A 283,760-nucleotide genomic window follows, 5' to 3' on the forward strand; every position below is an offset into this window, starting at 1 on the left:
CACCTCCAAAGTGGGAAGAGTGAGGCTGAAAGGGCAAACAGGAGCTCAGTGGGGATGGAGTGGGCAGGACCAACTCTGACACATCCTGCCATGCACATGTGAGCTGCTCCTCGCACGCAAGGGTGGCAGTGAGCGGGGCTGTACCTGCCCTGTCTCAGCTCTGCCCCCAGAAAGCACTGGAGCTGTGCCCACCAGCAGTGGGTGGATGGGCTGGTGGATGCTCCAGTGCCTGGGGGTGGTGGATGTTACAGTGTTTGGCTGCTGCAAGTCACCTGCAAAACTGCTCTGCATGGTCTCAGGATGGTGTGAACAGGGGGACCTCCAGTGGGTACCTCAGCACTGCCCCCCAGGGCAAACCCTCGCTGGGCAGGGGGAGCTGGGAGGGCAGGGTGTGGGCAGAGCTGGGGGATCACAGCCCCCCACATGACGGGAGAGGGGCCGGTTGTGGGATGAGGAGGAGGAGCAAGAGGAGGAGGAGAAGGTGGAGGAGGAGGAGGTGGAGAGCTGCTGCTCCAGGCATCTCCTCATGGACCAGATCCCAGGAGGGCGGTGCAGCCTGAGCTCCTGCTCCCCCATCTCCCTGGCAGTCCTGGGCAGAGCCAAGGCTTGCTGTTCTGGTGCTGGTGTCACCTCCCATCTCACCCCACCGGGCCAGCAGGACCTTCATCTTTCCTCCATCTGAATGGTTCCCACAACATCCCATGTTCAACACCCCACAACAACCCCTCTACCCTTTCCACCCCTACCCAGATTGACACCTGAGAGCTGTTTTGGAGCCCCCATCCCCTTCACCATTCCAGCAGCTCCAGGGTCCAGGGCAGAACCCCACGGGTGGTGATGGAGCTGCAGGAACCGAGGAGGAACCACGCTGGTCAGGGCTGTGCTGGAAGGCAGGTGGGATATCTGCCCATGCCAAAAACCACCAGCAGGCTCTAAGGACTGTGTTCGGGACCAGTTTGTCCAACTGCCAAGGAAAAATTCAGCTTCCAGCATCACAGCTCAGCATTCCCAGCTGCAAGGGCACCAGGGGATAGAGGGAGAGTGGCATCAGGGGAGAGGGAAGCACCCCGGTGTGCCCATCACATCCATCAGCCTCACCTCAGGCCCCTGATCCCAATGGGAATCACCAGTTGCTGGGTGTCTGCAGAGAGCTGGATGGGGGGAAGCACCAAGACAACCCCAGCAGCGTGTGAGGCGCCTGCTCTGCTTTGGGAGGAAAAGCCACACGTGCAGCACATCCTGTGAAATGACAATTCTCTCAAATGCTAATTCGGGCCCTGGAAATGACATGTGTGACGATCCCTCGTCGCCTCCTCCCCGAGAAGTCGCGGCGCGAGAGGAGCTCAAGCGGCGCCGATTAAAAAGTACTTTCACGGAACATAAAGTGGAAGTTAAGTGAGGGAAATGATAAAGTCAGAATGAAATATTTTTACTTTCCTGCAATGAACTTGGGTGTTTTGACATGCTCAGAATAAACATTTTGACACTGCTGAAAGGAGAAAGTCAAAGTGATTCCGGGAGGCTTCTTCCCAGGGAAAATGGCAGCGAGATCGACAGGTTCCCAGGGAAAGATTTGACTCCAACAAACCCCTGTTTTCTGATGGAAAACCATTCCAGGCAGTGTTTTCCGTCAGCCCTGCACAGAGAACAGGTTTCCAGGTGAGACCAGCACCTGACTAGCTTCCCAGAACTGTAGCAGGGAGGGAAATCTGCCTTTATCCTGCTGGGAAAGGGAGACATAGGGCAGGACGGACTCAGCCTGTGCACCTCGGGTTGAGATCCTCCCCCAGCTCATAAGGGCTGATGCCGAACCCCCAGTCTGTGTAAGAGGCACAGGCAGTCCAACAGCAGCAGGGTTTGTCCCCTCCTTCATGTCCATGCTCATGGTCACATTGTGTCAAACCAAGTGTGTCACAGAGGGGTAAATTTTCACGCTTTTATTTGGGGAAATTCCAAGAATTATTTTTATTAGTTGAAAACCCAAATCATTGCATTCTGAAGAGTTGGAGTTTTGCTGAAAAAACAGACAGATACTTTAGCAATAGTCTACTGTACCTGATGGCTCCATTTTTCATGTGATACCAGTTAGGTGGAAAATTTCTGACCAACCTTTGGTGCAAAATTTCCAACCAATCTTTGGTGCACACTCCAGGTATTGAATTTTGCTTCAGAACAGCATTTAGGGAAAATCTGTTCTTTAATAATAGTAATGCCTAATAATAGTTTTCAATGCTAATTCTTGGCAGCAATTCCCTGTGATTAAATATACCTTTGCTTGGTAGAAAATGATGTATGTCATGCAACAGATTCGTGCACCTTCTAATCTCCCCTTCAGGCACAGCCACCATAGCCAAGCACGAGGGCAGGGAGATCTGCAGCCCAGCACACAATTCCCTGTGTCCAGCGGGCTGCAGCAGCTCCTCTGGGCTCAACATCACCCTGATGGCTCACAGACACTTATCACAGCCCCACACAGAGCCCCTCACCAGCTAAATGAGGACCCCTTGAGCAAGAGACCTTAGCAGATGTTGATTCCTCGCACTGGTGTCCCACAGGTGAGGACATGAAACCCTTGCCAGAGACACAGGTCATCAGCGGGGCTGTGCCAGTCCCCTTGGGAAGCATTTCCTGGCAGCTGAGCTCCTTCAGGACCCCTCTCCACTTTCCAGGTCTGTATAGGACTGTGCCCCATGTCCCTGCACTGTGGGTGCTGCTGACCCGGGGGGAATCACCAGCACCATCCACCTCCCCCAGTGTGACCAAGGAGACACAGGGGAGGCCATTGGTGAGAGACAAGCAGTGACTGGGGGAGGTTGGTGCTGTTGGTGACCCATGTGGAGGTGAGCCAAAGGGTCCCAGCCCCAGCACCCCTACAGGCACTGCACTGGGGGTCCCCAACATCCCTGCACGATGGCACCTGTGCCAAGGGCTTGGTCACCCCTGAATTCCTGAGATTGATCCCTCAGGCTGATCAGTCACAGCTTCTTCAATAGCTTCAGCCTCTATTTGCATTTAGAGGCAGAACATTCCTCTCCAGATTGCATGCTAATGCAGCATCCCGGAATCCCTGCGTGAGCGCTTCCTAGTTAGTCTCATCTGCCTGAGTGAGCTGAAAACTGTTAAACACATTGAGTGTGTCAGACCAGATATTATCAGAAATGAGACTACCTTTTGCTGGCACCCACAGCTCCCAGACACACAGCAAAGAGTTATTTCAATCTTTTCCAGCTGTCTCCCATGTTTCTAGAGAGGCTCAGCTCTGACAGGTCTTTTAACCCTTTGCTTCCCTTTCCTTGCCTTCCCTTGCCCTGCCTTGCCCTGCCTTCCCTTGCCTTGTCTTCCCTTAGGTGATGGTATTTTGGTTTGGTCTTTACCCTCCTGGGCTTCAGGAGCCACTGCTGGCCTGGCCCAGCTCCTCACCATCCCGTCACCCCTGCGGGCTCATCTCCACCAGCACCAGCAGTGTCTCCCAGCACCCTCCAGCTTGCTCACACATCCCACAGCCATCCCAGCTGCAGGCAGCGCTGGCAACCCTGGGTGCCCACATCCAGGCCTCTCCCCTCCAGTTTTGGATCCCCCCACGCTTCACACTGGGCTTCATAATTCATTACCAACCCAAAGGCTCTTGGCCACCGGCTCTGTCCCTCCCCAGCCTGGCTTGGCGGCCACCCCAGCACCTCCTCCTCGGAGCGTGGCTGCTTTCCCAGAGCACATTCTGCCTGTGCTGCTCTACGAGGCTGCCTTGGAGCAGGAGCAGGAGCCAGGAGTAAAGCCCCGGTTGCATGGCCAGCGTGTTTGAGAAGGGCCATCTGGCCGAGCTCGCTGTCCAAGCCCAATTTGCTGGATGGTTTTGAAGGTCACCGAGCAGGGACTGAAGGCACTTCCATATTTTCTTATATAAATAACAGCATTTCCAAGGGAGAGAGAGCAGAGGAGTGGGAAGGATCTGGGGGTTACTCCCACCCTCCCTACCAAAAGGGGGGGAGGGCAGGACACTGGAGCACAGACACACACACAGATATACGTGTGACACCCCCATGTGTGCAGTGTCCTGTGCACACACGTGCCACATGCACCCATCCACATGTGCACATGTGCCCACACTCAGGTGTGTGTCCATGCACACACACACACACACACACACACGTAGATGCTCCATGCAAGCACCCACACACACCTGTGCCAAGGACTGAGTTCTTCCAGCTGGGACAGGCTCCATCCCCCAGCCAGGATGTGCTGGCAGCCCCCAGAGCCCTCTGATCTTGCAATAGAGCTGGGTTCCCTATGGAAGCAGAATCAGGCCCCCTCTGGAAGCAGCCCCATGTTCATGGGCTCCAGAGAACACCTTGTAACTCCACAGCAGCCAGGAGCAGGACAGGAATGTCCCAAATTCTGCAAGACCCTCAAAGACCCCTTGCTCCAGGTCTTCCCACACCTTTCCACAGCCATCCAGCCTTCTCCTACTCTGCACAGACTGGGATCCAGCACCCAGCACCCAGCTGCAGCGCTCAGGACCTTCTCCCAGCCACACTGAGCACCAGGCCTGTGCCATTTAACTGGACCAAGGCTCCCTGTTGTTTCCCTGGAGAGCCCTGGAGGACACCCCTGGGCTCCCACTGCTCCTCGGTGCTGGCTAGGTGCCCACATCGTGCCATCCACAGCCCAGCCACTTCCCTTTCCCCCTTGGAGAGCAAACACTCCAGGCAGGAGGCTGGGTCACCAGCCAGGAATGAAACATCCCTGTATCAGCCCTGCACGGATCCTGGAAAACCAGAGGGGGGGTTTGCCAGGGCTGCTGCACTGGGAGTCTGCAATGGGTTTATGTCCATGCCCACTCCCACCATCCCCAGTCAGTGCTGAAGATTCCACTTTCCCTGGACAGCCCTACTGTGGGTGTAGGGAGAGCAGGAGTCCTGGCAGGACAGGGCATGGATGGGAGAGCCCTTCCAGAGGCAAAGATGCAGCCTATGATGCCACAGCCCCAGGAAAGCCTGCAGGGGACACAGGGCTGGGCTGGGGGGCACAGAGGCCCGATGCTGGGGGGCTGAGTGTCTCCCAGTGCCTCAGGACCCCTCGGTGAGGTGCAGGGCTGAGCTCCATGGCAGGGACACACAACCCCCTTCCCGAGCAGCCCTGAGGGTCTTCCCACAGAGCCGGTGTGTGCAGCCCAGGGGCTGCCTCGTGGGTTTCCAGGGAGTGGGGATTGTCCCCAGGGCTGCCTCAGCTCACAGAACAGGCTGAGTCCTCTGTCCAGAGCCTGGGCACCCCAACCTCATCCAGCCCAGCTGCACCCCATGCCTGAGGCTGCACTGCCCCCTGTGCTGAGTTGCTGCTTCCCTTCCCTTTCCTGGTTGGATGGGCAGCCTGTTGATGCTTTGGGAGTTTCTCCTCCGTATCTCGCCATATCTCCCAGTGCTGTCAAACCCAGCCGGAGCTTTAGCAGGCAGCAACGCTGCTGGGAGGTACTTCTCGCCTCCGACGCCCTCACTTGCCAAAGCCCCAGCTGGGGTCAGGGACTCCTCTCCTGCCGGGAGCCCTTTCCCAGGGGAGCCAGGTGGTACCTGCCCCGCGTGGGAGGGAGGTGAGGTGTCGGCGCTGGCACTGCCAGCCCGGCTGGGGCACGGGGAGCAGCCCCGAGCGGGACCCGCGGGTGCGAGGCGGGATCAGGGTGCGGCCGAGCTCAGCGCAGCCCCCGCTCCTGCCAGCGCCTGCCGGGAAGCCTTAGGCGGGTGCTCCATCTCCGGAGCCTCGCCCCGCTGGGCAGGACCCGCTCCCGCTCGAGCCTCCGGCAAAGGCACCGGCCCGGGGGTCCGCGAACCCCCCGGTGCTGGGCAAGGCACGGGGAGGCCAAGGGCTGCACCTCCCTTCTGTGGAAAATTACAGATCCTCCTTTTTTTTTTTTTCTTTTAAGGGTGAGGTGGGTTTGGTTTTTTCCCTTGTTTGTGCAGGTATTTGTCAGAGGATATTTTTAAATGAGCTGAAGTCAACCAGCGCGGGATCCGAACGGCCTGTGCTCCAGCATTCCTGTGGCTTGGGCCAGCGGGGACCTGCTGACCCGGCCGGAGGGGTCGGCCAGGGAGGACGTGCCGTTCCCGGCCCCTGCCCACGGGGAGGAGGAAATTCCGGGCTGTCCAAGAGTGCCGGAGGGGAGCTGCGCTCCCCGGGCGCTCCGGCAGCATCCTCTGCTCCGGTTGCCTCAGCACCGCTCCCAGGACACCCCGCAAGGCCAATCCGTCCAGAGCGATCCCGGCCCCCGCCCCCGAGCCCCGCTCACCAGCGGCTCCTCTGCACAGCTTTGCAGACAAACAGCCCGGCCTCAGCCCTCGGGGCCGGGCCGGCGGGTCCCGCCCTGCCCAGAGGGACCTGGGGGATGCGGTCACCTGCTCCCTGACGGCCTTGGGGAGGGAACATCTGGATCGATTCCTGCTGCTTGCTTTTTGCTTCCAGCCTGCAGCAGTTCAGGCCTTCTGCCATTCCCAGCCCTCCTTTCCTGCCGCCTCAGTCTCCCCTGACCCCGGTGGAGCTCACAAGAGCTGTGCTGTGCAGGGGTCGATGTGTAAGGTGGGCTCTGCTGCAGCACAAAGGAGTGGTAGGTGAGCTCCTTGTCCCGGACCTGAGGCCTCCTCCTCACTCCACACAAGCACACCCGACCCCTGCGATCCCCTCCCGAGCCCTGGCATGTCCTCGGCACCCAGGCACGTGGAGATGCACCACAGCAGCGGGCTCAAGCATTTCATAGCCCAGGGAAGGGTCAGGAGGCCCCAGGCTTCCCAGCCCAAACTTTGGGAAGCACCACCTCCAGCCAGCAGAGATGGAGCCCTACACATTGGATTTGAGCCCATGTTCTGATCTCCACCCGCCCTTCTCCCCCACAGAGGGCTGGTGGCCAGGCACTTCTGGGGTTATGGGCTACAGCCAAGGGCCAGGAAAAGTGGATGCCATGGGCACCATGTCCTGCAGGGTCTGGGGCTCTTTCCTGGGGGTGCAGCCATGGGGAAATCCTTCCTGGTGGTGGAGTTGCTGCCCTGGTGAGGTGTTCATGATCATCCTGGGGGGACAGACAAGGGGGATTGGCTTCAAACCAACAGAGTGTAGGTTTAGATTGGATATTAGGAAGAAATTCTTCCCTGCGAGCGTGGGGAGGCCCTGGCACAGGTTGCTCAGAGAAGCTGTGGCTGCTCCATCCCTGGAAGTGTCCAAGGCCAGGTTGGACAGGGCTTGGAGCAACCTGGGCCAGTGGAAGGTGTCCCTGCCCAAGGCAGGGGGTGGAATGAGGTGATATTTAAGGTCCCTTCCAACCCAGACCAGTCTGAGATTCTGTGATTCTATGAACTCTTTAGGCACCAGTGAGTGTGGCATGAACTGTTCCTGTGCCAGGTGAATCTCTATTGAAATACTGCAGCACCACTGCCCCGGGATGAAGAGGGAGGAACTGGGCTGCTATGGACAAACTGGTTAAGCAACACGTATGAGACAGGAAGCTGGCAGGGAAGGCACGTGCCAAAACACTTGCCCCAACACTGAGCTCCAGCACCTCAGCCTTCCCTGCCCTCTCCAGCACCTCCTGAGGGCCATGGTCCAGCAGCACTCTGCCCCTGCTCAGCAGATGATCCTGCCCTGACCCAAGCAGGGCAACATTCCCACTCCTCCTCTCAACAGCAAATGGGTGAACAACTCCTCCACCTCCTAAGCCTCCACTGCAACGCCTACATGCTCCCTCACTTGTGTCAGAAGACTTCAGGATGGGAATCCATAGGAAAATGCCTCTCCGTGCACAGGGTGGACATGAATTGTGTCCTCACTCAGGGGGAACAGCCACGAGCTCAGGCATGGGCAGCTCCCAGCTGGTGGCACGTCCCAAGGGGTCAGTCAGTCTGTCAGTGGGGAATCACAGAATCATAAAGGTTGGAAAAGACCTCCAAGACCATCAAATCCAATCTCCAACCAAATCTCACCGTGCCCATTGAATCATTTCAGCCAGTGCTACATTTACTTGTTTTTTCAACACTTCCAGGGACAGTGACTTCACCCCTGCCCTGGGTAGCCTGTGCCAATGTCTGACCATTCTTTGTGACAAACTTTTTCCTGATATCCAACCTGAACCTCCCCTGGTGCAACTTGAGAACTGAAATGTTTCTCTCACAAAAGGCAAAGCAAAAAACCATCCATTTCCCTATTTCTTGTAATAGAACATATCTGCCAGTGCCAGTGCACCCCTACTTGGGGTTAGCTAGTGCAGCCGAGAGAACTCCGCACCCAACTACTGTCCCCTTCCCCCTGCAAGCCACATCACACCAATGTGATGCTCAGACACAGCAGGACCTGCCCCACTCTCCAGAGATCCCAGCACGTGGCAAGAACCAGCTGATGGGTCCAAACAGAAATGGGGAGCACTGTGAACAAGGAGCCCTGCAGATCAACTGCTTCATCCTGTGAAGGTTTATGGGCATCCCAGAGACAGAGAGGGGTCTGAAGGAGAGCAAAGGGAAGCTCAGCAGGTTGTTAAAGGCCTTTAGCAGGTGTGGAGGGTGACCAATGGGTTGTATCTGCTGAAGGTGATACCCAAACCCCCAGATAGGGATTGTAAGAGTAGTGCACTGTATTCCATCCTGGGGAGAGCTCTGCACAGACCACCCAAACCCCCATCTGCAGCACAGTTGAATCAGACTCCAGGATGTTTCCTCATGCACTAAGCAGAGCTACAGGAACCCCAGTTCGTGCTGGTTCAGAGGGGGGTTGCCACAGTAGGTTCAGGACCCCCAGTTTGTGCTGGTTCAAGGGCACATTGTCACTGTGGCTTCCATGGGTGTGGCACAGGGGGGTGGCAGGGAAGCACTTCCACTCCCACAGATGCTGCTGAAATCTCGGGATTAGCTCTAAATTCACATCACAGGCCACTTATTGGTGGTCCCCCCTGGACCATCTCGTTGTGGCTGGTGCAAGCAGAGCCCTGCAAGTGCCCGGGTTATGCAGCAAACACTGCCCCTTTTTACTGGAGTTTGAGTGCAGGGCCATCGCAGTGAGCACAGTCCCTTTGGTGCAGGGCACATCCACGCTCCAGGGAGGCATGAAAGCTCTTCAGGAGCTTTCCTCAGTGTCCCCCCAGCAAGCAGCTCCCTCCCTGTTCCTGCAGGGACGCGCTGGCCCCGCGCCCAGGGAGGGTGGTGCTGCACTTTCCCTGCCATGGAGCAGCTGCAGCCAAGCTGATTTCCCCACACTGAGCATCTCCACCCTGGATGGTGTCGTCTCCTCCCACTTCCACAGGGAGGTTTTTTTGGGGGGTGGCAGGTGCTGTGTTTTTGGTGCTGTCCCAGAGGGGACAAATCATCTCCCTGGACTGTCAGAGAATCACAGAATATCCTGAGCTGGAAGGGACCCACAAAAATCATCTAATCCAACCCCTGGCCCTGCACAGACACCCCAACAATCCCCCCCTGGCCCTCAGAGCATTGTCCAAACCCTCCTGCAGCTCTGGCAGCCTTGGGGCTGTGCCCACTGCCCTGGGGAGCCTGGGCAGTGCCCAACCAGCCTCTGGGGGAAGAACCTTTCCCTGAGACCCAGCCTGAGCCTGCCCTGACACAGCTCCAGCCATTCCCTGGGGTCCTTTCACTGGTCACAGAGAGCAGAGTTTGGTGCTGCCCCTTGTGAGGCAGCTCTAAGAAAACTGTCACCTCTTTCAGAAGTGGCATTGATGTCTTTGTTTGCTGGTCTGTCTCCAGCCTCCAGGATGGTGCTTTTAGCCCTCTCCTACCCGGTTTTTCATCAGTTGTCCCCAGGATCTCCCTGGTGGAGCCCTGTGGTGACCTCCTCACTGCACACCTGTGTGTTTGGTGGGAGAGGACCTGCCTGGAGATGCAACCACAGGGTTGGAGGTGCTTTGGAAGGAGCTGAGGTGTTTGAACCTAATTCTACTCGACACTCACTGACTGCAGCTGGATACCTCGCAGTTCTGGGTCTTCCAGTGGGCATCAGCAGAGCAGAGTGAATTCAGAGGAGGTCACTGAGATGGTCCATGGACTGGAGCATGGCCCACTGTGAGGAGAGGCTGAGGGAATGAGGTTTGTTCAGACTGGAGATAAGAAGCCTTCACAGGGGGATCTTCGCAGCCATCTTTACAGTCTTAAGCTGTGCCAGGGGAGGTTTAGGTTGGATATTAGGAAGAAATTTTTTACAGAGAGGAATTACAGAGAAATTTTTTTACAGACATTGGAATGGGCTGCCCAGGGAGGTGGTGGATTCACCATCCCTGGAGGTTTTTAAGATGAGATTGGATGTTGCACTCAGTGCCGTGGTCTGGTAACCACAGCAGGGTTGGATCAGGGGTTGGACTTGATGATCTCGGAGGTCTTTTCCAACCTGGTTGATTCTGTGATTCTGTGATCTGCAAGGAGGCCACCAAGAAGGCAGATCCAGGCCTTTGCAATTGTTCACAGTAGGAGGACGAAGACAAGAGATATGAACCAAAACAAGTTTGGACTGGACATAGGGGGAGGAGTTTCACCATGGGAAAGGTCAAACTTGGCAGCGGAGAGGCTGTGCAGCCTCTGTCCTTGCAGGCCTTCAGGATTTGACTGATGGTGAAAAAAATCCCTGAGCAACCTGGTCTGACCCTGCTTGGAGCAAAAGGTTGAACAACAGACCATCGGAGTCCTTCCACCCTGAATTTCCTTGTCATACTGTGCTGCTGCAGGTGGTGGGGTTTTCTTTCTCTGTACAGCTTTTCGCTTATTATATCTTCTGTCTGGATTCCTTAAAAAGCCATTTCACTGTTGAAGGAATGTCTTGGGAATGGCTTTGTGCTTTCACTTCAGGAGCATTCAAGATTGTTTCCATTTTCTGGTGGCTTGGGGGATTTTTCACACCCGTGATTGATGGTGTGCCACATGCTGCAGCCCTACACGAGCAGGTAAGTTACAAAGCAAAGCAACTCCAACCCACAGAAATGCCACGAGTGAGATAGTCCACAAAACCATAACTGTGCCTTCTTATCCATATTCAGGCTGCAGGGTATTTAATTACGAGATCCCAGATTATCAGCACACGCTCCTGCCTTGTTCTGTGAAGGAGGAATGATGTGTCCTGAATGGCAAAGCTGTTCAACACTTTCTTTTCCTTGGTGCTTGTTCAGTCATTCATGGCTCATATGTGTCCAAAGCTTGCCAGGACCAGAGGGAATGGCTGGAGCTGTGTCAGGGCAGGGTCAGGTTGGATACTGGGAAAAGGTTCTTCCCCCAGAGGCTGGTTGGGCACTGCCCAGGCTCCCCAGGGCAGTGGGCACAGCCCCAAGGCTGCCAGAGCTGCAGGAGGGTTTGGACAATGCTCTGAGGGCCAGGGGGGGATTGTTGGGGTGTCTGTGCAGGGCCAGGGGTTGGATGGATGATCCTTGTGTGTCCCTTCCAGCTCAGGATATTCCATTCCTTCCATTCTAATCTATTTATTCTTGTGCTGAGCCAGGCAGGAGAATCCTGTGTCACTCCTGGCATGAGCATGACAGGAACCACCAGCAATGTATTGAAAGGGAAACCATCAAACATGGCAGTTATTTCTGCCTTTCTCCATGGGACCATCTCTGGTTATACCCCCTCTTCTCCACCCTCCCATCTCCCTCTAGAAAATTAGTCTTTACTCCCAGGGATAGGTCCTGGGAAGCTCCTTTGTGAGCACGTGTAGAGAGTGCCAGGGCTGCAGAGCAGTGCCATGCTGAGGGTATGGCTGTGTGGGCAGAGGGGTGCAGCCCCCCAGACAGACTGTGCCAGGCCATCACTGGAGAGAGGGGAGGTCACCAGCACCTGCACACCCAGGCACCAGCATTTCCTTGGGCACTGGGCTTGCAGGAGGGGGTCTGGTCCAGACCCTGCTCCTTCCTCTGGGGCAGAGCAGTGCCTATCCGGGGCTGGGAGCCTGGGCTGGAGCCCTGGGCTGTGCCAGTGCTCTCTGCAGCTGCCTGGCACCCGCTGGCCCGTGCGTGGGAGCGTGGGACCCGCGTCCTGCCCGCCTGGCACCGCGCCTGGCAGGCCAGCTCAGGGCAGGAGCCAGCTGTCTGCTCGGAGCAGGGAGCGGGCAGGGAGCTGGCCACGCTCCACTTGGTGCAGAGCAATTGAAAAACTGCTGGAAGGTTTCCACTGGAGGGGCAAAAAAAAAAAAGGGTGTCAGTGAAAACTTGTTTAGCCAAACGGGCTTCCCTGGCACGAGGCTGGGGCTGGGCAGCTCCCCACTGCCATGGTGCTCGCCCTGTGCCAGGCAGGCAGGCACAGGCAGGGAGCAGGGGGAGCTGGCAGCTGGCAGAGCTGTGGGATCCACACTCCAGGCCAAGCAGCTCCCTAGAGCGGGACAGGAACCCACAGCACAGCCTTCTCTGCCACAAGTGGAAGTGTTTTCTAGTGCTCAGCATCATCCTGGAGCAAAGGTGGAGAAAGAGAAAGGCCCTTCCAAAGAGCTTCTCCCCATTTGCCCACACGCTGCCTGTCCTGCCTGCAGTGCCCTGTGTGCAGCTGCCCACCCCATCCTGCCCCCCCTGCCCGACTTGGTGAGGGGCTCCCAGCACCACCAGGAACCACAGCACTCACTGCTGGGCCCCCACACCCACACACACCCCAACCCGTGGCTGGAGGACAGGTCCCTTCCTGGGGACGGGGCCCTGAACCCGGGGTGACTCTGCATGGGGTAGACAAGAGGAGGGCTCCAGCTCCCCCTCTGTGGGGTTCAGAGCCCTCCCAGCCCTTTAGGATTGAAACTCTTCTCTGACTGTCCCTGGGTTGCTATTGACAGCAACGGGGCTGTCTGCTTCCATACAGGACCCACTGGGAATTTTCTTTGCAGGTGGGGGGGGTGTCTCCCAGCCATGCCCACAGTCTCTCATGCTGGACACCATGTCCAGGGGATGCTCCCACACAAGGTGCTCAGGTGCCTTCTGAGGTCTGGAAAAGCACCAATTGTAGCCCAATTTTGTACCACAATATTGAGTCCAGTACAACCCAACTGCCCTGGGGGTTGTTCTGTTGCTTTTCACTTCATCCTCCATCCCCAATCTGCTGGGGTTTCACCAGGGAGGGCCTCCCTGCTAAAACAGTGCCCCCTGCTTGGCTGATAAAGGCAGCGGCTGCTCTGCTGGAGCCCTCATCTCCCTGCCCCCCTTTTGCTCCATGACCCCCCTCAGCATCCATGCCATCTCCAAGGACTGTCCTGCAGCCAGAAGCCTGGAGCATCCCTGGCTGGCACCCCTGCCCATGGCTGTGGGCCAGGCCCCCCGGGAGGACGGGCAGCCCCCGGATCAGCCGAGCAGATGGGCTGGGATGGCAGCAGCCAAGAGGCCATGGAAATACATGTCATGTTTGGAGGAAAGGGCTCCCATCAGCATGTATCCGTCTGGCTGGGCATGTTCCATAGGCAGGGGAATGCTCAGCTGCTAATCCACATAATCCTGCTCTAGGCTGGATTCATTTTAAAAAATAAATAAGTGGCTGAGAGCAGTTTTTGGTCCATCTGACTCAAGTGCTGGGCTCTGATGGCAAGAGGCAGAACCACAGGAGCCTTATTTACACTGATTTTCACGCAATGTGCTGCTTGGATCAAGGAATTAAAGGACTACAAGGCAAAAGTAACCTGCAAATCAGGCAAGGGCATCCCAGCTGGCACATGGGATGATCAGCCACTTACCTGGACCTTAACCCCTGTTTAATGCACAGTTTTCATGTTCACACCCAGAGCCCAGACATGCATTCAAATGGAACAGGCTGCTGGGCCCAAATCTTGACATTTTGGTCAAATAATATTCCATTTATTGGAATAAAACACTCAAACCATACACCCTACACAGGAAGTCCCATCAAGTTGTTTTCCCCGTGGTGCAGCACTGGGGGCTCTGCTGGGTGCTGGAGCATCCCCCCAGGATGGCAGGATCTTCTGGATTGTGAGGAAAGAAGCCCCACAATCAAGTGGGTGACAGGGAAAGCTTTTCTCGCTCTGGCAGCGCTGGATGGGCGCTGTGGTGACCCACGCAGCCACCTCAGAGGTGTCTGCTCTGCTCACCTGGGGCAGGACCTGCTCTTGGCAGGACCTCTGGGGCATGGGACAGTCTGGCTGGTGACACAGCCTTGGTCAAGCTCTTCCCCACCCCAGGATGGCTTTGGGAAGACTAGCTGAACTGTGCTGAAGAAACTAAGGTATCCTGCCCAGAGCAGCCTTGCTCTGCTCCCAGGAGGGGCAGCCGTGGCCATCAGGAGGAGCCAGGGCCTGAAGGGACTTGTCCCCGTCAGGCACCTCCAGCTGAGAGCCAAGTTTCTGTGCTGATCTCTGGGCCAGATTCCCAGCGGAGCACACACACCCCAGCCTGCTGGAACTGGCAGCAGGCACAGGCTTTGCAAAAGTCCCTCCGTGGCTGTGGCAGCCGCAGCCGATCCAGGTGCTCTGCCCGTGGCTCCCGGTGCCCGCGTGCGCCGTCAGTGCCCGCGTCCACCACCCCACTGTGGGAAATGCCTGACCCAGATTCGGGGCTCATTAGCAAGTCAAGTTCCTCATGAAAAGCAGGTTCTTGATGCTGCATCTGGCCATGAGTAACTCCACGTGGTTGCACAACACCTGCTTGTGCCATCTCGCTTCCCTTTCCATCCTGACGAAACCTGAAGCCCAGGCATCACCCTCGGCTGGTGCTGGCAGGTTCCCTTGGCATGGGGGTAATGCCATACTCAAGACACCTGCAGGACTGGGGCCATCAGGTTTCCCAGGCCTGGAAAACCTGTTTTCCGGATGAAATATCTTTAGTTTGAAAAGGGAGAGGACCTGACTCTACATTTTGGACCCCAGGTAGAATCAGAACTGGCAGACCTTGCTTGGTCTTTGTTCACAGGTGACTCCTCACCAGAGTCCACAGATGAGCCCTAGAGCTGTTTGGCTGCAGGTTGGTTATGGGGAAAGGACTGCAAGAGTAGGAGACCCTGGAGGAGGATGAGGCAGTGTTGGGATGCACATTAGCATCTGGCACATGGAAAAAGTGGGAGGGGGTGTAGGAGGATAGAGAACCTCCCCACTGGGAGTTTCCCCAGAATCCTGGCCAAATATAACCCCACAGGAATTAGCCACATCTGTGCCAGAGGTGACAACATCTGTGCTTGGTTTGGCCACCTCTGACTGTCCTGCAAGGCAAAGGCCTGGCAGGATCAAGATGTCCCGATCAGATGGGCAGTGAAGAGAGGCAGCCCCAAGGGTGGGCTGATGGGCACAGCACTCCCAGCCCCCCCATCCACATTCAGGGACATCTAACAGCCCCAGTCTGATGCCTGCTGATGTTAGACTGGCATGGACTGGCAGGTTCTCGTCCCTCATTAAGGAAGCATTCACTGCATTGCCATCAGGAATGTCCTCAGCCCACAGGGAACCAGTGCCCAGAGCCAGCAGCACACAGATGTGAGCAGGACTTACAGTGCCCAGAGCCAGCAACACACAGGCATGAGCAGGACTTACAGTGCCCAGAGCCAGCAGCACACAGATGTGAGCAGGACTCAGCCTCTGTGTGTCGGGCAGGGTCACTGCCAGGCACTGGGCCTGGGCTCTGAGTGCCCCGAGCAGGGTCGTGCCCCTTGGAGCATTGAATTGTAGAATCATGGAGTGGCTTGGGTTGGAAGGGACCTTAAAGCTCATCCTGCTCCTGCATCCCAAACATCTCTTTGGATTCCCATAGTCTTGGTCCGTGCCCGTGGGGTCACCACTGAACGTATAAGAGACAAGCAGAGTAACTGCAGTGTCACACAGGGAGGGATGGAGTGGGACACCCCTGTGCTCAAGGCAGTGGGTGAAGACAGGATGTGGGGACTACCACCAGCCTCCCCTCTGAGCCCACCCAGGTCCTTCCCCAACAGTGTCACGTGAGGAAAGCTTGCAAGACACTCAAGGGAAAAGATTTTTTCTGGTCCATTTTGTAGATGGAGCTTGACAAAAGTGTCTTGCAGCGGGTGAGTGGCCCAGCACATCTTGCATCACCTTGTCTTTGCTAGACCAAGGCCTCATCATCGCTTGTATGAGTACAGATCAACACTCCCCCCTCATGCAGAACCACCTCATCACACACACATGGGTGTCCCAAGCCAAAGGGACTCAGCAGGTGCATCCCCAAAACCAGTCCATGTCCTGGGAAATACACTTCGTCTGACATGGGAATGCTGGAGCTGGTCCTCAGAGCAGTTCTCATCCAGGGCCCCCAAAAGGCTGCAGGAACCTGGTCCCCCCACTCCCCCAGGACCAGAGGAAGGCAGCCCCCCTCCCATTACATGCTGCCTGACACACAGGACACCTTGCAAGAGAAACCTATTTCCTTGCACAGCAGCGCCTGTCGACTGCCTGGTGATTTAACTCCCCTTCTGCTCCGAATTAGGGAATAAAAAGCAAAAGTTTTCATGTAATAGAAGCCAGTGCAGTGGCCTTGCAAGTTGTTAAAATTTAAAAAGGCAACAATAAATCTGCTGAGCTGAGAAGAGCTCTCAAAGAAAAGGGGTAGATTCGTTTTCTCTTTACTATCTTGCAGGTGATTTTCAAGGCTCGCTGGTATTTTATTTCTTGTTAATTGTTCTCCTTTCTGAACTGAGAGCTTTGTCACCTCAGACCCTGAGCAAGCACGAACACCTGGCAGGGGAAGGGCAGCAAGGTGAGAGTTAATTCCACACCTGCCTTCCCAGGGGAGGCTCACCCTGCTGCTGGCTCAGATGCTGCTTCTTACCTTCTTCTGTACCCAGATCAAATCCAAATGTTCAAGGTCATGTGCCCTTCTGCAGGGAGATCTAAAATGCAGTTTTTCAGTGACAGCTCTGAACCCTGACCTTTGCTGCTGCTGCTGCAGAGCAGGGGGGCTGCACAGCCCCCCTGTGCCCTCCTCGGGGGGTGATGGAGCTGAGCACGCCCGGGGAGCACCTCCAGCCCTGCCCATCGTGGGTCCTCCTGCTGCCCCAGCCCAGCAGGGCTCACCCTGCAGGACACCAGAGGCCCTGTTGTGGCCGGGGTTCCCCAGGCAGAGAGTGCTGCCCTGTCCCAAACCCCCCCAGCCCACCCCCTCCTCTCCCAGTCCTGCATGTGGTGGTTCCCCAGGAGCCAGGAAGGGCACAGCTGGCAGGAAGGGACTTGGGCTCTGTTTGGGATCTCACTCAAAGCTGCTGAGCAGCAGGAGGTAGGGAAGCAAGCTGGGAAGAGCGAGTGATGCCGGAGGCTGTAGTCATATCCTTCTCCTCCTAGGAATGCCCCGTTTATCCAGGCATTTCCTGCTCCCTGAGAGCCGAGGGTGGAGATAATGTTCAGTATCAAAGGTCACAGACCACCAGATCCCGGAGAGCAGCCCCAGGACTGGTCACCACAACCCTGGGAGAAACAGAGATCAGCAATGCAGAGGAGGGAGCAGGTTGGAGGGGTGATTGGGATAGACAAAGTGGGTGTGTGGGGACTCACCACCTTCTTTAGGACCAGTGAGGCACTTAAAAGTTCACTAGAGATTGAAAACCAGGTGGCTTCACAGTCTGCATCAGTCTGGTGCCAAAATTTGGTGTTTTCTAGAGGAAACTGGCCTAAAAGGTCCAAGAAGGAACAATCCTCTGAGTGTAATTGCTCACACAACCTCACATGGATCAGAAGTTCTGGAATTTAACATCCCTTATTCCAGTTGTCCAGACGGAGAAGGGGTTGCTCCCAGCACTGCCCAAAACCAGCAGCTCCCATTGGAGTGCACTGAGGTAAAATCTTCATCTTCCATGTGAACCCCTGCCATGCAGTTACATAACCCCATGGAGGATTAATCCCAACCCCAGGGATTTACGAGCACTAAACTCACCACAAGAACCATGAGAAGCTGCCAGCAGTGCTGGATTTCCAGTCCCAGGAAGCACCAAGCACCAGCCCAGCCCGAGAGGGTGTCATTGGAGATGGCACACTTAGGCAGGAGCAAGCAGCTCCAAGCACATGGCACATTTCCATCCCAAAATTCTCCTATAAAACCCCCCTGTGTGCAGGAACCAGTGAGAAGGGTGAGGTTTACACACACCATGGGAGGAAAGAGCTGAGCACATCAGAGGAGGAGGGCTCTGCACAAGCTGCTGCAGAGGATGCTGCTGTAATCACCCACCCCTGGGCATTGGTCTCTGCAGGGTCCAGTCTGCTGCAGACAAAACCTTCCCTGCCAAGGACCAGGCTGGCAAGGCCAAGGCCAGGATTAGGATGGAGAGGAGAAGCTGCCACTTTACTGGAATGTGGCTGTGGGTTGTGGCCTCCCCATGAGGCTGAAGAGGGGTCTGGGCTCAGGAAAAAGGCAGGCAAGGCAAGAGGGAACAGGAGGTAAATCAGAGCTGGGGGTGGGGCATCATGGAAGTAGACCTTTGGCAGTGGAGCTCATCCCAGGTCTGTCCCAGGTGGGTGGGAACTCCCAGGTTGGCTGTGGGTGATCTGGTCCTTCAGATCACCCTTTCATCACTGTCTCTGTGCTCCTCCTGCTGTGGGTGCTGGATGGCTGGGGAGCAGTTCTGGGGGATGTCCTCAAGCAACAAGGAACCAGTGCATGGTGTAGGGCAGTCCAGGAATGAATCTGGGATGCCTCAATCAATGGAGAGCAGAGGTTTTGGTGAGGAGGGGGAGATGGGAAAGGCAGAGGGACAGACAGGGATGCAGAAGAGAGCAAGGGGGCAAAGGAGAAGAGAGCAAAGCCAAGGTCTAGGTGGAGGAGACAGGTTTGAGATGCACTTCGAGGCCCCCACCTGCTCCCCCAGCACTTGCCCTGTGTCCATGAGCAGAGCAGGGCTGCCCCAGCCCTGGACACTGTTCAGAGAAACCAACCCCACAGCAGCTGCTCAGCACACCCCAGCTGGCTGCACAGCACCCCTGGCTCTCCCTGCTGTGTGGCAAGGCCTTGGTAGCAGGAGGCCTCTGTGAGAAGCTTCTAGAAGCTTTCACCATGCCCAGTGGAGCCAGTGCCAGTCGACTCTTGCTGCCAGTCCAAGGCTGAGGGTCATGTAAAGACCCTGACAGACCTGAACCTTCAGTCACATCCCAGCACCAGCCAATCCAGATTTTCACATTTGTATAAATAATTGATTAGTTCCTCGCTGATACCAAAAAGTTAGATTCTAAGCCTGGAAAGGGCACCAAGTTTTGGCTTAAAGGGGTTATTTTCATTCTCAAGCTGTGTCATTAAAATCTTCAGTGATACCCCACAGCAGCTCAGCAGATAACACACGGGCTGTGCTGCTGGGAGGCAACTGGGAAGTTGCCCAGGGCAGTGGTCACAGCTCCAAACCTGTCTGAGTTCAAGAAGCATTTGGACAATGCTCTCAGGCACAGGGTAGGATCGTTGGGGTGTCCTGTGCAGGACCAGGGGTTGGACTCGATGGTCCTGATGGGTCCCTTCAACTCAGCATATTTCATGATTCTGTGATTCTATGGTTTTAGGAACTGCACTTCTCACCAGCTCGTCCCAGCAACCTCCCTGTGCTGTTACCTGCATTTCCCCCAGTAAACCCAGTTATCTGATCAAAGAGTCCTGAAGCTGCTTCTGTTGACTTCTTAAATAATATCCAGAGGGGCTTACTGCCTGTAATGTGCCCCCCTCCCCGACTCAGCTCATCAGGGGCTCTGTGCAGTGTCACACAAGTGCTGCCCAACGCCCGTGGCAGCTCCTGCCAGCGCCTGCCTCGAGCATCTTGTCACCAGCCATCTGCACCCCATCTCATCCAGACCAATCCTGTGCCCGGCCCTCTCAGCCCCTCCTTTCCCCTCCCTGCACAGGGATCGTGGCTGAGCATGCAGAGCATGGAGGAGACACTGACTTGGCTGGGAACCAACCCAGAACCACCTCCCAGCACTGTAGGTGACATGAAGTGCTCCCTCTCCATGGGTTGTGGAGCCAGTGCCACTCTCTCAGCAGCCAGGGCTCAAGTGCTGCAGGGCTTCATCCAGGGCTGCTGTTTGGGGCTGGGGGTCTCCTCTGAGGTAAACTGAGGGGCTTGAGGCTGGTGCTGTGCCACCAGGTAAGGTGGGAACATGGGGCAGGAAAGTGTCCTCTGGAAACCACCCTCACGAGCTGCTCCCCAAGGACATGTGTGCAGGGCCAAACCACCAGGACTCCACCCCGGACCTGTGAACAGTCTGTATCAAGGAAAGCTGCACAAAATAGCATATTTATTAGGAAAATCACTCAGTCACACACAGCACACACACTTGGCTGCAGAGCAGGGATCCCACAGTAGCTGGATTTTGCCCACTACTGTGAAGCTGCAGTTGGTCCCATCACACCTCCTACCACATCCCAGCTCCCTGGTCAGGGACCTCCACTGCCGAATCCTGTGGATCTCTGATCCCTGGCCCAGGACACAGGAGCATCCCTGGTTCCCCGCCTCATCCTGGGGCACTGCTGCTCCCAGGTAGCCACACTGCTTCCAGGCAGCTCATGTTACACTCACCTTTGGGCTCTCCCTGTGTCCCTGTTTCTGGGCTGGAAAAAGTGACTGTGAAAGCCAAATTTTCCAGGGAGTTACCTGATTCTAGAAACAGAAGCTTTAAGAAAAGCATCAAATGTTGCAACAGAACAGGAAGGTTTTTTCCATGTTTCCACTCTGGGGCTGTGGGGGGGTGGCAGGCCCAGGAGGCAGGTGAGCTGGGACCAGCCTCCCCCCCCACGGGCACGGAATGCGATGGCACAGAGGCAAGTGAGCTAAAAATTAAAACCTGGCAGATCACACCAGGAATGGCTTAGAGGAGCAGCTTGCTAATGGTGTAAAAGCTGGTAATAAAAGCTTTTTCAAATACATCAGAAGCAAAGAGCCTGCCAAAAACTCTGCAGGGCCAAGAGATGGTGAAGATGTGAGAGAAACACTCTGCGAGGAAAAGGTCACACAGATGAACTATCTGCATCATCCTTCACAGGGAGCTCCCAGTGCCAGAGCAGTTCTTTGGGGATGGAGGTCTGGGAAGCATTTCAAACCAAAACATCAATCAGAAACAGGAGCAAACCACCAGAACCAGGTGGATTTAACTCAAGAGATCTGAAGAACCCAGTGGTGAAAAGGCTGAACTACTGAACTGTGAGTTCCCCTTGGTGCCACAGGAGTGGGGAGGGCAGAGGTGGTGACCCAGCCAGGAAGAGCAGAGCTTGGCCTGTGCTGGGTGGGGAGTGCAAGGTTTGGGGAGAGATGCAATATCAGTTCATTAGACTGAGTTTTCAGCACACAAAACTGAAGATCTGCTCTCAGCACTTCAGGACTTGGGCTCCAGTCACGCCGACTGTTTTTCACACCTGCCCTGAGCCTCATTCCTTGCTCAGTGAGGAGGAGAATGTGCTGCTGGACACCTTTCCTGTTCCTTGGCCAGAACAACCTCTACCCAAGCTGATCATTACCCTTCAGCCCCTGGGGAGGCACAGGGACCTGCCCTGCCCAAGGTGCTTCCCTCTGGATGAGGTGAGCTGCTCTCCCACTCCTCATGAGAGAGTGGGTTTGGGCAGACGACTACAATGAATAGCTGGGAAATAAACCTGCAGATTAAATTCAGCACCAGTGAACACAAGGAATGGACATGGGAAGGAACAAGGCTGTTTAAGGAGAGATGTGTAAGGATGTGTGTGAAAGGATGGAGAAGCTGTGGCTGCCCCATCCCTGGAAGTGTCCAAGGCCAGGTTGGACGGGGCTTGGAGCAACCTGGGCTGGTAGAAGGTGTTCCTGCCCATGGCAGGGGTGGAATGGGATGATCTTTAAGGTCTCTTCCAACTCAAACCAGTCATGATTCCATGATGACTCTAAACTGACTCCTGTTACTGAGGGAAGCAGGCAGAGAGTGCAACAAACCCCTCAGCAATGGTCCGAAAGGCAAAGTGAGGGAGAGGATCAGAGACCAAAACACAACACAGCCAACCATCCTGTCAGTGGTACAGCCAGTGCAGCCCCACCAGCAGAAAGGGAAATGCAGATGAGGAGGGCACCAAAAGGCAGACCTGGGGATTAGGGTGTGCACTATCTCCACCCAGGGGGGAAGAAAGCAATTCCCCTGTAGTGTGGGGAAGGTGTGAATGGGAGAAGTTTAACAGCAGACTGTAAACCCATCAGCAGCCCAGGAGGGGAGTATTGGTGTTCTCACCCTGCAGAAGCTGGGATTACCCCATGGAGAGATGGGGTTAAACCAAACCACCTGTAATCATCCTCTGGGATTCGTGACCACCCATGTCATGGGATTGAAAATGGTCTTTGAGCTCAGACTGGCATTAGGAACCCTAGAAACACAAGCAGATTTCAGCTGGAAGTGATATCTGGAGGTCTCTGGTCCAGCCTCATGCTCCAGGCAGGGCAGCTTCAAAGCTCCAGCAGGTTTCTTAAGGCCTGGTCCACTCAGTTATTAAAAATCTCCCAAAATGTAGATGCCATCTCCCCGGGGCACCAGCAAGTCTGTGCTGCCCTTGGTGATGAACATGTTCCTCACATCCACATGGAATTTCCCTTTTTGCAATGTGTGTCTCTTGCCTCTGGCCCTTTCCCTGTACACTGTGACCTCACTCCATCTTCTCCAAGCTGTCCCTTTCCAGCAGTGGAGGACAGGCCACTCCTGAAGTTCTGTTTTTTGCCAGCTGAACCAGCCTGGTTCCCCCAGCTGAGCATCCTGTGTTATGTGCTGAAGCCCCCTGAGCATCCTGATCACCCTCTCCACCTCTCCTGTACTGAGAGTCCAAAACAGGACTCCAGAAATGTCACCACCAGGGCCAGACCTGGAACAGCAGCTTATCCCAACGGGCTGGCTTTGCTCTTGCTGGTGCAGCCCAATACAGCCCCAGCCTCCAGCACTGTTGGGACACACTGGGGACAACAGGACCATACCACAGGCCCAGGTGCAACCACAGCCTCAGAAAGTCCAGAAGCTGCTGCTAGAAGAGCACAACAGAAAACATTCCTGTCTGCACAGCCCAATTCTTTCCCCAGGCACCCACCCATGGATGTGACTTTGCAAGTCACAGCTCACGTCAAGGAGAGAGAGATCAAACATCTGCCCACAGAGTGAGGGTCTGCAGCTGGGGGGGATGCCCAGAATCTCTAGTCATATGGGTCACTCTGGAGTCACAGAGCTCATGAGTAAATTAACAAACCACTGGAGTTCTTTGTTCTTTAGTCTCATTTTCTTGAGTGTTTCAAAGGACACCAAGACATTCCAGCCCTGAGCTTGAGTGACCCTGCAGCAGAGCCCCTGTGCTCTGAGAGCACTGGGGGGGGGGTTGGGGCCTGCTGGAGGTGTCCCAGCAGCAGCAATGCAGTTCCTCAGGTGGGGCCTGTCAGCTCAGTGAGCTCTGCAAACACACTGGTGGGCTCGGAGCCAGCATTGGGGCTCTGTTTGTACTCACCCCTGCAAGTCTGGGGGTCCAACCCCTTCCCTTCTCAGAATCATCTGACACCAACATCTACAGCCACAAGAAGAGAAAAGCCTGGATGAAAGGAGGCTCAGGGGGACCTTCTTGTTCTCTACAACTAAGAGGAGGTTGTAGCCCGGTGGGATCAGGCTGTGTTCCCAAGGGAACCAGTGACAGGACAAGAGGAAATGGCCTCAAATTATGCCAGGGGAGGTTCAGGTTGGATATCAGGAGGAATTACTTCATGGAAAAGGTGGTCAGGCATTGGAAGAGGCTGTCCAGGCCAGTGATGGAGCCACCATCCCTGAAGGGGTTTAAAGGATGTGGAGATGTGGCACTTGGGGACATGGTTTAGTGATGAAATTGGTAGTGTTAGGCAAACATTTGGGTTCACTGATCCTAGACACCTTTTCCAACCTCAACAATTCCATGATTCTGTGCTTGTTAAAAAAAATGGTGCAACCTGCAATAAAATGCCCTGACATGGCACCTGGCTGGGGGCAGCTCCACGGCCCCAGGGCAGAGGCACTGTGGGACAGGGGAAAGGGAAGGGCTGGTGGGGCTCTCAGAGGGGAATGGTCATGGATGAGTCTCTGCAGATCTGCTTGGAAGGGTGAGAAACAGGTGAGAAGGGTGAGGAAGAGGTGAGAAGGGTGAGGAAGAGGTGAGAAGGGTGAGAACAGCTGCCCAGGGGCAGCCCAGCTGTCTGGGACCAGAGGTCAGGGCCGTGGCTGCAGCTCAGGGAGCAGAGCCCTGGGCCTGGGCTGGTGCCAAGCCCTGAGCTGAGGGCTGGGGAGCCTGTGCTGTGAGGCGCCAGCACAAACCACAAGAAAGCCAGGCTGGGCTCCTCTGGAGCACTCCAAGCTTGACAATTAATGCAGGCAAGCCACTGAATTATAGGCTGGAGACACTGGGAGCCCAAATGGCAGCTAACGAGGGTTGTTGATTGGCTTTCCGGAGGCCATGGAGACACAGACACTTATTCTTAGAGACAGGGATCCCAGAGGGAGCGGGCGGGCACTGGAGCCTCTGCAGCTCTCACATCCTCCTTGGCCCCACGCTGGGTGGGGAGCAAGGCAGGGATTCAGGGAAAGGGGGCAACCAGCCCCAACCCTCAGCATTCTGTCCAGCCTCAAACATCCCAATTAACTTCACCACCTCCTTTCATGCCAGGTACCTCCACCCTGAAGGACAGAACTCGCCCTGAGGAGGGATGGGGTGTGAGGGCAGCAGGTGCCAGTCCCTGAGAGCTCTGGGCAGAGCCCACAGGATGCTCTTGTGGCAGTGGCTGTGGGAGGGCAGGGGGGGAGGGCCAGGTGGGACAGCTGAACTTCCTTAAGGCAGGTCAGTGTTGCAGAAAAACAACCCCAGTGTCAAGGAATGGTGGCAGCATCACATCCCCAGTGCTGAGCACCCCCATCCTGTCTGTGCTCCAGACACAGAGCCAGCAGGAAGGTTTTACAGTCAGTGCATGTTCCCCGTCACACCAGCAGTTAATTGCTGAAGTATTTGAATCCTTTCTCACCAGAACAGAGGCCATGTGCTACTGTCCTTCCCCTCATCTCCACGCTGGATTTTTCCCTCCCTGATTATTTCTGTGTTTATGCTCTCCAAGCACCAGCCAGGCATGAGCCTGGCACCTCCTGCTGCAGGTCAGTCAGCTCCAGCCCTGACTGGAGCAGCCAAGGGCATCCAGCTGGAAAATCGCTCCCCGGCTCAGGCACCACTGCTTCAAGGTCAAGGCAGCCCTGTCCATGTCAGGCTCTGGCTCTGGGGTGGCTGCATCCCCTCAGGACACGTCTGGGGCTCACAGAATGAACCAGTTCAAATGCTGGGCCAGAGCAGACTCCCCTGGACAGCCCAGGGCACTCGTGGGGGTCCTGGAGTGTCTGAGAGACAGATCTGGGGCTCTCTCAGAGGCACCAATAGAGATGAATGAGCATGTCATGGGGAGGGATTTATTTGCCAATGCAAAAAGCAAACGCCCAAATCCCACCACTGAAATGCATGACTGGACATCTGAGAATGTCCCCAGGTTGGATGCTACATTTCCCAGTGCTCACAATACAGAGATACTTGGTTAGGGTTGAAAAAGCTGATTTCTGAGGTTGTCATCAGCTTTTTGGGCAAGGAGGATGTTTGTGCCTTTGGCAGCTGGGTAATGAATCTGTGTCCCTTGTGTCCCTTAATCCTGTGTCCCTTGTGCCCCTCACCCCTGTGTCCCAAGTGCCCCTCAATCCTATGTCCTAAATGTCCCTCACCACCTACTCAGGCACTGATGGGACACAGGTTCAGATTCTGTCCCAGTTGGGACCTCCCCCAACCCTTCATGGCACTGAGATCCTTCCCTGGCTCTAGATCAATGTTCCTGACTGCAGTTGCCATTAAAAATAGCACTGACACATCTGAAAGTGCAATGAGGGGTTTGGGATTGTTTTGTTTTGGGGGTTTTGTTGGGGTTTTTTTTGGTTTGTTTGTTTGGTTTTTTTTTAATTTCCTGCAAATTCTTCCTCTGAGTGGGTGCTGATTTTCCAGGCACAGCAGAATAAAGCAGAGAAACCTCAAGGCTTCCTAGAGCTGAATCAAGTTGAGTCACAGGATGAGGGCAGGAGGGGGTTTGGTGTCCCCAGCTCCTGCACCTCCCCTGCCAGCCCCCAGCTCTCCCCCAGCAGGCTTGTCCCAGGCTCAGGGACAGATGATGGGGCTGGGCAGGTATTGCTCAAAGGATGAGGAGCTCTGGGCTTGATCTTACCAGGACAGACACTGTCATCCTCTGGTGCTCCCTGCTGTGCTCCTCACAACCTTCTGCCTTCCCAGCTCCAGTCCGGGCAGCTCAAAGGCACTTGCAAGGAATTCAACCCCTGCACCTCACTGCAATCCTGCTGTAATGGAAATTTGCTGATGGGACCTCAAGGGACAAATTTGCAGCACATGTACCTGTACCTGTGTGTCTGTGCTGCTTTCCACAACAGAGGTCAAAAATCAGAGAATCTCTTGAGCTGGAAGGGACCCACAAGGACCATCCAGTCCAAGCCCTGGTCCTGCACAGACACCTCAACAATCCCACCCTGGCCCTCAGAGCATTGTCCAAACCCTCCTGGAGCTCTGGCAGCTTTGGGGCTGTGCCCACTGCCCTGGGGAGCCTGGGCAGTGCCCAACCAGCCTCTGGGGGAAGAACCTTTGCCTGAGATCCAACCTGAGCCTGCCCTGACACAGCTCCAGCCGTTCCCTGGGTGCTGTCCCTGCTCCCCCAGAGCAGAGATCGGAGCTGCCCCTGGGGAGGAGCTGCAGCCCCCGCTGAGCTCTGCCCTCAGCCTGCTCTGCTCCAGCTGCACACACCAAGTGCCCTCAGCTGCTCCTCATGGCCCCTCCAGACCCTTCACCATCCTCCTGTCCCTCCCTTGGACACTCAAATAGCTTTAGCTCCTTCTTATATTCTGGCATCTAAAACTGCCCCCAGGACCTGAAGTGAGAGAGCAGCACCTTCCAAAGCAAGCAGGTGATTCACTGTCCAGTGATGGACCTGTTGAATGCTGAGGGATGGATGTGGTACCCATCTGAGGTTGCCTTCCTGTTGTGTGTTATCAGCCTTGTGTTGTGCCACCACTGCCTGTCACCAGCAAACACAGACAGTCCTGAGATTCACACACTCATGGTGGGGACAGACCCCGAGAGTCAAAGGTAAGAGCTTCCCAAAAAGGCTTCGCTGCCTTCCCAGCACAGAGACTGTGCTGCCACTTTCCCGGTGCCTCTGGGAACAAGGCTTTTATCCCAGGAAATTTACAACAATTTCCCCTTATCAAAAATCCATCATTTCACCAAAGCCCCCATGGATGTGATTTTCTTTAATTTTCCATTTGTTGTTGTTGAAATGATAATTTTCCTTTTTCTCCCCTCCACCCCCCATTTTCAGGGGGTTTTAGCAGATTGCTCTTTTCCACATCCTTTTTTCAGACCCTGGTTACCACAGGATGAAGGGCATCAGCCTTGGTCCTTGGGGTTTTTTTGTAATTTTCCCTTTGCTAATGTCCAATTTTGCAAACTTCTCCACATTAAAAAAGTGGTAAAGAGGACTGTAAAGAATGAAGATGAAAAATTAAAATAAACCCAGAGTCCTTAATAAGCCTGGTTATCACATTTTTGGGGTTACCAGTGACAAAATGAAAGAAATGGGTAAGGTGGGAAGGAGGATGAACAGCCCAAATCTCTTCCATGTCACGGCTGGTTTAATCAAATAATTAAAAGACATTCTTCCTGCTGGGGAAAGAACATAAACCACAGACCTTTGGGGCATTTCTTCCCCAATGCTGTTGCTTTCCCCTCAATAAATTTCTCCCCTGAGTGAGCTTGGTGCTGCCAGGTTCTGGCAGATGTCTCTGAACGCCCCCGAGGCTGCACTGCTTTGCCCAGGATGGTGATTTGGGAGGAATTCTGCACTCCATGGAGAGGACTGAGGGCTGGACCAGATGACCTTTAAGGGCCCTTCCAACCCAAACTGTTGTGTGACTCTGTGATGACCCAGAGGGGTAAGGAGGGCACGAGCCCCTTCCACAGCCTGTGCCTGTGCTGACAGCAGTGTGGGAGGTGTTTGAGGAGCAAAGCCACGACCTCCAGCCATCAACCTCACAGCACCACTTGGAAACAGGTCCCATGAAGCCACGAAGACCCTGGAGGGTGCAGGTCTGGGTCCATCAGCAAAGCCAAGCACACACTCCCTTGCAGAAGTGAAGACCAGCTGTGGCCAACACAAAATCCAGCCAGGCAGGCTCCTCCCTGCCCTCTGCAGAGGCTGCTCAGCCCCAAGGGATCTCCTAGGGGGACCCTGGGAACAGGAGCCCTTTTTGTACATGGGGTTGGACCCATCTAGTGAGCACATCTGACTTCATGTCCATCATGGAAGGGAGGTTGTCCCCCACCTTCTCCTGGGCACCTCCCTTGACCAACACCATCTTGTTTGCAGGTGTCAGGAACCCTCTGCTTCTCCATATCAGGAATAATCATCTCAAAAGCCAAGTTTCCAAACTGGTTGGAGCTAGTGATGAGATTATTTTGGGATGACAAGCCTCCCTGGAAAAGTTGCAGGGACAGTTCATTGGCACGTGGTCAAAGCTGAAAAGCCCTGGATTCAGCAGCGTGGACAAAGGAGAAGGATCCCAGCACGTATAAATCAGAGAGGACAGTTATTCCTGAGGAGATGTAATTCAGACAGCCTGACATTACAGTATTTCTTGGGATAGGCTGACTGAAAGGAGTTCAGGAATTTGAAGTATGGGTGATGAGAAATTATTTTGGAACCAGCATATTCTCTTTATTGAGAATAGTGGTAAGATGCCCATAAATCTTTCCAGGAGCATTTCAGGTACTTTTATGACTCTTGCATGGGATTTATTGCATATTTTCAGAAAAAAAAATATAATTTAAAAGGACATTGCTGAGCAGTTTTTATAGCTTTTATTTATTTTTTAATCTCCATTGTTTGCAAAGGCCTCCTCAGTGCTGGAAAATGCAATTCTGCCCTGTTACATCTCCCAGACAATGAATTTTGCTTTCTCTCTGGCATGATGAGCAGAGATGGAGGGAGGGTGTCTTGGGCTGCAACTGGGCTGGGGAAGGTGGGTTGGGTGTCCCTCCTGCAGAGCTCGAGGAGCACTGGACATGCTGCAGGGGCTCCCCACAGATGGACAGTCAGATTTTAGAACAGACACTTAGTGGGATGGATTTCTCTGTGCTGGATTTTGCTGTGGGAAGGGCACAGAGAGCTTTCCCATTGTATTTAAAAGCCCATTTTTTCAGTGGTGTTGAAAAGCACTGGAGGGGAGAGGGTCTGTTTTATCTGATTCCACCAGGAGCACCTCTTATCAATCACAGAATATCCTGAGCTGGAAGGGACCCACAAAGATCATCCAGTCCAAGCCCTGGCCCTGCACAGACACCCCAACAATCCCACCCTGGCCCTCAGAGCATTGTCCAAACCCTCCTGGAGCTCTGGCAGCCTTGGGGCTGTGCCCACTGCCCTGGGGAGCCTGGGCAGTGCCCAACCAGCCTCTGGGGGAAGAACCTTTGCCTGAGATCCAACCTGAGCCTGCCCTGACACAGCTCCAGCCGTTCCCTGGGTGCTGTCCCTGCTCCCCCAGAGCAGAGATCGGAGCTGCCCCTGGGGAGGAGCTGCAGCCCCCGCTGAGCTCTGCCCTCAGCCTGCTCTGCTCCAGCTGCACACACCAAGTGCCCTCAGCTGCTCCTCATGTGATCCCCCCTGACCCTTCAGCATCTCCATATCCCTCCTCTGGACACTCTCTCACAGTTTCATACCCAGGCTGGATGTTCCCCAGCTCCAATGGAGATGTTTTCCAAACCTGCAGCACTTCTGGCCAGAAACACAGCCCTGGAGTTTTGGCTCCAGCAGCCTCCTTTGGAAAGCCTGAGTTTGCTTAACCTTTCCTGGCCTTCCTGGCCTTGATTGAAGTGCTGCTTCTGAGGCCAGGCACGTTGTGCTGGTGCCTCCTCTGCTCCCACATTACGGGGATCCAGGGCAAACCTGGAGCTCACATGTCCTGGTGCCACACACTGAGGGTCAGCCAGTGCCAGCACTTGTGCTGTGCTGTGGGCAGCGGGCAAGGAGCTGCCTGCAAGGACTCCATCCTCCTGGCAGGGAGGAGAGGTGCTGGGGCCAGGGGACAGAGTGGGAGGATGGACCAGAAAGCATCACTTCCAGCCTGACTCCTTCATGGACCCAGACAACCCCTTCCAGCAACCCCTTCCCAGGAATGCTCCCTGGAGGCTCTGCAAAGAGGAAAAAGTTCAACACATCAATCAGGCAAGTCTGGCTCCTTTTCCCTTTCTTTGTCATCATCACCGACCCCTCCAGTTTTGTGGGTTTTCCCCTCAATCTCTCTCCCATAAAGTGCTTTTCATTCGGTGGCTGTTGTTCCTTTAAATACTTATGAAAACTCATAAAACCGTGCGGAAACAAGCAGCCGTTTTCTTCTTAGAAAGCAGCCTGTGCCAGCAAAGCAGAAAAAAACCTTGCTCGACTGATGCAGAGAAAAGGGAGGAATAAAGGGAGCCAGGAAGTGAGCAGGGACGCAAGCAAGGAAGGTTGATTTTCACGTGTCCAGAACAATTGCTTTGCCAGAGACTGTGACCATGAACATCAGCATTTTCAAGGCTTGTTCCAGAGAGCCCGTGAAATCTAAATGACAAAAATGGGCTCTTCCATCTCCAGCTGTCAATTCCTAAAGACGTGGTGTGCTCCCAGCAGAAGGATGCAAGGTGGAAACCACCTCTGCTGTGGCCAGGACACTTCTCCTACAAACTGCTTCGGTGCAGAGGGGTCAGGATGGAGCAGGAGGGAGTGCTGAGCCTGTACCTGCAGCCCTGGGGGAGCCAGCTCTTGCCATGGTGCCTTTTGCAGCAGGTGGGTGGCAGGAGGTGAAGCTGCTCCAGGCCTCACCTGCAGCCTCTCTGGAGGGGGTGCTTTGGTCAGGTTTGCTTGTTATGAAGTCTGTGATAGACATTTCTTGTGCCTTCTCACAGCAAAGGGAGAGTTTGAACACCTCTGTGCCCCGCTCAGGGGCTCTGCACCACAGAAACACACTGCCCTAAGAAGGTGCTCAATCTCCAGCCCCTGGATTTCTCCTCTCCCAGGGCACCAGCTCCTCAGAGAGGGCAGGCTGCTGGCTCTCAGGCTGCAGGTGTTCAGTCCACCTCTGCTGGTGTGAACAAGTGGCCCTGATGCATTTCCTTTGCTTGTGGTTTTCCTCAGCTCGGTCTTGCTCAAATCCCAGGAACTGGTGGCATCAATTTCCCAAACAAGGGAGGTCTCTCCATGAAGTAAAATCACAGCAGCTAAAAAGCTTCCTCTGCAGGTTCATGAGTTTGTTTATTTCTGTTGCCTTTTATCAAGTAACTGATCTATTTTCTTGCATTTTCCACAGTGTCATTGGAAGCTGAAGCTCACAGTGGGCTCAGCAATTAGTGGTAGCACAGAAATATAAGGCAAAAACAAGTATTGCTAATGAGCTGACACATTAAACAATGAGTCACACTTCCATAAGGAGCCCAAATCGAGTTATAACCCTAAATAAACAAGCTGTGAGAAACAGTTTACAAATATGAATGTGTTACTTATTTAACTGCTGTTGAGAAGCTGCGATCTGAACCCTAAGATGTATTTAAATATCTGAAGCAAATATTCAGTGTGTGGTTCATCAGCCTGACATGGTAGAGGTGGTACAGTTGGGAGGGATGGAGGGACCCTGCAGCAGGATGAGGAAACCAGCAGTGGGTTGGTTTGTGTCCTCTGCCCCACGTCCTGCCCCATCTGTGTGTGTCCCACACAGGGAAAGGAGGCAGCAAAGGCTGAGAGCCAAGAGATGATGCAAGTGGGAATGTTCCTCCTCATGCAGGTGTCTCAGTGCAATGTCAGAAATTTGGGATATCTCAGGCTCCTGAAGAAAGTCCTCACAGGGTCAGGCAGAGAGCCCTGTGACTTTTCATGTGGGGGCTAAAAGGCAAAACTGAAGCTAAATGGTTAAAACTAAACAGAATTAGGAACTTCCTTTACTCTTTACCAGGGCTTGTTGTAACAAGACAAGGGGGGATGGTTTTAAACTGAAGGAGGGTCAGTTTGGTTTAGATATCAGGAAGAAGTTTTTTACAATGAGGTGGGGAGGCCCTGGCCCAGGTTGCCCAGAGAAGCTGTGGCTGCCCCATCCCTGGAAGTGTCCAAGGCCAGGTTGGACGGGGCTTGGAGCAGCCTGGGCTAATGGGAGGTGTCCCTGCCCATGGCAGGAGGTGGACTAGATGGTCTTTAAAGGTCCCTTCCAACCCAGACCATTCTCATATGGTTCTAAGAATCTATGGAAAAGCCACAATAGGCTCTTCCTGGAGCCTTCTCTTCTCCAGGCAGAACAATCCCAATTCTCTCAACCCCAGTTCTCTCAATACCCCAGAATGGAGGCTGTTTGTAGAGATTTTATTTATCCCAAAGAGGGGACAGAGTGTGTGCTGGAGAGGAATGACATTTTCCTGCCCTCTAACCTGGCAGTCAGTTGGGAATCTCCAGCCTGCAGGTGCCACCAAGGGAGAAGGGGAAGGGTAACAGGGGCTGTAAAGTGGGGATGCTCCAGAGCAGCAGCACTTTGCTACTCTGAGACATCCTCAGCAGAAACAGTGTGAGTGACCACCCCAGCACAGCCCCAAGTCCCCCCAAATTGTCAGTCCCAGCCTCAGCCTTCTCTGTGTTCAGTCTGCCAGTGCCACCAGAGCCAGCTGTGGGGTTTGGGACACCCTGAGCCCAGCTGGCTCAGCGTGCCCTCAGCAGGAGCTCACACCTGTGGGCACAGCTCCGATCCTTCCCAAAGCCTCCTGGCACTCACCCCACCCTCCCACCCCTCTCCCCAGGCTCTCCATCCTCTCACACCTCTCCAGGGCTGCTTCCCTGCCCAGACAGTGACAGCCCTCACGTCACAAGTGCCAGAAGTGCTGGGACAAGCTCCTGGGCTGGCAAGGTGAAGAGGTATGAGAAGTGTATTAGGAATAACATAAATCCCAGAGATGGCAAAGGGTGCTGGTGCTCAGAGATGGTGAAATTGCTCATCACAAGGGAGGAAAGCAGATGTGACCAGGGAGAATTTCTGTTCTGTGTGTTTGGGAGGAAGCACTTGCAACACACAAGGACAATGAAGGGCTCTCCAGCCTCTTCTTATCTAAGGAGAATGTCAAACAACATCTACGTGGAACAAACATTTTCAAATCACCCTAAAAATAATAGTAATCTCAATAATCAGTCTAATTTCCCATGTCAAGAGTCTGAAAGGAGCTGACTGAGGGTTTCTGCAGCCCTCCACTATTAGTGCTAAATGATTTTGTGACCAGAGAGATGAGGTGCATCAGACTGGGCAGGTCCAGAGCTCAGACTCTATCTGGCCCCAAATGCATCACAAGAACACAGACCAGCTTCATGAGCTGCAGAAACTGGTGTCTGCCTTGGTGGGTCTGTCTCCTCTGATTACCCACCATTCCTGCACTAGGTACCTGCAAACAGGGGCTTGATGGTGGATTTGGTGCCTTCAGACCCTAAAGACAACTGGAAAAGCCCTTTGGGGGATGTCCAGCCCGTGGGGGTGCAGAGGGGTCTGCAGCAGGGTCCCAGTTGGACTGAGGGCTCTTCCCAACTGTCTGGAGGTCACCGTGTTCACCTCACGCACGATCGTGGTGCTGATGATCCAAGAGGGCAGGAGGTGATGGGAACTGTGCCCTCCCCATGCTTTCCATCTGCCACAGGAGCTTGCAGGGCTGACCCTGGCCCCTGCAGAGGGGTGGAGGCAAAGCTACCACTCTTGTTTTTGGGAGGCAGTGCAGCACCAAGGGTTGTGGTTCCCTTGGGGCTTCAGCAAGGGGATGAGTTGTCAGCCCCAGTGCACATGAGGAGCTCAGGACGAGCTAATTTGTGTCCTGGAAATGCCCTTTTGTCTCCAGTATCTGCAGGGGAGCAGCCCAAGGGTTCCACCTGCATGGGAGAAGATGTTTGACTGTTTGAAGTCTTTTTCTTTCCGCACACAGAGAATCACAGAATTATTTAGGTTGGAAAAGACCTCTAAGAACATTGAGTCAAACCCCACAGGGACATTAGAGTGGTTGCACTGGGCCAGACCCAGGCTCCCTCCAGCTCCTGGGCTGTCTCCAACCAGGTCAGCAGCAGATGCTCAGAGATGCAAGGCCAGCACTGAGCCTTCCCCACGGTGTTTTTCCTGGCTCAGGAGTGATTCAGGGACTGCCAGGGCTGCATGTAGCATTTGGGTCAGTGCAGCAGGGCCTGTGGCAGCCACCAGTGGCCCTGTCATCCAGGAATTTGTCTAACCTGCCTTTCCAGACATCGACATTTTTGGCCTTCCTGACGTAGTGTGGCAACAAGTTCTAATTAAACACCGAGTGGAGAAGTGTTGCTGAGGCCTGGGCTGGAATGCTGGATGTGGCTTTGGTGTCTGGATTTTCTAGAGGGTGTGGAAAGTTTGCAGGTGCTGAGCAAAGACCCACAGAAATGATACAAGAGCTGGAAAAAACACCTTGTGGGGGACATTTAGGAAGCACAACTCAGCAGGAAGGATAAATTAGAAAGGGATTAAATCCCAGGTCTGGCAGAGCTCTTCAGTTCACAGGGGCAGAACCCAGAACCAACCTGGACATCCATCTAGAACCATTTTTGTTGGAAACAAGGCAGTTGTTCTCAGTGCAAGGGAGTTCAGCTGTAGAAGGGGAGAGTCAATCTCTTGATGCTTGTGCAAAGATGTTTCAGCTTCAAGCTTTGGCTTCAAACTGCAAATCTGCTTAAACCACCTGTCCAAGGCATGCCCGGTGACAGCTCACACCAGGCAGGTTTCACACCTGAAACCACCAGACCCAGTTTCCTTCTGTCACAAGCCCTGCCCCTGCCCAGCAGCACTTTCCTCCTCTCTCAGAGCTGTCCCACTCAGCACAACTGGCCAAGAGCCACATGCTCCCACCTCAGGCCCAGGCTGTCACTGTCCCCAGCAATTCAGGCCATTATTGTGCACACAGTGACCCAGTCCATGTTCACAGTGACAGGCTCAGCCTAAACCTCTGCTCCAGGGGTAGGTAGGCCGTGCTTGTGATGTGATGTAATGCTGGGCACCCCTCACAGGCTGGCCTTGGGTCACCCTGCACCCCGTGCAGCATTTCATGTCAGGGATGGGCAGAAACCACCCAAGAGGGGAGTCTCTGTGGGGTCTGTCTCTGGTGCAGCAGAACAGACCCTTCTCTGTCCCTCCATCATGCCAATCTACTGACACATCATCCTTCTCTGCAGGGTGCCAGGGAGGGACAGGGGACATTGCAGGGGCCAGAGGGCAGGGAGAGGCCACATGCTCACACCATGAACCTCCTGTACCCACACGAGGGCCGTGACTCCTGCCAGAAACATCCTGGGGACGTGGGACACGGGACACACCCAACCCCTGTGAGACCCCTGATGTGCAGACATGTGCCACATGTGACTCCTTGTGCTCACCCATCTCATTAGCTCCCATTTGGAAACAGGCCATAGAATCAGAGAATCTCACAGAACATCCTGAGTTGGAAGGGACCCACAAGGATCATCTAGTCCAACTCCCAGCACAGGACAACCCCAGCAACCCCACCATGTACCTGGGAGGGTTGTCCATGTCTTTCTGGCCAGTGTTTGCCCAGCACACCACACCAGAGGGATTTTTGCCTCCCTCCTCCAAGGGCAGAGATGACCCCACAGCCAGGCAGAGCTCCTCAGGGTGGCTGTGCCCTGGTATGTGACACTCAGGGTCCTACCCTGGGCTGGGCACAGTCTGTAAAGCCACGTTTCTGCCCCTGTGAAGGACAGAGGGACTGGAGAAATCCCAGTCAGCCTCTGGGAAGCCCACAAAGTGGTGGGACTGCCCTGAGAATGATCAGCTGCCAGTCCTACCCCTTAGCAGTGATGAAGAGGAGGAGGATGCTCAGAAAGATGTGGGGGTCACACTGAGAGGGGGCAAAAGGTGAGTCCAGCCCATGGGGCACATCAAAGAGCTGCATGTCCCCAGCCCACGGGGCACAAATCACATCCCAGGGTGGTGCCAGGGCCCTGGCAGACTCAGCCACCAGAGAAGCATCTCAGGCATCTCTGTGGTTCCCTTCTGCACCACAGGCTGCCCATGCTGCTGGGGTGAGGGTGTGGGGGTGTGATGCAGGAACAAAACCCCTCGAGGCTGTGGAATGGGCAAAGGACAGACCTCTCCTCCCTGCCAGAGAAGCACCAGGAACTCCAAGGAGAGGGGCTCAGAGCCCCACAGGGGGTGTTGGGTCCCCCTCCCCACCTCAGCAGTGCAGGGAGAGCTGAAGGGTCAGAGATGGAGCTGGACCTTGGCTTCCCTCTCCCAGAAGCTGCTGAGGGGATCCCCAGACCCCTCCTGCCCCCAAGCACAGCCCCATCCCAGGGCAGGACAGGCTCCATGGCTCTGGGGCACCGAGCAGCCTGAGGCAGCATCACAGCAGGGAACAACTCCCAGTACCCAGCTGGGGGGGATTTTTATCTCCCTTCCCTAATCTCCAGCCTGTTTCCAAGCTCTCTTCCCCTCAGGGCAATTCCCTCTCCTCCCAGAGCTGTGCCAGTGAGGGGTGAGGGCAGCAGCTCCCGGCCCCACTGAAAACCATTCCCCATCCCTGAGCAAAGAGCACAGAGCTCCCCCAACGGGCAGCACCGCCCCCCCCTCCCCCCCCCCCCCCCCCCCCCGATAATTACCTCAGCACACACCTTGGGTCTTAAGTACATGGTTAGAAACAGATCAGTGTGAGACATCTCAAGTCTCTTCTGGGAATCGCTGCTATCACCAAGCCCTGCTCTCCCAGTCAAAGATGATTTACTCTGATCTGCACTATTGATTTTATTGTGGGAAATGTGGTGATACCTAGAGAGAGAGTGAGACAGAGATTTGACTTATGTGAGCATGTGGGGAAGACTCCAGTCCCCACCATAGTGCCTGCCTTTTCTGCATCTGTACCAGAATTATTTGTAATGTTTTATGCACCCATCTGCTCCCTGCATGCTCTCTATAAATCTCACTGGCTCTCTCACACACACACATGTTTGCTTTCCATGTAGATTACTTATGATGAGAGTCTAATTAGACCCGGGGAAGCCTGCCTACAGAGCGAGCCCGGGGAGAGCTTAATTAAAGTCAATGGAGAAAATTATAGGGGGAAAAAAAATTAGGGCAGCAAGGAGAAAATATCAAGAAAGAAACTGAGGGGGGAAAAAAGAGGCAGGGAAGTAACAGCACTAGTGAGGGAGGGTGTGAGGCTGCCAGGCCTCCGGGAGCAGCCACCCGAGCTCCAGGATGGAGGGCAGGACTGCTGGTGCAGCCTGGAGAGCCCCTGGGGTGTCCCTGGGTCAGGAAGGGGACGGGTGACAAAGTGGGTGGATGATCACAGCCTTGTGCTTGGGAGTCAGGGCTTAGTGAGAATCCTGCCCTTTTGTCCTCCTCCCTGGGCCATCCTCTGCCAAGCTGGATGAGATGGGCTGGGGAGCCACCCGGCCCTGGATCTCCTCTCCATGTGTGCCTTGAGTTCTCCCACTGCCACCCACACCACACCCATAAAATGGGCAAAGAGATGTGCAGGGGATGCACAAGGTCTGCATCCTCACTGTGTCTGTCCCCCAGTTCCCAGAGGGAACACTCTTGTTCTCATGGAATTTATTGCCCTTGTGCACATGGGATGTGAGGTGGTGGAGAATCCAGTCTGGGAGAGCAGCAGGGATTTTGGGGGTCACCACAGTGCATTGTCCTCCCCAGCAATGCCACTGTGGAACCCAGTGACTCCTGGCTGAGGGAGAGCATCTCTTTTAGGAAGTCTTGATTTAAAGATCACAAATGATGGAGAATCCGCCACGTCTCTTAGCAAATTGCTCCAGTGGTTAATTATACTCCCTGTTTAAAAGATGCATCTTATTTCCAATTTAGGTTTTTCTAGCTTCAGCTTCCAGCCAATGAATCTCATTACATTTTCTATCTGCTAGATTAAAAACCCCTCCATTATCAGAAATCTCCTCCCTCCGTAAGTATTTATAGACTATGATCAAGTTGCCTCTTAACCTTCCCTTGATAAAGTAAATAGGCCCAGCCACTCCATCTCTCCCAGTCAGCCAGGCCTTGCACACCTCCACCATTCCTACTGCTCTTCCCTGAGCCCTCCCTGGGCCTGCACCATCCTGGACCAAGGCCCTGGATCAGGACAGGTGAGGAGGGGGTGTCCTGGGTGTTGCCCTGTGAACATGAGGGACCAGGGAGGCTGGTTGTGCCACAGTGCTGCTGTAAGAGGTCTTGGCGTGGACAAGATGCACTCTGTGCCCAAGGTGGTACCAGCAGAGAGAAGAATAGGGTGGGATGGCTTTGGGAACAGAGATAAGTAGTTAGGAATCACAGAATCATTAGGATTGGAAAACACCTCCAAGATCATCAAGTCCAACCTTTGACCAAACACCACCCTGCCACTGAACCATATTGTGAAGTGCCACAGCTACACATTTTTAGAACACTTCCAGGGATGGTGACTCCACCCCTGCCCTGGGCAGCTGTGCCAGTGCTTCACCAGTCTTTCAGTGAAGAAATTTTTCTTAATATCCAATCTGAACTTCTTCTGGTTCCCCCCTCCTGTCAGGGGAGAGCAAGAAGGTCCCCCTTGAGCCTCCTTTTCTCCAGGCTGAGCCCCCCCTGCTCCCTCAGCTGCTCCTTATCAGACTTATGCCCCAGACCCTTCCCCAGCTCTGCTGCCCTTCTCTGGACATGCTCCAGCCCCTCAATGTCTTGTTATGAGGGGCCCAAAACTGACCCCAGGATCTGAGGATTGACATGCCTGTAAGAGGGAAAGCAGGAGAAGAGAAGGGTGATGCAGGGAGAGCATTGGCTGGGCAGGGGATGGGGGCAGCAGCATTGGCCGGGCAGGGGATGGGGGCAGCAGCATTTTGGGGGGCAGGGGCTGCAGGATCACATTGCAGAGTCAGCTGGGGGTGATGCTGCTGCACCAGAGTCACTCAGCAAGGAAAGCTGGGCAAGTGTATCTGTGCAGGCAGCAGGGAAGGAGCTCTGGATGTCCCACATGGACAGGGCTGGGGGCTCTGCCAGGTCTGGGTGATGGCCTGTGCAGGTTCAGGGTCATCTCTGCCCCTCTCAGGAGGTGCAGCCTGGGAAAATGTGCAGCCTTCACCAGGGTGAGGATGGGAATACCTGGAGAAGCTGAGCTGGGAAAGTCACTCACATTATGGGTCTGTGCTGCTGCCAGAGGTGTGATGAGCTCCCCCAGGACTGTCCTGTCTGGGATAATTTGGCATCAGCGATGCAGACATCTGTCTTCAGCCAGCTGGTTGTCCTGCAGTCATGTTGACAGGCACAGGATGAGCTTCCTGCTGCTTGTTGCTCCAGACTAAGGCAAAGAGAGAGGTCCTTGGGTGATGCAGTGTGTCCCCTTCACAGGGCATGATCAGACATGGCTGGGAGTGGGGCAGGATGGGCTGATGCTTCCAGCATCATTATGGAGTTCCAGATTGACACATTCCCTCCACAACATCACTTTGACAGTGCTGTCACTTCTCCCCATTGTTGGGCACCTTCCCCGGACCAGCACTGTATCCTTGGGGTGATTTGAGTCAGCCTGGGCAGCAGCTGTACCCAAAATGCTGGAATCTGATGGGAACATTGCAACCTGTGGAGTGTTGGCCACGGACTGGGAACTGTCTGCCTCCCATGGCCTGGCAGCCTTCAGGGCTTGCCCCTGCCCTGTATCTCATCACATCCCCACGCACTGGTGAGTGACAGATCCCAAAACCAAGGGGAGTGCTATAGGGAATGGTGGGTCTGCTCCTTCCCTTTCTCTGTGTTACAGACTGTTAAATCCTCTCCATTTGGGCTGAAAAGGGGTTTTCCTGGAAAGCAGTGATACAGATGTGCTTCTGCTCCCAACATCCAGCTGTGGATTCCAGTGCCGTCTGCTTGATCTCATCCTCACCGACTGGCAGCTGGAGCGTCTTGGGAAGGGCTTTGCCCAAAGCCACATCCTCCTGCATGGTGGAGATCTGGGGGCTTGCTGTCCAGGGCAGGGCAGAGTCCAGCAGGCTCTGGGGAGCTGCCCCTGCAGGCCAGTGAAATGAGGATGCTGCTGTGAGCACAGGCAGCAGGAGGGGGAGGCTCCCCCCGTCCCTGGAAAGCCTCCTCACACCCACAGCCGCAGCCCCTGGCTCCTCCTGCCTGGTGTCAGCTGCAATCAGGGAGATGAGCTCCCTCACTACGGCCAGCACACACTGTGTGGTCTCCCTCTGGCTTTAGGCTCACAGAATTTCTTCTTCTCTCTGAGAGATGTCAGGCTGAATAAAGCTAAATAGAACCTGATGGAGGAAAACTGCAGTTAAGTGGGTTGGCTGACTGCTTGCCTTCTTTTTATTTTGTTTTCCAACTTGCCACAGATAGAAAACCACCAGGGAAATGAAGTGGCAGGCCCTCGGTCACGGTCCCTCGCTCTCCCAGGCCGTGTCCCCCGAGCCTGGTTAGCTCTGCCTCCCTGCCGGGACAGGAGGCCACTCCAGCCCCAGGAGGAGGGTCAGCACCTGACGACTGTGAAATGAAACTTGTGTCTCCTTGTGCCTGGAAGATTAGTAAGGGATCAGCCATCCCTGGTGACTCTGAGTCAGCGGGTCCTGCCCACGGCCATCCCCCTCCCGTGTGCCAATCCCAGGAGCAGGTGGAAGCTCAAGGCAGGGACGTGGTGGGAGGCAGAGACCATCCCGTGGGGATGCCCTGCTGAAGGCTGGGGAGGACAAAGGCAAGCCCAAAGTCCTTGCAGAGTGACCAGTTCTCTGATCTCAGTGTGCTCCATGTGGTGTCTGACCCTGCCCTCACACAGCCTTCTGTCCCAGCCTCGGCTCCCCTTCGGGTGGCCACGTTTCCAGGGCACATGATGTTGGAGACTGCTTAGAAACAGGATGACCATGAACCAGAGAATCATAGAATGGTTTGGGTTGGAAGGGACCTGAAAGCCCATCTTTTTCCACCCCCTGCCATGGGCAGGGGCACCTTCCACCAGCCCAGGTTGCTCCAAACCCCATCCACCCTGGCCTTGGACACTTCCAGGGATTCCAGGGGCAGCCACAGCTTCTCTGGGCAACAAGGTCTTTTCCAACCTTAACAAATCCATGAAAATTTATCTCCTGGCACTGGAACTGCTCCACGCTATGCCCAGACATGTGCACTACCTGGGATCAACTGTGCTGTCCCACATTGGCCAGACAAGATTATTGACAGATACACCCCCCAACGTGTGACCAAATCATACAATCATAGAATCAACCGGGTTGGAAAAGACCTCCGAGATCATCAAGTCCAACCCTTATCAAGTCGAACCCTTAAGTCAGGAACAGAGCACAAAAACCCAGGGAAACCCCCAAAGTCTCAGAGCATCTTTGGTCCAGGGTCATCACAGGCCTGCTGGATTTCACAGAGGAACATGACTCAAATTCCATGGAATGGTGCTAATCGGCACATTAATCAGAAATGCAATTTTCCCTGGAGTTTCCTCACTGGATTTCTAGAGCTGCTGAGAACAGCAGGCAGTGTCCATGATTTCAGAGGCTCAGCTCAGTAATTCCTGCTTGGTGCATCAGCCTGGGCTCACACACAGGTGGGGAACCATCAAGTGGGTGGGAAGGGAAGTACCAAAGGCAGAGCCCAGTGAACCCCTGACCATCAGCTCCCCCAAGGGCAGGTGCTGCCCACAGGGCCCCTCTGGAGCCTCTGCCCTGTATCTCATCACATCCCCCCTGCATGGTGTGTGACAAATACCCCCTGCAGTGACATTACAAGGACCAGCAGAAAAGGGCAGGTCATAGACCTTGCCCTGAAATATTTTTCCTAGTTTATTCCAGGTGTCCTGGTGCTCCTCCCAAAACTCAGGACTTTTCAGATCTGGGGTTTTGTCTCTTCCTTCCTTTTATATTTTATGTTGTTCTTTCCTGTCTTATCCTTTTTCCTTCTGTGGTGAAGGAGATAAAACCAATGGAAATTAAAACCAAGATCATTCCAAAGCACTACCTTTTTTTTTTTTTTTTAAGGACAGGGATTTAGTATCATTTTTCTTATCCAGTATGTGATTTTTCACTCATCTCTAATCACAGAGAGCCCCACAGAGAGCCACCTCCTCAGATGTTTGAAGGCATTTGGACCAGATCCCAGAGCCTGTGAGTTTTTTCGGGTCACACCAACTGATCCCAACTTGTTCAGGAGCACCATGAGCAAGAACAGGAACAGAGATGCCAGATGCAGACACACAGCAAGAGGCAGACACAGGCAGGTCCTGAGCAGAGCACCACATCTTCTGGCCAGGAATCCAGCTGTGCCAACTTCACTAAGCTCAAGCACCCAACAAAGGTATGTTTGAAGCTCTGGCATTTCCTAGGACCTGTTTTCAGGTGCCTTTCTGTAGCAGTGATGTGTGTCACAGGAACAGTACCAGCACATAAATACAGACCTCTCCTCAGCCCTGCCCACACATCAGCCCACGAGGCCAGAAATGTGTTCACAACAGGATGGCAGATGATTGGCTTCCTTTCCTGTGCCACTGAAGGTTCACCAGCGTGCTTGGACAAGCCCAGTTTGTGTTCTGCTGTTACAGGGACATTAGAAGAGCCTGGATGGGGGTAACTTTGCGGCACCTCTTTAACCAACACCCTTGTAAGCATGGTCCCACCGAGGGGGCTCTGCCACTGCTGTCTGGGGATGGTTTCTGCATGAGAAGAGAATCATGGTGCTCTGGGGGAGCACAGACATCTCTGAGCTCGAGAATCAGAGCGAGCCCTGGAAATCAAGCCCTGGGTGTGCAGGGCTGGGGGAGCCTCCTCTCCCTGCTCCTGTGGAGGTTCATCAGTGCTGATTAAACCAAGGCTGGATTTTCCTAGAGAGGTTTTAAAAACCTGAATTCCCATCTGCACTCCCTCATGCCCCCCACCCGCAGACCATGAGGCTGAGCCTTCACAGGCTCACTGACTCTCTAGGGCTGAGCCCATGATCCCTCCAAGCTGGAGTTTCTTGTTGCCCTCCAGAAATCTCCAAAGCATTTTGTCCCAGTGATGGGGGTCTGGACATGGCAGTTTTCACGAGACTCCTGTGAGAGGAGAGTGGGAGATGGAAGCTCAGGCCCTGTGATGGTGAGAGGGAGGGATCCCCCATGGATGCTGGGGCTTTGCTGGCACACCAGAGCAATGTGCTGGTGCTTGCCTCTGATTTATTGGCAGGGCTGGTAGGTGTTGCATTGGGTTAAGTATTAACAGATCTCATGAGCCTCATTAGCTGTCCTCTTTTCACTCTCCAGCTGAAGAGTTACTGCTCCAAAATCTATAGTGCCTTGGCAGCTGCCTGGCTGATTCCCAGGTTAACCCTCCCCGAGCTGCTCCCTCCGGCTCCCACATGGATCACTGCACACATCGTGTCACAAACCACAAAGCAGCCCAGCCCTGGTGCTGTCCTGCTGCTGGGCAGCGAGGCAGGAGGTCTGTTGGGTCATTGTCATGCATATGTCTCTGCCCTTCAGAAGCCAGTGGCCCTCTCAGCAGAATCAACCTCCCTGGCTCCCCTTCTTCAGAGGTGCCAGCAAAGGCTGATCCTGACACAGACCCCCAGGACCTGGGATATCACCCCACTCAGGAGCTCTCAGCTGGGAACAGCCCATAAGGTCTGCAGCAGGGATCTGCCTGGCTGAAGGTGGGTATCTGTCCCCTGGCATCTCCACCAGGGTCCCAGTCTCTGCCAGCAGAGTCCCTCACCCCCAGTGATGAGGATTCCATCAGCAATTCATCACCCTCAGAGCAGATGCCGACAGGCTCAGGAGTTGTGGGCTCTGCGGGTGCAGGACAAATCCCCAGGGTGGTTCAAGCTGGAGATGCCCCCGTGCTTGGCCAGGCAAAACCCATGGCCAGGGCTCTCCTGTCAGGAGCAGCCCAGGAGGGTGACACAGTTCCTCTGAAACTGCTGGAGATGTCTCATCTCCACCAGGCACCTGAGCAGGCACAGGGATGCAGCTCCAGACATCTTTGCTCCAAAGGCACCAAGCACAGGGCCAGGGGCAATCCCAGGAGCAGGTCTGACCCCTCAGATAGGAGCTGTGAGCCAGGCACCTCCTATGGCTGATGTGATCCCCTGGCACCCCTCAGGTCCTGAGGGGGATGGGCTGCTCAGTCCCCACGCCATGAAATATTTGGGCCTTTCTCCTGCCTGGTTTCAGCTTCCTCCAGACGAGGTTTCAGCCACCTCCATCTCGTTGTGTCCCTCCCCGGCAGCCCAGAGCTGTGCAATTCCCACCAGATCTTGACAGTCCAGCAGAGGCATGAGCAGGAGGCACATTTTGTGGAGGCTGGAGGGTTGCCTGCTGCCCTCCAAGATCCAACCCCTCCAACCAAGGGCCCACAGCCACTGGTGGCACAGGAGGAGCTGGCAGGGGGTGCAGAGGGGGTGGCATGACCTGGCTCTCCTCAAGGGCAGTTCTCGCTTCAACGAGCCCTGGACAGTTCCTGCAGCTCCCGGTAAATCCATGCTGGAAAGCAGTTCCTTCAGACCTGTTAATTGTTAAACAACCCTGCACTTTAATTACAGAAGGGAGTCAAGCAGTCAAGTGCGTTACAGGGAGAATTGGAGGTTAACGAGCTGGGCAAGGTCATTATCTGACCTGCTCCTCCCCTGCCCCTCCTCTGCTCTGACAGGCCTGGGAAGGGCTGTGCCATCCCAGTGCTTCACATGCCTCCTTAACCAACTCCTGCACATTGCTCTGCCATGCCAAGGAACCCCCTGGCACCAGCCTGTCCCCCTGACCCTGCCCAGGGTGCTGCTCAGGGCAGAGCAGAGAGCACGGGGAGTTGCTGGTGGGGATCTGGGCACATTTCCAATGATGAGGAAATAGTTTCCTGGAGCATGTGACAGTGCAGGTAGTGACGAGGGTGACCATCAGCACAGCTCTGCAGTGGGCAGTGAGCTCCAAAGGGAGCCTTCTACTACCTCTGTGGAGCTCTTAGAAAGACCCCACGTGGTGGACAGGCTGAAGGGTCGGGGAAAGGTGGTACCATGGGGGACCTGTGTTCAGGGAATGCTTTTCCACAGTGCAGAGCTGGCTGTGAGCCACTGCTGGTACTCACACGGTGGCAACTTCCCCTGGCATCTCTCCCCCCCTGCTGTGTGATGCTGCTGGTCCCCATGGCCAGCACCTCATCCCCCCTTCAAAGGACTCTCCTAGAAGCTCCCTTGAGGCAGGTACCAGCCCCTTTCTCCCTCTCAGGGGCAGAAGCCTTTGTTTGGAGAGGTTTGTGTCTCATCTGGGGGAAGAAAAACGAGATCTGACAGCTCTTAAGGTGCTTCTGTGAAGGTCCCAGTGCTTCCCAGTGGACCCTCAGCAGCGCCTGGGACACGTGACACCAGGAAATCAGGTGCACTAAAGCTCAGCACTTACTGTCGCTGGTGTGGAGCTTCAGGTGTTTAAATACCTTTGCAGATATGGAGCCAAGTGACATCCTGATGGTCAGGGAGGAGATCAGTGGGATTGCAAGCCAGGAAATGATCCCAGGCTGGCCACAGCCTCTGAGTGCTGAGGGGGTGTCAGCCTTTGGGCAGATGCTGTTCACCATGCCATCAATAAATTGGGGGTCAATATCGAATCTGTGCGGATAAAATTTGTCCATGACATTAAGATTGGCAGTGGTGAATAACGAGGCAGGCACGGGGGGCTGGATCGCTGCCCTCGCTGGGCCCATCCCAGCCAAATAGGGTTTAACAGCCTCAGATGCCAAGCAGTGCACCCCAGAGCAGGGCTGAGCTGGGGCAGGGGCCAGGCCTGGCTGCAGGGCCATGGGAGGGTCTGGTGGCTCCAAAGATGGGCATCAGTTCCTGGGATGACAAAGGGCAGGGCAACAACCTGCATGGAGAAGTGCTGGGACAAATGAACCCCCCAGCTGAGGCACAGCGAGTCAGGCCTGAGACCACTGAGCCTGGGAGTGTCTGGCTGCATCCAGCAGTCCTGACTTTGGTCAGGATGGCAATGAGGGCACCAATGTGGAGGGATAAAACAACTGGCCAAGCTTTCAAAGGATACCAGGTCAGGCTCAGGAAGATCCCTGTCCAAGCCCCCATGCTCAAACCCTGCCCTGCTGTCCTGAGGGTGCCTTGTGCCCCCACCCCCCAGCCTGGAGCCAGCCTGGTCACTTCTCAGCATCACCAGGGACCTGTGAATGGCAAAGGAAATGGGGGTTTGCTTTTAGAAAAGAAACCCCAGAGCACATCCCTGAACCAGGGCACTGATCTCAATGCCAAGGAATCCTTTCTTGGGTCTGGTGGACCTCCCTTCCCATCAGCAGATCCCCCCACTGATCCCAGCAAGCCCTTTCCCGGAGCTCACGGTTGATGTTTCCCGAGGGCAACAGGAATCTCCAAGATCTTCCATCATAGAATTAGAGAACCCTAGAATGGTTTGGGTTGGAAGGGACCATTAAAGGTCACCCAGTTCCACCCCCTGCCATGGGCAGGGACACCTTCCACTAGCCCAGGTTGCTCCAAGCCCCATCCAACCTGGCCTTGGACACTTCCAGGCATTACAGGGGCAGCCACAGCTTCTCTGGGCAACCTGGGCCAGGGCCTCACCACCCTCACAGGGAAAAATTCCTTCCCAATATCCCATCTATCCCTGCCCTCTGGAAGTGGGAAGCCATTCCCTGTGACCTGTCCCTCCACCCCTTGTCCCCAGTCCCTCTCCAGCTCTCCTGGAGCCCCTTTAGGCCCTGCCAGGGGCTCTCAGCTCTCCCTGGAGCCTTCTCTTCTCCAGGGGAACCCCCCCAGCTCTCCCAGCCTGGCTCCAGAGCAGAGGGGCTCCAGCCCTGGAGCATCTCCGGGGCCTCCTCTGGACTCTCTCCAGCAGCTCCACGTCCTTGTGCTGTTGTTCCCAGGGCTGGGGCAGCTCTGCAGGTGGGGACTCAACTGAGAGGAACAGAGGTACAGAACCACTTCCCTCAACCTCAGGTTAAGCTGAATTTGATGCAGCCCAGGATATGGTTGGCTTTCTGTCCGAATCTGGCTACTTTGCCTACCAGGTTTCCCTCTGCCCATCCCAGAAGGTTTTAGCCACCTGAAATTCTGGAGGTGCTGGATACGAACAGAGATTTTTGGGGAAGATCCTCAGATTAGAGGGAAAGGGGAAAAAGAAGAAAAGCAAAGGAGGATGAGCTCCAAAGACCTGCTGCTCTGCATCTCTTCTCTGTGGGGACCAGGGACAGGACCCCAGGGAATGGCCTGAAGTTGTGTCAGGGCAGGCTCAGGTTGGATCTCAGGCAAAGGTTCTTCCCCCAGAGGCTGGTTGGGCACTGCCCAGGCTCCCCAGGGCAGTGGGCACAGCCCCAAGGCTGCCAGAGCTCCAGGAGGGTTTGGACAATGTTCTCAGGGACATGGTGTGACTTTTGAGGGGTGGTCTTGTGCAGGGCCAGGAGCTGGACTCAGTGATCCTTGTGAGTCCCTTCCAACTCAGCACATTCTGTGGTTCTGTGACAGGCAGCAGAGCTGTGCCCATGCTGAGGTCCCGTGCAGGTGTCACTTGTGCTGTCCCCAGTCTTTGTGATGGGAGCCACCCCCACCTTCCAGGGAAAGCCTGGCAGGATCTGAGCAGTGGTTGCTCCTGCCCAGGACCCCGTGCAGGGAACAGGGGCTGCTTCCCTCGGAACCTGCTGGATCCTGGTGCTGGTGTGCCCAGACCCTTCCTGGGGGACCCCACGGGCCCTCCTGCCTCCCTGCAGCACCTGCTGCTGGGGGGAACCGTTGGAGCAGCACTGGCAGGGATTTACATCCCTCAGAAAATAATTATGGGAAGAAAAGTGCTGGTATTAATCGGAGCCTCCATTTAAGGATTAACCACAACAAATGTGTTGCATGCAGGAAGTTTATTTAACAATGCTCCCATTGTACACCCCGAGAGCGTGTTTGTCTTCATTAGTGCAGTAATTCATTATATGGCCTCTCTAACATTCAAATCAGAAGGAAGAATATTAAAAAAGTAATTATACTTTTCAAAGTAAAGCTTTATGGGTAAATTGTATGCAAATCGCTGTCTAAATCAGGGCGGCATATCTTAAGCAGATCTAAAAGTTGCAAAGGCTTCCACGGCATCATTGATATGTAATCAACATAGATGTATGATTCTGCTCCTTACTTAGGCAAATTTGAATGGCAATACTCAAGTAGGTAATTGGTATTTATCACAATGGCTGATGGGGAGAAGCTATAATCTTGTTACGGGTGGGACCGGCCTGTCATAAATCAACCTGCTTGGAGGTTACTGCAAGACTCTGTCACATTTGGGTTTCCAGATGCTTTTAATCACCTTTTTTAACCTTCACCTCATTTGTAATATGGGCAAATAACCTTCAGGTCTTTGAAGGCCTCTTCTGCAGGTGTCTGAGCATTCAGGGAAATAGCTGAGTGCCCTCACACCATTTGTCCACCCCGTGATGACAGCCCCTTTTCTCTAATCAAGATAGTTTAATGAGATTTTTTTTTTCTTACTAAAATAGCACTAGGAATAAAACATGAAATTGATCATTTATGTGCACCAGGGAAATCATGTCATTTGGAAAATAATTTAACAGGATTGGATGGTTCAGATTTACTGCCCAAACTGCAATCACCAGTCCTGGGGAACGGGGAGGGAGAGCAGAGGCCAACCCAGAGACTGTTGGGGAAATGTGAATGGGTGGAGGACACCCATCCACCCACATGTCCCTGGCGGACAGATGTCCCCCCACCACCTTGCAAATCCATGCTGCTTCCCCAGGCAGCAGAGGCTGGGTGCAAGGGCTGCAATCCCTACCCCAGGTCCTGGGGATGCAGCTGGATGCACTGGAGAGCCCTGGGGTCTGAATCCTGGCATGGGGTCAGCTGGGGTACGTGGGAATATGGAAATCCCTTTCCCCAAATTCATTCCCCCAGGCCCTGGCTGTGACAGTGGTGTCCATGCAGCCCCCTGTGTCCCCACTGTCCCACGACACCAGGGTCCCATAGAACTCTGAGGTGTCAGGGCTTCCCAAATCTGCAGCAGAGTCTTGGCACCCACCCCCGAACACCCCACCCCACCCACACCCACACACAGAGGATTCACAACCCACCAGATCACTGTGGGTGTCTCTGGGTCACTGGCCAGGGACCACCAGCCCCACACCCACCAGTGCTTGGGAATGAAGGTGGCTGGGTGGGAGCACTCTCCTCCAGGCAAGGGAGGCAAAGGTGCCTGAGGTGCCAGGCCCCAACCTCAGAGGCTCCCAGGCACCAACCAGCCTGTGGGGAGCTGCTGCCAGGCTGGGGTCACCAAAGGGGAGCCAGGGGTCCCTCTTTTCTATGCTCTGTGGCTTTCCCCTGGGGCCTGCCCAGCTCCTCCAGGCTGACAGCTCCACAGTGCTCCTCCCAGCATGGATGTTGGCATTCCCAGGTGACACCCATAGGAGACATCAGCATCTCTACCTCTACCAGCGAGCACCTCGGTGCACCCAGCCCTGACACCGAGGGCGTGCAGGAATCTGGCAACTCAGCACCCTCTCAGGGACAAGATCCCCGCTCTCTTTATTCATCTAGGTGCTGTGTGGGCTTTCCACTTCCTTTGGGGGGACACAGAAGCAGCTGGCCCAGAAGGCCATGGCTGATGTCATTGCTGGATAAGGAGAGCTGCATCTTGTGGCCCTGCCCATGGCAGGGGGTTAGGGTTGGATGAACTTTAAGGTCCCTTCCAACCCAAACCATTCTGGGATTCTGTGATCTCCCAGGCAAGTGGTCCCCGTGCAACCAACCCAGCAGACCCTGCCCAAGCCCTGAGTGTCCTTGCACTGAGCAGGGAGCAGGAGCTGCAGACCTGGGAACACTCCGGGAGGCTGACGGGGAATCGCAATTCCAAACGTCCAAAAAGACTTGAAGAAGATTCACAGCTGAAAATGGGGGTGAAATGGTGTCTCTGGTTCTGAATGCCGTGCTGTTGGTTCCCTGTCATTGGCAGGCGATAACGTGCCGTGCAGAGAGAGAGGCAGACACAGAACTGTGCCGTGCAGATTCATCTCCTCCAGCACAAGGCAGTTGTGAGGCTCGAGTGGGGCACTGCTGAGCACCACGAGCCAGCAGAGATCTGAGCATTTTAGGCACTGGAGAAATGAACATATTTTTTTCATCCCCTTTCTTTTTTTCTTTTTTTCATTTTTTTTTTTTTTTTTTGGAAGGGGAGAGAGGTTACATTTTTCTGTGTCAGAAATACGCTGTGACACGAGAGAATCCATCAAATGACACTGCGTGTCAGGTCATGTCACAACATCATTAAAACATTATATCTTGTTGATGAGGCTCTTGCCATCAATTCAGAGAGTGACTGATTCGATCTGCAAAAAGTGGAAGTTTCTGTGCCCTGTTTGCAAGACAGCTGGCAGCTCTGCGAGAGGAAGCACTATTTCATATTCTATTTAGGGCATTAAGCCTTAATCCCATTAGAAGATTCATAGCATAGCCAGCCTCAGATAGAGAGATACTTCCATAGCTCGATGGATCTCTCCTACGACACCTGCACCACATGCTGTATGGAGCCATTTGGAAACAGAACAAGCCCACAGTCTTCCCAGCTCCTCTCTGAGAGCTTATCTCTTCCTCTAATACAGTTTAGTGCCAGGTTTTATAGACTGCTCATGCTGTCGGGAATGTTTGCTGGTATTCTGTTAACTTGATGCTTGGCTGTTCCAACACTATTCATTTAGGGCAAGCATCTGGCATGTAGCAACAAGATGGCTGATAGAATAAAATCAGGCAAGTTTATATGATTAACCATAGCTGGGAGCCAGCACTGGTCTCAGTTTATAAAAGATTGTAATATATCCTGTGGGTTATTTATTGAACAGAGTAAAGCTGCATTCACAGGTTGGGAGAACCCAGGGAAACACCTTTGGGTGCTGCTGTCACAGGTTCCTGAGAGCGCTCTGGCAGCCCTGAGGACAGGAGGAGGCAAAAGCCATGATGCTGCAGAGTAGGGGGGGGGTGGCACAGGTTGGCTCTCTCTAACCCCCTGCCTGAACCAGCACAGGAACTGGGAACCTGCTGCCCAGAATGGGGACCTGTGTGAGCTCAGGGTACCCACCCTTCAGCCCCAGCTTGTGCCTTGGTGCCAGGGCTGACCCTTGTCAGCTGAGCACCAACGGGGGCTCCTGCCCAGCAGGAAAAGCTGAGTCCCCTCATTTTGTTTAGACCAGAGGATGATAAACCCAGGGAACAGAAAGAGAGCAGATCTAGATGGGATATTGGAAGGAATTCTTCCCTGTGAGGATGAGGAGGCCCTGGCACAGGTTGCCCAGAAAGCTGTGGCTGCCTCATCCCTGGAAGTGTCCAAGGCCAGGTTGGAGCAACCTGGGCTAGTGGAAGGTGTCCCTGCCCATGGCAGGGGGTGGAATGAGATGGGCTTTAAGGTCCCTTCCAACCCAAACCATCCTGTGATTCTATGCCTCCTCCACCTTGGTTTGGTGTGACAGCAGGGGACAGCCCAAGCCCCAACCCTGAGCAGGGATAAGCACTTCCCACAGAACGTCCTCAGCCCTGCTCTGGAGGGGCACAGTGTCCCATGTGCTCCTGGCACCTCCCAGATCACCCTGTGCATCCCCCTGGCCCTGTGGGGCCACCACAGACCCCAAGCCAGAGGCTCCTGTGGATCCCTCTGGGCAGCTGAACCTGCATTTGGTCTCTTGCTGCTCAGCATCCCAGTGGCTGAGCTGGTGTTTAAACTGGTAGCCCTGATGCTGCTGGGAGAGCCAGGTGTGAGAGGGGAGAGTGCTGGGCTGTCCCCAGGATGCCCTGTCCACAGCATAGGAAAACTGTGCCCCAGAGTCCCCTGCCCTAAATATGCCAACACTGCTGGGATGCAGAGGAGTGTGCCCTGCCCTGACTGATTTGCTGGGGAAGATCAATGCAACCATCATCTGCCAGTCAACCACCCCTGGTTTTGGGGAACAGTCTAGACAGTGTGTGGGCTGTGCTCTCTGCAGGCCTGGAGGTGTCTGTAACACAGGCACGGGGCAGGGAAATGGGTTTTCAAAGAATTAGGAATTAAAAAAGAAAGCAAATGCACGGTCCGAGATGAACCCTTCAGTCCTGCCAAGCTCAGGCTGTTTAATTTTGCTTTTGTGCCATTGCATTGCTTACCACAGTTCAACAGAAAGAAAAAGTCATCCTGAGCTGAAGACTGAAGCACTTGTGCTGTTGTTAAATTATAATTCAAATTTATTCCTTTCTCGCAAAAAGTATCGCTTTTGAGGGATAACCATTTGCTGAATTAAGAAAGAGGATGGAAAAATCCCACTACCTGGTCTGAGCTCTACATCTCTCCTAGTCTGTCTTGGTATCGTGTGTGTCAGGAAATGCAGCATCACCTGCCATGCAATAGAGCCATGATTGATAACTGTGTAATAACCCTGACCCAGAAAACCACACCTGTAATCTTCCCCTGATGAGGGCTGCCCACATCAGTCTCATCCGAGAGTTTAAATGCCTCACTGGTCTTTAAAGTAGTTAATTGACCCAGCTGAGATGAAATGGTGTTGCTGAGGTTGCTGGGGAGGTCTCAGCCAGAGCAGGGCCGTGGCTCTGGTCCACCTGCAGTGGCACATCCTGTGGGCTTTGGGGGTCTCCACCCTCAGGTCACCTTTCCACAAGGTGCTGTTACTCATCTCTCCAGCACAGTCCTCTCCCTTTCCTCATCTCCCCAGGATGCCCCTGTTCCCAGGCACAGCCCCTCATCCCTGAGGGGGGACCCCCCTGCAGCCTGAGGGCCTGAGGCTGGGCACCGGGGAACAAGGATTTTCCAAGTGAGATCAAACAGTGACCAAGAATTTTTAAATAAATCCCAAGAGCAGCTCTTTTGTAGTTTATTAGGAAAGAAGGAGCCATGTGCTGAGCTCTGTGCAGGGCTCTGTCTGTCTGTCTGCCTCCCTGTCTCCCCCAGCCCTCCGACTCAGTTATCTATTTACCTATCTATTTACATGTATTTCTTTTCCCAGTGAATTATGGCAGGGAGGCAGTAAAGTGTTATGTATTTGCAAGCCCCATAATCTTTAAAAGCACAGTGATGCATGCTCCAGATGAGAAAAGAGCCTCCATCCAGTATGTTAATAGATAGCATTAGGGCAATAATGAAAAGCACTTGAGACAAGTAAGCCCCTATCAAAAGCTGAGTAATAGAGATGCACAGAATGAATCACAATGCACCTCCTCTGCAAAAGATATTAAGACGTCTGCTTTAGTGCAGGGTCTATTCACTCCAACAGCTGCTTCATTTCTCTGATTAAAATGGGAGTGAGGAGAGCTTTTCCAGCCATTTCCCCTTTTATCCAGCGACTTACAGACACCCCCGGGGTGCACACAGCGGGGCTGGCTGGTGGGGGCACCCCGGGCACGCCGAGGGCAGGACACGCGGGGACAGAGCCACGCGCGTTGTGACACCCGCGGGGACACGGACGGAGGGGCTGTGCGGCACCACCGGGCTCCTCCAGCCTGGCTGCTGCTCGGGGGAACAGCCCCTTCCCACATGGGCCCCGGGCACACGGCAGAGGCACACCCGGCAGGGGCACCCCCGCACACCTCGGTCCCGGTCCCATCGCCACCGCGGCGCCCGGGCTGCCCCCAGCCCCTCCGGGGCTGTCCGGAGCCATCCTGGGGGCTGGGCTGGAGAAATCCTCCCCCCCAAACAGCGACAGCCTCATGTCCTGATGTTCAGCAAGGAGGGGAAGCCAGACAAGCTGGGGGGGTGCAGAAGGAGATAAGGGTCAGGCATCTGGGATGCAGGATAACCTTACCGGGAGATCAGACACCGGCCGTGGATGGAGGTGTTGGCAGCTACAGGAGGGGATGAGCAGACCCATGGAGGGACCATGCTGGAGGTGTTGAATGCACAGAGGAGGGACATGCCCTGCAGCAATGCCTGCACAGGCTCTCCAGTGGCCTGGACTGGACCCATGGCTGTGTTTTCACCAGCAATGCTGTTACTAAAGCTTGAGACACCATGTGAGAGTGTCACTCCAAGACACCAGCCAAGTGCCAGGCTTTGCACCAGGGTCACCTGTGGGAAGGGAACAAACCCATGCCATGGGGACAAGGAGGTGCTGGTGCAGCTTCCAGCCACTCTGGCAGTGCCAGTGCAGCCTTTGCCATGAGCCCCACAGGATACAGAGCAGGAGGATGGACAGGTAGGGCCAGAGGGCTGAGCCAGGGGTCTGTCTCTTGCCAGACAAGGCTCTGGCCATGCTGAGGGTCTGTTGGCAGACCCTGCTGGGCCTGGTGAGCTGTGTGGTTCTCCCCATCCATGGCATAGAAGTTGGGGGACTGTGAGCTGGTGATGCTGAGGGTCTTCCTAGGATATCCCTCACTTATAACACCTGCCCCCCATTTCTCTGCTCCCCCAGGGCACAGCACAACATGGATTAACATCTCCAGATGCACGTTATTAACTACAGCAACCCCCTGGCTTAGACCTTGGACCAGGCTGTAGCAAGAGCAGGAAATGGCACAAATACCAGGAAAAAGCAGTCTGATAGTAGCTAACAGCCATAACCAGAAGGGATATTTTACCTATGATCAGCTTTGGCTCATTTCTATTTACCAAACACACACACGAGGGTAAATCATTCTGCCCTGCCCATTGTGGGCTTCTTACACCTTCCCCACTGGCACCTGGAAAGGGCTGGTGTTGCAGGAGCTGTGGATCAAAGCCCACAGGGATGCATTGCTGGCCTTAGCTCTTCTGGGCCTCTCCTCCCCTGCTCAGCAACATTTCTTCCTCAGGTTTTGGAAGCAACAGCCAGGAAGAGCATATGGGCACTGGTGGTGACAAAAATGCCTCTGGCTGCAGCAGGGAATAGTCCTGGGTAGGCAAAAGCCCCCTGGCAAGGGCAAGAGGGTTGGGAGGCAGCAAAGGACTGACAGAGATGGTGGGAGCAGCACCATATCCAGGTCCTGTACCCACCACCCCACTGTTCCCCTGCTGCCCCCAGTGCCCAGGCACCTACTGCTGGGTCTGCAAGAGCAATGCAACAAGCAGGGGAGAAAGAGCCACTGAGAAGAGCTGCTCTCATGACAAGCCCAGAGGAATGTCAGAGCCAGGTGAGAAACAAAAGCAGCATAACTAGAGTGTTTGGCACAGGGCAAGCAAAGGCCAGGCAAGCCATGTGGTGGTGGCAATACCTCAGAGGGCACGAGCCCTGCAGTGGGGACAGGCACAGTGCACAGCCCGGGCTCCGCACGGCACTGTCACCCTCCCAGGGCAGTGGGGGAGTGTTCAAAACACGAGTGGAGTTGGCATTTCACTGCATGGTTTAGTGGGCATGGGGGGATTCGGGCAAAGGTTGGACTTGATGATCTTTGTGAGGACTTTTCCAAGCTCAGTGATTCTGTGACTCTGTGACTGATTCTGTCGTTCTGTGACTCTGATTCTGTCTCCACAGTGACTCTGCCCACTCAGGGCCAGTGGGGCAGACAGGGTGGGCAGGGCAGGCAGGGCGGGCAGGGCGGGCAGGGCAGACAGGGCGGGCAGGGCGGGCAGGCTGGGCAGGCTGGGCAGGGCAGGCAGGGCAGGCAGGGGCCTCTGCTGTTGGGCTGCCCATCAGCCTCACAGCACAGGCAGAAGGGGAGCACCCAGCCCTGGGAGGCTCCGTGGGCAGGAGCAGAGCCAGGCTGATCCTGGCATGTGGATGTTGGGGAGGGAGGTGAGATGGGAAGGGCTCAAGCTGACCCCTCTGTGGGGCACCACTGAGGCAGGAAAGCCAATTTCTCCTGCTTGCTCTGCCAGGGTGGTTTCAGGTGGCATGAAAGAAGATTTTCCCCATTTGTCAGCTTTTGCAGTGCCCAGTACAAGTGTTCCTGTGGTGGCTCAGGAGCACAGAGACCCTTCCTGGGGAGGACCTGGGTAGGGGAGGGGCGAGTGCAGGCCCCATGTGGGACAGACTCCCCAGACACCTCGTGCATTGCTGACACTGGAGCTACAGAGCAGCATATTGGGGACACCCCTGAGGCCTCTGGCTCAGCTCCACAAGGGATGTCCCAGGAGCAGTTTCCTTGCTGAGTGCAGTTTTGCGAGTTGAACGAGCCTCACAGGAGCATAATTTTGGGTGCAAGCCTATAATAATTTTGGGTGCAAGCCTGCCAAAGCTCTTGACCAGGAGTCAAGTTTAAAGCTGAAGGCCTTGCCATGGAAAAATGCAGTGAGGGACACCAACGTGACAGCAATGGAGCTCCCCACTCCAATTCCAGGTACCAACCCCTGCACCAAAGCTGAGCTTGCTGCACTCCACTGTCCCTGTGGTCCCTGCTGAACCACCCTCCTTGTGCCATGGTGTGCCATGGCTCTCCAGGGAGCCCTGCTCAGGAGCTCAGCAGAGCCTGGCTTCTCACCCTCTCCATGCTGCTCCCCCAGACCTCACTCATGGGGTGCCCCAGGCCACTTCCCATCATCCTGGGCATGTCTGCCTATGGGTCCTGTGGACACTGGGGGGAAATGCAGTCTGGGACCAGCTAAGAGCTGAAGGGACAAGAGAAGGGAGGACCCCAGAGAGGATGAGGCAGCTCACTGAGGAGAACCAGGGGCAGGAAGCAACTGATGTGGAGTTCACTAGGCTCCTTGAGATGGTTCAGGTGCAACAATACATATGTGGGGTCTGGTCACGTATGGACCCCCTGAGCAGCTGCAGTGGCAGTGCACCCCTAGTGACCTGGTAGCTCCATGTCTGCGTCTGGTCCAGGAGCATCCCGGCATCAGCCGTGTCCAAGGTGGACACGAGGCAGGTAAGCCCTGGGGAGATGGGCAAAGGTCATCAAAGGGCTGCAGCTGGAGAGCAAAGCATGAGCAGTTTGCCAGCCTGTTACACGGTGGGTGCAGGGCACCAAATCTCCCCGTGTCCCCCTGCCACACGCGTGTGCCACCGGCAACAAGCGCTGGCACAGCCAAGCCCTTCAGCGGCCTCGGGAGTCACCACCAGCACAAAGCCCCGGCCACACCAGGGAGGAGGCTGCCATTTCCCCTGGCACCTCAGAGCATGCTGCCAGATGCCCAGGAAAAGGCAGCGAGGCCTCAGCAGGGAGCTTCAGCGCCGCATCTGCTGCTGCCTGCCAAAATTAACATCACTGACAAAAGGCATGATCCTGAAATTGCACCACCAAACAGATGGATTGCTGGAGTATGGGAGGCCTCGTAATGGAAAAGATGAGTAATTCAAGGAGAGAGTGTAGTGCCAGCGATCCAAGTGCTTGGCTGCTGTAGCGGGCTGGGAACCTGGAGTACTGCCTGGCGTGGGGCTGGAGCCCTCCAGCTCTCCACAGAACCTGCCCACAGTGCTCGCGGTTCCTCACGTGGTGCTGGCCCTGCTGGGGGCACGGTGGGCACCGTGTGGGGCACAGTGCCGTGGCTGTGCCAGAGGGGTGGCTCCCATGGTGGGCACACACGGTGCCATGGCCTGGTCCTGCCCAGCTGCTCCAGGAGGGCTGGGCACTGGTGATGAACCTGGAGCAGTTGTGCTGTGAGGAGGCAGTGCTGTGATCACTCCATAACCCCGGCCATTTCCTGCTGCAGAAAGTTGGGAAGGTGCAGAATATCCAGCCAGCTTTCGCCCAGCAGGGAAATACAAGTGCCCTTGTGTTGCTCCACGTTAAATGTCCTGATGAAATGCCTCCCTGTAACAACCCATGGCCACCAACTGGCTCTCTGAGCCCCCAGTTGTCAGCAAAACCCTCACTCGGAGCCCCGTGGGGGCTGGCTCAGTCCTTCGCTATGAAGTGACTCATGGAAGGATCAGAGGAAGTCTGACTTTCTTCTGGCACTGAACAGTGAGATGGATGAGAACACGCTCTCTCCTCGAACCACTGCTGCCCTTGCTCTCTGGGACCATCCTCATGCAGCCTGTGGGGTCATGCCAGGGACTGGAATCAAGCATCCAGTGGATCACGGAGAGCTACGCAGGATCTGCAGTCACAGCAGAGAAAAAGGCACAACCCTGTACCTCCTTTAAAACAGCCAGGATCTCACCTCACTGCCACCCCACAGCTCTCCCTGCCTTGTCATTAGACTTGGGATAATTAATTTTTTTTTTTATTTTTTAAGTACAAACTCACTGAAATGACCCACTTGTCAGTGCTGTGACTGTGGCAATGTGAATGTGACACAGCAGGCTTGTACTGGGCACCTGAAATTTAAACTAATGTGAAGAAAGGAGTTGGCTGGGTTTTTGGCAGAAGATTTGGGCTGTTCATGCTGTCCAGCCCTGGAGGTCCCTGGGGTCCTCCTGCAACAGAGACCCCCAGTTGTGCCACGCCCGAGGCCGTGCTGGGTCATACAGGGAGGTCAGGACCAGGGCAGGGCTCTGCACCTCTGGTGTGGCTGCACATGGAGTGACCTGCTGCAAACACTGCCTGGCCCCTGTCCCGCTCAGCTCCCTGCACGTCCCAGCTGACACACTGGAGGAGAGTTTAGGCAGTTCAGTGTTTAAGCGCCTGGAAAAGAAGGCAGGAAAGGGAGGGAGGCATAAATCAGGCTCAGCATAAGACCTCTTATCTGGGAATGACGCCCTGCAGTCCGTGAGGGTTGATACATCCGCAGGCACTGATCCTGCTGCAGGGATCCCTGCCATGAGAGGGACTTCGCTCTGTGCTGGCTGCTCCTGCTTCTCTCCAGACCCCAACACTGCCGTGGAGCCGTGGGCTGGCACTGCAGGCTGGGCAGGGCAGTGCTCTGGGGGGCTGGCTCGGGATGTGGCTCCTGCCCCCTTATCCTGCCCTGGGGCTGCAGGTGCTGAGGAACAGACGTGCTGGGCAGAGCTGTGTGTGGGGAGCAGCGAGAGCAGCTGTGGGCAGGGGCTGAGCAGGGCAATGCAGGTGCTGCAGCCCACATCCAGTGGCCTGAGCACCCCCGGGCCAGGGCAGTGCTGCCCAAAGCAGCCTGGTGGGATCAGCGTGGTGGGATCAGCTGGGCTGGCTGTGTGTGCAGTCACTGCCATTTCAGAGGCAATGCGTCATTTAATGGGATTTGTTCACTGCAATGCTTTGCTTTGGTTCCTCTCTGTGTGAGACTGCACATGACTGGGCTTTGCCTTGGAGTCCCAGCTCCCCGAGGAGTTGGGGGGGGACAGAAGCACCTTTTGGGCTCTGGTAAATCCACCCTCCACAGGTGGGGAGCAGGAGATTGGGATGGCAGTGAACACGACCGGGGTGGACACGAACAAGTGGACACGAGTGGGAGCACATGTGGCTCCCCCAGCACTGGTGCAGGGGAGAGGAGAGCTCCAGGGGCCTGGGGGGTACACGGAAAGGACTTGGGGGCAGCAATCCTGACACCCCAACATGACTCTGGGCCTCTGCCCAGGGACAGTGAGGGGACAGGGGCTAACACTGCTGTCCCTCCACACTCTGCAAGGGAAAGGTGTGTGTGAGCACCAGAGAGCAAAACCGAGCCCTATATGTTTAAACTGGCAAGTTCTGTGTTTGTCATGGAGCTGTAAAATGATACCCGAACAGATGAGGACAGGAACTTCTTGGAAGGCTCAAGCACAGACAGCAGGAGTGGGGGAATAGCATTTTGCTTTATTTCTTTACATGCAATCCAAGGTTTTATTTTTTTTTCTTGTAGTGTTATATTTTTCTATCCAAAAATGGTTATGAGTCTGCCAGCTCTCAGAGGCAGCACTGGCGTGCTGTTGGAGGGCTCGTGCTGTGTCTGACACACCGGGGCTGGGGGCTCTAGCTGGGGTACAGCAAAGGCACAGACCATAAACCCTGGGCTCGAGGGTTAATGAAAAAGCAGAGCAGTGAGGGAAGCAGTGGGAGTGTGTGTGAGGGGGGTGTGGGCAGTGTCAGGGAGCTCTCACCCCAATGAAACCCCAGCCCTGGTGATTTCCAGCTCGCTTGTTCCACGGGGATGCAGGAGACATCAGAACCATGCAGGTGATGCTGAGAAGCAGCCTGGGTTTGTGCCTTTGTAGGAGAACATGTGCTTAAACAAGCAGCTCCTGTTTATCACCAGGATATAGTACCTGTTCCAGTGGGTGGATAATTTTAGGTGAATGAGAAAACGCTGCTTTTCATTGGGTTCAAGCCATGTGCTGGGTGAGATGATGCTCACAGCAGTGACTTCTCTGAGGTGCTGTGTGGTAGGGGCACCTTGGCACGTGTTCCCTGGGTTATTTATCACGCAGAGGTGGTGCCTAATTTGGCTGGATGCGGATCCTGTGCGAGGTTATGGGGCGGAAAGCAAACGCTGAGTTTCTCCCTGTGATGCTGTGACTGTCACAGAGCACGTGAGCTGCTGATGATTTTAAGGATGCTCTTTTTTAGCTTAAATTAGGGGAGAATTCTGAACAAAATCCTTTGCAAAGCCAGAAAGGTTTATTCTCCACTCATTCTGTGAGGGACCAGCCAGCCCCTGAGCTGTGTTTCAGGTCCCAGTTTATCTTGAGGCACCACAAATGTCTGAACAACAACTGGGTGTCCCTGGGTGAGTGTCAGAGAGAGGGACTTGGGCTCTGGGCACCGACCCAACGTGGTCCCTGCCCACTTGGCACTTTCCTTCATCCCCCCCAAAAGGCAGCCCTGGGAGGAGGGTGGGTGGGCTGGGAAGGAGGGTGGGCAGGGACCACATTCAGTTCTCAGGGCAGAAGCAAGGAGCTGTCCTGTCAGTGTCCCTCGCCCAGCACTGACTGGGGGTGCCAGCCTGGGGTGGGCTGATGGCACCTGCAGCCCTGCACTGCTGGGCCCTTGGCAGAGCTGAGCCCTGACTCTCTGTGAGACACTCTCCTGGTGCTTTGTGGCTATCACCATGTCCCAGGGCAGCACTGAGTGTCCGGGGTGGTCACAGCCTGCCAAGCTCGAAGGTAGAAGACCATCAGGGAAGGCAGGCACAGGTTTCTCACCCCTGAGGGCTCTTCTGGGAGCACACCTCATTTTGTATTATGTTTGGGAAGGAAGAGATGGACAACCTGAGCTCCTGCAGTCAGGAGGGCTGCAAGAACACTGAAAGAAAAGCACTGGCAACAGTGAACACCAGTGCTCCAAGAGGAGCCCAGGCTGTGCCTCCCATACTCATCCAGTCTTTCCTCATGGGCTGAGATACGAGCACCGATAAAGGATCACAAAATGGTGCCGTGAGGGAAAGCTCAGCCCACCCAGGGCTCCCAGCAGCATCCCAGGGGTGGCAACAAGGAGAAATCACGGGGACCATGAAGAGTTCATGGTCAGCTGGTGTGTGGGGACCCAAGATGGCCAGTTTCTGGAGGTTTGGGGATCATGGTGTGGGGTCCTGTCACAGCTCTTTGGATCCTGTTGTGACAGCCACAGTACACAGACATGCTGGTCTCACTGTCACAGTCTCACTGGTGGTGTCCCAGAAGGGACATGCTGCTCTCTGTGCCCCAGGACCAGCCTGGGGCTGTGGGAAACAGCCGAGATCCAACCTGGTCTCTCCACAAGGCCAAGTGTGGGTCCAGGTAAGGTGGTCAACAGTCAAGGTGGCTTCCAGGTTGCTGGGGCCACGGATGAAGAGCCCTTTGCACAGGTCAAAAGCATGTTGGGAATGAGAGGATGGGGCCACCAACCCTCCATCCTGCTCCTCATCCCCTCTGTGCAGCTCCCCAGGGCGGTGCCGAGGGGCTGAGAGAAGTGGAACACCAGAAGTAGGGCAGTGTGTGCTGGCTGTGGGGCAGGGAGAGCCCAAAACCCTTGACACAGCTGGGCTTGGAGCCAGGGTACTGTGTCCTGCCCTGACCCTGCTCAGCCCAAAGCACACCAGGGGACCAGCAGAGCAGACACTCACCGGCGTCCTGGTCCAGCACTCACAGATCCTGATGGACTGTTCCCAGCCCCAGGCTTCAAAAACCCTCTGGGCAACTGAACAGGCACAATTAAAAATGTGTCACTGAGAGCAGCACAGCACCACAAACTGCTGGGCAGGGTCACAAAAACCCAGAGCAGTGACCCCCGTGGTGCTGCATCTCCCTGCCCGGCGTGGTGGGATCACTGGTGGGGGCAGGAGTGTTGGTGTGTTGGGGCACACGCATGTGCAAGGGGACACACGTGTCCATGTGTGACACTGCAGGGCCCCTCTCTCGTCCAAGGTGAGGGACATCTGAGGATATGGCTGTGCTTTGCACAGAGCTGTGGGCTAACTGAAAACAGATGTATAAAAATAAACAGAAATACTAGAGATGTGATTACCAAGGAAACGCATTTACATACAGGAAAATGTCCAAAATGACTGTCATTTACTTCCTTTATTTATTTGCATTTATAGAAATGCTTCCAGCCAGGGATCTGGGCTCAGTCCTGCCCAAATCACAGGAAACAGAGCCCGCTGGACCCATCACCCACCTTCCCCCACCAGCTTGCCCCTCCTGTGAAGGAAACCCCTCTGATGGGGCTCAGTGGATACAATGCTGGAAACAGCTTTCCTTCATTTCTCATCTCTGGGCACAGAGATTCCCCATCAGCTTTCCTAGGACCCCTCCATAGAAGGATTTTCTGGGCAGGGGCAGCCCCCCTGCACCCAGCTCTGGGCAGCTGTGGGGGAAATTGGGCACTGAGAGCGGAGGGGGGGAAGCAAAGGGATGATATTGGGGTAGGGAGATGGGGGATTTCTCGGTCCAGTTGCCATCAGAGAACCTGAAGGGCAGAGAAACAGGCTGAGGCAAATCAAAAGAGAAGCATTTTAACTTGCAAGAAATGGAAATGAGAGGAGTGAATTTGGGTCATGCCAAAGCATTCGTTCTACAGCAAATAAATGTTTTACAAGCCTTTCCTTTTCTCCCCTTCTTTTTCCTTTTTTCCCCTCTTTTTTGCAGGATTTACAATAAAAAAACCAGTTTTATTTATAAAATGCACAAAGACAATGTTTTAGCTGTGCTTTTCCCCTGCAGTTGTACACAGCCCTCACACCCAGCTTGAATGGCACTGGGGGCTCAGTCACCAGCCACCAGCAACAAAACAACGGCACTGCCTGCCTGGGATTCTCTCAGATTATAACCTGCCTCCAAACCTTCCCTGATGTCCACAGGAGCCCAGGCACTGAGCACTGACACGAGGGTCTGTTTTTGGACAAGACCCACTCTGGTGACGAGCCAGCTCCATGCCAGCCCCCAGAACACCTGTGGAGATGCTGGGGGCAGCAAGGTGGGCAAACCTCGAGGTTCCTGATGTTCTGGGAGTGGCTGCAGAGAGGACTGGTTTGGTGAGAAGATCTGTGTGGGTTTTGGGGGGAATGTATTTGTTCATGGTGCAGCTTTGCCTTAAAAACTCCCAGACTGGTTTGGGTTGGAAGGGACCTTAAAGACCATCCAGTCCCACCCTCTACCATGGGCAGGGACACCTTCCACTAGCCCAGGTTGCTCCAAGCCCCATCCAACCTGGCCTTGGACACTTCCAGGGATGGGGCAGTCCCAGCTTCTCTGGACAACCTGTGCCAGGGCCTCATCACCCTTACAGGGAACAATTTCTTCCCTAAATCCCATCTCTGCCCTCTGTCAGTGAGAAGCCATTTCCCTTGTCCTGTCTCTCCAGACCCTTGTCCAAAGTCCCTCTCCAGCTTTCTTGGAGCCCCTTTAGACACTTGGAAGGGGCTCCAAGTTCACCCTGGAGCCTTCTCTCCTCCAGGTGAACACCCTCAGCTCTCTCAGATTGTCTCCAGAGCAGAGGGGCTCCAGCCCTCAGACCATTTTCATGGCCTCCTCTGGATGTAGGGACATGAACAATGTCATCACTGCTGGCCTCAGCTCTGGAGCTGCTCTACTCTGAGAGTGGCAGGGAGGGACAGGGAGCCCGTGTCCTGCACAGCACCCACAGTTACCACATGAAGAAGGGACAGAGGCCCTGGGGCCGCGCTGCCACTGCTGGAGAGGGCATTTGGCACCATGGACCTTTTGTTACTGATGAACTCTGGTCCGTGCAAGTCCCCCAGCTCTCCCCAGCAGGGGCAGGAGGCTGAGCCAGCAGTGCCCACTGCACCACCCACACCTTGCAAAGAGCAGCCCGAGGGGCAATGACACAGTTTGCTGCTCTGTTCTTGCGCCGCCTCTGCCGGGTAATTAGAGCTGACAGGGTGTGTGCAGAGTTAATGAGTAATTGCCCACACACTTAAGGTGTGGTAGAAGTCGGGATGTGAAGCAAAATCTTCCACCTGACCTACATGCAGAGGTGCTGCCCAGCACAGTGGGACGAGGAGGTGGAGAGGGGGAAGCAAATGATGAAATGCTTCTACAGGCACAGCACAAACATGGCTTTCCCCCAGGTGCTCCAAAGAAGGGACTGAAGTAACCCCAAATCGTGCTGGGAAGGGAAGGCAAGGCCAGAGCAGCCCTGCCCAACCAGGGGTCGGGGCTGGCCCGGTGGCACACACTGCCCAAGCCAGCCCTGAGATCTGTCAGGAGAGGGATGGATTAGCAGGAGCCTCACGTGCAGGACAAGGCAGGGAACGCTCTGCTGGCTGCCTGTGTTTGTGCCCACATGTTCAGCTGATCAGGTTAACTGGCTCATTTGCCTGGGAGCAGGGAGCCAAGCACTGATGGCTTTGGACACGCAACCTGTGCCATGCTCTGCTCTCCAGCCCTTCTGGGCACTGCCACAGGGGCTGCTGAGCTGGCCCGGCTCTGGGCACAGGGGCTGGGGCACAGCTTCCAGGAAACACACCAGGAAATGTGCCAGGAAACGTGCCAAGGAACATGCCAGCCAGCCAGGGCTTCTGCAGCCATCCCCTGACAGAGCGGGGCGGTCCCAGTGCTGCAGCGGGCCTGGCCTTGTTGCACATCTGAGAGGAACAGGAATGGGCCACTGAGTCAGAGAATCACAGAATCATGGAATCATTAAGGTTGGAAAAGCCCTCTAAGATCACTGAGTCCAACTATTGACCCAGCATCCCCATGTTCACCACTAACCCATGTCCCCAAGGGCCACATCCACGTGCCTTTTGAACACTTCCAGGGATGATGATTCCACCAGTTGCCTGGGAAGCCTGTTCCAGTACCTGACCACTCTTTCAGTGAAGAAATTTTTCCTGATATCTAATTTAAACCTCCCTTGACACAATTTGAGACCATTTCTTCTCATCCTGCACAGTTCACAACCTTGGCAAGCAACTGGAGAACAGAGATCAGGGACAGGATAGTCCTTTCCTTCCTTCCCTCACCTTCTCAAGCTCATCTCCAATACATACAGAAAGGCTGGGAGCACAGTGTGCTCCAGAGTAGAGGGACCAGGGTGGAACATCCAGCCAGGAGGAAAGCAAAGCCCAAGTGACTGACCCATCTTAACCTTGAACCTGCAAGTGACTCTGACCAGCCAAGCACCACCAGTGCACCAGCACTGAGCAGGCAGGGACCACTTCCAGTCTTGGCAATCTCACTGTCCAGCAGGAGAAAATATTCCTGGTGCCACACAGCAGCCCCTGCCTCTCTTGCCCACAGAAACCATAGATCTCCTGCAGCAAAGCTTCCCTTACATCATCCCATCCTGCTCCAGTCTCACCTTTCCTCCTCTCTCAGCCTTGCCCTTTCCTGCAGCTCTCTGGCTGTGCCTGGCTTGGGGCACATCCGTGGTGGGGACCTGCAGCCCATCCCTCCAGCCCCTTCCTCCCCTGGGAATGTGGCTCCAGGCAGGACTGGCCATGTGTCCATCCTCCCCCTCGAAGCTCCCCTGGCCAGGCAGGATCATTATCTGGTTTGCTTCGGCTCTCAAAGCCTGCAGGCCAACATCCAGCCCTTGGGTAGAGACCAAGTCGTGTTCCCCCAGCCTGTCCCACAGAAACCAAACCAAGTCACTGCCACTCAGGCTCAGGTTTTTGTCAGGACCAAATTCTCTTTTTCAGCTCTTTAGCAAGACAAACTCTGAACTCATCTCCCCTGTTTCTGTCTGGTAGAACAATCTGACTGTGATCAAGGGTATCTGTAACACTTGTTCTCCCATCTCTGCTCTGGAAGATAAGTTCTCCCATATCCACTGTTCCCAGGATTACTCATTCCTCCTGGATGAGGCCTTCTAATTCTTCCATTTAATTGCTCATGTTCCTGGCATCAGTACAGAAATACTTGAACTGTTTCTGCCTGGTCTTATCTGCTCTCTCAGCCGAGGAGGTGCCGTCCGTTTGCTGGCTGGGAGGGCTGCCTGACGTCGGCTCTTGGCAAGGTAAGTGCTCTCCCATTCCTTGCTGCTCTCTGCTCTTCCTTTCTTGGTTGCTCTTCTCCTGCTGACACGGTCATCCTCCTGCTGGATCTGGATTCCAGGCAGGGTGCAACCAAGGCCAAGAAAGGAAACGCTCAGAGACAGCCCCGAGACTCGTCCACAGGGAACATCACCACTTATCTGCCTTCCTCCTGATAACCTCCTTTTCATATTATCCACTGCAGACTCACCCTTCACAAGTTCTTTATCCACTTTAATTCTGTGATCCCATCTTCTCTAGGTTAGCTAATAATTTCCCATGGGTGCTTTATCCGATAGTTGTTTGAATCCAGACAGACACAATGCAATGCAGAAAAGCCATGGATTGCTCAGTCCCTGACAAGCTGCCTTTGGAGAACACATGCTGGATTTTATTCCATTTTTCCATACATCTCACTGACTTTATCTGTTGTCCCATATAACACAAGCTCAAAAACCTTATGTATGACACAGGCCAGATTATTTACCCTGCATGTATAGCTTACAGTGCCTGCTTTACAGTCTGCAGTGTGGTGGCAGTGCCTTGGACTGACTCTTTCCTCCAGTTCTGCTCCTTCATGAGAGCTGCCTACAACCTGCTGGTGGTTCTACTTCTGCAAGTCCAGAGGAGGCCACTGATCCCAGGGCTGGAGCCCCTCTGCTCTGGAGCCAGGCTGGGAGAGCTGGGGGGCTTCACCTGGAGCAGAGAAGGCTCCAGGGAGACCTGAGAGCCCCTTGCAGGCCCTAAAGGGGCTCCAGGAGAGCTGGAGAGGGATCTGGGACAAGGGATGGAAGGACAGGATAAGGGGATTGGCTTCCCAGGGCCAGAGGGCAGGGTTAGATGGGATACTGAGGAGAAATTCTTGCCTGTAGGGTGGTGAGGCCCTGGCAGAGGTTGCCCAGAGAAGCTGTGGCTGCCCCTGGAATCCCTGGAAGTGTTCAAAGCCAGGTTAGACAGGGCTTGGAGCAACCTGGGCTAGTGGAATGTGTCCCTGCCCATGGCAGGGGGTGGAATCAGATGATCTTTGAGGTCCCTTCCAACCCAAACCAGTCTGGGATTCTGGGATTCATGAACTGATTCTTCCAAGACTCTGAGGCAGAGATGAGCTGATTCCTCACAGTCTCAGTGCCCTGAACTCTTGGAACTTTCTTCTCCACAGGCAGTGGTCACTTCCATTTCCACACTGTCATTCCCCTGTTCAATAAGAGCACCCCCACCAACTGCAGTGCTGAGGGCTCAGGCAGCAGCACCTTCCCCCCTCCTCCTGTGCTCATCCCAGACTCCCGTTAGAAAGCCACTTACCAGTTGTGCCATCTTCAGCTCCAGCAGACTAGTTTCCAAAGCTCCTGAGGAAGATCACGTATTTAAGAACAATCCTTTGGATACTAATCCTTTCCAGTGGCAAAGACTTCCTTGTGAGCTCAGATCATCTGTCCACCTCCACTGCGCTGTCTCCTTGCCCTTCACCAAAAACAACAGAACTCCTCTGAAGGGCACCCGAGTCTTTCCTCTCTTTGCTCATCTCCCCTGCCTTGGCCTAGACACACTTGGCATGTGGAAGCAGGAACCTGCCCACCACTTGTCCCTCCTTGCCTGCTCCATCTGCATGTCACCTCCACCTCTGTTTCCTGGTGAACACTGTTACCTCTGTCTCTCTTCCTTCAGGATGAGCTGCCCTTTTCTCTTTTATGGCCAACCCTCTGTTTCTTCTTCCTGAGCTCTGGGACTCCAAAACGTGGTCTCTGCTCCGTTTTCTGTCCTTCCACCTGCCTTCTCCTTTTCTCTTGGGTCTCTAACACGGTTTCTGAGGGTGTCAGTCCTCGTTCAGATCTTTTCACAGAACAGGTATCTGCAGTTCTCCAGTTTATTTGTGGTTCTTTCTTTCTCCTTTCTCATACTGTTCTAAATTTCCCATTTCACTCCACCACATTATCTAGCTGTTTCTCTGCTTTTGGGTCTCTCTTCCATGGTGCTCTCTGGGCACAGAGCAGCTTCACCTGCAGCACTGGGAGGACGAGGGGTTGGAAGCTCTGGGGCCAGATTATGGAAATGTTTTCTAGCTTCTCTCAGCCCCATCCCGTGTACATCACCTCTGTTCTTCCTGTTCTGCATGGCTGCAAGTGAGAGGGGAATCAGGCCTTGTGACAACATGGCAAAGGCTGCACCACTCTGACCCTTTGCCACGAGCAGCCCACTTAGAAAACAAAGGAACTGCAGGACACACTCAGCCACACAACAGCTGGAGTGTTGGAGGAGAAGATATCCATTCCATTGAAAAGCTCTGAGATAAAATCCTCCTCCAGCAGCATTGTTGTTTCCAGGAACACCTTAAAGATGCTTTGATTTTCCTTTTCTTATGTCCTTGTCATACAAAAGCAGTGAGAGCAACTCTCCTCACAAGCACCATTAGCTACTTAACACACCGTGGGTGGAAGGAATAAAACCTGGGGTTTTGGCTGTTCTTTGGGCCCAGCTCATCCAGCTATGCAGGGATACCCCAAAATCCAGGTGATACCCCATCCCTGTAACCCGGGCTTTGGGGTGACCCAACTGTGGCCATCCAGTAACCCGCAGGGAGCCTACAAGAAACACTGGGAAAGATTTTTTGCAAGGGCTTGTAGAGACAGGACAAGGGGGAATGGCTTCTCACTGCCAGAGGGCAAGGTTAGATGGGATATTTGGAAGAAATTCTTCCCTGTGAGGGTGGGGAGGCCCTGGCCCAGGTTGCCCAGAGAAGCTGTGGCTGCCCCTGGAATCCGTGGAAGTGTCCAAGGCCAGGTTGGACGGGGCTTGGAGCAACCTGGGCTGGTGGAAGGTGTCCCTGCCCATGGCAGGGGGTGGAACTGGATGAGTTTTTAAGGTCCCTTCCAACCCAAATCGTTCTGTAACTCTCTGATTCTCTCTCCATGGAAGCCAACATGGTGGGATGATTTTTTTCCATCCAGACAATCGCACTCATTTGTGGATTTCATCTGATTTTATTTGTCTTTGGAGCAAACAGAACACATGAAATGCAGGCTCTAAGCTCATTACAGACAGGGTTCAGCAGAGCTGCCCTCCTGAGCTACCCAGTCATACAACAGAGTCATTTATTTGGGGAGATAATCACAAGGAAACCCATTCACAAGCCAGATTCCAGCAGATGAAGGATTTGCTCACCTATAGACAAAGTGACATCTCAAACTCAGGATCAGACCCAAAAAACTCTGATCAGACATCAGACCCAAAAAACGCAGCACAAACCATTCAGTGTGTCCCAGCAGTCACTCATGTTGCTGTTTTTCTGCCTCTTACCTCCTGGCCCCTGGGCTGCTTTGTGAAGAAGTTCCAGGGTGAAACCAGCCAAAGTCGAGAATTTCCGAGAGACGTGAAAACAGCAGAATGCAAATTCTGTGGAGGCTTGAAATTTCAAGTGATTTACCGGTGTCAAAGCCGTAAAATCAATTTGGCAGGTGTTTGCTGGTTAAAATTAGTTTTAAGTGAAAGCTGGAGGCGCTGTTGTGGGTGTCTTTGAGCATTGTTGGGGATGCACGAGGCACAGGCACGACGCGTGTGTGCGTGTTGTGCAGTGTAATCCCCCTGGTGTGCCCTGTAATGCTGTTTGTGTGGCTCAGAGAGCTCTGTGGGCTGAACCCTTGGGGCTGGTACCACACACCAGCACTTGCAGAGCTTTTCTGGCATTTTCTCTGGCCCTGGGGTGGTCAGTGTGTGGTCAGTGGGGCTCAGAGGCCTCGTTGATGCCTTGGGTGGGCTCCAAGGATAAGCCCAGCCAGGACGGCAAGGGAGAGAGAGACCTAATGGACTCACGGGATCATAAATCCACAGAATTGTTTAGGTTGGAGAAGACCTTTAATATCGCCAAGTCCAGCCACCAGCCCAGCACCACCCCTGTGCTCACCACTGACCATGTCCCCAGGTGCCACATCCACACCTGTTTTGAAAGCTTCCATGGACGGCAACTCCACCACTGTCCTGGGCAGCCTTTGCCAATGCTTTACAACCCTTTCCATGAAAAAATATTTCCTAATATCCAAGTTAAACTTCCCCTGGCAGAAAGTGAGGGCACCTCCTCCCCTCCTGTCTCCTGGATCAGAAAGGCAGGAGGGTTCTGCTCGCCCTGACCGAGGCAGCACCAGCCTGTGCTGTGTGCCCATGGCAGAGCTGCCCTCCCAGCAGAATTGCTCTGTACCCCTCCTACCCCAGCCCCTGTAGCTGCCCCTTCTGATCCCGGCACTCCCAGGCTCTTTGCCTGCTCAGTCCAACCTCCTCTGAGCATTTGGGATTCTCTGGAGGATTCATGTGAGAGGATGGAGAGTGGTGCTCTCAGACAGAGCTGCATGGTCCAGCCCTATCCCTTCAGAGGGACTCTGGGCAGCTGCCTGGGTGGGCCAGGGCAGCCTCCTGCCCATCTCAGTACCTGCCCTGCCCACCACCCCTCAGGGCAGCAGTTGCTGTGGCCACTGTGCTCACCTCAGCTCCAGCAGCACTGGGAGCAGAGCCCATCCTGACCAGTTCCTCAGCTTCTTCTCCCCCACCCCCAGAGGAGCCTTTTTCCCAAGGAGCCTGAGAGATGCAGGAGAGGGGTCAGGGCAGCTGCAGAGGAAGGCAGTTGTGTTCTGCAATGAAGGGGCTGCACAGAGAAGGGAGTCAGTGAGTGCTGAGCAGAGACAAGTGCAGACCCGGGGTGCACATCCCACATCCCACATGGGAAAGCAAGGAACAGGGAGGCCTCCAAACCTCCTCAGTAACGTCTGCCTCTGCAGCTCACCCCCCCCCCCCAGTACTCCACAGTCCCCTCTCAGGCCCCCTTGGCCCTGGAGTCCCCTCCTAGGACTTGCTTCTGTATTGCTGTGACACTGGACTGGTAAACCTTGAGCCAGGAGGTGTCTGGGGGAACAAGGATCCTGCAGAACCAGGCAAGGGGGATGGACTCTGCCCTTGCACAACAAGGCAGGGGGGCACTATCTCCCTGATCAAACCCTCATGAACTGAGGAGGGTCAGGCTCCAGCTGCCTGCCTTGCCCTTTCCTCCAGAGGAGATGCCATTTCATGACAGTCCTGCTGTCACCAGAGAGCTGCTGCACAGCTCTGCCTGTGCATCCTGCTGTCTCTCGGAAAACCACCACATCCCAGTGACCCTGGTTCACCTGCACAGTCCTGCTGTACCACTACCTGCTGAAGTCCACCCCAAGCAGGGACTCCTACACATCTCATCCTCCCAGAAGACTCCAAGAGAAATCCAGCAGAATCCAGTATAGAGCCCCCTATTCATTCCAGCATCCCAGTCTGCCCCAGCAGTGCCATGGTGGGATGCCAGGATGCCCCAGCACCCTGTTTCACTGCAAGATCCCACTGCTCTGTGGGAATCCAGTGCCCAGCTGTGCAGGATCCCACTACAGCACTGTAGGCAACAGTGCCTGCAGATTCCTCTTCTTCCCACTGCCATTCCCTCCTCTCCCCAACCCTCTCACTCCGCTGGCTGGGCTGGAAGTGACATCATGTCCAAAGTCAGGTATTTGGGAGCTGATGCTGAGGACTCTGGCAGCTGAGGTGGTCTCCCCTCTGTCACAGGGGTTGTGGCCCTGGGATTTGGAGGAACCTTCAGAAAGCAGGTGTTGAATCCTTCAGCAGATTTTGCAGGCAAAACACTGCAAACTCCACTGCCCCCATCAAATCCTCCTACCGTGTTCATGTCCGAGCTTCTCCCTGCCCTCTCAGCTTGTGGCTGGAAAGAAAACCCTTCCCACCCCTCCTGCTTCTACTGTGCAGTGGGGCTGGAGCCATGGGACACCCTGACAGTGGCTCTGTCCCCAGGCTGGGCACCATGTCCCCAGGCAGGCTGACACCTGGGACTCCTTTTGGGGTTTCCAGGGTCTTTCCCTCAAGCAGGCCACCCTCCCACTGGCTTGTGTGCTGGGGCTGCTCTCCTGCCTGGAACATCACCCCATTCCCCAGAAAGGACCCATTCCAGAAATCAGAAGATGCTCCAGGACCCCAGGCCTGTGGAAGAGGGGTCAGTGGAGCAAGGCATGCTCAGGCCCAGGGGCTCTGGGCTGGCTCTTCCACAAACAGCAGCAGGGCTGGACCAGCACCACTCCTGTCCTTGCTCTGGGGTCAGCAACGAGTCCAGAGGGCAGGGCAGGGAGTCCTTGATCTTCCCTTTGGAAATTAAAGAAGAAGCAGAAAGGGTTTGGTTTTCATTAATATTTTTCTTCAAAAGTTTTCTGGCTTCCCTTCTCTTCCCCATCTTCTGCCAATATTTCTCCGAGGGGGCGGGCAGCGAGGAGCAGGGAACGTCTGGCAGCTTTTTGTTTTCAATTCGCACGAGCCCATTCTATGTGTGTGTTTTTTCTCTTTCTGGAAATTCGCTGCAGACAGGCACTTCCTGCAGAAATCTTCATTTGCAAGGGAAAAATATCTTACAAACATGTTTTGTGCCTTTCAGTTTGCCCCGGGTCTGCAGAACCCCGGGCTGGGCTTCGTGTTCCTGACCCTGCCAGGCAGCAGCCACCAGAAACCCCCAGCACTGTGCTCCCACACCAGCCCCTCCTGTCCCTGCCCCTCTGCCACCCCAGCACAGCATCTCCCTGGGCTGCCCCATCACTCCCGTGGGTTTGTCAAAGACATGGAGGGAAGCACCGAGCCTGGCGGGTGGAAATGACTTTGGGGTCCAGCTAAGAGAGGGGTTATGCTGGTTGAGCTCCACTGGTGTGTCCTGTCCTGGTGGGGCAGAGATGTCCAGTCTTGGCAGAAAGCCACTCCAGATGTTTTACCAGCTGTTCACCTCTGGCTTTCTCCCCACTCTCAGAGCTCTGGAGGACAAGCAGTGGCCACGGCCAGGCAGGGGCACCTGGGAGGAGCAGGGGCACTTGCAGCTCACAGACCCTGTGTGGGCTTTGGCCTCTGCCCACCTGGGTCCCCTCTGATCCCCAAGGAACCCCCAGTCACACGTTGGCCCATCCTGACCTGGGCTTTCCCAGACAAAGTTCTCTGGTCCTGGAGTCTGTGCAGGTGGGCAGGCACGGGGATAGTCAGGGCTGTGAGGTTAAATAATTCATTCCACAGAAATCTTTCCTAGAAACAATTTTTTTCTTCCCAGGGAGACACATTACCACCTCGCGCACACAGACCTGACCAGGAATTATAAGAGCGTGTTTCTGCAGCGGCGAACGGGGCAGGGAGAAGGGAGAGGAGGGAAGGAATAAAATATAGATTCTTGAACTCAGACCTGGGAAGCGGCAAAGCATCAATCTTGTTAAAGGACTAGTGTGGACTCTCCAGCCAGCCCACTTCATCCTGACTCCTGACAGGCCCCGATGATTTGTGCCTGCTCAGCAGAGGAGAAGTCCCATAACTCACCCTCCGAGACGGCGTGGGATGGAAGCGGGAATGACTCACCGCCCGCCGCATCCTGCCGGGGCTCCCTGTGCACCCCCCGCCCCCGGGCTGCGGGGCAGGCACGGCCGCCGTCCCCATCCCGCACCTCGGGCTGGCACAAAAGTCTCGGAGAAGGACAGGATTTGCTCAGAAACGTTTGGGGCTCGTGGTGTTTTTAGCCATTGCACGATCTGGATCATAAAAGGGGGGTGAAATTCCTGGATTCCAGGCGCTGCTCGCCTGGAAAACAGGCGCAGCAGCAGCAGCTGTCCCCTATCTTGCCAGCTAGAAGGATTTGCTCTTTGCACCCAGCCCTGGCTGGAGCGGAGGAATCGGGAATCCTGCCGCTGCTCCTGGCGGTGGCAGGTCGAGCCCGCAGGGCCGTGCAGGGATGTGCTGAGCACGGTCATCATCTCTGGGATGGACGGTGCCTCTGCTCCGAGCCCTGCCCGCGGGCGCCGGAACTGAATGCTTGATTAGTGCAGAATCCCGGGCAAGGAGAGGAAATTCTCCCTGGAGCCCTGCCAGGCCAAACCCGCATCCAAAAATACATCCTGCCGTCCTGCTCGGAGCCCAAAGGTTTTTGGAAGGGAGACTGCAGCTGCTTCGCATGCAAAAAATAACAGCAGCCCTGAGAGCCCCCCATTCCTCACAAACAGGGATGGAGTCACTTTCAAATCACAGCGTTTATTCCAAAAGAGAGACGGGGAGAAGAGAAAGAAAAAGACACACATGCACCACCACAGATCTGGCAGGCGAACACAGCTCCAGGGCTTCTGTTTGCCCATCACAGGAAGATTTACTAGGGGAAAAAAATATAGGCTGATTAATTATGCAGCCGGTTTGGTCCATTATATCATAAAACCCAGCTGTGTAGGACAACCTTGGAGATGCTCCTCTCCAGCATTATCTCAGCCCGGAACCAGGCGCCTGGAGCCAGGAGAAGCCATCTCGGCACTGAGCGCTCGCCGCCGCGCCGAGCGATAGCGTCTTCCCAAACCCACCTTTTCCATTGGAGATTAGGAGAGCAGTGAACTTTGATATGGCACCAGTGCTAATTTCAATCGGCAGGCCCCTCGCTGGTGTCACCGGAGGCCTCGGGTTCATTCAGAGAGCTGCGGCAGCGCGAGGGGAGGAGGGAAAACAGCCAAAGACTCCCCTTGAATATTAATGAAGCATCAAAGCTTTTAGCTGCATGGCCGTGTCTGAGCGCGACTGCTCTCCAGGGCTCTGCTATGTTTGGCACAATAAAGCCTTGGTAATTATTTCCAATAACTAATTTAGATTATCATTAGCCCCACATTGGAGGCACAGAGAATGCTGCCCTTTCAAACACTTGAACCACTGAGCCTCAAAAATAAAACGTTCGCTCTCTGCAAAGAGATCTTTGCCAGCTCTAATAAATTAGAATATATTTGTGTGTGTTAGCGCCTGTGGTGGCTCTGGATAATGAGAGCAGGTTGCGTCTGGGAATGGAGGAGAAGGCGGCCCCTCCCTGCCCTCCCCCCCACCCCCTGCTCCACCAGCGCACATTCCTTCGGGCCCCAATTTGTCCCCATTATCCTCCCGCACCCCCCAACCCCAAATCACCCAGGCCTGGCAGCCGACCCTGTCACAGCCGGTAATAACCCATAAATCATCCCACGCCTTCAAAGGAAATTTCTGTGTGGTGTTAACAGCCTCCTGTGCCCCAGCCCTGGCTGCCAGCCCTGTGCCCAGCTGGGCTCTGCGTCCCACGGCAGATGCTCTGCATCCCAGAGCGGCTGCTTTGCACCCCATGACACCCACGGTGGGTGCTCTGCCCCACCCCTGCTGCCCTCTGCAGCCGGGGGGCTCCAGCAGCTCTGCCCACACCTCTGCAGTGCCCAGGAAAAGCTCCCCAGCTCCTTGGCTGTTTGTGCTGCCATCGTGGCCAGCCCTGGGCACCCCAGGAGGGTCCCAGCACTGGGACTCCAACACTGGGGCTCCTCCAGCCACTGTCAGGCTCATGCAGCAGGCTGTGCCTGCACTGCCTGCTTACCCTTGGCCATGGAGCAATCCCCAGCCAGCAGGGATGTCCCAGGAGGAGGTGGGAACGGGACACACATGGAACCATCCGGGTAGCCTCTGACTGCCCCAAGACAAGGCAGAGCTCTCAGTGCCCCCCTGAGCCCAAAGCCTGCCCATAAGTCCTGCCTCTGCCACCACAGGGGCCTGGGGACCTTGGGTGGATCACTCCAGCTTTCACAGCCTCCGTTTCATCAACCATGTCATTAGGCTAATGATAATTAATGCCTGCAAAGGGCTTTATGCTCTTCAGCTGGAAGGTGATAGTGAAGGGTAAATTATTGTTATTATCATAAACACAGGGTACCTGCCACTTGCAGGGTGGGACCTGCTTTCTGACTTGCCTCAGTTCTTCCTGGACTAGGACCAGGGTCAGGTGCAAGCTTTGCTTCCTCCATAGTTTCCAAGTGAACCCATGTTTGAGCCAGGCAGGACTAGGGGCTGAGCCTTTTTCACGTAAAGACTCCAAAGTAAGGGTTGAGCTCATTCATGGAAGTGTGAGTGTTGCAGCAGCGCTGGGGGGGGATGGGAGAGGTTCCTCTGCCATCTCCATGGCCGAGGCCAGCTGTATGAGGCTCAACAAGCTGATGTGCCAGATCCTGCACCAGGGTCACACCAGCCCCAGGCAGAGCTCCGGCCTTGGGGCAGAGGGGCTGGAAAGCTGCTTGGCAGGAAAAGGCCCTGGAGGTGCTGGTGACAGTGGCTGAACATGAGCCCAGGTGAGCCCAGGTGAGCCCAGGTGGGCAAAAAGGCCAGTGGCCCTTGGGCTGTACCAGCCATGGTGTGTCCAGCAGGACCAGGGCAGTGCCCGTCCCTGTGCTGGCACTGCTGGGGCACCTCCAGCCCTGGGGGCAGTTCTGGGCCCCTCACAACAAGAGAGACATGGAGGGGCTGGAGTGTGTCCAGGGAAGGGAAGGGAGCTGGGGAAGGGGCTGGAGCAGCAGGAGCAGCTGAGGGAGCTGGGGGGGCTCAGCCTGGAGAAAAGGAGGTTCAGGGGGGACCTTCTGGCTCTGCAACCCCCTGACAGGAGGGGGGAGCCGGGGGGAGGGTCGGGCTCTGCTCCCAGGGAACAAGGGACAGGAGGAGAGGGAACGGCCTCCAGCTGTGCCAGGGGAGGGTGAGGTTGGATATTTGGGAAAATTTCTTCATGGAAAGGGTGGTCAGGCATTGGAACAGGCTGCCCATGGATGTGGTGGGATCACCATCCCCAAAGTGTTCAAAGGCATGTGGATGTGGCACCTGGGGACATGGGTTAATGATGGCCTTGGCAGTGCTGGGGCAATGGTTGGACTTAAAGATCTTAGAGTTTTTTTCCAGCCTCAACAATTCTGTGATTCCATGAGTCCATGAGTGTTCTCCAAGGGGATGCTCACCTCCCTCTCACTGGCTGTGTTATCTATCCTTGTGCATTCCAGCTGGGATGCAGTGGGGAGTGCCTGGCAGGTGGGCAGGAATCCCACACTGCAGCCCCTGCCCCTGGAGCTGGGACCATCCAGTGTCCCCACATGCCTCCCACAGCTGGACAGGGCAGCAGCTGGGGATGGGATCTGAGCAAACCCTTCAGCCCCAGGGCAGTATCCACATCACACTGTGCAGTTCCATGTGTCCCAAACCTTCCTGACCACCACTTGTCCATGCCTTTCTCTGTCTTGGCCATGCATCCCAGCACCCTTCCCATCATTCTTACACCACTTCTTCCCACTTGCTTGTTAAAGAATAAGAAAGAAAGATTTGGTTGGACGGTTGATTGACTTCATTGTTTATGTTTTTAAGCTCCTATTCCCTATGGACAGTTTCAGTTTTCATTAAAAGTCTTTAATCAGAATGAGCCAAAATTGTCGAAGGCTGTGTCTGGTTTTTGATTAAAAGCTGAAATCTGCAGTGGAAAAAAAAATATTTCTCTCCATCCTATCCCATCCAATATTTCTCTCCATCCTTTCCCATCCCTTCTCCCCATTTTTACTGAAATCCTCCATACAGAAAATGCCTTTGCTGATAGGAGGAGCTGCCTCACATGGGGTGGAGCAGGGGCTCCTTTCTCCCAGGCAGGGAGAGCAGGAGCATCATTGAGCTGAGCCAGCTCCTCGTTGGCCCAAGCACTGCTGAAACCTCACAGCAAGTTCAGAGCAGAGATGTGGTGCTTGCTGCCATCCTTCACTGTCGTGGCCAAGCTGGGACATTGGCAGGAGCAGAACAGCAGGAATAGGGATGCTGGAATCTGGTGGGCTCCCCCAGGTCTGGGCCTGCCTGCACAGCCCGACTGCCCTGCCCACACAACCACTGCAGTCTTTGCAGGGCCACAACAGCACTGGTGGTGGGGACCTCCAGAGGTCCCAGTCCATCCCCCCTCTTGGGGCAGGAATGTCACCAGCACAAATCAGGGCAGCCGTGGCCGTGCCCAGCCAAGTCTCACCAAAGATGGGGACGCTTGTGACCTTTTAGAGCTGCACCCCCCTCCTGGGGGAAATCTTTCCCTGGTATCTGACCTGAAGCTGCAGTCTGTGGATGCTGTCCCATGTCACTGTGTCTGCCACAGCCAAGAAGAGTTTGGCTCCCTCAGCTTTGTGTTTACCCTTCCTGGACCTGCAGACTGGGAACAGCCCACATGTGCCCAGACTAACCCAGCCCAGCTCCCTCCTGCTCTCCTTGTGGGTCGTGTGCCCAAGGCCCCTCACCCTCACCACACCTTCACTCCAGTGTCCCCACATTCCTTTTGAACTGGCACTGGACACAGTTCTTCAGAGGCAGCCTCCTCACCCGTGCTGCATGGAGGGGACAACTGCCCCCAGTTTGCTGCTGTCCCAGCAGAGCATGGATGAGGGAGAATGGCTTTTAACTGACAGAGAGCAGATTTAGATGGGATATTGGGAAGGAATTCTTCCCTGTGAGGGTGGGGAGGCCCTGGCACAGGTTGCCCAGGGAAGCTGTGGCTGCCCCATCCCTGGAAGTGTCCAAGGCCGGGTTGGACAGGGCTTGGAGCAACATGGTCAAGGAAAGGTGTCCCTGCCTATGGCAGGGGGTTGGAATGAGATGAACTTTCAGGTCCCTTCCCACCCAATCCAAATGGTTTTATGATTTCTCTTACATGCAGTGAGTGTGGGCTGCTGGCCAGTGCTGCACAGACTCCACAGTGACCTCCAGGTGCTCCATAACCTGCTGCTCAGCCAGCCATGTCCCCATGTGGAGCAGGTCACTGCTCTGGACTCCTCCTTGCCCTCACAAGGAATTGAGCAGCTCAGGCTGAAGTGCCTCCCACGAGCAGCTGGGGAGCACCAGAGGTTGCAGCTCCTGCTTTCCTTCCCTGCTGGCCCCGGAGCTGCCCCTCACACTGACCTCATGTCTAATGCCCCATTCCCACTGTGTGTTCCAAATTCACACATGGCATTAAAGGCAAGGCATCCTCCAAGACCTGCATATTCCCCATCATTCACAGGTGCACCAGCAGCTGCTGCTGGGGACATCCCTGCACCCCTCCTGCCTCCTGCCAGGGTTCACATCCTTGGGTCATGCTATCTGCATCGTTATCTATGAAATGTAATTAACCTCTTCTCCTTCCCTCTCCTGCCTTGGTTCCTCTCTCTCAATCCCAACATGGTTTCTTCCAGCCCATGTTACTGTTCCTGGGGGAAATGGGTTACCTTTCCTATCTTTCCATACATGCAAACTTGCAGCTCCTACCCCCTGGCACAGCACCACACACTAATGGGGAGGAGGCTGAGATTGAAATGCATCAAAATGTGAGAACTCAGCTTTGCTTTTGCCTCCTCTGAAGCTTTATTTTGCTTTTTGGGCCAAGTGTATTGTGCATTTTCTGTAACAATGAACTTATCACACTTATGATAAACTGAGAAGGCACTTCCCACAGTAGATGAAAATCCTGCAGGTTGACTTCAGCTCTCAAATATCTTTGGATGCACATACATTTTTCCATGGATTTTCTGAGAAGGGGAGTATCCTGCCTGCAGCCAGTCCTTGTGTGAGCACAGCTGATCTCCTGCTGCTCCTCCCTACACTGGGAGGGTGCAGCTGATACCATGTCCTTGCTCCCTGAGCAGTGCCAGGGCATTAATTTCCCTGCCCAGGACTCATCTAGACATACTGGAAAATGCTTGTTTTGCCACTGCAGGGTAAGTCCATCCCAACCCTGTGACCACTCAAGGCACAGGGGATTTTAGAACATCCCACCCAGCCAGTGCAACCACCCACTGAACTGCAGTCCAGAAACCCCTCTCTTGAGCACCCTCCCCCGGGTTCCAGGACAGCAGGAGGCATGGGAGAGCCTCTAGAAAATGAAGCCAGGCATATATCCCTGTAGCTTTGCCCTCTTGCTAAGAAAAATGAGAGAAGTCTCATTCACCTTCTGCCCCACCACAACTCAGGCACTGCTGCAAAATCCCGAGCTAAGCAAACATGGCAATTACAGCTGGAGCAGTTCCTGGGTGACCATCCATGAGGACAGCAAATGTCCCCCTTGGACACTGGCCACCTGCACCCCAAAGCCTCTGCACCTCCCTGACTACATCTGCCCAGTGCCACCTCGAACTGCCCCCTCACCTTTGGCACACACCTGGTTGCACATTTCTCCAGACACCAGAGATTCTCCAGGGCCTGCATCCATCACATCCCCACCCAGCAGTGTCCAGCCAGCTGTCTCCAGGGACCAGGGACAGGAATGAGCTTAAAAACACACCAGACAGGGAATAAAAGTGTTTTCACTTAGATTGGCCAAACCTGGGAGGATGCTGTGTGGGGATAAATCCTGAGGATGCAGCAGCTCACAGCCAGCTGGCCAGCCCATCCCTTTAAGCACATTTGGAGGCAAGGGGAAATAATCATCCTGTCAAACTCTTCAGAGTGAATTCCTGGGAAACAAGAGTGCCATGCTGTGGTGAGCCAGGTGGCACAGAGCTCACCCCACGGGTGGCCCCGGGCAGCCCCCAGTCTCTACCAAGGGCAGTGGGGAGCTGTTTTTTGCCACATCACCTCCCTCCTTCACCTTCAGGAAGGAAGTGTGCAGAAAATGAGACCAAAATGCCTTTGCTGACAGGCTGGAATTAAGAGATTCCAGCTTTTTATAAACAGTCTTTGGATTTCCTGAAAGTTACTGCACCGGGAGTCATTTGTATGCAGGATGTGCTGTAGCTCAAAGGTACCAGAACTAATGCTGTCCTGTTAATGAACTGAGTGAGTAATAGCCATGGGTATAGAAAGCTTATGTCTGAAACTAATCCTAGTTAATGAATCTATTGTTACAGGTATTAAATGGTGACAGGGGGTTTCATCCATCAGCCCTCCATTAATCACAGCATCCCCGCCTATGCTTATTATTTAGAAGCCAGCAAAGGGATCTTAATGATATTAGTAATAGAGCGGTTGTGGTACGTGACCCGGGACAAGCCAGGGATTGGAGGTGATAAGTGTCTGATCGCATAAGGCATTTTAGAGGTGATCCAAGCGGCTTTGCTCCCCATGGCATGTTATCTTGTCTCTGCCAGCTTGTTCTGCTCAGCCAGCCTGCCTGGAGAGCAGCCGTGCACGAGCCGTGGTGGCCACACCGGAGCCTCCCCTTGCCTGCTGCTGCCAGTCAGGAGATCCCACTGCTGGAGGGCTGCCCCTGCTCTCCAGAACCCCTCCCTGCAGACCCCACCGGGTGCCCCAGCGTGCAGGGGCACAGCACAGGGCCGGGGTATGCCCGGGGGGAGCTCGCACGGGCACGGGAAGAATCTGTCTGCACAAGTAGCCAGGTGCAAACCCACGTGCATGAGCACAAATACCCACACACCCACACAGCCTCGGAGCAAATGACTCAAAGGTTTCTCTGGAAAGACGTGAGGAGCATCTGATATTCTACGCTAATTCTCCATCTGGACATTCTCAGCGTGTATGTTGGGATGGGATTCGTCTCATTGTGGCCCCTGGAATCAGAGATCTTTCAGCCCAGTGGAGGAACACCACCACCTCCAGGGCAAGACAGGGTCTCTGAGAGGGCCAGGACAGTGTCCAAGGTAAAGCAGGTCACCAGGGCTTCAGGGCTGGCCTTTGCTGCCTGCAAGGTGTGGTTGGCTCCTGCTGCACACACCACGTTGGGTTGCTGATGGTGGGAACAAGTCCCAGTCCGCACAACTCAGCTCTGAGTGGGTGAGGCTGCGTGGTGTGAGGACTCTTAAGGGGGGCGAGGACAGGTAGCTTTGGCAGAGGTCTTGCTCTGCTGGGTTCAGTAGTTTCTCTCCATTCTTCTCCTGAAGAACACTGTGCCCTGAAGGTTACTTCTCCTGAAGATTTACCACAGTGGCCCTGGGTGAGGGACATCCACTGCAGCAAAGCTCACTGGCCACCACAGCAGCAGCAGGGCCAGCAGATCATGCTGGTGGGGTGGGCAGGGATGCTGTGTGAGTCAGGGGCTTCCCTCGGGATGTAAGTGCAAAATCCCAAATACAAAAACCTACTGCAAATGAACAACCCAGAGGTCTCTGCTCGACTTTCATCCTCATCCACCTCTGCAGCTCCTGGTCTGCCAAGAATTTCCAGCTGACAGAGCAAGTTCCCCAGTTGGTGCAACAGCTGCAGCAATCCCAGTGATCTGCTCAAGCTGATGGGAACTGAGGGATGCCCAGACACCACACAGGCAGCCACGGTGCTGGAAGAGCAGTGGTCCCTGAGCCCAGTGCCCAAGTACCCACTGACCCACAGAAGCTCACAGCACCTGTAGAGCTTCTCCCCGCCAAGCCAAGGCTGTCAGGGACAAGATGGGCTGGTTTGATGACCAAATGCAAGGCAGTTTCCTTGAGCCAAACACTTCCTCCTCTTTAGGTCTGCATTGTTCTCTATGCAACTCCTCCCTGGACAAGGGACGCCAATGGCCAATGGCCCCTGTCCTGGGCCAGCCTTGGCGTGTCCAGCAGGACGAGAGGCTGATGGAGCTGGGGGGGCTCAGTCTGGAGAAAAGGAGCCTCAGGAGGGACCTTCTTGCTTTCTCCAACTCCCTGACAGGAGGGTAGAGCCAGGTAGGGGTCAGGCTCTGCTCCCAGGAAACAAGAGGAAACAGTCTCCAGTTGCACTAGAGGAAGTTTAAGTTGGATATTGGGGAACACTCCTGTCCTCAGGAGGGGAACCTGCTCTGGCAGCAGTGTGGGAGCCTCGTGTGACATCCACCCTGTATGTCCTGCTCTGGGGGAAGAGTTGATCAGTGCTGTGTGTCCACACACAGGCTAGGCACCCTCAGGGTTTCTCTCCTCCATGCCCATTCTGCAGGGCATCCCGTGGTGCATTGGCACCAAGAAGCTTGACATGGAACAGCTCTGGAGACCTGCAGGTGGATCAGTCCTTTTCTATTCTCTGCAAGGACTCCAAACCCTACATTTCTATGAAAAAACGAGACAGGTAATCTGCCACTTGGTTATATTTTTAGGTTAATAACAGATGTGTAAATATATATATGTCTCATCTTCACAGGTACTCGGAGCCAGTAGCTCACCACTTGCCAATGTTTAAAACAAGCCCAGAGCTAACTCGATAAGCTGACTGTAAATCCAGCTCTAACCTGAGTTCCAGAGCCCAGGCTGTGGCTGCAGACCTTCCTACACAGCTGACACCAAAATCTGCCCACAAGCATGAGGGTGATACCTCCAGCTGAGTGCTCACCCCAAACCCTCCAGCCTCAGGAATGATGCGTTTTGAGGGTTGCGTTTTCTTGCAGTGTCCAGAAACCGTCCTCACTTTCCTGCCTCCTCCAGAAGGAGAAGATGAATAATGGCTCCAAGGGATGCAGACACCCAAAAACCAGGAGATGTCTTTGTAAAACAGTAAGGAATCTCACTGCCTTTGCCTTGGCAGTTGGTACTCACAGTTTTCTCCCCCGTCAAAGAAGAAGAAAACTGCTTTTATCCCACAAGGGGAGCTGAGATCCTCCCATCACCTGCTTCCAAAAGCTGGGGTTTTCAACGAAATCCCTGGGGATGCAGGGTCTATCAAGCAAGGCTAAGCCCTAGCCAAGTCTGGCCAGAAAAAGCAGCAGGAGTTGATCTGCCTGTGCCACATGAGCCCTGGCACGGAGCAGGTGGGTACCTGGTCTGCAGTAGTGCCACACTGCACTAGGACAGCAGCCAGCAGAGGAGGAAAAGGGAAGAGATAATTATTAGTGATTGAAAGTGATTGCATGAAAGAAGGACAGATGTTTCTTGTTGTGCTTGTGTGCCTGAGGCTACAGAGCCGTGCAAGGGACCGGGGAAAACTCCTGCTCAGCCTGGGAATGCTGTGGCACTGAGCTGCATTCAAATGAGGCTGAGATCCACACACACTTTCCCTCTGACTCTTGCAAATCCACACAGGCTCTGGTTAAATCCCAGTCTCCTCATTTCCACTGTGCAGGCAGGTGATGTCCATACAGGACCCCTCTGGCCAAGGTAGAGATCCCCCAGCTCCCCCCACAGCCCTCCCAGCAAGGCCCAGGCACTGGGAGCTGATGGGACTGGAGGCAGAGCAGCCAGGCCAGGCACAACAGGAGGGGGGTTGAAATTTTGAGCACAGCATTGTATAAAGGCACAGGACTGAAGGCAGGGAAAGCTCCTGGTCACCCTGCTGCCAGAGCAAAACTGGCTTTTCTATGAGAGCAGAAGGATTTGCCAGTCACCATCCTCCCTTGCAGGACCTGGGATGGGGGATGGTGCTGGTGTTTTCCCTCAGAAAGGATGGGTCACCATGGGGAGAGCCAGCTGGTGTCCCCCACCAGGCTGAGGAGTGGCTGTCGAGGGGGCACAGAGCCCCTGTGGTGTGTTCCGTGGGCTGCAGTGCATGTTTAATGCTATAAAATATGCAAATAGAGGCTTGTCTTAGCAATGTTACTGATGGTGGTGATGTGCTTCTGGCACTGGTTCAGCTGGCTCTGGTGCCAAGGCAGGATGGAACTGGAGAAGTGTTAAGGGAGCTGAGAAGGGGTCTTGTCCCACCATGGAAGGAATCAGCCCCCTCCAACATGGCCTGAGCTCCTCCTTTGGCAGCCCTTGGAGGGACCATCCTGTTTGTGACCACTGGGTCACACCAGCCCCAGGCAGAGCTCCGGCCTTGGGGCAGAGGGGCTGGAAAGCTGCTTGGCAGGAAAAGGCCCTGGAGGTGCTGGTGACAGTGGCTGAACATGAGCCCAGGTGAGCCCAGGTGAGCCCAGGTGGGCAAAAAGGCCAATGGCCCCTGGGCTGTACCAGCCATGGTGTGTCCAGCAGGACCAGGGCAGTGCCCGTCCCTGTGCTGGCACTGCTGGGGCACCTCCAGCCCTGGGGGCAGTTCTGGGCCCCTCACAACAAGAGAGACATGGAGGGGCTGGAGTGTGTCCAGGGAAGGGAAGGGAGCTGGGGAAGGGGCTGGAGCAGCAGGAGCAGCTGAGGGAGCTGGGAGGGCTCAGCCTGGAGAAAAGGAGGCTCAGGGGGGACCTTCTGGCTCTGCAACCCCCTGACAGGAGGGGGGAGCCGGGGGGGGTCGGGCTCTGCTTCCAGGGAACAAGGGACAGGAGGAGAGGGAACGGCCTCAAGGTGCTCCAGGTGACATTTAGAGTGGATATTACGGAAAATTTCCTCATGGAAAGGGTAGTCAAGCCCTGGCACAGGCTGCCCGGGGCAGTGGTGGAGGAATCACCATCCCTGGAGGGATTTAAGACATGTAGATGTGGCAGTTGGCGATATGGCTTCATGGTGGACATGGCAGTGCTGGAGAACAGCTGATCTTGGTGATCTTAAAGGTCTGTCCCAACGTTAATGATCCCGTGGTTCTATCCAGACTCAGACCTGTGCTGGTTTCACTTGAAAGAACAGTTTGGTGGCGTTGGATACCGGGAGGCTCCGGGGGAGGCCGGGGGAGGCTGCAGGGCTCAGCCCAGCGCGGGTCTCGCTCCAGAGGGGATGGAAGGGAGATCCAAGGAGCCGATGGCGCAGGGGTGGGAGAAGGTGTCGCTCAACCGCGGGGGTGTCGCCGGCGGGGGGAGGAGAGGGCGGTCACCCCCCGGCAGGTCCATGTCCCCGTTGACCCCAGGGCGCCTGGGACCCCCGGGGGGATGGTTTTGGGTGCCCCGGGGATGAGCAGGGGGAGATCCCCACCCCCGCGGGGGGCCGGCCTGGAGCCCCCTCCCCACCCCGGGCCGGACAGGGCGTGACCCCCTCGGTGCCGGCGTGTCCCAGGGCCGGGTCCCCCCCGCTCCACCGCCCCCGGCCCGGCCCCTCCCGGGCCCGGCACATCCACGCGCGACCACTGCCCTCTGGTGGGGACCGGCCGCCGGGACACGCGGTTGCCACGGAAACGGGATGTTCCGCTGCCATCAGCACCGAGCCCGGCGGGGACACCGGGGACGGCGGGGGCTGGGGGGCACACTCGGGTCCTCCCGGCACGGGTGGGCGCGCAGGGGCCGCTGCCAGGGCGAGGGCACGGCTGCCCATGCCCCATCCCACGAGCATCCCCCTTCATTGCCACAGATCCGCAGACCCAGGGAATGGTCTGGGTTGGGAGGCACTTTAAAGACCATCCCATCCAACCCCCTGCCGTGGGCAGGGACACCTTCCACTAGCCCACGTTGCTCCAAGCCCTGTCCAACCTGGCCTTGGACACTTCCAGGGGTGGGGCAGCCACAGCTTCTCTGGGCAACCTCTGCCAGGGCCTCCCCACCCTCCCAGGGTGGTGAGATATTTCTAATATCTAATATAAATCTCTCCTCTTTTAGCTCAAAACCACTCCCCCCTTTTCCTGTCACTGACTGCCCATGTAAAAAGTCACTCTCCCTCTTTTCCTTTAAACCCCAAAGTACAGTGGCCCTTTTCCCACACAGGCCCTGGGTGCCCTGGTTCCTCTCCAGCTGCCCCTGCTCTGACACTGTGCAGAGGCATCCCACACTTGCCTCTTCAGTTTGGGGGAAAGGCCCTGATCTTCAGGACATCCTTCCTTTTAGGCTGCTCCTGCTCATTTTGGGAACACTCACACACGTACAGCCTTTGGATGGGGTCACAGGGGCCTGGTGGCAGCCTGGGTCCAGCACCAGCGTTTCTTCAGTTGCTCTGCAATGCCCTGCATTGGCCACTGCCAAGGCACTGCAGTGGTCTTCCCACTGCCAAAAATCTCCTGCTTCCAGCAGGGGAGGGCACCGAGTCAAGTCTTGTTCCTCCCACTCTTTACACACTCCTTGGATATTCCATATCATTCTCCCAGGCTGGGCAGGTGCCTCCCTGCACCAAGGTACAAGCCAATGACCACTCCATGCCCATCCACAGCTGTCCCATGCCTATGGAGCAGCTTCTCCAACCCCACAGGGCCTCTCTCAGACCTGTGCTGGTCTCACTTCAGAAGGAATGAGACAAAGATCAGCCCTAGTCTCCTCTCCATCCCCTGAGAGCAGTCAGGAGCTTGGGGGCCAGGGTAAGCTGGAGCTGGAGGTCTCCTGGTGCTTGGAATGCGCACCTGGGAAGGCCCTGGAGTCATTCTGGGGCCTTGGAGAAGGAGGAATCCTCTTTCCATTACCTTTTTCACGTCTTCTTGGGAAGATCTCCTCATCCAAGGCAGCTGTTCCATGGTTTGGGTGTTCACTTGGACACATCTTTCACCGGTCCTGTGCAAACTGACCCAGCCCTGGGGTGTGAGGCTGAGGCAGCAGCAGGGCAGTGCCAGCCCATGGCAGGAGGAAACAACCCTGGCAGCTGCAGCCAGTCCAGCACAGCCCTGCCCCTGCCGTGCCCAGCACTGCTCCTGCACCAGGGCTCGCACCCAGTGATGGGCACTGCCCACAGAAGGGGTGCAGGAGGCAGGAAAGCAGGCAGAGGAGGTGAAGGGATTATTTATTCATCCTGGAGCTGCCCCAATGGGTCCAGGCTGCTGGAGGCTGATGTGCACCATCCCCAAACCTCCCCTAGGTGCTGGCAGCCATGAGCCCAGGGTGGGGGAAGTCCCAGCACTCCCTGGGACAGCCCCAGTCCCAGCTGGCAGAAGGGACAGCTGCCTGGCACTGCTGGCTCCTGTCCTCTCGACTGCTCCAAATAAAATATCGTGCCAAGTGCACTCTCATGGAGGAACTGGGCCCCCAAACTGCCACCTGAGAGAAGGGCCTACAGAATCCCTGATGCTCAGGCACCTGCATCTCTCTCCCAGGTCCCTGTCACTGTGCAGTCCCAGGAGGCTGCCCCTGCCTGATGCTCAGTCCCAGCCTGGCACACGGAGTTCCAGCCAGATCAGTCCCTCCAGGACTTCATCCCTTCATCTTTGACTCTGCTGCAGCCCAAGGATGCTCTTCCCACCTGAATCTCCTTTATCCCACACTGTGTCCAGTCAGGTCCATCCTGCCCCCAGACCTGGCAGCCTCAACTACTGCCTGTGGGCCAAAAATGGATCCAGAACAATGGGGTGCAGACACCAGCCCCCACAGTCTCCACCGCCCTGAGATAGATTAGGTGTGCTGCCCAGGCAGCTCAGCCCCATGGTGAGCAGCCCTCTGGCATCAGCTGCATCCTGCCAGCTGCAGCTCTGTGCCCACCAGCACCAGGGCAGGGCAGGCAATGCCATGGGAGAGCCAAGCACAGCCCCCCGGCCCCTCTGGGACGTGCTGCTGGCATGGGGTCACAGCAGAGAGGAGTGTGGTCAACAAGCCAGGACTTGGAGCTGCCCAGGGCATCCCCAGAGCATTTGCCTCCCACAGTTTGGGGTGGAGCTGGAGCACAGCCCCATCACAGCAGCCAGGACAACCCATCATCCACCCCCACTCCTGCCGGTGTGCACAGCCCGGGGAGGGCTCAGTGTGGGTGTCCTGTGTGCTGGGGAGGAAGACAAAGCATTGCAGTCCACAAACCACCCTCTCTCCTGCCTTGTCCCAGGCTTGGAGCCCTGCTCCAGGCAGCTGGAGGGATGGCTGGGCTGGTCCTCCCTCGCAGCTCCGCTCCAGGACCACAGGCCCTGCTCCAGTCTGGGATCACAGGTCCTGCCCAGGATGTCCATGGAGATACAACCTGTCCAGAGGCTCAGCTCACCCCAGCACACCTCCCACAGCCCAGCATTGCAGCAGGAGCCCAAGCCAGGCTGTGTGTGCAGCTGCCAGTTTTGCCATCTCTCCCCACACCTCTTGCAAAGACCAAACCATTCCCAGAGTGAGAGAACACTGAGGCTGAAAGAAACCTCTGGAGATGGTCTGCTCCGAGCCCTGCTCACAGCATCCATCCGTGTGTGTGTGTGTGAGCAAGCACACGCCTGTTCACATGTGCCTGCCCATGGGGGAGGTGTGTCCCTGTGAGCCTCTCTCTCCCCCTGCAGCTCCACCCGGGATTGCAGCCTAGCACAGCAGAGCAGGGCTGGGGTTTGAAGGAGCTGCTTCTCCAGACATCAGCACTGCCTTTCAAAGCACATGAAAGGTGGCAGTTCATGAGCAACCAAAGCCCAGCTCAAGGACACAAATGTCCTTCTCTGCACCCTCAGCCTTTTCCTGCCACACGTGTGACCTTCCTGCTCTCCTGGGCACTGGGGTTTGGAAGGCTGAGGTTGGATTGGGGGCTGCAAGCACTTAGGAGGATGAACACCCCAGGAAGGGGCCTGGCTTGGGTTTGGGGCTGCTGGAGACATGACAGCACTGGCCCCAAGGGCCTCGTGTGTGGGGATGTGGGAGCAAGAGAAGCAGCATCTCAACCCCCAGCACTGTCCCAGCACCTCTCCCACTGTCCTGGTCTTTCACAGGGACCAGTCCCTGGAAACCTCAGCCCCTCCTGCGCTCCCTGCCTGGGGCAGGACCAGCTGTCCTGCCCCTCCCTTGGGGTTCAACCTCAGCCTGAATCTAAATATCAACCCATGGGTTGAGATAAGAGCAGGTTAATAATGGAAATAAAGTAAAATATAATTATTATAATAATAATGAAAGGGAAGATAACAAGAGGAGAGAGAGGAATAAAACCCAAGAGAAACAAGTGATGCCCAATACAATTGCTCACCACCCACTGCCCAGCCCATTCCCCAGGTGCAATCAGCAGCCCCAAGGCAACTCTCCCCAGTTTCTATACTAGGCATGATGCCCTATGGTGTGGAATATCCTCTGGCCAGTTGGGGTCAGCTCTCCTGGCTGTGCTCCCTCCCATCTTCTCATGCAGCTCCTCACTGGCAGAACATGGGACACTGAAAAGTCCTTGATTCAGAGGACTCAGCCAACAGCTAAAACATGACTTTATCACCATTATTGTTATTCCAAAACCCAGCACTGTGCCAGTTACTGGGAAGAAAATTAAGTCTCTCCCAGACAAAAGCAGACACCCTCTGCCAGGCCAGCCTGGCACTGAAGCAGACAAGGACCATCCCCTGGCAGGGGCTGTGCAAGTGCCACCCCTGAGGCTCTGATGCACCACTAACCCACTACTCTGCTTTACAAACCTGCCTTGGCTGCACTGCCTGCACTCCAGGAGACCCATGGCATGGGGCAACCTCCTTCTTCTGTTCCCCAGACAGTGCCTGAGCACAGGTCTCCTGCCTGGACCTGCAGCAGGCGAGGCCACACTCACAGTGACTGCACAACACCATGCATGACCCAGTCCCCCAAAGTCACAACTGTCCTCCAGCTTGTGCTCCAGCCTTGGCCAACCTTCTCTGCAGTCTCCCAAGACCAGGAATCACGCTCTGGACCAGAGGGAAGCTCTTGGCAATGGTTTAATCACAACCAAAACCTTTCTGCAGGAAGTTTGGGGTTTGGGAAGTCGCTGCTCAACTTTTGTCCTGGTGTAACTTGGTGTTCCCGACTCATCTCAAAAAGCCTCTTGTTCTTTCATCACTTCTCCCCTCACACTGGAGAATAATATTTTCACTCACACTCTGAAATTAGATCCCGATGTTTCTGCCAGCAAGGCTTTCAATAACTCACTTATGTTCCTGGATGGAATTGCCTGGCAGACTGTTGGCCCCTGTGTGCTCAGGGTGAGGGGGAGCATGGAAAAATTCCCGTTAATCTCCCAGAGCAGCCCCCAGCCCATGTTGGCTGCACCATCAGAGCCCAGGAGAAGGACGGGCAAAGGAGAGCAGAGGGTGAGCATGGACAGGGATGACCCCTCAGCATGGCTCCAAGGGGGTGGGTGAGCTCTGCAGGAACCAGGATCCTCTGCTCAGAGCTGTGCAGCTCCCTGATGCACACCCACAACACCCAGATCCTTCCCAGGAGCTTGCCAGGAGACCTGAGCTGCCCCTCAGCCTGGAGGGCTCTGACAGTGGACGAGGAGTGCCAGTGAGTGCAGCAGCAGAGCCCAGACCCCAAAGCACTGCAGTACCAGACACAGGATTTAGTCTTGGGGTTCCCCATGTTCCCGGCTCTCCTGGCAGTCCCAGTGGTCCCAGGTGCTCAGCACCATCCCAGGGTGCCACAGCTGGGTCAGTGCCCTGGGGATGGGCCAGCCCGGGGATGCCAACAGCCAGCACAGAGCAGAGGAGCCCTGCCAGCCAGGGGTCCGTCTGGCGAGCTGGGGAGCGGTTTGGCAACCCCTCCTGTGCAGCAACCTGCATAGCAAGCTGCTGAGGACTCAGCCAGCCTGGAACCACGGGTGCCCATCTGCCAGCCTGGCAGGCACCGGGCAGCAGAGGAGCCCCGGCTCCCAGTGCCAGCAGGGTGGAGCTGGGAGGCAGGAGAACATCCTGCAGGTCACTGCCAGGAGTCCCAGCAAGGGGCTGGAGAGCCCCAAACGCTCCGAGCCACTCTCATATTTCAGGAAATCAAGCTGGGGAGGAACCTCCCTTGCCCATCAGGAAATCACAATTCTCCAGGCTGCAGTTCCAAAGTTATCCTTGAACCACGTTTCCAGCCAGGCCATCATAGCTCTGTGTGGCTGATGCATCATGTGGGATCACAGCTGTACACCACGTCCTGAGGCTCCAGGAGCTGCTGGCAGTGCCCACACATTCCTGCACCCCCCTGGGCACAGACCACCCCTGCCACTACCTGGCCCTGGGGCTCAAGACCACCTCTCCCCATAATTTCCCATGTCCAAGACAATACTACCCACAATTTCCCATTTCCAAGCTTGGTGACCCATCCAAACCATGATGCCTGGGCTTGGTGCTGGAGGTGCTGGGTGCACTGAGCCCCTCGCCAGCATGTGGTGTGGATTCTAGCATCTCCCATGGGCTCTTCCAGCTGCAGAGCTGAAACTTCTGAAAAGACAAGCAGTTGTTTATAAACAATGGGGAAAGAATATCTGTCTCTTCACATCTTCAGAAGTATCATGGTCATTTTCCTTTGTTTTTCCCGAAACAGCTCATCCTCTAGCACAGACAGCACATAGGGAGTTGAGCTGAATGTTTCAGACAATTATGAACATCTACAGAAATATCTGTAAGTGGTCCCCAGTCTGCCCATAAACCCACCCTCCAGTGAGCAGAGTGTCTGTCCCAAGGCACAAGGCAGGAGACCTGTGTGCACTGAGGAGAGCTGAGTCCCATTCCTTGGAATTGCCCTACAGCACCTGGCAGGGATGTCAGCCTTCTTCCAGCCCTGTCCTCCTGCTCAGAGATGATGCTCAGCAGCTCCAGGAGATGAAGCCTCCTCAGGCCTTGGTGAGGTGACCCAATTTAAGCTGCCCCAGAGGCACGGAAGGAAGGCCATGCTGAGCAGTGAAGGGCAACACCGGCCTGGTGCTTAATCCTTCACTGCTTCCAATGGGTTTTGAAACAACACTCACTGTAAGCCATTTATGTTTTTATCAGCTCTTGGGAACTGTGTCTCTTCCCACCTCCAAGCGCCTGAATCCCTGCCCGCACGTCTGGTGGTTTCAGCTGCTGAACAGGAGCCTGGAATGAGGAGGGGAACGACCACCCGCTCCTCTCCCTGAGCCACGCTTTCCAACAGCACTTGCTGGTAATTTGTGCCATGATCAACTGTGTAATTTGGAGATATTTCCCCTGGTGAGTGCACTGCCATGGCGAGTGGGGGATCCCATGGCTCCCGGGCAGCCAGGGCTCAGCTCTCCCCTTATGGCAAGCAGGAGTCAGCTGGAGAAGGTCTGGCAGGATTTACAGCCTCTATAAAGGGGCAGGAGGTGGATGTTTGTTATTACTATGGGCTGTATTTCTCTCCTGCAGCAACCTGCAGCTTTTACCTCTTCCATCAGGTTGCTGCTGCCATCCCTTGCTGGAGCCTGACAGGGTGGGAAGAGCTTGGCTTGAGCTCACGCAGCTCCAGGGACTCACACATAAGCTCTTTGTAGGATTTTTCTTATGGCCTTGTTTCTTCTCCCTTACTAAAATTCCCCCAGGTTTTTATCTCCACACTGCTCAGGGGCACACATTTCTTCCTGTGCTTAAGCTGCCACAGCCACTCACTGACACAGTCATTGGAAAGCATCTGATCCCTGAGCGCCTCCTGGAGCTCATCTCATTCCACCCTTTCCAAGACACATCATGTTCTTCTGGATTATCAATGGGAAATCACTGCTGGACACGCTCCAGGATGCCACGAGCAGCCACAAGCTCAGCTCAGCACTATTATGCCCCTAAAATAAGAGCTGCTTCCTAAGGGGGAGGCAGAGCTCTTGAAAAAGAGTAATTTTTTGATTTTCAACCATTGCATGAACACTACTCCAATGTCTTCTCCACCACAAGATTTCGGTCAAAAAGGGACTTGCCCTTCCCTGACCTGACAAAGACCAGTGGAGTTGTTACTTTCTTCACATCAGGAGCACTCACACTCTTCACCTCCTACTCATCTGGCTTATTTTCCCTAATTTTTGGAAAGCAGGAACAGGAACTCAAGGCACTATCCATTCTCCTGCCTCCCATAGGCCACCGCAGGCTCCAAGGTTCCGTGTTCAGCATCCTGGAGATCCCGTGTCTCTGGCACAGCTGGTGACACTGTAATAAACACTGCCACTAATAGCAGGTATTTGTGAGCCATGTTCTGTTCTCTGCAAAATGTTAATAGAGAAAAATCTGCAGTGCCATGCCAGGAAATCTTTTTATATCTTATTTCCAGAATATCCTAATATCAATTTATATCTGCAATTCAATTAACATTCTGGGAGAGGCAAATTAGCATCCCCGGGTCCCTCCGTTCTCAGCAAAGCAAGTTCCCATGAGGAGGGAAAGTCTGGCATGGCCTCTCTCAGTGTCCCAGAGTGGACCAGTGCAAGACCCCAAACACACAGAGATCCCCTAAAAAGCCAGGCGGAGGCTTCAGCCATGCCCCGAAACACTCTTTGTGTCACAGAACGGCACTTCCCCCTTCCTGACACTGCTGATGGGGTGTGTGACACTTCCCCTGCTAATCTGCCTGCTATTAAGTGCATTTTGTTTGAGCTCTATAGATTGTAAAATCTGAATCAAATCAGGTGATGTCACTCAGTTGTGCACGTAAGTGCTGGATTTTATGCTCACAGAAGCAGCAGGATGCTGCAATTTTAATTTAAGTGGAACGAGGGAGCTGGTCTTAAAAGACAATCATGGCCCTGTGGCAAAGAGGGCATGGCCTCGAGTTGCTCCAGGGAAGATTTAAGTTGGATAATAGGAAAAATTTCTTCACTGAATGGGTGGTCAGGCATTGGAACAGGCTGCCCAGGGCAGGGGTGGAGTGACCATCCCTGGAAATGTGCAAAAAGAGACATGTTTTAGGTGTAGGCTTGGCCTTGTGGTTAATGGTTGAACACAATCAACTTAGAGGTATTTTCCAACAGTAATGGTTCTGTGATTCTATGGCCAGGGAGCTTGTGTCTCTTAGTGTTTTGGAAACAACCAGCCTGGTAATTAGTGCCAGGAGAAAGGAAGGATTCTCATACCAATCCTACGGACCATTTCCTCCTTGGTGTCCCTGTTTGCAGCCAAAGCAGCACAACTGGAGTTGGGAGAACACCCAGAAGGCACTACTGCAGGACTCTATGTTGCCTTGGAACAGGGGACACATCTGCTCCAGGACACTCAGGTTTTATGTGGACAGGACCCAGCTCCTCCAGCATGGCCAGGGAGATGCTGGAACAGCCCACACAAGACCTGTGGGCTGCAGCGTTACAGCCCCTAGGCAGAGCAAACAACACCCTGACCTGCTGGAGAAGCATCTCAGCTCATGCCTGACCTTGGCTGGTGAGAGCAAAGCAGCTCATCCCTGTTTCACATTTCCCAGCTGTTGGGATTCCCGGGTACAGCCACATCCAGCACCACCTGCCAGGCTGGGTGAGATTAGCTGGCTGTCCACAAATTCAGATAAGGGCCCGAAACAACCCTGATTTCATGATCCATGAGGTCAGGCCTAGAGGAAGAGGGAAGGTGGAGGGAACAGCATTCTCTTCCCCCTGGGTAGCCCAAACACACACAGGTTTGAGGCTGTTTGGGCCTGGCAGGGTGACCAGTGTGGTTCTGTCACCACAGAGCCTGTGCTGCTTGCTCTGCCTGTCCTGCCCTCACCAACCCAGCCATGTGGAGAAGGACTTCCAGAAAATTACCTGCACTGCTGGGACATCCTTCTCTGCTCCTCCACCAACACCAGGTTAGCTTCCCAAAGTCCACCCAAAGGCTCTCCCAGGAACTGCACAGATCATTTTAGGCACCAGCATGAAAACAAGCTGCTTAATTGCCTGTGAGGGTGGTGAGGCCCTGGCACAGGTTGCCCAGAGAAGCTGTGGCTGCCCCATCCCTGGAAGTGTCCAAGGCCAGGTTGGATGGGGCTTGGAGCAACCTGGGCTAGTGGAAGGTGTCCCTGTCCATGGCAGGGTGTTTGAACAAGATGAGCTTTAAAGTCCCTTCCAACCCCAACTGTTCTGTGACACTGCAAGGGAAGACGGTGCAAAGCAGAGCCCATGGCTGCAGGCAGTGCCTGGTGCAGGCAGGGCTGTGAGGGTGCCCCAGGGTGCAGCACTGGCAGCAGGCAGCGCTCAGGGCTGGCACTGTGTGTCGCTGCAGGCAGAGAATGGTGCCACAGGCAGCAACAGCAGCAGGGCAGGCACTTCAGGCAGCACAGGGCACAGGAGTGCAGAGCAGTGCAAGGCACTGCCAGCAGTGCACAAGGCAGGCAGGGCATGGGGGAAGTGGCATTTGGGCTAGGCAGGTGCAGACAGTGCCCAGTGTCACAGGCAGGGCAGGAGCAGGCAGCCCTAGGACTGCAGGCAGTGCCCCGTGCAGTGGGCAGGGCACACACCTGCCCATCACTTGGAGGCCTCATCTCTCCCCTCCTGTGTCCTTGCTTCGGCCCCTCCACTTCTCTCATCCCCCAAACCAACCTCATTTGAAGCCCTTGCAGTGGCCACACTTTGCCCCAGGCCCCCAGTGCTGACCCTGGAGAGCTTCGAGCAGGGGCAAGCTCAGGAGCCTGAAAACTTGAGGCTGAAGTGGAGGCAACAGGATACTCCCAGTTGTCCTCAATATCCCCCCCAGCACAGCCCCCTGCGGGCAGGGTGGGACCCTCTGCTGCACGGTTTGGGCAGAGGCAAAGCTCTCAGAAAGCAAAAACCTCCTCATGCAAGTCTCCTCAGCGTGCTGGCAGCATCCCGAGGAGAGCGAAGACATTACGTAGGAAAAGTACTTTTGAGAGCAGACAGTTCCATTTCCATAGTGAACAGCCCGACTTCCAAGTTTGTGTCCTGAAATAGCCCCGGGAGCCATTTACCAGCAGGATTGCACAGGAACCGCCCCCTTTGTCTGACACACTCCCTGGGTTCTTATCTGTATCCACGGGCAATAAATAACCAAGTGACACATCTGCAGGAGAGCACAGGGATGCCCTGGAAAACGCTGCCAACCCAGGAGCTGCCCGTGTCCCCTGGCACCCTCCTGCACGGGAACCGTGTCCCACAGAGCCCGGCCATCCGTTAATAATCTGAAGGAACAACTCGCAAATTAATTCACCAAAATGATTTCCCAGCCAGCTCTGAGCTGAGTCAAGGATCTGCTGCAAGTGGTGATGAGGAAAAGGCAAATGCTGGGTAGAAATGGTTGCCAGCTATGGATCAAGGGAGGGGGCAATCTTGGCAGGAGTATCCCTGTGGCACCACGGTGATCCTGCCGGAGCAGAGAGTGAGGAGCTTTGGAGTTCAAGCTCTGCCAGCCCTGCAGGAATGACCAAGGGCTGGCCCTGCCTTCCCACCATCACTGGTTACAGGGTTTATCCCCCCCCCCCCGGGCAAAGGAAAGCAGCTGAGATCTCTTGACCTGGGAGATGTTCATCCCATGCAAACAGGAAATAATGCTATTTAATTTGGAAGAGATGAATGGGCTGTGCAGCCATTCCTACTCACAGAGGGGCTGCAAAAATGAAAGCCAAAAGTGACTGTTAGAGACCACCTATTGCAACTTTTATCTGTCGTAAGTCTCACAGAAATGCTCTCTGCTGAGCCCAAAGACTGCAGTAAGGCTGGATATTTCCATCCTGTCGGCCCCAGCTGCCAGCAGACAGGGACCAGCAGGGCCACTGGATGGGTTGGGATCCATCATGATCCCCCCAGGTGAGCCTGGCAAACCACACGCTCTGAGTGAGATGGAAACCCCTCAGGTCTCTGCCAGCACAAGGAGCAGATCCTGCCAGGGTCTGTGCTCCAGTAACAGACATCACTCAGGGCCAGCGGAGGCTCTCTGTCATAGGTGGAAGCAGAGTCCACCATGCTCCATCTCCAAGTGGGACAGGCCTGCAATAATTTGTAGAAAGGAAAAACCAGAAAGGCAGGACAAGTCTTTCTACAGATATAAACAGAAGCTCTGTTAAATGCAATCACTGCTCCAGGGCAGGAATTTCCCTCTTCTACTAGGATCAGGGTGGGAGGGAGATGCCCTGGTCAGGCCACCTGTGGCACTGACACCTCTTCCTGTTCTCCATCACTCCCGTTTTCGTTCCCAACTCCTCCATTTCATTGCAACTTCCAATTGCTTCTGTGCAAGTGGGCACATGCCATGGCAAAGATCCTCCAGCTTTCTGTGTTGAGGATGAAGAGCTCCTTGACCTCGAGTCAAGGGTGTTTTTTAGCCCCCAGAAGACCTTTGTAGCTTTTCTTGCAGCCCCCTTTGTGCTCCTGCAAGCCCTGTGGGGGGCTGGCAGCAGAGCTGCTGCGGTGTTCCCGGAATAGCTTTTGCGATGCGTGTGAAGGATCTGGGTCACTCCTCACTCCTCGCTGTTCCCCTTTTGTAAGCGCCGTGTCAGGCGGATGCACAGAATGACTCTGAAGCTGCTCTGAGTGATGCCTTGTGAGACAGAACCTCTCATCCTGGGGAATGCATTTTCCAGGTTCTCAGGCGTGGATTTGTGGATGCCTCCTCAAATGCAGTGGTTGGACTGGGGCTATTTAATGAGGGTTTGGCAGCACTAACCTGTCCTGCAAACCTTACTGTAGATTTTATGATTGTCATCCACATCTCTACTAACATGACCCCATAGCTCTGTCTTTCTAATTTGTGGTCCCAGCAGGAGCAGCACCTCTCCACACACTGGTGTTGGTCAGGAGCTCTGTCACAGAGCACAGCTGATGTTTAGCATTCCCAGTTTAGAGCATTTAATGATTTCCTTGCTGGTGCTGTTTCCTCCCTGATCTGTATTCAGGCTCCCCACCTCATGGTGCTGCCAAGGTGCCTGCTTAGAACTGCTCAGGCATGGCCTGGACCAGTGAGGGTGTTTTCACCATCCCCAGCCCCTCACAGCAAAGACCAGGAGTCTGTCCAGCCCAACCTATTTTTCATGCCAAAAGCCATTAATTGGGCTGCTTAGCCTGGCTGTTTAGCCAGGAACCCAATTATCCTTCCCACCATCTGATCTGGGTTTGTGGCTTCCTTTCTCCAGTCATCACAATTTTGTAAACCCTCAGTCCCTTGGGATTTTCCATGTTTCCAAGGCTTGCTAAGTCTCTTGGTTCACAGCTCAGACAGCTTCCCAGCTGACTCTCTTGTGCATCCTGGCTTTAGGCTCTAAAATATTGAATGTCATTGAGCTTGCATCCTCCTCAGTGCAAAATGACTGATTTTCCAAGGAAAACCAGCTAAGCTAGAGCAGGATTTCACAGAATCACAGAACCATAGAATGGTTTGGGTTGGAAGGGACCTTAAAGACAACCTTGTTCCACTCCCCTGCCACTAGCCCAGGTTGCTCCAAGCCCCATCCAACCCGGCCTTGGACACTTCCAGGGATGGGGCAGCCACAGCTTCTCTGGGCAACCTGTGCCAGGGCCTCCCCACCCTCACAGCAGAGAATTTCTTCTTGATATCCAATCTAAACATACTCTCTTTCAGCTTGAATCCATTCCCCCTTCTCCTGTCACAAAGAAAAGATGAATACAACCTTCAGTCATGTGTGGACTCTACATTCTTGTTTGTTGATTATGCATTCTGTCAATTAGCATAAAATAATTAATATTATTTTGCATTCTAAAGGGATGTTCTGTTCTGAAGGGACTAGAAAGGTGTCACATTCACTAGAGGGTGAGTCCAGCCAGCAGACAATGACTCTGTTGTTCTAAAGGAACTGTAAGCTATTGGCTGTATTTTTTGGAGGGCAGAATTTAGTCAGAAAAACTGAATGGAGATGGGGAGTGCCTGGAGAAACTTTTTTTCAGATACTCGAAATGGTCATGACATTGTAAGGAGAGTGACAGTTGGAATCTGTCCTATTTCACTGGAAAAGGAAGGGAAAAAATAGTAAATTGATGATCCCAAATTGACATGTATGTGTTGAAGAGCAGTAAGGGCAAACAAATAGCAAGACATATAAATGATAATATTTTGTATTGATCAGTGAGTCCAAGATGACCCTGAATCTAAGCAATGCCAGAAATTCGATGGGTGGTTTGAGAAAAGATGACTCAAATTGAATCAATAACTTGAGCTGTTTCCTCTGTCCAGTAGTTTATTATGATTCTGAAAAATCTCTTGCTTAAAATTTTTTACAATAATTTGAGAAGCTGAGCAGATGCTGTGTTGGGGGAAAATGGCAAAAAGGAAAGAAGGGAGAAAGTGCAAGGGGAGTACTGAACATGAGAATGTTCCTATTAAATTACATTAAATACCTCAAACAGTTGATTTCAAAGTTTGGGTGGGGGTGGAAAGGTCAAAAACCTGAAAATGTTCCTCCAGCTCTGACCTGCGTGGTGTTGCCCCTGCGTGCCAGGCGTGGTGGGACAGGACTTAGAGGTGTGATTTACAGTCTCCCACATCCTTTGGGAAGGATGCCTCCGCTCTCTTGGCATGGGCAAGGCTCGGGCACCGGCCCAGAGCAGCGAGCAGCTCGTTCCTGTCCCTGCTGCTCCGTCCCCGCGGGGCAGCGGCTCAACCCCTGCCCCTTCCCGCAGCCCCAGCCCCCGGCTCGCCCCTCGCCGCTGGCTGGGAGCCCACCAGCAGCCACGGCACTAATGACCCATCGCAGCAGCTCCTCGTATCCTGGGGAACAGCGTTTCTTTCCAACACGTGGATCAAAGAGGGCTCTTGAGTCGTGAATCCCTACGGGAGGATGAGGGGTCGGCGCGGATTAAGACGTGCAGTAATTTGTGAAGGGTATGAACAGAAGAAACGAGCTATTAGAGGAAGGATTCGTGGCTGGCAGGATCAAAGAGCATCAGTAGGAAATGTTTAGAAGACGCTGGGAACAAAGGGAATTCAAACCCATATGGCTCTATTAATAGACACAGGAAATTTATTAACAGCAGCAACAAATCAAGTGTTCAATAACTTCCTAAATTCTGCCTTTGGAGAGAACACGGATCTTTTTCATAAGGCTGATGAAGGACTTCCAGGACTGTTATTAGCCAAGAACTTTAAACAATATACACTGAAAATAAACTGATGTTTTTACACCTAAACCTGGATAACCCAAACAGAAGCATCCTTAAACTGTTGACAGAAGAATATAGCAGGCTTTGGAAATACCAGTCAACTGCTGAGTCAGCCTGAAATCAGATAATTATGGGTTGTATGTTGGTATTAAATAATAATTATATAATCATTTCATATTAGAATAACAGAAATATGATAAATATGTACCCAAGCTTGACGGGGTGCTAATGGCAAAGGAGAGGTGGGATCAAGAAAGCAGCAACTCTGGGAAGAAGTTCAGGGTGAGCAAAGCAGATCTGAACTGCAAGAGGGATTCTTTACAGAGGGGTTTTAGCTTAAATTTGGGTGCATTTACTGATGGAAAAGGGTGTGTTGAACCAGGCAGGGGAGGGGAGGGGAGTGAGTCCTGGACATGGCACGGTGACACCTTGGCACTTTGCACCCAGACTTGGTGTCCACCTGGCATGTGGAAAAGACAGAAACAGTTGAAAAGAGCCATGAGAAATAGAAGAAGAGACGTGTTATAATGAGAAAATGTGTTCGTTTGCCTCACAAGGAGGTGGAAGGGGGGCTCATATGGGTTTGCAGTGGGCAGCCTTCACGCAGTGGATCACTCTGCAATTGTGATTGCTCGTTTGGGGCACGAGGCCAGGCAATTTCCCACTACCAAAATTCACTGCATTGGTATTCACAAAGGTGATTTTTCAGGCCACGAAATCTTCACTACAAAAATAGACTCTCTGGGGCAGACAGACCCTGGTAAATTCAACAGCTGGTCTCAATATGAGACTGCTTTGGGAAAGGAAACGTATGGGAGGTCCTGCAAGGTGATCTGCTGCTTGTCGGGGCTTTAATCTCTGTAAATAACCTTTCAAGGCATGGGGAAAAGACTCCCATGTCCCGTCTCCAAGGGAGATGTCAGGTCGAAGAGCATATGGATGAGAGAGGCAGGAATACTGGGTGCACATGTTCCTCTAGATCTTCCTGATGCCCTATTACTCACCTTTTTATTAAGTATCAGATTTAGGATAAGAAAGTCACAGACCAGGGGACATTGGGCTTTTTCTTTCTTTCTTTCTTTCAAGCAGAATATGGTTTATATTTATGTCATCCATGCCAGACTGAGGATCAATTTGTGGCAGAAAACACAGTTCATCAATGGGAACATTGCAAATAGTGGGAATCAGCCTAGGAGGGCGTTTGGTGACGGACGTTGGCAGGCGATAACGCGGGAGGCAGAGGGAGGGCAGAAGGACAGCCCAGGAGGTTTTCTTCCCAGTCACTGCCTTATATTCCCCTGCCTTATATTCTCTCCTTCTGCGGGCACTGGGTACCGGTGCCCCTTTGAGGCTGTTCCCTCCCAGCCATCCATCACCCCGGCACTCTCTGAGAGCTGGCCCAAACCAGGCTGCAAATGCGCTGAGCTCTTCTGGCAACACTTCAGAATAAATGGCAAACCATTTCTGCAGCTCATTTCCATTGTAGTATTAATCAAACTGAATTCCTGTGGTGCTCATATGGATGTCATATGTAAATCCCTCTGAACTCGGCTGCTGCTCATTCCAAATTAAAGTCAATGAAGAAATTTTGCTCCTGCCTCCATCTTGCAGCTCTGAGTTCTTGTGCATTTATTCCATTCATGAAATCCTGATTATTGTGGAAATGAGGAAATACCAGAGTTGATGAAACCCATGAAGAGCATTGGTAATACAGCACCATGAAGGAAGCAAACACACCTCCGTGTCCTACCATAACTGTGTGCTCCACATCTTAAAACGGAGTGCACAGTCCTCACCAGAATTTCCAACTGCCCATTTCTCAGTGTGAATATTTTAGGAACAAGAGGTTTTCCAGGCCAGTGCTGGTCCACGGCATGGTCAGTGCCACCGTTCAGAAGACATGAGAAGCCTCCAAACAGCAGCTCTGGAACAGCCCTGTTTGATGAACTATGCCCCTTTTTTTTGGGGGGGGGGGAGGGGGAAGAAAGAGGCAAATACAGGTTTATTTTGCTCTGAGAGTATTGATTCCTTTTTATTACCCTGAGAAGGGGGTTGAAGACCTGTGGACTAGTTGTTGTACCCCAGAAGTCAGCTGCTGGTCAGGCAGAAGCTTATTTGGCCTTGGGCAGGACCCTCAGCCTTACAGAGGCTGAACCGAGTTCAGCACCTGAACCAGGCCAGTGTGAGCACCTCTGTGGTGTCTCTTGTCTTCAGCAGACAGAGTCCAGCCATGAGATCCAGTCCCTTGGGAATCCTGCAGCCTTCAGCCCAACACAGCCATGGCATTCACTCCTCTGAAGGGAAGCACAGGAGGAAGCACAGGAGCACAGGAATGGGCTGAGGTGGTTCCAGCCCTTCCTGAAGGCCTGGGCAGTGGTGGGAAGGTCCCCCATCTCAATGAACCCCAGAGCTCTCGCTCATCCTGTGCTCCCTGGCCAGCCCCAGTGCGGGTTCCCAGCCAGGACCGGGAGGTTCCGCAGATTTGGCAGCAGGCAGGGAACAGCTGAATCCTGGCTCTGCCTTCGCTCCATCACAGGTAACAAAGCCACTCACTGCAGGAAGCCCCCAAACACAGCAGGGCTTTCTAGGAACAACCTTTCCAGACTCCATTAAGCCCTGTCCACACTAGCAATGTTTCCTTCTGATCTTCTGCCTCAGTTTTGACCTAAACCACTCAAGTTTCCATGTAATCTCCCAGCACAAGAAATCACTCAGGGAGAGACTCCAACGTTAGCCATGTCACTATAAGTACTTTGGAAATGGTTCAGACGCTTTGTCCCTGAGAAGACTTGTCACATGCCTGTGTCACTCCAAGGGCATGTAGGAAAATATATAGGGAAATATACTAGGAAAAAATTCTTCCCTGTGAGGGTGGGGAGGCCCTGGCACAGGTTGCCCAGAGAAGCTGTGGATGCCCATCCCTGGAAGTGTCCAAGGCCAGGTTGGACGGAGCTCTGAGTAACCTGGGCAAGTGGAAGGTGTCCCTGTCCATGGCAGGGGGTGGAATTGGGTGGTCTTTGGGGTCCCTTCCAACAGAAACCATTCTGTGATTCTGTGAAGCCTCCAATGTCCCAGTGAAATACCCAGGTCATGAGAAGTCACTGCTGCCGCCAGAGGTCCTTTAGATCCACTGACTACTCACATGAGCAGCTTTTAGATGTGAACTGAATCTCGAGAACACAAGAATTTTGTTGGTTTTTTTTTCTCTGGGCAATCCAAGGAGCAGAGAGAGGATGTGAGGGCAAAGGTGGCCCTTGCAGTAGCCACATGTCACACAGAACCACCAATCGTTTGGGTTGGAAAAGCCCTCTAAGATCTAGTCCAACCATTCACCCAGTGCTGCCAAGGCCACCACTAACCCATGTCCCCAAGTGCCACATCTACACATCAGACTCCACCACTGCTCTGGGCAGCCTGTGCCAGGGATTGACAACCCTTTCCATGAAGAAATTTTTCACAATATCCAATCTAAACCTCCCCTGGCACAACTTGAGGCCACTTCCTCTTGTTCTATCACTTGTTACCTGGGAGTTCCCAAGATAAGGGGTGACAGGGAATGGTTTTCAGGTACCAGTTGCAGGCTCTGGTTGCTCTACATCACAGAGAAGTCTCTGGTCAGGAGATACCACCAAGGTCCGTGGGTGTTCATGGGGTCAGCTTGCACAGGGGTCTGTCTGGATGGTGCGTGAAGGTAATGAGGTACAACAGTGGCACATGGGATCCTCTTAGCTGGGAGTCACAGGGGTCTTACTTTGCCTGGGGGGAATTTAGGGACACTAAATTCCAAATAGTCCCCAAGTACATGTGTACACCTGTGGTTTCTCTAGCTGGGACGGTGCTGCCGTGAGAGGCCCTGCCCAGTACCGGAGGAAAGGGAATATCTGGGGGTTGCCTGTCCCCAGGACCTGGCTGTGCTGTGTGGGGCCTGGCTGTCTCCAGTGGGGCCCCAGACATGGATGGACATCACTCTGCAGTACCCAGGGGGTCTCTGATGGGCACAGAGGGTCCATCTCCAGACTGAGGGTCACAGTGGGGCTCTGCCCTATGCCCAGAGGGTCCTGGGCAGTCACTGGGGCACCATTCTGGGTGTGTAGATCATGGTGGGGGTCTGCCCCGTGCCCCTGTGTCCTGGGTGGGTGTCCTGGGAGGGCATGGGGGGCCCATCCTGAGGCTGGGGCTCACGGAGGGTCTGTCCTGCGCCAGCGGTGCTGGGATGGCACAGGGGAGTGTGTCCCCAGGCTGGGGCTCACAGTGGGGTCCAAAGGGTCCTGGGTTGGCACGGGGGGGCTGTTCCCAGGCTGGAGATCACGGTGGGGGTCTGCCACGCCCTAGAGGGGCCCTTGTGGGCACACGGGGGTCCCTTCCCCACAGGGAAGACACTGAGGGTCTGCCCCGTGCCCGGAGTGAGCACGGCGGTCTGTCCCCGAGGGAGGACAGTCCGGAGTCGGCAGCGACGGTCGGGGGGAATTTGTGAGGGCCGAGCCGAACCTGAGCCGGGCCGAGCCGAGCCCGAGCCCAGCCCGGCCGCTCGGCCCCCCATCCCCGCTGTCCCCGGAGCCGCTCCGGCGGCGGGGCCGGGCCGGGCTGTCCGGTCCCTCCTCCCGCTCCCCCCCGCTCCCTCCCCGCCTCCCTGCGCAGCGCGAACATGGCGGCGGCGGCGGCGGCGAGGGACTGAGGGACCGAGGGACTGAGCAGCGCCAGCGCTCGGCGGCCGCGCAGGTGAGGGGGCGGCTCGGCCCGGCCCGGCCCGGGAAGGCGCGACGGGGGCGGGCGAAGGTCGGGCCCTCAGCCGGCCCGGATCCCCTCCCGCCTGTCAGCGCGGCCCGGCCGCCTCTGCGCGGTGCCCGGGCCGGGGGCGGCTGTCACCGCCCGCACCTGCTGGGGACCGCCCGGCCGCGGCCCCCCCCGGCCCGAGGCAGCGCCCCGCGGGCCTCCCGGTCCCGCCGCTGCCCGGCCGGGCTGTGGCTCCCGGGGAAGCCGCTTCCAGGGCTTTGTTACTCTGCCGGGTGTCCCCGGGCAGGGCCTGGGGCAGCCGCGGTGCCGCCTCGCCCCGAGGCCTCGGAGCGGTGCCTGGCCCGGCCGGAGCCTCCCCCGGGCCCCGGGGCCGTTCAGTGTTGGCCGGACGCTCCCGGCAGGAAAGGGGAAGCGGGACGAGCTGCCGGGGATTTGCGGGGGGTGGCCCCCGCCTGCGGGCTGTGCCCGGGGGGGTTGTGCCCTTCCTCCCCGTCGAGCCCTGCGGGCTCAGTGACACCGTCCTGTGACCCCGGGGGTGTGGGGATGGACCCGGTGCTCCGAGCGGGACCCCCGCGGGATCCTGCAGATGGAGGTGTCGGGGTGACCCCCGGGACCTGCCGGAGAAACCCCATAACCACCATCCCTAGGGAAAATCTGCGCCTCCTTCACAGCCCCCCCGAGCCGGGTGCCGGGGTAGAGCTGGGAGTGAGACAACATTCGAGCGTTTCGTGCACAGTTGAGATGTTTAAAAATAACCCCCGTGTCGGCTGGCTCCTGCCGCGCAGGTTTAATCCGCAGGCTCTTTGAAGCTCCCGTGTGAAACTGTGGCAGCAGTTTGGATGACTGAAGGCAGAGCTGGCAAATCCAAACAGGCGGCCCGAGTTTGGGATGCACTGAGCAGCTTGGCTCCCTCGGGCCTTGGGTGGTTTGGGTTCAGCGGCTGAATATGAAACTAATTATTTCCATGGGGAAAGTCAGGGTATGGAGACCCAGGTCCGGGGTCCCGGCTTTGGTTTTTTGGCTGGGTTTCTGTTTACTGTTTTTGTTTATAGTAAACAGCGTGCACTGAGTGGCTGGGAACAGCCATGTGGTCGCTGCTCTTCGCAGCCAGTAATATTGGGGGAAGATGTTCTCCCACCTCGGTTCAACGCCTGAGCAACGTCGTGGGCCGGGCTGGGCCTCCTCCTCCTCTTGCCTTCCTCTCCTTACCCTCACACTTCTGCTGGCCAGGCTGTGCTGTCCCCATGCACTTGCTAGGAATATTTGGGGTATGGGATGGTGCTTCATCCCAGGCACTGTCTTGTGCTTGGTGTTAATATGGGGAATAAAACTGGGCTCGTGGGGGGCTCAGCTTGGGTCAAGCTGCCGTGGGCTGCAGCCCTGCAGGGCCTCCATGTGCCAGCAGGTAGTTCAGGATCTGCCCAGTAGATGGTATGAAAATGCAGATGGAAATCAGGGAGTCCCGTACAAAAGGGCAGAAGGGAAATGCAGGTATTTCTGTGCTATTTAAAGGATTTATTTAGTTAAGGGTTCGAGCCTGTTTTGTTTGAGAGAGATATGCTGCACCTTGGTCCTCCTGGTTTGGTATTTGCATCTCAGCAAGTGACAGTTCTGCACCTTGATAATCTGCTTTTCAGTCAAATATTTGGTATGAAATAAATCAGGTGATTAGCTAATTAAAAGAAAGCAAATGCAGACTTTAGAACAGGAGGCCCAGTGGCACCCCCTGCAAGTGCTGAGCCTGTGCCCCTGCTTTTCCTGTGCCTAAAATTTTTATAAAGTTTAGCTCTTGGCGCACTTCTCTAGAAACTTAATGAATTTTGCAGGACAATTAGGTGTCTTCAAGTGAAAGATGCTGTTGGGGTATGAAATGATGATGTTATTCATCAAGTAGCTGTGCTTCAATCTAGGGTGAGAGTGCTCCGAGAGCTGTGTCCCTGCCCTATGTCTAATTTAAAGCAATCTCTGAAACTCTGTTTCATGGCCTCAGACACAGAGGACCTGAAGAGATGTCCTCATTTTTCCCAGCACTGACTAAGGTCAGGTACACAAGTCTAAACCCTTCTCAAGTAATGGTTCTTCTTCTAAGGCTCTTCCTGCTGGCAATTCCACATCCTGTGCAGGTGATGTATGCCAACACTTGGGCCTCCTCACCATTAGAGAGGGGTTTTGGGGTGTTTAATCTAAATCTTTGTCACTTTAAACCTCTTCCTTCTCTGAGCTCCAGAGCACGTGGAGAACACTCTACATCCCTCCATTCCTCCACTCCCTACATCTCTGCAGTTCAATTTGAAGCATTTAAAGACTTTGTCTTCTCTTCCTGAGCTGACCAAGCTCTATTTCTCTGCTCTTTTCACATAGGCTTGTCTACCCAGCTGATCTCTGCCCCTCGCTGGGCTCTGCTTCCATCCACACTTTGCCTAAAGCGCCGTGGTCAGTCGGGGCAGGACTGTGTCAGTGGGGCTTCTGCAGAGCAGTTGTAATAATGGGCCCAAATGACCCCATTTTGGGGTCTGAGTACTGTTGTGTGAAAAGGAATGCAGATCACATGTTTGCAGATTTGCAGGTTGAACTGTGTGTTTGTGACAGAGGACTTTGCATGCTCCTGAGCTCCTGTCTGCTCGTGGAGCAGTGTGCTGGTGACCAGGGCTCTGAGCTGGGCTGAGTTAGTTGGGGCTCTTGAATAGTAATGTTTGCATGTAGCCCCCAGTCGTTTTTCCTTTTCTTTTTCTTGCCTACAACTGAAAGTCAGTTTGTGGTGACACAAACAGATTTGGAGTCCTTTATGCCTCCGTTTATGTTTGAAAAGTTTCCTAACAAGGAGGGGTCCCTGAGAAATGAGGCAAGATGCACTGAGGGCAGAGCAGCAGCTCTGGCTGCCGGTTTGTCTTGCAAGCTGGTTAAGCTCCTGCATATATGTAATTCAGAGACATGCCAAGGTAAAAATCATCCCCACAATTAAACTCTCAGTGTAGCAGAACTGTAACTCCGACCCCTCCCTCACCCAGCTCTACAGCCTGGTGTAGCACCTGCACTCCAAGCTGCAACATGAACATTTCATCCCACTTTATTTGCAGGATAACGGGGCCTAATCCTAAAGGAATGGGTTTTTTGGTTTATTTGTGAAGAACTCTTCTTACTCAGCTTCAATACCTAACAGTGGAGGTTGTTTTAAAACACTTGCTCAGTGTTTAAGCTGACAGTACAAGTCTGAGAGTAGCAAGAAGCACAAGAAAACTTCCTTCTGTATCACCAGGTCTCACTGGGCTTGGAGCAAACAGGCTTAGTGACCTGGACTGGTGGTGTCAGACCAGTATCTGGTGGGAGCACCTGAGCACTGGAGATCAGCACCTCGTCCTTTTTGTGAAGCTGTGCTCTGTCCTGTGTGTCCATGTCCCTTAACATTTCAGAGGTAGTTTCAATTGTGAGCAGGAGAGTTTAGTATAGTTGGTGCTGAAAACTTTAATTCCTAGAAATCTCTATCTACATTAAATTCCCTTAAAAACCCAGAATAATACTTAGCTCTTTTACTGAGGTTTCTGACACACCACCTCTGGCAGATTTAGATGCTGTGATACACGGTTTGCAGTCTGCAGGGTTCACTCAGACACCTACCAAATGTCTCTGCCTCTGTAGCAGGGGTTTAAGCAGAGTTTGCGTCTATGCTGCTCTCACTGGGCAGTCTCACGCTTTTATGCAGACTCATCCTGAGCAAAAAAATCAAGAATTTGGCTGAGAACTGAAGGAAAAGATGAACGTCCGTTTTGCTGCCTCGGCTGTTTGCGTGGCAGCCGCGTCCAACAGGCCAGATGGACGGGTGATGTCTGAGCTGCGGCAGAGGAGCCGAAAGCACTTGGCTTCCTGAGGGCTGGGAAGTCACCCTGCAGCTCCAGGGTCTGGTTAGTGTCATCACTGGAGGTAAGGAACTAAGAGCAGAGCAGAATCGATGTGGCCATTACCAACACGAGGCAGCTGGCATGGCAGTTCAAGGCAGGACTGGTTTTTCCCTGGGACAAGCTTGTGCTTCTGAAATACATCCTTCCCCTCTCCATTCTTGGTCAGAAGTTTTTTTGTACATGTTGTAAATGGAATGGTGTTAGCACAGTCAGCAGTAGAACTCCTGGAGGTGCCTCCTGCCAGCTGATGCGCCCTGAGTTACCCAGGTTCAGTGAGCTCTGAGTTACCCAGCTTCAATGAGCTCTGAGTTACCCAGATTCAGTGAGCTCTGAGTTACCCAGATTCAGTGAGCTCTGAGTTACCCAGGTTCAGTGAGCTCTGAGTTACCCAGCTTCAGTGAGCTTGTTTTCCAGACTGACAGTGTGAACAGTCCAGAAACCTCCCCGTGGCTCGGGTTTGTTTTCAGCAGCAGAAACTGTAGAAAGAGATGCCAGTGGAAATTTGTGAAGCTCAGTCTTTGCCCATTGAGTTTCATGCTATTCCTCCCCTCTCCTGGCCCTTCCAGGGTTTCACTGGACACTGTGCCAAGTCCTTTCTCCTGAGTGTTGTGACAAGGGAACTAGTTCGGTTCACCCCTTGCTGGAGTGACACATGCTGCAGTTTGCTTGGGGGTGAGGGGAATAGGTGCACCTTCTGATCTCCCCAGAATGCTGTTGATGCGTGACTCCAGGGAAGTGTCCTGCTGGGAAAAGTGGGATTTGTGCCTGGGGAGACCTGGAGGATGCTTGTGTGGAGTTCAGTGTTGGCAGAGGCTGCACAGGGCGAAGCCCGGCGTTTCTCCACTGAGTGAGCCACGGTCCCTTTGGCTGCTGCTTGCAGTCACCCCACTGTCACCCACCTGGACAAGGCAGTGCTGGAATGCCTCCCCATGCCATGGCCACACCTTATCCCTGCTCCTGGGCCTCTCTCCCTTCCCATTTGGAGCACCCTCTGCCTTCTCCCCCACGCCGAGCCCTGTCCCCCCGCGCTGGCAGTGCTGGGAGCGTGGGGCTGTGTGAGCAGCGAGTGGGGGGACAGCTGGTGTTCCCCCTGCTCCTCCCGGCTGTGGGAGCCTCCCTGCCTGCCCTGGCTGTGTCCCTGCCTTTGCCTTTCCTGCCCAGGTGGCACCCATAAGGGAGAAGAAACTTCTGCTCTCTCCACGTTAGTTAAGCGAAGGCACGAAGAGCAGGCAGAAGAGCTGATGGAGTCAGGACCGAAGAGGAAGTTGTACCAATTCCACTTTCTAAAAATAAATCCAGTGACTGTTCCCGCAGCCCGGAGACTGCTGCTCCCTGCATGCTGGCTGTGGTTGCTTTGGGTTTTTTTTTTCTTGTTCCAGCTAATCTTAAAAAAGATGCTGCAGTCCATCAAAATAGTGCAGTGGCTGTGTGATCAGAGAGGTGCTTATGGAGAAAGTCTTGTGGTTTCAGTGTTTCTAGAAGTGACCTTGAAGGATCGCCTACATGTAGTGTTTCCTAGAAGCTTGTCTAAACTCTTCTTAAAGATTTTCAATGATGGTGATTCTGACTTTTCCTCAGCAATCCATTCCAGTGCCTGACTATTCTGAGATTAAGAAGCTTTGCTTGATTTCAGGCCGGTATTGCTGCACTTTAACCCCATCATTTCAACATTTCACCTTCTCTTTGGCAGGCTAACAAAGAGAAGAAAAATTCTGTAAATGTAAAAGCAATCGTTGTGCAGGGTTTGATCTTCCTCTCTGCCTTTCCCTTCTGTGCTCAGAGAGCATCTGCTGGCTCTTGGGCACTGCTGTGGATTTAATGACACATGTGTGGCAGCTGGGCAGCCCCAGTCCCAGATCCGTGTGTTGTGTTGGCCATGACTAACAGTCCTGGATCTGTGCTGATGTCACGGAAAATGCGGTGCACGAGGTGACATGGGTTTTATTAAAATTGTATATCACAAATTCCCCAGTTGTCTTATACTTCTGTAGCAAAATGCATGTCTTGAACATTTAAAGAGTTTTAGTTAGTGATACATTTTATGAAGATGTCATTAAAAGTCATTAGTCATTAACAGTCATTAAAAACCGTTAGTTCAAAATGTTGTTGCCCAGAGAAGCTGTGGCTGCCCCATCCCTAGAAGTGTCCAAGGCCAGGTTGGAGGGGGCTTGGAGCAACCTGGGCTAGTGGAAGGTGTCCCTGCCCATGGCAGGGCTGCAATGGAATGAGCTTTAAGGTCCCTTCCATCCCAGGCTGTTCAGTGATTCTGTGTGTGCACACACCAGCTCTCCAGACCTGTGGCACTGATGAGAGGTACCTGGCAGTGTCAAACTCCCTGCTTTTCTCTGGCTGCAGGCCCAGGGTGAGGCAGCCCTGACCCAGGAGCTGGGATGCTGCATTTGGGCTGGCATGAGTCCAACTCAAATTTTCTGGTGTCTGGGGAGCTTGTGCCTGCCTTCAAAAAGGCCATGGAGACATCCTCCTCATCAAGTGGTGTCCTAAGTTATTAGTCACACTCTTCAAGGAAATAACTCTTGAGGCAGTATGGCATCAGTGAAAAGTATTTTCAGGTGGGATCTCTGTTAGAGTGTCAGCTTCGGGTGGAGAACTGAGACTTGCTGATGTAGTGAAGGGCCACCAGCCATGAAATGTTGTGATTGTTGTTAGTTTACATCTGTGTTGGAAGTGGTTCCTAGTTCAGTAACTGGATAATACATGGTTCCCATGTTGTTCCCTAGGTGATGGAAATTCAAATCTTTTGAGTTTTGGTGCTTAGCATGTCCTTGTGTGCAATAAAATGTTGATTTTTTTCTGTAGCAGAGTCCCTGCTGTGCCTGATGTTATGTCCAGTTGACACCATCCAGAGGATATTATCACTGACTGGCAGCAGGTATCAGCTCTATCCAGCGAGGCCACCACCTTGGTGCTTACCTGGAGCCCTTGACTCCTACCTCGAGGGCAATAACCCCTGGCAGCTGGCCCATCTCCCGACTGCTCCCGTGCCTCCAGAGGGGAAGTGCACGTTGTCATTTCCACAGCCCCAGCCTGGAGGGGTTTGGGTGGCTGTATCCACATGTCCCCAGCATGGCAGGAGGTAGTGGCTCCCTTGGCAGTGAATTGCTGTGCCTGGAGAGAGCAGGAGGAACTACTTCCACTTGGGCATTGTCCAAGCCCTGCACTGTAGATCTGGGCTGTTGTTCCAGCATTACAGTGAGGCTAAGGGATGGCTTTGGAATCTTGGCTCCTTGTCCATCACCCTGAGCTTTGATCTCATCTTGTCCAGTGCTGGCAGAGTCTCCAGTTGTGTGTGTGGCAGTGTCTGTTCAGTGTTATCCTCTGCCTGCCCAGAGGACTCGGAGTGTTCCATGACTGCTCAGTTATTTCATATCGTTGTCAGCTGGAAAATCTGTAAATGCCCTGTGATATTTTATGGCTTTATAAGCTGTACAAAATGTCCAGCAGGTACTTGAATGTCGAGCAGATACAGTCTGTAAGAGGGCCTTGTTTTCATTAGCTCGTTGGCAGACACTGAACATACTTGCAGAGCTGCAGGATGGACTTTTGGTTGCTTGTGGTCATGGTTTGTTGTTTTTTTTATTGGCATCTACTGCGTGTTGTACAGAAAACAGTGAAGGGCCTCAAAGTATACTTTTTAGTTGTCCAAACTCTTGGCCCTTCAGGAATGTAAAGCAGCCTAACAACTTTTTCTTTCCATAATTAACAGCCATCTGTTCAGGGTTTCCTGCAGGAACTGGCTAGTGATTTTTCCTCTCTGGGAGTAATTCTCCTGAGATAATATTTCTGTGTACTGCTAGATTGTTCTTTCTTTTCTTATTAAAATTGACTGAAATTTTGATGGGCACTTGTTAGAATTTCTCTATATCAAGACTTTACACCCTGTAAAGGATCTTTCACCTATTTCAGTAGATACACAGTTTTGGCTCCTGGGATTTTAGCTCCTTAAGTCATAGACGAGACCAGAGTTATACACAGGATAAAAATAGCAAGCAGTAATTAATACCCATCCTCAGTGAGCCTGGTTTCTCTTGACATGTTGCACTGCTGCAATTTCCTTTCCTTTTCCTAAGAAACAGACAAATTAATATCTCTCTACATGAGTGAGAAAATAAAACAAAGATGCTTGTTTCCTGCCCTGACACGCCATTCCCTTGGGGTACAGTGAGTTTCTGGGAGCTGTTCTCCCGGGCAGCCCTTTGCCTTGGCAGGCTGCTGCTGGGCCGGAGCAGGCCAGGCACCAGGAGGAATGGCACAGCCTCTCCCTTCACCCTCCCTGACGTCCCTCTTTCCCCCTGTGAGGGCTGGATTATCTCTGTCTCGGTGCTCCAAGTAGCAGAGACCGACTCCTCTTCAGCTCTAGCAGAGGTAAATAAAGGTTTTGTGGCTCTGCTCCATACCCTGAGGGTTTGGATATTTTATCTTTCTCATTTCTTTAGCAGATGGGGCAGATCAGTAGGAACTGTTTCTCATCTGTCCTCCGTTTGCACAAGAAGAATCAGTTACTGGGAGTGCTGGAGGGGAGAGCTTGACTGTGAGTCTGGCTCTGCTGCTTGGCAGGGAGACCCTGCGTTTTGTCACTCTAAGGATAGATTTTTATATATATATATATATATATATAAAAATTTTTTATTTATATATAAAATTACCTTTTTACCTTGCCTTCTCTGAGAGAGCAGGTTCAGGAGGGCAGAGAGAGTTGTATTTGGAAGGTTTGGGAAGGTTGGCTGTGTGGCTGTTCAGTCAGGGATGGTGGTTTGTATATGGATCTGTGAAGAATTCAGCCTTGAGTGTGACTGAAGTCGTGGGGCCCCCACCCCTTGTCAGTAGGGACATGCTTGTGTTGGTGCTGGACCCCAGGAAGTTAAGAAATACTTAACTCCAGGGAAGGTTGTTCCTTTGTGCTGGATGAGGGAAGAGAGCACCTTGCACACTCCAGTAACATGCTCAGTGATTGCTTTGATGCCATCAGAGGCTTCAGGATGACAGTTTTCATCCAGTGTATTTTCCCAAGGGACGTTGCTAAGCATTCCATTTAATTGTTAGGATTGGTTATAGAAGGAAAGCAGAAGGAAAATGTAATTGTAGATGTATGTAATGATCATCATCCCCCACATCTCAATATTTAGCTCATTAGAGAGTGGTGATTTCGTCTCTCACCTTTTCCTCAGGGCTGGATTGCTCTCCTCTGCTCCTGGAGCTCTCATCTCCCTTCCTGCCGTTTCAGTGGAAACCTTTGCCCCCATGTGTCTGTCCCTGAGGATCATCCTCCTCCCCTGTGCTTGTGAGGTACAGGATATTGTAAGGGACTGGGTCATCTCCTTCCCGTCTCTTTCCAAGGTTTTCCTCATTTACATTTCTGTTTTGTCCCCTAATTACCATCCCTTTGGTTTTTTATTCCCCCTCAAGCTGCCTTTCCTTGCTTATGGTCTCCTGAGGATGTTCTGCTGAAACTGTGTCAAACTGACATTACTAGAAATAGTTAATGCAAAATCTTCTTTGAGGAGTTCTCACATCCTGCTTGCAGCATCGATGTTCACTCTGTCGTGACATTTCCAATAGAGACACGACTGGAAGTCAGAGCCCTTTCTGGATTGCCTCCTGTTTCCCCTTACTAGGGAATACATTGTCCTGGCATTTAGTTGTATTTATTTCATTAGTTAATATTACAAACCATGTATATATTTATCCACCTGATCCTCCCCTCCCGTATCTTTCATCCCATAAAGAGCTTATTTTTTAATAAGATACAGTCCAGTAGAGAATTAAGTATAAGGTTAATTAAACTTTTTTTTATAGAGGTATATATACTGGATGTTGACCTGTGCAGCATTTCCACACTGGAGCCCATTCTGGGGCCACATCCATCACATGTGTAACTGCTGTCTGGGAAAGCAGCCATGGTTGTCTGTGGGAGGGGGGCTCTACTGGCCTGTCTGGTGATGATATGGAAACCATGCACTGGTTTTTAATGTACTCCTGTTTAAATTCTTATTTAAAGACTTTGAAGCATCCTATTGTGTGCTTTTGTGTGGGGTGACTTTGTAACTGCCACAGGCAGAATCCCATTTCAAGGTCCCCTGTAAGCCATCTGCTTTCAGTAATAGCTCTTGGCTTTGGCTTGGGGCTCAGTGCACACTGAAACAGCCCCATTGCTGCAAAACTTCCTTTACTGCCTGCAGCAGTTTGGCCTCCCCGCTGTGCCCCCTGGGCTGGGCGTCCCCTTGGGGGGCTCTGCATCACACCCTGCCCTCGGTGGGCACCCTCCAGCTTGTCCCTGGGCAGTGGGGGAGGCATGACCCAGCCCAGAGGTGTGTGGGGTGCACCATATTCCACACCTCTCCATGTTCCTGGGATTGCCATGAAAGGAAACTCAGGTATGTGCAGAACTGGCCTGTGGCCTGGCCCCTGTTCATCAGGGAATGGTCAGAACAGGCTGGAATCAGGCTACAGTGGCCCGTGCATGATAATCTCCTCTGCTTCCAGGTGTCCTCAGTGGATGTTGGGTGCAGTGCCATGCCACTCTGTAACCCAGGCCATTGCTCTTCTAAAAGGAGGAGACTTGAACTTTTAGCTGTGTGAGTCGTGCTGACACCAAATAGCTGAGACACAGATGGTTCAGTGGCAGAAACAGCAGCCTAAGGCACACAGACTGACTTGCTTGCTTTGGCATGTTCTTGCCATATGGCACTGAAGTCCTGTTCTATATGGAACAGCAGCCTCAGCTGCCCAAAAAGCCAGTCCTCCCTGTTGGGTGCTGTTGCAGTGCATCTGGGAGAGCTCCACTGAGGTACAGTGGTGGTGCAGGTCAGAAATGTCTCTGCTTAACACCCAGAAACAGAGACCTGCTGCTTTTCCCTAAGCTTGTGCAGAGCAGTTTTGGACAGCCATGGTGCTGGTGGCCTCGTTTACGTGGGGATGTGGGACACAGGCATTGCTCACCCAGGGGAACAACAGCGACACAGAACCTCAGAGTGACTTCAGCAGCAGGACCAGCCATGAAGGGGTCGCTGAAATGATTGTGGAGCACAATGAAGCTTCCTTAACCTCAGCTGTGGTCACAGGGGATTTGTATGATTAGCTTAAGTCTGTGTTCATGGTGGGCCATTCCCTGTCCCTGACAATGGGAGGCAGCCCAGGCCTTGGCTCCAAGCCTTGAACATGGCTCTGCCAGGGGAGGAGCAGCACAGGATCCTCTGAGTGCTGCCCATGGCAGGGGGATTGGAACATGAGGATCTTTGAGGTCTCTTCTGACCCAAACCATTCCAAGATTCCATGTTGTCCTGAATGGGAAGGCTTTAGGTTTTGCACTGTTTTCTTTCTGTTTGAGGGAGGGGAATGGGTTTGGGTTCTAAGAAACAAACCAACACTAGTCTTAGAACAAAAGCAGTTCTGATTTTTCCCCAGTGTGTGGATTTCTTACAGCAGTCAAGCCCCATCTTTCCAAGGGGGATTTGAGGGGCTGGAGGGCCCACTCCCCTCTCTACAGAAATGGCAGCCGTGGAGCAGGATGACTGTAACTCCCAGCTCGTCAGTAAATATGTCCGTACTGAGAAGATTCATCCTGTTAAGGGGCTTCCTTTAGCAGACTCGAGCCAGATTATCTCACCTGGCTTTTCTTGTAAGCCCTTTCCTCTCTCAGTTCTCTCAGCCTGGGTATCCTGTTCCTGGAGTGGGCCAAACTTGTCTTTATTGCAGCCTCTTGAGTCTTCATGGAGAGCCAGGTCTGTTCACAGTGATACACATCAGGATATTTCTGGTTTGAGCCAAGGCCCATGCTGAGGGTTTTTTTGATAGGGAAGGAAACCTTTACTGGAATCCTGCAAGGTTTTATTTCATTTCCTCTGCAGTCATGAGCAGTGGTAACTGCTGTAGGTTCCCTCATGGTGATGATTCCTCCCACTGGTCCCTGGTTTTCACACTCATGCTGAAGGCGATCCCTTGAGCTCAACTCAGCAGTGTCTGATGGTCCAGCTGCCACTTTCTAGGAGGTTGACCCATCTCCTCTCCCTTCCACCCTGAAGGTGTTCAAAAGGAAGTAATAAAGTTAATATTTTTATTGTACAGACATGATCTATCCAAGTTCTTCACGTGTTATTGTCTTTTAAAATATGTGCTCCCCTGAGACTTGGCTCAGGGGCTGAGGAAGTGTGTTACTTGTGATCACATCTTTGAGACACCTCAGTGTGTTAACACAAGAATGTGTTTGTGAGGAGCTTGTCGTGAAGTCTGGAGTTTATCAGTCCACTTCTTACATGGTAGAAAGATAAAATTAGTTCCAGAGAAAGAGAGATGTTGGAAATTACACAAAATCCTTCTGGTAGAAAGAGGAGTAATGGTTTGCAGCCATCAGGTATTTCAGCTCACACAAGGGGATCAGTACTCCAGATGGAAATACCAGCATTCATTGTACAGTACACCTCCCCCTGATCAGGGGAGGTGCTTCCAGAGGTGCTGTAGCTTCATCAGCCTTTGTTTGGAGTTGCCAAAAATGTGGCTTTGCACAGACAAGGAGAATTAAAACTCCACTCTTGTCCAGGAGGATGAGAACAGGGAGATGGAAGGAAATTAACTCATTGGTCAAGAAAACTTCTGACTCCCCTCCTCAAACTCTGCAGCTGCTCCACTCCTGAGAGTTTCCTTCAGGTCCCACATAAGCATTTGTTTGGCATTTAGGTTTAGGACTCCTTGCCTGCATGTCTGGCTCCAAGCAGGCTGGTGCTCAGTCCTGGCAGCTGCCTGCTGGTCTTTGGCTTCTGCCCAGGAGAGAGGTCAGTCAGCTCATCAGAGCATCGAGAGGAAAACCTGGGGTTTGTGGGTTTAGACCAGCAAAAGTTCTGGTGTCCACAGGTTAGGCAGAAATCTGAGTCAAGTGTGCTGTGAAAACCAAAAGTGATCAGAGGTGTCAGATCATGCACTGACAGTCCTCTCATTTCTCAGGTAGGCTGAAAGTGCCTTTCTTTCTCCACCACAGAGATTAAAAATGGCAAAAGATGTTAAATGAGCAGGCTGAGGTTGGAAAAGGTTCTTCCCCCAGAGGCTGGTTGGGCACTGCCCAGGCTCCCCAGGGCAGTGGGCACAGCCCCAAGGCTGCCAGAGCTGCAGGAGGGTTTGGACAACGCTCTGAGGGCCAGGGTGGGATTGTTGGGGATGGTCCTGTGCAGGGCCAGGGATTGGATGGATGATCCTTTTGGGTCCCTTCCAATTCTATGACTGAATGATCTGCTTATCATGTGTCTGTGCTGGTTTTCTCATGGGGTTGAGATGCCACTGGATGCTCCCATGTAACCCATGGTACACAGATGGGCTTCCAGAACGGAGCTGAAACAGGACCTGGCACAGCCAGAGCCTCCAGCTGGGAGGTTGGAATGGCAGCAGCACCGTCACCCACGATGGGCAGGAGCTTACAGTGCTGCCCTGGCATTTCCTGAGGGAATCATAAAGGACAGCTCTTTCTTGCTGGAAACACTAATTGTGTTTGATGGAAAGATGACTGTGAGGGAAACCTCAGCTGAAGCAGAGGTTACATGGAAGGGATTTTTACTGGCTGCAGTGGTCATGGTGCTCCAGACCTGTGCTTTCGTGAGGAAAAAAATCAATGACTCCAGGCTCTTTGCATCCTGAGAAACCATCAGGATTCTCTCGTGGCTGTCCCATGGGATTTCCAAGAAGCGTCATTCTCACAGTCCTCTGGCAATATGCACAGTTCCCTTTTTTCCCCCCATCCTAATCTGTGGCGTATGCATCTGACCTCATAAAACCATTTTTCAGCTTCACTGTTGGTAGTTTTCTCCCTCTCCTCTCTGGAAGCCTCTGGCCTGCTGGCAGCAGCATTGTCCAGCGAGGTTTGAAGCTTGGCACACTGTCAACAAACCTTCAGCTCCCCTTTCAATCAAACATGGTAATGCTGAGATCCAACTTGGATTCCATCCCAAGGTTCACCATAATCATCCCTGTATAATAGGAAGTCCAAACAACCCCAGGAAATAATTCAGATGTGACTGGTGCCTTGAGTGGAATAAAGAAGTGCCTAGAAGAGACATTAAGAGCCTCAGCTTTAACTCTTTTCATAATTATGCGCTCCGAAGGAGCGGAGGCTTTGGAGATAAAGGGATTACATGCATCTCATGAGGTCTGCAGAGACGGGACAGTGTCTTCTACCCACATTTTCTCATTTTTGTTTTACTGCCATTGCAGTTGCCACATTTGGGGGAAGAATGTTGCGGAGCAGGCTCCCCTCTAACCCTGCAGGTCCCTTCCAATCTGGCACAGGTAAATTGAATCTGTCTCCCCTTAGGGATGAGCTTTTGGAAGAGCCTGTTGGTAAGAGCAATGGGGGTGAGAGTTTAATTGGATTAAGATGCATTTCAGCGGTGCTTGTGCTGTGGGCTGTGCTCTGTGGCTGCCGGAGGGAGCCACGCTCAGAGCTGGGCATGCCCTGGGATACTCTTCCAGCCCTGGCTGCCTTTCTGCTGCCCAAGGAAAAAGGCCATGCCTCAGAGGTGTGGAACTCGGTGTAACCCAGCACAGGGGTCACCAGGGTGTGAACAAACCATGTCTCAAGCTGGTGTCCTGCCTCCTGCTGTGAGCCGGTACCCACAGCCAGGCAAGGGCTTGGCTTTTCCTCACCAAACCCAGCAGCCAAGGCAGGGGTGTGATGGGCAGGGATGTGATGGGCAGGGTCCAGCTGAGGCAGGGATGTGATGGGCAGGGATGTGATGGGCAGGGTCCAGCTGAGGCAGGGATGTGGTGGGCAGGGTCCAGCTGTGCACCCCACCTTCACTCAGCTCTTGCTTGGGGTCTGGGTGCCTTTGGCCTGGGCATCTCATACTTTGATACCATTATAAGTGCTCATTTGCTTTTCGATGTCTTTGTCATTTTTAAGGTTATTTAAAGGTTTGCTTCTCTTGACAACTTCCTCCATGACAAAGTTGCACATCTGTTAGTTTCCAATAAACATTTCCTTCTCCCTGGTATATACTTGGGAGTTTTTAGTTTTGTAGGTTTGCTCTGCTGCACTGGGAAGGGATAATTTGGAGTCCCCAGTTCACTCCCTTCATGCTGCTCATTATTTTATGTGCCTCTCATGTGATCTCTCTCCTTTTCATTACTAATCAGGTCTAGTCTTTTCAATCCTCCTTTGTGTGATAGTTTCATTTTACAAAAGCTGAACTAGTTTCTATCAGCTCAGTTGATGTGATTTTACTCATATCAAAGGTGTTTAAGAGCCGCAGTCCCGTGTACTCACTGCAAGCTGAACTTAAATTGTGTCAAGTTCTGCGCTGCTTTGCGATGGCAAGTGGGAATGTTTGTTACAGCTGTCTTTAAATTTAAATTTGGATGTTTTAAATGAATTAAATATGAACATGAATAATGCAGCTGGTAACGTAGCCTTTCTGCAATTAAATGCAAACTTTTTCATTTTGTCTCTCTGCTTTCAGGTTTTGCTATGCCGCAGTGTTTGTACTGACTCTGCTGTCTTGGAGGAGTGATGGGGAACTAGAGCCCATGACAGTTCAGTGGAGCCCTTGGCACTTTTGATATCTCGGTGAGTGAAAGTTATTTGAAACTGTGGGAAAGGCACTTTATCTGCTACTAAAGGCAGCAAATCAGTTGGCCTTTTTCCATTTTTAAGGTAGCATCCTGCCGAAACGAATTTGCACATTGATCTGTCCTTTCAGGCTATAAATTCTGGAAACCAACACTAACACTGTGGTCCGTGCTTGGGAGATTATCTTGATCTCCACAAGCAGGAGAAACACAGCTTTTGAAAACAAGGGGAGTTTTAACTCCGGTGTGAGTTCTGTATAATTGTCAGGTTCTGGAGATGGAGCATTGCAGTGTGTGCTGGGCTGTGGGAATCTCAGAGGCTTTGTTTCATGCAGCAGTAAGATTGTGTCCTTTGTGCCATGGGCCGAGCCAATGGGTCCCCAGCAGCGGCATGTTTGTGTCTGAGGTCGTTCCAGATCTGTCTCTGTGGATGGATCATTTCCCCCCCTTAGATACCAAACTGTATCTCCTACTATTTAGTACTTCCACGTTTTTTTGCTCTGCAGTGCCTGAGAGGAGCAAAGGCCCTGTCCCTTGGTACCACGGTGCTCCTGTCCTGCAGTGCCCTGAGTGCCTGTTCTGCCAGTCCCTTTCTTCCCTCTGCACTGAAATCTGTCCTCATTGGGGCATTTCAGCCTTGGTGAAACCTTTACAGTGATCCCTCCTGCCTTCCAATCTGTTGTCAGGGAGATAAAATCCTTGGGTGTTTCAGGTTGGAAGGAGCTTAGGGAAGCTGTCTGTCCAGCACCACATGCAGAGCTGGCCTGACTTTGAAATCAGACTCAGTTACAAGGTTAGATCAGGCTGCTTGGGGAGGCAGCTGGTGATATTTGGAATATCTCCAAGGGTGGAGATTTTACAGCTCCTCTGGACAACTATAAATTACAATCAGTGGGAATTATCAATTCCCAAGCCCTGTGTTAGTAAAACCCAGGGGCAGCAGAGGGGCAGCTCTGATCTCTGCTCTCTGTGACCAGTGACAGGACCCAGGGGAGTGGCTGGAGCTGTGTCAGGGCAGGCTCAGGCTGGATCTCAGCAAAAGGTTCTTCCCCCAGAGGCTGGTTGGGCACTGCCCAGGCTCCCCAGGGCAGTGGGCACAGCCCCAAAGCTGCCAGAGCTGCAGGAGGGTTTGGACAACGCTCTGAGGGCCAGGGTGGGATTGTTGGGGTGTCTGTGCAGGGCCAGGGGTTGGATGGATGATCCTTTTGGGTCCTTCCCAACTGTGACTCTGCTCCACCACCTCCCTAGGCAGCTCATTCCAATACCTGACAGCCCTTCCTGTGAAAAAATTCTTCCTGATGTCCCATGTGAACCTCCCCTGGCACAACTGGAGGCTGTTTCCCCTTCTCCTGTCACTGATTACCCAGGAGATTGACCCTACCTGGCTCCACTGTCCTGTCAGGGAGCTGGAGAGAGTGAGAAGGTGCTCCCTGAGCCGCATTAGGGTTATTCCCTGCCTGAGAGTGGAGGGTGCAGGAGTGTACCCTCGTCTCCAGCCACAGGCTTCCACAATCCTGTGTGTGTAGGTGCTTCAGAAAGTCCCACAGACAGAAGAGGGGCAGTGCCAGAGATCGCAAATGCTTGTCTGGTGCCTTTATGTAACACCTTTCGGCCTGGGTTTTATGTCTGGAGGACTTTTCCTGCCAGACTGCTAGTCTTTAATAAAAATGAATGAAGAAAATTATGAAAAGAAGCTTTAAATGTTGTAAATAACCTTTCACATGTAGGTTACCTTCCACTATTGAAAGGGAAAGAAACTTTACTCCTTTCACAAGTGTGTACAGACACACACAGTATTTAGAAGAGAGCAATAAGTGACTACTGTGCACCTCTTGATTTGGATTAAAAAACAACCAGGGATTTTTTTCCTTTAGTATTTAATTCCTTCCGTATTTTTCTTCTCAGAGTATTGCTCAGTGTTGCAAGTAAAGGCTGTAGTTTATAGTGCTGTTACAGAAAATTAAAGTCTTTATTTCTCTTAGGTTTGGAAAAAGCTTGGTTTTCAAAATCCCAACTTCTTGCCAAGTTGGAGCTGTAAATAACCCTTTAAGCAGCGACTCGGCACTGTGTCCTGAGACAGCTTCCTGTTCCATCCTCCTTCTGACTGCCCCACTGTGAACAAAATGGAGTTATATTGACACAATTAATCTTTCATTAGTTAGTGGAGTGTCAAAACATGCTTTTCCTGCCTTTCCCGAGGGCTTGTTTGTGGCTCAGCCATTCATTTGGATATTTTCTGGCAGGCCTTGTGGTGAGGCTCGGTGTGTGCAGCGGGCACTGCCCTGGGAGAGCGGCTGTGCCAGGCACTGAGCTCCCTCTATGTGCCCAGCACACATCTCCCAAGAGCCCCTCCTGATTCTCAGGAATATTTGCTTATAACAAGAATGCAAACGCTTCTATTTGTTGGGGACAGTCCAGCCAGTTTTCCTCCAACCAGGAAAAAAGAATTTGCAGCACAACTTGGACACTCAGGGCAGTGCTAACAGCAGAAGTATTTCCTGGATCATTGTCCAGTTTCTCATCCTTATTCCCCAGAACTTCTATGAGCAATTTGAATTGCAAGTGGAGAGCTGGGGATTGCTGTGCTGCTTTGCCAGAATTAATGTTATGTTTCCATGTGTTTTCTTTCATAAATCTCCGCTCTGCTTCCCTTTGTTAGTGAGTGGGAGCAGCCTCTCCTTCCACACACACGCTCCAGACCCACTGTGGGGTGAGCACAGAGATGGGCATGTGCTCTTTGTGCTTATTTATGCTGCTCCTGCTGCCATGAATTTGAAGTTGTCCACAAATTGGAGGAAGTTTTGTAGTTTCAGGGGGTGACATGAACTGTGAGTGCTCTGTGCAACCCTGGGTGACAGAGCATGTGCTTCCTCCTCTGTAGGATGAGTTCCTTCTCTGTAGGATGAGTTCATGGTTCAGTGTGCTCCAGAATGGGGAATTTTCTCATCTTTATTTCTTTTGTCCTAGACACCTTCAGTTCTCTAAGAGCAAGCCAGTTCCGGGGCAGGACAGCAGCAGGTGGTAGAATGCGGAAACCAGGCCCTCAGAAAGGTGAGCGGTGATGTTGGGCACAGCCGAGGGCTGGTCGGGAGCTGGGGTGCGGTGTCAGCAGCGAGGGTGCTCTGCAGAACCCACGGCACACACCATCTGCCAGTGCTCCCAGTGTGAGGCAAACTGGCTCTGCTGGCACAGGCCTCCCCCTTCTAATGAGGCATGAAACCAGGGACCAGCCTACCTTGTGGAGAGGAAATCTGTCCCAGGCTCCCTCGTGTCCCTCGGCCCTTCACAGCCGCACACGTGCTACCTGGGATGTGCATCCCCAACAGAAAGGGTGCAGCCGAGCCTGCTGCCTGCAGCTGAGCTGCTCTGGCTTCTTGTGCTTCACAGAACTATTGATTTCCGTTGGTGTTGTGCCCTGCCTGTGCCTTGGGCTGCAGTGATCTCATCACACGCTCCCGGGGCTGGGGGAAGGGAGGGCGGGAGGACAGAGCATCCTCCGCAGCTCTTTGTTCACATCTGCTCCACACTCCCAGGGTTTATTGCAGGAGATTTCTATGCTCCATTTCTCTCCTCCCTTATTTTTTTTAAGTGTCTCCGTTGCTTCTGTGGTGGTTCATCTTACGGCAGCATTAGCCTCTTCCTAACACTGCTTGTCCTTTAATGAAGTGAAAATAAATGAAGGAGAGCAGGGAGTGGGGAGACCCTGCTGCGAGGCAGCTGGAGGGCTTGGCAATAAAGGAGGCAGGTTGATTAGTCAGCAGTGTGGCTGTGGACTGGGCTGACTGGATTTAGCCTCATACACAGCTTGTTCTCTGGGCTCATGGAGCCTGGTGCCTCCAGCCAGCCTGGCTGTGTGCCCTGTGCTGCCAGTGCTGTGACATAGGTTGCAAAGGCAACACCTGCATCGTGCACACGTGGGTTTCTGTCCTACTTACCTGCTTTTTTAATAATGCATTGAACTTTCACTGTTTCTTTGTCTGCAGAAATTCTTGTGTTTCTCTCTCTGCTGCTTTTGTATCATGCTTAATGAGGATTTTTGCATGTTAAAGGTTAAGAACAAAATGTACCTTCACCTGCAGAGTTTGGTGAGAGGCTCCTTTGAGTACACAGATGCTGTTAGAGCTGTCCTGCAGCACTGAGGGGAGCCTTACCCACCCAGGGGGCTCTTTGCTTCTGACTTAAATACTTTATGTCCTTTATTCTCGCTTTCTTAGGGAGGTGGCAGAATACTGTCCTTCATGGTAATGCATTTGTAGGAAGGGTGTCCTTCAATCCTTTTCATTCATTTATGTCTCTCCAAGGAGGTTCTTTGTCTGGTCTGTGTCTGGTGACACTGTGGCCACACTCCATATGTCCCTCATGTTCATTTAAGGGATGCTGATCTGGCATCCCTCCGTTGGGATGGAGGCTGTTGGAGGCAGGGGTGGGCATCCCCTGCTTCTTGCTCTATCACTTTCCAGAACTGTAAAACCTGTATGCCATCCTGTCCACTGTGCTAAAAAGAGCATGTCAGGAAGAGAAGATTGCAAAAATAATTGTCCAAAAGCAATTCCAGACATGTTAAGACACCCCAGGTCACTCCAGCAGCAGCTCATGGCCTGCCTCTTCCAGCTGCTTGTCAGGAGATTTTGAAACTTTTCCTGTTTTTGTTGTCCTTCCTTTCACAAGGAAGTGCTTTTTGTGGGGGCAAGGCACCACAAAGGGCACTGCCAAACTGTCATTTACAGTAGCCCTAAAGTTCTCTGTAAAATAAAGGAGCTGGAGTGCAGCAGCACTCCCAGGGTGCCCAGTCAAGCAGCAGCAGGTGGAGGAGCTGGCTCAGGGTGAGCCTGGTCTGCCATCCCTCCGTTGGGCTGGAGGCTGCTGGAGGCAGGGATGAGCATTCCCTGCTCCTTGCTCTGTCCCTTTCCAGAGCTGTCTTTGGGAACTTTAATTTTTTTGGAACTCTGAGGCCCAAAGCTGTCATGAGCAAAGGCAGCTCAGATGAGCTGCTCTCCAGAGCTGGTGCTGCTTTGCTGTGCTCTCCTCTGAGCTGGGCAGGACACGTGGAAACCCAGTGTTGTACGTGGAAAGGGCAGTTGTGCAGATTTTCAGGGAGGTCCTCTCCCCATCTCCAGAGAGGGCCAAGGCTGTTTGTGGGAAATGACCGGGAGTTGATACCCAAGGAGAGATTCAGGCTCCACTTCTCGGTGCCCAAGATCCATGTGAGCCGTTTTCAGTGGCTGCTGTGTTTGTTCTCTCGAGCTTTTCTTCTCATGGCTAAAATGATGGAGCTCTAGCAGTTTGCTGCTCTTTCTCTTATTGCTGATCACTGGGGGAGAACAGTGGCTGGTGGGGACTAGGCAGGGACCAAGGTGCAAATGCAGGTACCTCGTGTCAGGTATGTGCATGAGCTGTGGGGAGGGAGGGAGCACACCCCAGAGATGGGGGTAAATCATCCATGTCACCTGGGGGCACAACAGGGAGCTCACTCTGCTCCTCTGAAGGGCCTGTAAAGCAGGCAGTGTTGAAGGGTGCATTACCTGGCTCCTTTCCCTCACACAAATGCTCTGTTTCTTGTCTCAGCCATAGACTGGAAAGATGGTAAGAAGCACAAGTACAGCCGCCCGTCAGAGTCTCCCTCCCAGTACCAAGGTAAGAGAGCTCCCTTCTCCCCCTTCCTCCTCCCCTTTCTTCTTCCCCCTCCTTCCTTCCCCTTTCTTTCTCTCCCCCAGCTCACATGGGCTGTGTGTACTCAGCCTTTGGGGTGTTGGGGGCTCCACTGCAGTTTCCCTGTGCACCACGTCCTGCTCCATTTGCAGATGGCAGAGGATGGGCTGTTTGTCAGTGGCCACACTGACCTGAAATGGAGCTTCCTGTGAAATGCAGCGCTCCTGGTGACCCAGCACGCCAACCCTGCACCCACTGCATGCCAGGGCTGTGGCCCAGGGGGGCTGCAGGGGGGCTGGGGTGCACAGGGCTGCTTGACAAGTGCATAGTGCAGCAGTGAGGATCAGGGGTCACCTCCCTGCAAGAACCTCTGTGCAGCTCATCACTGCCCGAAACTGGGGTGTACATCCTGGTAGAGTTGGGGCCTGGAGAAGAGAAGGCTCCAGAGAGAACTTGGGGCCCTTTCCAGTGCCTAAAGGGGCTCCAAGAGAGCTGGAGAGGGACTTTGGACAGGGGCCTGCAGTGACAGGACAAGGGGCAATGGCTTCCCACTGCCAGGGACAGGATTGGGTGGCATACTGACCAGAAACTCTTGGCTGTGAGGGTGGAGAGGTCCTGGCACAGGTTGCCCAGAGAAGCTGTGGCTGCCCCATCCCTGGAAGTGTCCAAGGCCAGGTTGGACGGGGCTTGGAGCAACCTGGGCTGGTGGGAGGTGTCCCTGCCCATGGCAGGGGGTGGAATGAGATGGGCTTTAAGGTCCCTTCCAACCCAAACCTGTCTACGATTCTGTGATTCTATACAGTGAGGGGGTGAAACTGCAGCATCTTTCTGGCATGGCTGGAAGGATTTCTGTTCAAAGCTAACACTGAACTGGGACTCCTCTAAGGAGGAACAGAGCAGACCAGACAGTCCCGGTGGTTGAAACCTCTTAGTTTGATTCGCACGTTCTCACATTTTGCTGAGCAGGACAGGGAGTGATGGGGCTCCTGTTGTGGGCTGTAGCTGTTCCCAGTGGAGCATGTGCAGGCAGATTGATGGCTGGGCAGAGTGCCTGGGAATGGGAATAGTGGGACAGGCAAGAACCGTGCGGAGCCGGTGGCAGAGCTGAGCCCCAGGAGCCACGTTCAGACATCGGGGACAGCTCCCGTGGCCCAGGATCTGTGAGCCCAGACAATGCTCTGCTCCTTTTCATACTGGGCTGCTTTCATGTGCTGCCTTGCTGCTCCTTGGCAGCCACACATATGGGCTGCAGACTTTAATGGGATGCCTTGATCTGAGCAGGGCACGTTCTCCTTCACAGATGTGACCTGAAACGCACATGTATTGTTTCAGTTGGATTGATGACCCCTCGGGAGCCAAAATGCTAATGGAGCCCAAACCAGACTTCAGTTAAAGATATAAACAGAAACTCCATCTTCATTTAAATTCTGGGCAAAGGTTCAATGTTAAATGCAACATGAAGAGAATCCAAACATGAGGGTGCAGGGCTGCATTGTTCACAACTACTGGAGTTTGACCCCTTGGGTGTGCAGAGTGTTTTGTTTGGAGTAAATATTTTTGAAGGTTAAGACATCAGAGCCCAAATCTGACTCTCTGCCTGCAAGTAATATCTCCCTTCGGCATAAGCACACGGCAGGGAGCTTCCCCAAGGCAAGCACAAGTGACAAGTGATAGTGGCATTTCCAGGGCCGAGTCCCAGGGAGTCACTCAGGTTCACAGTCCTTGGCTTTTGTTTGGCTCACAGATGTTATTGCAAAAATGGGGTGTTTCTCATTAAGTGTTTTTCTCCCATTTCTTCCTGTGAAAAAGATCTGATGAGTTGCAGAGAGGGACTTTGGACAAGGGCCTGGCATGCCAGGACAAAGGGGAATGGCTTCCCACTGCCAGAGGGCAGGGTTAGATGATATTAGGTTAGATGATATTAGATGATATTAGGGTGAAATTCTTCCCTGTGAGATGGTGAGGCCCTGGCACAGGTTGCCCAGAGAAGCTGGGGCTGCCCCATCCCTGGGAATGTCCAAGGCCAGGTTGGATGGAGCTCTGAGTAACCTGGGCTGGTGGAAGGTGTCCCTGCCCATGGCAGGGGGTGGAATGAGATGGGCCTTAAGGTTCCTTTCAACCCAAACCATTTTATCATGTAATTCTGTATATGTTATCTGGAGGAACAGTCCTTTCCAATGGGGATCCTTCCAGTGGTGTGTTTTGCAAGGCAAGGGAGGGAACATGAAAGAACAGGCAGAGACCAGATGAAATAGAGGGTGATTTTAGGGCTGGTAGGAGAGTTTGTATGTGGTACTGGAAGCCAGCAGCAGTGGAGCAAGCATTCCCCTTTGCTTTTCAGGGCTAGAGAGGATTTCATTCCCTGCAGTCAGCTCTGGCCTTGGACACTCCTGCTCCATCACCAGTAAAAAGGACTGGCTGATGTTTCTTCAGGAAGCAAAGGGATTCACTGGCAAGTGGGGAAAAGTCATCAGTGTTTTTTGACCAACCCTTGGGAACCAGGGTTACATGCCCAGGCCAGATCAGAAACAAGCATCTTGCAGACTAAAATGTCCTGTCCCTCCACAATAAGGCATCCAGTTTATCAATATGGATAAGAATATTGAGAGAATATAAAATATGAGACAGTTGGTCAGTGCTAAGGAGAAAGCCAGGCAGCACACTGTCAGTTTTTCCCTCTGGCCTTGCACCTCCATCCCCAGGGAGCCTGTGGAATGGCAGCAGCAGCACAGGCTGATGGTGTCCTGGCTGACAGCACGGCTGGTGTGGAGCTCCAGGGGAGACCTGTCTGGAGCTGGGTGTGGAAAGTGAGTGAGGATCAGTGTGGTGAGCAGGATTTGGGTACAGGAGAGCTGAGGTTGAGAGGGTCGGGCGTGATGTGTCCCTTTTCAACCACATGCCCTTCCTCAAGGACAGAGCTCAGGGCTTGTGTTCTGCTCCGCTGTTAACAAACCCTCAATGCATCCTGCTTTTTCTGTTTTATTGGCAACCAACGCTTTGTTGTAAAAAACCCCAACTTTAGTGTTATGCCATTTTTGTCTGATTCTTCCTGCAGTCCTTAGGTTGAAGCTGATTATATTTGGTTAACTTTAAATGTACTTTGAAATTCCTGCTTGAAAATATTATATTGTGATACTATTACTGAATTCATTTAAACCCATTCCCTACATTCTGTGCAGGATCTCCTCTCATGCTAAAGGAGTGATGACAGCCTCCAGTCTGCAGTTTTTATCCTGGTTTGAGAGTAATCCTGAAAAAGAAGTGCAAGCTCTACCTGTGCTAGTTGTGCCATCTGTGCAGGGGAATGGCCAGTAGTGAACAGAGGGGGAGGGAGGGAAGGCTGAATGCTGCTGTATCAGCTCAGTCTTTTTTTAGAAGTATTTCTGCTGCTCCTGTTTTTCTGTGCAAAATAAATCACCAGAACCACGAGTCGTAAGACTCAGAGAATCACAGAATATCCTGAGTTGGAAGAGACCCTCAAGGATCATCCATCCAACTCCTGCCCTGCACAGGACACCCCAACAATCCCACCCTGGCCCTCAGAGCGTTGTCCAAACCCTCCTGGAGCTCTGGCAGCCTTGGGGCTGTGCCCACTGCCCTGGGGAGCCTGGGCAGTGCCCAACCAGCCTCTGGGGGAAGAACCTTTGCCTGAGATCCAACCTGAGCCTGCCCTGACACAGCTCCAGCATTCCCTCAGGCCCTAAAGAACTTGCAGTTCTAGTGTTGTGTGTGTCTTCATATGGTGGTTGAGTCCCAATGGGCTCTAGAATTAATCTCAAATAAGTTCCATGTCCAAACACTATTTTTGGAGGCCCACAGCTGTCTCAAGAGTTCCCTGCTCCTGCTGGGGATCCTGGCTCTGGGGTGAGCTGCTGTGGGAAGCAGGAGGGCTTTGCTTGGTGTGGAGGGAGTGAAAAGTGGAAAGATTAAAATGGATTGAAGCCAGCTGAGGAGAGGGGAGGGTTCAGTGGGTTTTTATTTTTTTAAAATTGTCAAGCACAGCTGATCCTGCTCAAGCTGCTGGATCAGGGCCCGGTGCTGTCACCTGGGCATCCCCTGTGCTCCAGGACCTCTGAAGGGCTACCCTGGTCTAAGATAAGCCCAGATCAGCAACCAGAGTTAAGGGGTGAGATGCATAAGGCATTTCTAGGCCAGGAGTGCCTGGCTTTGCTTTGCCTCCACTTTATTCATACAACGAGTTTCATTGACATAACTGAGTGTAAAATTGTATCTTCAATTAAACCAAAAGATTTTTGGTTTTATGAGAACATCATTGCAGTAACTCACTGAATTTCTTCATTCACCCAATGAGGCTGTGGCTGAAAGGAAAATATGTGCCACTGGATGGAAAGGAGTACTCTGGGGCATGGAGAGCTGCTGTCAGTCTGGAAACAGCAATATTCAGCCAGTGTGGCAATGAAACTGTATTTTTTCTGTTAATTTTCCCTATATTTAACAGTGTACTAGTCATCTGCATGGGAGGTGGCAAGAAAGCAGTGTTCCTTGTATTTATTTGGAGCTCATAGATGATGAAGGCTCCTCTGTGCCCACAAGGCAGCTCTGAAGCAATGCGTGCTGACCTTACTGCCTGAATTTTCAGAGGTGTGGTGTGTGCTGCAGTAGCTGAAGTGGCTCTTAATGTAGCTTTTGTTTTGAAAATAGGCTGATTAAGAACTTGCCTGTGACTTGGGGAAGTGGTAGCTGACTTTAATTGTGCTGCCACCAGTGCTCTTGAAATGCTTTGCAAACAGCGGCCTCCTGGGAGCCCTTGGGATGAATACAAGCGAATGTCAGCCTGGAAGGATCCTCTCCCAGCTGCTCAGTGTAAATGGCAAAAGTCATGATTTGCTCAGATCACAAGAGCTTTTAATTCCTCATTTAATAACAGGTTTCCTTGGGTGGCATATTGCTGTCACCCTTCCTGCTGGACGTGTGGAAGGGGCAGGCAGGAGGAAACGTGCTGCACTCGGTGGAAGGGGACTTGTGTTGGGTGTGAGGTGCTGAGCTCAGTAAATCCCCGTTTGGAGGATCCCTGCTCCCATCCTGCCCGTGCTGTGGACTTCCTGGCCACTTCAGGGAGTTGTTTGCTGGCCTGTACTGATTGCTGGGGTTGGGCTGATCCCTGCTCCGAGCTGCTGGGTGGGCTGTGTGTGCTGGACCAGGGGGACCATGTAGTCACTACAGAGCAGGTTCCTGTTGATTTAGAATCATGAAATCACAGAATGGCTTAGGTTGGAAGGGGCCTTACAGATCATCTTGTTCCAGCCCCCAGGTTGGGCTGCTTGTAGCCCATGGTGACTGTTCATAAGCCCCAGACTGAGTGATGTGTTTAATTAATGGTATTTAAGGGACAGTTGTCTGGAAGACCCTGCAGATTCCCATCTGTGCTGGGTGTTTTCCATTAGGCTGTAGGTTGTTACCCTGGCTCTGTGCAGCCCCTTCTCGGCAGCACAGAGGCAGGAAGATGCCGAAGGCAGCGCTGGGCTTTGTTCTGCCTGTCACTTGCAGTTGTAAATCTTCTGTGCTCACAAACATCAGAGGTTCCTGATGAAAACATGTTGCCTGTGAGCACCTCCTCTGTGAGAAGTGCAGAACTGCTGGCGTCGGGAGTCCAGCCAGCTCTTTTTCTGAGAAATCTGCTCATCAATTTCTGTTTGATTCCTTTTGTTTTTACTTCTCAGGTCACTTCACCTGGGAGAAATACCTGAAAGAGACATGTGCCATCCCAGCTCCTGCCCATTGCTTCAAGCAGGTAAGGGTGAAAACAAGAAAGGTCAAGGGCGATGGTCCACTGGGGACCCCCGAATTCTGTGCCTGGGATAGGCCCCTGGTTTGGTGAGGAAAATACTTAAGGATATTGGAGACTTAACAGAAATCCAAGTGTGCTGAAGTAAAGATTCAAGAGATACATTTAGAGTAGAACAGAAGATTTTACTCGATATGCACAATGGGAACATGAGTGTGCCTTTACTCTGCCGAGCAGAGGCCCTTGGAGAAAGTGTCCTGAGTAGGCTGTGATCCAGCTTTTGGTGGATCCTGCCCAGTAGGGAGATTTTCTGCAGAATTCACCCATCTTTGTGAATGGAATAGCAGCTCCCTGGGCAACAGGCAGTGAGCACAGAGATGGTTTTGCCAAGTACAGGGTTTGCAGGATAAATTGCCATGGGACACGGGTCTGGGTGGAGGGGAGTAGCACAGGGAGGGGTTTATTTGGGTCTGGGGTTGGCTGGATGAGTCTTCTAAGAACAGGGCTAACCTTCCAAGAACAGGCGCAGCCCTACCTGTGCTGAGCACTGGTAGGGATGCACCTCAGATTCTGGGTTCTATTTTGGGCCCCTCACTACAAGGAAGACATTGAGGGGCTGATCCATGTCCAGGGAAGGGAACGGAGCTGGTAAGGGTCTGGAGCACAAGGAACAGCTGAGGGAGCTGGGAGGCTCAGCCTGGAGAAAAGGAAGCTCAGGGGGGACCTTCTCACTCTCTATAACAGGAGGGTGGGGCTATGTGGGGGTCAGGCTCTGCTTCCAGGGAACAAGGGACAGGACAAGAGGAAATGGCCTCAAATTGTGCCAGTGGAGGTTTAGGTTGGATATCAGGAAAATTTCTTCACTGAAAGGGTGGTCAGGCCGTGGAACAGGCTGCCCAGGGCAGTGGTGGAGTCACCATCCCTGGAGCAGTTCAGAAAACGTGTAGATGTGGTGCTTGGGGACATGGGCTAGTGGTGGACTTGGCAGGGCTGTGGGAATGGTTGGACTCGATGATCTTAGAGGTGTTTTCCAACTTCAGTGATGCTGTGATTCCAAGGGAACAGGCTCAGTGTAGTTGCTGAGCTGGTGCAGTGTGGAAGGACAGTGCTGTGTGTCACAGAGCTGCCAGGGCTCGCTGACCTTTCTGTGGTGCTGTTCCTGTGCTGTGCCTCAGGACGCCTCAGTCCTGGCTGGGCCCTGTTCTTATGCCCTTAGCGCTTAAGCTTTGTGCCTGAGCGGGTGCTTGCGTTGGCAGTCCTGGCTCTGACCAGCTCCCCGTTCCTCTCCTTGCAGTCATACACTCCTCCTGCCAACGAGTTCAAGATCAGTATGAAGCTGGAAGCCCAGGACCCCCGGAACACCACGTCCACGTGCATCGCCACCGTGGTGGGGCTGACGGGCGCGCGGCTGCGCCTGCGCCTCGACGGCAGCGACAACAAGAACGACTTCTGGCGCCTGGTGGACTCTGCCGAGATCCAGCCCATTGGCAACTGTGAGAAGAACGGAGGGATGCTGCAGCCTCCCCTGGGTGAGCTGGAGTTCAGCTGTCCAGCCAGGGTTACTCTGACTATGGGCAAAACTGGGGGTTTTTATAGATCTGTACTTGGGACAGAGGCCCATGGCCTGCCCCTGCCTACACTGGAAGATAGGATATGGAAACAGATGTTTCCCAGACCAGGCCTGTATTTCCATGTGGACACTGTGACGTGGATGGGGGGACGCTTTAGAGTGTAGATGGAAGAGGTCTCTGCACCAAGGTGAGCTGCTTGCCCTCGTTGCAGCTCAAGCTCAGGATTATTGCCCTGGGTAGCTCTGGCTGCCCCATCCCTGGAAGTGTTCAAGGCCAGGTTGGACAGGGCTTGGAGCAACCTGGGGTAGTGGAAGGTGTCCCCGTGTCAGGGGGGTGGAACTTGATGATCTTTTAAGGTCCCTTCCAACCCAAACTGTCCTATATCTCAAAAGCAGGTTCCCTGCACAGGAGACATAACATGTGAAAAGGTTCCCAGTGATTTCAGTCCTGTCTCATGTGAAGGGACACTTGCAGTAGTTCCCACTTATTTATTTAATTTTTCTTGGCTACAGCTTTATAAATAGACTGGACAGTCCAACAGTTCTTCCAGTCTAGTCTTCAGTTAAACACACAACTCTTTCCTTTTCTTTGACACTAGCCAAATGATGAGCTGATTTGCTGATTCTTTCCTGATGATCAGCAAGATTAACCTGCTTTTGCATTCTGCTGCCCATTAGTTTTAGTGTCTTCATAAATGTCTCTCAATTAGCACATCCTCAAATAATATTTTCGAGGCCAGGTTAGACAGGACTTGGAGCAACCTGGTCTAATGGAAGGTGTCCCTGCCCGTGGCAGGGGGTGGAATGAGATGAGCTTTAAGGTCACTTCCAACCCAAACCGTTCTGTGATTTTAACACTAGAGCTGCCATTTTCTCTGTTCCTTTCATGCCTGCTGCTGTCCAGCTCTTAGAAATTTCAGTCCCTGGTGCAGGTTCCAGCTCTGGTGTCCTGCCCAACAGCTGTGGGTACCTCTCCTGGCTGGCAGCTGTGGGTTCCTCCTGTACCTTGCCTGGAATTTGCCAGCAGATAGCATCAAGTTTAAGGAGCTGCAGATAAAACTCACTCCTGGCTGTGCTGGAGGTGAGGGATGAGCTCTGGGACAGGTCTGGGAGCTCTAATCTGTGTCACCTGCTTAACCTCACACCAGAGAAGAGGGCAGCTTTAAATTAGATACTGGGGAGAAATTCTTCCCTGTGAGGGTGGGGAGGCCCTGGCACAGGTTGCCCAGAGAAGCTGTGGCTGCCCCATCCCTGGAAGTGTCCAAGGCCAGGTTGGAGCAACCTGGGCTAGTGGAAGGTGTCCCTGCCCATGGCAGGGGGTGGAATGGGATGATCTTGCACCAAGCATAAAGATGGGTAACAGAGCTGGTGCTGCAGTTGTCCTTCCTGCCTGCAGAGTGCAAGGGCTGAGAAAATCCAGCAAGAATTTCCTGTGTTCCCTGTAGTGTTTTCCATGTGCACACATCTGCTGCTGCTCCCTCTTTACATAGATAATTCCAGTGACAGCAGCCAGGGAACGGCTGGAGCTGTGTCAGGGCAGGCTCAGTTTGGATCTCAGGCAAAGGTTCTTCCCCCAGAGGCTGGTTGGGCACTGCCCAGGCTCCCCAGGACAGTGGGCACAGCCCCAAGGCTGCCAGAGCTCCAGGAGGGTTTGGACAACGCTCTGAGGGCCAGGGTGGGATTGTTGGGGTGTCTGTGCAGGGCCAGGAGCTGAACTGGATGATCCTTGAGGGTCCCTTCCAACTGAGGATATTCTGTGATTCTGTGATTCACACAAAAGGTTATCTTTGCCCCTCTGGGAGCTGAGCTCTTCCATCTCCTGAGCTCGTGGCTGTCTGTGTTAGTGTCCAAGCTGATGAGACTGTTGAGGGCTGCAGAGGGGCTGTGCTGAGCCTTGCAACCCTGGCAAAGCTTTGCCATATTGCTCGTCATGGGCTGTTCCCAGTCCAGGTCCAGTCCCAGGGTTACCCTCAAAACCCCACAAACACAGACCAAACACAGCTGAGCAGCAGAAACTGCCTGTGCAGGAAGATGCACAGTTAGCAAAGAAGATGCTTTGTGATATCCAGGGCCTCCTGTCAGTTGTGAAGTTGTACTCAGTGCCGTAGACTCAGAGCTTGTGAAATTGTGGGTTTTTTTCTTCCCATAAGCCCCTTCTTGTTATTTCTCTACTTTTTTAACAGAAGGTGTTAAGGCAAAACCTGCCATCCTTCCCTGTAGGGGTTAAATCCGTTTCCCAGCCAAGTCACAGCCTCTATTTCTTCAGGTTAGCTTGCCTGCAGCTCACAGTAAAGGTAGAGGAGGCCACCCAGAAGGTGTGATTCCCTGTTGAAGAAGAAATTCCATAGGCTGAGTGTACACTTGCTGATTCATGTCTCCCTGTAGCAGGATCCCTGGAGCTGCCAGCACTGGCACAAAGTGCTCTGCCTGGATGTTCCATGGGCAGGCTTTTGTTATGATAAGTGAATGTTGCAGTCAGACAGCTGTTTCCAGATGTTTCTTTTCAACAACACAGTACTTTGCATTCAGAGTATTTGGAAAAGGTCAAACCTGACTGCAGCATGAGGAGGAAGGTGCTGTGGAATCACAGTTGTGTGAGTTCCCATCAGAGCAGGCATGTGCTGCCAGAGCCAGTGGCCCCCACAGCCTAAAAGTCTCCCTCTCTGCTTCCTTCTCCTCAGGCTTCCGGCTGAATGCCTCCTCCTGGCCCATGTTCCTTCTGAAGACTCTGAATGGAGCAGAGATGGCTCCTGTCCGGATTTTTCACAAGGTATTTTACTGTTTGTGCAGATCCTTCTGGCATGGCCCCCTTGCTGCAGAGCACCCAACTTAGAGCTGCTGATCCCAGGGGAGGTGACATTGCTCAGCTCTGCCTTGGTGCTGCTGCTCTAGGACAGACCTGTGCCCTCTCCAGCTGTGCCCCAGCAGTGTCAGGATGCAGCCAGAGCTGTGTTAAACAAGTGACCTGAGCTTCAGTGTTCAGGCTTGAGACATGAGTCTGCTTTTCACCAGGGCTGCAGATGCTGCTCAAAGTGAGGAATGCAAGCTGGAGAAGTCAGCACCTCTCTGAAACTTTTTAATGTGCCAGAGCTTGCAGGTAGAGCAGATACTGCTGTGAGGCAACAGTATGAATTCATGGGTTGTGTTCTCACACCCTTAGTGCAGTCAGAGAGAGAAGCTGGCTAGAGACATGTGGGATGGGATGGGATGGGATGGGATGGGATGGGATGGGATGGGATGGGATGGGATGGGATGGGATGGGATGGGATGGGATGGGATGGGATGGGATGGGATGGTTGGAGAGGCTTTAGTGGATCTCAAGAGCAAGCCCCAGATAAGGGTGGATGGTGGATCTCTCACATGTCTTGCAAAGCTGAAGGTGGGGGAAGAATGATGGAGAGACACTGTCATATCTCAGGGTTTCCAGCTCTGAGATAATAAGGTGAGGGTATCCTCTGGAGGCTCTTTCTTTGGAGCTCTGTTTTCTGCCTGTGGTGCATGACAGAGCTATTGTAGGGCACAGTGCTCACGTGGTACATCCTGGGTCTGGTCCAGCTGAGGGCAGAGCAAGCCATAGTGGACTTTGTTTCCTCTTGGTTAAGGGCATGGGGCTGTGTAGCTCAGCCAGTGTGTTGTGGAGTGAACCCCACACCTGCTGGGGTTCAAATCCAGCCCACTAACTCCCTTCAGTGAAGGTTAGTTTGCTGATGAGGGCACAGCCCTGGTCTGGCATGTCCCCTTTGAGCACATATTTTACTTCTTCTTGTAGGAACCACCATCTCCATCCCAAAACTTCTTCAAGACAGGTATGAAGCTGGAGGCAGTGGACAGGAAGAACCCTCACTTCATCTGCCCGGCCACCATTGGGGAGGTGAGAGGTTCTGAGGTCCTCATAACATTTGATGGCTGGAGAGGTGCCTTCGATTACTGGTGCCGATATGATTCCCGGGACATCTTTCCCGTAGGCTGGTGCTCGCTGACTGGAGATAATCTGCAGCCCCCTGGTACAAAAGGTAAGGCCCACGTTGTTGCTTTGCTGTCTTTCTCCTCCACTCAGCTCTCTAAATGCAGCGCAACAGGCAGAGACTGGCAGCAAGGACACCCGGGTGCCCGGTCTGGCTTTCCTGTGCTGCTTCATGCATGGGAAAGGTACATGTGATCACACCCACAGCACTGGAGCAGCCTGGCTCGAGGTGCCGAGGAGCAGCCATCCATAAAGATGGGCAGGATGATGGCTCTGGGGAGGGACTGTGCTGTACAACACTGCTGAGGTCTGCTCTGCTCCAGGGATTTCCTTGGAGTCCTTCTTGCGTCTTTGAATCACATATTCCCGTGGAGTTTTTCTCAGGGGGATTGGGATAATGAGAACTGTGGAGTTGCAGGAATGTGCCTGTTTGTACCTGGGACAGTTTCCCTGCTCTGCCTTGTGCTGTGAACGTGGCGAGAGCAGGTATGGAGCAGATGTACCTGCCTTGCTCACAGGACCGTGACTGTGGGATAGGAGCAGGACTGGGGGCCTTGCTGCCTTGCCAAGGCCTGAGCAGTGACTGTTTGGACTCTGGGACGTGTCTCTGGCTTGCTCACATTGCAGTTGTGTTTAGGCCCAGGGGAGCTGTCACTGTGCCCGAGCACATCCCTCTGGTGTTTGCTGGCTGGCAAGCCCTGCGTGTGCCTGTCACTGAAATGAGGGGCAGGAGAGCTGAAGGATTGCTTAGGAAAGGCATTTCTCTGACGAGACTGTTCCTCTGGAAAACCCAGGGTCAGCTGGTGCTGCCCTGTCAGGCTGGTGGTGTTCTGTGTCCCCTGTTGTGTCCTAGGGCTGTGCTCTGTGCTGCCAGGCCGGTGGCAGTGGATGGCCCAGGGTCATCTCCCATGGCCTGTGTGCAGGCCAAGCCAGGGCTCCCCTTGGGTGGGATGATTCCTGTTTATCTTGTATTTCTGCATTTTGATGTTTCCAGCCTCTCCCTCTCTTCCTGCTGGTTGTCTGTGTCCTGCCTGCTGCTGCCCCGAGGGCTCTGCAGAGCACTGGGGCCCTCCCAGCCGGTGCCTCACCCCTCCGGCAATGCCCTGGGGTCAGGAGCCCTCACCTAATTTCTCCAGGGTGCTTCTCAGGTACTGCTCGAGTGGCTGAAGGCATTTGTGCTGGCGGGAGCTTTCCTGGCAGCAGACTGGGGGTGGAAGGTTTCAGGAGCACACCTTCCCAGGAGAGTGGGAATGTCCGTCTGTCCTGTGGCCACTGGCACGGGGAGCTCTGTTCCTGCCCAGCCTCCCCTTGCCAGAGGCTGAAGCTGTGAGTGAGCAGAGCCCAGTTAATCATCCAGAACCAGCATCCCATGGTGGGGCAACGTGGAGCCATCCTGGGAAACATGTGCTTCCCCCTTGGCAGGTGGCAGGGACAGGTTCTCCCTTTCACATCAGCTCCATCAGCAGCGACTCTGCACGTACGTGAACAGTGGCCTCCGAAGTTACGGCTCCCCACTCTCAGGAAGAGGCAGCCCTCACTCTCAGGCAGATTTCTGCTCTCTTTCCCATTTTTTTGAACTCCTGAGACAAGAGCAGGCATTGGCAGGGGTTGCATAGCCATGCAAAAATGCTATGGAGCTGAGATCAGCCTTGTCTGTGTGGTATTTTACTTCCCCCTCTGTGGCTGTCGCCTCCCTTTCCTGCCCAAGACTTTCTGACTTCCACTTTGTGGGATTAAACCACAAGAAAGGAGTACTGGGAACCTTCTTTTCTTTATGAAATTCCTCCCTTGTTTCCTCACTCCTCAGCCCTGCTTTGGAGGAGGGTTGAGCATGATCCTCCCAGGCCTGAGAGTGCTGCTCCAATAAACTTTCTTCCTGTGCCAGCCTGGAGCCTGGAGGACCATGCAGTGGAGTCAGGCAGTTTCTCTTTCCTGGTGGGAATTCCTCTGAAATGAGGGAGACCTGGAGAGACATGCAGGGGGTCAGTCATGGTTATACCAGTCTCTGCTCACATACTGAACTGACTGTGTGAGGTCTTGTGGAAGTTGAGGAATCCTGTGAGGAGTTAACTCCATGGAGACTGATGGCTTCCTGGGGCTGAGCAAAAAGAGGCCTCGTGGAATGAGCTCATGTTCAAGGGAAGCAGAACTTCAAAGAAGGCAGGCTTGTTTACTTACTGCTGGTAACTTCATTCAGCTCTAATCTGTCTCTGCTGCTGGTCGCCAGTGGAGGTGGAGGAGTGCAGGGCTTCTCCCAGGCACAGCTTCTCTCTGGCTCCAGGGCTTCCCACTCCCACCAGTGTTTGCTTAGCTGGGGTGGCTGGGCAGGGTGGGCAGGGTGCTGGTGGAGCTGGGGCTGGCCAGCCATGCCCAGGGGAGCTTTCCTGGGGGCACTCGAGTGTGTGTGAGGGGAGGAAAGGGAGGTCAGGTGGCAAGGAGGAGCAGCCAGGTTGGTAATTCCACTGCTGCCTGCTGGCTGTGCAGCAGCCTGCTGGGAGAGCCTCTCCTGTCTGGATGCAGCACATCTTGGAGCTTGGGGTCCAACCCAGCACATGACCCAGGGCAAATGCAGCTCTGGGGGTGCCTCCTCACACGGTGGGTCCCGGTGATGTCTCCGCGTCAGCCTCGGGCCAGGGTTGGAGGTCAGCTCTGCTGGGCTGCAGAGCCAGGTGGAATGTGGGAGAGCTCATCCTGTGCATCCTCAGCTTCTCCACACCAGCCAAGCAGCCACTGGGGGGAGGCAGGTCTCAGTGGCCATCCCAAAAGGAGGGGCAGTTCTGTAGGTGTGCAGCAGACTTCCTCCGGCATCCCACTCACACCAGCAGGGCGTCCTGGGGTTGTCCACTGGCCAGGAATCCCCACTCCATTCCTCACATGTGGTGTACAGCATCTTACATGGCTTTTCATGCCTCTTACGCACATGCTTTTTACCCTTAAACACATATCTGGGCTTTTAGGAATACGAGGTGAGGTGGACTCTGTGTTAAGCTGCAGCTGGAGGCTGGAGCTCTGCTCAGAGGGCAGGCTGGGCAGTCACAGTGACAGTGACAGTGACAGCTGCTGCTCTTGCCTTGCTCTGGAGCTGCTCAGCACCTGGGAGGTCACTTTCAGAAATTACTTTTTTTTACTGTTTCTGAAGAGCTGTTTGCGTGGTCATTCTTGCTGAGTCAGGCACTCATCCTGGAGAAATACTGGCTGAGAAATATTTATCACAGCACAAAGACATAAAGCAGCTGAATTAAGGTTCATGGGGCATTGAAACCCTTCAAACTTCCTGCAGAGAGTTTGGGTTTTCTGTTGCAGAGTTTTAGAATTAGGGCAAAGCAGAGAATGATGTTTCCCCATCTTTAGATATTGCACCACACAAAAGCAAGGCCAGAATACACAGTGTGCACATTACTAACAATGTGGCTTTTTGTCAACAGAAGGCCCTGAAGGTGTGTTGGGTGGGGAAGGAGTTACCCACCCCTGCCATGTCTGTGTGCTTTCACACTGTGACCCAGCTGCCATCACAGCAGGTACATGCAGGAGGTGGCTGATGCTCCTCAAGCTCAGAGCTTCAAGGTTTAAATGTTGTGATGCACATAAAGAGTGCACAGGTCTGTGCACTGCAGCAGCGTTTGGTGGAACAGTGATCTGGGAGGAAAGCAGAGACTGAAGGAGTGTATGTCAGGCGTGGTGGGTTGTCCCGGGGGGCAGCTGAGCCCCCTCAGGGGGATGGGGGAGAGAATCAGAAGGGTAAAGGGGTGAGAACTGATGGGCTGAGGTACAGACAGTTTACCAGGGGAAACAAAAGCTGTAGGTGCAGGGCCAAACAGGCTCTCAGTCACTGCTCCCCACTGCAGGCAGGGGCTCAGCACCCCCAGGACAGGCACTGGGGACAACAAACCCCACCACTCCATCCCCCTTCCTCCTCCTTCCCCCAGCTTCACATGCTGAGCGTGGGGCCCTGTGCTCTGGGATATCCCTTGGGCAGTGAGGTCCCAGCTGTGCCACCTCCCAGCTCCCTGTGCCCCCCCAGCCTGGTACTGCCCATGAGGCCAGAGCAGAGCTTGGTTCTGTGCAGGGCTGGCCCAGCAGAGCTGAGCCGTGGTGAGTTGTGAGCCCTGACACAGCAGTCCCCGAGCTGTTAGTGCAGAGAATTAACTCAGCCCAGCCAGACCCAGTGCTTTTGGAAAACTTTTGCATCCATTTTATTTTTTCTAACCTTCCTGGTCCTTGAGGAGCCTGTGGACTCTCAAACGGGACAGAAACTATCCTGTTCTCAGGTCACTGCCGTAAGTGGAGCATGGACTGGGGAAGCTGCTTTGGAAAGTCCCTCTCCATTATGAGCACTACAGAAAATCAATATTTAGGATCGACCTAAAGAATAAGGATTGTTGTGTAGTTACTTTAAATCATGACTGGGGAGAAAGAGAGAGAGAGAGAGAGACTCACACAGAAATGGAGGTGCTGCTGCTGAGCTTCAGGGAAACGAAGAAGGAAATAACTGTGATAAAAATCAGTGAGAAGAAAGAAGAAAGAGATAAGAGGCTGGTTAATGATTGTAGTTTCTGGGGCCACCTGCCCTCAGCTGGGAGGTGGGATGATGAAAATCCCCCTCAGCCAAGGCATGGTCTTATAGAGAAATGTGTCTGCCTCTGTAATTCACGGGAAATGGGGGGTTCACAACCCATCACAGAGTAGAGGAAAGTTCAGTTCTTTGTAGTCAGGGAAGCACACTTTGGAAGAGGATCCATGAGAAGTTTTTTTCCTTTCTGAAGTGGTTTGTGGGATGGAGAGTTGTGAGCACCTGGGGGAAGAGAAAGCAAAGCAAGGTCTTCTCAGGTACCTCTGTGAGGCAGCTTCCAGCTCTGAGCTCTTCACCTGAGGAGATGGAGCACTGGAGGGTCTGTCTCTGCCAGGTAAAGGCACAGGGCTGGGAAAAGGGCCTGGGCAGGCGGGATGGGGGCTTTCTGTGACCTGTGATTGTGGGCACAGGCAGCTGAGAATTTCTGCAAGATCTGGGTCTTTGCACAAGAAAGCAGATAGGGCTCTTATTTAAACACCAGCTTTAAATTTTGAAGAAACACATGCATTTTTCTGGGGTTTCTGCCACAGTATCAGGAACCTTTAGATGGTATTTGTTTCAAAAAGTGAGACCTTTGCAGGACACTCTTACAGCCAAGTACCAGTGGCTGTGTGCACAATCCCAGCAGTGCTGCTGCTGGGAGATGCTGTGGCAGGGACAGTCTTCCCTGGGCTCTTGAGAAGCAACTCATTTTCTAGGTCCTGAGAAATCCAGATTCAGTCCATACCTATGAAAGGACCTTCCCCACACACACCCCCCTCTTCCACTGTAACAATGTCCCTTATGTCTGCTCCCATGTTTCCTGTGTTACTGTTGGAGGGCAGGGAAATACTGTCACTGGGAACACAAGGATGCAGGGACACCCCTGTCCTCAGTGTTTGTCACTCAGAAGGTGCCATTCCTCTTTGGGCTGTGCCCCCAGCTGATGCTGAGTTCCTCTGAGTTCCCCAGTGGGTTTGCTACTCCCTATTCCACCCCTGTGGATGCTCTGTGACAGAGAGAGGGGTGACTCCGTGCTGGCTGTGGAGAGGGGCAGCAGTGAAAGCGTTAAGGCTGAGAGGGCAGAGCTGGAAGCAGCTCCAGCACTGGAATTTGGAGGAGCAGAGTTGCTGCCTTGGCACCAGCCCAGCTGGCAGAGATGCCCCGAGCCCAGCAGGGCAGAGCAGAGGTAATACAGAGCAGGTCCTCTGCTGCTGTGCCAGGGCTGGTGGCAGCTGTGGCGAGGGCACTGGGGACACTGGTTAGCAGCAGGCACTACTTGCATGGGTCTGCTGCAGGCTGTCAGCACCCTGCTCCCTGGCCCTGGGCTGGCTGCTCCAGAGCATTCCCTCTGCCTGCAGAGCCAGCAAAAGTTAATGGGTTTAGATAGTTACCATGGGGATAGGCTGAAGTGGAGCTCCCATTCTCCCTGGACTCACCAGCTGTGCATTACTCAGCTGTGCTGCCGAGGGGCTGGAGTGTGCCAGGAGCAGGGACTCCGGGGGTTATGAGATGCTGACCCTGCATAGGAGACACGTGAAGTTCTTCATCTCTCACTGGGTGATTTGTTGGTTGACTGCTTGGTGTCCTCAAAGGAAGATGATGATCAGTTGCTAGATTTCCTGCCCAGGGGTGAAGGTAATGTGTATTTTATGACTTTATTTTGGATGTTGCTTGGTTTCTCTTCCTTCTTTGGGGTGAGAACATAGTGGTGGGTGGAGGAGCCTTGTCAGGGGTAGCTGGCAGGGCAGCACTCAGGTGAGCTCGTGTGCTTTCCTGCTTGGAGGAGATGCGAAAATAGTCATTGCTGTCACTTCAGGACTGAGCTGGGGTTTGGAGCTCACACATCAAGCAGGGTGATGTTTTTTGCATTGGGTGACTGGTTTTGGGACCACACAGGTAGAGCTGCTGCACTGATGGGGGGAGGAGGGTACACACAGGAGTTCGTGGTGTTACCTTTGAGTCTGAGGCACGAGCAGCCGTGGTACCTGGGTGGAGCTGCCTGTGAGAGGGCTGTTGGAAGAAACGGGCTGTTTGGAGCACAGAGAAGAGGCTCTTAGCAGTGATCCTGGCTTGGTTAGGATGTGTGCCCTGGAATATGCATTGGGTTGGAGGTCTGGGGGCTTGGATAAGAGAGCCCAGCACTGCAGGAGGATGTGTTGTTCCTGCCACCCTCTTGAGATGTTGACAGTGCCTGTGGCTCAGCAAACAGCAAATCTGTGGCTCAGTGGGAACCATGAATGTGGTGTGTCAGATACCTGAGGTTGCTGTGGGATGTCTTGGGGCTGGCAAGAGCCTCCTGAGAAGAGGAACTGACCTAGGAAGGGCAGAGTTTCCTCATTCTCTCTGCCTGTCCTTAGTAGCAGTGTCTAGGCTTCCCTCCTAGCTTGACTTTTCCTCATGTTTTTTATTCTAAAGTATTTTGTATCCCAAAGAGGCTGGGTTGTGTTCAGGATGTTTCCTTACCTTTTCCACCCTGCTTCCTGGTCCAAAACAAAGTTTCAGCATCTCAACTGAGCCTTACTGAGGCTTGGCAGGAGATGTAGCAGGACCCTGCTGTTGGAACCTCTCTCTCTTTAGGTGAATAGCACTGGGATCACCACTCCATTTCTGCAGGATCTCTGACCAGAAACAACACTCCTCCTACTGGGACATGGTGCAGAGCTGTGCCTGTGCAGGTCAAAGTCTGAGTGCTTTCAGGATGGAATTGCACAACCTCAAGGAAGAGCAGCATTCCAGGGCTTTTATTTCTGGGGGTCTAAGATTGTCAGACTCGGGATGTCCTAAGCTGCAGGTTACAGGCAGGGCTGGTGTCTCTGCACAACCATCCTCTGCTGCCAGGGTTGGAAGCAGAGTTCAATAAGCTTGAAGTGTGTCCAGGATGACAGTTTGTATATCTTTAGGGGAGCAATAGGGACAGCAGTTTCCCATCAAAATGAAGGGGTTTAAACACTCAGTATTATGAAGCATCACTTCAAGGATTTAGAGCTCCACACCATGTCTCTGCCTGTCACCAGCACACATGGCCAGCCCTGGGGGACAGGAACTTGGCCCCTTGTAGGGATGCTGATTCTGATGTGGGCAAGTGCTTGAGGAGCCAGAATGATTGACCTGACTCTTCTCACACAGGCCTGTAAAGGCTGCACACGGTGACTCCCAGACTGGTTTGGGTTGGAAGGGACCTTAAAGACCATCCCATTCCAACCCCCTGCCATGGGCAGGGACACCTTCCACTGGCCCAGGTTGCTCCAACCCCTGTCCAGCCTGGCCTTGAACACTTCCAGGGCTGGAGCATCCACAATGGGATGGTTGTGATTGGTTAGTGGGACAGGATTTGATCATGTGTATATAGGATAAACAGCCCCATTGTGGTGGGACTTTTGACAGTGACTCTGTGGGAGCAAGAACATTAGAACATCTTTTCTTGACCTGCTGGGGGGGTTCTTCATTTTTTTGTTTTTTCCTTGTTTTTTGGAGAGGGGAAGTAAATGCTGGTGAGCCCAGCTCCGACCCTGGCTTTGGTGAATGGTCTGTGTTGCCACAGTGTGTGTTTTTATGGAATCTGGGAACTTCATCCTGAACACACAGCCCCACTTGTTACAAATATCAGACCTTTTGCTGCTTGTCATGCTCTTCTCTTGATCTTTGGTATTTTTATAACTTCTGAACAGCTTTAAAAAGAACAGAAGGTGAACAAACTGCACCCACCTGGCAGTCTCCTCATTCTTTGTGCACTGATAAGGTGAAGGTGTTCTGCTAATATTTAACCCAGAAGCCAAAGCTAAAAAAAGAGCTTCAGAGAAGACCAGAACAAGCAGAAACCCCAGGAACAGCCCTGAATAGCCTGAATATGGGGGGAGTACAGAACCATTCCCAGGAGGAGGTTTTGGAAATCCACTGGCAGTTCCCTCCCAGGGGCAGAGGACGTGTCAGTCGGTGTGGCCGTGGTGGTTTCATAGCACATCTGTCACTGATGTGTGTCCTTGAGCTGACTGGATACAAACAGCACTAAAACCATGCAAACTTCCACAGGTGTAAATGTGTGAGGAAAGCAGTTTCTCTGTGCTGCTGCAGGAGTGGCTCAGGTGGGTTGGATGTGCTGCCCAGGCTGAGGGCTCACCCAGCCTGGGGCTTGGGTGCTTGACAAGAGTTGACTCTGGGATTTCCTTGAGGACCAGACGTGTCAGTCGTCCCTGGTGCTTTTGGAGCCCTCTGTGGGGACAGGCTCTGTGGCCTCTCGAAGCACCAAGCCTGGCAGAGCTGCAAGTGATGGTTTTCCTAAGGTGTGGAAGTGAATTGATTTGTGTTGTCTGTGTCGGGACCAAACATGCCAGTTCTGCTCATGGTCCATCTGCTGAACAGCTCCAGGGGTCACAGGTGGGCTCTTGGCATTGCTGCTGGGTACTCACCATGTGCCCACGGGCACTGCCATGGAGATGGTCTCAGCCTGGCTTTGGGGTAATCAAATTAAGCTTGGGTACTGAGCTTAGCTTCAGATTTTTAATTGGTTCTGCTCTGACTTTGCCAGTAAATATCGGCATTGTCATTCTTCTTGGAGCTCCCTGATTTTGTCCCTCTATCTCTTCTTTCACCCAGTGGTGCATCCCCTCCATCAGGAGCTTGAGTTTCAACTCTGCTGATGGATTTCTCAGGCTGGAGCTGCCCAGCTCAGTTCTCATCTGCTTTCTGTAGTTCAGAATTTCTGTTTTAATTCCAAAGCTGCTTTCACAGCTGCTTAAAACAACACACGGTTGTAATACCTTTATTTTTGCAGTGGAGAAGATGACACTGATAGAGGGAGATCACAGCAAGCAGGAACCCAGGTTGTGTTGCAGCCAGTTTATTTGAAATAAGAGGTGATGGGGTGGGGACAGGAGGAAAACTGCTGATTTTTGAAGTGAAGAGGGTGACTGTAGACAAATCTTTCCCTCCCTCTGCCCTTGAACCATGTGCTGCAGTAGGGTCTCTGCAGCTCCTTGTTGTCCAACCTGGGAGCTGGGCTGGCAGGAGGAGCTGCGCTCAGGCAGGCTGGGGGAACTGGTGCCCCCTGTGCTCTTGGCTGCACCTGAACAGGAACATCTGACAGGCCTTGGAGAACTGGACCTAGACTTCAATAGTCTGAGTGCTGGAGAAATAAAAAATAATGCTGGCACAAAGAGTGTGAGCCAAGGCCACCAGCTTGGGGCTGCACAGGTTGCTGGACACTGGCTCACAGAGGTGAGTATTTCTCTGTGGCTGATGAGCACACACAGAATAAATAACAGCCCTGCTGTAGTCTGGGCTGTAATTCTGCTGAGGGCTTTGTGCAGTCCAGGTGTGCACACTGAGTCCCTTGAGCCAGCCCTGCTGTCCAGAACTGCAGTTCTTCTCCTGTGCTGGGTTCATTCCCAGGATGACCTTTCTGCTCCTTTGCCTTCTGGGAGCTGACAGAGGGGATGGCAAGGAAAAGAGGGGCTGAAGGAGCAGGAATGTGCTGCTCCTCCAAGCTCCAGAGGTGTAATTGGCAGCGAGACGTTTGTGGCTGGTTGTGCAGGTGTTCCACAGGAAATGCGCTGAGAGATGAGGGGCTTTGAGCTGCTGTTGGGGGAGAATGTGCTTGTCTGCTCCAGTGGCAGGGCATGGGACAGTTTTCCCTGTCCAAGCACCAGCCTTTGCAGGGTTTTACAGAAAAGGTGTGTGACTCAGTCTCCCCATTCATTTCCTAATGCTGCCCAGCAGGTACAGAGCAGTTCATTTCTTTCCGGTATGGGGAGAAGTGAAGACCTGGGTTTGGGACTGGGGAAATCTGTGTGCTCAGCACAAAACTGAAAATAGCTTTTCCTGAGGACAAGTTTGGGCACCCTTGCTCTTCCCAGGCTGTCCCTGTGTGTCTCTGATCAGGAGCCAGTCCCTTCTCTCTGTTTTGCCTTCAGCAGAACAGGGACGGTGCTGACCCTGGGGCATTTTGGGGGATACTCTATTGTGTGGCACATCCTGCCACACTTCTTGTGCCAAGTTTCAAAGCACTTTTTCCCTCCCTGAGGAGTATCTACACATGGATGTTTATACTCTAAAAAGCATCAATTACTGCTAAGTAACAATAAGAGTAACTGCCTCTGAAATGATGCTGGAAACTGGTTAAAACCATTAAAAGATGTTGCATGTTGTGTGCTAAGCAGAAGAGCCAAAGCAGTGTGAAGGAACTCTCAAAAATGCTTAATGTGATCAAAGAGTTTTAACAGGACCAGTGAAGGGCAGACTGGGGGAGTCTCAGCAAGGCAGAGCTGAGCCCTGGCTGAAATGTCCCCAGAAAGGCTGCAATTTTGTAGAAACAAGACTCCAGGAATCAGCTGCAGGTCTGGGGCTTTTTGTTTGATTTGTAACCAGTAAAATGAGGATTTCTATTGAGTTGGTTTCTACTGATGACATCCAATGTCATGATCTCTCATTTTTCCAAAGGGGACTCTTTCTCCCTGGCTCTCTCTGGCCACTGCTGTGCTTGGAGCTGATGTTCTTGTGCAGTGAACGTTGCAGCCCAAGTTCTCTGTCCTGAAGGGGCACGAGGCAGCTCTGAGCCCGGTGTTGTGCAGCTGGAGGGAGCAGTGGGTTTCTCCACACTCACTGCTTTCCATTTATCAGTGTCATGGTCACCTGCTGTGTTCTTGCCCTGAAACTCAGTCTCTGCTCACGGGCTGCCATAGTCCTATCTGCCCTTGGAATCATTAGAAGGCTTCCTCACCTCTCTCATCCCCTCTCCAGGTCACTCATGGATGAACAGATCCTGGTGTGCATCCCTGTGTTCCCCACGTAGATCTCTCTCCTCTGCAAGAATGGTTCTTTACCCCTACCTCTTCTAATCCTTGATTTGTCCCTGTAGAAACCTTTCCTCTCATCCCATGGCTCTGGAGGTTTTTATAAAAGCTTTTGGTGAGGATCTTGGAGACTTTGTGGAAAGGCAGGTGGGCTGTGTCACATCCATCCACATGGGCACTGTCCAGTCCAGCCCCCTCCAGGTTTCTGTTACAGCAGCTGGATTGACACTACCCAAGTAGGTCAGATTCCTCCTGGGGGCCATGATATTGGATAAAGCCTCTGTTTTGTTTTGGAAAATGTTTTATCCAGAGGCACCTTGTGCTTGGGTGGAATCAGCTCCTTGGGTTCAGCAAGTGTCTGGGTAAATGGGGGTTGGTGATGCACCAAGGGCAGACTTGGGGGTGGAGAGGTCTGAGTTCTGGTGTTTATTGGTGTAAGCAGACCCAACAGGTCCAGAATAGGGGGTTTGTGGTCTTCAGCTCCAGTAGCACCGACTGCAGTCTCCAATTGTTCTTTTCCACATATCCATGGGTGGTTGAAACCAGAGGTAGGACACTTGGGCTGTTTTGCAGTGCTGTTATTGGTCTGGCACTTAAGGCAAGTCCCCAAGGCTGGGGATGCAGCCCAGCACCACTAGGACATGGGACAAGGTGCAGCAACACCTGACAAGGCTTTCAAGATCCCTCTGTGCTGCTTCAGAGAGAGCTGGGGGTAATTGCCAGGGTGGTTTGGGGCACATGGGAATGCTGCTGTGAGAGCTGAAAATGTAAGACTTGTGCAAATAGCAAACGGCAGTTGATGGTATCACTGTGACTCCTGAGACTTCTTTTTTTCCCCCAATTGTTTTATTTTTATAAATTTTTATAAATATAGCAACTGGAAAAACAAAACAACCATAAAAATACCAGAGTTGGTGCCAGTGGGTGTACAGCGGCATCTGCAGTGACAGAGCTCATCTGAGCACATGCCAGCAATTAAGATGAGAAAACTGCTGCTCTGGACCGTGCAGATCTCTAAGCCTTTAAGAAGTGGGACACTCATGATGAATGTTCAGAGCCTGTCTCAGGTTCAGTAAATGTGCAAGGCATTGCTTTAGTTTGAAGCAACAACTCTCCATGTGCCTGTGAATGTGCTGCCCAAAAAAAGACATTAAAATGCAGCCTGATGGTCAAGATGAGCAGGATGGAGACTGTTTTGGGGACTATGGATTTGGGTTTCTTTGTGTGCTGCCATGTAACCACTGGCCAGTGAGGTCTGGCAGAGGATCGGTGGATAAAGAACGTCAGTTCAGGAGTGGAAAGCTGAAACTAGACAAATCTTGTGTAAAAAGAGACTATCTTTGGGAGTTCAGACTGCTGATGGTGAGAACAGGTAGAATCCAGCAGTTGTTGGATCCTCTTGCTGTGTTGCTGTGTTGGATATCTCCTCTGACCTCAGCCTTAGCTCCAGCAGGTGTTCCAGGCTGGAGAGCAGGAATCCCTGCAGGAATGACTCAATTACCACAATAGTTGCCTTCTGACTTTTAAATTCCAGGATTCGGAGTCCTGTTCTGAATCCCTGTCCTTGCAAGGAGCCCATGTCTCCCACCCATGCTCTGACTCTTTCTCCTGTGTTGTCTGCCATGCCTGCTGAGAGCTCAGGACTGTCCCAGTCTGGAGCCTTCCCAGAGCCTGTACTTCTGTCCCAGTTGTGCTCATGGTGGCCATTGATGATGGTCTCTGCTTGGGGAAGAATCACAGGGGTTTGAAGCTTTCACAAGTTATTCTGGACAGGCACTGAGCTCTGGTTCCTGTCCAGCTCCAGCCTTCAGGATGTCTAGGATTGAAATGCCTCATCCAGGGAAGGATTCAGCCAGATCTCAAGATTTCTGCTCTCTGGCAAATTTGCTTTTCTTAAAAGTGTCTCTCTAACCCACCTCTGATTCCTGTGCAGTGCTGAGGATGGGACAAGGGGCAGCTGAGCACCAAAGAACCCCTGGAGGGGTGGCCTGCAGGACAGCCTTCAGAGGGGCTTTGAGATGGGCATGAGTGCTGTGCTCGGGCTGCTCAGAAACCACCCCCTACCCCTCCAGACACTGCAGTGATCACTGCTGAGATCTCCAGGGAGAAGTGTGGGAGCTCCAACTGCACCTGAGAGTACAGAGCTCTTGGCACAGAAAATGGAGATGTGGAGTTTGGGCTGGTAAATAGTAGAGAAAGGCAGGAAACCTTCTGCAACTTCAGTATTTCTGTTCCATATTTTCCTACATGGTTTGGCTTTGTAATTCTTGTCCCAAGGACTTAATTTTGTCTTCTTCAAGCTGTGCCAAGCCTGAGATAAGCTTAGGTGACAAATGCTGCTTTCTCTGACTACCCTCAGAGTGTGGATGGCAACTGTGAGAGCCTGCTGTAGGTGACAGTTTGAGTCACAGTGTGGTGGGCAGCTGCAGGTGCTGCTGTGCCATGTGTCAGTTGGCAGGGAGCTCAGAATTCTTGTGTAAACTAATCCTTCAGTGATCAATAACACCATGAGTGGTGTCTGACTTCGGCTCTAAGTTCAGCTGGTTTTGGTCCTGGATGTTTAGGGGAATGTTTCTCACTGTGCCAAATGGATCCGATGCCAGCCAGCCCAGCGAGGAGCCAGCTCACTGCTCCGTGTCTGCCCTGGTGCTGGATGCCTGTATGACCCAAAACAAGACAGTTCAGCCAGCAGAAAACTCCTGTTGAGTAGTTTTCTGTCCCCATAATGAGCTGAAATGGTTAACCATGAGTTCACATCACTGAATAATTCAGGTCAGAAGGGATCTCTGGAGGCTGCTGGCTCAGCTCCTCACCTAAAGCAAGGCCAGCTTTGGAGTTGGTTAAGTTTGCTCAGAGCTCAGGTGAGCACCAAAGCTGTGGGGCAGAGAGATGCTGCTTTTCTCAGCAACAGCAAACTGTGGATTTTTTAAGTAAGAGGGGCCCTGCTTGATTTTCTGAAAACGTGGCTCCTCTCAGTGGCTTCTACAAGGAAGAAGGAAGTGGGGATGTCTCTGGCAGCTGCTCACTGTTGGGCTGGCACTGTCTCCAGCTGAATCACAAAATCACAGAAGATCCTGACCTGGAAGGGATCCACAAAGATCATTGAGTCCAACCCCTGGCCCTGCACAGACATCCCAACAATCCCACCCTGGCCCTCAGAGCGTTGTCCAAACCCTCCTGGAGCTCTGGCAGCCTTGGGACTGTGCCCACTGTCCTGGGGAGCCTGGGCAGTGCCCAACCAGCCTCTGGGGGAAGAACCTTTGCCTGAGATCCAACCTGAGCCTGCCCTGACACAGCTCCAGCCGTTCCCTGGGGGCTGTCCCTGCTCCCCCAGAGCAGAGATCGGAGCTGCCCCTGGGGAGGAGCTGCAGCCCCCGCTGAGCTCTGCCCTCAGCCTGCTCTGCTCCAGCTGCACACACCAAGTGCCCTCAGCTGCTCCTTGTGTGGCCCCTCCAGACTCTTCAGCATCTTCGTGGCCCTTCTTTGGACACTCTTTAATAGCTTTAGTTTCTTAATAATTAAGAAGCAGTAATAATATGAATAAGTTGCAGTAAATGGAAACTTTTGGCAGTTAAAGGAGATGTGAGCAGTGGTTGGAGCTGTGAGATAATCCTGCTTGCTGAGCACAGTTGTTCCCACCTCTGGAGCTCTGTGGATGCCAGGTTGGGTGCAGACAGGGCTGAGTGTTCAGCACTGCTCCTTCCACAGCAATCCTGTGCTTCTAGACCAGGTCCATGTGACAGCAGGGCTTGAAATCCTGCAGGAAAATAACAGGCCACTGAAGGGAAACTTCAGACTTCTTTAGGAAGCATCCAGTCACCCCAGTGCCTGGGGGATGAGACAGAGCATGGGCAGCAGTATCCCTGTGTTTTGAGGGCTGCACTGTGGCTGTGTGGGTGCAGCTGGTGGGATGACTCTGCTGTGGAGCTCTTGGTGTCTCCTCAGGATGAGTGCAGCTCTGCATCGGGCAGGGCAAGAGAAAGGAATTAGCACCGGCTGTTGTTTTCTCACATTCTGGTTAAAATCCAACAATCTGCTGAGTGGTGTTGGATTGTGGAAATAGAAGACCTCATTTCATTAAAGCACTCTGGGTCAGAAAAATGTGCATTGCATCAGTGTGGTGGCAGCAGCCCCAGGGAGAAGAGCAGTGCCTGTTCTGCAGTGTGCTCAGGGCTGTGCTCAGAGCTGTGCTCAGCACCACTGCTGGGCACACAGCACCAATAGAGCTCACAGGCTGTGCTCAGAGCTGTGCTCAGCACCACTGCTGGGCACACAGCACCAATAGAGCTCACAGGCTGTGCTCAGAGCTGTGCTCAGCACCACTGCTGGGCACACAGCACCAATGGAGCTCACAGGCTGTGTCTCTGTCCTGAGCTGGCTGCACATTTACACGTCATTTCCCTGTTCCGTTGAACAACCTCCTGAGCTGTGGCAGCTCCTGCATCCCTGCAGGAGTTGTGGCTGAGGCAGGGACCAGAATGTGCTGCCAGGGGCACATGAATGACATGAGGTGTCCCATTGTGGGATCTGCCTGCACCCACTTACAGGCTTTTATTGCCCAAAACCAATTCTCTAAGCCTGGCAAATTACCATTACCTGTGTTGTCTTTACAGCTGAAGTGGGCACCAGATGTTTCTTGCATTTATTTCACCAAAAGATGAAGTCAGTTTTTACTATAAAATTATATAGTGAGATCTTGCACTCCAGGAGTTCACCTGGCAGCAGTTTCTTTTTCCCTGGCACTGGGTTCCCAGCAATGTGGTCCCAGCCTGGGAGCCAAGGGTGCAGTCCAGCTGCTCTGCCTACTGCATCCCAACTTCCCAAATGCACCATTTCTATGGGTTTGTTACGGGAAAAACTGAGATCACTGTGATTTTGCTTGTCTGTAGAATCCTCAATTTCTCCTCCAGGTTAGAGAAAGCTCATTGTGGCACTTGGTTTAGACACTGAGCATTGTGCATTTCGTCTCAAATGAAATGCCCCCCACCTTCACTTCCACATCACTTTGATGTTTGACATTTTCTTTGAAGTATGGAATGTTTTAGAATCATGCAGTCACAGACTGGTTTGGGTTGGAAGGGACCTTAAAGCTCATCCAGTCCCACCCCTGCCATGGGCAGGGACACCTTCCACTAGCCCAGGTTGCTCCAAGCCCCGTCCAACCTGGCCTTGGACACTTCCAGAGCTGGACCAGCCACAGCTTCTCTGGGCAACCTGTTCCATTTTACTTGGGTTTATCCTTGTTCTGTCAACTTGGGGGATTCTGATAAATCCTGTGATGCAAACATTTCAGTCGTGCACACGAGGCCAGAGCCCCCACAATTCCCACCTGTGCCATTTCTCCCTGCTCAGTGCCAGATGTCACCTGTAGCAGGTGACACTGATTCTCCTGGAAAACTATCAGCTGCAAGAAGCACTTGAGCTATCATATTCATTTTCTTACCAGCAAAGTCTTGCTGTTAATATTAACATTTCAGACAAGGAGTAGTAAAACCCTGTTTCTCCCACAATTCCTTGTATCAGCCTGACACAAAAAAGTCATTACTTGGGAAGTCAGACAGATTCTGAGTGACTGTGTGCTTCTTCCCAGCTTTTGATACAGAATGCTAATGCACAAAAGCAAGGAAATAAAATTCAAACTAAATCTTACCCTGCCCACATGACAAGCAGAGTGGGGCTGGATCCTGCATGCACCATGTTATTTGGGTTGGAAGGGACCTTAAAGCTCATCTCCTTCCTGCTGTGGGCAGGGACACCTTCCACTAGCCCAGATTGCTCCAAGCCCTGTCCAACCTGGCCTTGGACACTTCCAGGATAGGGCAGCCACAGCTTCATTGTGCCAAGGGAATGACTCCTTGCTCACAGTAACTGCTCATAAAATCCTCATTAAAGAAATCCTAAAAATCTCTGTATGTGCCCACAGTTGTGCCATCCTGGTATCAATCTTTTATTGCGCTCTGTTTCCTTGGCCAGGAGTTTTTTCCTTAACTACAAAGCCCCTCACTTCAAAAGTGTTTGTGTCTTTCTAACTCCTTGCCCCTATGTTGAATACACGTTGAGGTTTCCAGATGTGAGAAACAAGACATCCTAAAGGTCACTCTGCATTTTTCAGAATACAGGAGGATGTTTGTTTGTTTCTTTTTAGCAGAATTTTAAAACTGAAGGAAATATCGGTCTGCTGAGCTGGGCCAGCTCATCTCTAGCCTTTAGCAGGACTTGGGAAAGATGAATGACCAAATTTAGAGGATCTGTGGGCAAATTTACCAGAAACCCGGTTTTGTCGTGGAAAGTGTGAGAAGATAAGAAGGCACAGACTTGCCTCTGGCAGTACCTGAGAGGAGAGGAGAGGACAGCTGGTCCAGCTGAGATGAGCTATTACAGGAGCAGTGATCCTTGCAGGCATCAAGGATGGAGCTGGTCCCTTCCACTGCAGTTCAGTGGAAATTTAAGGACAGAGCAAATTTGACTTCAGCCTTGAGGGAGGGGATTTCCAGCACAGTCCTGACTATCAGGCAGGTCTTGGCTGATCCTTCCCTAGGAATGCTCTCAGAGCCTTTTACATGGTCGCTGGCAGGTCATCACTCGCAGAAGGAAGAGCTGTAGGTGCCAGTTATTTTCAGGAAGGAAGGTATGGCTGAAAACGTGATCCTTCTGGAGTTCAGCCCATCCAGGCCAAGCCCCAGTGTCCCACAGCTCGAGTGCTAAGCCAGGGATCTGTGTGTTTGGTTCTTGTTCTGGCATGGAGGGCAGTGCCCCCGCTCAGGGGTCTGTGAGTACTCCAGGTTTTTCCGTGTGACTGTATAAAGATGGAGGCTGCTCTTGTTTTGATTCTCGCCTGATTTAATTATATTTGCTTTTTCTCTTTTTATTTCAGTTGTGATTCCAAAGAGCCCTTTACCTGCCTCCGAAGTAAACTCGGAGAAACCTAGCATGCACAGTAGCACAAAGACTGTTTTGGGGCATCAACAAGGGCAAAGGCGTCGCAAAACAGGGAAGAAGCGTGGTCGAACGACCAAAGCGCTAATCCACCACCCCATGCCTACACCCTCCAAGTCAGTGGAGCCTTTGAAATTCCCCAGAAAGAGAGGCCCCAAGCCTGGCAGTAAGGTAAAAGCTGATGCTGATGCAGGCGGGTGAACAGCAGGTGCTGCAGGTCCTGCCATGGGATGGTGCATGCGTGTGTTTGTGCACGTTTGTCTCAGCCTCTGGCTGTGTGACTGCAGCAAGTAGGAGACCCGAGGGGTATGTGGGCTGGGAGCATCCTCAGAGTCCAACCCCAGAGCTGTAGAGAATGTCTGTGTCCTAAAGATCATTTCCATCAAGAAACCGTGTCTTTGGAAGTGCGCTGGCTGTGGAGTAGCATGGCAGATGCTGGGAGCACGACAGGGTGGCCAAATGGTAGAATAAGTTCTCCCGTCCTCGTATGTGGCTGGTCTGAGTCAAACTGAGGTGGCAGATCTCAGGTTTGTTATTTTTCAGGATTGTGGTTTATAAAATACACACCTATTGATTACTACGTTCTTGGGACACCCCGTCATCACCATCAGAAATGTGTCATGTTCCACAGTGCCTTGTCTGTTGGATGCAGAGGAGAGAGTGTAGTGATCACGGGTGGTAAAGGAGAGCAGGGATAAAAGGAGAAATATCTCCTCTTTTTCTGCAGAGGAAACCTAGGACATTGCTGAACCCAGCACCCACCTCTCCAACAACCAGTACCCCAGAGCCAGACACAAGCACTGTGCCCCAGGACGCTGCTACAATCCCCAGCTCTGCCATGCAGGCTCCCACAGGTAAGGAAGGGTCTCAGACCACATTCTTGACAAGATTGCACAGTTAAGAACTGCAGCAGGCAGACAGTGACACTCCAGGAGAGTCCCATTTCTTCCTAGCCTGTAAACCAGCAATCCTTACAGCTCCAGGAGGGCTGGCCTGAGAGAGGCACTGAGTCCAGATCAGCTGTTCGTTTATCTCTCTGTCCATTTGGAAATAATGGAGTCGTAGGAAAATTGCAAGGCCCCCTGTTGAGTGCAGAGACCCCTTTCCCTGAGTTCCCACGTGCATGTTGGTGACTCCACAGCTCTCCAGGGACACTGCTCATGGCCCTTCATGCCTGGGGGCACTCGAGTGTGCAGCGACCCTTGTGAGCTCCTGAGCTCTCCCACACCGTGCCAGGCACAGCTGCTGGAGCTGCACAAGGGGCAGAGCAGTTACCAAAGGGCTGTGGTCTGTCCAGGTCCAGCCAGGATACCAAGGCACTCAGGGAGAGGAGGGAGTAGGGGAGGAGGAGGAGTGGCAGTGAAGAGTATGTGCACTGCTGCAGATGTGAGTGCAGCTGAGGATGAATCTGGCCAGGAAAGTCTTAATGCAAAGCTGCTTTTGACATGTTGAGTCAAGCTTTGGATATGGGCTGAGCCCTCTGTTTCCCCAGAATGTAATTGGCCAGTTTTCAGAGGAACTTAAAGAACCGAGTTTCCCTAAAAAGAAAACACTGTAGGAACCCCTAAAAAGTGGGAGTTGCATTCCTTCATCCCCTCTGAACATGACCTGGCTGGTGTGGAAACCACTTTACAGCCTGACTGCAGGGAGAAACAGCAGCAGCTTGGAAAGTGAGCGTGAGGCAGGAAGGTTTTGGAGGCGATTCCCCTCTAGAAGCAGCTCTGCTGTGAGGATGCAGACAGGCAGTCGTGGTGGATTACCCCTTGTGAGCCATTGGATAATCTTAAAATCTCAGCATCTCTCAAGTTGGATTTTAGGCATCTGTTTCTTGCTTTCTTGAGTGGGTTAATGGCAAACACATTTCTCACCTTGGCAGTTTGCATTTACTTGAACAAGAACGGCAGCACTGGGCCCCACCTAGACAAGAAGAAAGTTCAGCAGCTGCCAGACCATTTTGGACCAGCTCGAGCTTCTGTTGTCCTGCAGCAAGCAGTACAGGCCTGCATTGATTGTGCTTATCATCAGAAAACAGTCTTCTCCTTCTTAAAACAAGGCCACGGGGGAGAGGTCATCTCAGGTGAGAATGGGCCCACAGCACTTTGCCTTCAGAGAGGTCGTTGCAAGAGTTCTCTCGTTGGAAGACGTCTGTCCTGGAGCCTGGTGCAGCCACAGGCCAGGGGCAGACAGAAGAGTTCTGCCTTCTCTTTCTTGCCACACATCTGTGTCAGTGAAGCAGCAGCTGGTGGCTGACTCAGAGCAGGGCAGTTCCCATGGCCTGCGGGCACAGCTGTGGGAGCAGGCAGTGAGCAGGCAGTGAGCAGCCTTGGCATCAGCCTGGGCACCATCCTGCCCCACCGACTGTCCCCTGCGCTGCCCCGGCCCCGGGAGGAGGCACAACGGGGGGATTCTCACAGCTCCTCATGAAAAGAAAAGAACTACCCCAGTTTTTGGGTTTTTAATGGTCCTTTTAAGCCCGTGTGTAGCCGGGTCTGGGAGTGCAGGCCCCTCCTGGAATCCTTTCGGTTCCCTGGACCGTGGCTCCCCCGCGCTGCCGCCCGCCCGCCCGGTGCTGGGAGCAGCAGGCTGGTCCCGGCCTGTCCCGGCGCTGTGCCAGCCCCAGCAGTGGCTGTTGTTGGCTCCAGACTAGCCCAGCGATGCCGAGATCCAGGAGCTGTGCGGCCCTGGGCGTAGCCTCTGCCTCGGCAGGGGGTTCACGTGTTGGGCTCTGTTTGTTTCTGTCTCCAGCTGTGTTTGATCGGGAACAGCACACTCTGAACCTGCCAGCAGTAAACAGTATCACCTACGTCCTCCGCTTCCTGGAGAAGCTGTGCCACAATCTGCGCAGTGACAACCTCTTTGGGAACCAGCCTTTCTCTCAGAACAGCCACATGCAGCGCTCACACGAGTACGACCACGACAGGTATCTACCAGGTAGGAGCTGGGGCGGGGGCGGCGCTGTAGGGACCCCCAGTGCTCCATGTCTTAACCCAGATTTTATCTCTATCTCTGGAGGCAGGGCTGTGTTCCAGAGCCCTCTCACAGGGTTCATTACATCACACCCAGTGTCGTGCACATGCCCGCAGGGCTCTTGCAGGAATCCAGCTGCATTTTCTGCCTGTCAGTTTGATTTCCATCTCCGCTCTAGGTTTCCGCTCATCCATGCTGTCTCCTTGTCTTCCCTCCTCTCCTCATCCCCCAGTTCTCCCTGCTCCCTGTAATCTGATTATGGTGACTTCGTACAGTGAGGAATAAGGTGAGCGAGTGCATGAGAGTGATAACGTGCAGCAGGTGAACTGGAATCAGGAATGAATTAGAGCCACGCTGGCCCCATGTGGACCCGCTGCCAGCGCGTCCAGCCCTCGGTGACAGCGTGGCCCTTCACGGGTGATGCTCGTGCAGCAATCCGAGGCAGAGGTGGTTTTGTTGTCCTTGCCATGGCTGATGCTCTGCTGCACTGACTGGCATGCCCCAGCTAGACAGTTTATGCCACAGTGCAGGTCATCAGGCTGCAAAAACTGCTCTTAAGCCAAAACAAGCCCAGTAGCTCCCCCCACAGTGCTGGGTAGTGGCAGCAGTCCTGGGGCTTGGCTACCCCTCCAGGCTTTCTGGGGGTTCTGGGGGGAGCTCCTGCTCTAGGAATGCCGGTTGTGGAGAGGATCTGCACCCTCTTAGATGGCTGACAAGTGGTCATCTCCTCTCCTGTCTTGCTTTCTGCCTCCCCAGTCAGCAAATAGCTGTTGTGTTCTTTGAGGTCTTTCCAAAGTTAATCCTTTGGATAATTATGGTTCTGACAAGAAAAGCAAGAGTTTGGAATGTAAAAGGATGAGCACTTAGGAAGAAGTTGCTAAACATGAGGTGTAGGGGCAACAGCCAAATGCCACAGTGCTTTGTTCATTGCACCTCACAAAGCAGCCTCGGGGAAGGGATGAGCAAGAGGATCTTTAGAGAGAGTCTAGAGAGCAAGGATGATCCTCTGCTTCCTCCATGGCTGAGTAGAGCCGTGCTGGAGCCAGCAGTGCCAGGAGCAGGGAGCTGTGCTGTGCTGTGCTGTGAGGAGCTGTAGGAAATGCAAGGACAGGAGCAGCATAATCAGTTACTGGGAGTGGAGGTTGCCCCTTGGGGAACCCTCAAATAGGAGAAATCTCCATGTTTCAGTGTGGAGATACCCTGTTGTTGAGAGATAGAGCAAAACCAGAGTGGGAGGGAGAGGACTCAGGTGTGGGCATGGATGAGAGTGTCCTGTAGCTCACACACAGGGTTTCCAGCCTCCCAGAGAGGTCAGTGGTGGCTTTGCCAAGAGCTGGGCTGCCGGGCAGGGTGGAGAAGTGTAAGTCAGAATTCAGGGAAGCTCAGGCAGAGCAACAGTTCTGACACAATGCTGAGACCTGCCCATCCTGAACTCTTGAATGGTTGCAGGGGTTAAAGAAAAATTAACCACAGTCCAGAGAAGTGACAGCACCTAGTCCTGCAGTTCATACTGACATCTCAGAGCTCCTTGGTCATCTGGTCATCTAACACCTTTCTCAGGCACCTGAAAGAAGATGATAAACATAACTGTCTACATGTTACAGTGGCTTCTGGTAAGGGCAGAGGAACAGTACCGGCGATTTTGGGAGGTTTGGGCTGGCCATGGAGGAATGAGAGTGCAGTTGTACATCCTGAAATCATGCCAAGTGTCAAGGTGCCGTGGTCTCATCTTCAGCTCTGCGTGTCCTGCCTTGCTTCCTCTGCAGGATGGGAATGTATTGGATGGGGCTGGTTCTTCCAGTAAACAGCCACTGGGTAGGGCTGGGAGCTGCTTTCAGTTCCCAGAACAAACTGGCTTTCCAGGAGCACCCCTGGGGCTGCTGTGCAGAATTGGTGTGTGTGCTTGGGGCAGAAGGAAGGGCTGCAGCAGCCCTTGGGTCAGCTGTGTCCTGCCATTCTGTCTTACCAAGTGAGGCATGGTCATGGAAACAAGGGGAAAACAGGTCAAGTTGTACATCAGGAACAGTAGTTTGCAAGGATTCGGTTGCTGTGCCTGGGCTGGGAAATGTTCTGAATGGGTAGATCTGGCCTGGAGCCATCTGAAAACACAGGACTGGAGGGACCTTCTGGCCCCCTGAGCCCTGGGTCCTGCTGTTACAGGCACCACAGCACGTGGGGTTGCTTTGACTAACTCTGGAGTTACAGATTTTGCTCTTCCACTAGAAGCTGCTCCAAGGTTTTTTGCTGAGTATTTAGAAACTATATTGTAGTTTCCATCCAAAATTTATTCTTGGGCAACTTGGTATTTGTGTCTCCTGGTCTTAACATTGTCTTTTAGCTCAACTTGGATCTCTTTCTTCTGGAAGTAGTTGGAAAACAGTTGTATCCCTCTGGGGAACTCACCTTTTGGCTGCTCTCTGCTCTCCTCAGCCAGTGTTGGTTTGACTTCATGGGGTGATCAGAGTACCACCCAGCCCTCTGGGGAGGAGCTCGTGGGGACTTGGTGCCACAGCACTGGCACCACCATGGTCACAAGAAAACTCTCTACAGCCACTTTCAGTCAGTGTGTCCTTGTAACAGATGATGACCAGCCTGTCCTGGTCACATACCTTGTTCTTCTCATCCACTGTTGTCACCTGCTGGTTCCCAGTCATGGGACAGTGTTTCAAGTGCACATCTTCATTTGGCTGCTGGATTTACCTCTTGACTGGTTCTTCATTCTGCCTAATTTCAAATGCTACGTTGTCTGGCCTGACATGGGAAGACATCAGCAGATTTCATCAGTAAATCTCTAAAATTTCCGCCAAAGGTTTAAATAAAAATACTAAATGACACTGGGTTCAAGAATGATCTTCAAGCAGATTCACAGCCTCATGTGTCACTGAGTGCTGCCAACTGCCTTTCCTCTCAAATCAGATTTCTGTGCATAGAACAAGGCTTCTGGTAATTCATGTTCTCAGTCTCAGCCAGTGGCTTTCTGTATCTGACATCTGCTGAATTCCAGGGAAATGAAACTGACCTCTGTTCCCTCATGTGACAGATCAGGATTTCCCCATAGTAGGGAAGCTGTTGGGTCAATCTGCTGGTGGACACCTGCCATGGTATGTACCATGTGGATTTTCCCTGCCCTTTCCTTCAGAGCCTGCCACAAGCCTTGCGGTGCTGCTGAGGTCACACATGGGCATTTTGTTGCCAAAATCATTCACCTTCTATTTCAAATGTTGGCACCATATTTCCAGTCACTCTGAGTAGTGTGTCGCTGAGTTCTGTTACAATTTGCTGAGTTTGCAGAGTTTCAGGTGCACCATCATTGGCTTCCTCTGCGCCCTCACATCCTTGGTTTGAGAACATTCAGTTGACTTAGTCAGTGGTGGACATTTTCATTCCTGTCCTGTTTCTTTTATCCTTTGAGCCCTGCCCCAGTGTTCAGCCTGGCTGCAGATGGAAGTAAATCCCAGAATGGTTTGGGTTGAAAGGGACATTAAGGCTCTTCTCATTCCGCCCCCTGCCATGGGCAGGGACACCTTCCACCAGCCCAGGTTGCTCCAGGCCCCATCCAGCCTGGCCTTGGACACTTCCAGGGATGGGTCAGCCACAGCTTCTCTGGGCAACCTGTGCCAGGGCCTTCCAACCCTCACAGGGAAGAATTTCTTCCTGATATTCAGTTTAAATCTACCCTCTTTCAGCCTGAAATACACTGAGTGCAGGTGGGTGTCACAGATGGAGCCAGGTGTGTAGGTGTGCTCTGCAGCCAGGGAGGAGGTGCCAGTGCCATCAGTGCAAGGCACAGTGTCCCAGAGTGGGAGCCTGGAGTGACTTTGGCCTGACAGGATGAGGTGAGTGACTGGCTGCCTGTGAAGGTGTCCATCCCATGGCCTTGGGGTGGCCCACAGCACCATGCAAGCATGGGCAGGTGGGCTTCTCTTCCTCCCGCCAGGCTCCCGAGTCAGGGATGTGAAATGCCCCTCACAGCTGTCCCATCATCTGCAGGCAAGGACAACCTGCTTTCCTTTTCTCTTCACCCTTACCTTTGTGCACAGAGTCCCCTCACTCTGTTCCCCTGTGCTCATTCCTTCTGTAGCTGAAGCACAGGCCTATCTTTGCCTTTGCACTGTCTCAAAACACAGGATGAGTTCAAAGCCTCCCTTCCTCCCTGCAGTCCCCATGCTCTGAGGTGCACAGCTCTGTGCTGAGCAGGGCCTTTTTATCCCACTAAATGATCTACTTGTTCTTGGCATCCTTCTCAAAGTGAGCGTTTGTCCACTGAGATTTGGGGTCCTTCCCTCTCAGATTATTCTCTCTCTGATGATTCACATTCATGACATTTATGGCACCTTTGAACTGAAGGTATTTTCTTTTTTGCCCCAATGATCTGCTGAGTGCAGCTCTGGATGTTACTCCATTTCTTTATTTTCTTAAAATTTGTCCTTTAAAACCAAAATTCTATTTTTGGTTTATCCTTTCATGAATTTACACCAACCTCACTTCTGATTGCTAAATTGTCTTCTACAGCCTGACCTTCTGTGTTTGCATGACTTTTAACATCAACTACTTTAAAAAAATAACCTAAAGCAAAACCTGATGAAACCTTTCCAAAGTATCACCTCGTGTTGTGGTTCTGTGGCTGTGGGGTGAAGAAGGTTGGGTGACACAGGGATATCCAGAGACATTACCAAGAGCATTTGTTCCCATCTCTGCTGGGCAGTAAATGTTTCTTACAGGGACTTGTCCTGAGGATGGAATTTGTCTTTTTAACAATGTCACAGTGATTTTTGGTCATACTCACATGGAGTCCCAGGGCAAGCAGCTTGTCTTTCCTTTCCCTGAAGGATATTGATACAACAGGTCCTGTTCTCTACCACTGTGTTTCGCCTTAATCAGCTCAACTGTGCCTGTCTGGTGCTTCCCACCCGCCTGTCCCTCCGTGTATTGGGTGTGATGCATCCCCTTGGTGTCGGTCCCCGCCGTGCCTGTCCCCCCTCCCGCACCCTGTGCCAGCTCTGGGGGCTGCTCTGGGCTGGTGTTGGCTCCTGGCACGTGTCTGTGCCATTCCACCCCTCTGTGCCCAGCGTGCAGTGCTGGGGGCTCACTGGAAGGGGCCTGGGAGCCGGTGGCCCATGTGGGCAGGGGGCAGCTGGAGGGTCACCTCAGCTGGGACATGGTCTGCCACCCCCTGTGTCGCTCACCTGGCTCTGTCCCCATCAGTGTTGGCACTTCCATTCTGTGTCCATCCACCCACCGACACTGTGTGTACGAGGAGCTGTCCCAGCCCATCCCGACATCCCGCGTGCCCTGTGTGGCACAGAGAGCCCCATCCTTGGGGTGTGCTTGGAAAGGAGCAGCAGCCACAGCTGGGGGGTGCACTGGGGGGAAGATTGCAAACTGGAGTGGGGTTTAATCCAGCACTGTGTATGGCACAAGAGGGTGTGTAAGTCATCCCAGGGTTGTTTGCCAATTGTCCAAGTGTTACGTGCATCTGAAAGGTGAACAGTGGGATGAGCAGGAATTGTGTGGGATGAGCCAAGGGGTAGAATGAGGAGAAATGGAATTAAGTCAACTAGGGGTGATATTTGGGGTAAAATATGGCAAAATATGGCTAAGATTCTTTAGGTTTCTCGCCACCCTTTTTCTCTGATAACACTTGTTGAGCCCTCTCAGATGTTCTGAGTTGCAGCTCGAGCAGGACTGGCGATGCATGCAGAGCTCAAGGGACTCTGGCAAGACTGAATTTCCCAGGACATCTCCACTCCTAAATAGGGCTTGTTCTCTTTTCCTAGACAGAAGCAGTTCGTTAGACGGCTCTCTGCAGGGACCAGGCCGGGGTACAAAGCGCTATTCCCAAGATTCCCCTCCATACACTGCTCCTCTCTCCCCCAAGTTACCAAAGAATGACCGTCACCCTTTGGAAGGTGAGCACAGCGTCTCTTCCCAAAGCTGGCTGTTCACAGTGCCCTGTCCTGGCTCAGCAGGGTCACCTCTGCCGTGCCAGATTGAGCCATGGCTTCAGGAAGCTGCTTTGCCTGTCCCTGGCATGGGTTGTGCCTGGTGTTCCAGAGGGAAGGGAACTGCTCTGTGGTGAGACAGGTTCCCCACACGGATGCGTAAGGCATGTGGAATGCAGTGGGAATTCCTTCTAACCCTGATAGTCATCCTCTCATACCGTGTAATTTGGGGTTTAATCACCCATGGTTTGGCTTCTGTGGCCGTGCATGGCGTTAACATCCTTAAACTGCCCAGCTGCTCCAGTCAGTCTGCCCTGGCTTGTTCCCTCAGTGTTTGCTGGAGTGTGTTGTACAGATGCTGATGTGCAGCTGGACAGCCAGGAACCTGCTGCCTTTCCCAGGATCTCATCTTGTTCCTCACAGTCCTCCCTGAAAGAGCTGGGGGGTCTCACTGGCATGTGCTCCACTGGCTCAGCCAGATCATTCACATCCTGCTGCTGCTTCCCACAGAGTCCCTTGGGATACCACTGTTGTGCTGGGCCCACATGTTCCCAACAGCAGCTGCTGGAATGTCCTCTTTGCTGTGTGATCCACAGGTGTCCCTTGCATGTGCAGGTGGGACATTTCCAGGAGGTCCAAGTAGCTGGAGGACTCCCTGAACTGAGCAACCTTCAGTAAAAATACTTCCACTTTTGTTCTGAACTGCAAACCCTCCATAATGCAGACTGGAGATTTAATCTTACTAACGCCTTTTAATTAATGGATGGTGAAATCTGCCAAGGTGTTAATCACACTTCTTTGTAATATATCCCTGAAAAAGTGCTGGAGACTCCTGAGTGGGCTCACAGTTCAATGGCTTCGTGCTCTGTTGCTGTCCCTTTAGAATCCCCATCTCCCTGGCTCTGCTGGGGTTGCTGATCCCAAGTGTGAGTGCCCAGCCTGCCATCACTGGTGGCTGACCATGGGTGATTTTGTTCTCCATCTATCACTGTGTCCTGTGACCCTGTCACTAAGCACAGCTGCTCTGAACTTGCACCCTGTTGCCCAGAGAAGCTGGGGCTGCCCCATTCCTGGAAGTGTCCAAGGCCGGTTTGGACGGGGCTTGGAGCAACCTGGGCTAGTGGAAGGTGTCCCTGCCCATGGCAGGGAGTGGAATGAGATGAGCTTTAAAGTCCCTTCCAACCTAAACCAGTCTGTGATTCTGTGGTGGACAGTTTTTAGTGGCCTCAGTATCTACAGTAAGAACAACTGTAGGTTTGTCACAGAGCTGAAATGAAACCCAAGGTGATATGTGGGGACTGTCTCATCTATTCCAGCACACTGACAAGTCAGAAACTGTTCCCTAAGGCCCCCTGTTTCTCATCTCCAAATACACATCCATGCTGGTCTCTTTGCCATTCCCCTCTGATCCATCAGCCACTGCACTGAGGTACCATTAGCATGGCCCAGCCCCTCCTCCTCCCCCAGCAGGTGGGACACACAGTTCAGCCTGTTCTGGAAGTGCTGGTCGGCTCCAAAGGTTCAGGTGCCTTAGCTGGGTGGTGAATATTGCACACTCTGTATTGTCAGTGAATAGAGAAGGCTTCCATAATGGGTAATTCCAAGGAAGAATCTACATTAGGTTGTCTACAAGATTGATTCTTGGTCTGCTTCAAAGTCTGTTCACTTATCCCTTGGCCTTTGAATGGGTTGTGCCATCTGGATGCAATACACTCCAGCCTCTTCCAGAAAAACACAGACAAGTGGGCAGAAAGTGTGTCTGTGTGTGAGGGGGGTGATCCTGTCAGTGTGTGACCTTCCTGCAGCGGCTTGGGCTGGTTCTGTGCTTGGTCCAAGCAGGGAGGAACGAGGTGCAGTTCCAGATTCCACCTAGAAATTCATTCTTATCCCATAGCTAAAAGCTGAAATGAATACGTCCTCCTCCACCAGGAAATTGAAGTGCAGGCAGGAATACTTGCATTTCAGAGGATATATTTTAAGAATATGCACCTGAAATGCTTGGATATTGAATATTTCTTGAGCAAGAAGGTACATCTTCTCATGGAGCTGAACTCTGGCTTCATCAGAGTGACAGACAGCAGCCCCTGAACACTTCCCAGTTTGCCAAATGGAAGGCTGTGAGCAGCAGTGGGATATCCCATTCACCATGCCTTTGGCAAAGCAGAGAGACGAGGAGGGGATCTCACCTCTTACATTGTTTTTCCTCTTGCATCCAGTGGCATTTGTGTTGCTTTTTGCTGAAACGCTGCAGTCCCAGCCCAGTGGGGACCTGCCTTCACAGCCCAGCATTTGCTGGAAGCAGTGGGTGTTCAGTAGTTGTGCAAATCAGATTTGTGCTTGTGGCCAAACTCCTGTGTTTTAGCAGTAAAATGGCACTGTTGAGTCTGTAGCACTATTTGTTTAATTAAACTTTAATTATCTGCTCCCTGCCTCTCCGCCACTAATTGTGGTGTGTTTCCCTACAATGTGCCAACTGCCAGCCTTTAGTTAACTCTAGCAGTTGGTGTAGGGAAATTGCCTAAGAATCAACCACCTCCTCCCTCCTTCAACGCTGGCTGTGGAGGGTGAAGGATCCTAGATCGTGCCTGAGCACAGTCTTGCCCTGCCCATGCCCAGGAGCATGTTGTTTACTGCTGCAGATGACTCACAGGGACAGTAATCATTGCCCTCTTGCCTCATCTCCCTCTCCCCTTCCTAGAGGTGTCAGTTCATCTCAGCAGTTCTCTGTGTACTTGTATTTTTAAGAAGACCCTCAATCTCTCTTGCATTGCCCCTGCCAGGAAGCCTCCAGCTCTGCTGCAAAGTTCACAGCCCAGCCAAGCACTGCCCTGAGCTGGGATAGGGAACCTGGGGGTCAGTGTGCACCTTCACTTCCACCTCCTGGCAAAGCAACGTGGTGCCCCCAGGCCTGGCCTCACCCATGGCCTCTGGGTGTGTGATCACAGTTCCTGTGAGAACAGGATCACATATTTGCAGAATGCATCACATTCCCATCAGGATAACAACAGTGTGTTGACTGTTGAGTGAAGTATTTTCTGGGGTTGAGTTTTGGATCCTCAGCATGGCACCAACATGAACCTGTGCATGTGCTCTCCCAACTCCCCAAGCTGGGCCTTCTGCTGACAGTGGGGAGAGCTTTGGGGTCCTGGGGAGCAGTTAGAGACACATGTGCCTGACCCAGCACATCTGGGTGAGTGTCCCGGGGCTTCCTGAACCTGTGTGTCACCTCAGGGGGAAACTGTGTTTCCTTGGAGGCTGGAGATGTGCAGCATGGAGCTGTTCCCATGCCCACAGCCTGTCCTGTGGCAGTGCACAGGGCTGTGCCCACTGCCCCCTCTCTTGCCTCTGCCCTTCCCTGGCAGTCAGACAGCACCCTCTCCCAGATGTTTAATGGGAAGTCGTTTGGGGTTTAAGCAGAACTGTCCTGTTGAAGAGGAGACCAAGTGTAGTTCCTCAGAAGCAGCTCCAGTGGAGACCCCCTGGTGTAAGGGACAGCCAGTGGTGGGTCTGACTGGGCAGATCTCCACCCACCCCACCCACCCCACAGAGCAGCCACTCTGTGCTGGCTTTGTGTCCAACCTGGAGCTGAAATGGGATGCTGGGAGTGCAGGAGGGGTTCACAGTTATTCGGGAAAAGCCATGAGTCAGAAAACCACCCTTTATGCACTGAGAGCAGGTGAGAACACACCTGCCCATGTGGGAAGTGAGTGACACAGGACGGGTCACCGGAGGGGGGTACAGTCTTACCACCAGCAGTTTCTAGTGAGACTGCAGGGCTGTGCTGCTGTTTTTAGGCATGTCCCAGAGACCTAAAAGCAAAAAAAGGCAGCAGTGCCTCAAGTGCAGAGTGACAAAGCCCCCGAGGTGGAAAAACAGCAGTTACCCAGGTGATAATCTCCCACTGGCCTCACCAAACTGGCCAACAGCCAGACAAGAGGGTTCCCAATCCATAGCCTTATGAGCTGAAGCTCTGGAAGGTCAGGGTTGGGTATCTCCAGCTGAACTGGCTCTGGGATCTCTACTCAAACACAGACAGCAGAACACTGAGACCAGAGGACCCCAGCTCACAGAACAGTCCCATAGTTCATAGAAACCACAGCAAATTAAGGTGCCTTCAGGAGAGGCTTCTCCAGTCAGGTGGGACCCTGTGTCAGCAGCACTCAGGGTTAGGCTCAGGCTCTGCACCTCCTTTCACTGGAGCCTGCTGGCACTACCATGTCAGCAGGGAATTTGGGAAAATCTCAACAGCTTTTGGGTCTCTGCACCCTCACCACCAACCCAGCTCAGCACAGCTTTGCTGTGCTGGCTTCTCACCTGCTGCTCCTGTGGTCTGGGAAGCCCCAGGGAGCAAACCCAGGGCCTGGCCAGAGCAGTGGCTCAGGTTTCTTGCCCCTTGTCACCTGCTGTGTGTTGGAGTGGCAGCAGCTCAGGGCTGTGAGCTGCTCTCAGGGTCTCTGCAGACCCTGGTAGGGGAGCTGCAGCCCCAGCCCCAGCCTTGGCCGGGGGTGCTGGCCCCAGAGTGCGCTGGCCCTGCCCCTCAGTGTGGGAGCTGCTTTCCTCCTCGGTGCAGGAACTTGCCAGGTAATTCCTAGGAAAGAATGCAGGTATTTGAAGGATGAGTCAGGAGGCTCAAGGGCCACGTGGGCTGAGTCTTGGTTGTGCCATAGTAAAACCTACAGACAGGTGGCCCTGAGGTGATGCTGTCACAGTGTAACAGCAGAGGCAGGTCTTGCTGGCTCAGATACAACCCTGGATAGTCTCCTCAGCCTTTCCATCCCAATAGTGCCACCAACAGCTGGAAATTCAATGGTGAGGAAGGTGAGGAAGCTGCTGTTGCCCTGGGACCCTGCCTGGGGAGGACCCTCAGCCCAGTCCCTCCTGGGCACGTGCCAGCACGGGGAATTGGTCTCCGACGTGGTTAGGCTGGAAAAGGGCAGGAGGTCAGGAGGGATGAGCAGCTGGTCACCAGCATGTTGCTTTTGGGGCTGGAGGACCAGCATGGCATGGGAGCATTGCCTGGCCATGACAGTGCAGCCCCTCCTGCCCTGCATGTGGTGCTGCCCTCCGGGATCCCACGTGTCCCACACCCCAATCCCAACCGCTGGGGCCAGTCCCTTGCACGCTGATGCTGAGGGTGTGCAGTGTGTGATCCCCCAGGGAACCTCCCCTTCCCTCCCTTCTCAGGGCTATGTGTGAGTCCTGTGTCTGTTGGCATCCAGATGGAGCAGGCCTGCCCTGCCACAGAGGGGTCCAGGGCCATCAGGGCACAGGGCTGGGCCAGAGCTGGTGGTGGCACGAGCAGAGGAGCTGCTGCCTCAGTCTGGGCACCAACCATTGTCACTGCCCACTAGCTGGACTGGCGTTTGCCAGGTGAACACCAGGCAGTGCCTGGTTTGATCCCTGTGCTGTGGAGGAGACCAGTGAGAGGGGTCAGAGCCAGTGAGTGCTGCAGTTCTGCCCCCGAGCAGGAGCGTTGGGCCGTGGGGTTCGGGTGCACTGACTGCAGCTTGGTGCGTTCCAGGTGAAACCTTTGTCCTGGGAGATGGCCTCCCAGGGCCCTTGGAGCCTCGCCTGGACCCTATGGACTCTGCCTTGAACTCTGTCAATTCCTCCAGCCACAGCAGGAGCTCCAGAGACTGTCGCCTGCCAGGATACAGGCACCTGCACCAACCCTCGAGCCTCAGCCAGGGCACCTCTGCCCTGCGCAGGCCTAGCTCTGGGGGTAAGAGCTCAGAACAGCCCTGCAGCTGCACAGTGGCAATAGAGGGCCTTCCTAATTCCAGTTACACCTTTCTGACTTCAGCAAGTACCAGCCTGGGCTCTGCACAGCCCCCCAGCTCTGTGAGGTGTGGTGGCACCTGGGCGGGTGGCAGTGTGGACAGTGACACTGCTCCTGTGGCTGGTGACCGGGGGGACATGGAGGTCGGTGGAGAGGAAGGAGCAGGCAGGAGCTGAACTGTGTCCAAGTGACAGATGGGCATCTGGGTCCGTGAGGATGGATCGGGAATGGCCGGGGAGTCGAGAGCTGCCTGGAGAGGCTGGAGCTGAGGGGGAGGCTGGGAGGGTGGGATGTGTGAACAGCACTTGTCTGTGTGGAGGGAGAGGGGCAGGAGAGCTGAGCTGGTCAGTACAGCGCATCAGCATATCAGGTTGCAAAAAGTGTGATTTTGGGTGCATGTTGTCAATAAAACCCTCTCAAAAGCTCAGGCTGCTGGTACCTCCCCCCCCCTGTGTGTGAGGGCAGAGCTGGGACAAGGGGCTGTACCGATGCCAGAACATTAGGAACAGGACTTGTGTCAGCTCAGGCTGTGCTTCGGGACTACAGGATGTCACCTGTGGGCTCAACCTGTCAGAAAATGAAAACCAGCTTTGCTGTGTTAAATGTGCTAAAGGTGTTGGGAGCGGAGGAGGAACTGTGTGTGAGGAGAGACGTGGGAGTGGGGAGGGTGTTCTGCAGAGGTGGGAGCTGTCAGCTGATAGGCAAGGCGGAGTGAGAATGGGGGGGCAAACAAGGGGAAACTGGGGTTGAGAGAGAGGAAAAGGGCTCAGTATAGAAGGCTGCCCTGAAAAGGAGAGGGAATAAGGCTTCTGTGCCAGACCTGCGCTGCAAGGATGTGGGGCCTGACTGGGATGTGATCCTTGCTGTGTCTCTGCCCTTGCTGTGGGAGAGGAGGCTGAGTGGTAGGTTGAGGGTCAGTAACTGTGGGCCACTGGAATAACAGCCCTGTCTGCACCCGCAGGCTCCGACAGGTACCTGGGCCCCCGGGACGTGTCCCGGCTGAGTGGCCGCGACCCCTCGTCCTGGTCGGTGGAGGAGGTGATGCAGTTCATCCGCGAGTCCGACCCGCAGCTGGGCCCCCACGCCGACCTCTTCCGAAAGCACGTGAGTGCCTCTGGCTGTGGGCAAACACGTGTGTGTCACGGGGGGGGGCAAATCAGCACACAAGGAAAACGCAGGAGAGTCAGAAAATGGCAGCACTTTGGACCAGCTGGAGTTCTGTGCTTAATAAAAATATCCTCATAAATCCTGCTCATCCCCTGTCCGGGATTGGGATCCTCACTCAGACCCCTTCAGGGGCAGACCTGGCAGCTTTGAATCCCAGTGCTGAAAACACAAACCCTGCTCACCCTGGAGCCTAATACTCGCCTCATGGCAAATTTCTCCTGTCAAGAAGCACATTCCAAGTGGGATTCATGGAGTGCATCGCTGCTCAACTCCGTTTCCTATAGCAGGGAGTCCCCTAAGGCTCTGCTCCTTGTGCACATCTGTAAGTGTAAAACAGCTGCAGACACAGCATGGAGTTTGTACCATTAAAGCTACAAGAGGTTTGGCAGCTCCATGTCCTGATTCCTGCCAGAACTGTCTTCCCTCTGCGTTTTGATTGAGTCCATGTTCTATCTGGTGCTGCTTGGGAAGTCGGAAGAGCCCTGGGAGCAAACACCCAGCGCTGCATCCTGCTCTGGGCTGTGCTGACACAACACTCCTTTTTTTAATTAGCTCTATTTTAGAACCACCAGTAATTGAAAAATGTTTGTTTTAATTATGCAAAAGCTGCCAAGGGTGGGAAGTGCCCTGGATTGGAAGTCCTGGGGAGAACCTTGCTTTTATCTGCAGAAGGGAAAACCAGATCAAACCTGGTACTGGAGATCCCTGGAGATCTCATCAGGCTGAAACCTAACTGGGCATTGACATAGGGCAGGACATTCTGTTGTATGAGGTGGTGATTTTTATTTTTCTTTTATAAGTCCATTAACATTTTTTCATGGAAAACTGTCCAGTGCAAAGCTCTGGCCCCAGCCTGGACTGGGTGATGGAAAGGAGCACTGAAAAGGACTGGGAGACTTCCACTTGCAGATGCCAAGGTTCTCTGGTTATTCTGAGCTCATGATCCATCCCTTCCCGAGCCTCAGGTGGGACACACCTGGACTCTGCTGTAAAGCATCAGCTGCTTTGGAAGCTGCTGTGTTGGAATCAGCCCTGCTGGGGATGAGGAGCTTCACCACTCTCTGCCAGTGGCTGGGACTGTGCTGTGAACTCCAGAAACACAGAATAGAAACCCAGAATCGTTCAGGTTGGAAGAGCCTCTGAGCTCATAGAGTCCAATAAGACCCCAGCCCTGCCAAGGTCACCACTAAACCATGTCCCCAAGTGCCACATCCACAGGGTTTTGAACACTTTCAGGGATGGTGATTTCACCACTGCCCTGGGCAGCTGTGCCAGTACCTGACCACCCTTTCAGGGAAGAAATTTTTTCATAATACCCAGTCACAGAGTGCAGACTTTGAGTTTCAGGGTCTGTTCCTTCACCTCCATTTCCATCTGTGACTCAGGGCTGTGTGTCATGGCAGGGCTGTTGTCACCATTGCTCCTGTGCTGGGGTGACAGTGCCCTGGAATGAGCCACTGCTCCCCTGCCTCCATCATTCCCCTGTCAGCAAAACCTCCCTTTTCCTCCCTCCCCACCTCCCTTCAGGATTTGCTGCCCCTCTGGCCAAGGCTCCTGGATGTTGATCACCCAGCAGATTCCCTGCTGCACGTGGGGTCTGGGGCTGAGGCCTGTGCTGGAGCAGGGTGGATGCAGTGCTGTCCATGCTGAGATGTCCCTGCTGGGATGCTGCTGAGCAGGGCTGACACCCAGCCCCGCTGCTGCCTGTTGTCCTGGCTCAGCGAGCGGGGAGGGGCTTCCAGGGGCATCACAAGCGCTGTTGGTTCCCCCTTGCAGGAGATCGACGGGAAGGCCCTGCTCCTGCTGCGGAGCGACATGATGATGAAGTACATGGGGCTGAAGCTGGGGCCAGCCCTGAAGCTCACTTACCACATCGACAAGCTAAAGCAAGGCAAGTTCTGAGAGGACATTGGCAGGACAGATCCTGGAAGCTCCGCTCCTGGCCACCTCCACCCGCGCTCACCTGCCGACAGGTTCGCATGCACACACCCCATTTACACCACAGACAGACGGACACCTCGCTGACAGCCCGGCCCCCCCAGGGGACAGACGGACACCTCGCTGACAGCCCGGCCCCCCCAGGGGACAGACGGACACCTCGCCGATAGCCCGGCCCTCCCCGGGTCCTGCTGCCCCGGCCCCAGCGGGAGGAGCCCGGCACAGTCGGGCTTCACGCCAGACTCGAGCCGTGGGCGCCCTGTTGGAAGCAGAGGGTCTCTCCCAGCACTCCTTCGTGGGCTCCTGGTCCTGCTTCCCCGGGATGGAGCAGCAGCTCTGGGCAGTCTGTGGGGACTGGGCACTGGCACCACCTCCTCCCTCTCCTGCTCGGGGCAGGCACTGGGGGGGCTGCAGCGGGGCCGTGCCCCGACTGTGCCCTGCGGCACCACGGTGAGCTCGGAGCATCCACCGCCCCGGCCCCGCCTTCCACACCGGGGGGAGCCCGGGGGCCACTCACCCCCCTCAGCTCTGCCTGCCCCTGGCTTCAGACCCAGCTCCAGCTGGGCACGCCAGGCCAGGGATGGAAGCTTTCATATTTATTCCAGGCTGGAAAGGCCACACGGCACTGGCTGGGAGCGTGGCGTGAGCTGGGAGAGACAAGGAGCAGGGCTGGGTGCCCTTGGCACGTGTTGGAGGCTGCCTGGATGCTGCAGGACTCGGCTGATACTTCTCACCTTTTATTTTTTTTTAATTTTCTCTTTTGGAATTTTTTTTTACTAAGGAGTTGTGTGTTTAAAACGATGAGATGATTTTTCTACCTATGTTGAACTTGCAACTCTTGGTGATTTTTAGCCAGAGCTGCCAAGGTTTGTCTTCCCAGGGGCACTCCCGCTCCTCTAGAGTTTTGGTCCGTCCCAGCTCAGCGTGTGAGAGGGTGTTGGGTCTGCCCAGAGGATTCCGGGGTGGTGACCCGTCCCGATGTTGCTCTTCCTGTGAGGGCTTTGTCCTGCCCGGGGCCCCTGTTGGTCTCAGGCAGTTTAATGTATTTATTTTTGATGGCACTTGAGCGGTTCCCGCGGTCCCAGACACGTTCCTGCAGCTGCACGAGGAGTGTGGAGGCCACCGGCTGTGCCAGCGCCGTCCCCGGGGCAGCAGTGCCAGCTCTGGGCTGCCTGTGGGGCCGAGCCGGGGCAGGGCTGGTGGGGCAGGCGGGGCTGACCCCGCTGTGTCCCCACACACCCCCAGCACGGCCCCGCCCGTGCCACGCTCCCCTGCAGTGACCAAAGGGCTGGGACGGGATCTCCACTCCGAGCACTTCCTCCTGCCCTCAGCTCACCCTCTGCATCCAGAGCCACGGCTCAGCGCCCCCGCCAGCCTCGAGGGCCCTGGCCAGCAGCAGGACGGGCCCCCGCGGTGACCAACCCTCCAGGCTCTTGCACTGGGTCAGGTTTACCCCTAAGGGGCAAAGTTGCAAAAAAAAAAAAAAAAAAATTAAAAAAAAAAAATAAAAAAAATACCCCAACGCCCAAAGTAATGAGAAGGCAAAAGGCTTTTTGTCACAGAGCATAGCCCGTGCTGGGCCTGGGACACCCCTCGGTGTGACCCGCACTGGTCCCGCTGCACCCAGGGCCTGGCAGGGTCAGCCAGTGCTTTCCTCTGCACTTATTTTACGTTTATCTGTTTATAAATAAAAGGATACCAAGTTCCTCCCCGCTGTTTGTGCACTGAGCGCTGGGCTGGGCCCTGCAGTGGCTCCCACAGGCACCTGCCATGGGGCGGCGCAGGGACAGGCAGCGGGTGCTGGTGCAGGACAGACCCGCGGCTCCCTGCCTGCCCTCCCTGCCCTCCCTGCTCTTCCTCCGGGGCTGAGGGAAGCGGAGGCACTCGCAGGGTGGCGATGGGATGACATCCATCGCGCCCTCCCGATCTCTGCCCAGCCCCTCCCGTCCCCCCAGCCTGACCCCCCTCTTGCTCCTCGCGGTGCTGCCCGTGCTGACAGAGGCTTCTGTGACTCCTTGTCCCTGTCTGGAGCTTGAAGGGGGTGTTGGGGCAGGAGCAGTCCCGGCCGAGCCCCTGAACCCATCGCTGCCAGCACAGCTCAGCCCTGAGGCACCGGGGTGGGCAAACAGCCCCTGCAGCCAGACGGGGAGGGAGGAGAAGGGGGGGACGATGAGCTCTGAGCCCCCACCTTGCTCCCCAAAAGAGCAGTGCCGTGGCCCGGACCCCACACTGGGGCAGGTCGGCCCAGAGCCCCTGTGGGTCCTCGGGGGCTGCTCCGTCCCACGGGAGGGGCAGAGGCCGAGGGGGCCCGGCCCGGCCCCACACCAGGGGCTGCTCCCCCACGGCACCGCGGCCGGGGGGTCTCACCCCATGTGCTGAGCCGGGGTTTGTGTCCCAGCTCGAGCTGTGCCTGGAACAGCCCGGAGGGGCTGCTGGAGGGAGGGAGGACACCCAGCCCCAGGGAGGGCAGCGAGGTGGGTGCTGGAATGTCTTGGCTGGTCCAGCCCCAGGTGAGGGGGCAGAAGCCCCGGGTCTCTCCTGCAGCCTCAGGGCTTACTGGGCACCGCGGGGTCCCTGTTGAGGTGCCTCTGGCCCAGACTCACCCCTGGGGCTGCTGTCACAGTGCAGGGTCCCGGCCCCACCAGCAGAGCCCGGGTGGCAGCTGGACCCATCCACGTTTGGGGCTGAAAGGGACGGTGCTGTTGGGGCACAGCAGTGCCTTGGCCAGGTCCCACAGCCATCAAACTCAAGCCCTTGAAACAAGCCCTGCAGAGGCCAAATTTATTTGCAACATTTCACTGCATCTTCAACTTTCAGTGCTCGTTTTTGTTGCCTGCCCAGTGCAGGAGCTAAAATGCAGCAGCTCAGGGTGGGCACCAAAGCAGAGCCTCCACCTCCCTGGGTACACTGCCCGTGCCCCGGGGGCTGCCATGGGGCCGACCCTCCCCACACCCCCACAGCAGGAGCCCTGAGGGGGGTCTGGCCGACAACCCCAGCTGTAGAGCAAGGAGGGACAAACCGTCCCGGGGAGTTGCAGCCTCGTTCTTCCATTAGGAAGTGACTCCTCTGCCCTGCAGCACCTGCAGGCCCAGCCCAGGTTTCTCTGCTGCTGGAGGGAGATGATTTCAGCCAGCCTTTGGAAATCCACATCTAGAACCACTGTGAGTGCAGCTCACAAATTTTCCCTGACTTAGAGAGGACTCATTTAAAATTGAGTTGTCCCTCAGTCCCTTCCCTCCCTCCCTCCCTCCCTCTGAGCAGGGCAGGAACAGAACAGAACGAGCTCGGGGCTCCTGGTTCAGTTTGTTACAAATGAGCATTTAATGACCGAGTAAGTGGCACAGTTTTGGCCAAAACAAAAACATCTCGGGAGAAAGGAAACACAGTTGTGCTGCAGCTGAGGAACAATCTCACCCTGCCCCACGCCAAGGGCAGGGGCTGGGCAGTACCAGAGCATCAAACTCAATCATTCCTCCAGAGCAGCTGGAATTGGCACACGAGGAATGCTCAAAGCTCTCTGGGCTCACAGCAGCTTTACAAGGGAATACTGAAAACAACCGAGGACTAAAGCAAGGGGGGCTGGGGAGGAGATCACTGAGGAGGGACAGGACAGGGTTTGGTTACATGGCTCAGCCAGGTCTGACTGCAGCTCTCCCCAGACTCCCAGGCCCTGCCGAGTTCTGAGCGTGTGACACCTCAGACAGTGCAGACACTTCATTCCTTCCTTCCTTTCCTCTTGATCCCCACCGGCCAAACACGGTGTTCCACGGCAGCACGAGGCAGGGAACCAGGGAGTCCATCCCTCAGCACTGCACAGCATCACCCAGCCCCAGAGCTGGGCAGCACCTGGGGATGGGGAACACCCTCCCTCAGGAACAGCCCTTGGGAATGGCGGGAGCACAGGACACATGGCTCCGACTGTACAAAAAGGCAGTGGAAGGCTCTGCTTCCAATCCATGAAAAAGCACCAGGAACTGTTGTGTCCAAGGCCAGGGACAGCAGGAGCAGCTCAAGGCAGCAGTGGAAGTGGTTCAGTGGTTCACTGTTCTCACCTCCCCCTTGATGCAAGGGGTGGGAGGGTCCCAACCCAAGGAGCAGCTCCAGGAGCACAGACTCCTTGGGTCAGGGCTTTCCTGGCAGCTTTGCTTTCCACCCCCCCAACTTGATCCCAGTTACTCACATCCCTGCAGTGACACGTCAGGCAGAGCTGATCGTGTTCCAGAGTAACACTGTTCCAGGAGAAGTTTCCTGATTACAAATTCATTGTGGCAATGAATGCACTGAGAGCACCAGTGCCAAAGGTTTGTAAATACTACTAAAAAAAAAAAAACAAAAAAGAATAAATCATCTTTCTTTCCCCCCCAAAAAACCTCAAAAGGGCTGCATGAGCCTGCCCAGCCCAGAGCCCTCCTCTGCAGCGCAGCCTGGCTCAGGCACTGAGCCAAACCCCAAAAACTTGTGCCATCCACATAATTCCACTAGTAAGCAAAGAGTGAGGAGGAAGCAGAAAGGCTGGAGAAAGCAACTCCACTGTCAGTGTCCAAGGCACCCTGATGCCAGCATTCCCTGTGCTGGGAAGGACGTGTGCCATAGGATTCCCCCCCGCATCGAACCCCAGGCCCCAGTTTGCTTTGATCTCCAAGCTGGTGCAAACTGAAGGAACTGAAGAAGTCTGGAGGAGCCTGTGTGAACTCTCCTCCACAAATAACCAGGATCTACATGGAAAATAAAGGAAGGACAGAAGAGCTGAGGAAATAAGGGACAGGATCTCAGAATGAAAATTATAAACCCATAAGTCAGGAAAGCCCAAAGCTGAGAGTGTTGAAGCTATTGCTGTAAGAACGCCTGGAAAACCGAACGGAGACTCCTCTCTGCAGCAAGGACACACCTGGAGAGGGAAAAGGAGCAGGAGTTACTGACAGGAGAGAGCCACAGGCTGGAGCTGCACAGCACTGGAGTCAGGCTGAGCCATGTCCCTGGGGATATCCCACACTGCCACTGCCCCTCTCCTACAGCTTCATCTGGGGACAGCCCCCAAGCCTCCAGAGCACACAGGATGCTGTCAGGGAGCCAAAGGTTCACAGTGTCTTTAGGATAAAAATTTACAGGGACAATTCTTCAGCTCTTAAGTGTTGTACCAGGCTGTGGAAGAGCCCAGCACCCAGTGATCCCAGCATCCAGTCCCAGTCCTGTGCCTAGGGGTGGGGAGCACTCCTGTGCCAGACAGGGGCCGACCCTGCTTTCCCTCTGCAGTTTGGACGTGCCTGTCAGACCAAGGGAAGGGAGAGGAGGGTCCCCTGGCACTCAGCAGTGGAGCCTCCTCTCACCCCACAGGCATGTCCACAGATGCTGCTCAACTCCTCCAAAACCAGCACACAGACCAGCCAGAGCAGGAGAAGGTCACATCCATGATCATCTACTGCACAGAGGGAGAACTCCCTTGACATTTAAGTCTGCCTGTCCTGCTGGTGCAGTCTGAGTGCCAGGTTTTAGTGTCCCCTCCTTCCCTGGATTGTGTACCTCCATTTTTCACATCTGCAGCCATTACAGACCAGAGCTTGAGCCCCTGGTCTGACAGAACTGCTGTCCCAGAAGATGGGCAGAACAGCTACTTCCAAGATGTTCTTTGACATCAGTGAGAGACTGCTTCCAAAATACTGAGCTTCTTAAATCCAGGAACCCCTTGCTCAGTTCTGCCCCCATTTTCAGGAGTGTGTGCTCCAGTGGTGCTCTGGTTCTTAACCTGAATTTAATCCCAAACTCCTGCCTGTGTATTTATACTTCATTATGTGTCAGTTTGCTAAGGGAACACCACCCCCATCTGTTCCCCAGGGGCACTGCCCACCCCTCAGCACAGCTGGAACATGGGTGTGAGAACCAGCACACCCCACGGCCTGCCAGCCTTCCACCAAACAATGTGCAAGTCAGATGCCAGGAGAAAAGACTGGGCAAGTAATTTTTTCCCCAAGGAAGAGGCTGAGATCATTAAACATTACCAGGGATCAGTCGTGATTGACTGAGGGGAACTTGAGCTCTGTGATCTCCAGGTCGGGGGAGCTGCTGCCGCTGCGGTCGCTGTAGGTGTCCCTGCAGGGGCACAGGGTGGGTGAGAGAGCACAAGTGTCTGAGGACCCAGAGCTGCACCAGCAGGCAGGGGGCTTGGTGTGAGTGCTGCCAGCTCAGGGGGAACAGCAGAGCACACACAATTCCCAGTGTAGCCACCCCTTAGGAAACAGGGCTGGGTCAGCACCCGTTTTGAGGTTTGTCAATTTAGATGATTACACATGTAACAGGCATTTTGAAAGGCAAAGTTACTCTAAATGAAATTAATTAAATCACTGTCACATTCTGTAAAGATCCTGCTTTCATCTTTGATAACATTTTGGCCAGTGTCGTCAGGCTGCTCTTGGGTCCCCCATAACCTTCCCTTCTCCAGGTTGAGCAAGCCCAGCTCCTTCAGCCTCTGCTCACTGGCCAAGTTCTCCATCCTCCTGAGCTTCCTATTCCCAGCAGCTCTCTGCTAACCCCTCTCCAACTGATCCATGTTTGACTTGTGCTGGGCAATCCCAAACTGCACAGAATGCTCTTGATGGGGTCTCTTAACAAATGCCAAGTAAAGAGACACAATCACTTCTCTCCATCTCCTGGCTGTGCTCACTCTGACAGCCCAGGATGCTGTCCATGCAACCATCCCTCCTCAGGCAGCCCAGGATGCTGTCCATCTGTCCCTCCTTCACTGCCCTTGCCCACTGCTGCTTCCCATTCCCTTGCTGTTCCCCAGTCCCTGGTGAGCAGAGCTGTCCCTGCCCAGTCCTGGCCCCTGTCACTGTGAGGGATTCCTGGATGCAGGACTCTGCATTTACCCTTGCTGAGCCTCATGAGGCTCCTGCTGCCCCCCTGCTCCAGCCCAGGCCCCTCCTCAGGGGTACAGTGTGTGTCCCCTGGTTCTGTGTCACATGGAGCCTCATCCCAGGGCAATGACACCCACTGGAAAAGGTGATGACAGGAAGAACAGGGAGCACAGGCCTAGAACTGCCACCAATACTTTTAGGTTACATGCCAGCCACGAAACTATTTGTGACCACAACACAAGAGACTCCCAGAGCAGTGGGATGCTGCAGCACAGAGAAACTTCAGCTCCTCTGCTGTGAGGAGCCATTTCAAACTCAAATGTGCAAAAGCAGGTAATTAAAATATCCCTCAACCCTCACTGAAGTGAGTGACCATCACACAAGAAGCTCCCCTGGAGTACCCCTGACACATTCACCTGACTGCCCTGCTGCCAACACCAACCAGGAATCCCGTGGTGCAGCTGCACTGCAGCTCAACACACGAGGCAACACTTTCCTCTGGGCATTGCACTTGCCTGGGTTTGACAGTCAGTGCTAATTCTCCTTGGCATTCAGTCTGTTTTTTTGTTTAGTGCCTGTCAGCACTCAGCAGCTCCTCAGTGTTCTCTGGGAGGAGAAGAAGGGTCCCCACCACGTGGTGAGTGTTTGTTGCTCAGTGCCCAAGTGCTGAGCAGAACTGCAGGCACTGGGGAGCAGCAGCACAAGTAACTGCACCACTAAACCTACCCAAAACATCAGCTGCTTTGCAAACTGAAACGAAGAAAGCTGAAGTCAGCAGAAGTCAGCTGCAACCACCAGGACCTGTTCTTTAAACCAGCAGCAGGAACAAGTTTTTACAGACCAACCTGTACCTGGAACTTGTATGAGGAACATGAGGAAAAGCCACGAGGTCTCCACTCATTTAAAAGACAAGGCCCTGCCTCAGTTTCCCCAAACACCCCTGACCTGCAGCATGAGGCTGCAGGTCTCCTCTCCCTGAAGCCAGAGACAGCTCTGTGGCCCCAGTCAGCCCCTGCACACCAGACAAGAGCCTTCAAAGAAAGAGTGGAAAGAAGAGGTGCTGCAACACCACCAGTTATCCCCAGTAAATTTGTGCCAAGAGGGTTTTCCAGTCTATTGTGCAGGAAGCAGCACTGTCCTGTGACAGGGCTGAGCAGGGTTCTTCTTAAACCCACCTGGGTGAGAGCCTGCAGCCCTTCTGTAGGTAATGGGTGAGTCTCCCTGCAGATGCCAAGAGGAGCCCAAAGTATGGGGGCGATGGCTTGATGGGCCTGGAGAGGAACTCGGGGTGGTACTGAACACCAACGAAGAAAGGATGCTCTGGGGGGAACAAACAAAACATTCAGGTCACATCTCTCAAGCCTGTGGCTGAGCTGCAGCTGAAATGCTGATCATGCTGAAGCCCTGCTGATGGGGAAGTGTCACTTCTATCCTGCCTTCTGTCTCTAATGGACAGCACATGGGATTCTTTTTTTACTGTCATTTCATGGATGGAATCACTCTGAGAGAGTCTGGTCTGGTCCCACAAAAAAACCTGCTCAATTACCCTCCAACCACTTTCTCTTGTCCATCCCACACCCACAAACCAGCTGCTTAAGGACTCACCTTCCAGCTCAACCACTTCCATCCGCTCTCCCTCCTCATCCTGCCCTACAAACTTCAGACCTTGTTCTTCAAAGCACTTTTTCAATTCTGGATTGACCTAGAAGAGCAGAGGCAAGAAAAGCCATGATCTCTTTCTTGTGTCTGGATCACACAGAAAAGCTCAATACCTACCAGAGCATTTTTACCTCAAATCTGTGTCTGTGTCTCTCTTCCAAGAAATCATGATCTCCATACAGCTTCCCTGCACCAAGAGGAAGATGTTCCTTAGAGCAGTGATACCAAGTTTGAACACATCCATATGAACAGCATCCATCAGCACCTGACACTTCTGGAGGGGACTAAATTCCCCCATTTCCATTTCCCTGCTGGAACAGTCTGAACACCTGCCATTTAAGGATGCTTTAACATTCCCAGGTCTAACTTCCCCATACCCACCACACATGCATGCCATTCCCAGGAAACATTTCCAGAAGAGGGAAGAAGTGCCTTACTCATGATTGAATTCTTGGTTTGGAAGAGTGTCCTCCTCTTGCCAAGCCTCATGGTCCCACCCATTTGCCCAGGATTATGTTCTGGCATGTCTATGACCTGTGAAAAACATTCGGAGAGGGAGGTGGGAATGGGGGAGGAATAACAGTCCCAGGTAGACTCTGAAACATTAAAGGGAAAAAACCCCACCAACATTCATGCAAAAAACAAGCAAAACACCCCAAGGAACATTGTCTTGACAAGGCAGACCAACAGAACTAGGTTAGTTGGCCAAGTTACTCTAGTAAAGGCTGCACAGAACATATGGAAGGTTTTTCAGGAAGTTTTCCAATAGGAAACATCCTAAGTCAGAGTCTACACAGATCCCACACACCAGTTCTGTGCTATTTACTGAACTACATGTTAAACACATTAGCAAATTACAGAAACAAAACCCCCAATCACTTATACTTTGATAAATAACTTCACAGGCTGTTTTTTGAGGACTTTCTCCTTTTTAGTAGTACTCTGAATTCTAGCAGAAGAATCATTATGGTGGACACTGCATGAGGCACACAGAGTCTGCAGACTAAGAAATGCAGACTCAAAAATCTGTCCACCAGTGTTCCAAGGAATTCATTATGACTATTATAGAACAGTTTGGGTTAAAAGGGACCTTAAAGCTCATGCAGTTCCATCCCCTGCCATGGGCAGGGACACCTTCCACCAGCCCAGGTTGCTCCAAGCCCCGTCCAACCTGGCCTTGGACACTTCCAGGGATGGGGCAACCACAGCTGCTCTGAACAAACATGCCCAGGGATGTGCAGAGCAGTCTGACACAGTATATAAGGATATTACAAGCAAATCACCATAAACTCACCACTGGATGAGCAGTTTTGGGGTCAAATTCTGTCGAGTTCGCATCTGCAACATAACATTCAGCAATTACAAATTCCCTCACACCACAACAGGCACTTATAGACCTGCCCCAGGTTCAGCTGCTTCCCATCCCCAACTGTGCTGAGCCCCTCACAGGCACAGAGCTCATCCCAGGCAGCAGGAATGGGGCTGTCAGCACTGCCTGGTATCCATTTCAGAGGCTGCAATCTTGGGGCAGCCCACCTCATGCAGTCACTGATGAACAACAAGGGTCATTCAGGAAAAACACACATTCAACAGCTTCAAATACAGAAATAAAGGCAGAGAAGGAGGGAGCAGAATGCTCCAAGAAACACCTCTTCCCCACCCTCAGTCCTGGTGAGACTCAGAGTCAGGCTGAGAACTCAATTTAGCACTCTGTGAACAGAATTTTGTTAACAGGGACCCACCCAGTCCAAGCAGTGGAGCTCAGAAAGCTTTTGAATTAGCAAAGGAGATGGGAAACATTAAAAGTTAAAGGTATTTAAAAAAAAAAAAATCACAGGTAGTACTAAAGCAATCCAAGAAATGAGCAGAAGGCAGGAAGGGTTTTGTGCCATTACCTTGCCAGCCAAGAACACTTCGAGCAAACTCCACCACGGCCAACTGCATTCCCAAACAGACTCCTGCAGAGGGAAGGGCAGCACATGGATCATCAGGATAAGCACCTCTGAGTCCATAGTGCAAAGCACACACACCTTCACAGAGCATCCCGAGCCAGAGGAGCACCTGGATGAGGCAGACCTTGACTGGGATTTAGGGGTCTGTGCCCTGACCAGCTTCCCTGCCCTCCCTTTCCCCACGCCCTACTCACACCTCAGTTCCAGTCTCTCACCACAGCCATTTCACTGAAATGCAGTCACGAGTTTCTTGGTGCCAAGATCCTACAGCCTCCTCTGAAACTTCCTCTGAGACTCCCACCCCCTCATTACAGAGATTCCTTGTCACCCATCCCAGCCAACTCCAACCACTTCAGAGCTCACTGGGGATGAGGCTGCATTCCCAGTTTAGCTGAGCACAGATTCCTGTCCTCCTCAGTCCTCACAACTGCACACCAATGAAAACCAAGGGAGCTCTTGCTGTTATTCAACCTCCTTCCTTGCTTTATTTCTTCTTGAGGATGAAGCATGTTTCTCACCTAAGAAGGGTTTCTTCTGTTTTCTTGCCCAGGAAATAGCTTGAATTTTGCCTTCTGTTCCTCGAACACCAAATCCACCAGGAACCAGAACTCCACTGCATGAGGATGAAGAGAGTCCATTCACATGGGCTCACCAGTGTGCTTCCCCCAAACCCATGTACCACCTCCCTCGCATAAAACCTTGGACTTGCAAGACCTCCCTCCTGAAAAGGGCTCTGAAGTAGCCTTCATGGCAGGGCCTGGCTGCAGCACCATTTCCATATGGCTCCACATGAACAGTCACATAAAATGTCACTGAACTGTCAGCGAAATATTTTATAAATGCCAATTTTACCCTCCCAAGAGAGATCCCAAATACAACACAGGTTACCATACTGGAATGGTTCATGTTGTGGGACTCATGCTCTGCACCAAACGTGTTTGCAGACACACCACCCAGCCAGGTCTGTGCTGAGGAAGTCACTGGCTGCAGTGTCAGGCTGTCCTAACACCAAACTCTGCAGGAGGTTCTTTGTTCTCCTGATCCCACCCAAACCCTGAGGGGCAACAGGCCCCCTTGTGCTAAGTCTTGGCACTCCTCTGCATCCTACTTTCTCATACTTTAAACTAGTTTATACCCCATTTACACCTTCCATTCCCACTCTGGCTTTTACAGCCTCTATCAGGACCTTTCCTTTCTCCTTATCTCCTCTCGCCCTGTTTCCCCCTGATCATGCAAGTGAGTCTGGGCACATCCTCACCTGCACGATCATTTCCCCCACTGCTGCCTTTCACCACCTCCCTCACTTATTTAACAATTCTCCATTTAACATCTTATCCTCAGTGTCCCCGAGAGGTGTGTGGGGCCACGTCAGTGCTGGTGCAGTGCCTAAGGAAAGAGTCTCCAGGGAGGCCCTTGATCCCAAAGCTGTCAAAAACAGCAGGTTTCTCAGCCATGCTCCCAGGAAATGGCCAGGGAAGGAGAGCCTTACTCAGCCCCACACAGCTTCTGCCAGGCCTCGTGGTACCGCACGGGCTCCTCCTGCAGCGTGTCGGGCTCCAGGTCAGCAGAGTCAATGTACTGGGAAGAAATCCAAAAACAGAATGATGAGATACTGCCACAGGAGTGTACAGTATCTCCTGAATTCTCATTAAATTAAGATAGCATCGTTCCTCCTGGAGAGCTCTGCATTTGTCTCCTAATGGATACTTGTGTTTTTTCTGGGCTGATTTCCCATCTGTCAGCCAACAAAACTGCTTTCCCCACCATCCTACCACCAATGCACAAAGAGAAACCAGGATTCTTTCCTCCCCTCTCTGCAGCTCTGCTGTGACAAGAATCCCAGACTCTAATGTTAAATGTGAGGTGTGAATGGAGCACAGTGAGGTGGGAACATGGGGCCACGCAGACACAAACCACAACACAGCAAGAAAAAACTGGATCGCTCTCTCAAATATGCATCCTCTTCAAGCAGCACTGCAGAAGAAATAGGATATGACAGAGAGCCAGCCCCACCTTAATGTCAAGTTTGTGGTTGATGGCCAGTGCAGAGTGCTCCAGGGCCTTGATGACAGACGCATAGGAGTCGGAGAACTTGGTGTATTTGCCCACGAGTGCAATGGAACACGTCTCAAGCAGACGGTCATACCTACAGCAAACCAGAACACGAGGGTTATTCCATCAGAAACAGGATGAGATTCACTTACATTCTGTTCAGCTTTTCAAGGAACAAAGAGTTGGGCTCTTCAAAGTCTGTCCAGCAGAGCTGACAACTCTGAAAGAGTGACCTTTTATAATAATTATGATTTAAACACATCAAAGCAAGATCAAAACCAAAGCAATGACAGAGGAAAGCAGTTGCAGAAAGCCACATATAAATTAACTCATCTCTCCTTATGCTGAAAAGCCATTTTGAGCAGATCCAAACCAAACTGTGTTTTCAGGGAGCTGTATTACATTCAAAGGCTGCAGTGACGGGGATCAAAGCACAACTCCATGTGTGTTTGTACTGCACAGGATCTTCCCACGGTGCTGCTGACTGAGTTCACTTCAGCAGCTGCAAACACAGAAAGGAATTCTGGAGTCCTGGAGCTGTGCTGCCTACACCTGCATTCCCCAGCACCTGGTAGCACTGGATTTACAGAGCATTCCTGGCCACAGCCAAGAGTTGGTTTAGTGTTCATCTCAGAACTGCCAGGTACCTTCAACCCATTGGGTACCAAGGGCTTTCCCCATCAAAAGGGAATGCTACTGACAGGCTTGGCTTGTGTCAGGCACAGAAATAAAGGGAAACATCTAGATCTTGAAAACTAATCTCTTATAAGGAGACAAAGGTTTCAGAAAGGGCCTGAATGTCAACTGAAAAGACTCTGTTCACTATTTCCCCCAAACATGGAGTCTACTCCTCACAAGAAAAAAATCCAGTGTCCAGGGATTCTCAGACAGAACAGGTACCAAACACTTGTCTCACCTGCCTGAAAGCACACTCAAAGGTACTTTTTATTGACATTCCTGATGTCTCCGTATGCCTACAAAAGATTTCGACACTTTGTAATGTTATGAGAGTTTTTTGAATAAAAAGGGAGGGCAGAGCTGTCCAGCTTTTAATTACTTCAGACAGGGTTTGACACAGACAGGACACCACCAACACAAGATAAGGACCTCAGGAAATTTGTCTCACAGGATTTTATGGAAAAAGGCTGAGAGAGCTGGGGTGGTTCAGCCTGCAGGAGAAAAAACTCCAGGGAGACCTTATGGCAGCCTTTGAGTGAGAGGGTTTATGAAAGAGATGGGGAGAGACTTTTCAGTAGGGCTGTTGTGCTACGACAAGGGGTGATGGTTTTAACCTAAAAGAGGGCAGATTTAGGCTAGAGATGAGGATGAACGTTTTTACAATGAGAGTGGTGAAGCACTGGCACAGGTTGTCCAGAGAAGCTGAGGATTCCTCATCCCTGGAAACATTCAGGGTTTGGATGGGGCTCTGAGCAAAGAGGAAAGAACAATGTGAGCACATAAGAACACCTGAGGAACAGGAAGTAACACTCATCCCCTCACCATCAACAGCCAAGAAGAGACACCAACCTACAGCCTGAACTCCAGCCCAGCTCACCTGTCAGCCATCTCCTTCCACTTGAGGAGCATCCTCCTGGGCTGCCTCTCGATGGGAAGGTCCAGCCTGTGCCTGAAGTAGTCAACAACCCCCTGCTCCTCCAACAACAGAGGAACCCGGTAGATAGAGGAGACATCATGAACACAGATGACCTGTTCATAAAGCATAGGTGCCATTAAAACACAGGCATTCAGTGCCTGGGCAACTTTTTAGACAGATATTCAGAGTGTTCCTGTCTCTAGCAGAAAAACACCTAAACTTCCAGGCAATAACATGTGTTTAATAACAGAGCAGCACAGGAATAGCTTCATATTAGTTTCCATATGCTTGGAAAGGCCCTCTTGCAGTAGTTCCCAGGTATTACTGTTCCCTGGAGCTCCTTGGGAAGGGCTATAACACAGTAATCCAGCAGCAGGAAAGGCACAGCTGCTTGGTAAGTTTTGTGAACACACAGCAAAGTTCAAAGAACACTTCAAAGAGACTCCTGGATACAGAATCCCAACTGAAACTACAGCCAAACTGCCACAAGCCCAGCTTCCTGCTTCCTTCCACTGTTCTTCCTAACCAGGGTTCCCAGTTTGATTTAAACCCAGGGAAATCTGTGATCCCAATACAGCAATACATTTAACAGGGTGTCCTTTATCCAATTTAGGATTAAACAATTAAGAGCAAAGAATTCTTAGGTCGATGAGGAAAACCTGCATCAACAGTTCTACTTCACTGAAGTGGGCTTCCTTGGAAAATATGGCTCTGGACAACTGTCACCTGTCCATCAAGAATGAGGCTGTACTTTAGGAATCCAAAATACACTGGCACAACTATTTTTAAATCCTCATTTCTCCTGACTCAAATGAAAGCAGAGTTCAACACTGCACCAGTCAAACCCCCCTGGCTGCACATTTTCCTCCTCTGCAGCCAGGGCTGTTTCCTGCTCAATCCAAATGCAACTGCAGTCTGAGCAACCACTACATAGAGCTGCATTAAACCTCCCAGACAGTGACAAGGGCCAACTTATTTTGAGTTCCTGGCCAACACGAGGTAGATATTGTGCTGATGACACATCAACATTATTGCCAGCTACTTCTGAATGCAGTGCTTGAATGCACAGGGCTCAAGTTTGGTCTTGTTGTAGAGCAAACTAATTAAAATGACTTGACAGAACCTGGGACTGGGAAGTGACACTCAAATCGTTCACAAAAAGACAAAATGTTTCAAGCTCCAGCTGGATTGGAAAGTGCTAATATTCAGCCTACAGACTTTTTGATTATTTTCCAAGGTCCACCCCAGACTGTGCTCTGAGTCTCAGTATAAGAAGGATCATGCTAACATGGAATTTCTGCACGTATGTAACATTCAAGTAAAGCAATGCTCCCAAATCCCATCTCGATTTCTCAGTGCAATCTCTTCTCATGAAATCTTGGGCAGAAGAGCAGTGTATGAAACACAGCCGTGTATCCTTTAAACTTAATTTTGGGCAACTCTTTGGCCTCTAAATACTGGAAAATCTCATTCTTCTTGAATACAGAAGGAAAGTGGAAGGATAAATAAAGTCAAAACAGGTGTTCAGAAATTACCTTGGATTCCATTGAATTCTCTAAGCTTACACTACTTTATAAGAAAACCTGGGTACTGGCACAGAAAGGATTGGTTTAGCACCAGGTCCATGTGTAAGGAAGGTAGGTAAGACAAAGCAGCACGTGAATTATGCAGCTATCAAAACACAGAGCTAGAACAGAAAACCACTACACTCAGATAAAACTCCCCTCAGTGTTTGACAAACAGCTGGAATATTCACTGCAAGGAAGTGCAGAAAACAATCTTTACCTGTTCTGGTTCAACATGACAGAACATGGAAATCTTTTCTTTTACTGAGGTATCCAGTGGAGTGGAGCACCTGCAAACAATCTAACAGAGCAGCAACATCAGGGCTGTGAGGCCCAACACAAGTACTCAGGCATTCATACAATAAACCTGGAAAAAGAGCTGACTTTGTGCAGCCTCTGATGTGAGGAAAAACAGACCAACTCAGTCACTTTTCCTTTTTTATCACCAGTACACAAGAGCTCTCAACTTAAGCATTATTTAGACAAGAATGTTGTTGCAACATGCCAGAAGTGCCTTTTTAAATTCCAAGCCGTGAGCAAACCTTACCAGATCTGGGGAGAGACCAAGACCTCGGAGTTCACGAACACTGTTCTGGGTGGGTTTGGTCTTCTGCTCTCCTGTCGAGCTTGGCTGGGCAGAGAAGAGCAGGATTTGGTATGTCAGATGATGATGATATGCAACAATGATTCATCAGGCTAATCAGGACTCTCCACTCTATTAATCTTGCAAAAGCTTTGCCTCAGTTCTTGGACAAGTCACATGAATCTTATGCACCCCTGTGTGCTGCCTTTTTAATTTCCAAGACTGAAAGCAACCAGCAGAAACCTCAGTCCCAGTTCTGCCCAGTAAGGAGGTCTGCACTGGAGTATGGGAAGGAGAGGGACAGAGGTTTATCCACTGCTTCTGACAAATACCTAATATTTTATATTTCTGATTTTTCTCTGTAAATCACATGGCCTGGACAGAAGCAGAAAGAGAGAGAAGAGAACAAAGATTGCCCTGTACTCCAGGAACTATCAATCTGCTCTGTCAAATGCAGTTCCAACACAAGGAGTGCTCATGCTCTCCCGAATTTAGCATAACCACAGAAAATTTTTTTCAGCAATGACTCCTGCACTAGAGATTTTTTTTGTTTATCTAGGACTGCAAATTGTCTCCAAAACCAGAGCAGATAATACAGCTGAGGTTATATCAGGCATTATACGGCATAAAGGACGTTCATAAGTTTTTGGTATTAACTGGAGTTCACCTCACCTGCTTGGCACACTAAGATACTTCGTTTTTCTTTGTGATTCCTAATTAACTGATTCTTATCAATGCACCACTTCATAATACCTTTTCTTAGGTTTATCTTTGACCCAAGAGCCCCTCAGATTGTTACAGCTCACAAGCAGTCAGATGTGAGAGTCTATGAAATTACTGTTAAAGATCAAATCACATTAAAAATATGGTCTAGGGCAAAAAAACCAAACAGATTTTCTTTCAAAATATTATATTTTCAAATTTCAGAAGTAACAAAGCATATTTCATGAGCAACAGCTAATGTAAATCTTGCAGAGGGAAGGGGAAAGCAAACAGAAACAAGAATATTATGGAACTCCAGGAAGAGCTTGGAATATAATCTTATTAATGTCTAAATGGCCATGAAGTAGCTTTACAGGCCATGCAAAGGAAATGAAAATGAAAGCTTTCAGCCCTGGACGTCAAGTTTACCTACAAAAGCTAGGAGACAATTCCATAGAGAAAAAAACAGCAGTTAAAGATGCAAAACTGCACTTGCTGCAACTCCCAAGCCTTTATTGCATATTTGCACTTTTAAAAGTTTCTGTTCACTTCCTGTAAGACTTAATAGGTAACCACGTAATCTCTGCATTTCTGCATAGAAATACAAAAGGAACAGCACCTGGAAGTACAGCACTCCAGAAACACCTATTTGAGGAAGCAAGTTTTGGACTGAGGAAGCCTCTGAGCCCCGAAATGTTTTACCTGGGGAACGAGGCTGACATGGATGTTACAGAAGTTCTCTCTCTTGGCTTTGAACTGGAACTGGCGGAAGGCCTCGATGAAGGGCATGCTCTCGATGTCCCCCACCGTGCCCCCGAGCTGGGAACACACACACAGGCAGAATTTAGTACCAAAACATCACCTGGAAGTTCTATGCTACAGCACAGGAAAATATACATAACAACACACAAACATCTCCCCAGCACCTCCCTCTGATTCCCCAAAGGAGCATCAACACAAACACAGCTTCTTCCCAAGGGGCTGCACCCATCTCTGCTCTGTGAGCAGGGACAGCACCCAGGAATGGCTGGAGCTGTGTCAGGGCAGGCTCAGGTTGGATCTCAGGGAAAGGTTCTTCCCCCAGAGGCTGGATGGGCACTGCCCAGGCTCCCCAGGGCAGTGGGCACAGCCCCAAGGCTGCCAGAGCTCCAGGAGGGTTTGGACAATGCTCTGAGGGCCAGGGTGGGATTGTTGGGGTGTCTGTCCAAGGCCAGGGGTTGGACTGGATAGTCTTTGTGTGTCCCCTCCAGCTCAGGATATTCTGTGATCCTATTCCATGCGAAGCACCAGAATTTGCCACCTCTGTGCACTACTTCCACAGCCTCCAACCTACTCTGACTATTATTTTACCTTCATCATTTCCCCAAAATTCAAAAAGCCACAAGAAAAACAGCTTCTGATATGGGCAGCACCTCTCCAGAGACATCAGCTTTACCTCTACTTTCTCTTCAGGGAAAAGATTTAGATGTTAAAATTACAATTTATGAAAATTAGGTGGCACTGAGAAGCAAAATTTCTGCTAAGTTTTAGGAACTATATAGTGTGCTTATACAAAGGCAGGAACAAAGACAAGACTTGGAGCCTTCCATCCCTGGTGAGACAGAGTCTCCTAAGCACTTCAGACCTGGGTTTGTGATCCTGGCACACAAACTGGCACTCAAACTGCAGGCAGAGCCCTAAGTCACCATGACCTGGGCACTGTGACAAGCTCCCTCTCCTGTGTCAGCATATCCCAGCAGTCTCAGTCTTTGCCCTACTGCATCTCCTTTGGCAGTAGAAACATTCCATAAACACACTGGAAACTGCACGTGTTTGTCACCACTAACTCGTGCCATTCCCTGTCCCAGGTCTACGTTTGAACTGGTCACTCCAAGGCTCCTTTTACTGCTGAGAGGAAAAGACAACCCTTTCCAGAGGGAGATTTACCTGCTCTCCCTCCACCCACCAAGGAAGAAGAGGGTACAGCACGATTAACTCAGACTTTGGCATATTAAGTTACAAGAGCTAAAATTCATTCTAGAGGTTAATTCATAGAATTTCCTGAGCTGGAAGGGACTCAAAAGGATCATCCAGTCCAACATCTGGCCCTGCACAGACACCCCAACAATCCCACTCTGTCCCTCAGAGCGTTGTCCAAACCCTCCTGGAGCTCTGGCAGCCTTGGGGCTGTGCCCACTGCCCTGGGGAGCCTGGGCAGTGCCCAACCAGCCTCTGGGGGAAGAACCTTTCCCTGAGATCCAACCTGAGCCTGCCCTGAAACAGCTTCATGTTCTTCTCTAGGGTCCTGTCACTGCTCACAGAGAGTGCTGCAATTCAAAAGATTAGTCCCAGTAAGTCAAGTTACCAAGGGAGATTTTTAACCCATTCAATAACACGCAAAGTGGAACATTTCTGTAAAGAAAATTTACTATGCAAAATACACACATGGTTCAGTTTACTCCATACAAGAAGCAAAATTATCAGTTTTTTACTAGTTACAAACCTCGATCACACAAACTTGGGGTTCAATGCCATCTTCATCCACAGGAATCCGTGCCTGCCTCATTACCCATTCCTGTATGGCATCTGTGATGTGGGGAACGACTGGAAAAGAAAGCCAGGCAAGGATTAAAGCCCCGCCATGCACACATTTCTCCCTCTTAACTCATTACAGAGCAAATTACTGACAATCATAGCCAGGGCTTCTCATATGGCTTGAGCAGGGGTCTGTGTCTTTAAAGAACTATGCATTTTTTAAGTGATTATTCTTGGCTGTGACTTTCAAGGGCCTTGGCAGGAAATGGAATCCTGCCTCAATTTAAACGCATGTAAGTAACACTTCCTTTAAGCTAAAAGATTCAAGTACAAATTGTTCTTTGCTCTAAGCAGAGAGAGTTACTCTGTTTTTAACTGTTTGTAAAAGTCCTAGTGCAAACCAGCTGTGGAGATTGGTTAAAAACGGAAGGGACTGATCTGATCCTCAAAGATCCTCTGGGTTCTCTAAAGACACGACAGTTACCAAAACCAATAACCATTTTATCCAGCTTACAACCAACCCCCAGGTGTATATCTGCTCACAGTTATCACTGGCTACATTACACAGCTGGACCCAAGGCCAGCACAGTCCCAACATGCAGGATTGGGCAGAGCCTCAAGTGAAGATGAAAGACATCCAGCCAGGACTGAACTACAAGATGTATTTCTAAGGACCAGAAAACAAGCTTTGCATTACCCTGGACTGTTTTGCCGAGATAGTCTCCCTTCCTCTCCTTGTTGATGACATACTGGTAGATCTTCCCCGTGGTCAGGTTGTTGTCTTTGGTGAGTCGGATATCCAGGAAGCGCTCGTAGTTCCCAAGGTCCAGGTCCACCTCCCCTCCATCATCAAGAACAAACACCTCCCCTGCACACACACAAACGGGCACAGCACACATGTCAAACAGTCCACAGAAAAAATGGAAGAATTCAGGGCAAAGAAACACCTTCTCTGACTGCCACAGCAAGTTTAGAAGTGGCAAATAAAACTAAAAGCCTTATACAACAGAGGACTAGTGCATTGGGGATGGAGCCCCCCAACCAGGCAGCAGGAACAGAGCAGGGAGCACATCCCTGCTGAGGGCTGGGGCACAGCAGCCCCACCGGCCAGCCCAGGGCATGCTCAGCCCGGGGTGCCACAGACAGGAGCGGGCACAGAGGTTTGTGCAGAGCGCAGCGACGGATGGGGATGGATGGCTCCTTCCAGGCCAAGCCGCGGGACCACCCGGCAGAGCCCGCACCCACCCGGGGCCGCCCGCCCGCGGGGCACTCACCGTGCTCATAAGGCGAGAAGGTGCCGGCGTCGATGTTGATGTAGGGGTCGATCTTGATGGAGGTGACATGCAGCCCGCAGGACTTGAGGATGGTGCCGATGCTGCTGGCGATGATCCCCTTGCCGATGCCCGAGATCACCCCGCCCGTGACCAGGATGTACTTCATCTGCCCCGCGCCTGGACCGGCACACCCGGCACCGCCTCAGCGCGGGGCTCAACACTCCCGACAGCGACCCCGCGGCACCCCCGCCCTGACAGCGACCCCCGAGCTGCGACCCCGCCCGCCCCTGAGGGCCTGTCCCCTGGCCCCTGAGGGCCTGTCCCCGCCGTCCCCTCCTCCCGTCCCCTCCTCCTGGCTCCTCCCGCCACAAATTCCCGCCACAGCCGCGGCTCCACTGAGCCGCCCGTGTCCCCCCCTGCAGCCGCGTGGGGTCCGCGCCCCCCCCCCCCGCGCCGCCCCCATGGTCCCGCCCGCCGCCCTCACCTGTGTCCGCCGGGCGCGCGCACGGCGCGGGCGGGGGGGGTGCGGGCGGTGCGGAGCGCGCGCGGCGCCAGCCCCCAGCAGCTCGGCGGGACAGCGCATGAGGCCAGCGCTGGGAGCGGCGCACGCGCGGCTGCCCCTCAGCGCCTGCGCAGTACGGGGGGGGCGGTCCCCGCGCCCCAGGGCGGGAGGGGCGGGGCAGAGCCCCCGCGATGGCTCCGCCCCCGGCCCCGCCCCCGGCCCCGCCTCGGCCCCCTCAGAGCCCTCGGAGCCGAGGAGCGGTTTGGGTTGGAATAAACCCTCTAACATCGGTGGGGCCAACAGTGGCCCCAGCGCTGCCGGGGCCACCACTAACCCGTGTCCCCGAGTGCCACGCCCACACCTTCTCTGAACATATCCAGGGATGGGGACTTCACTGTGCCAGGGCTGAACAATCCTTTCAGTGAAGAAAGTTTTGCAATATCCAACCTGAACTTCCCCAGGCACAAATTGAGACTATGTCCTCTTGTCACTTGTCAGGCCAAGCCCACTCCTTAACCGTGTCCCCAGGGGACATATCCACAGGTTTTTTGAACACATGCTGGGACGGTGATTTCACCACTGCCCTGGGCAGCCTGTTCAGTGCCTGACCACCCGTTCCTTTGTTGAGGAATACCTCTGGTTCCTTTGTTGAGGAATACCTCTGGTTCCTTTGTTGAGGAATACCTCTGGTGCAGGTAGCTCAGTTTGCAACCTGCAGATTGAGATGCAGATTGAGCTCTAGGTGTGAACTGCCAACCTTTGGGATAACAAAGGACATGAAGAGGAGTGATGCCAGCAAGGTGGATGGACATGGAGAGGGGCACAGGAGCAGGGGACTCCGGAGGAAGAGCAAGACTTGCTCACTCATGGATTGTGAGGGTATAAAAGCCCAGGGATCCTTTGCTCAGGGTCCCTCCTCTGAGGCTCGGAGCTGTTCCTGTGTTATTGCACCGTGAATAAATTGTTTTATGGAACGAGGCATCTGAGGGTCTGGTATGGGAAACCTGGGGTGGAACCGGTGAGGAAACCTGGTCTGACTGTGTGAGTGTTGGGTGTGTGGGGAGTCAGTGACTCCCTTGGGTCACTGGAGAGGCTTCGATCCCAGCAGTAAAAGTGCCTGGAATTGGGAGTGTGACTGCCAGAGAGTCTCAGGAAGTCAGATTGGCAAATTTCCTTAACACAATGAAGAATTTTTTCCCTAATATCCAACCTAAACCTCCCCTGGCACAGCCTGAGGCTGTTCCCTCTCCTCCTGTCCCTTGTTCCCTGGGATCAGAGCCCGACTCCCCCTGGTTCCCCCCTCCTGTCAGGGGATTGCAGAGCCAGAACGTCCCCCCTGAGCCTCCTTTTCTCCAGGCTGAGCCCCCCAGCTCCCTCAGCTGCTCCTGAGTTGGATTCTGTCGTTGTTGGTCTCCTCTGCCAGTGTGCCTGCACGTTTCTCCGTGGACATGGTCCCTGTGTGTTGATGAGCTCTGTGGGCAGAGCTATCTCTTGCTTTTCCAGGGACAGGGGTTCTCCCCCCGCTGCTGGCACAGTGAGCTGCACAGTGTGCACAGGAGTTCAGGGCCTGGGGCCGCCCTGCAGGAAGCATTTGCTGCCAGAATTGCCTGGCCATGCTGATCTCTTTCTCCATGAAGGGCCCCTCTTGCTTTCTTCTGTTCTGCAAGTAGCTCCCAAGAGAGAAAAACATTTCCAGCAGCTTTTCTGAGGAATGCTGGTGCTGGGTCTGGGGACGGTGAGATAGGGTGACAGTGCCCATCAGGGAGGGTGTGTCTGTGCTCTGCCTTCTGCTCTGGCTGTCACTATCTAAGGGCATATCCCAACAAGGCACAGAGAGGCTGAGCTCTCCCAGGGCTGGGTCTAGATGTCCCAGCTTTTCCCATTTCATGAGTAGGCCATAAGACTCATGCCTTTTGGCTGAAGGCAAGTCCTTATTTGGGGAGGGTTGTGTAACCTAGATGTGAGCATCTCCTTTTGGACGCACAAAAGGAGGCCCTTTCTCAGTGCCTCATTAAGGCCTCAGGGGTCAGACATCCTGTGGCGCTCAGAAGAGAACTACACTCAGTGGAAGCTATTATAAGCATTAAATGGTGTGGAATAACAGTGACCCAGAAAAGTCAGTTCACTAATATCTCAACTTATGCAAAATTACATCAGCTTTTTGGAGGAGAAGTGGGGGAAGGGGGGTGTGTGTGTGTGTGTGTGTGTATGTGTGTGTCTCACGCTTAATTTTGCCTTAGTAAGTTTTGCTCTCAGAGTGCCTTGTTTTCAGCGCTCAGTAAAATACAGACTGAATATTTTCCTTTCAGAAATGTGAAACGAGATGAAATGGATCCGCTCTGATTATTTAACCGGATTTGATTAACAACAAAACAAATTAACTGGAAAGCATTGCTGGGAGGACTGGCATAGCTCTGGGGAATGTTAATGTGTTACTGGGATTATGCACGGAATGAATAGACTGGAATCCTCAAATACTCACTTGAACTTCCTTGTTATTCAGGGGCCTATTGGTACAGGAAAAGGTTTATTGTGATGTTACATGTATATTGTGTTAATGACAGTGATAATAAATTACATAATATGTTACTATGTTCTTATGTTAATATATTGCTTATTATTAATGTCTGCCAGATGGAAGCCCTGCTCTACAAGCAAAAGGTTGGCCAAACCTGCTTCTGTGGGCCCTTATCCTCCAGCTGAAGAGCATATGAGAGAATGATCAGATGGAGAAGACAAAGGTGCACAAACATTTTGAAGCAGGTGATGGGGTTTTATGTGCCATGTTGGCACAAAATGCTGCTGCAATTGGCTCAGTGTGGAGTGAGGTGGGGTGTCCTACAAACAGGTACCTTGGCAGACATGTCTGTGGGTTCATGTGAGACCATGGTGCCTGTGAGGTCGCTGCCTGCTCTGGACTTCCTGATGTACCCAACCTGCCAGAGCTCAAGGAGCCCTGCTCCTGTGGGGTCCCCCATGGGCTCAGGGGCATAGCTGCCTCACCATGGGCTGCAGGAGAACCTCAGCTCCGGCTCCTGGAGCACCTCCCACCTCTCCTGCGCTGACCTTGGTGTCTGCAGAGCTGTTCACATGTTCTCACTCTGCTCTTCTCTGGCTGCAATTTTCATCTGGACAACAACTTTTTTTCCTTCTCAAATATGTTATCCCAGAGGCGTTACTATCATTCCTGATGGGCTTGGCCTTGGCCAGCTGCTGCTGATCCATCCTGCAGCTGGCTGGCATTGGCTCTGCAGGAAACGGGGGAAGCTTCTGACAGCTTCTCATAGAAGCTACTCCTGTAGTTCACCTGCTACCAAAACCTGGCCATGCAAACCCAATACAGACTGTCAGAAACACCCCAGTGCAGGGTCATCCTTAGCCACTTCTTTCACTGGTCGTAGAGAAAAGACTCACTGCCTGAACTGAAATCCCATTCTCAAAATCTTGTTGCAATAGGTCACGCTGTCATCTTCAGGAGGGACCATGCTAAGAGGACGCTGCAAATGTCCCGACTGGAGTAACTGCATTCTTCCTTACTGGTGAAGTCTGGCAGCTCTGAGGGCTGGCTGCCACCCCATGCTGGGCAGCACTGCACAGAAAACACTTTGTCTTTATTGTTACCGGTGTTGATCATCACCACAGGTGTCTGATATTACATTTAGTAGCTGTCATATGGGGTTGGGTGGGTTTCAGCTCATGCTCCTCTGACTGGGGCCTGCTCCAAATGGCAGTGGTGTGGGTGAGGACATCCCTGTCACCATCCCCATCCACCCTGACCTATCCCTTGGTAGACTTATCTCCCCAAAGCAGAGGGCTTTGTAGGAGAAGGTTGGAATCACCAAGAACAGACTGGACACTTGGAATCACAGAATCCTAGAATAGTTTGGGTTGGAAGGGACCTTAAAGACCATCTTTAAAGTCCAGAAAAAGTTCCACTCCCTGCCATGGGCAGGGGCACCTTCCACTAGACCAGGTTGCTCCAAGCCCTGTCCAACCTGGCTTTGGACACCTCCAGGGATGGAGCATTTTATGTGCTGCTGAAGTGCCATGGATATCTCTGCCTCTGAGTACCTGTGAAAAGCATCTTTGCTGATTTTTAAGTACAGAATATTTCAGGCATCTCAAAATCAAAGCATGAGGGTGATTGTCATCTGCCCTGCTCCGGATTCACCCTCACTTCTTACTCTGTGGATGCTGAAGCGGTGATGAAATAGTTCCTGCTGTGATCCAAATATCTTCTAAAAGGCTTCTTTGGTGGTTTGGAGTGGAAGCTCATTCTTAGTAATTCAGGTCTGTACTACCTGAGGTATGATGCTGGTCTGTCTTCTGTAGAGGTGACTGTAATAATCTCCATTTTTTAGTTTTTCCTAACCAATTCCCATCAGCACATGGAGCAAAGCCACTGCAGTGCCAGCCAGGCCTTGGAACACACTGGTGAAGCTCTTCTACGTTTGGTTCCTGCTGTGTGCTGACCACTGGATTTCACCTCATGATTGATATAAACTTCACAGGGGCAATGTGGAGTCACTGGCAAATGGCAAACACTGTCCATTCCCACTTCCACATTGCAGGAATCCCTGTGAATCTTCTGTATATGGCTCCTCGAGGTTTCCATGTGCAGGATTAATCAGGGTTTGTGTAAAGTGCTCAAATCCTTTACAAGTCTACACTTGTGCTCCGAACTCGATCAAGTTTTCATCTAAGTGCAAAGTAAATACATCAGGTTACCCTGAGTAACCAAAGGGTCTTGGCAGATCTTAAATAAAATACAAAATACTGTAGGAAGGAGGGAGGAACAAGGGGTGTGTGAAGGAGTGCACACTGTACATGTACAGTACTCTGGAGCACAAGATGAGGAGTGGCTGGGGGGTGGGGGGGACTCAGCCTGGAGAAAAGGAGGCTCAGGGGGGACCTTCTGGCTCTGCAACTCCCTGACAGGAGGATAGAGCCAGGGGAAAGTCGGGCTCTGCTCCTAGGGAACAAGGGACAGGAGGAGGGCAAATGGCCTCAAGTTGTACCAGGGAGGTTTAGACTGGATATTAGGGAAAATTTCTTCACTGAAAGGGTGGTTAAGCATTGACACAGAATGCCCAGGGCAGTGGTGGAGTCACCATCCCTGGAAGTGTTCAAACAACGAGTAGCTGTGGCACTTCATCATCTGCTTTGTGAACGTGGTGGGCAAAGGTCGGACCTGACGACCTTGGAGGTCTTTTCCATCCTAAATTGTTCCATGGTTCTGTGTTCTGTGGTAGCTCTTGCCCTGTTGCCTTGGTGTGTGTCTTCTCCAGAGATCTCCACTAGATGGTGGAATGGACCAGTAAAAGAGTTTCTACAGTAACAAAGGGAGGCAGCCAGGCGGTGGTGACACCCGTGGTGACCTCAGAGCTGCACTCAGGACCGGATACTGGAGCACTGCATGCACCCTTGATTCTTTCAGGCAGGGGGTTTTCACCTTCAGGCCTCTTCCTATCTACTTCTTTTTCTCCATGGCGAAGAGCTGCCTTTTTCCTGGGAGAAAAGGACTTGAACTCACTGAGGTGCTGCAGAGCTCATCCATACTAGGAAGGGAGTGCTTTGGCCAAAGAACTGTGACCTGACGTGGAGACAGCAGTGAGCAGAGCTGGCTGAGAGTGGGGCAGTGCATCACCAGAGACGAGGTGAGAGGCAAGAAAAAGTTCTACAGGTGCAGAAGACGTGTGATGGGGATTTAAGCTCTCAAGTCTGTGTGCTGAAGCCTGTGCTGCCCTTGGACAGAGTGTTGGACTGAGACCAGCTCTCAGTCCTCAGCCCTGGGAGGTCATGTCACAGTTCTGTGCCTCAGTTCCTCACGTGTAAGGTGGAGTCAAGGATTCTGACCCTTTTGGGACAGTCTTTTGTTATCTACAATAACATGACCGCCAGAGCTCTCTGGTTTCATTACTGACTCTGCTGGTGACTCGTGGTCTTGTGTCCTCTGTACCTGCAGTCCCAGAGAGATGAAGCTTTAGCCCCCTTGTGGGACTGTCCAGCAGTGGAGGGGCTGGCCCTGCCCTGTCCTGGGTCCCTCATTTCGGTGAGGGTTACATCTCCTCCACACAGCACACGGAGCTGTGCCAGAGCCAGCTGCTGCTGAAGGGGGGACAGATGCTGGTCGAGCTGCTGGTCACTGTTTGGCCAGGATGGTGAGGGTGCAGCTGCAGACCTCATGTTTACAGGAAGACTTATGCAGATTTGATGAATGACACAGAATGAGATGTTTTTCTTTAAAAAATGGAGTTTGCTTCCCTGATGGGTGCCATGCTGGTGGGGGCTTTGCCAGGAAAGCTTCATCTAGTGGAAGTTGTCCCTACCCATGAAGGATGGAATGAGATGACCTTTAAGGTCCTCTCCAATCCAAACCATCCTGTGATTTTGTGATTCTGTGACACCTTCTTTCTGAGAAGAGAGACCAGACAGACCATCTGAAGCCTAAGGGATGTCCTCAGCTCCTCCAGCACTCTGGGTTTCCAGCTCATGGGTTCTGGAGAGGCAAGGCCAGCTGCCAGGCACGGGGTGTTACGGAGGCGTGCAAGGACAAGAGGCAGGATTATCAAGAGCTGTTTCTCTACCTGCATCACTGAGCAAAATTTAATTACCTCTGCTCCCAGGAGGGCTGCCTGGCCCTGGTACATGAACCATGAGATTTAGGTTTCTAACAATCTGCAGTGCTGTGATGGGTCTGTGAGTCCTGTAGCCTTATAAGGTGCCTCTGGGAGTGACCAGGGAAAGCTGGGACAAGGACTCTGTAGTGAGTCGTTCAAGAAAAAGAATGGTGTAGGGAAAAGAGATCATGCTACCCATGGAGAACAAGCTGGCCGGGGTTTGCACTCAATCATCTGCCTCTAATGTTTTTAACCTGACATATTTCCATATTTTCCTCAGCCTCTTTGATGTTGTGAGCTTCCTCATCTGGGGGATTTCTCTGGTATCTCTCAGACCAGAGTCCAAATCTTCATGCACTGATTGTTGGGTTTGTATTTTCAAGACTTAAATTTTATCTGCTGCCAGATAACACCTTCAGTTCTTATTGACCAAGGAGACTAATTGTTCCCTTTCCTTTTAACAGCAAGAGGGAGACATTATAAAATTATCTCACAGAGCTGCTCTTCAGTCATGATCGTGGTAATGAACTGAGTTTTCAAGAAGAGGCTCGGAACCGAGAGCTGGAAGGACGAGGTGAGACCTGCGGGAACGTTTGTGGAGGTGACTTCACCCTGGGATGGCAGGGTGTGCCTGCAGGTTCCACAAGCAAACCCAAGCCATCCCTGCCGCTCATGCCCTTGTCAGTCCCGCGTGTCTTGCTGTTGTGATGAAGTGCAGGACAGCTTGTCTGTCTGGGCATGTGGTAAATGGGCAGAATTGCTGGGGTGGGACCTGCCTGGGGAGCAGAAGGTCACTGCCAGGCACAGAACAGGGGGCAGTGCAGTGCAAGACAATGCAGTCACTTGGGAAGGGTCAGATTTAGCAAAGGTGAAGCAAGAGCTCTGCAGGGCAGGAACTCTCAGCAAAGCACCGAGGTGCCAAGAGGCAAAACAGGTTTTGGCCTCATTATTTGCAGTGTACAATACATAAACAGAGTGTGGCCAAGGTTTACTTTAGTGCCTGCTGTTTGTGCCAGCCAGGAGTGCCAGGTCCAGTGGAAGAGGTGAGACACTGCCCAAACACATGTGGAGGGGTCACATCTCTCCCAGACAATTTGTATCCTCAACAGAAAAGTCAGAGAAAAGAATAGATGTGTCTCTCTGTAACATTTTTCCTTGAATTAAAACATACCCCAGGCTTATCGTTCCCCCAGCACCTTTTTGGCTCCCATCATGTCTCAACCTTGATCCAAGAGGAACATTTTGAGGTATGTGCTATAGGAAAGGTGTTTGTCTGTGTGTGACCCTGTGCAGGATATTCAGTAGTGAATGACAAATTCCAGCCAGTACTCCAAGGCGAGCCCTCCCCCCACATGGGGACTGGGAGCCAATCTGGTCACATCTGGGCTGTCACACACAGAGGCCACCACTGCTGGTAAATCGGGTGAGACCATCCACTGGAGACTTGTGTATCACCCGAAACCCTGTGAGGGAACACCAGAATCCCAGAGGAGCTTTGGGGATGTGAAGTTACACCTGTCCCTAATTCAGGATGCTTCTGTGGATGTGCCAAAGACTGGATTTTTTTTTAAATACTGTTTCTCTGCCACATGATTGTAAGTGTTCCACGAGCTCACTGATCACAGGAAACAGCCCAGCTGGAGCTCACTTAAAGCTCTGTCCACATGCTTCCTCTTTCTGTTCCTGTCTCTAAACCTGTACTGACAATATTTGCATTGTAATGATTGAACTCAACACTTGCCTGGTAGCAAAGGTGATTTCTGCATAATCAGAGAATATTTTAGCCTTCCCATTCCTCTGGGAATAGTCTCACCTCAGTGTGGGATTCAGCTCTACTCAAGGCATAGGGAGCTGCTTTGTCCCAATAATACAGGGGAAGGTTTGGAGCTGCAAAGGGGTTCCAAGGTGCAAGAAATACCTTTTAGGGACCAGCATCAGCCAGACAACTCTGGGAGAATCTCAGGTTCTCCCACAAGTTTGAAAAAGGAGGGAGAAGGACTCCTGGTGACAGGACAAGGGGCAATGATTTTACACTGCCAGAGGACAGGGTTAGACTGGATATTAAAAATAAATTCTTGGCTGTGAGGGTGGGGAGGCCCTGGCACAGGTTGCCCAGAGAAGCTGTGGCTGCCCCATCCCTGGAAGTGTCCAAGGCCAGGTTGGACAGGGCTTGGAGCAACCTGGGATACTGGAAGGTGTCCCTGCCTGTCTCATCAAGATGAGATGGTCTTTGAGGTCCCTTCCAACCCAAAGCATTCTGTTGTTCTATGATCCTGTGATGTAGGCATGAAGGCACTCGGTGTTTTGCTGAAGGCCCCATAGGATTTCGGGCAGAGTTAAGGGATGAGATCAGATCTCCGTGTTTCGCTCCACAACACAAATCTGACAAGGTCATTGTCATTCAGAGAACAGATGACACAGACTCTCACTCCGGTGTCCCTTTCCCTCAGATTTTTTTGCCTGTAAAACGGTGGAATCCTTCTTCCATTTTCGGAGCAGAGCATATGTGATCATCAGCAGGAGAGTGTGTGCTGCCAGCACAGCGATGTGTGTGAGCCCTGGGACCTGGCCTTGGCCAGAGAGCAGCTCAGAACAGCTCAGCACACTTAGAAGGAGCTCCACTGACAAAGGGCAAAGCAAACAGAGGAGCTGGTATGAGGGGACACCAGCATGAGCAGAGGGTTGGAGAAAACAAGAGCAAATGTGCAGGCAGAGTTGTTTGCAGGTCAGTGTTTCTGGCTGAGAAAGATGAGGTCCCACAGCGTCACTCCTGAGAGTCTCTTTCTGGCAAGCTGGGTGAGAGGAGGAGAGGAACAAAGGCTCCAGACAGAGAATGAAGGAAATGCAGGTTGACACTGAACAGAGAGAGGAAGAATGCCCTGGGGGTTTCTTGGATGGACTTCTACAGAGGTGAAGCTGAATTGGCAAGGAAACCTCACAGGGCAGGTGAGCTCCTGCTCTGCCCAAGTCAGGTGGGGTCTGCTGTCCCACCCAGAGGGATGGCAGCTCCAGGGGCACACCCATGGGATGTTTTTGTCAGTGCCCAAAGTCAAAGACATCTGACAAAAAGCTTTGCCTTTAACAACCATCCTCTGTCTGCAGCAGGTAACAGGAACAGGGGATCAGCAGGACTGGGGGTGGTTCTTTCAGGAGCTGGATGGGCTTTGAGCTACCAGATCAAACACAAAAATCCTAAGTGAGACATGTGGCTGTGTGCATTGCAGGTGCAGTACAGCACACGCTATGACTGAGCAGCACAGTGCCTGTGAACAGCTTGTCACCACCAGTGACACCCCTTACCCACCCCAAAGGGTGATAACAGCCCCACAGAGCAGCCACTTAAGGGATACCTGCCAGGCTGAAATGTCTGTTACTCTCTTGCACTGATTTCTTTGGACTCCTACACTTTGAACCTGATTGTGTGGGTGGCCTCTTCCTTCTGCTCTGCCATTTAGTTTCTAATTTTGAAGGGGCAAAAAAGTTGAGGCATTTCAATCCCTTTCTGCGTGCATACATGCTTTGTTGGTTGGTAATGAGAGTGCCACACAGTGTGGGATGGCTCAGAAGGCACTTCATGGGAAAGGACAAATCACTCATAGGTCATACAGCCCTAAAGACACCAAACCCTTCTGTAAGTGCTCTTTAAAATTTTTGTGAAATGTGTGAGGAGGACAGTGACTTTCAGTTAATTCAATTGCAGGATAATTTGAGCTTCTAGCTAATTCAATCAAAACTCCTGTAATAAAACCATTTGCATTCTTGACACAAACCCATTTGCACTCTGTTTCTGCTGGGCTGATGGAGATGTAATGGGTTTTTCATTTAGAGGCCACTTCATAGCTAATTTTTATACTGTTTTTGCTTAACTGTCAATAAAGAAAAATTCACACACTTGTGCTACAAATTTCTGCCTCGATTTCTTACATTGCACGAAGTGAGTCATTACAGAAGAAACCCTCAAGTGCAGTCAGAGGGTTTGGGTGCTCTCTCCTGCTGAGCTGCAGCCAAGCTCTTGCTTCCAGCTCGTTTTGTTGAACATTCCTGCCCACAGGGACAGACTGTGAGGTGTGAGCAGGTTGTAAACCCAAACCCTGCTGAGAAGAGACCATCTCTGAAGGGCATGAAAGCATAAAGAGCTCAAAGGGGCTGAAGGTGAGAAAAGAGAGGTGGCACCTGCGGACTGAGCTCCCACATCCCAGCAGGGACACTGAGAGCTCAGGTGGGAGTTCCACAACCCTGGGACACCCCAGAGTGTGAGGGGCAACAGGGCTGATTGCTTTCAGCCAGGAGGACTAGAAGGAGCTGGGTCAGGAAGAGAGGGGAGCTCTGTGCAAGCACACTTGGGTTGTTTGCAGGTATCCATTGCCTCTGTTTGAGGAGAGAGGGAGCAGGAGCGGCCCATGGGAACATCGGGAACATAAACTCAGCAAAATTCACTCCAGGGGGAACCACTGACATCTTTATTTGATCTCTCCCTCTTGATCTCTCTAGCATAAGGCTGATCATGGCCTTAAGAGTCCAGCAGTGAGCAGGGGCTGTGCCACGGGGGCAGATCAGAGAGCAGCTTTTGTCCCTGCCACCGCCCGGGGCTGTGGTCCTGCTGTGCTTGCACTGGGGCAAACTCGATTGGCCAGAGGAATTTTAATCCTGAATCATTTCCACATTCCTTCCAGCCTGGCAAAGGATTCTGCTGAGGCATCAACTGCCTTGTCCAGCTCAGCCTGTCCTACATCTGATAAGTTAATTGAGGATTTAATTGAGGAATTAATTGAGACATTCTGCTGGTTACCACAACATAATCAGTCAGCTTCCCAGAGTCTGAGCTTTCCAGTCCATTTGGACTCAGTCCTGTAAACAACTAAATACCATCAACCTCCTCCGAAATCCCTGGAGTGGTGGCTGCTGGAAGCTTGAGGGATCAGTACCCTTTTTGCAGGCCTCTGAGTGCTGTTCTACTCAGCTTGAGGGAGAAAGTTTACTTTGGAAGCAAAAGTGCTGAAAAGTCTTTTTTCCTTCGTGTCCTGGTTCTGCAGCTGCAGCTGGTTGTGCTCTGATTCTGCCATCTGTCTTGGTGGCCTAGGAAGATATTCAGTTTTTATTCTCAAAGTCATACAATACACAGAGAGATTTCAGTCTTTGTTCATTGCATTTGTCCTCACTGGAGCTGTAGGATGTAATGCAGCTGGAAGGTAATAACTGCCCTTCAGGTAAATTTGAGTTGCTGAACTATAACATGCAGAACCAAAAACTTGACAGGATTATCTCTAACCTTTTCTGGTTCATTCTGGTCTTATTCAGATTGGTGTGAATGGCAATATGGTAGCAGGAAAGTCCTGAGACAAGGGAGCAGAGGCAGGTCTGCATTTTTATAGAATCCTGGAATCACAGAATGGTTTGGGTTGGAAGGGACCTCAAAGACCATCTCATCTTGATGAGACCATGGGCAGGGGCACCTTATTCTGCCCTCTGGCAGTGGGAAGCCATTCCCCCTTATCCTGTCACTCCAGGCCCTTATCCAAAGTCCCTCTCCAGCCTTCTTGTTCCTTGTGATACACAAATTAAGGCAGATCCAACTGAATTATGGCAGGTTCAGATCCAGCAGAAGTGGTGTTTCCTTCATATTCTGTACTTAAACTGGAGAAACTGGTTGTCAGACCGATCTGTTGAAACTTTATCTCAAGCCATGTTTCTGTTATTTGTTGTCAAGAGAGTCAAGAGCCAGGGAAATGGGATAAAATTCCTCAGAGCCAACTTTCCATACACAATTCACAGTTTTCTGCTCTCCAGCACATGCCAACTACCAATAAATTTGGTCAGCTCCAAGCAGAGGGGGGATCCAGGTTGCTGTTCACTTTGCAGATCTGGACACAAGGGACCAGCTGGCCCAAATGTCAAAGCACCCTGACCTGTCCCCTTTTGAGAGATGACTCTGTGCCATTTCCCATCCCCCTCTTTCCCAGTGGTGAAGGGGGTTTTTGAGCAACACTTTTGTAAAAGGTCTTGAGATCACAGGATCACAGAATATCCTGAGTTGGGAGGGACCTACGAGGATCATCGAGTCCAACTCCTGGCCCTGCACAGGACACCCTAACAAATCCCTTCATGTGCCTGAGGGCATTGTCCATTGATAAAAGATCCATTGGTGAAAGGCTGTGCTGAGTGTGTCCCTACTAACACAGGCTGTTCCTGGCAGGGATGTTACACGTGGTCCCTGCCTGGATCACCCAGGGCAGCAGCCCCTCCGGGAGGAGCAGAGGGGGAAGTCAAGGGGGGTGTCAGCAGAAACAATGACCCTGGGAGATGTTGGCAGAAGGTCTTTAGTTCAATCTCCTGCTCAGACCATGGTCAGCTACAGGATGAATAAAATGCCCACAGGTGCCCATGTGTGGCAGAGAGTGAACAGCCGAGGAAGAGACCAGTGATCCCAGTCGTGTGTGCAACCAGCAGGGAGCCAGTCTGGATTTAAGGTGTCTCTGCCCATGGTCCCTGACTGAGCAGATGCTTCATTACACCCATGGAGCTGTTCTGGGTCTAACTGAAAGTTCCTCTTATGATCCTCTCAAAGAACAGAAGATTCCCAGGAGTGTGTAGAGACACATATCCCCAGGATGCTCCAACCTCCCACAGTTTGGAGTTCAGGAAGGTCCCAAGCCTAAATAGAGTATTGCGGTATTGCCTTTCTCTGGTAGCTGTGACATTACTTCATTTGAAAAGTTAAACTAAGTGGATTATTTCCTCTGAAAGGCATGCCAGGGAATCCAGGCTTGCACTCTGAATGCTCCACCCATGGCAAAATTTCACAATCCTACCGAGACATCAGAGAATCCACAATGAGCAAAACCATTTCAGAAATCAGGTGCTCCTACAACAGTGTGAGTTATTCAGAGTCCAACATGTAGCTATGGATCCTCAGCAATGATACCACCAGGTGTTTTTCCTGCTGCCCCCTGTAATATCATGGAATCACAGAATGGTTTGGGTTGGAAGGCACCTATAAGCTCATCTCTTTCCACCCTCCTACCATGGGCAGGGACACCTTCCACTAGCCCAGGTTGCTCCAAACCCCATCCAACCTGGTCTTGGACACTTCCAGGGATTCCAGGGGCAGCCACAGCTTCTCTGGGCAGCCTGTGCCAGGGCCTCCCCACCCCAGCAAAAAGATTTTGGCTCTGTTGTTGTTTCTAACTCCAACTCAAGAGTCCCCACACTGCCATCACATTGTCTTTTACCCTCTCATCTGGACTAATGCAGCCCAGCCTCCTTGACCTCTTCTTGTTGTACTCCGGGCCCTTGGTGTCCTGTTACTGGCCCCTCTCTGGGTTCCCCACATCCCCTCTCCAGGTGGGAGTCCAGCAGCACTTCAGGAGTGGCTTCAGCAGTGCTGAGGAAGGAGGGTGGTCACTGGGCTGCACCGGGGGCACTGGCCATGTTGCCCCGGGGTGACACAGTGGTTCCCTTATCTGCAGTGAGAGCTCACCCTGTGGGGTCACCCCCAACCTCATGCTCACCGTGACACCCAGACCCTTCCCAGTGTGCCGCTCGTCCGGCTGGGTCTGCACTGGATATTCGGGATTATTCTGCCCCACAAGTTTGCAACTCTCTTAGGTGAGGTTTCTGTTGACCCCTGCAAGGTCCTGTTGCCAGGTCCCTGTGGTTGATCCCACCTTCTTTGACACAACCCCTAATTCTGCACTGTGCATTTGCTGAGGGTGAGCCCTCTGTCACCGTTCAATGTTGAAGATGTGAACCCTGCTGTCCCCCTGGGGTCACTCCCTCCTCACTGCCCACCAGCTGTCAGTCTGTGCTGAGCACTGTTAAATCCAGTGGTCTGGCCAGTTTTCAGCAACCCACGTGCAGGTATGCCCAGCCTGCAGTGGAAGGTGGGGTTGCCTGACAATGACTTGCCCTTGGTAAACTCATTCTGGCTCTTTGTGGTTGCTTCTCCATCCTTCACATGTTTGGATAAGGACTCCAAGAGAACATGCTCCATGACCTATGTAGGCACTGACAGGAGACTGGCCCATAGTTCCCAGTCCTCTCGTTGCCCCAACTGATGCAAATTCATCAGGAATGTAAAACCCTGCCCAGCTCTGTCCCTAGGCATTCCTTCTGGCTTCAGATGATAAAGGAACACCACTCTGATGAACACAGGCAGAGTATGGCTCCAAAGCTCTTCTGGGTTGGAGGTGCTTTTCAAACCAACAGTCCTGTTGTTCTTGTGTCTCTTTCTCTTCAGCTGAGCAGCTGCTGCAGCTGTGCTTGTTTCAAGTCGCAGCATGATGGTAATATTCTCAGATCTGTCTATCGAGGAGGATTTCATTTCAGTTGGCAAAAGACAATGAACAGCTATAAGAAACAGCTACAGCTGAGACAAAGACAGAAATTAACATTTGTAAAGGGAGAAAGGGACAAAAGAAATGTTGCTGACAAGGAAGAAAGTGAAACAAAATTGAAATCATTGTCATTGTCTGACTACAAAGGAGAAGGATGCTGGTCCAGAGATGAAGATTCCTGCCATGCCTGTCTGCTGCCTGGGACCTGCTCCAGAAGGGGAAGCAGTCTGTGCACATCCCTGCAGGAACAGGGCACGGCTGTGAGCACAGAGGGCTGTGTCACCCACCCTCAAATGGTCCATTGCCACGGTACTCACCAGCAGAGCTGTGCATATACCCATTTGTTGGGCAGATTGTTTTAAAATGTTCCCCCAGGAAGAGGGAAGATGCCCCCAATGACTGCCAGGTTGTGTCACAAACTCCTGACTGATCCCTGATCTTCACTCCTTGCTGGGAGGTGGTGGATTAGTTGGAAGCAGTCCTAACCCCGGGCTGAGAAGGTTACTCCTACCTTGCACTCTTGTCTAGTGAAAACACAAATTCCTCCTCCTTTTACTTCAAGGAGGTCTAACAGGGGTCTGTGGTCCTGTTAATGTCCCTACAGTCACATCCATGGCAGGCACCATCCTGTCCTCACACACCAGTGCCTGGCTGGCTCAGCTGGTGCCCTGCCAATGCTGGGAATTCCTGTGCTCCTGCTCCATTTGCTTGGGAGGACCTTTCACAGGGTGACCTGCTCTGCCTTTGTGCCTCAAACTTCACCTCTGGGAAGATGGAGATGGGCCCAGGGAAGATGATCCAAGGAGTCCTTCTTTGAGCTGGTTTGTGTCTTGTCCATCATCTCTGCAGTGCTAAAAATTGTCATAGGAGTATGTGCTCCTTACCATGACTGCCTCATTCTTCATGGAGAGGGACTTTGGACATAGGCATGGAGTGACAGGACAAGGGGGAAGGGCTTCCCCCTGCCAGAGGGCAGGGATAGATGGAATATTGGGAAGAAGTTGTTCCCTGTGAGGGTGATGAGGCCCTGGCACAGGTTGCCCAGAGCAGATGTGGCTGCCCTAGCCCTGGAAGTGTCCAAGGCCAGACTTGGAGCAACCTGATCTAGTGGAAGGTGTCCCTGCCCAAGGCAGGGGGGTTGGAAGGAGATGAGCTTTAAGGTCCCTTCAATCCCAAATATTTCTGGGATTTTATGATTCTCCAGAAATTTAAACTCTGGTATTCTGAGGGGAAGAGGGCACCAGCCACTGTGACAGATGGAAGGGTTCACCCTGACTGCAGCTCTTGCTGTAGCAACATCCTCCCCAGGGAACAGCAAAGAGGTGTCAGGCTCTGGGTGTCAGGTGACTGGATCCTGGGATTGAGCCCTCGAGACCAGGAGCTGTGGTGGTCAGGGACCTGCCCACAGCCACTGTGGTCCCCAGGACAGGAGTTTGGGGCACATGGAGGAGGCTGTGCCTGTCCTGCAATGGACAAGTCACACAAATCCTGGTGAGGCTTTTCCCACTCAGAATGTGGTGACCAGTGAGAAGAAGCCAGTTCTCAGTGTCCTGCCCATCCCAGCCTGCTCTGCTCTCCTGGGTGGCAGGAGCTCACCATATGCACAGTCCTGGAGCAGGTGCTTCATCTGTTCCAGGAGAAACACCCTGAAATTGGGGGGTTAATTGCAAACTGCAACAAAACTCATTTTTCCAGTCTGGAATGGTTCTTCTCTGTCCATCTTGGATGACAACAGTCATTGCTCTAGTTCAGAGGTGATGCTTAAATCACTCTTCCTAGAGACACAATCAGGATGTCCCTGGGCACTGGTGGTGTTCTGGTTCAGGAGAACCGTTCTGGGCCAAGATCCACACTGGACATGAGTGGACTGATGTGGGGATCATGGGGAAGTGCAATTGCACTGTCTCTAGATCTTACTCCCATCTCCCTGTCTGGAGCTGATGGGTGTCTTTGTCCTGGAGCTGTTGCCCAGCAGGGATATCACTTCACAGTCCCAAAGTCAATGGAAACCCTGGAACCTCCAAAGAAAAGGTCTTTTCAAGAAGAGGAAACAATTCTTCCAAGGGCAGCTACTACCTGTGACTCCGTGACAGTTTCCCCAGTAGCAGGCACAGGCACAGGCGTGAGCAGCAAAAGCTCAGCCAAAGGACAGATCTGAGGATTTTGTGAGGCTGGGGATCAGCTTTGCAGGAACCACAGGGACTCATTTACAAGTAATGAATCATGAAACAGCAGGAAGTGAGGGAGCCAAGAGAAAGTGTGAGCTCTGCAATTAACTCGGAGTGCTGAGGTGAATAACAAAGCAGTGCCATACCAAGGCAGAAAGCAGCTCTCCAAGCTGGGGGTGTTGCAAGACTAATTTCTATAAGCCACAGTTCTTCCGAGCAACTTTTAGTCAAAGCAATTGCTACTTTCTCTTGAACTGAAGCAAATCCCGTGTGCACATATTTATCAGGCAAAACAGCTTTTTACTCAACTTTAAATTTATGAATGACCCAGATCAGCAAAAACCAGGAAACCACCTCCTTGGAGAGTCCCACTGCTAGCTCCTATGCTGAGCCAAGGTGAGCAGCAGGTATCAGATAAGCCCATGGGGCAGGTGAAGGATGAGTTTCCACTATGTAAGAGACACTGGTGGGTTATCAGTTTACAGTGAAGGTGAAGGAAAACATGTCTTATTAATTATCCCCTTGATATGAGGAGGGGTTGGAGGTTCAGGTGAGAGGGCAAGAGACCCAGGGCAGCACAATGTGTGTGTGGCAGAGCCAACATGAGCAGGACCCAGAGCTGGTGCACAGGTGGGTCTGTGCTGTTCCCAGCTCTGTTATGGACACATGTGGGTACAGGCTGCCCAGGAAGTGAGTGTTCTCTTGGTATGGAGCTGGAAGATAGAGTCAAAACTACTATTTCAGGACAACTATCTATTATTAATGTCACTTAGTCTCAGTAAATCCATCCTCTTTGTCTGAGGCACCGTGCCAGGAGCAATAGTGTCCCAGCAGCTGGCTCCCCAGCCAGGTGCAGTCGTGGGGGAGTGAGGAAATTTCTCCAGAAAACATGAATTTCAGCTGATAAGCCCATGTTTTGTGTTCCTTTCTCCCATTTCCTGTAACCCCAGAAATACAGATTAGCATAAACCAAGCTGACACCTGTCCTGGGCAGAGACTCTGGATTGAAGTTCAGTGTTACCAAATTGTCATTGCGAGGAGGCACCAGACACCACCACCCTCTGGACAAAGGGATGGAGACCAGCTGGGACCCCACAGCCTCAGTGGATCCAATGAAGATCCAGTGGATCCTGAAGAGTGCACTCCTGCCACGCCAGGGCTCTACCTGCTGTCCCTTTCCTCCTGCTCTGTATCCATGAAGTTTGGGTCACTCTGGCCCTTCACGTGCCCCACTCACCCTTTTGCTGGCAAACATCAGAGAGGAGCTGCTCTCCTTCCACCTGTGCCCCTCATGTGGAATAACTGGAGCAGACGCAGAAGGAGCGGGAGGAGCAGAGACTGTTTCATTTTGTGCCCCTGGTTCAAGTCCCCTCCGAGAGCCATCAGTTCACATGTGCAGCTCCGATATTTGCCAGGGTGCTGGGAATCATCAGCACTGGGAATCACCAGCACTGGGAATGCCAGTTGGCTGGAATAATTGCTTCCAAGCATGCAAAGGATAAAAGAGATGCCCTCTTCCCTTTGGATTGCTTCCAAAGCAGTGATGTCTCATGCCTGGTATCGGGAGACTCTCATTCTTTTGTGTTTGTTTTCTCTCTCTCTGCTTCTTCTCTGACCTCTTTTTGTTTTGTTTGCACCTCTTGCTGGTTTCCCAGACCCATGAAGGAAGCAGATCAAACAGATGGGTGCTCTGGGCTTGTCTCCTGAGGATTGGGAAAGCTGAGTTAGGCAGAGGAGGGAAGGTGGTGCCTGTCAGTGTAAGGCACCAAAGCTTTCTGCAGATGCTGTCACTGAGCAGCAAAGCAGGGCTCACTCCCTGGAGCTTAATCTCCTGACCTCAGCCCTGTGTCACTGCAGCCCCAGGAGTAATTCTTGGTGTTTACATGGGTCAGTAGCTAGACAAGGACTTGACTTGGATTTTCCCAGCAGGTCACACGGTGATTTGCTAATCAGCAGTAGCACAAACACTGCCAGGCCCCTCATGGGTCACTTGCTGGGGACAGGCTAAACAAACCAGATGAAAAGCAGCATGGGTGAGTGGATGGGATTGGAAACAACTGTACTGGAGTCCCAAGTCTGTGTCTGAAGGGGTTTCAGGGCTTGTGAAATGGAGAGGTAGTTAGCTGGGATCTCAGCTACCTACCCAGGGTAGGAGAGAGCACATGGGATGGACCCTGTGTGAGCACATGAGCTTGAACTCACCAGGGCTGGGGAGAGCCCCTCAGGCTAAGTGTCAGGCAGTGCTCCAGGGAGGTTGGTCACACCTTCATTTAAGCAACTGCTCTGGTTTGCCCCCTGTCACCTTTGTCTGTTTACCTGGAGATATGAACTATCCCTGGAAATCCCACCTCTGCTGCAGAGGAGTGAACTGCACACAGCAGCAGCACAGAGGGGACCTGATCTCCCAGCTGGCAGCTGCAGAAGGTGGTGTTTGTGGTTCTTGAGGTATCACTCCCTTCCACCCTCAGCCACGGCACAGTTAAATACAGGGGTGAGTGTGGCACAGAGTCACTGAGACCTGCAGAGTGTGCCAGCTGCTGGGGCGGGGTGGCCTGACTGTTACTGGCACAAGATTGAGGGCACAGCCTGGGCCAGGAGTGTGTAAGATTGGCTGTTAAAGCACCTGGAGAGGTGAGATGCCAGCAGTCTGTGTTGTCCAGAACCATGTGAGAAAGAATTTTACAAATCAAAGTTTTAAACTGTTCTCACTTACAAATCAGCAAATGATAGAACCACAGAATATCCTGAGTTGGAAGGGACCCACAAGGATCATCCAGTCCAACTCCTGCCCTGCACAGGACACCCCAACAATCCCCCCTGGCCCTCAGAGCATTGTCCAAACCCTCCTGGAGCTCTGGCAGCCTTGGGGATGTGCCCACTACCCTGGGGAGCCTGGGCAGTGCCCAACCAGCCTCTGGGGGAAGAACCTTTGCCTGAGATCCAACCTGACCCTGCCCTGGCACAGCTCCAGCCGTTCCCTGGGTCCTGTCCCTGCTCCCCCAGAGCAGAGATCGGAGCTGCCCCTCGGGACCAGTGGGGTGCTGTTCAGCTTTGGGGGAGCTGTAGGACTGTGAGGGTGCTGTGGGGCTGGGGGAGCTGTGGGGCTTCTGACTGATAATGTAAATGCCAGATAGGTCAGTGCTGGAGGGATCAACAGCCATCATTAGGTTCTTACAGGGTTTCTGGCTTGTCCCTGCTCCCTCTCCTCCCACACCAGGGCAGGAGCAAAGAGGGGAGAAGGGAAGAGAGAAGGTGGGGAGAGGATTTTTTGCAGGGGGAGGTAGCAGGGAACAGGGATTGTCACTGCAGCGTGATCTGCTGGGTAGAGCTGGAAGAGAGATCTGTGGTCCTGCCTGGAGCAAGGAGGGGGAAGAGCATCAGTGCAAGGCCCCAGGGTGCCAGCCTTTCCCACGGGCATCCTGCTCCAACCAGGGACACTCTCCTCACCCAGGAGCTGAGTCCTCGGGGCTGTCCAACAGGTTGGGGCAGGGCAAGGAGGAATCTGCCTTCCTATCACAAGTCCCCACTGTTAGCCAGAGAGGAAGGAATTCACGATTCAAAAGTCCGGAGAGAAAGGGAGTGCAAATAAAGAACTACTGAAGGAATATCTCTCTGGTGAAGGGCTCCTGCTGGACCCTGCAAGTTTTGTCAGCACCTGAGCTGTGTTTCTCACCAACAGCCAACCAGCCAAGCTAGCCGGGAAGAAAACCTGCCTCTGATTTCCAGAGCAAGCACCTTTGATCTGGAATAGTCAAAGGGACGCTGCCAGCTTCCCAGGAAGTCATTTGCATGGAGATGCTGTGACTGGAGCCTGGAGGAACCTCTGCGGGAACCAACCACCCTCCCTGCCCAGGTGGGAGACCACAGGGGCTGAGCTGAGGCAAGGACAGCACAGCCCAAACGGAGCAGGGCAGCTGCTGAAGGGCTGATGTGTTCCCACAGGAACAGGGGTCACACAGGAGCTGTCTGGGGCCACAAGGTGACCCACTTTACCAGCGCCTGCTAAAGTGGGAGGAGAGGATGGGATGTGTGCACACAGGCACGGGGGTGTGCAAGAGGGGCACAGAGAGGGGACAGGAGACCCTGTGGTGATTTATCTGGGTGGTATCAGCATTCAGTTCCTTTTCCCCCATAAAGCAGCACTGTGCTGCTCTTGCCTAGGGATTGTCACCTCCTGGCTAAATGCCCTTCTGAATGGGATTGCTGGGAGCTGCCTGTCTGTCATGAACTCAGCCCTCACCAACACAGATCTGGGAGCCACTGCCATCCCAAAGGGTAATAACTGACATAGGAACTGACATCTGGTCACAGGTGTGTCCAGTGAGTGAGCAGTTCTGCTCTCCATTGTGCTCCAGAGGAGCCAGGAAGGATTTCACGGTGGTGGGTTATGAAATCATAGAACAACAGAATGGTTTGGGTTGGAAGGGACCTTAAAGCTCATTTTGTTCCACCCCCTGCCATGGACAGGGACACCTTCCACTGGACCAAGTTGCCCCAAGCCCTGTCCAGCCTGGCCTTGAACTCTTCCAGGGATGGAGGATCAGCAACTTCTCTGGGCAATAATAACCCCTGTAAGAAAGAATTTCCTCTCTCCTTCCCTCTGCAAGCTGCTTCATACCTTCATACCCAGGGATTTAGAGCTTGTGTTTGTATATTACTGTCAAATAAAATTGTGAAATGTTCAGGGTATGTAACATCTTGATTTTACCTTTATCTTTTTGGAGAAATCCCATGATCAGTGTGGTGGATGCCGATGGATCTTTTTGCTCTCTCTTCCATGCTGATCCTTCCTGGCCCTTCCTGCTTTTGCTGCATTCCTTGACCGCTGTTCTACTCTGTAGCTCAGTGTTTCACCACTGAGAGCAAACACAGAAGCAAAATGCTCCTTAAATTCAGGTTTCTGGAGATGATCCCTAAGAACTTTCCCAGAATATCTGTGGTATGAAAGAATCGGGGTCACTGAGAGCATCGCGGTGAAAGAGGCTGTGGCTGAGGCAGCCTGGGAGTGTAGTGGGAACAGCAGCCCCAGGGACACACAGTGTTGGTCACCCTTGTGACCAGCTGCAATGGGGGGCTTACAGGCAGATCTGCTTTGCCTCTCAGTCAACCTGCCAGTGTGGGGCTGAGGAAGTGGCAATGTTGTTCTGCCACGAATCTGGGGGTGAAAAGCCTCTTAAATCAAGCAAGTACTGAAGGGCAGAGAGCACCAAACACCCTGTACAAACCCAGAGCCCGCTGTCCCCGTGCCCAGGGCCAGCCCACTCCCTGCCCGCCTGCCAGGACCTGCAATCTGCAGCACGGGCAGACTCAGCTTTCCAGGCTGAATCTGCAAGGGCAACATTGACCTAATTAGTCTCTGAAACAAACGGGAAAGACTCGCCGCCGTCTGTTACAGCATGGAATGCTCTCCCTCTCCTTTCGCTCTCCTGGCCCCGGGGATTCATCCCAGGCAGGTGCATCTCTGATTGCAGCAGGTTTTGAATCCTCTCCCTCTCCTCGCGGGGATGCCACATGCTGTCTTCTGACCTCGTTAGCTTCTCCTCCTGTTCCACTTCCCCGCTCTGCACTCGCAGCCCCGCCGATGTGCTAATTACCACAAAGCAATCTGCAGGAATGCTCCTGGAGCGGGGTGAGGGGAGGGAGAGGAGGGAGGGATGCTCTCAGAGAGCCGTGGGGGATGAAGCGACTGGGTGAGCAGGGAGCTCAGTTTAGCAAGGCTGATGTTTGAGCTCACCCAGGCTCTTCTCCTGCACGGGTGGGTGCCGAGTGTGACACAGGGATGTGAGAGAGACAAGGTGCTCCCACCCACCCAGGGGGTCTGCAGAGGGGCTGTGCTGCCTGACCACAGGGCCAGCTCTGGGCTCACACATCACCACAGCAGCTTATGTGGTCGTGGGACATGAGCTCCACCCAAGAGCACTGACGTGCTGCACAGGATGAACCTCCAAGGCTGACCTTCACTGATTATCCATCCTCACTCGGCTCCAAATTCCCCTTGGACCAGCTCCTGCGGGGAGACAGGGCAGGGCTGCACATCTGTCCACGGGCAGGCCTGGTGCCAGGTCCCTCAGCCCATACTCTGGGCAGGGCAGACACGAGCTGGCTCTGTAGGAGAGCTGTGGAGCCGTGGTCTGTGCACTGCTGCTCCCACATCGGGCTGTGAGGGAAGGGAGAGATGTTCACCCCAGGACTGCATCCCTCCAAATGCCATTAATGGGCTTCCAGTCTTCCACAGGCAGAGGTGGAGTGTCCTTGGAGCGCAGGCAGAGATCCATCAGAGGTTCATCCTCCAGCACTGGCTGAAAATGAGGAAACTGTAGGGGGCTGGAGTTTGGGTTCATTTTGTCCAGATGGAACGACAAGATTTTCCTCTTCTTTCCTAATCAATGAGAGACAGTTCAAAATGGAGAGAGGAAAAACAGCAGTTAAGGAAACAACCAGATCCTGATGCCCTTTGCCTTGCCACAAGTCTAAATCTGTTATGGCTGGTGGGATTGTATTTATATTGAGCCAGTGTGAGTGAAATTAGTGTTGGCTTCACTAAACTAAAAGCAAAACAAAGAAAGAGAAAAGCCAGTCCCTCGGACTGTGTCTGAGGTGTGATAGAGGGAGAGGGACAGGAGGTAATTCTCAGGAAGGACATCCTCCTGGTGAAGTCTGTGGGAGCGAGGGAAGACATAAGGTACCACCTCACCCAAGGGCAAGGCCTTGCTGCCATCAGGATGGTGCCCTTGGGGTCTGAGCACTCCTGCACAGTTCCATGATTTGTGTGATCCAGCTGATGCTTCTCTCTTTTTTCTGATTTCAGACCTTGTCAGGACTCAGATCAGCGAGGAATCAAGTGCAGGAAGAGCAACCACAGGGCTCAGCTGGGGTCTCACATTTTCCTTGGATTTAATATTTGTGTCATGTTTGGACTGCAGAAGCTCCTGGATTAATCCAGCCACAGTTCCTCTCTGAATTACTCTGAGGGTGCATTTTGCTGGGTGGCTGTGTCTGCCCTTTGGGGCTGACCCACCTTATGATGCTGTTTGAAGGAAGTGCCCTTGCTCTCTGCTGCCATTCTCTACCCTTGTCTTTCAAAACTTCCCATTGTTCTCTTTTCTCTTTTTGCTTCTACTTTAATGACTTGGTTAGTGGACCCCCCACCAGCCTCTAGCCTTCTTAGACCTTTTTGCATATCACATGCTATGTGAAAAGCAAAGGTTGCTCTATCTGCCTGCATGTACTCACATTCACTTCTCACCGCATTTATTTTGGATCTTGTTTTTCTCTTCTGTAGCTTCACAACTGTGGGCCACATCCAGTGGTGGTAGAACCAAGCCTGATCCACTGGTGTACACTTGCTGGAAGACTGTCACTGTGCACTGGTTCTCTGGCTTTCCTCTTCTGGCATCTTTTCTATTCTGCAAAATAGTCTATGATTCATGTCAAGGTGCTTTCCTGGGGTCTGAGCCTCAGACTAAAGGCAGCAATTAACAGTGGAGGCTTAAAAGGGCTTAAAGGACTGTTGCACCCTGGACTCTTTTTGCTCCTCCCAAGAGCCATTCAGCTGCATCTTCCCCCAGTGACCTGCTCAGAGGTCACTGAGGACGCTGAGTCTCTTCATCATGGTGTTTTGTGCCTGTTCTTACCTATATCAACACACAAACACAACAAGGAAATACTACAGGTTGTAGCACTGGAGCAGTGCAGGGGCCAAACCACACAACACATCCCTCTGGTGACAGGTCATCATAAAGAAAAGTCTTCCTGGGTCAGTAACAACAGCCTGCTGTGCTTGCAGGGTGGGGGAATCATCACTGGGGCTTTGGATCCCCTAGGTGGGATGTGCTCCCCTCTGTACCTGTGCAAGCTGCTTCCAGGCTGAGCCCTGGCCCAGGGCACGGACAGTGCTGCCTTTTGATCCTGGTGGGATTGCTCCTGTGCTCCTGAATGTGCCCGGCAGGGCTGCTGCACTCAGTGTAGCAGTGTTTTCCTCTGTAAACCTACAGACACTTCTAGGAGCAGTGTCCAAGATGCTTCCAATGACATCCCTGCACAGTGGACACTTTTTCTGGACACAAGTTCAAGCTGTTCAAAAAGCCTTGGAGCAGCTGTGTCTGCAGAGCAGGGCACTGGGAGAGTGAGCTGGGAGCAGATCTGCAGGTGCAGCAGTGGAAATGCTGCACAGGCTATTCAGACCTTGGAGGACATTCCATGTCCTTGCCAGATGGCATCTTTACCTCTGAGCTGTGTCCTCTTCACCTCGGGCATCCTCTCTCCTCCCAGTCACAGGGACTCTCCTGCCACTGCAACAGGAGATGGGTTTGCTCCTTACTCAAGGAGTCTAACCAGGTAGTCAGTGCCTCTGGCAGCCTTTGGTCCTTCCCCTTGAGGCTGGAGGTGTTGAGAAGGACATAGAGCCAGGGCTGTGAGCCTGAAGCAGCCCCAGTGTTCAGTTGCTTCACAGGACTCCTGGGATTGCTGCTGACTTGGAACAGTCTCAGCAGAACTAGCTCCATGTTCATCTTAGACTCACTCCTTCCCTTGATGGTTGAAGGAACCCATTAACCCATTAACCCTTTCAGGCTGTCAGAGATCCTGTGGGTCTGCTTTCCATGGGCCACCATGTGGGGCTGTGGCTGCTCACCTCTCTCTGCTGGGAGAGAGCTTCCCAAAGCTGCTGGGAAGGTCCATGAGGACCCACAGCCAGAGGTGCTGGTGCTGAGCAGAGCTGACCAGGGAGCACCAGGCCCAGCTCTGAGGTGTCCCTGCAGCCTGACTCATCCCCCAAAGCATGGCCAGGCAAAAACAGCTTCTGGAGGGGGCACTGAGTGCAAACCACACTTAGGTGGAAGGTGTAAAGATGTCTCACTTTCTCATGGTGCTTGAGGAGGAGATGCTGCTGCAAAATTGATATTTTTGGCATGAAAAATACTTCATCTTCTTTCCTCCCTACTTGTAATGACTCATCTCTGAAGTCCACACTGTGCTGTTCCTTTGTGGGGCTTAGACCTGCCCTGGCAGAGGAAGGGGAGTGTGAGAGCTGCCCAATGTGTTTTTTGTGCCCTCCACTCCAGGACAGCAGCACAGAGTGGGGTTGCACCACTGTCCCTCATCACCAGTCCATCCCACAGCAGGGATAGTGCCTGTCTCTCTCCTCACAGGCTCTGGAAAGGACCCAAACTCCAAATGTGACCACTCATTAAGTGGGACAAATGCCACCAACACCTTAGCTTTGCTCCCACCAAAATGTTTATTTAACAGGCATCTCTGGAGTTGTTTCATAGACATTTTGGTATTTGGATGCACGTGAATGGGAGGGGACTCAACTCTTCCCCCCCAATCTCCTTGCAAAGGGCACATCTACAGTGTGATCAAATCCTGCTTTGACAAGCTGATGATAAACTCTCCAGGCCTCTGCAGGACATGATGCTCCTAAATGCTTCTGAAGCACATCCACATGTCAGAGTGAGGGCAGGAGGCTTGTGAATGGGCATCTGACTAAGGCAGCTCTCAAAACCGGGTGGAGGTCCCTTCGGGGGGCACTGGCACACTCTGCCATGTGAAGATCCACATGGAGATGCCCTGTGGTACCCAACAGGTCCCATTGCAGAAAGCTAGCACCTCAGTGGGCTTGTTTGAGGAGATCTGTACACCTGTGACAAACAGGAATGAGCCCTTGCATGTGCCCCTGGGAAGGGCCAAGTCAGCTGTGCTGGTGTGTGGAGCCAGCAGGCTCTGCAGTGCTGTGGGACTCTTCTGCTTGAGGGTTTCAGGTGCAAACCACTGCTGCTGATCCCTGGGAAGTTCTCCAGCCCTTCTTGGAGGTTTGAATGTGTCCAGAGAACACAGACACAAGACAGAGAGCCAAGGCCGTGGCACAGGAGGTGTGTGAGCCCTTGGGAGTCTGCAGAAGGTGCTGACTGCAGTGCCTGGTGCCCCAGCCAGAGCTCAGCCCACAAACACCAGAGCTCTGTGGGCTTCGTGGCCTCCACTCTCAGAAGGTGCTGCAGGCAGATGTGCTCCCACATCTGGGCACACTGACAACACAGAAACCCTCTGAAACCCCCCCTGTAGACATCAGCAACCACAGGGCTCATGTGGAGTGTTCCATGGCACTGACCCCTCTGCACATCCCTCGTGGGATGGGCTGGTGGATCCTTCACCTGGCCCAGACCCCTTCTGCAGCCACAGAGCAAGCCCAGGAAAGTGTCTGCCCCCCCATCAGCCTGACCTTTGTGAAAATACTCCTGTTAATACCCACACAAACACACAGAGAACCTCTTTGTTACATCAAAGCCTGACATAATTTAATTGTATTTTAGTCAAGTGGCAATACATAGTTGAGGGAAAACCATGTGCTGCCTGAGGGATTTTTGCTCTTCTGCAATATCTTGTGGAGAGAAGAGGCATCGCTTTCCCTCCCTGCGATGGTCACTTTTTTCCAAGGGATACTAAAAGATTCATGGATTTTTTTGAGCAAATATTTTACTTCTGACATGTTTCTCACCCAGCAGAGAAACTATCAGCTCTGAAGAGCTCAGGACTTATTTATAAATGCCAGCTCTGCTCCAGGCAGGGAGATGTCAGGACTGTCCCAGAAGGGGAATTTATTGCTCAGCCACACTTTGCAGGTCTCAGAGACATTCAGGTATACCTGGCTTGTAATTGCTCCATTCTGCTCCTGCTTGGCACCAGAGTTTATCCAAGAAAGCACTACATTTTATTCCCACAGCAGTTTTTGTGTCTGGCAGAGGGAGTCTCTGTTCAAAATACTCGCAGAAATTCCTGACAAAGCAGCAAAATGCTGCTGCCAAAACTGATCCCATCCCTTAATTGCCTTTGTGGGGTTCAAAGGTTCCTTTGTTAATGGACAAAAATTCTTCTCTTGGGCCCAGAAGCAATGAAAGAAATGGCAGAACCATGTATCCCAAAGAATAGATCCTGCTGAATAAAGTCAACGTGCTGAATGACTCATTAAACACTTCCAGTCCTTCCAGAGGATCCTGGTCCTCCATCATTTATCCCCAATCTCCCTGGTACCATTTCTCTGACCTTGAGTTACACTCCTCCTCTATGCAGGTGTGATTTAGGGGCACTGTCTTTGTCACAGCCTTTGCCCCCAGCCATGGTTGCTCCCCAGCTTTAAGCTCGAATGTGCCTGAGACCCGTTTGCAGGTGTAGGAAAGTGTCAGTCCCTCGGGTGGCTTTGGAAATGCTTCTCCCAAAATTTGTGCAGATCGGAGCCAGCACTGTCCTGCTGAAGCAGCATGAATTCCACCCATGAGCTGCACAGACAAAACTGTGGGGTGTGAACATCAGGAGGAGGAAGAAGTGTCTGGATAGGCCAGAGGATCAGAGAAAGCAGCACAGAAACTAATGGGGTTCAAGCCTGCCGTCCTCAACGCCCACCCCAACTCCAGTCCCCATGGCTCCCATCTAGCAGCCCAGAGTTTTCTGAAGCCTTTTTCTATAGCCTTTTTTATAGGTTTTCTATAGCTGTAGGTTTGTGGGTTTTTTCCTCTGGGTTTTCCATAGTTTTCCTATAGCTTTTTCAATATTTTCCTCACAACAAGACAGACATTGAGGGGCTGGAGCATGTCCAGGGAAGGGAACGGTGCTGGGGAAGGGGCTGGAGCAGCAGGAGCAGCTGTGGGAGCTGGGGAGGGCTCAGCCTGGAGAAAAGGAGGCTCAGGGGGGACCTTCTGGCTCTGCAACTCCCTGACAGGAGGGGGGAGCCAGGGGGGGTCGGGCTCTGATCCCAGGGAACAAGGGACAGGAGGAGAGGGAACGGCCTCCAGTTGTGCCAGGGGAGGATCAAGTTGGATATTTGGGAAAATTTCTTCATGGAAAGGCAGGCATTGGAACAGGCTGCCCAGGGCAACAGTGGAGTCACCATCCCTGGAAGTGTTCAAAAAACGTGTGAAAATGACCCTGGAGGCCATGGCTTGGTGGTGAACACAGTGGTGGTGCTGGGCTGATGGTTGGACTCCACGATCTCAAAGGTCTTTTCCAACCTTAGCAGTTCCATGATTCTGTAGAAGCTAGGACAGGATGCACATTCCCTTGAGGATGTCTGGGGTGCATGGGGACACCTCACCACGGAGGTGGTCCTGCCATTGCTGCTGGTGAGAAGCGCTGAGTGGTCCATCAGCAACAACCCATACAGGAGGACATGGAGCTGGAGCAGCCAGTGACACCTCTGATAAAAACCCTCAGAATGAAACAGTGCACAGGGCTGACAGCAGTGATCCACACCTTCTCTCCTGGGCAGGTGAGGCTCAGCAGGACCTCACAGCCTTTCCTGCCTGCCAAGCCCCCGGGCTGTGGCTGTGCCCCTGCCCCCTGCCCTGGGCTCTGTGCCCCCTGCCCTGAACTCTGTGCCCCACAGCCCCTGGGCTCCGTGCCCCTTCCCCCTGCCCTGGGCTCTGCGCCCCGCGGCCCCTGGGCTCTCCTGCACACTCCACTGGGTCAGTGTGTCTGTCCTCCCCCAGAGCTGGCACCAGGTTCAAATGCTGAGGTTAATCAGCAGCTGCAGAGGGAATACTCGGGGAAAAACACGTGTCCCTTCCGATTATGTTTGCTCAGATCACTGCAATGAGCACGGGGCTGTAACACTCAATTATTCCCAGCAATCAAATTAAATTTATGCTCATCACTGAAGAGTCACCGCTGGGAGTTCTGATCACTAGTGTGTTATCACTGAGGGGTGGTGAATGACTTCTTGTGTCTGCTTTATCCTCAGTCCATCTTTGGGAATGTCATTTGTGTGCTTTTTAAAGCCATTTTCTCATAGGATTTAGAAAATACCCCTAGTCTGATGTATTGTACAAATGGCTACGTGTGTAATGTGATTTGTGGTCTAGAGGAGAAAATCAAAGCACTACAGCCTGTTTCCTCCTTTTAAAGACAAACCCAGCAACCTCAAGTAAGTAGGAAGGTCTGGGAGAGCTGCAGGGTGGGGATGACAGCTCAAGGACCCCCAGGAGCTCAGGGGCAGTTTCTTTTTGTGATGTAGCATATGTGGTTAGGTCTGAGATGCCGTGACCTCCTGGTCTTTGAGCTGGGAAAAAATGTTGTGTTGGAACTTCTAGGAAGAGAGTACAGACTCAGCAACACAAATTATTTGTGGGTTTGTCTCATTTTTGCCATGTTCATATTTAAAAAATTATAACCCCAGTGTCTGAAGGAGATGATTTCGTGCGGGGGTGTTGTATGCCTGCCTCTTCTCTTTCTTCATATAACATTTGAAGGTTTTGGCTAACACTGATCATGTTACACAGAGAAATCAAGGTCCAAAATACATCAAATTCCTACACATTTCATGAAAATGAGTTTCTGTAAGAGGCAAGTACCCACCAGTGTTCCTCCAGCAAAGGTTAGAGATCAAATATTCTTTCATTAACACTTTACTGAAACAATAGTTAATTGTCCATTTCCTACAGTTTTCCAGTAGGAAAAATCATTCAGAATTTGCAAAATGGCCTTACTTATGGGAAACACTAATTTAACCATCAGCCACTGCACTGCAGGACAGAAGAATTAGAGATGGTAAGTCAGTAGCTGCCAGGAGCTTATGGCAACACCTTCTCTTGGTGAAGGAGGTGAGTTCTGTCTAACATCACCAGTGCCTGGAGGGCACCAAGCCCTTGGCTAGACAAGACCTTGGGCAACCTGCTCTAACTTTGAAGCCATCCCTGCCTGGAGCAGAAGATAGCACTAGATAACTGCTGAAGGTCCCATCAGCCTAAGTGTTTTATGGTTGGTTTTACATTCAACCCAAGGTTCTCTCAGTCATGAGATTTGGCCACAAATCCATCTCGTTGGGCACCCAGTCTCCCAGGACATTTACTGTAGCTCCATGGATTGGTGCAGTTGGCAGAGGATGAAGTGTGGGGCCCATCCCCTGAGACCTTCTGACGCTGGTGCTCAGAGTGCTCTGAGACAGCAACCACCTTCCAGGGGAGGGGCTGGGCTCTGGCTGATCCCGTGTGTCCCAGCGGCACCATGGACAGTTTGGAGTGAGGAATGGTGATGGATTCCATGACCTAAACACCCCCCAGCCTGGGGGCAGGCAGGGATTGCACTGCCCGTGCAGCACCCCCACTGCAGTGCCAGGGGAGAGAGATAAGCCCAGGCTTCATGGACCCTGAGCAAAGCCTCCCTAGAGCATGAGAAAACTGCAGCTCAGCTCTGCTCTGGTTTATCCTTGTTTGATGGGACACCCAGGACCTCCTGTGTCAGTGTGACCCAAACAGCAACTGCAGGTGGATCTGGATGTGTCAAACCCTCGTGCTTCCTCAGTGACACAGGAATTAAGTGGTTTTAACCATTCCCTCACAGGGGACCATAAACTTTGTGCAGCCAGTGCTGCAGGAACGTTTCAGCCGAGACAACTCCAATGTTGGCAGAGCAACTGCCTGGTTTGGGGGCAGCACAACTGGGAGATAAATGAACAGGAGCATCTATGCACTTATAAATTAATGTTATTGCTATTGCTTGGCTAGAAAAGATTATCCTCTCTGTGTCTGGACTAGTCTAATGCTGGTCTGATCCTGTCTAAACACACCCATAATCTCAAAAGGAAAAATGAATGAAACTCAGCTAGGTTTTCAAAAGTGACTTGAGCAAAACTGAAAACTAACAGAGGGAAGCAGGCCAGGATCTTGGTTTGGACTTCTTTTTAATGTATTTTTTTTCTGTTCATACAAAGTGGTTATGTTCACACACAGCTAATATACATTAGCTCACCTGGCATGCAGAGGAAAAAATCTTAAGCACATTAAAATTAGAGATGAAATTCTGTCTCACCTGGAGACTGGGACAAAACTTGATGCAAAGTCCTGGCCTGCCACATCTGGCAGAATGGCCAGATTGGACTCAGGATCTGAGCTGGAGCTTGGGCTGACTGCAGGGCTGGCAGGACTGGGAGCTGAGTGCCTGACCCTCCCTTCTCTGCCTTCTTTACTGTCAATCAGAAAAGCTCTAAACAGCCGCAAGTTTTTCTGAAATCTGCCAACTTCTGAAACTTTTCTGCCTGCCTTCTTCCTTGTAACTGGAAGAGCCCAGCTGCCTCATCACTGACCTGAGTGTGGAGAAGAGTGTGTTGTGGCAGAAGAGCCAAGAGCCTGTTCATTTTGTGAGGAACTGCTGTGCAGTGGATACCTCTAAGTACTAAGAAGAGATGAAAAAAGAACTAGGAGAAGGTTAAAATATGACAGCAGGTTCTTCCAAAGCTAGAAAATATTATAAGTATAATTGATCTTCCATCCAAACCAGAAATAGAATAGGAAAGGATGTCTTTCATGGAAGTCCACTTTCCTGGACAATCTGGTTTCATGTAAGAAACAAGTTCTTAGGGTACCCAGCCCCCTGAGCAGGAATGGGGCTGGAGATCAGAATGAATCCCCCATAGTCCAAAGGGAAATTGTCAATGACCTGCTCCACCAGTCAGACACACACAGGGCTCTGGGGCCAGATGAGCCCCAGCCCAGGCACTGAGGGAACTGCCAGAGGCTCCCTGAGCCACTTCCCATCATTTATCAGCGGTCCTGACTCATCCTTGGCTTTGGCTTTGCAAATGTGGTCCCTATCTACAGGAGGAGATGGAAGGAGGATCTGGAGGAATCTTCCCTCTCCCTAAAAATCCCTGAAAGGAGGTTGTAGCCATATGGGGGTTGGTCTCTTCTCCCAGGTAAAAAGTAATAGAACAAGAGGAAACAGCCTCAAGTTGCACCAGGGGAGGTTTAGATTGGATATTAAGGAAAATTTCTTCATGGTAAGGGTGGTCAATCCCTGGCACAGCTGCCCAGGGCAGCGGCAGAGTCACCATCCCTGGAGGGACTTAGAAGATGTGTAGATGTGTGACTCAGGGAATGGTTGACTGGGACTTGGCAGTCTCAGGTTTACAGTTGGACTCAGTGATCTTAAAGGTCTTTTCCAACCTCAATGATTCAATAAAGTCCACAGAGTCTGGAGAGGCTTCACATGAAGTGGGTCAGAAAATTGGTGAAGCCAACCCAGGGCAAAATCTCCTTTGCAGGGCAGACAGGGCAGGCAGGATCAGCATGGCACAGTGCACTTCAACTGTGCCAGCAGGTCTGGACAAGAAAGAGAATTCTTTCTTCAGAACAGGTTTCTAGCTGGATAGGCTGGACCAAATTCTGGCTGAAAGGTACCGTGATCATTTCCTGGCATGTCCCTGTTGGCCCTTTGCTGTTGCAATCATTTTAAAGAGATACATACACATATAATCATAATTTACTGAGGGGTTTATCAATACTAAATTCAGTCATTGTTGAACCCTACCAACCAAAGTCCTTTGATATTGAAGAAGTGAATTTTATGGAAGTTGGACAAGCAGCTGTATTTACACAAGACAATAGAAACTTTGTGCTGTTGCAGAAAATGACAGAAAAGCCCCAGAACAGAGCCCTGTTGTGCTGGGTGTTGCACAAATGTGTGAGTGAAGAACTCCTGCCTGGAGACTTCTTAGTGAAACAGCAAAGAAATGGCCTTTTTTCCAAGGGCCTGCCCATGATGACAGAGACAGACTGAGCAGCACCTGGACCTGAGCGGGGGTCTGGAGGACAGGTCAGTGTCCTGCTTGTGCCATTGATCACGAAATCCTAGAATACCCTGGGTTGGAAGGGATCCATGGGGATCATCAAATCCCTGCACAGGACACCCCAACAGTCCCACTGTGTGCCTGAGACCATTGTCCAAACACTCCTTGAGCTCTGGCAGTCAAAATTAAAATGTGTCATAGCTCTGGGTTGTTAAAACAGCGGAAAACAAACTCATGGTCAGTGCCACATATTCACTGGCTGCAGTGGGAATCAAATAGTCTCACTGGCTGGGCAGGTCTCCCTGGCCTTGTGTTTAATAGTTTGTCCAGTTCTTCCACATAATGTCACATGGGATCATTCAGAACATGTACAGACCTCATGGCTCTGGACTGAAGGATGGAGACCTGTCTCTGAGTCTGAACCTTCTCTGTGGGTCTGGAAGGAGAGCTGTTCTCCATCCAATCCTGCCCTGATCTCAGCAGTGCAGGAGGAGGAGCAGGATTTCTATGCAGCCACCAGGGCTTTGTGTCCCATCCTGTTGGTTGGGACATCCCCAGTCCAAGCTACAGCTTGGGGCAGGACAGCCCCAGCACTGAGTCGGGCTGGCTGTGACTCTGCTGAGCTGAACATAAAAACCCTGCAAGAACAGAGACCTCCTGCCCCCACTGGACACCTCCTGTCACCTGTTCAGTGCTCAGTCACTGCACAGGGAAGAAGTTCTTCCTCCTGTCCAGGTGGAGCTTCCTGGGCACCAGTTCCTGCCCTGCTCCTGTGCCATTGCTGGGCCCCCCCAGCAGAGCCTGGTCCCTCCTCTGCCCCCTCCCTGCAGCCCCTGACACACCCTGGAGAGGGCCCCTCTCAGTGTTTACTCAGGAGGCTGAACAGCCCCAGCTCCCTCAGCCTGTCCTGGTCACAGAGATTCCCTTCAGCATCCCTGCAGCCTCCTCTGGACCTGCTCCAGGAGCTCCATGACCCTCTTGTCCTGAGGAGCCCAGGTTTGGATCATTTGGATTTAGGATGCTTTTCACTGTGAGTATCTGGTGTTATCCTATTTCCCTAAGTACTATCTGGTGATTTATTCCAGATACACAAAATCATTTTTCCTTCCCTGAAATTCTGGAGGGTGAATTTAATATTTGTAGGACACAGTATTGTTATTTGATTGAGGGTTTTCAACCTGGTGCTTGTGATTGCAACTTCAGCTACAGTCAGAGGCAACAAACAGCACTTCCTGCTCCCTCACTAAGCCAACAAAAACACTCAGAAGTTTTTTTTTCAATTTATGTGTTTTCTCAAGGAAATACATATTCATAGTAATTTGATATATGACTTCACATGGGCAAATATATTTGCATAAATACTCAAATGAGAATATTTGCACAAGTAATTAGGACATGATTGTTTTTCACAAGTGTTTATTTGGAAGGAAGTGTTTTCTACCAAATATTCATGAATAAAAGAGGTCACGAATGCAAACAAAATGATTCATGGGGATTAGTCTGCAAGACTAATTTCCCTGTGTGTCTGTAATATTTCCACTCACCTCTGGTTGCTGTGTAGCCAGTCATCTGCAAAACCTGATGAGCTCTGACAAGGCCTTTCCAAGTCTCCAGGATCATCTGGAGCACGGATGGAGGCATTACTGCAGGTTCCCTAAAGCACTGAGCTTCTGCCAGTAATTAACAATATAAGAAATAAGAATATTAATTATAGTAAAATAATCCTCTCTCAACAAGCTGACACCTGCTCGTTGTCCCCAGGACGCCGCTCCCAGTTAATGCTGCCTGAGCCCATTACGTTGGATCCAAAGGACAGGGCACTGTTGTGTGTCTCACAGACCCAGAAGACTGACAGCAAAGGTGCTGCTGAAGTCTTTTGTTCCATGTAGAAGCACAGCTCGACCCCTGGCACATCCCTGTGCTGGTGGAGCCGAGCGCGGGGCCGTGGGGCTGGGTCCAGGGTGGCCCTGGCACTGAACACTCTCACCCTCGCTTCTGAGGTCTCAAATGCAGTTTCAGGGTCTCAAATGCAGTTTCAAGCGTCAGGGTGCCGATTCCACCCTCTTCCAGATGAAAGAGGTCCTCCCAGGATGAAGTTTCTTTGTCTTTCAAGGGGATCAGGAGAAGCGCGCAAGGATCTTTGGTCAGAATTTATCAGTCTCGTGAGCCCTCTACCACTGAGGGTTTCTGAGTCATGTCATTTGGGTTTTCAAAGCAGATCAAAGCAGACACTGGACAGGTGCCTGTGGGAACTGTTCCTCAGTCCTCTGGGATCTTTAAAAACCCAAAGTAAAGCCAGAATTACCAAATTCTGGTGCAGTTGAGGGGTCTGTGTTTGACCCCTTAAGAGAGTGTGATATCAGCATCAACTTCCTCCTGAGCTTCTCCTCCAAGAGCCACACTCCACCTCCCATTGCTGCCTTCTCACCTGGTGCAGGAGCTCCTGAGCACAGAGAGGAAATCCAGCCTTCAGCTGAACCTGTGGAGTGTGAGCACAACCACAGCGTTAGCCCAACAATCACAAAGAGCTCTTAGCAGGGATGTGAGGACCTGGAGGATGCAAAGAAGGCTCAGCATGCAACTGGAAAATGGGAAGAAGGAATGGGAGAGCCTGACCTGAGGATGAACTGAGGACTAATCTGGTCCATAGGTATCTCAGCGCTGTCCTTCACCAAGCAAAGTGGTTTGGATGAGGGCTGAGGAAGAGGCTCTGAAGGAGAGATTGGAGCTGGGATCTATGGGATTACAGTTTCCTGGCAGCAGTATGGGAAGAACACAAATGGGAGAGACCATCACAATGTTGGCATTCCAAGAAGGGGAATATCAGCTATTTTTGACTCTGATGGTACTCACTGAAGTTTTATCAGGCACTGGCTCCAAATGGAAAGTGTCCAGATAAGAGAGTGATTCAAGGCTCAGGAAAGTTCACTTACAGGGGTATTACAACTGCTCAACCAAATGGCTTTAATAAAGAAATGAGCTGGATACAGCTCATCACAAACACAGGTGGATAAATGGCAAATTGATTTCCTCTGTAGAATTCACAACAGGATCCACTGAGTGGAGCTGCAGCAAGGCAAAGTCAGCCTGGAAAGAATGGTTAAAGCAACCAACCCCTGGTCAATCATCATGTCTGAGCTCAGCCTCAGGACACAGCTCTCAACTCTGTTCTGATGTGTCTGGTGCCCAAATATCTGGTTGGATCCAAAGGCAGCAGAATCCAACCTGGCTGTTTGGACTCATTGCTCCTGCTATGCAGGTGCTTAGATGGGTCCAGAAAAGCTTTGCTGATGCAGGTAAAAGCATCCCTGTGGAAATGTGACTGACAGAGTTTGGCCTTTGCAATGAAAAGAAAAGCAAGCTAATGCTAACAGAGTTGTTTCTGTGCCCAGGTGCAGGATATTTTGCAGTATATTTTGCAGTGTATTTTGCAGTATATTTTGCAGTATATTTTGCTGGTGCAGAAACACTCCCAAAGCATTGCAGTGTTGGAGCACCCAAGGAGCTCCTGGTGTGGCTGAGGTCTCACTGTTCCCTCCTGGTCCCCTGTGCCCCTGACATTCAAGGGTCAGTGGGTGCTACAGCTTCTCTCCTGCTGTGCCACCTCCACTGCTCTCCTGAGCCCTCTGGAGCAGCTCCCCATGGGAGATCACAGGCAGATCCACTCCAGCGGCTCCTCAAAGGAGAGCAAACCCAGCAGAGCTGAGGGCCAGGGTGGTGGTGGAGGCAGCCTGGCATGACCTGTGCCTGCTGGCACCCCTGCTGCCTCTGCCCAAGACACTTGGCTGGGGCACCAAGAGCTCCTCCAAAGAGGCAAAGTCCTTGTGCTGTTCCTGCAGCCCAGGGATGTGGATTGACAGGAATTACTGAAGTTTACTTGACTCAATGTCCTTTCCAAAGTAAACCTCCTTTACACAACAGCAAGTTGTAGGTTTGGGGCCATTAGTGGCTTTAGGAACTGCCAATATCCTCTGCTAATGCCAGCACCACCTCACAGCTCATCCAGAAGCAGCTCCAGGGGACAGTCTGGGCTCGGGCAGAGGGAACTGGAGATCTGTGGCCTACTTAGCTGCCGTGTATGTTTTTCAGTAAGTGGGACACTCAATAACCTGAGATCTGACAGCCTTCATATCCTGTATGGAGACATGTCAATCATTCTGGCTTATATTAAACATCTTCCCAGGCATCTGGACTACATTATAATATCCCATCAGTGCCAAATTGTAAACATGAACCACACATGCTAATCTCTTGATCCTGTCTTATTTCCCTTTCAGACAGTCCACGGAAGAAGGAAAAAAATGTCTTTTGTGAGCATAAGAAAATTATAAGCCACGTGTGAGGGAGGGTGGAGTGAGCAGGCACCACCCTGTGTCTCTCCTGAGCCAACTGTGGATTTTGCAATAGATTTGAGAGCATGTTTGTGGCCATTTTTGCTCTCTGCCCAGGTAATAATCATAGTGGAGACATCCAGCAAACAGTAAATGGAATTACAACAGAGGAAATCCTCTGACATTTCGTGTGCTTCTCAGTTTGCTCTGCGTGACGTGGTACCACCTCCCCAGAGCTGGACCTGCTGTCCAAGAGGGACAGGGCAGTGATCACAGAGAGGACAGTGATCCTCACCTTCTTCTGCTCCGGGGCAGCAGTGGCAGCTCCTCAGGAGACACGTGAAAATCACTTGGTGGTTCAAACCAACCAACAGTTGACTTTTACATCTTAAAGTAGCTTCTGCTTTATTCTGAGAGTGAATTTAGTGAGGGTAAAGAACATTTTCCTGACAGCTCTGATGATGGGATTCTTTGCATGCAAGATATGCTGCTATAACTCAGCCCCTTTCTCCCACCAGCTCTGTTCTGAGACAGGAGCTGAGGTCAGTCCAGAGGTGGGAATGTCCTGGGAGGTACCCACAGCTCCACCGATTTTGAGACAAGGACAGAGTGACTTGACCAAAGAATACAACAGGAACCTTCTTGCACACCTTAAGGACATGGAGATGGAAGAGCTTGGCAGCACCTTCTGAGAAACTTCTCCAAGGAGCTGCTTCCTTCCCATGGAGCACCAGAAATTGCCCACAGTGGACCACAGTCCAAGTGGGATCCACCAGGAGGAGCTGGCCAAGTCCTTCCCAAGAACAGTGCTAGAAAACCATGGCTTGAGCCCTGCTATGTTTCTCTTGCCACAATGACCTTGAGGTGACCTTGCTCCCCAGTGTGAGAGTAGCAGCAGAAGTTGTTTCAGTCCACTACAACTGGAATGGAGTGGGCAGTTTGCCAAGTGAATATCTGCTGGGTTAATCACTGTGCAAATCTAATCAGGAACTGGAATGTGCCAGGCTCATTACTGAAATTAAATTCACCTCCGATTAAAGAGAGAGCTACAAGCTTCCATCACACAGAGATGCCCCCAGGCCACCCCTCCCAAAACCAACATCAAACCCAGTCCTGCTGAACTGCAGCTTTGCTGAGCACTGGAGGGATTTGCAGGTGTGAGGAAGTGAACTGCTGCTTGTGCTTTCCCCCAGGCTCTCTGAGGAGTTTACTGATGCCTTTAATAAGTCACCTTGCAAGTTAGGAGTAACTTCAATGGTAGGACTTCCAAGGAGCACTCACCAAGAGAAATCTGGGGGCACAGTAACTGGAACATCTCCCATGTCAGGGTTGTTCCTGTGGTCTGTGAGCACCTTTACAAATTCTCACCTTCACACTCTGAATCTTTCCTTGAGACCTACGTACCTTCTGTCTCCACTGTGAAGTCCAAATTAAGAAATGAAGTTTGTGATGAGAACAGCAAGGCTGCAAAGTCAAGCAGGTAAAGTGCAGAGACACTGACTGAAAAGTTGTTCAAGCTCCATTTGCCCCTTTGGCTCCTACGATTAGACTTGCACAGCCCAATCACATCATCACTGCACATCACAGCATCTCCTCCTCCATCTGGGCACTATCTGATTTCAGGGAAAAACTTTTAATGTCTTAGGTCTAAATATGTGCCTGTAACTGAAATCCAGCTCAGGGGGCTCAGCAGGACTGCAGATGTAATTCCTGACCTCCTTCTTCTCTCCATCAGTACTGAAAGAAGAAACAATCCACAAAGGTTAGGGCTTGGCTTTCACCTGGACATGGCCAAACCTGAAGGCTCCCTGTACACGTGCCCACTCACACCTTCCACTGCCTACCCTAAAAATCACAATATTGCCAAAAATGGGGGCTGAACTCCTCCGTCCTCATGGCCAGGAACCAGCATCTGATAACAGACTGCATGGATCACTGGTTCAGGTTGGGAGGGACCACAGGGAATCATCTGGTCCCACCACCCTGCTCAAGCAGGGTTTTTGCTACCAGAGATTGATCAAGGGCCAAATTCACCATGACTCTGCCCCGAGCCTGGCTTAACTGAAGGGGGACTTTATAGCCCTGCCAGTGGCTATTCTGTGTTCTAATAGAGGTGGGTGAGGAACTGATTCTTTTTTTTCCCACTTGGATTAGCAAGACATTGAAAAACGTTATTTCATTAGTTTTCAGTGTATAAGAAATTAAATATACGTTGAAGAAAATATTTTATTTGACAGCAAAAGGATTTATATCAAACTGGAGTATTGAAGCATTTTGTTTTAGGAATAGTGACACAAAGTATTGTCCATTTGGGGGATTTTTGTTAAAATTAACAATTTGGTGAATGCAATAGGAATGGTTCAGCCTCAAGGCACATGTTGTGGGTGCCTAAAGCTTCGACTCTGGATGCCTGGGTGTTCTAGATCCCTGCAGAAGCCACAGGAACTGAGCAGAGCTCAATGGTGGCAGGAGAAGACTTCATCTTTAAACAAAACCTATTTCCCTCCCTCCCAGGCTCATGAGCCCCAAGGTGGCTGTGTCCAAGTGCTCTGACCAGTAGCCACAGGTGGGTGTTCAGGTTCATCCTTGCTTTGACTCAGAGAAGCATCAGGTTCTCACCAGTTCTCCTGGGCTTACTGTGCCTGACCCACTTCCCTACAACCAGGAGTTTTGGAAGGCAGAATTATTGTGGCCATCTTATTGCAAAGCCTTGCTTTGGCACTGCCATGTCCATCTGACCTGGCAAGGTGTATCAGTCCTGTGATTTACATGTGCCTGGCCTGACAAACACTGCACAGGCAAGACAGAAGGTGCTCGTTGCTGGCAGTATTTGATCAATGAAATCTCTGAAATCTCTCTGCCTTGAAACTTGGCTCATTGAGGACCTGGCTCGTGACACTATTCATTTCCAACCTCAGGTGTAGTCAGGATCTCTGGATTAGCTTCCAGATGGCTGAGGAAATGGATTTGTCTGCCCAGATAGGAGCTGGCTGGAGCCTCTCCTTCCCTCCTCATGCCCTTTTTTGCCTGCAATGTCCTGCAGGCTGTTCCAAGGGGAAGCGATGGCCAAAGGCTCCCAGGCAGACACCCAGCTGGGTCACAACCATCTCCCTGCCTGCTGCACCTCTCTCCTTCACCTGTGGTCAAAGAGGTGAGGAATATGCTGGAGGATTTTTATACCAAGTCATTGATCGTATTTTACTGTGGTGGGAAGTTTTGCCCATGATGGACCTCTGTCCTAGTTAGGACAGCTGAGACCAGTTCATCATGGTATGGGTGTAACCCAAAACTGTGTATTCTATAGCCTTCCATGCCATTTCCCAGAAATTGTTAGCAGTAGAGGCCTGTAGATGTTCCTGTCCTCACACCCTTTTATGGAATTCCCCGCTCTGAGGGAAGGACTGAGCATTCCTGCCTGAACTGAGAATATATAAACTTGGAGTTTCGGAACCTTTCCACCACTCGTGGGATCCAGGGGAAGACTGCAGCTCACCGCTCTCAACCAGACTGCAACAGCTCTCCCACCAGCAGGCTTTTTTTTCCTCTCTCCCTTTACTTTGGACTCGGGGGGGGGGGGGGGGCAAGAAACACCACTTTGTTCATGCCCCAGGGTGCTGGGTTATACATTTGGGTTTTGTGGGTTAAAACCAAATTGCTTGTCTGTATAATCATACTTATTGTATTATTTTATTAAATTGTTATTCTGATTTATAATCTCTCTTTTGAGTTGAGTTCATTTCCCCTGCTGGTTAACTTTTAAACCAGCACAACCTCACAACATGTGATTGCTCTCACTTCACTTGTTCCTAATCTGGGCTTTGTTCACAAACCCGTCCATGCTCTCAACCCAGGCCCGTGTCTCAGCCCCCCAGACATGGGCCAGGGGCTTTATTTCCCCCTCTCAGCAGGCCCTGCAATGCTAATTCCATGAAGTCTGCAGAAGGAGAAATTTTCAGATGCCTTGAAAGTTCCTGCAAAACCGCTCCTTCCTTCCCTCTCTGTTCCTTTGCAGAGGACACTCCTGGGTGACTCTGGCATGAGGATGGATCTTGGGCCAAAATCTCTTCTCTGACCTGTGTCCCTGCAGGGGAACTGCTGGGACCATTCTCTGCCTCCTGCAGCCACCCTTCCCTCTCCAGAGGGTCAGCTGGGGCAGCAGCTGGATCTGAGGCTGCAGCAACTCTTGCTCTCCACCTGCCACATCCTTCCTCCTTCCCTTCCTCCTTCCCTGAATTTGAGCATCACTCTCTTGGGTTTTAGGCCCTTTTCCTATGAGTGATGTTCCCATCAGTGTGTGGGTCTCTCCTGGGGTGTTCATGTCACCTCTTCCAGCCTGTGTTTCCTGTCCCATGCATTTCACTGAGGATCTCTTTGTGGAGGGCATTAAGACACAAGCACCTGCAGGTTCTATTCTCAGCTCCAAAGTTAATTGCTGGCATTGCCTCTCTTTAGCCCCAAATCCCAATGCCAGTCTTCCCTGAGCCCAGTTTCTCTAGGTTATTTAGCACAGAGTCTCAGCAGCTCAGTGTGCTCTGGGTGGCTTTTCCAATGTGGAGACACTAATTCCTGCTGGCCTGTGGAAACCCGGAGATCCCCACCTCGACTGGTTATTGCACTTGGATACCTATTAGATCCTCTCCAGGTTTCAATCCTGGAGCAGGAATCCCCAGCCCTGCACAGCCACTGTACACATCAGACCTCGTGGGGGCTGGTGCTCATCTGCTCCATGAGCTGCTACCTCAGCTGTGCTGTGCAGGAGCTCTCTGGTGGCACAGTTGGCTGTGGAGGGTCAGGGCTGCTCCCGCTCCCTGCCTGCTGAAGGGACAGTCCTGCCTTACCCTGAAGTTCTGCTCCTGCTGCCTCTTGTATTGACAACTCCACAGGGAATTTCCTCAGCCCCTGGGGCTGCTCAGGAGCTGGAGGCACAAGGAGCAGCAGGGCAGGCCCGGCTGAGCTTCCACAGCTCAGCAAAGAACCATTGAAAGAGCAAAGCTGCAGGGCTGGGGGGGATCCAGAGGGCAGGTTTGAGGTGGAGCCCGAGGAGCCTTCCAGGGTGCTGCGAGGGATGCACAGACCTTGTTAGGAGCAGAGAGCTCAGCGCTGCCCCAAGGGTTAATTAGCAGCATCCTTTGCCTTTGGAGCTGTTCATCTAAGCACTTCCTCGTGGAGGGACAGCCACCTTTGTTGCCTGGATACTGCCTTGCCGGGGCTTTGAGGGAGATACCTGGAGCTTCATTAGAAGAGGATGTTAGTGGAATTTTCAGGTTTAGCTGCACTATGTAAATTATCACCCGGGGCAGCCCCGAGGCAAAGCGGCTGCCGGTTACTATCAGCCACACATCACATCCGTGCTCTGACAAGACAAACAAGGGTAATTGTCTCTCTCCCCTTAATCCGAGGATGTGATTAGCTGGAGGAGGCCCTGGGCAGGTGCTCACCACCATTATCAAGCTCAGCGACCTGAGCATCCCTGCAGAGCCCTGGGCTTGGCAGCGAGGACTGGCCAGGTCCCACACCCCTCAGCTGTGGGCAGTGAACAGCAAGCAGCCATCTCTCATGACTGGGAGGAAGGCTGCAGGGACTATAATCGTTAGAAAATAAAGAAGACCTGATTAAATCGTGGTTTGTTCCTGTTTTTTCCCATGTTCCCTGGACTGTACTTGCACTGGGAGGCTGCATGGACAGCTCCTGGAGCAGGGATGTTGGGTGCTGAACTGGGGCCAGTGGAACTCCAGCTGTTGAACTGCTGAGCCAAATGCTACTCAGATGCTTTGTGGGACCATCTCTTCTACTGTGATGCCTAAAAAATATCTAAGGGTATTATTTAAATAAAAAGCCAACCTTGGCCAGTGATCGTGTAGGCAATAATCCCTGTTCACATTCCTTGTGGCTCCCACTAAGAACAGAACAAGGAACACTTCAGCACCTCTGCATGAAGACATGGAGAAAAGAAAGACAAACTCTGATGGCTGTTGACTCATGGCCTTATAAAACCAGCTTATTAAAGTGCTGAGTAAAAGGCTGGTCCTACACACCTCTGATCAGTGCAGCTGCAGGAGCCAGACAGAAAGGACTTGTCCACCTGTGTCCACCTGGCCTTGCTCATGCCTGAATGTGTGTTGGACCCTGAAAATCCCCTTAGCTGTTGGACCCAGAGATGCAGCAACATCAGCATGAGTGCAGATCCTCAGCAGCAAAGCCCAGCCTGCTGTGCCAGTGTCAGTGTCACCTGCCACAAGTGCCACCTCCTCTGCCTCCACAGGGTCTCTCTGGGAACACTTCACCCCCTCTGAGTGCACGAAGGGAGCAGCAGCTGCTTTTACCTTGGCAATGCCCAAACCAGCCCTGGAGCCAGCCCAGAGCAGGGAAAAGGGAGCATCTCAAGCCTCTCTTACAAGGATTGTTTGGAAGGGAGATGCCTGGAGTTGCCCTTGCTTGTCAAGTACCTTCTCCATGAGGCTGTGAAGTTGTCCTGCAGCTCACCTTTCCAGTCTGAGGTGTATTTGATGTTGCTGATGCAAAGTGAAGGATCTCAAAGGGGTCCCTACAAGGGACTGAGAAGGACTTGCACCCAGCCTGGGAAACTGAGCTCAGGAACTGATCTGGGAAACAGATTTTTTGAAGTGGAGATGTATGTCCTTGGTGGCTCTGTCTCACATCACCTCTCCATCGTGCTCTCTGCACTTGTGGTGAGTGAGATACCCTGGAAGATTTTCCCTGGCTTATGGAGAAGGACATCCTCCTCCTTCTCTTTCTCCTCCTCCTTCTCCTCCTCCTCTTCCTCCTATTTCAAGGATAAAACTCCATTTAAACTGGGCCTGAGTTGTCTTTTTCCTCTTCTACACTCTGCAGTCACCAACTTCTGCTCACTGCATGACCCAAAGTCAGACAAAATGACATTAAGCAGAGCCATCAGCAAAGTAAATAACCAGCCACCCTTGTCCTTCCTCTCCACTGGTGCCTGTGCAGGCAGGACAGTGTGGAGTCTGACCCTGCTGTGGGTCTGAGCAGGGGGATGGGCAGAAAAAGAGGCAGATGGAGCAACAGCCTTTTAATTGGAAGGCAGTACAGATGATTGTGAGGGTGTATGTTCTCATTAGAACAGAGGATGCTCTGCAGCAGCTGTGCCAGAGCATTTTGGAATGGGGAGCAAACCTGAGCATCAGCCTCTGTCACAGGGAAAGCACTGGCCAAGGTGAGACTTATCTTGGCCAAGGTGACCCTCACTCGAGCACCTTCCAAAAGTGCAAAATGTTTCTGACTGTGAAGTGAAAATCCATCTGAGTTCTAGTGAGACCCCAAGACACTTTCCCATACTGGTTCCTTCCCTGCTGCCCCCAGGGCACAACCACAAGGGTTTGTGCTGCCCAGTGGTGATGGTGACAACCTGGGTCCAGCTGGGACAGCTTCCAGTTTAAAAGCCTGGAATATTCACCTGGAGACTGTGGGACTTCTGAGCACTGACTGAACAAGAAACGTATCAATCATTGGAAAATGGTGCCAGATTTCACATTTTGAAATGTTTTTCCCTTCTCTTGTTGCAATAGAATCATAGAATAGAATCACAGAATCAATGAGGTTGGAAAAGACCTCCAACACCATTGAGTCCAACCTGTGACCATCCCCACCTTGCCCCCCAGCCCAGAGCACTGAGTGCCATGTCCAGGCCTTCCTCAGACACCCCCAGGGGTGGGGACTCCACCACCTCCCTGGGCAGCCCCTGCCAAGGCCTGACCACCCTTTCCATGAAGAAATTCCTCCTGATGTCCAACCTGACCCTTTCCTGGCACAGCTTGAGGCCATTTCCCCTTGTCCTGTCAACGTACATATGTAATGTCTCTCATTAATGAAGTAGCACAAGATCTCCAAACTCCTGCACACTTATGCTCATGTAGGTCTCAGTCATTGGCTTCATTAGAATATTTTGATGCAATTAGAGGCACTTCTGTTCTTTTCCCCTGGAAAAAACCCATCCCAGAGTGATCCCTAGCAAACTGGCTGGGCAGCTTGTGGTGGCTACTGCAGGACACTGATGCTGCAAGTTGTCCTTCACAGATGAGGTTGATGGCCCCATTTACAGCTTCCACACACTGCTTTCCTCCACCTATTGATGGTGTTTTGATCTCCTGCACTAAGGGTTGTGTGAGAGTTTTGTGTTTTGTTCTTCTGGGTTAAGGTGGATGACTCCAGCTGTGTCTCCTTGTTACGACCCGCCCCAGGAAAAGGGGGGGGGGTAACCCAGGTTTTATCAAAAATTCCTTTGGGGTGGATTAAAGCGAAACGACACTAAATAATCGGTGTATGAAAACATATATTGATAAGATTTATTTTAACAATTTTGAATCAATAGGTAAGTTAACATTTTTGGGTGCTGTCATAATCAATAGGTAAGCTAACATTTTTGGGTGCTGTCATAATCAATAGGTAAGCTAACATTTTTGGGTGCTGTCATAACCTTTCTGGGGAGGAGAAAAATGCATAGGGGAGAGAAAGGCAGGATAAGAGCAAGGGAGAGTAAGGGAAAGAAAAGCTGAGAGTGGACAGATGTCCATAGTCACCGCCCACGGGGTCCAGCGATAAAACTTGACAGTTGCAGCTTCCATGTCTGTCACTTGAAGTGGTGGTCTTGATCTGCTGGGGGTGAAGGAGGGAAGCCCCCACACTCCAAGAAGTTATGAATTATCATATCCATGGTCAGTGTCACGGGCCATGCCTCGAGCCTCCAACCTCTCCCTGGGCCCTGCGCAAGAGAGCTGCTGTGTCTGGCCTGGCTCCTGCCTTTCAAGTTTGGCAGAGGGAGGGCGGGTCCTGATTGCTGTCAGATCTATCAATAGTCAAAAGCCTGCAAGGTCAGCTCTTATCTTTCAGGACTTCACACCTCCAGCACTGGAGGGAGGGAGGGTCCTGATTGCTCATCAGATGTATCAATAGTCAAAAGCCTGCAAGGTCAGCTCTTATCTTTCAGGACTTCACACCTCCAGCACTGGAGGGAGGGAGGGTCCTGATTGCTCATCAGATGTATCAATAGTCAAAAGCCTGCAAGGTCAGCTCTTATCTTTCAGGACTTCACACCTCCAGCACTGGAGGGAGGGAGGGGCCCGACTGCTTATCAGAGGTATCATGCAAGTCAAAAGCCTGCAAAAGTCTCCTAGAATGCATAAATCATTAACAATTTCAGTCTCTGACACTCCTCACGCCATGAGCAGAGATTTTCAGTTTTGGATGGATGATGTGTTCTGTAAGGTGACTTGTCCCAACACCCTCCTCCTGTTTAGAGACACCATTTTGTAGTAGGGTCTTGAACCCTTGGAGCAGAGGTGTCAGAGTCATGAATCAGCCAGGCCAGCTGACACCAGGATCAATGACAAAGTTATTGCTCCCTGACTGTCCTCTCACCTGCTACAGATATATCAGTTTATTTCATTTTGCCTTAAAATGTAACTGTACAACACACATAATGGATGATGCAGTGACTCATCACCAGCCCAACCATCCACGTGCTGGGAGTTCAGGGAGCAGAGACCTCACTGATGCCCCCTGAGAGCCAGAGCAGCTCAGATCCAGAGCCTGGAGAACACTCTGCTTCATCAGAGGAACTGAGTGACACGCACTTAACCAAATTCTCATAAATTCTTCTAAAAACCCCACCACTCAGTCAGTGAGACCAGTCTGGGTCTAATTCTAGGGAAGATTTCAGAATGAGTACAGACAATCACAGAATCTCCTGAGTTGGAAGGGATCCACAAGGATCATTGAGTCCAATCCCTGGCCCTGCACAGACATCCCAACAATCCCACCCTGGCCCTCAGAGTGTTGTCCAAACCCTCCTGGAGCTCTGGCAGCCTTGGGGCTGTGCCCACTGCCCTGGGGAGCCTGGGCAGTGCCCAACCAGCCTCTGGGGGAAGAACCTTTGCCTGAGATCCACCCTGAGCCTGCCCTGACACAGCTCCAGCCATTCCCTGGGTGCTGTCCCTGCTCCCCCAGAGCAGAGATCGGAGCTGCCCCTGGGGAGGAGCTGCAGCCCCCGCTGAGCTCTGCCCTCAGCCTGCTCTGCTCCAGCTGCACACACCAAGTGCCCTCAGCTGCTCCTCATATGGCTTGTGACAAAGCAAGAAAGCAAAATGAAAAGAAAGGCTCGGGGAAAACAGTACATCAGAGAGCCCATCAGACTGTGAGAGAAAGAAAAGATGACCTGTTATCCAAGGTTTATCCAGCCTCATTGTCCAGAGGAGCTGGGGCTGGAACATCCAACTGTCTCAGGTCCAAACTCTCCTGTGACATTCCAACATGGCTGCAGCACCCCCAGCCCACCCCCGGGGGCTCACCAAGCACCAGGCACAGAGACTGAGGGGCTCTGGTCACCCAGGAGGTGCCAGCAGTGCTGGGCAGAGCCCCTGCAGCCCCGTGCTGAGCTCACTGCACACAGCAGCACAACCAGACACTGGGGGAGGTGAGCTGGTTGGTTTGGCACACATGTCCTGTCCTCAGGGCAGAAATAAAAACCACTTTGGAGAAGTGTCCTTTAATTTTTAGAGCCTGGCACAACCACACAGACACCTTTCAGCACCTCTGGAAGCAGTTGTGTTTAACTGCCTGTGCTGAGCAGGAGACTTCCAGCTCTGCTCTGTTACCGAACAAATCGAGTTCCAGCCTCGCAGCAGCTGTGACAGGAGATTCCAGATGCAACGTGGCCGTTGTCCTGCAGCCCCTTGCACTGGCAGTGCTGCCCATCTTTCCTCGAGGCAAGAAAAAAGCTCATCCTCTCGCTGTTCCCCTCCGCCAGCACCGAGTGAGCGTTCAGTGGGATGAGCCTCCCCTGCCCCTCTCCGAGCACTTTGTTCTGGCCCCTTTTGCTGATGGATGTTCCGTGGCCAGTGCCAGGTGGAGCATCAGGACGCGTTTGAGCCCTCCCTTTGAACGCGGGCCCGCAGAGCTCGGGGGTTCCTGCAGGGAAGGGAGCGCAGCAGCGCTTCAGGAATTGCCTCCCTCTTGTGGTGGCTGCGCCGCTCCCGAGGTCACATGGCCTTCAAACACAGGGGGATTTCTAATGCTTGGCCTTCCACAGAGCATTAGAGGAGGAGAGCGGCGATCCTGGGTGTGTGGGAATCCCAGGAGCTGTTGCTGGTGAGAAGCATAAGCCCTTCAGTGGTCCCTGCTCTGCTGATATCAGGGATGGCACCCAGGAAATCTGGGAGGAGATGTACCCAGAGGACTCGGCCCCAGGTGGAACAAGCAGGTGAGAGGAGCTTAAAAATAGATCAGAGAGAAAAAAAGTAGATAAGAGATTAAATGTGCAACTTTGGGGTGATGATCACAGAATCCCCTGAGTTGGGAAGAACCCACAAAGATCATCCATACAACTCCTGGCCCTGCACAGACACCCCAACAATCCCACCCTGGCCCTCAGAGCGTCGTCCAAACCCTCCCGGAGCTCTGGCAGCCTTGGGGCTGTGCCCACTGCCCTGGGGAGCCTGGGCAGTGCCCAACCAGCCTCTGGGGGAAGAACCTTTGCCTGAGATCCAACCTGAGCCTGCCCTGACACAGCTCCAGCCGTTCCCTGGGTGCTGTCCCTGCTCCCCCAGAGCAGAGATCGGAGCTGCCCCTGGGGAGGAGCTGCAGCCCCCCCTGAGCTCTGCCCTCAGCCTGCTCTGCTCCAGCTGCACACACTGAGTGCCCTCAGCCCCTCAGCTTCCCCTCCTGACCCTTCACTGTCTCCATGGCCATTCTTTGGACATTCTCTAACAGCTTTAGATCCCTTCTATATTGTGATGCCCCCAGGACTCAAGGTGAGGCTGCACCAATGCAGAGGATGTCCTCCAGAGGTCAAAGGAGGCTGAGTCTGAACATCCCCTTCAGCTGCAGATCCCTGTGGAAATGCAGGAGCTGTTAAATAACAAAGCAAAGGCAGATCCTCCACGAGGGCAATGCCAACACATCTTGCAAGTGTTGCACTGAGAGCAGAGATGCTCAAGGGTGCACACAGAGGAGATCACAGAACAAGGCAAGGAAAACTGGCAACAGTTTGACAAAAAACTCAAACCAGACCTGCACTTTATTAACTGCAGAGCTGAATGTCCCTGAAACGTGTCCTGCAAACGGGGAATTCTGAACAACTGCCACAGAAAGGAGCATTATGCAAATATATGCAAAGTTATCAAGGCTATGTAATCACAGACAGTGACAATGCAGAGAGCAGGTGAAATGTTCACTGTAACAATATCCTAAACAAAGGAAAGAAAGTAGTGGAGGAATTAAATGGCAACAGACACAAACTTAAACTAAACTCAGGATGCTCAGGTGGTGTGTGGGCAGAGCCAGGTAAACCAGGAGAGTGAGAATGTGAGTCAGAGAGGAAAACAAACCCTGAAATACCGAGTCATAGGGAAAACAGAGAAGTTCCCAGTGACAGGGATATAGTTTGCAAAATGTGTGTTCACAAGGGGTGGGTCCACTTGGATGCAGGGTCACTTTGGGCATTGAGAAGGTTTAAGGCCAACCAACTCTCAGATATTTGTTTAGTCAATGAGGCAGCTGGTTGGGCTCCACCCTTTGCACTGAAGAGATCAGGCTTTGCAGGAACTAAAATGCAGAGGGGACAGCACTGTTCCAGGGCTGTTCTGTGGTGGCTGGATTCCTGCAGTGATGGCCCCGGGAAAGGGTTGTGGCCCTCACGAGCAATCTTGTACAGGTACCAAAAGATGCCAATGCTGGACCACTAAGGCTAGGAAGAGCTGCAGAACAGCAGCTCAGTGCTTCAGATGTCCAGACAATATTCTGTTCTTATCAAAGTACCAACTGCACTACATTTGATGGGCTTCACAATCCTGAAATGGCCCCCAGTGTCCTATTCACTTGTGCTTCAAAAGCAGCACCTGAGATCTCTTCAGGAAGACTATGTTGGAAAAAAATGGAAAAGTCGTGAAGAGCAGTACCACAGTGATACCAGTCATCAGCCAAGGTCCTTGGGACTGCATTGTACAGGGAGGATAATTATGAATTCCGGCATTGCTGTATGAAGATTAATTAATTAATTACAAGCCTAGAGACTGGTAGCCTTAATGTTGGGCAGGGTGTCATGACATGAAGCTCTCTGTAAACAACAACATGGAGCAGAGGACGCACTCTGCCCAGAACTCAGCCTAGGCAGGAGATGGGAGATCTCTGCAGCTCAGCACCTTTCTGAGGAAGGAGGTTTGGTGGGAATGTCAATCCTGAGCAGGGCACAGCGGGGGTTTGTGCTGCCTGCCCTGCTGTGAGGAATAAAGCCCAGAGTGGGCTGTGGGAATCATAACTGATGCTTCAGCATGACAGGAGCTGTTGGAAGCTGACCTGATGCCAGCCAAGCTGGGCTGGTGGCTGGAAAGGTTGTGTTTTAATTGCTCCATGGGCCTGTGGATCAGATGGAGGAGTGGAAAGGACATGCAGAATGGGAGAAGGAATTGCCTGCTGTGGAATTGCCTGTCTTTTCATCAATGAAAAGATGAAACCCGTGTGTGGGAAAAGCCAAGAAGAGAGTAGGAAGGGGAATGATGCAGTGTGGGTGCTGAATTCCTGTACATTCCTGGGAAAAGTTTCCTCTATCCAGCACCAGGGACAGAGATGGAGGCAGACAGACATCCTTCTCCTCCTCCTCCTCCTCTGTCACTGGGGCCTGGGTGGTGCTGGCTGGCTCTTTGTGGGTTGTCTGGTTCAGGTGTAAATGCTGAGCATCCACTGTGTCTTTTAAGAGCTTCTCCAGATCAGGTTGCCAAGAATGATTGAAGATATTCAAACTAAAATTTTCTTCTCTGTGTTCTGTCCCACCTCTTCCACTTGCAAGTCCAACCATGCTTATCCTACAAACTGAGTGCCCTCAGCTGTATCTGTGGGGCAAAACAGACAGAACTGAAGCAGCAGAGGCAGATGAGCTCCATGACTTCATGGACAGCAACATGCACAACAGTCTCTCCCTCCCTGCTGCAGGATGGGAGAAGGAAGAACTGGGTATGACACAGAACCCTCCTGTGCAGGAAAGGGACTGTGCTCTGAGAAATCCAGCCACCCATCCTGGCACCTTCTGCATGTGACACACCCGTTATCCCCACCATGGTGTGAGCACCCCAGGCCTTCTCACAGCCCCCCTGTTTCATCCAGCACAGGGATCACTGGGGATTTTCTGAGGAGACTTCCAGGGAGGGAGAAGTGCTGCTCCCCTTGCTGATCTGAGAGTGCCTGGGATCAGAGACAGCATCCAGGGAGTGTGTCAGTGGGGGGTTCTCAGATGTCAGTCCAAGAGAAGTTCAGCTAAACTGACTCCCGAGTTCAGCAGGAGCAGTGAGTTGCTGTGCTGAAGGACCTGGCCACCACCCCAAGGAGCACCTTATGGTCACCCTTTCTGAGGCACAGGGGTCTCAACTTCATTCACTCAGCCTGATGATTTCCTTGAGGATAACCCAATGAGCTGGAGCCAGACCAAATTAAGCAGATTTTAGCTGTGTCCAGGTACTCCTCAGAGGTGAGGACTGCTTGAGCACTTGCCAGCAACCTCAGGTGCCAGGAATCCCAAAGAGCTGATGAAGGGCAGGATTTTTCCAATACTTGTTGGCAGAAAGGCCACGATCACCAGGGACCATTTCAAGTTTGCCACAGATGGGAGTCCATGAAGGACTCAGCAATATGATCATGGATTGTGAATGTGGCTTCTCAAACACTTCCCATGAAAACACTGGGCACAATCCAGGCAGATGTTGAACTGCTTCACATCTCCCTGTGGTGAGGCTGGTTTTGGACCATCAGGAATGACTTCACAGTTCCTGGATGTGTCATCAGTAAGAACCAAGAAACTTTCATCAGGACTAATAACAGAGCTTCCTTTTAAAGCACATTTATGGGCAGAGCACTCACATTTGTGGGTCAAAATGGTTTGAACCATGCAGGCAGTTTCTCCAGGGGTCAGCCTCACTGCTTGCAAGTGAAGCACAACCCAGACTGGGACTGGGGCTGTAGTTTTCACAAGCTGGTCACTGAAAATAAGCCAGTTAGGGAGAAGTTATTCTACAAACCTCTCACTTGGAGGTGGAGTGATGTGATCTGATGTTCTTAGCATCGGCCAGGGCGGTGCACCAGCCTTGGCAATCAGTTCTCCTGGCTTGTAAACACGTGTGTAATCACAGCCCTCACCTGGACAGGATTGCTCTTTAAGAGAAGGACCAGAAATAGCTTTTAGCCTGGCAGATTCTGATTGCACCTCCACAGAGGTAATTCTGGGCTCCCTGCCCCGTTTGTCCATGGCAGTGGATGGCACAGGGCTGGCACAGTGACACATCCCTCTGACCCACCCGGCAGCATGTGACTCACAAAGCTTCAGTGCCACAAAGCAGCACAAACATGTAGCCCTTTATTATCTCTTTTCACCCAGATGAACGAACCCTGAATCAGATGTCAATAACTGCTTGGCATTCCTGGAGATCTCGGCATGCTGCTGAGTTTATCTCCCTACAATTTCCCTGTTGAGAAAGGAACAAAGGGCCTCAGCACCCGCTGCCCTGTGCAATAGGAAGCTGTGGTAGAGGTTGAGCAATCCAAGGAATGCTTGAAACACCCACTTGAGTTTTGGCTCTGGAGCCTCCTGTTTTGCCTTTTCTCCGTGTTCTCTTGGATGGATGTTTCAGTTTCTCAATTCCTGCCACTTGGCCTCAGTGTTTGCAGAATCCTCCTCTCCTTGCCAGAAGCCCAGTGTTGTGTTTGTAGTGCAGAGTGCACAGGATGGAAGCAGAGGGACAAGCACGGGAATGTACATGAACACATCACCAGCTCTTGCTGCAGCAGGAAAAAGGCAGGGAGCGGACTGGCCATGACATGATTGTCAGGACAAACAGAACAACATCCTCTGCGTGACACAGAGTGTTGGGTTCAGACCTTTTCCCTGCACAGCTCACTTTTGGTTTCTGCTGAGCCCTGGGAGCCACGTGCACGGCTGTGTCATCGCTGTACCTTGCCCAGGATCAGCTCACCCAGCCCTCCCAGAGCTCTCGTGCTGCACAGTGACAGCCACGGGTGGCAGGTGTGTCACTGTCTGAAACCACGACCTCAGCAGAAATGCAAAGTTCAGGCAGTGCTGCTCACTCCCCCAGCCTGCCACGGGAGCAGCTCTGCAGCCAGGCCATGTGTGCTCAGGGTGCTGCAGGTACCTCAGCACAGAAACCCCCACGAGCAGAGACTCCACCTGCGGGTGGAATTCGGGGGGTCAGTGGTTTGCAGTGATTCACGTTGTTGCCACCCTGCCATCCCTGCAGAGCCATCCCTGGGCTGTCACACCAACACACCTTTCCACAGGGAATGGGCAGGGAAAGGGATACAGCTTGTGATGGCTCACAGCAGTTACATTGTGCAACCCTCGTGTGGGAGCCCAGCCTGGAACTTCGGGGTCTCCATGAGTATTTGTGCCACGGTCCCATTCCCAGACACATACAGGAGGGTTCTGCATGGTCCTGGCTCAAACCAGCCCTCCCCAGCACGGGGTATGGGCAGGGTGGGACTCTGGGTTGTATTGGGTTTGTTACAACCCTGTCTTTGGTGCTGGGAAGAGGGACTTGTTTGTGATGGAAATACAGGAGGAGAACTGACTGGTGCTATAATTCCACCTGAGGGGTTTGTGAAGTCCTTTCTACAGTGTTAGTGGGAGCTGAGTTGTTGCTGCAAGTCCTATACATCCTCCCTCCCCTGCTGCTTTCCCAGATGAGCACCTCTGACTGCCCATGACCAGGTCATGACCATAACTGGCACCAGTGCTGATGGAAACACCATCCACAGAGGTGGTGGGAGAGCCCGGCCCTATGCAGGCTCTGCCCTTGGAGAAGGCTGCAGGTGATGTACTGTGAGGTCCAGGATCAGTTCCTGACTCCCTAGGCTGACAATATCTCCTACCTCCTAGTCTGGATGAGATGGAGAAGCTTCCTGCCCCTTTCTCACCTGCCTGTGACCTAAAGGAGTCGTGGCTGTGGCTGTATTCCTGATCTGACCAGGCCAGGGAAACGCCAGCCCTGCATCTCCCTTCACACCACGGGGCTGCCCTCGGGTGTCAAAGATGGTGAGTGTTGCACTGACACAGGACAGGCAGAAAACCCCTCAGAAAAACATATTTTGCTGCACAAATGACTCTTTTCCTTCTCTCCAGAGCTCTGCAGGGGCTATCTCCAGCATGCTGGGTGCCTTGCAGCCTCTCCACGTTTCCTGTTTTCATTCCAGTATTTGCAGTGCTAACATACCACATGTCTGAAATTCAGCCCTGACACACCAGGAAAAGGGGCCAAGGGCAGATTCATGGGATTCTCAGAGCCTCTTGTGCCCTTTCCTCAGCTGGGCTGGGGATACTGATAACTCCCTGACTCCTTCCTTCTTCCTTTTCCTTCCTTTCTCTCTTCTAATTCCAGAGTTGCTGTCATCCCTCAGCACTTCAATGCTGCAGAATTCTTACAGGGAAGGGCACTGATTTGCCCTGTTTTCCTAAGAGCAGCAGCTGGGAAGAGCTGAATCTGAGCTGTTAGTCTGGTGAGAAAGTGTGTACAAAAGATTACTCTGAGGTCCAAGAGCTTCTGCAAAAGTGCGGCACAGCCACAATAATACCATTTCCCCACTGCAGCGGGAGCTTTCTAATTCCTCTCTCCTAATGGTTAAATCAGGAGTAAAGCCCTTAAGCCAGTGGAAGGATTGTCTTGGCAAATATTTGATAACATTGCTTGGAGTGCAGAGTCAGCCAGATCCATCCCTTCCATGCCTTCCCTCAGCTCCCAGCCAGCACTGACACACAGGACCCAAGACACACAAAACTTGGCAATTTGTACTTAAGGGATGAATTCTGTTCCTTTTAATTCCAGTGGTTAGCTGAGGCCAGATGTTGGCAGCAGAAACAGAAAGCTGTGGCCAGTCTGAAACCCCAGCCACGTGCAGCAGCACAGGGAGGTATTTCCAGCTCTGTGTGGCACCTGCTGCTGGCAGGACCTGCTCCCATCCCACGTGCTGGTGCCCATGGGGGTGGTGGATCAGCCACAGCTGTGCCCAGGGATGGGCAAGACACCTTCAGCTGCAGGGACTGATGGCACCACCCAGGGAGCTTCTTCCTCCCTACCAGGACAAACTTTCTGCCCCCTGTGCTCCCCCTGTCCCCTCTGCCACCACGGGGTGGGGGGAAGAGGAGGCCCCAGCTCTGGTCTGTGAGCACAGGAAGGTGACAGGCACTGGCTGGGAGCCAGAGGGGCAGCAGGGCAGTGCCCTGAGGGCAGCCTCCATGGGCTCCATGTGCCCGCAGACCTCAGCCCTCCACAGCACTTGGGATCCAGCCTGGGGTCAGCTGGCAGCCAAGGGGGACTTCTAAGGTGTCTCTGAAAGGTGAAACAACACATGAGCACAGGCCCAGCCCCAGCAGAGCCCACGAAACCTCCTGAGGAGGGACAGAGCAGAGCCAGCTCTGCTCAGGGAAGAGGTGCTGCACCCACTGTCCACCCCTTGAGGGGGACCCTGGACAGAGTGACCAGAGGCTTTGTGGGTTCACCCCAATTTCTCCAAGCATTTCAGAGCCCATTTTAGCTGCACTCCTGTGGTGGATTCTTTTGCTTTGGGCTTTAGATGAAAACTCCTGGTTTTGCTTGTTTTAAAATCATAATCTCTTCCCACTGAAAGAGCAGCTTGAACTGAGAGATTTAAAAGACAAACACTGTCTCTCTCAGCACATTTTAATTATTTAATGAGGGAAAGAGCTGTACTTTGTCTTACTTTTACTCACTTGAAGACACAGGTAGTTTAAAGTGAGCACATGATTATTTAAAAGCGAACATGCTACTTCATCAGGAAGCATTATATATTTAAAATATTGGGTTTGCTAATCTTTTTTTTTAATCCCTTTACCTTCTCCCCTCCTTGTTCTTTATTTTGAATAGACCCCATTCACACATTTTTCTAGTGAGAAAAACAGGACAGTTTTTGAAAAATACAAAACTATGTGAGAGACAAGATGATCAAATTGCCTATTTCTTTTCTGTGTTTAAAGCACAGAATCACTGTGGAAAGTTCTCCAGCACTCTTGCACAGCACTAGAAAAGAGGCTTGTTCTGAAAAGGCTGTTCTGATGAAATCACATTTTCCATGACAAAAAATATCTTTGAAAAGACATCTTGACAGCCTGCTCTTGGCTTTGCCTGCTGGCTGGAGATGGGCCTTTTTCTGTTATTTATGTAAATGTTGTCAAGGCTGAAGTGTGGGAAGGAGGGCTGCTCCTGTGCCTCCCTCAGCTCTCAGCCTGGCTGGCAGAGGGGTTCTCCCAGGTTATCATACCAGACAGGACAAAGTGGTGCCCTTGGCATCCCAGCCAGCAAGACCTGAGCCCTCAGCATCTGTGGGGAGCAGCCTCTCCTTTCCCCAGGTGAAGCTTCTCTGGGGCAAGAGAAACACGTGCAGGAGGCCACGAGGTTGGGGCTGCTGACCTGGGACAAGCTATGGATCTGTGGGGTCCATCCATCCTTCTCACAGCCTGGAATACAGCTCTGGAGCAGCAAAGGCCAGTTGGATGGTACCAGCTCTTCCTGCTGCAGGTCCCTGAGCCTGGTCCCTGATCCATCTGCTGCCAGAGGACCTGGACATCCTGCACTGGTGGCCGAGCCCAGCTTGGCAATGCCTTCATGCAGAAATGAGGAACAAGTGGTGAAAGGTTTAAAACAGCTCCTCTGATGCCTCCTTTGTGTGTCTTTTCAAGTGACCTTTCCCACCACATTTTTTAACATCACTCACAAAAGAGGCATGTCTTGCATTTTCTGTGCCCCATCAAACATCCTGAGAAGTTTTGTTCTTAATTGTGATCTTCTGCAGTCTTCTGGAAGCCATTAAAAATCCCATCTTCTTCTGATTTTACTTATCTTTGAGGACAAGAATTTAGGAAGATTCATGAAAGGAAGTGAACATTTTTGTGCACATGAAGAATACCCCATTGTGATAATAGACAGCAAAGGAAAATGCAGCAGGGGTCTTCAGGGGTTAAGCCAACCTCGTTTAAGCTGATCTTCAGAGATTGGATTGGAGCTTAACATAGAAGGAAATGTCCTGCATCTGCTGCTGCAGGGCTCTGGCACCTTCTGACCACTGTCCCCTGGAGGAGCCAGGGCCATGTGTGTGGCACTTGCTCTGTGTGAGGAGCTCCAGCATCCTCAGGACAGGCCTGGGGGCAGCAGCTCCATGTCCTCTTGCTGACCAGGCCCATGGTTTTAACAGCACAGCATGGCTGGAGGACTACAATGATTGAAGTGACTGTCTAATCCAGCAGTGCTGGAGCCCCCAGAGCTGTTCCCTGAAGGATCTAATCCCTGTCCCTCTGACACACTCACCATGCTGCTGTTCTCTGCTCAGGGAATCCACGAGCACAGAGCAAACCTGGGGGTGAGTGCCCAGGTGGGTGTGGGACACACTCACCTGCTGAGCACACACTCACATCCCTGGGTGCCAAGTGGCAAGAATGGGGTGAGCAGCACCTTCTAGAAAGCTTTTTTCCACAATGTGTACCGTGATCCACTGCTCCCCTTAGTCCCACAGAGATCCCTCCATCCCAGCCTTGGTCTCACACAGTCCTGCCTTCCCATGCTGCCTCTCCTTCCAGCCAAAATCCGTGTCCTGGGGAGAAAGGTGGGCAGTGCTGAGGTTTGTAACAAAATCAATCAGGAGCCTGGAGCTCCTGAGCCATCTGTCCCTCCCTGAAGCTCTGCAAGGCAGAGCCCAGCATCCCATTAGCCCCTCTCTGCTGGCAGGACTCCCAGATCCCTCCATTTGTGACCAGCCAATATGCCCTTCACTTCTCCCTCTCAACCTTCATTTAATACGTTCGGGAGTCCAATCTGAGCACTATTTCCAGATAAAAGCATCTGCTCCACATAAAAGCATCAGCTGGAGGCATCAGTGGGATTTGTAAGTACATGAGGAACAGAAGGTGCCCTCAGAGTGGACCTGACCTTCCCAAGCAGGAGCAACAAACCATCAGTGAGTTCAGGGCAAGGCTTGAGGGCCCTGATGGAGGAAAAGGAGGCACAGAAGCCCTTCCCTTCTACCCAGGCTTTGAGAGGGCTTGGTGAGGAGCAGGTCACCAGAGCAGCAAGGGGTGAAAGGAGTCACAGAGCAAAAAGAAGGAAGGGATGAGCCAGAGAAAGGCCAGTGGGAGCTGTGATATGCCAGCTTTGGGGGTTAGTGATGGGTGTGGAGGTGTGGGAGGGAAGGAAGGTTTCTGCTGACTTCCCAGGCATCTGACTTCTCTTTGGCACTGTGGATGTGTCCAGCCTGGTGACTCCAGGGGGAAGGAAGAGTTCCTAGCCCTACGGTACTCTTCTTTTGTGGCCTTGGGAAGGAAGCCCTGCTTGTCTCTGCCTCAGAACCCCTACTTACAAACCAGGACCTGCACTGAGCCCTCACAGGCCCAGCACTGGGAGCTCCAGGTTCAGAGCAGCACCGGGTGTGATCCCGCAGCCAGCCCAGCCAGGGCCCCCCCCAGCAGCCTGGCCCACCACAGAGCTGCTCTGGGGGCAAGAAAGGAGGTGATGCTGCACTGGAAGACCCCCTACTTTTTGGAAGTAGGTGAGGTCTGGATTCGTCACTGAGACGTGGGAATGGGAATGTGCCAACTCTGTGGTCCCTGCTGGCTCAGCAGAGCACTGAGCCTTGGCCGTGCCTCTTGCTTGTAGCAGCCCCAGGGTCCTGCAGCAGAGGAGTGGGGCAGGGGTACCTATTTTTTTTCTTTAGGACTTTCAGATCAACCCCACCCTCTCTCCCAGCACTATGCAAAGTCACTTGAAGGAGTGAAAAGCAAAATCCAGATTCCCCCTCCTGAGACCCAGTTTCTGTAAAAGTCCAGAGAGTTTGTTGGGATTCAGGTGGTGATAGCTGTCCCTGAGAATCACACAATTATAGAATTTTTAAGGTTGGAAAATTTAAGAAAATTTTAAGATTGTCAAGTCCAACCATCAATCCAGTGCCACCACCACGTTCACCACCAAATTACGTCCTCAAGGGTCACATCTACTCATTCTTTAAACAATTCCAGGGATGGGGAATCCAGCACTGCCCTTGACAGCCTCTGCCAGTGTTTAAGTACTATTTCAGTGAAGAAAGTTTTCCCACTATCCAACCTGAACCTTCCCTGGAGCACCTTGAGGCCATTCCCTCTCCTCCTGTCCCTTGTTCCCTGGGATCAGAGCTCGACCCCCCCCCCCCTCCGGCTCCCCCCTCCTGTCAGGGGGTTGCAGAGACAGAAGGTCCCCCCTGAGCCTCCTTTTCTCCAGGCTGAGCCCCCCCAGCTCCCTCAGCTGCTCCTGCTGCTCCAGCCCCTTCCCCAGCTCCCTGCCCTTCCCTGGACACGCTCCAGTCCCTCAATGTCCGTCTTATCATGAGGAAAATATAGAAAAAAAACATAGAAAAACTATAGAAAACCTATAGGAAAAAAACCCCAACCTATAGCTATAGAAAACCCATAGAAAAAGTGCCTCAGGGTTCAAGGTGTGCAGTGCCAGGTGAGTGAAGGGACAGATCACCCCAAGTGACAGTGCCACCACCACACCAGACACTGCTGCTCTGCAGAAGAGGCTGGACACTGGGACAGACTGGGGACTGCCAGCCATCAATTGACCATCTTCAGCTGTGCCAGGGGAGGTTTAGGTTGAATATCAGGAAGAAATTTTTTACTCTCTGTGAGAGTGATCAGCCATTGGAATGGGCTGCTCAGGGAGGGGGTGGATTCACTGTCCCTGGAGGTGTTTAAGGTGAGACTGGATGTGGCATCAGTGCCATGGTCTGGGAACCATGGTGGGGTTGGATCAAGGGTTGGACTTGATGATCTCAGAGGTCTTTTCCAATCCAGCTGATTCTGTGATTCTGTGATTCTGTGACCCTGGAAAGTGGAGGTAAACAGCAGGGAAGAGAGCAAGGAAATGCCATTGCAGGTGAGCAACTGTGAATAATCCCCATCACATTTTCTTCTGTGCCATTATCCTTTTTAAAAATTAAAGATGGTAATAGGTTACTATAGCTGAAAGTGAGACAATGGTAGATTTTAGGGAGATAAAATTATAATGGTATCCAGGGAGGGAAGGGGATAGGGAGAGAAAATTGAAAGGCATTCATCAGAAACTTATCCTCACTTATAAATATCCCCCCAGGTTAGGACTTACTATGTTAATAGTTAACCAGAATCTCAGGAAGGCTCAAACAACACACTCGAAGCTCCACTTCAGCACTCACCATGTGCACAAGCCCTGCCCACCACTCGTCCCAGTTACTGTGGCAACAGTCCATCTGCTTTCCACGATATCCTTCATTAATCATTTACACCCCAGGGAAAAATTAAAGTCTTGGAGGAACGAAGCCACGAGAGCCACTTCTGCTCCCCTGCCACTGGTGAGCGGGGCCAGCTCTGAACTCTTCCCCCCCTGTTCACAACCCCTGCACAAAGCAAAGGCCCCCAGTCCTCACAGGCCCAGGTGCTGCAAAGTTACAAAGTGATTGCTCATCCATCATATCTATTGACTGGAAGGAGATGTCTGTGTGCTGAAGTAGTGTCCATTCCTGGTCCTGGACAGATTTCAGACTGTCCTGGTTCCATGGTGTCTGCCTCTAAAGCACTAGAAATTGTGCCTGTGCACTATGGTCCTTCTCACCAGCATCTCTTTCCTGCTACTTCTCGGTTCTCATCACGCCTGTCCTGAAGGGAAGGGACCTCTGGAGGCCTCCAGTCCATGTCCCACCCAGAGCAGGACCTGGTCAGTCACTCAGTTTCTGTCCACTGAAGATGCCCAACACTCTCTGCTCCAAAAAATCCAAGGACTCAGTGGGAGGAGGACCTGGAGGGATAAGAAAATTCTTTGGCAATTGCACTGCCATGACAGCAGTGGAACACTTGTCATTGACCAGGAGGGGAAGTGTCATGTGCACAGCCAACCTTCAAAAGAGCCTGCTGAGACCTGCAGAGGAGCTTCACGTGCCAGCAGTGCCTGTGGCTGGAGAAAGGGCAGCAAATGTCCCCAGAGGGTTAATCTTTAACTACGTCGTGGCACAGATCAAGCTGCAGGAGGTGAATCACAGAATCATAAAATCACAGAATCACGGGATGATTTGGGTTGGAAGGGACCTTAAAGCTCATCTAGTTCTGTTTCCCTGCCATGGGCAGGGACACCTTCCACTAGCCCAGGTTGCTCCAAGCCCCGTCCAACCTGGCCTTGGACACTTCCAGGGATTTCAGGGGCAGCCACAGCTTCTCTGGGAAACCTGTGCCAGGGCCTCCCCACCCTCACCGGGAACAATTTCTTCCCAATATCCCATCTAACCCTGCTCTCTTTCAATTTGAAGCCATTGTCCCTTGCCCTGTCATGGCTATGGGTGTCCCTGCCCCACAGGAGGAGTCAAACAGTTTTCACCCCCATCTCCCGAGTGCACAGCAAGGACAATGTCCAGGAGCAGCACAGCATCACAGCACCTCCAGCGTGCCCAGCAGCAGCAAAGGCAGGACCCCTCTTGCCCACGAACTTCTGTGTTCTATGCCCTGGACAGCACAGGTGGATAAAGGGAATCCAACCAAAGCGTCCTGATAAACAGGACATGCTCTGAATGTCTTAGTTCTGGGAAGAGTGAACTCGTCCCTGCAGCCAAGTGCAGAAGGTGTCAGTACTGAGTCACTTTGCTCACAAACTCTGTGCCATGAGGAAGGGAGGTGAGGAGGGGTTGCTGCAGAGGACGAGGACACGGCAAGAGGGAGTTGTTTGTACCTTGCAGGAGTTGAACTTTGATGATTGTTGTGAGTCCCTTCCAGCTCAGGATATTCTATGATTCAGGGTATTCCATGATTTCCATTCTCAGCTGCAAGAGCGTGCCTGCACAGGGGAGATTGCCAGGAACTGTTTGAACTCTGGGAGCTCAAAACATCAAGTGCTCCTCGTGGAGGCACCAGGCTGATGAGAGCTGGTGCAGAGGCACCAGGAAAAGGCAGCAGCACACTGCCATTCCAGGAGAGCCTCGACTTCCCAGGAGCATTCCAGGAACATCATTTAGCCATGGGTACCCAGACCTCAGCAGGGAGGTTTGGAGTCAGTGGGGACTCACAGCAGAGTGATTCAAGGTTTCCCTGCAGCACAGGCAGAGCCAGCCCTTCATCTGTCCTTTGGGTGACAGCTCAGTGACAGGAGAACTTAACAGCAAAAGGTGTTCTGGGCTCCCTGTCCTGCATCCCAGCAGGGCCGTGTGCTGGTTGCAGGAACCCCTTCCCTGCCACAGGAGCAGGGAGTGTTGACCCCAGGTCTGGACGTGCCACGCTGAGCTGGGCAAGGAAAAGGACACACAGCAGCCCCAGCCCAGGAGCACAACACAGCACCATCCTGGTAATGAGGACAGCAAATTAGAGCTCTTTAAATAACCAGGAGCTCTTAAGGAAAGGGAGTAAGGTCCTCAGACAGCCTGATCTTTGCTTAATCCCTGCAAACAGACACCTCTGATTAGGAGGATTGGTTTCTTCTGGAGGCGGGCAGATTGAGGGCTTTGCCTGGCAGGAGCAAAGGAACATCTGGTGCTGTGTTTCCTCAACCCAGAGAGCCCCTGACTTCTGTCCCCAACTTACTGCTCAGCCTCCTCGCTTTTCCTCCTCATCCCAGCAGCAAACCCCCTTCATTAGCATCTGACCTGGAGCAGCAGCATCCCTCTCTCCCCATGGCTCAGTGCAGCCCTGGCACACATCCTGCTGGGATCAGGGAGGAGCGCTGAGCCCCCAGGAGGGGCTGGCAGGGTGGGCAGTGGTGGCAGGAGCTGGCCTGGTGCTTGCAGGGCTTGGTGACAGCTTTGTGTCAAGGGCTGGGCGGGCAGAGGGGCTGCTCAGCACCCCCTGCACCACTGACACAAATTCGAGGAGCCACATCAGTGCCAGGGCTGGGTTAATGAGCGGGGACACTAATGAATCTGTGTCTTATCTCCATGTATGCTCTGCCCCGGGACAGCCCCAGGGCACCTCGAGCAAACAAATGAAGGAAACATGTCTATTAGGGCCTGCCAGCACCTGGGGAATGTGTGCATTGGGGAATGTGTGTTCACAGCAGCAATTTATACAGACTCACAACAAATATTTTTGCTGATGATTTTCTGTAAGATTTGCCAGGGCTTTTATCAAAACCAAAAGTGAGATTTCTCTTTTTTTTTTTTCTTTTTTTTTCCCCCTCCCCCTTTTTTCCCCTTTTTTTTTTTTTGTTTTGTTTCAGGCTTATTTTCATAATGAGATCCTGAAATTTTGCCCCTCCCCCAAGACATACACAGTTTCCTGTGTTGATGAAGATCAGATTTGGCTGAAAATAATTTTGATAGAAAAAGCTCAGCTGTCTCTCCAGCAGCATGAAGCCCTGCCATGAAGAAATGCTGGCATGACCAAATGCCTTTGCTTTAAGATGCAGCAAGAGCAGCCCCTGGCAAGGAGGGAAGAGCCCCTTCAATCCCAGCTGCATTCTTGGAGATGTAGGAAATCCACTAAAGGGCCTCAGAGCACCAGCCTGTCCTGGTGAGGAATACATTGTTTTCTGGTTGTTTTCTTTCCATCCTCAGCCAGTTGGGTGGCTCTGAACACACCTTCCAGAAATGCAGGGTGGGCAGAGGATGCTGATAAGATACAGGGTATGAGAGGTTTGGCACCTGTCCGGGTTTGGGTGGGCACTCCCAAGACACAGCCCAGGAGAAGGAAAGGGTATCAGGTCTATATTTTGCTAACTCAAGTCTAGGGTGAGAGTTTTGCAATGATCCAGTCCCAAGAAGTTTTTTGGGCAGCAGTAGCCCCAGAGTTGGGTGTTGCCAGGGAATGACAGCACTGACAGGGAGCGTGAGTGGAGCTCTGGATCGTGTGGGATAGCTCTGCACAAGAGGGGAGGTGATGTGTGTGCTGGAGCTGCCATAGATCCTGCAGGAAGGGACCTCCTGAAGGTGCCAGGGAGGTCTCACCACTCCACACTCTTGTGATCCAGAGGGGACCAAGAGGTGGGAATTGTCTGCTGGGAGTGAAAGAGCATCGTACGGAGCAGCACTGGCAGAGCAGCACATCTGTGGGAACCAAAGGAGAAAGAGCAGTGGAACAAGAACAAGATGGTTTTGTGGGAAACCCTGGGCTGAAAGAACTGGAACCTGGGGAGCAGCTGCCAACAGGCAGGACATCTCAAATGCCAGCATCACCTCAGGCCTACATCTGAGCAGTGAATCAAACAGCTCTGGAACTATGCCCAGGCACTGGGACCAGCCACTATGATCAGCCCACACTGTCTCATGAAATTTTCCAGTCTCTGCAGCAGGATGGAGCCATCCAAAACAGTTGTAACTAGATGATCTTTAAGGTCCCTTTCAACCCAGACCATTCTATGATGAATCCATGAAAACAGTCCCAGGAATGCTCCAGCTGCTCTGTCCAGGAACAGCTTTGGACTGAGCTGTCTGGCACAGCCCAAACCCAGGGCCCTCTCTGGCAGTCACCAGTGCACAGTTGAGTGTCTGACCCCAGCAAGCTCTGTTTGGCTCTGTTTAGTGTCTCTGCCATGATCTCCATAGTAGAAGTGAGGACTGTGAGTTTGGCATGTGGTTCATCCCAGAGATGAAGCAACAACTCATTTTCTGCCATTAGATGCTGTAAGAATAATTTCAATTTAGCTATGGGCTAAAATGAGAGCTATTGGCTAAAATACACTTTCTGCATGGGATGCATGGACAGATCAAATAATCAATCAGCTGATTGCTTAGACATACAAGGAGACCATCATCACTCAAGGCTGAGTGGAGATCAGTGCCATGCACTGTTGTAGTGACTTCACATTTGCTGCCACGCCACAGGGATCTCATTTGCCATTTTCATGTTCATTTATGCCACATTTGTCAATTTGTTGGCCTCACATTCAATAGCATCATCAACTGGGTGAAGCAATTTTGAACACAGTTTCTGTAAAAACACACCGTATGTGTCTCAGGCTCAGAGAACATCCACAGGAACACTGGTCCCCACAGCCCCACATATGGCACCGCTGGATGAGGCTCTTCATCCTTCCACCAGGGAAGGACAGGCACAGAGACAAGGACAGCAAGAGTGCCTGCAACAACAGGCTGGGGAGAAATGCTGTGACACAGGGCAGCACCAAGAAGCTTGGTGGAGACATTTTCCCTCTGGGTGATGCCATGGGCCTTTTCCCACAGAACAGTTCCCTTGGTGTCACAGAGTATGGAGGGGAATTTGTGCCTAGACTGGACACAAAGTCCTTCCCATCTCACCAACCCATTCACAGGGACAGAGGGGTGCAATCATCCCCAACTCCTCCACCACCAGCTGGTTATCCCAGTCAGCCCAGGAAAGGGCTTACAGAGCATGGTGCTGTTTCAGGGCTGGACTTGAGTACCCAGGAGTCTTTTCCAGGTCTAAACTCCTAATTAAATCCTTGTCAATTCTAACACCTTTCAAATGGAAAGGGACCTCTGCTTTGCCCACTCCTATATCAGCACACCCGATAATAGGGAGGACAGAGTTCAGCAATCAGGAATCCCAACATGTGGGTCATTTTACTCTACATTACCCAAAGACTTTGCTTCAGGACAGCTGAACTCAATGGCATGTCAGAGACTTCAGTGAGCTAATTCAGTGCGAGCAAGTTCTTGAATGAAGAGGTGCAGCCATCTATTCTCTTGCTTGGGTGTGCTACAGACCCACTGTAAGGCAAATACAGTCTGCCCAAGGCTGGACCACTGAGTACCGACCTGTCCCGGGGCCAAAATCTGTCAGCAAGAGAATCAGAGAATCTCAGAATGGTTCAGGTAGGAGGGGACTTTAAAATTCACCCAGATACACCCCTCATGGGCAGGGACACCTTCCAGTAGCCCAGGTTGCTCCACACCTTGTCCAACTTGGCCTTGGACACTTCCAGGGATGGGGCAGCCACAGCTTCTCTGGGAAACCTTTGCAAAGGCCTCACCACTCTCACAGCCAAGAATTTCTCCCCAGTATCCCATCTAACTCTGGCAGTGGGAAGCCATGCCCCCTTATCCTGTCACTTCAGACCCTTGCGAAAATCCCTCTCCAGCTCTCTTCAAGCCCCTTCAGGTACTGAAAGGCCACAATAAGGTCTCCTTAGTGCTTTCTCCTCTCCAGGATGAACAATTACAGAATCACAGAATCACAGAATATTCTGAGTTGGAAGCGATCCACAAGGATCATCAAGTACAACTCCTAAGTGAATGGCCTATGCAGGGGATTGAACCCACGGTCTTGGTGTTATTACACCAAGTTTTTAACCAATTCTTTCAGCATTTCCTCAAAGCAGTGGTGCTCCAGCCCTCTAATCATCTTTGTGACCTAAAGAGGATGGTGTTGTCTCAGGGTGCTGAAACACAAGGGCTGTGGGGGAGAAAAAAGCAGAGAAGCTCTTTTGTCTCCAGTTGCTCCCCAGCAAGGGAAGAATTCATGATCCTTGTCCAGGCTGGATAGTCCTGTAGCTTCGGGTCTGTTTTTGGAGAGGGTGCTGGGCAAGCCAGGCCATGGACCCGCTCTGCAGGACAACCAGGCCCATGCTGGGTTTTCCCCCAAGGTCAGAAGAGGGGCGTCAGGGCAGCACAAAGGGCCCCCCCTCACTGGCCGGACCCGACACCTCCCAGGGCTGGACCCCAAATACCTCCCAGGGCTGGATCCCAAACACCTCCCAGGGTTGGATCCCAAACACCTCCCAGGGCTGGATCCCAGACACCTCCCAGGGCTGGATCCCAAACACCTCCCAGGGCTGGACCCCAAACACCTCCCAGGGCTGGATCCAGGGAGATGCTGTCGCCTCATCCCAACACAGCCGGACATGGGGAGTGGAGGGAGGGGGAACTGTCTGTTTGTGTATTTTACACTGCAACCTTTTGGGGTGGAAAATAGCTGTAAGCACCAAAGGAGGAAATTAAAGTGCATTTTAATTATATGTCTTATGTCTGAATGAGCATCTCAGATTACAATATCATTTGGGTCTGTGGGATGAAATCCAGTCAGTGAAAAATCTCCCATCATCTCCTTCTACATTAATACATGTTTACATTTTAAAGCCTAATTTCAACTGTTATGTTTTTTCAAAAGTAAACTAGACTTCAAATGACGAAATAACCTCATGTACTTACTCCCTGCTCACCAGCCACACATGAATATTAAAGAAAGTGGTCAGAAACAGATCTATTTGTGAAAAAAAATATAAATTAATTAAATGCAGTTTTTCTTCCCTGCAGCTTCATTCAACCTTTATATCAAAAATGACATGAAATGCATCTGTGTTCATTTGTTTAAAAAATTCCTTTGAACACATCTCCATCTCCATTTAAATTAAAAAATGACTTAGTACAAAGAATAACAAAAAGCCTTCTGTGCAGGAATACAATGAGTAATGAACTTCAAATCATATCTGCATGAAAGATTGTCAAGTTGGATATTGTTTTTCCATATGACCTGTTTCTTTCTAATTATTATATTTTTCCTGGCTCTGATTTTATAAACAGTGGCACCTCTCCCCTTAGCTGGCTCTAGAAGAGGTTTATTTAATCTTTGACATTTCCTATTTCACAGGCTGCTTTGCAAGTGTCACACAATAGAGCTTTGTTGGTCTCAGTTTAATTAAACACCATTTCTTTGCTTTAAGTAGCAGAGGCAGTGACACTTTGAAAAGTTCCTTTTCTGTTTGAAAAATAATACAGTGTCAGAGAATAATTAAAACATACAAATCATCAGAATTAATTAACATCTTCACACTTTTAAGTGCTTAAGAGTCTTTATTTCTGGACATTTCATTTGAAAGGTTTTTTGGAGATGGATAGGATTTGCAAGCAGCTTTTTGCTGATGCTGACTGGGGTCATGGGCAGAGACCCTCCCCTTTCCCCAGCAGCCAGGTGAGGGGCTCAGTCCCTGCAGTGTGCCCTGAGGTCACTGGGATGTGGAATCCTGGTCCCTGTCTCCTGTGAATGTGCAAAGCCCCCACTCCAGCACAGCCCCTCACACGGGGGTCAGAGCAACTGGGAAAACAAGCACTGGAGGAGCCAAACCCCTCTCAGGGCAGTTCAGATCTGCTCTGATTTTCTGGTTCCACCATGAAAAACAAAAGCTGTACATCCATTTCCAAGCAGAGGCTGGGAACATCCGCAGAGGTTTCTCTCATCACCTCACCTTCCCTGCACAGGCTGGGCACCCCAGCCCAGCACTGGCTCCACAGCGGGTTGGGCTCCCTGTCCCTCCTTCCCATGCAGTTCACATGTGCCTGCACAGCAACCCCTCAGTCTCTGGCCCTTCCCCCACACAGGCCCATCAATATTTATTGCAGTAATTTCCACCCATCTGAATAACAGAAACTGCAGGTGAAGAAGCCGGGCAGTGACGGGAAGGAAGGAAATTGGGTGTTGCAGTTCTCAGCCCCGAGTGCCTGGAAGTGGCTGCTCTCGTCTTGAAACGCAGCTTTGTGCCTTTCATCCCACTGCACCTCCTTGCTCCAAACCAGTTCTTCTTCCCCCTTCGTGAGTGCACTTTTCAAATGATAATAGGCTGGTGTCGTGACCTTACTGAAGCAGAAGCTGCCGTGCTAAAAATATTAACACTTTTCATCTTCACTTCTGAGTCCCAGATGGTTTTGCTGGTTTTCTCTGAACATTTCAAACATATTGATGTCACTGTAGAAATGAACTTGCCCCTTTCTGGCTGTAATATGATAATCCCTGCATACGAGTGTGAATTTTGGTTTCACAGCCATTTTGGAGGTGCAGCACCCAGGCAGCCCCTCTCTGCCCACCAGACTGGTGCATCACATCACAGACAAGTGATTCATTCAGGACTTCAAAGCCCTGGATGTCCCCAGCCTGGTGTGGTCTGCAACACACTCACAGTTTCACTGAACACACGGATGTAAGAATTGTCTCTCATATCTTACTCCTGTCCAGGCTGGATCTTCTCACTCCACTGCACTGGTCAATCAGAGGGCTTGAGTCCTACTGTACTATGATATTCCCAGTACTGCCTTTGGAAATCTTGCAGGGCCAAGGGCAGGGTGCACAGCTAGCCCCAGGCATCCTCTGCACTCCAGCCATGCTCAGGACCAGGACCAGCAACCTGGGTGTCCAAGATCACCTGAGGAACCTGAACATCCACGTGTCTGTGGGACCCAACAGGATGCATCCCTGAGTCCAGAGGGAGTTGGCTGGTTCAGTTGCCAAGACACTCTCCATGGTATTTGAAAAGTCATGGCAGACAGGTGAAGTCCCAGGTGACTGGAAAAAGCAAAGCATTGCACCCATTTTTAAACAGGTAGCAAGGATAATTCTGGGAACTTCCAATCAGTCAGCCTCCTCTCTGTGCCTGCAGCAAATTTTAGAGATTTTTGTGGTACTTGTTGCTGAAATCTGTGGCTTTGAAGACTAAATTTAATGGACAAGGAAAGGGCTATGGATGTCAGCTATCTGGACTTCTGCAAGGGCTTTGACATGGTCCCCCACAACATCCTTCTCTCTAAACTGGAGAGAGATGGATTCAGTGGGTGGGCTGTTGGGTGGGTAAGGAATTGGCTGGATGGTCACATTTACCTGAAACCACAGCTCCCTGACAGGAGAGTGGAGCCAGGTGGGGATTGGTCTCTTCTCCCTGGTAACAAGTGACAGGATGAGAGGACATAGCATCAAGCTGCACCAGGGGAGGTTCAGGTTGGATATCAGGAGGAATTTCTTCATGGAAAGGGTTGTTACACATTGGAATGGACTGACCAAGAAGGTGGTGGAGTCCCCATCCCTGGAGGGGTTCAAGGAACAACTGGCCGTGGCACTCAGTGCTCTGGGCTGGGGGACAAGGTGGGCATAGGGCACAGGGGGGATTACATGGTCTCAGAGGTCTTTTCCAGCCTCAGTGATTCTGTGGTTCAGTGGGTGACAGTCAGTGGCTCCATGTCCAGATGGATACCAGTGACCAGCAATGTCCCTCAGGACCCGTACTGGGACCAGTATTGCTTAACAACTTCATCAGTGGCACTGACAGTGGGGTCAAGGGCCTCTCAGCAAGGTCACAGATGACCCCGAGCTCCCACCTGGGACTCACCTGGACGTGTCCCCCATGTCAGTTCCTCAAGCACAGTGGGATCCTGGGATCCAGGGGCACTGAGCTCTTGCTTAGGGTTGTCTCTGTGAGGACTCCACAGCAATCTGCCACCCACTGCCCTTGGACAACACACACCCCATAAGGACACTTGATCTTTTTCTACATATCCACCCTCCCCTCAGCTTTTTCTCTGCCATTCCTAGCACGGGAACAGGAAATCCCTCCACCTTTTACACCAATTACTGACTTTTTTACACTGAACTGGAGAGGCTCCTGAGAGTCAATGATCCTGTGTCAGAGCACAACCTACAGAAGCTCTGCAAACCTGCCCCAAGACACATCCAGCTCTGAGCTCTGAACATATTTTCCAGGAAGATTTCATCCCCTGGGATGGGTGGTCCCACTATCAGAGGTAATCACAGCAGGGGTCCTTTAGGGAAATCTCAGCTTTTCAGATAGGAAAGGTGGACGTTAGTGCCTCAGTCATTCAGGCTAAAACTGGTGATACAGAACCAACAATAAAGTTCTTGTCTACCTTAGACTCCAGCAAAAAACTTTGAAAAGAAGGCAATGTTTTCCTTAGATAACTGATAATAGCCTGGGTAGAATGTGCAGCCAATTTAATACTTAGCAGCTTTATGCCTATAGCAGGTGTTTGTTTAAGAGAGATTTCACAGTACAGAGAGAGGTAAAAAGCAGGTTTCTTCCTTTAATGGGCCTCAGGCTCATTAAACAACATTTCGTTTTCTCGTGCACAAGGTTTTTATTCATTAGAGGGATTCATTCTATTTCCAAGAGTGTTTTTTTCTCCTTTATTGACAATTCACCTAATGTGCTGAAAGTTGCACATCTGAGTGGGGGACAGGCAGTTGCTGTGCCTCGGCTCCCAGCCTGGGTGTACTTTCTACCTCCACAAGTGGCTCCTCTCACACTGCAAACACAACTTGACACATTTCATGTTTTCTGGATTTGTTCACTTCTGAAAAACAAATTTTATCTTCAAAAGGTTGTATTTTGCAATCAGTGGATCCAAAAAGGTGTGGAATTTGCTTTTGAGATGAACCAACTCAAAATTCAAATTCAAAAATCTCTACAGAATCTTTGAGTTCTGTTTCATTTTCCCCCCAAAGTTAATAACTTTTCTTCTCTTGCCTCCAAAATCTGTGCATGAGCCTGTTTGTTCAGGACAGGGCTCTGTGGAACAGGGGCATGGCAGGGTTCCATGGGGGGGTACACACAGCAGGAATTACCTGGGCAAGAAAGAGCCACGAAATACGGAAACCATCCAACATTGAAGGAGGCAGGAAACGCCCTCAGATGTGTCATCTGGGCTTTTTTCTCTCTCGAGCTGACAGTTCTTCCCCACGAGCTGCCTTACCCATCTTGGTCAGCCCGAGCCCCTGATCTGAGCCCATCCAGGCCCCGGGACCGCAGGGGTTGATTTGCACACACTCAGGTGTCAAGGTCGGCAGAGGACAGAGGGGAAACTTTGCTTCTGGCATGTAGGACTCTCCATGTTGTTTCAGCATCTCTCCTCACATGTCTGGGACTTAGGGAACCATTCACAGCCCTTCTTCCTAATCACAGGGTGATGGCATCCCATGCCCCCCAAAAGCAGCTTTTGTTCTGCCATCTGGAGCCAGCCTTGGCATGGAGCAGAGCAGAGCTGCTCCTCTGCAGCCTCAGTGCCAGGCAGGGAGCCAGCAGAGCACAGGATGGGTCACAAAGCCTTTGAGCCCCCCCCAAACATTTGCAGCTACACACTAAGGACCAGGCAAGGTTTGAAGCTGCCACTGCAGGACTTGACCTTCAGAAAATCCAGATGTTGCCATTGCAAACTGGATGTCCTTTCCACTCCCCGCTGCTCTTCCATCACCCCCTTCTGACCAGCTCCTGCTGCTTCTGCTCCTTGAGGCTGATTAAAGACAAACCATGAAGGCTCCTCATTCCTCATCTCCTAATTCTCTCATGTTCATAAGGTCTTGGGGGGATTTGCTAAAAGACAGTGGTAAGATAGGAATTAAAAACAGCTAAAGGTCCACTTGTACAGACAGCTCCAGAGGCACAACCAGGAGTAAACAGAAGAAGCTGTTGGGAAATCACAGAATCACAGAAATGTTAAGTTTGGAAAACACTTTTAAAATCATTAAGTCCAGCCATCAACCAGCACCACCACCATGGTCACCACTAAACCATGTCTTAAGTGCCACATCCACATGTTTTTTTGAACACTTCCAGGAATGGGGACTCCACTCCTGCCCTTGGCAGCCTGTTCTAGGGCTGGACAACCCTTTCCACGAAAAACAAATTCCTAATATCTAATGTAAACCACCACTGGTGCAAAATGTTACATATTTTGCTGGTATCAAAATTAAATTTACTGCCAAAGAGTTCAACACAAAAGCCTTATCCCCCTGAAACCTGCTTCGTGTCTTCTGAACTGGTTCAGGATGCAATAAGAGCTCCAAACACAGACCCTGAACCCCGGGTGGGAGCAATGCAGGAGCTGAGGACAATTTGCACCCACCTGGGTTCAAAGGCACAGCTCCTGAGCACAGAGCCACCAGAGCAGGGTGGGAGCAGATGTCCTGCCCAGGAGATGTGCCTGCTGAAAGTCCTTGGCTTCACTCTGTAATGAACAAGAGATCAGAGGCAGCAGCTCACCCTCACCATCTACAGCTCACTTTGCTGGGATAAGGGTGTTTCCTCCAAGAAAAAAAAAGCAGTGAACTAGAAAGAGAGCTTTGAATTAATGGCTATATAATCTGGCAGTGGGATTTGAAAGTTCCTGATCAAAGAGACATTAATGGTCCAGATAAAAACAATACCAGAAGAAACAGATGCTTCATGTTTGCACACCCGGCAGAGCAGTGAAACGAGGCAGGAGGAGCCGCAGCAGCTCGTGGCCTCGACGGGGGACTGGCTCTGCCACGGCCTCACCACCAGCAAATCAACTCAAGAGTTTCACAGGAGGTTCAAGCAGCACTTCTTTTGTGTCCTGTATATCAGAATTTAGGATTAGTTTGCTCTCCTAAATTCTTCACAGCTTCAGGCCCACAGAAAGTGAACAACTACCAGAGGAGACAATCATCACTGGTGGGGTGCTCAGCTCTTTCCCAGCACATGCCAGCCTTTCCCAAGCTCACATTTCCTGCACTGAGGAGCCTTGAGGGTCCTTTGTGATAGGAAAAGAATAATAAAAGTTTGCCTCATTCTTTTTTACTGTGGAAGAAAGGCCTGGAAAAAGTCTTGAAAGAGTGAAATCAAAAGAAGACAATTAAGAGGATGCTGACTTAGCTCTTCCAGATGAAATACGTTCTCATTTGAACACATTAGAACTTTTTTTTTCCCTTCAAAGCTAAAGAGAAAAGAAAAGTTAATTATTTTTTTGGGTCAAATAAACCATTTATTTCCATTCACCCCTGAGACTCAGTTTTGTGTCAAGCAGTTGACAGTGATTCCAAATTGAGAAATATTTCATAGAATCACAGAATATGCTCAGTTGGAAGGGACCCATCAGGATCATCGAGTCCAACTCCTGAAATAGCACACTGCAATTTTTTTACACAGATAATTCCTGCAACAGCACAAACTCTGGGCTGGTCCCTCCTTCACTCCCTTCTGTGACTTCTTGCTGAATGAGGCACTACTCACACTGGGTCCCCGCCTGACCCTCTGATGGGGGCCCCCAGCCTCTCCCATCCCATCTCAAAGTCTCCAAGGCTTTGTGAACTCTGGGCAGGGCTTTCACTTGCTGGAAAAGCTAAAACATCCCAAACACATACCTGTACATATCTGCAGATTTATCACTATATATAGGTTGAAAAATCATGTGAAAACTCAAGAAAATACAAAGATTTGTTGGGGGGGGTTACATTTAATTCTTCTTATGCTTTATTTTTGGCTTTTTTGTTGTATATCTAGTCAAAGCAAAATTATTTTCCCAAGTTTTATACCTCAGCCAAGACAATGAGTTTATAAAGCTACAATTATTTTCACCTCAAAAGAAGTCTTTGGTGCAGAGCAGTGGCTCCCAGCTGAGGGATGCACAGGGGGTCAGGGACCTGCTCCTCTCCAGACAGTTCCTGTGAAATCCCCCTTTTTCACCACGACCCCCTCATGTGACAAAGGACCTTGTCATCACTGCCCAACCCAAACACTGGGAAACACAGTGTCTTTGCTGAGGAAACAAAGAGAGGCAGGAGCCCCCCACTCTGGAGATGCAAAGCCAGCCAAGACCTCAAAGCCCCTGGTCAGGAGTCATGCCCAGGGTAGGTCCTGGGATCTTCAGGATCAGCAGGTTATGGCAGCTTCAGAGGTTCGGGGTCAGAAATCCAGTGGTAAAATCATGACATGGATTGTAAATTCCCTCTGTGTTTTCCCAGGCCTGTCCCTGTCACCATCTGTGAGGAGGGAAAGCACAGCAAGGCTTTGGCTGCCCAGAGGAAAGGCCATGGTGACACAGCCAAGCTGGGAGTGTCACCCCTGGGAGGATATTGCTTCACTTGGAAGGACCTCTACTTTGGAAGGGCATTACTTCAAAGTTTCTTACAAAGTTAGACTCTGGTTTTAAATGAAAAAATGCCCCAAAAAATCAGGAACCAGAACTTTAAATAGACACAGAATGTCTGAAGTGATGAAATCACAGGGAGAAACACAAAATCATCAACTCTGACCAGTGCTCTTGCACCCTCAGTCTGAGTCAGAAAACTCAGGTGACCCAAATGATTTCATATGTCCCATCATGCCCAGAGCACCCGGATCTGTGGCCGCTTCCTCAGCACAGCAGGACCATGTCTGCACTGCTGGGAGTCACTGCTGGGACAGAGGATGGCTGGGCCATGGCTGGGCCATCTCCCTGTGCTCCTGACATCAGAGGAGATGTTGGCAGGATGAGTGTGGCTTCCTTTCCATCTTCAGGCAGTCACGGACTACAAGGCCAGAAGAGACTGGCATGGCCAGCCTGAGCTCCTGCTGGCACCAGGTCACAGTTCTGGGGAAGGGAAGGGAGGGGAAGGCAAGGCCAGGCAAGCGAAGGCAAGGGAAGGTCAGGGAAGGCAAGGGAAGGCAAAGGTGCCTTAAGTGTGTGTGTTGTGTCTTATGGGAGCAAAGCCATATTTGCAGGCTGTCACAGAGAAATAATTGTGGCTTTTCTCAGTGCTACAGCCCCTGCAGGATGCCCAAACACCAGCACTGCCCCACGAAGGAGGATTTCTCCCAGAAGGAGGATTTCTCCCAGTAGCAGCGTCAGTGCCGAGTCAGTGCCGAGCCCTCTCCGGGTGCTGCTCAGCTGAAAGGTCAGTCACTAATCCCAGGGCAAACAGTGGGGAACGTGTCAGGCACTGAGTGCAGCTTATCTGTGTTTGTGAGGAGGTGTCACCTTGCCCGTCCGGGTGTGTACCAACAGTGAACACTGGATATCATTGGTGCATTTCCCTCCTTTCTCTTCCTTGTTCACAAAGGCATTTGTTAAAGTAAATGTTTCCCTCTGAAAAATAAACTAGGTAACAGAGGCCAAAGACCTGCAATGCCTTTCCCTGCGTGCCAGCTCCCCAGCAAGGGATCCCCTGGCCCCACAGGCCTGGGCTCCTGTGTGGTCACAACCAGCGTGTTCCCAGAGCTGCACTGGGAATGTGTCCCCCCTGCCTGAGGAGAGCTCTCTGCCTCCACGTCAGGGCAGAGAAAGAGAAGATGAACCTCTGGGAGCTGGGCTGGGGCTGTGCAGAAAGCTGATGCATCCTGTTAGGAGACTGATCCGAATAGAAAAGAATGCCACAGGAGATCCATCCAGAGATGGGGGGTTGGATCAAGCTCGGCTCCAGTCCTGGCTCATGGTGTCCCACAACCCAAGGTCACTCACTTTGGCACAGCAGAACATCTGTGCTGAGGTGCCAGGAAGGAAGCTGGAGGCTGGAGAGGTGGGTGCTCATCTGTACCTTCTCCAGTCATAGTACTTTTCTCCTTGGGGTGTAAAATATTGGCCAAGCAATTACTTTGCCCCTTGCTGTCCCTGGCAGAGGCAGCTCAGGTCATGGCTGTGTGCAGGTCTGCTGTGCAACCTGGGCTTGGCAGCAGCCTGTGGAGGAGACCTGCTGCTGCTGGAGGAGACTGGCACTCACCTGAGGTGCTCTTTATGTTAAGCCTCTCTTAGCTGAGGGATGGGTGAGCTGCAGGATGCCTGGGACTTGTAGGGATGTTCCTGCTGTGACCTGGCACAGTAACTGCCTCCCATCAGGGTGGCTTCAATGCAGACACTTGCTGGACTGTGACAAGACTTGCTCTGTCCTCTGGTCCCAAGAAATCCCTCTCCTGTCCCCAGCAATGTACCCATTTCCTGGTCTCCTCTGTGTCCCCTAAGAGAGCACAGGAGACACCTGATGACACGCCACCCATGTTCCTGACCCCACGTGCTTCTGCTTCTCCCTTCTGTCCTGAGGAACAGGACAAGTCAGTCCTGAGAGGAGACCTGGACAGAGGGACAGGGGCAGTCAGAGAGCAGCTGAACAGGGAAGATTTGGGGTACACTGCTCAAAGGGGCTGCTGGTGTCAGCTCACCACGTGTGCTCACAAGATATCCCACCACAGGGATTATTGGGGTCACTGTGCAATGCCTTGGGGCTGGACAAGCTCACATAAGCAGGAGTGTTGGGGTCTCCACCAAAGGTAAACTTTGGGTAGGTTTGAAATATTTACTTTAGTTGATCAAGAGTAAATTTGGCTTCAGTCAGGATTAAATTCGGCTGAATTTCAACAATCAAAAGTTGGAATGACCACAGTTTATTTAAAAATCCAATTTTTAACTCCTTTTAGTGGCTAAGAAGGGCTCGAAACCCTGAATAACTGGTCACAAAGTCCCACGTGAAATAAAAGTTGTTGGATCCCTGCCTTATCAGGAACAATCTCAGCTGACTGCTGGCTTTCAGCCTGGATACTGGTAACACCTTATGGGTGTGGGAAAGATAGTGTGGACTGAAAACAAAATCCATTACAAGAATGCTTTCAGCAGACCACAAATTAATGGAAATCAAGCAGCCATAAGGATAAGGACAAAGACGTGGAATTGCTGAAGTAGATCTGAAGCAAATATCCAGGCTGAAGATCTCACAGGTCCTTTACTGGATGGGAAGGATCAGGGTGTCTCTAGGAGTCTACTGGGATTTGCACAACTCCAAGGAATTCACTAACTGTTTTTTTAATATCTGGAAAGACAGTGGGAGAAGCTTTCCCAGCCACCTGAGATAACACAGAAGTGTCTGCTCCACCCCCAAGAGAAGGAGGGTGTTAAACTGCAATCAGGAAAGCAAAGTTTAACTGATTGCTGAGAAACTTCAAAGTTAAACAGTTCCAGTAACCTGCAGCCAAGGGTCTGCAAGGGGATGGTCTCGTGGGATGATGATATTTTTAATAAATCTAGGAATGCCATGAAATATTTACAAGGCTGGGAGAAAACAAATGCTGTGGCAGCCTCCACATAAGATCAGCAGGGAGGCACAAGGGGATTCTGGAGGTGCTGCCCTGCTATAAACACCAGGGAAGCTCAGGGAAGGGCTGTCACATCCTTGGGTGGAGGTTGGTCACATCAGTTAATGGGGGTTTCAAAAGAATGCAGGAAAGTCTAGAAAATCTGTCTCGTGTGAAAAATGAGGTGGTCAGTGTGTTTAATCCATCTGTGAGCAGCTGAAGGGTGAATCCAGGGCTGGGAAGTGAGAGGAACTGAGACTGGCCTGTGAGCCAAGGCTGGAAAAACTCAAAATGGAAATAATTTGCAGTTAAGAGGTAAATAAGCAACCTTAGCTCAGGAGCACTTGATGTTGGTGTGGAGTACATTTCCCAGCAGGTAATATCTGTGTACAAGGATTGCAGAGCTTTAAAAAGCATTTCTGATGCATTTGGCTCAGGGAAAGAACTGGGGGAATCCATGAGCTGATGTTCAGGCTGTCACATGAACAACTGGAGTCATCTCTCCTGCTCTTGCTGTCCATGGAGGCCTTCCAGACATGTCCTCCACTGAGACATTCAGCAGATCTTCACAGATTCATTGCAGCACTTGAGAACCAAGGATTTGTTCTCCACGTCTTCAGAAAGCGCTATCTATAAAACAAATGTAATTGAACCTTCCCTCAAGAATTACTTCTTCTCTTTAAACATTACAGAACACAGAGAAAATAAACTGTCTAAAATAAGCTGATTACACAAAATATTTCATAGAAAAATAAATAGTTTAGGCTGGCAAGAAACTGGAGAAGTTTCCTAAACCAGGTAGAAACCACCAACTATGAAAATAAAAATTAATCCTGCTGCAATTGTAATTCTTTTGGAGCGTGTTTGGTCAGTTTTGTTGTGGTGTCCATGGTGGCACCAACTGGTGCTGGGGCTGATGGTGCCACATGTGGGCAGAGGGGATGGTTGGGCTTGGCTCCAGGTTGTTTTATGGCCTCTTAGCAAATGAAACTGGTTTAGAGTGAGCTGGAAAACACTTATTTCAAACAAAGCCCTACATTTCTTGTTGGCAATGCCTTAGTTTGGGGACAGCTGTTTAGTTCAGGGGTGGACATGGGGCTGCCAGAGCTGCAGGTCCAGGGAGCAGCAGTGGGGCAGCTCAACCCTGGAGCAAAGCCCCATCCCTGTCCAGCTGCAGTCAAGCTGGGCCACCTCTGACTGGGGCCACTGGGACTCCTCCAGGGACTGGCAAACAGCTTGGGCTGTTTGTTCTCAGCAGTGCTGCTGATTGACAGCTGTCAGTCTCACACTCCTGGAAACATCTGGAGCATTCCCTGTTCAAAGGGAATGTAAAAAGTTTCAGTTTTAGCCCTTTTCAGAGGGAAACCAAAACTACCCCAAATATTCATTTTCTTGGAAATCACACTTTCCAAGCAAGTTTCAATTCTCTTTTGTTGGGAGATGTCTAAAGCTGTGCAGTTTGTCTCACTGGGGTCAGCAAACAAGATTCTCCCCGTGGGACCATCGGGATCTCTGGGCAGGTGGAATTTAGAGATATGCCCTGGCTCCCACAAGCAAGAAACAAAGTATTTGCATAAAATCCACTTCCCCTCCACCTGTGTTATTGCTGCCCAGGATGATGAAACACTGCCCTATTTCCATAACAATCAAAATGCCCGAAGAAATGGCCCAGAAGTGCTCAGGACTCCACACTTGTGACAACACTGATAGGATCAGCAGTACAGAGAAACCCTTGAGGCTCTGAGAAGAAATCGAGTTTTGATGGTGGGTGGATATATTTATTTCTGTTACTCCTCACATCTTTGCTGTATTTCTCCACCATGAGGACAGAGCTGTTAATGTTCTTAAAAATTAATCTTAAAATGGGATTCTAAATTCTACTCATTACCTGTTCCTGTGCAAAAAAAAAAAAAAAAAAAAAAGAAAGAAAAAAATTTGCAAAGTCAGGAGGTATTTGGTAACTGCATGGACTCCCTTCCAACATTATTAAAGCTTCAGGCTAAAATTATTTTCAAGATCACATGAGAAATATATAACAAGGGAAGAACTCCAGTTAAATCCATTTTTGCTGAGGTACACAGAGTAGCTGCTGCAATTTTTTATTTTATATTGTACTATTTCATTAGCTATTGTATCAGATGTGGAGACACACACACAGTTGTGAACCCCAGGATGGGCTCCAGTGCTGCCCTTTGTTCCTCCTGCCCTTGCATGTTTGCCAGCAGCACATTCCTTTTCCTCTGCCTGGGCTGCAGCTGTTTCCCAAATGGGTCTGCAATTTTCACCTCTTGTTTCTTGAGTCCCTTCCCCGGCCCTGCAGCTGGACACTCCTGGGTGCTACGTCAGGGAAGTGTCAAATTAGCATTTTCAGATGTGCACAATGACGTCAGGGATACAATAGTTGCGTTCAAGGAAAAACCTGAACCACAAGAGCAACAAGACATGACAGAGTTTGCAGAAATGGTTTCAGTTCAGCTGTCTGCACAATGTGAACTTCCACTTTCCAAGAAGCAGGGAAATGTCCCTGTGTTGCCTCTCTACAAAGGGATTATGATGATGTGTCACCTCCTGAAGACCCTGTTTTCCCGCTTCTGAATTGTCCCTATTCCAAAAGTGTGAGCAATTAAGTACAGGAGGATCAACAGGAAGGAAAACAACACTTTGCTGTAGCTGCTGCACAGAGGTCCTTGGCCAGCTTCGTAGGTGCCAACAAAATATGAATTAAATACATTTACTGCCATTCCTGCAGCTGAGCAGAGCTGGCAAACAGGTCCATGGTGCCAAGCTCCTCCAGCCCTGCCCATGACAGCACACTCCTCAGACAGGCTCCAAGGCACACCCGGGGTGCCCTGGGGGGGAGAAGGGGCGTCGGCACCTCCAGGCCATCAGTAAATCACCTGCAGACCCTGGCAGAGCCATCACAGACTGGCTGACTCTGATCCTGCTGATTTCCAGATCCTGCTGATCTAGTGGTTGGCATTCCTGCCCATGGTGGAGGGGTTGGAGCTATAAGATCCCTTGCAGGTTGATTTTTAAGATCCCTTCCAACCCAAACCATTCTGTGACTCTGTGATTTTTCTGCCCTCACACAGTGCTCTGACCGTGCATGTTGGGGCTGTATTTGGGCTTGAGCTTTGGAGAAGATGGAGCCAGAAAACAGCAGCATCAGGAAGCAAAATCCCACAGAGCTCATGGAGGGGCACAGGAGACACCAAGAGAGAGTCAGGAGCAGAAGACAAGAAAAGGGGTCTGCAAAGGTGAGAAGCACCCAAAGGGCACCAGGGGCCAGCCTGGGGCAGGGTGGCAGTGCTGGGGGGCAGTGCTGGGGCACAGTGCCCCTCAGAACAGGGTGCACCAGATGTGCTGCTGCAGGGCAGCCCCAGAGGGCACAGCCAGGGCTGTGGTGCTGAGCTCTGGCTGCCAGCCCACACACCCCCTCTGCACCCAGCCCTGCTGCAGGAGCTAGACAGCCTGGCATTTCCCTTCTAATTATCCCAACCAAACACGTGCTCTTGCTTTAACAGCTCTGTTGACAGAGTCCATCACAGTCTTTGTGAATGTCTTCCAGGATCTAATTACCTCTTATTAAAGACCTGCCTCACTTTTGGTCTCAGAATGCCGGATTCCCACTTTCCACTGTTGTACTTTGCTAATATATTTATTATATTGATTCCTGGTACTCCTGGATCTGCAGGACCCCTCTTGTGTATTCAGCCCATTTTGAGCATGGAGGGCAGGACAAATCCTGCAGCACTCTCATACCAGTGGGACCAGTCCTTCGGCAACAGGTATTCCTTTCCCTCTGGCATAAAGGCAGCATCAGCAGAGCTGCTTGGGAACTCCCTTTTATTCTGGTGCAGGTTAATGACAGCTGATAATTGTTCAAGGACATCGTAGAATCACATAGAATGGTTTGGGTTGGAAGGGGCATTTAAAGAACACCTTGTTCCACCCTCTGCCATGGGCAGGGACACCTTCCACTAGCCCAGGTTGCTCCAAGCCCTGTCCAGCCTGGCCTTGGACACTTCCAGGGATGGGACAGCCACAGCTTCTCTGGACAAATGTGCCAGTGACATCTGTAATATCCTTCACAAGAACACCAGAGCACTCCCCTCAACCCATGCAGGCCTGGAGTATCTTTCATGGCAGATCACAGGCTTATGTTGGTCCTGAGCAGGGTAATGCTGGTTCTGCAGGCCATGGGTTGAAGTTTGGTGCAGACCCTCCTGAGTGGTTTGCAGCAGGCTGGTTGGGTTGTCCTGTGCCAGCCCCTTTCCTCCCAGCAGTGCTGTCCCACTCCAGGGCAGGGCATGGTCATGGCTGCTGCAGCTCAGGGTATGCACAGGGCAGTCCTGCCAAAACAGGCAAACTGTGCCACGTGAGTCTGTGCCAGGAACAAACTCAAACACCAAGGCTGGTCACTCTGAAATCTCAGAGCCAGCACCCATCTCACCTGATCTTGACCTCTAAGAGCAGGTGCCAGCCTGAGCCTGTCACCTCAGCTTTCCCCCAGACCAGCACCACCTGAAAGCAAAGTGCCCATCCTGTAAGAGGAGCTCAGAAGATGCAGGAAAGGTTGGGTGTGATCCAGGCATGTTTTCTTCATTAATGTGCCAACTGTGTCCTCGGCTGCAAAACTGTGAAGGCATCTCTTGCCTTTCCCAGCACACAGAGATAAACATGGCCAATGCTTAAACTCCTTAGGGACATGTGAACATGGATCAGAGGATTGTTGAGTTGGATGGGACCACAGAAAGATTTCGTGAAAGGCAGTGGGACTATGGAAAAACTTCTGGGCACCTCCAGCTTTCCAAGGCTTGGGGCCTCAGATGCTGAGTATGCCTGGGGCTGCCAGAGCAAGGTAATGGCTGGGAACAAAAGGTGATAGTGAAGCTTTTGAAATCCTTAAATAGCACAGTCAAAACAAATCAGGTGTTAGCTAGTGGGGAGTTTTAGCAGCATGTCCAAGCCTCAAACACTGTCAGTGAAAAGACAGCTTATGCCCTATTGAATGTCAGAAATCTATGTCCCACTGCAGCATCAAACTTTCTCTGCTTACCCTGGTCCTCTTGTTTAAAGGGTGGGTGGAGGGGACACTGCCTAGTTCAGTGCCTTGTAAATTAACTGGAAGGAAGAACAAATAGACATCCAGAAGCACCTGCTTTTGGATGGACAATCTGATGGACAGAGCTTCAGCTCACAGTTCCAGTCTCTGGAGAGAAAACATGCCATGCTCTGCAACCTGGGAATGCCAGGGCTGTGAAGGATCATAGGATGCATAGATTTCCTTAGGAGAAAGTCACTGAAGTAGATGAGGAGGCACCCAACATCCTCAGCACATACCCTGCAATCCAGGTAGGACATGTTGATCTGCATTTTCCTGCGGGAAAACAAATGCATTTGGCAAAACTTGGGTGTATTTTGCATATGGCAATGTGGGTTTATGCAACTGAGCCCCACTCCAGAGCTCTTCAGTAGAAGATTTCTGAATAAATACATCAGGAATAATGTTTATTTATCTGAGACAACCCTTCAGTGAGATAAGCACATCCCACCTAATGCTGGCCCCTAGTACAGACCTGGCCCTTGCAGCTCCAGGCACAAGGCAGGGCCATCAAACAGCCCTGAGCGTGTAGATATCCTCAAAGCAGTTCAACCTCCCTCACCCCCTCCCTTTCCTTCCTTCTAACTAATCAATTTAGGAAATTTATGGTATTTACAGCTCGGGATCGCTTGTTTGTGGCAATGCAAATGAACGGCTGTTGGAGCTTGTCGGGGCTGGAATACACAAAGCCTTTGTGATGTGCTGATTGCTCACAGCGTGCTCACCCTCCTGCCAGGCGGCTCATTGAGCTGCCACCTTCCCAACTACTCTTTTCCCAGGCAGCTGGAGGGTGTGGTGCCACCAACATTTTTGTAGTGGCAAAGCCAGTTTGAGAAATTCCTGCCCCCACCCCTTCAGTTGTGTCAATACAGCTGGCTGGGGAGCTCTGTGGCAATTAGGATGGCTCACATGGTCACATCCAGGGAATAATCGGGAGGAAGGATTTGTATACACCTGGCTGGTGCCAGCAGTGCGGTCAGAGGGAGCCCTGCACAGCAGAGAGGACATCAGGTTACAGCAGGAATGAGCAGCCAGAGGGTGGAAAATCCTTCAACTCTGTCACCACCTCACCAGCTGAGCCCCCAGTGGCATCTTAGCCCTCCACAGCTTCACAGGCACCTGTAGGTCTCAGCCTGGCTGATCATCACCTGTGCACGGCCAGCACAGCTCAGTGGGATGGGTAAGGCTTCTCGTGGGTTTGTGGAGACCCTGAATGCCTCCAGGGTAGGCTGCCATTTCATGGGATTAATAAAAGAGGTTCCTAGGGGATGTGAATCCCAAGAGAAGTTCAGAGATGGGGTCTGATGCACCTTTATGTTCCAAGGAGACTTGGCTTCTGAAAACTCCTGCTCAGTGAAGCTGCAGCTGGCACTGGTGGCAGGGGGTGGCAGGTCTTGCAGCTGGACCCATTGCACAGGGTGGCACACAGGCAGTTTGGGGGCATCATTTCGACCTGGACCATCAACCTCACTGGCTTGCATTATTCTTGGGGCCAGAATGTCTTCCTGCTTCTGAAAGGTTGGGGGAACAGGGGAATTTTGTCATTTTGTTTCTCCTGGATTTGAGCAGTTCCTAATTACACTGGAGGAGACAATTGCCTCCTTAGATAATGATCATCATGGGGTGATGGAGATCACCTGCCTCAGCCCCTGGAGGGGAGCAGCTGTGCTGGCTGAAGGAAGTGTGCAGGAATGGCAGCACAGCAGCACCACAACAGCTTTGTAAGCTTTGGGAGTGTTTGCTCTACAGTGTCAGTGACACGAGGACCAGCTTTGGTCTCAAATGGGTTGTTTACAGGTATCATTCCTAGGCCTGTTCTCTACAGGAGGAGCTGAAAATTGGTTATAACAGAGAACAGGGCAAGAGTTGAACACCTCAGACTTCACTGCAGGTGACAGCAAGCCACGTTTCATTGCTGGTGGTCAGACAGCCAAGAGCTGGGACCCCAGACCTAGCAAGGCATTGAGTCCACTCTGCCCCACTCTTCTCTCCATCCACTCCCTCTCCTCCCTGCCCAGCTGGCCACAGGCATGGGAAGGGTCCTGAGATTCCAGCATTCCCCAGCTTTGAGCACCTATCCAGTGTCTCTCTGTGTCAGTGGCCCTGCTGGCCCATGTGAATTAAGGTGAGAGTGATAGTAAACAGGTTAACAACAGCAAACAAGAGCAGAGCAGTAGTTATCAAGAGTGACATTTGGGAAACATGGACTAGTGTTGGCCCAGGGTGAGCAAGAGGCCAGACTAGAGATCTCCAGAGGTCCCTCCCAGCCACCACTGCCATGACTCTGAGTCACTGACTTCAAGAATTCAGAATATTCCTCTGTTTTCTGAGACCTGATATCATCTGAGCCTGGTTTCTCAGGACATCAAACAAAGGTGAATGTGTTAATTCTCTCAAAAAGTGGCACCAGCACAAAGAATAAAGGTCCATAATTTCTCCAGGAGCAAGTCAGGAAAACAAACCTCTGATCCTGCCATAAATTGTGTAACCTCAATCTGAAACCATGAGAACTGTACAGATGCACAGCAAAAATTTCCTGGTGCCATGGAAGTAACTAGTACACAGCTGTCAGAGGAATATGGGAAATTAGAGGGATAAAATCACCATCCTGGGGAAGAGCAGAGGCTTCACAAGCAGACAACATGACCTTCAGGCCTGATGAAACCAATGGCCAGGACAACAGCTGAGTCATGTAGACTGTAAAAATTGTGCTTGTAATAAATTCTGTCCGAGAGAAGCAGTTCTGCAAGAAAACCACAGTCAATTAGGTTGGGTTCCCCATAACTGAGACTCTGGGATTGTTGCTCTGTCCTGAATTTCAGGGGGTTTTAGCAAAATTCACAAGATGCAGCAGATTAAATGGTTATTGGACTGATATCAAAACTGATTTCTGTTTTTTTGTTGGCAGGGCTTAGGTACATCTTGGTGGACAACTGGGAAAGGAGCTTGAAATCAAGATGCAACCAGAGAGGTCAGTGTCACATGCATGTCTCAAAAGGAGAAGCAGCTGGGATCTGCTCAGAGCAGTGGGTTAAAAAGCTAATTGGTTTCTCCAGGGACAGAGAAAATGGTGCCAGGAGTTTTGAAATTAGCAGTGAAGATAAAAAGAGAAGGATGAATGAATATGAGAGAATACTGCAAGCATGAAATGAGCCTCTTCAGATGGGTCGTTACAAGGACACCATGAAAAAGTGAGTGTAACCAACAGCTTTGTCAGTGAGCTCCGGGCCCAGCTGCCCACTCAGAACATGGTTAAGGTTTGGCAGTAACAAGCACTGGGGCAGCAATGAATGCTGTTTGATCTCAGGCAAAAAGCAGGGGGCACAGGGTTGTTTTTCCATGGCACAGCCCCAGAGCAGAGACCTTGGCTACAGCTGAAAATGCCACAAGTTTGCCAAGCCAGCCCTTGTACAGCTCTGGAGATGCCCCCCCGCTCATAAGGAAGGTTCATCACAAACAACCCACGTGAAACTGTAACAAATTTCAGCTGGATCTGAACAATTTGTTCTCAGTTTTAAACCAGACCCAAGGCAAGGAATTCCTAAGTGAGCACTCAGGTCACTGAGGTGTACCCTGCTCTTTCTAGGGCAGGACAGACCTTTCTGGTTGTTACAGCATGTGCTGGTAGCCTTGCTGACCATCCTCACACACCATCACACAAGGGTCTGCACCTGAAAATTCAATTGAATCCGTATTTTATTTCAACTCTTGATAGAAACTGAAAGTTTTGCAGCTCCAGTTTTTGAGACAGAAAGATAATGACAATTTTGGGATTGTATTTTTAGTTTAAATCAAAAGTATTTTAGTCCCTTGTTTTTCAGAATTTCCTGCCAGTGACCACATCTGGTCCACACTTATAGAAACCAGGTCAGATTGGAAAATACAGACAAGCCTGGCAACCACTGGGCCCAACAGAAACATCTCTCAAACAGCCCCCCCGATATTTGCTACCGGATTTATTTCCCATTAGCACTGCTGGCTCTGTGGTGGGCAATTGGCTCCGCTGATTTTTTCCCCATTAAAAGCACAAGTGCCTTGGGAAGCACACACAGCCCGGCTGCTTCCCAGGGGCGGGTTGCTCAGGGCATGGTCCTTGCTTCATCCCCCTCACTGGGCAGGACAGGCCTCCATCCCGCATCACCCCCAGGTCCTCCTGCCCTTCTGGCTGCTGTGATGGGGGCTCTGGAGAGCCCAGCCTGACCCTCACAGTGGGAGATGAAGAGAGGGAGTAAAAAATGTGGCTGGAGGTCCTGCTGGCCTCGTCCGTGGTCCTACCTGCCACGGGCACAGCAGCAGGGGCTCCTGGGCTGTGCCATGCCATGCAGGTGGCCAACAGCACCGTCCTGCCAGGGGACACAGACAGGGAGGTCCCAGCCTCCTGTGGATGTGTCCCCAGGGTGTGCGGGGCTGTTTCCAGCACTGAGAGACCCAGGCACTGTCAGCTTCCCAGGACAGGACAGCCAACTCTTATCAACCATCCTGTTGTTTCGGGGACTGATCTGATGGAGCAAAAGGCCACTGTTTTTGTCAGTGCTTGATGTTTCCTTCTGGCAGCAAAGGTTGAGTGGTCATTGAAGGCGAATGTGCTGAAGAATCTGCCCTTCCTTCATCGAGTAGCTCCACCAAACCTCTACCCATATCTGCCCATTTCTGTTCCAGCAGCCACTGGCCTACAGGGCTGACCAGGCTGGTCTCAGGCTGCCCAGCTCCCTGCCCAGGGCTGGCACTGGCAGTGCCCTTCACCACTCTCCCACCAGCAGCAGAGGGGAGTGGACCATTTTGCTGCTTGTCCTTCCCCCATTGCCAACACACTGAAGAGCAGGTCATGGGACTGGGAGGGGTCTGCCCAAAGCAAGTAGAGCACCAAGCTTTTCCCAAGTCAACACAAATGGTTTGATGAAAGCCTGAAGGTACCAGTGTTACTAATGGCCTGAGAGATGGAAATGTGCCCAAGGAAGTGCAGCCCATGGCTACCCACATAACCAGCTGCCTGGGGCATGTCTCCACCTTCCCTAACCTATCTCACTTCCTAACCTGTCTTCTGAGAGCCCACACCAGCAGCTCCAGGCAGACAAAGAGCAGCCTCAAACACCGACAGGGCCAGTGCCAGCCCAGCCCTCCTTCTGCAAGGATCCCCAGCCATCCTTCTCTCCTGCCCTGACATGCTGCAAGTTGACCTCATGGATGGTGACCTGATGAAGCCCTGTCAGATGCTGAGGAGCCTCCACAGGAGCTATGTTGACTTCTTCATAGTAGTCAGAAGATGCTGTCTCCTCCCAGTTCCCTGCTTCATACCCTGTTCTTCTCCAGTTTGGGTGGCAAGGAAATTTCTTGGTTCCACCACTGTGGGAGCAGAGAAGGACGATGGTGAAGGTACAGACTGAATCTCAGGAGCAGTGTGATGGGGTCCTCAGCCCGTGTGTTCCATGGG

General features: G+C 52.3%; 2 protein-coding genes and 1 long non-coding RNA gene across 7 annotated transcripts; 2 read left to right on the plus strand and 1 right to left on the minus strand.

Moving 5' to 3' along the window:
• The first annotated feature begins 104,818 nt into the window (after positions 1-104,818).
• SCMH1 (Scm polycomb group protein homolog 1) lies at positions 104,819-175,129 on the plus strand. Of its 5 annotated transcripts, none has more exons than XM_064635229.1 (16): positions 104,819-104,949; positions 120,317-120,423; positions 123,393-123,476; positions 125,991-126,059; positions 131,756-131,826; positions 133,115-133,349; positions 136,072-136,160; positions 137,160-137,403; positions 155,569-155,801; positions 156,358-156,484; positions 157,507-157,707; positions 158,376-158,561; positions 164,375-164,506; positions 170,061-170,261; positions 171,280-171,422; positions 173,262-175,129. In XM_064635229.1, exons 3-16 carry the CDS (start codon positions 123,452-123,454, stop codon positions 173,385-173,387), a joined length of 2,082 nt encoding a protein of 693 aa, XP_064491299.1. In that variant the 5' UTR covers positions 104,819-104,949; positions 120,317-120,423; positions 123,393-123,451; the 3' UTR covers positions 173,388-175,129. The 5 variants fall into 5 exon arrangements, with proteins under 5 accessions (XP_064491299.1, XP_064491301.1, XP_064491302.1 ...); XM_064635230.1 differs by lacking the exon at positions 104,819-104,949 and adding an exon at positions 119,127-119,147; XM_064635231.1 differs by lacking the exon at positions 164,375-164,506.
• Positions 175,130-176,720: 1,591 nt separating this feature from the next.
• Positions 176,721-194,778, minus strand: CTPS1 (CTP synthase 1). The gene is made up of 19 exons (XM_064635235.1): positions 194,654-194,778; positions 194,170-194,346; positions 193,593-193,763; positions 192,864-192,964; positions 191,084-191,200; positions 189,644-189,727; positions 189,317-189,397; positions 187,493-187,644; positions 185,899-186,031; positions 185,375-185,463; positions 184,404-184,498; positions 183,829-183,891; positions 183,228-183,271; positions 182,371-182,467; positions 182,065-182,120; positions 181,880-181,976; positions 181,450-181,594; positions 179,420-179,510; positions 176,721-178,311 (listed from the first exon to the last, which is right to left on the minus strand). The coding sequence occupies exons 2-18, from the start codon at positions 194,333-194,335 to the stop codon at positions 179,426-179,428; spliced, it is 1,776 nt and encodes a 591-aa protein (XP_064491305.1). The 5' UTR covers positions 194,336-194,346; positions 194,654-194,778; the 3' UTR covers positions 176,721-178,311; positions 179,420-179,425.
• Positions 194,779-194,838: 60 nt separating this feature from the next.
• LOC135402208 (uncharacterized) lies at positions 194,839-219,591 on the plus strand. The gene is made up of 4 exons (XR_010425053.1): positions 194,839-195,689; positions 197,306-197,412; positions 201,756-201,865; positions 218,601-219,591. It is a non-coding gene; the product is annotated as an uncharacterized LOC135402208 (long non-coding RNA).
• The last annotated feature ends 64,169 nt before the right edge of the window (positions 219,592-283,760 follow it).

The sequence above is a fragment of the Pseudopipra pipra genome, chromosome 24 (assembly GCF_036250125.1).
Source record: "Pseudopipra pipra isolate bDixPip1 chromosome 24, bDixPip1.hap1, whole genome shotgun sequence".
Lineage (NCBI taxonomy): Eukaryota > Metazoa > Chordata > Aves > Passeriformes > Pipridae > Pseudopipra > Pseudopipra pipra.

Coding starts and splice junctions, on each gene's coding strand:
- CTPS1 (XM_064635235.1), bottom strand. CDS start 194,335: ATGAAGTACATCCTGGTCACGGGCGGGGTGATCTCGGGCATCGGCAAG. Junction 191,201..192,863: donor CCCAAGTTTGTGTGATCGAG/GTTTGTAACTAG, acceptor GTGTGTTCCCAG/CTCGGGGGCACGGTGGGGGA. Junction 181,977..182,064: donor GACACAGACACAGATTTGAG/GTAAAAATGCTC, acceptor CTGCTCTTCTAG/GTCAATCCAGAATTGAAAAA.
- SCMH1 (XM_064635229.1), top strand. CDS start 123,452: ATGCGGAAACCAGGCCCTCAGAAAG. Junction 131,827..133,114: donor CTGCCCATTGCTTCAAGCAG/GTAAGGGTGAAA, acceptor CTCTCCTTGCAG/TCATACACTCCTCCTGCCAA. Junction 155,802..156,357: donor GCCCCAAGCCTGGCAGTAAG/GTAAAAGCTGAT, acceptor CTTTTTCTGCAG/AGGAAACCTAGGACATTGCT.